General features: G+C 41.0%; 22 protein-coding genes, 1 non-coding gene and 2 pseudogenes across 23 annotated transcripts in view; 24 read left to right on the plus strand and 1 right to left on the minus strand.

Moving 5' to 3' along the window:
- Positions 1 to 139, plus strand: part of LOC148683961 (vomeronasal type-2 receptor 26-like) — a 902-nt gene extending 763 nt beyond the window's left edge. Inside the window, exon 1 of the mRNA XM_088654713.1 lies at positions 1 to 139. This exon is cut by the window's left edge and continues 763 nt beyond it. Within this exon, the coding sequence (XP_088510839.1) occupies positions 1 to 139 (139 nt within the window).
- Positions 140 to 3307: 3168 nt separating this feature from the next.
- On the plus strand, positions 3308 to 9563 carry LOC148683962 (vomeronasal type-2 receptor 26-like). Its single transcript, XM_088654714.1, has 3 exons — positions 3308 to 3682; positions 5610 to 6446; positions 9330 to 9563. The coding sequence occupies exons 1-3, from the start codon at positions 3308 to 3310 to the stop codon at positions 9561 to 9563; spliced, it is 1446 nt and encodes a 481-aa protein (XP_088510840.1).
- A 1960-nt stretch (positions 9564 to 11523) lies between these two features.
- LOC118095452 (vomeronasal type-2 receptor 26-like) lies at positions 11524 to 13697 on the plus strand. Its single transcript, XM_035136701.3, has 2 exons — positions 11524 to 11632; positions 12796 to 13697. The coding sequence occupies exon 2, from the start codon at positions 12798 to 12800 to the stop codon at positions 13695 to 13697; it is 900 nt and encodes a 299-aa protein (XP_034992592.3). The 5' UTR covers positions 11524 to 11632; positions 12796 to 12797.
- A 3541-nt stretch (positions 13698 to 17238) lies between these two features.
- LOC118095453 (vomeronasal type-2 receptor 26-like) lies at positions 17239 to 27948 on the plus strand (annotated as a pseudogene).
- A 6082-nt stretch (positions 27949 to 34030) lies between these two features.
- LOC118095454 (vomeronasal type-2 receptor 26-like) lies at positions 34031 to 38918 on the plus strand. Its single transcript, XM_088655974.1, has 3 exons — positions 34031 to 34315; positions 37024 to 37150; positions 38017 to 38918. The coding sequence occupies exons 1-3, from the start codon at positions 34172 to 34174 to the stop codon at positions 38916 to 38918; spliced, it is 1173 nt and encodes a 390-aa protein (XP_088512100.1). The 5' UTR covers positions 34031 to 34171.
- A 5548-nt stretch (positions 38919 to 44466) lies between these two features.
- On the plus strand, positions 44467 to 51894 carry LOC118095455 (vomeronasal type-2 receptor 26-like). The gene is made up of 4 exons (XM_088654715.1): positions 44467 to 44799; positions 48115 to 48330; positions 48709 to 48835; positions 50984 to 51894. Exons 1-4 carry the CDS (start codon positions 44467 to 44469, stop codon positions 51892 to 51894), a joined length of 1587 nt encoding a protein of 528 aa, XP_088510841.1.
- Positions 51895 to 56003: 4109 nt separating this feature from the next.
- Positions 56004 to 64005, plus strand: LOC118078256 (vomeronasal type-2 receptor 26-like). The gene is made up of 3 exons (XM_088655975.1): positions 56004 to 56288; positions 61634 to 61760; positions 63104 to 64005. Exons 1-3 carry the CDS (start codon positions 56145 to 56147, stop codon positions 64003 to 64005), a joined length of 1173 nt encoding a protein of 390 aa, XP_088512101.1. The 5' UTR covers positions 56004 to 56144.
- LOC118095930 (U6 spliceosomal RNA) lies at positions 60800 to 60906 on the minus strand. Its single transcript, XR_004693843.2, has one exon. It is a non-coding gene; the product is annotated as a U6 spliceosomal RNA (small nuclear RNA).
- A 3150-nt stretch (positions 64006 to 67155) lies between the features above and the next one.
- Positions 67156 to 73871, plus strand: LOC118095457 (vomeronasal type-2 receptor 26-like). Its single transcript, XM_088655976.1, has 3 exons — positions 67156 to 67434; positions 71589 to 71715; positions 72970 to 73871. The coding sequence occupies exons 1-3, from the start codon at positions 67291 to 67293 to the stop codon at positions 73869 to 73871; spliced, it is 1173 nt and encodes a 390-aa protein (XP_088512102.1). The 5' UTR covers positions 67156 to 67290.
- A 1946-nt stretch (positions 73872 to 75817) lies between these two features.
- On the plus strand, positions 75818 to 81823 carry LOC148683963 (vomeronasal type-2 receptor 26-like). Its single transcript, XM_088654717.1, has 2 exons — positions 75818 to 75873; positions 80965 to 81823. Exons 1-2 carry the CDS (start codon positions 75818 to 75820, stop codon positions 81821 to 81823), a joined length of 915 nt encoding a protein of 304 aa, XP_088510843.1.
- Positions 81824 to 84446: 2623 nt separating this feature from the next.
- LOC148683964 (vomeronasal type-2 receptor 26-like) lies at positions 84447 to 95536 on the plus strand. The gene is made up of 5 exons (XM_088654718.1): positions 84447 to 84562; positions 85173 to 85464; positions 88119 to 88334; positions 91417 to 91543; positions 94623 to 95536. The coding sequence occupies exons 1-5, from the start codon at positions 84447 to 84449 to the stop codon at positions 95534 to 95536; spliced, it is 1665 nt and encodes a 554-aa protein (XP_088510844.1).
- Positions 95537 to 97391: 1855 nt separating this feature from the next.
- LOC132592953 (vomeronasal type-2 receptor 116-like) lies at positions 97392 to 111408 on the plus strand. Its single transcript, XM_060281228.2, has 4 exons — positions 97392 to 97649; positions 102391 to 102517; positions 106004 to 106425; positions 111133 to 111408. Exons 1-4 carry the CDS (start codon positions 97392 to 97394, stop codon positions 111406 to 111408), a joined length of 1083 nt encoding a protein of 360 aa, XP_060137211.2.
- A 1448-nt stretch (positions 111409 to 112856) lies between these two features.
- Positions 112857 to 121640, plus strand: LOC118095459 (vomeronasal type-2 receptor 26-like). The gene is made up of 4 exons (XM_088654719.1): positions 112857 to 113204; positions 117512 to 117727; positions 119257 to 119383; positions 120739 to 121640. The coding sequence occupies exons 1-4, from the start codon at positions 112857 to 112859 to the stop codon at positions 121638 to 121640; spliced, it is 1593 nt and encodes a 530-aa protein (XP_088510845.1).
- A 2949-nt stretch (positions 121641 to 124589) lies between these two features.
- On the plus strand, positions 124590 to 131254 carry LOC118095460 (vomeronasal type-2 receptor 26-like). The gene is made up of 3 exons (XM_088655968.1): positions 124590 to 124733; positions 128755 to 128881; positions 130353 to 131254. The coding sequence occupies exons 1-3, from the start codon at positions 124590 to 124592 to the stop codon at positions 131252 to 131254; spliced, it is 1173 nt and encodes a 390-aa protein (XP_088512094.1).
- A 4608-nt stretch (positions 131255 to 135862) lies between these two features.
- On the plus strand, positions 135863 to 144970 carry LOC118095461 (vomeronasal type-2 receptor 26-like). The gene is made up of 4 exons (XM_088654720.1): positions 135863 to 136201; positions 141634 to 141861; positions 143496 to 143622; positions 144069 to 144970. Exons 1-4 carry the CDS (start codon positions 135863 to 135865, stop codon positions 144968 to 144970), a joined length of 1596 nt encoding a protein of 531 aa, XP_088510846.1.
- A 3092-nt stretch (positions 144971 to 148062) lies between these two features.
- LOC132592954 (vomeronasal type-2 receptor 26-like) lies at positions 148063 to 153734 on the plus strand (annotated as a pseudogene).
- Positions 153735 to 156065: 2331 nt separating this feature from the next.
- Positions 156066 to 156965, plus strand: LOC148683965 (vomeronasal type-2 receptor 26-like). The gene has a single exon (XM_088654721.1). The coding sequence runs from the start codon at positions 156066 to 156068 to the stop codon at positions 156963 to 156965; it is 900 nt and encodes a 299-aa protein (XP_088510847.1).
- Positions 156966 to 160506: 3541 nt separating this feature from the next.
- LOC118095463 (vomeronasal type-2 receptor 26-like) lies at positions 160507 to 169950 on the plus strand. The gene is made up of 5 exons (XM_088654723.1): positions 160507 to 160650; positions 162906 to 163766; positions 165943 to 166170; positions 166967 to 167093; positions 169049 to 169950. The coding sequence occupies exons 1-5, from the start codon at positions 160507 to 160509 to the stop codon at positions 169948 to 169950; spliced, it is 2262 nt and encodes a 753-aa protein (XP_088510849.1).
- Positions 169951 to 174500: 4550 nt separating this feature from the next.
- LOC118095464 (vomeronasal type-2 receptor 26-like) lies at positions 174501 to 181844 on the plus strand. The gene is made up of 5 exons (XM_060281233.2): positions 174501 to 174638; positions 175137 to 175997; positions 177136 to 177363; positions 178901 to 179027; positions 180943 to 181844. The coding sequence occupies exons 2-5, from the start codon at positions 175161 to 175163 to the stop codon at positions 181842 to 181844; spliced, it is 2094 nt and encodes a 697-aa protein (XP_060137216.2). The 5' UTR covers positions 174501 to 174638; positions 175137 to 175160.
- Positions 181845 to 187869: 6025 nt separating this feature from the next.
- LOC118095465 (vomeronasal type-2 receptor 26-like) lies at positions 187870 to 194317 on the plus strand. Its single transcript, XM_088655969.1, has 3 exons — positions 187870 to 188013; positions 192987 to 193113; positions 193416 to 194317. The coding sequence occupies exons 1-3, from the start codon at positions 187870 to 187872 to the stop codon at positions 194315 to 194317; spliced, it is 1173 nt and encodes a 390-aa protein (XP_088512095.1).
- A 4771-nt stretch (positions 194318 to 199088) lies between these two features.
- Positions 199089 to 203018, plus strand: LOC118095466 (vomeronasal type-2 receptor 26-like). Its single transcript, XM_035136715.3, has 4 exons — positions 199089 to 199289; positions 200631 to 200858; positions 201304 to 201430; positions 202117 to 203018. The coding sequence occupies exons 1-4, from the start codon at positions 199143 to 199145 to the stop codon at positions 203016 to 203018; spliced, it is 1404 nt and encodes a 467-aa protein (XP_034992606.3). The 5' UTR covers positions 199089 to 199142.
- A 4633-nt stretch (positions 203019 to 207651) lies between these two features.
- On the plus strand, positions 207652 to 214591 carry LOC148683966 (vomeronasal type-2 receptor 26-like). Its single transcript, XM_088655971.1, has 4 exons — positions 207652 to 208017; positions 211705 to 211932; positions 212274 to 212400; positions 213690 to 214591. Exons 1-4 carry the CDS (start codon positions 207871 to 207873, stop codon positions 214589 to 214591), a joined length of 1404 nt encoding a protein of 467 aa, XP_088512097.1. The 5' UTR covers positions 207652 to 207870.
- A 6736-nt stretch (positions 214592 to 221327) lies between these two features.
- LOC118095468 (vomeronasal type-2 receptor 26-like) lies at positions 221328 to 226034 on the plus strand. The gene is made up of 4 exons (XM_035136717.3): positions 221328 to 221693; positions 223758 to 223985; positions 224228 to 224354; positions 225133 to 226034. Exons 1-4 carry the CDS (start codon positions 221517 to 221519, stop codon positions 226032 to 226034), a joined length of 1434 nt encoding a protein of 477 aa, XP_034992608.3. The 5' UTR covers positions 221328 to 221516.
- A 5735-nt stretch (positions 226035 to 231769) lies between these two features.
- On the plus strand, positions 231770 to 237754 carry LOC118095469 (vomeronasal type-2 receptor 26-like). Its single transcript, XM_035136718.3, has 4 exons — positions 231770 to 232570; positions 233503 to 233730; positions 234938 to 235064; positions 236853 to 237754. The coding sequence occupies exons 1-4, from the start codon at positions 231770 to 231772 to the stop codon at positions 237752 to 237754; spliced, it is 2058 nt and encodes a 685-aa protein (XP_034992609.3).
- A 5428-nt stretch (positions 237755 to 243182) lies between these two features.
- LOC118095470 (vomeronasal type-2 receptor 26-like) lies at positions 243183 to 250671 on the plus strand. The gene is made up of 4 exons (XM_088655964.1): positions 243183 to 244039; positions 244838 to 245065; positions 245467 to 245593; positions 248915 to 250671. Exons 1-4 carry the CDS (start codon positions 243203 to 243205, stop codon positions 249814 to 249816), a joined length of 2094 nt encoding a protein of 697 aa, XP_088512090.1. The 5' UTR covers positions 243183 to 243202; the 3' UTR covers positions 249817 to 250671.
- Positions 250672 to 251818: the final 1147 nt, after the last annotated feature.

Consider the following 251818-nt stretch of genomic DNA (forward strand, 5'->3'; position numbering starts at 1 on the left):
TATGGTTATTGTGGAGATCTTCTCTATCTTAGCTTCCTGTGGTGGCCTTCTGGGCTGCATCTTTTCCCAGAAATGTTACATTATTGTGTTTAAGCCTGAGTTGAACAGCAGGGAACAGCTCATAAGGAGTAAAAACTGAAAAAATTAATAAAGCTCTTCCCTAAACATAATTTGTAATCTTGACTTATCTTTGTGTGTCTATTTTTACTCAGATATTGTAGTGATTATTATTATGTTGTACACAGCCTTCGTGGGATGCAGGTGGCGCTGTGGGTTAAACCACAGAGCCTAGGGCTTGCCGATCAGAAGGTCGGTGGTTTGAATCCCTGCGATGGGGTGAGCTCCCGTTGCTCGGTCCCAGCTCCTGCCCACCTAGCAGTTTGAAAGCACGTCAAAGAGCAAGTAGATAAATAGGTACCACTACAGCGGGAAGGTAAGCAGCATTTCCGTGCGCTGCTCTGGTTGGCCAGAAGCGGCTTAGTCATGCTGGCCACATGACCTGGAAGCTGTACGCCGGCTCCCTTTGCCAATAATGTGAGATGAGCACCACAACCCCAGAGTCGGTCACGACTGGACCTAATGGTCAGGGGTCCCTTTACCTTTACCTTTACCTTTTCAATGGGAAAGTTCGCTTCAGTTTATGAACGCTTCAGTTTAAGAACTCCGTGGACCGTCTGGAACAGATTAATCCACTTTTCATTACTTTCACTGGGAAAGTTCGCTTCAGTTTATGAACGCTTCAGTTTATGAACAGACTTCTGGAACCAATTGTGTTCATAAACCGAGGTACCACTGTAAATATAGGTACAGCTAGTAGGGTTTATTGGGAGCCCTGCAAGACAAAAACTTATGAGCACATTTGTCTTGCAGAAACACAGCAAGAATATTAGGCAATAAAGCCTATTTCAGAGAACTGAATGGGGCTCAGAATCCATGTGGACATATTGGGCTGCTTTAGCGCTAGCAAATAATGCAATACCTATAGGAATATATGTGCAAAGTCAGTCCCTGTTTGCCTCTCTCATGCTTCCCCCCAACATCAGCACTGTGATATATGTCAGAGGGGATTTTACCCTCCCTTTCCAATCATTTAAAAAGAAGTGGTTTTCTCCCTTCTTTGTAGGGACAGGAGGGGACAGGGAGACACAAGCAAGTAATTGCTGTGATATGTGGTGATGTACAAACAGTTCATGTCACTTTGCACAGACTACAACGCTCGGTGTTGTTTTATCAAGGAGCCCTGCATTGTCATCAAGCTTCTATAATTTGTTTTATTGTTCCAATCACAGCCTTTTATTTCTGGCGTCCCCCTTCTTTGTTATTCATTCCAAACATAAGCGTCAATTTCTTCCCAGCTAATTATGGGTGAAAACTTTTGTTCAGCTGCGAAAAACATGTTTTCTTCAGCAATTCCACAGGGAATCCTCATCTCTGAAAGTTTGATTTCCTTCTTCAGTTATAGGAAGCATGGGAATATTGATCTCTGGTGGAGTTTCAGTGGCCACGAGTAAAATAAACAGCAAAGATCAAGAAGAATGTTATAAATATGCCAGGTACTATTTAGAGATATGAGTAGGAGCTGGAATAAGGCCAGGATCTAAAAGTTTATTCTCTGATACTTTTGCATTACATGACTCAAGATTTAGATCTGTGAACAGAGTAAACTACCATTAGAGGAATCTCTAAGCATAGACACTCTGATTTTAGAGAATCTGCATGTATAGGGGGAAGTTGCCCTTCTACTGAAGAAGATGGTGGTTGTAGTGGTGTTGTTCATTGTATTCTTTTCTCAGATGCCATGCAAAGCTCATACTGCAAAATGTAAGGTTCGTGGTCCACGTCACCCGCAACACATGTACCATCAGCCAGGAGACCTTATCATTGGTGGCATTGCAACTTATGGTGCTTTTGTGGATACTTTATTATCTTTCACTGAAGATCCCCCACCAGCATCGCATGATAGCTTTGTGTAAGGATGGGAAAATTTGCTTATATTTTTATCCTTGTGTTTTGTACCTGGCAAGACCAACTCTAACAGTTTATTCTGAAAATCAATGGGCGATGATGATGGTGGTGATTTCTTATCCACCCTTCCTCATAAGGTCCCAGGGCAGGTCACAATAATCCAAAAACACATTATTAAAAACAACTAATACAGATTATGATCACGAGTGAAAGCAGAAGGAAATAAACACTTCTTTTTCTGCACAGGAGAAAGACAGGGTGAAATGTATTTAAGCCTTTATATTTTATTTCACTTCTACATTCTCTTTCTCCTCATTTTTCAGTTATTTCTTCTACTGATTCTGTGTTGCTCAGAGATCGCCTGTGGTTTCTCTTAAGGTTTTGAATTCTTGCAACATTGTTTCTTTGTCCAGCACTTTGTATAATATTGGCCATACATAGGACGTGCATTTTAACATTATGGAATCATTCCAACCACAAGTTTCACAGCCACCTTCATATATTCCTGATTCCTGGTCTTAAAATGTATCCTCTTCTGCTGGCCATATTACATTTCCTTTTCTTGTATAATTCTGTTTCCCCAAAAATGTCTTCGTAAGAAAGGAGGTGATAGAGGCATATAATGTAAAATGAGAATTTGGAATAGACGCATGTGTGTTTTAATATTTGAATGTTCGTGGCTCCTATTAGTAAACTTATATTTATATTCTCACTCATATTAGCATACATTCCCGAAGTACCAATCAGTGCATATACAGTGTGTTGTGTTCTTAAACTGAGCACTGAAAATGTTTGGCTGTGTCTCTGCTGAGTTCAGCCTTGTGGCTGTTTGAAGGATACTCGTCAGCTCTCTGAGTTGAAGAAACTTCATTCTTTAAGTGACACTGGAAAACAGATGAGCTTAATTTCTCCAGATAGATACAGCATATGCCTTACTCTGTGCCTGGTTCATTTTGCATAGGCACCACAAGCACACCCGTCAATTTGCACTGTTAGCAGCTGCAGTAAGAATAAACCATCAGAAGATAAAAACAATGTCCTGTTGGTTCTTAAATTGCTTTTATTTGATTTATTTTATTTTAATATCATTTTTATATAGCTGTTTCCCACTCTGAAATTGCTCTTGGTAATGAAGGGAGGGCATGCAAATGGAACTGCAAAAATCCAAATGCTATGTCAATCTGTGGCACAGCCTCATATATAACTGTGTCCTACAGATAAAACCATCCCCTCTGGAGGCAGAACCTATATGTTCCCTCTCATGGATCCTTGTTCAGGTGGATAGGTATAAAAGGTCTCCATTGCTAATCTTAAACTACAAGCTGCCTGGAATAGAAGTACTATGGTGAATAATATAATGAAGAAGATGCAGGACACAGTGGAATTAGCTTTATTTTTTGATGCAGAATGCAACTATTTTTATAGTGTATTGACAAAGAACTACCAGCACATCCTGGCCTTGGCGTATGCAGTAAAGGAGATAAATGAAAACCCTCAAATACTACCCAATGTCACTTTGGGCTTCCACATGTATGACAGCTATTTCGATTCTAAGAAGACCTATCATGCCACAATGCTACTTATGTCCACACCAGAGAGGTTTGTTCCCAACTACGTATGTGGCATCCAAAGTAAACTATCAGCAGTGATCGGGGGACTGGACTACCGAATTTCTGGCCTTGTGGCAGATATCCTGCACATATATAAGATTCCACAGGTAGGGATTATGTATGTGCATGTATGGATGTGCAGACGATGGGATTTAATCATTTTAAATGCCCCTCTGATCCTTGAATTTCACATGATACAATGGGAGAGATACATAAGCATTATAGCATGTCTACGAAAAAGTAACATTTGTGTCTTTGTTGATGTTCTAATAATTTTTATCCATTTATCTCCCTTTTATGAATGGGAGTTTATTCCATAAGGCCAATGGTATCCTCACACAATTAAAGTAATGGTAAAGCCAAACCAAACTTCTTCTTCTTCTTCTTCTTCTTCTTCTTCTTCTTCTTCTTCTTCTTCTTCTTCTTCTTCTTCTTCTTCTTCTTCTTCTTCTCCTCCTCCTCCTCCTCCTCCTCCTCCTCCTCCTCCTCCTCCTCCTCCTCCTCCTCCTCCTCCTCCTCCATCTTCTTCATTGAATTTATATACTGCCCTATACCCAGGGGTCTCATATAAAACATAAAAAAGTTCAGATTAAAATATCAGCACAATGAAACAAACGTAGTTGTGTGTGTGTGTGTGTGTGTGTACACACATACGTTTATTTTATTTGTGGCTTAGGTCATTTAACTATAACATATTTCCTGGGTTATATCCAACGCTAGTCATAGTCAGAATAAAGCAACTGAAACCAATGGTTTTAAGCTGATTTCAACATGTCTTATCAATGGATATTATACTTTCTCCATTTTAAATTTTCTACAGTAGACCCTCAGCTTACGTTACCTTTGGGTAACATAAACTTCGGGTTGCAAAAGTGACAAACCCAGAAGTATATTTCCGGGTTTCGCTGCTCATGCATGCGCAGAAGCAGCGCCTCCGGGTGTGGAAACTTCAGGATACGTCCGGACCTCCGGAATGGATCCTGTCTGCAACCGGAGGTACCACTGTTTTATTCTTTTAGAAAATATAGAAAATAATATAATATAGTAAATGAATCAAATGCTTTAATTGGTGCATAATTTAGTTAATGCGTAAATAACTAAGCGTAAAGCTATGTGGTTGAAAAAGCAGAGTCTCTGTGCAATGACAATATGAATATCCCATTCAGTGAAAGAATAGGGAGGTGAGCTTTAAGACTTGTATAGCCATAGTGCTTAATATAGAAATTAATTGCACAAGTACATCACAACGTATGTCTGACTTTAACGCAATCAGCTTTAGGCACTTGGACGATAGACACACACACACAATTAAAAAGGGAGTAGAAAGGGGCTGGGGTTCTGGGAAAAATGACTTTGGCAATGCCACCTGCCATTGATCCCAATGTGTTTTAACTATGCACATTTTTGGCTTAACGCACACTACCCATAATGTAACCCGCATGTAAAATGACAGTCATCTATATAAAATAAAGGTACATAATGAGAGTCTTGCTAGATCAGACTATGGACCTATCTAGTCTAGCGCCCTCTTTCTCACAGAAGAGCACAAGCATGACTGCAATACATTTTGTTACACCTGGAAGAAGTATTTCTTTACTGATCTTCTAATTTAAAATGTAATGTGAGAAGCCATTTGAATATCCTCGCTTCTGAGTTTACACCGCACACCATCAAACAGTGAAGGAAGCTCTAGATATGACCCAAACTAAAATTTGGTTCATTTTAAAGTATACACCATTACAGCCATACACATCTAATCTTTCTTGAAAATCTTTTGGCTCTGACTGCTAAGGTCATATATTTGTGACAGAGAGGAAGTCGGGAGAGAAACAGTCCCCACTGATGTCTCTACCCCAGATATAAACCAACTTGACAACCTTAGCATAAAAACGAATCACCCCAACTTTAACATATTGTAATAACATTCCCATGTCTGTTGCAAACAATGTATCTTAATGCATTATGTAATCTGAGTTCTTCAATATATTGATTAAACGTGACTACTAGTGTCACCTTTCTCAAATTTCCCCTTAGCTTCTCTATGGTTCTGCTCCAGAGATGGAAGATAAAACCACAGGAGCTTCCTTCTATAAAATGACCCCTGAGGAAACCCTTCAGTACACAGGGATTCTTTCTTTATTACTGCATTTCAGGTGGACGTGGATTGGAATCGCTGCAATGGATAATGATAATGGAGAAAGGTTTCTGCAAATTGCAATTCCACTGTTTTCCCAGAATGGTATATGTTTTGCCTCCATTGAAAGAGTTCCTATGAAAATTACAGTCACGGAACTCAATGACCTGCTAACATGGGGAGCAAAAATACGTGACAAACTCATGGATAGCAAAACCAATGTAGTACTGTTCTATGGAGAGTGCAATTCCATGGTATATTTAAGATGGCTCCCATATTTATCGGACCGGGAAAATGCAACAAATTCACTTAGTGGTAAAGTGTGGATTATGACAGCCCAGATGGAACTCACATCATTTGTCTTTCAAAAAGACTGGGACACAGAAATAATCCATGGTTCTCTCGCCTTCACAGTTCACAGCAGTGAACTACCAGAATTCAAAGTATATGTTGAGAGCAAAAATCCTTCTAGCACAGAAGGTGATGGTTTTATCAGGGACTTCTGGCAGCAGGCCTTTGTCTGTGTATTCCCAAACACTGAGGCAGATGGGGATATTTGCACAGGGGAAGAGAATCTTGACAGTCTTCCGGCACCAATTTTTGAAACAAGCATGACTGGCCACAGCTACAATATCTACAATGCTGTCCATGCTGTGTCCCATGCTTTACATGCCATGACCTCATACAGAGTCAAATACAGCAAAATAGCACAGCCTCAGAAACAACAGATGTGGCAGGTACTGTCCTCCTGAATATGCTCCTATGGCAATGTATAATATTTTAGGTACTGAAATAGGGCTGTCCCAGTATAGTAATTTGTCTCCCAAACCCTTCTTGTGCACACATTTACTTTTCCCCTCATCTCCAAATACTCAAGAAACTCCTCTCTTTTCACCCCTCACGTGATTCCCTTGTTGAAACTCTGTCCTCCAGCCACTCCCCATACCGCCCCTATCCCATACCTTCCTTCAGTCTTATTGTTGTTGTTGTTTAGTTGTTTAGTCGTATCCGACTCTTCGTGACCCCCATGGACCATAGCACGGCAGGCACTCCTATCTTCCACTGCCTCCCACAGTTTGGTCAGACTCATGATGGTGGCTTCAAGAACACTGTCCAACCATCTCATCCTCTGTCATCCCCTTCTCCTTGTGCCTCCATCTTTCCCAACATCAGGGTCTTTTCCAGGGAGTCTTCTCTTCTCATGAGGTGGCCAAAGTATTGGAGCCTCAGCTTCAGGATCTGTCCTTCCAGGGAGCACTCAGGGCTGATTTCCTTCAGAATGGATAGGTTTGATCTTCTTGCAGTCCATGGAACTCTCAAGAATCTCCTCCAGCACCATAATTCAAGCATCAATTCTTCTGTGATCAGCCTTCTTTATGGTCCAGCTCTTACTTCCATACATCACTACTGGGAAAACCATAGCTTGAACTATACGGACCTTTGTCGGCAAGGTGATGTCTCTGCTTTTTAAGATAATGTCTAGGTTTGTCATCGCTTTTCTCCCAAGAAGCAGGCGTCTTTTGATTTCGTGACTGCTGTCACCATCTGCAGTGATCATGGAACCCAAGAAAGTAAAATCTCTCACTGCCTCCATTTCTTCCCCTTCTATTTGCCAGAAGGTGAGGGGACCAGTGGCCATGATCTTTGTTTTTTTGATATTGAGCTTCAGACCATATTTTGCGCTCTCCTCTTTCACCCTCATTAAAAGGTTCTTTAATTCCTCCTCACTTTCTGCCATCAAGGTTGTGTCATCAGCATATCTGAGGTTGTTGATATTTCTTCTGGCAATCTTAATTCCGGTTTGGGATTCATCTAGTCCAGCCTTTCGCATGATGAATTCTGCATATAAGTTATATAAGCAGGGAGACAATATACAGTAGGGTGGGTCATAAAAAACTTTTTTTGGAAAATGTTTCCTCCCTTGATCTTATATCAGGCGTATGGTCAAATTTCAAATTTGGGACAAATCGGTTAATATTTAGACCCTGCTCCTACAGATTGAAATTTTGCCTCACTATGAGTGATGAAAACATAGGAATTTGACTCATTTATGTTAAATTGTGAACTAATAAACATAAATTTTAGATTTTATGTAGAGCAATAAGAGTTGCATACTATTATTTTCTGCAATATTTATTAATTTAAGATAAAACATGTTGATAATTTACATGAAAAACCAATGGTTTTGAACAAATTATATGGAACAATTAAGCAAACGGTGTACTAAACAAGTAAACATAAACAATAAACAATAAAACACCATTCATGTGTTGCGTCAAAACATCACATTATACTTAATTACTTAGGTATAAATTGTACTAAATGCTTACATTTTGTGTAATTAATAAAATTTAACAGAGGAGCATATTTCAATTGTTTCATTGCCTGATGGAAATTACATTGGTGGTCATGTTACACCGGTTGATAGCAAGGTGAAATCTATTGCAAATTCTCTTATCTCATTTCTCAGAGAAAAATACCTAGTGTGAGTCAACTTGCAGCAGTTGCTTGTGATGGGACAAACACAAACATACGGTAGGTGCCCTGGGAGGAATTAACCATCTTATTGAAATAGACATTGGCCGGCCATTGCAATGGATTTGTCCCAAATTTGAAATTTGACTATGTTTATACCATACGCCTGATATAAGATCAAGGGAGGAAACATTTTCATAAAAAAGTTTTTTATGACCCACCCTAATATACAGCCTTGTTGTACTCCTTTCCCAATTTTGAACCAATCAGTTGTTCCATATCCAGTTCTAACTGTAGCTTCTTGTCCCACATAGAGATTTATCAGGAGACAGATGAGGTGATCAGGCACTCCCATTTCTTTAAGAACTTGCCATAGTTTGCTGTGGTCGACACAGTCAAATGCTTTTGTGCAGTCAATGAAGCAGAAGTAGATGTTTTTCTGGAACTCTCTAGCTTTCTCCATAATCCAGCACATGTTTGCAATTTGGTCTCTGGTTCCTCTGCCCCATCGAAATCCGGCTTGCACTTCTGGGAGTTCTCGGTCCACATACTGCTTAAGCCTGCCTTGTAGTTGAATGTAAAAAGACTTTGGCATGGCTGGCATGTTGCCTAATGTACAAAGTTACCCTGCCCACTTTTGGCTCTCATCCTGCACGCTTTGTCCTTAGTCTCACTCACCACTGGCATGCGGCCCTAATAAAGTTGCCCATGAGACTGAAAATGGTTGCCTGTTCCTGCTGTATAGTATGGTGGGTTTTGTTTTCTCTGATTGCATGTAGACATATCTGAGTTATTAGCAGCCAACTGTTGATGTCAACTGTGGGTTATAAGTCAAATCGGAACCCTTCCTTGAGACCTGTGGATTGTAAATAACAATCTGTAGGTGGGATGGCAGTCACTCTTTCTTTATTTCCCATTCCTCTTCCTGCCTTTGGACCTACCCTTTCAGCCATACACTTTAAAATCTTTCTGGGTTCTGCTTCCCAGTGCATTCTCTCTAGTTAACATGCTGAGAAATCAAATCAAGTTTTAGCTCACTGGATATTTCACCAATCATCCCCTATTCAAAACTGTTCAGGGAACCTTTAGTCTGCTGCCATTAGACCTTCGTCTGAAAATTCCAAACTCTTTCCTTTTCCATCTAGCTCCATCATTTTTTGGGACGTGTTTCATTTAACAACAGTGGTGGTACCAAAATTGCTTTTGATCATAATGGGCAGTTACTAGCTGGATTTGATTTTATCAACTGGATTGTTTCCTCAAACCGAACCTTTCACAGGGTGCAAGTGGGGAGTGTGGATCCAGAGGCTGCCCCAGACAAAGCCTTCACCATCAATGAAGATGCCATAACCTGGAACAACTGGTTTAACCAAGTATGATCCATTTTGGAGGGGGGGCAGTTTTGGGAATGCCCCATTGTTGAATCAGCCCTGGCTCTCTGCATGGGTGTGTAAAGTAAATGTCATGGTGAACGCCAATAGGAATGTTATTGAATCAAAGTGCAACATTGTATGAATTGATGAATTCTTGGAGCTACAAAACATTCTGACCTTGATATTCTGCTGTTTCTTTCAATAACTGAGATATTGATGGAGGGAAACTAATGAATAATATATAATAATAATAATAAAATAATAATTTTTATTTGTACCCCGCCCATCTGGCTGAGTCTCCCCAGCCACTCTGGGCGGCTTCCAGTCAAATATCAAAACAATACAGCAATAGCACAATTACAAAAGTCACAAACAATACATAAACCACATCAAAAAATACACAACCGAATAGAAAACAATTTCAACATAAATCAATATCTAAAACTAAGAATACATCCTTAATACAGTTTAAATAACATAGGTAAAAAATAACAGGAATTTAAACAAAAAACCAAAACAAAACAAAATGGAGCCCTCTCTGCCCAGCAGCGGCGGTGGCAACAGTCTTTTATAAAGCCCATCAGGCCCCGCCCTGGGCCAGGTGGTAAGTGGCAGGACCGGGGCCTTCAGGCGCTGAGCAGGGGAGTCCTCCTGGCTGGTAGCAGCAGCAACAGCAGTTCTTATAGGCCTTGGCCCCACCCTGGGCCAGGTGGTGAGTGGCAGGACCGTGGCCGTCAGGCGCTGAGCATATTTATATACATATAAATAAATACATTATTTATATGTATATAAATATTTATATATTTATGGCTTAGATTAGAGGTAAAAACACACACGTTTGAAATCCTTCCTATGGGCCAGAACCACATGACACTTTGACCATCACTCATATGTTTTTGCTCCATTTATTTCTTGACAATGTCTAGTTGAACTTAAGATGGGACTGGATATCATCACATTCAGTATTCCCGTGCTTGTATCTCATGTCAGGCAAATAACACTGCATGGAAAGAAGCTTGCAACAGGGATATATAGGGTGAGTCTTTTAAAAGAGGCCCCGTGGAACATGTGTACTCTGTATCCATGGGGCCTCTTTTAAAGTACTCACCCTGTAGATAAATCAAAATGCACTAGTCATAACCAAGTGTGTAAGCTGCATCACTGAGAAAAATGTGAAACCTTATTCCCTGCCATGCGCTCAAAAGAATAGGTCCTCTATATTATCTACAGTGATGTATGTGGTCCACATAAAGTTGTCTCTTTAGGGGAAAATAAGTACTAGAAATTCCCCATTATGCATGTCTCACAGAACCGTGTTGATGTGTGCTGCCACGAAATAAATAAATAAATTCATTCAAACCTGGAAATGGCGCAAAAAGGGCTAAAAAAAGAACACAAAAATGGTACGTAAAGAGTGTCTTGAAATCCCAGGAGCCTTTGCACTGACCTTTGAGGAGAGTTAGATTTTAAGAAAGGAGGTTTGACAGACATTTGTGGGTTTGGGGCAGAATTTAGCAGAGTATGGCGGAGGTTTTGGAGGATTGGGGGGGGGAAATAGATTTTTCTAATGATTAAAAATAATAATTTTACAAGTTGGGTGTCACAACAGCCCCATTCAGCTTTGCCAGAGGTTAGGGAAGAAAGGAACTGTTCCCCAACAACTCTTGGAGAGTGGCACTTTGGATAACCTCTGGTGCAGTAGACCTTCTAGGACTTAAAATGAGGAATGCCTTATAATCAGCAAGTCAACTTTGTGCAACATAGTTTTAATATATAGATAATGGAGTACTTATCATCTTCATTCTTTTAACAAATGCCAGAAACGGTGGCTCCATTCATACATGGTTACACAATTTCTTCTGTAGTTCAGAGTGTATAGACAGGTGGAAAGCCCCCAGAAGTGCAAGCATTTGAAGCTCATACTTCTTCTTTTTCTTCTATGGATTAGACACAGCCACTGTCTGTATGTTGTGACAGTTGCCACCCTGGTTCAAGCAAGAAAGTGAAGGAGGGAGAGCAGTTTTGCTGCTATGATTGCATACCTTGTCCAGAAGGGAAGATTTCAGACCAAGAGGGTAAGAGATCTGTAGATAGATGATAGAGAGATAGAGATAGAGAGAGATAGAGAGAGATAGAGAGATAGATAGATATGATAGATAGAGATAGATCAGGCATCCCCAAACTGTGGCCCTCCAGATGTTTTGGCCTACAACTCCCATGATCCCTAGCTAACAGGACCAGTGGTCAGGGATGATGGGAATTGTAGTCCAAAACATCTGGAGGGCCGAAGTTTGGGGATGCCTGAGATAGATAGATGATGGATAGATAGATGATAAATAAATTAGATGAGAGAGAGAGGGGGGGAGAGAGAGAGAGAGAGAGAGAGAGAGAGAGAGAGAGAGAGAGAGAGAGAGAGAGAGAGAGAGAGAGCTATGATGGATAGATAGATAGATGATAGATTAGGCTTCATATGCCATGACCCAAGGTTCTTTGGGGGACTGTATGCTTTAAAATTATGCTGTGGATGTGAAAACAGTCCTTAGATGGGAGAAAAGTAAAAAGAAAAGAAAAGAAAAGAAATTATTAATGGTATTGAGGTTCTCAGTGATGAGCTCACATAGACCTCTCCTCATATTACTCATATGTAAAGACCAGTTGTGGGTTTAAGATCATGCAGGGAGCCCCGACATATACAGAAAGATCCCTGCTGCAGACAATATGATAGTATTGGAGAGGGAAAGAGATGATCTCACAGTTTTAAATTGGAAAAAAAGAGAATACACTGTGATGTCACTTGGGTCTTCCTTTGAACACTGATTTGATGCTACCTACTGCTGATGCAGGGAACTGTGACCTCACCTTGCTGCTTTACATCTAACACGCTCTAAATAATATTTCAAAATTTTATGAAAGAATTTATTCTATAATTTCCATAAACATTTTACAAGTACAAAATAATCCATCTATTTGTGTGATTTATAGTCCATGGTATGTTTATGAGTTTATGAGTTCTTCACCCACTAGTCATGTGGGAGGGCTGGACATGCCTTCAAAATTATGCAGGGAGCCTCCACACTTATAGAAATCTCCCTGCTGCAGATGGTATGATCAGTACAGTAGTGGTGATGGCTGGGTCATGCAGGGCTAAACTGACCACAAAAAAACCCTTTTCAGCAATTTTGCCCTCTATATGTGAGCAGAGTAAGGTGTGAAGAGGTCTTGATTCTTTCTGTTTCAGATATGAATGACTGTAATAAATGCACAGATGAAACATACCCAAGCAAGAATCAGGATAAATGCATTCCCAAGACTGTAACCTTCTTGTCTTATGAAGAACCTTTGGGACTCAGTCTAGGCTGCATTGCTCTTTCCTTTTCTTTGATCACAGCTCTGGTGCTGGGGACATTTATGAAGCACCATGGCACTCCCATCGTCGTTGCCAACAACAGGGACCTCACCTACACTCTCCTTGTCTCCCTCCTGCTCTGCTTCCTTTCTGCATTGCTATTCATTGGTCAGCCTCAGAAGCTGACATGTCTCCTCCAACAAACAGCTTTTGGTATCATCTTCTCGGTGGCTGTTTCTTGTGTGTTGGCCAAAACTGTCACAGTGGTATTGGCTTTCATGGCCACCAAACCAGGTTCCAGAATGAGAAAGTGGGTGAGGAAAAGTCTGAGCAACTCTATTGTTCTTTTTTGTTCCCTTATGCAGGCTGGAATCTCTACCACATGGTTGGCAACTTCTCCCCCCTTCCCAGATGTGGACATGCACTCTGTGACTGAAGAAGTTGTCCTGGAATGTAACGCAGGGTCTGTAACCATGTTTTACAGTGTCCTGGGCTACATGGGCTTCCTGGCAATTGCCAGCTTCACTGTGGCTTTCTTTGCCAGGAAACTACCTGATAGTTTCAATGAAGCCAAGTTCATCACTTTCAGCATGTTGGTCTTCTGCAGTGTGTGGCTATCATTTATTCCAGCTTATATGAGCTCTAAGGGCAAATGCATGGTTGCTGTGGAGATCTTCGCTATCTTAGCCTCCAGTGGTGGTCTTCTGAGTTGCATCTATCTTCCAAAATGCTATCTTATTGTGTTGAGGCCTGAGCTGAACAACAGGGAACATCTAATAACGAGAAAAATCTGAAGAATCTGATGAAGAGGAAAGTGGTGTCCATTGAGCTTTTGGCAGCTTTTCTTGGAATTCAGAAGCCCTTATATGGAGTTTGGAATTCTGTGCTCACCATAAATGGACAAATCTGTCATTTCCAGTTGTTTAACCTGCCTGTTTTTTGAAGGGCAGCCATCATATATATATGTCCCATGTCATACTTTCTAAATGCAATATTTCTTCTCAATCTCTGTGATTTTGTTCACTCATTAGTTATATTTTTTAAATAAAAACTTCATGGCTGGGGAGGGTTCTGATTTGCACTACAACAAAGCTGGAGTAAATTAGTTCCCCAGCACTATACCCCTAGTTTATATTGCTCCAATCCCAATCAGGTTTCATGCAACATGGAGGAATTTAAAGGTGCTCTGTTGCATGTTTCCCCTCTTTGGTCAGATATCAGTAAATTCAGTAAACAGCACTGAATAAAACAAAGCAGTAGAATGCAATGTGTGAATATGTGGGATATAAGATCCTTTTCACCCCACCATTGTTCTACCAAATATATCGAAACCCATTCCCCTCCCACTGCCACCATCTATTTCAACTTGAATGAATGAATGAATGAATCTTTATTTGCGTCAGCCATCGGCCATAACAATAAAACAACAATGTGATATACAAAGAATAGAAATATAAATAAAAAGTTTATTATATAAAATACATTTTAGGGTTTTGAATCAATAGTCAATTAGTGGATCTTATTCTAATTGCCCCAGCTAAAAACCTTGCAAGCTTTTCTGTCACCTGCTCATCTTGATCTGCCAAGAGAAAGGGCAGTATGGCAGTGGCTGGGCGACCTGGAATGGACAATAAAGAGTGGTGATAACCTCATTCCTTAAGTCTTTATAAAGAGTGCAAGCCAGAAAGGCATGTGTCACCGATTTAGTACTGTCATCTCCACAGGGACATAAGTGGTTTTCATGTGTAAAATGTTGGAATTGTTCCTCAAGCACAGCTGAGGGCAATACATTCAATCTTGTGGGAGTAAAAGTGCACCTAAGTTTTACAAATGCTAGGTTATGCAGATAGGGTGCCAGAGAGTCGAATGGCAAGATGGAAAATAGTCATACCATGAAAAAATTTCCTTATTTTAGCCAAGTTGTTCTGGAGCTCGATATCATTTAGGCACAGACAAATTAGACTGTTTGCTTTACTAAAACCCAAAGTGAGTAGCTGTTGTGGTGATAAGCCACAAGAGTGAAGTTTTTGATAGACAATTTTAGTCCAGGCACTCTTGTGACAATCTTGCAGCAATAGGGATATTAGACCAGGGGGATTTGAGTTTAGGTGAAGCCAATAGTTAAGAGTCCTGTGCCAGATCCGTAATTCTACTGAGGGAAGATTAGCCTCTAGGTGCAATGATGCGTTTGGGACATAGATTGGTACAGTACTTGAAATGAAAAATCTTCTTTTCATCCACCAGTAGCTGTGGTAATTTAAGTGTGGTTCCAAAAGAACATAGACACTTCTTTTTGAAAGTGAATTAATCAAATATTTATTTAAATTTTACAGAACAATTATTTTTAAAATGGATGGTTATGCTTAATGAAAAGGATACAATGTAAAAACAACAACTCTCAACTCAGTTATTATAATTCAGACTGTTTAATAGGCTGCTGTCTCTTTAATGAAAAGGGGGGTAGCTTTGAGAGTTTCATTCCCTGCCTTTCAGACCAATAGCCATTACACTGACTCAACTCAGTTTAAAACCATGTTCACTAGGTCCTGATGACTGCAATTGCAAGTCTTCTCGTAAAAAACTTACTTTAAATATTTATACTACAGTCATACCTCGGTTTAAGTACGCCTCGGTTTGAGTATTTTCAGTTTAAGTACTCCGCGGACCTGTCTGGAACGGATTAATCCACTTTCCATTACTTTCAATGGGAAAGTTCGCATCAGGTTAAGTACGCTTCAGGTTAAGTACGGGCTTCCGGAACCAATTACACTCATTCCTTGGGTTAAATATGCTTCAGGTTGAGGTTGAGTACTCTGTGGACCCGTCTGGAACAGATTAATCCACTTTCCATTACTTTCAATGGGAAAGTTTGCTTCAGGTTAAGTACGTTTCAGTTTAAGTACTCCACAGACTGTCTGGAATGGATTAATCCACTTTCTATTACTTTCAATGAGAAAGTTCGCTTCAGGTTAAGTACGCTTCAGGTTAAGTACAGACTTCCAGAACCAATTGTGTTTGTAAACCGAGGTACCACTGTAATAAACATCATTTTGTATGCAGTTTTTACTAATATACTCATGGGGGAGAATCCCCCAATATTTTATTGTTATTTTCACTAACATATGTATTTTTAAGCAGCATTCAGTTCATTCTTTACAACAAATGGTTTTTTGAAGGATTCCTTCCTGCAGGCTTCTTCCTCTGAAGGCTGATTTCTTTTTGATTTCCTGTATTCTAGATGTTCTTAACTCTTCTTTTTCATGTTTTCAAAAATTGTTTAACTTGAGGCTTTACTAAAACCTTAAGCAAAGCATGGGCTGTTGGTGGTTGGAAGGCGTTTGTCTGATGCCTTGCTATTTTCCTAATACCTAAATGCCATAGTATTCTACACAGTATAAGGAGTAGCTTAGTACAGTAGTACCTCGACTTACGAACGACTCGACAACCAAATTTTTCTACTTACAAACGGGGCAAATGGCCACACGCTTATGCATTTCTTGACATCTGAACGGAAACCGTGGCGGTTTTAGATAGGGTTTTTTCGACTTACGGATTTTTAGATGGGGTTGCTTCAACTTACGAATTTTTCCATTTCCAATGCATTCCTATGGGAAATCGCGTTTCCAATGGCGCTTTTCGATTCATGAATTTTTCGACCTACGAAGGTGCCTTTGGAATGGATTAAATTTGTAAGTCGAGGCACCACTGTAAAGTTAAATATCAATAAAACAGCTGCTCAATTGAGGCAGCAAGAAGGCTACTTCTATCATGAAAGAAGTTTATTTTGTTTCTAGCTCCAGTGCACAGCATTATTTCTGGTGTCATTTTTTCCTCTTGTATACCATTCCAAACACATTTTCAGATTTGGCAAACATAATTTATTTAACAATTCCATTAGGAACCCCAAGACTGGAACCCGTGATTATCTACCTCTTTAATTACTATCAAATGCCTGGTACTTCATTCTTCTTGTCCAGCTCCCTGTGGGATTCATGGGACACAAACAAGATTAACAGCAAACAAGACTGTTATAAATATACCCAGCACCATGTGGGGTAGGGGAAAGGGACTGGGAGCAGAAACAGTCCTCCAGGTTGATCTCTAATAGTTTCTATTATTCACTCCAAGACTCAAGTAAAGAAGGCTGTTAGTCATGGAGACACTATATATAGTGTTGTAAAATAAAATAGCAGAATATCTGTGTAAAAAAATAAAATTAGCCTTGCAGTGAGAATGGTGGTTTTAGTGGTCTTCCTGCTGGCATTGCTTCCTCACAAGTTATGGAAATCTCATGCTGCGAAATGTAGGGTTTCCCATCCACGAGACCCACAACACATGTACCATCAGTCCGGAGACCTCATCATTGGTGGCATTGCAACTCATGGTAGCTTTTTCGACAGTTCAATTGCTTTCACTGAAGAGCCTCCGCCAGCATTGCTTGAAGATTTCTTGTAAGCACTTATTCTTTATTTGTTTTAATCTCTCTGTATTTTGTCACTGAAATGAGCAGTGGTAGAACTACAGTCTATAAAGAGTGGCTTCTTGTCTTAGATATATAAAAATGTAATACATTAATAGAATGCAGAAGTGGAAAAAGCCCACCTCTGGGATACATTTAAGTCTTCAGAAGCTATTTTATTTTTCTTCACTATACTATCTTCTCTTGGTACTTTCCTTGGCTGTGTTACAAAAATTCTACTGTGATTTCTTTGCTCCAATGTATGTCTAACTTCTTTCTATTCCCACACTTCTGTTCTGCTATTTTAAAAGGTAAAGGGACCCCTGACCATTAGGTCCAGTTGCGGACAACTATGGGGTTGCGGTGCTCATCTCACTTTACTGGCTGAGGGAGCTTCCGGGTCATGTGGTCAGCATGACTAAGTCGTTTCTGGCGAACCAGAGCAGCACACGGAAATGCCGTTTACCTTCCCGCCAGAGTGGTACCTATTTATCTACTTGCACTTTGACATGCTTTCAAACTGCTAGGTTGGCAGGAGCAGGAAGCGAGCAACGGGAGCTCACCGCATTGCAGGGATTCGAATCACCGACCTTCTGATCGGCAAGCCCTAGGCTCTGTGGTTTAGCATGGGGCAAATTAGACTCATGTTATCAAGAAACCCTACTTTAAAGTGTATTCCTTAGTGTTTAACACTCAGAAACGTCATTCTGCACATGAGTTTGCAGTGCAAGGGTTTATGAAAGCATGGCAGAAGAAGTGAACAGTGACACAGACTAGATAGTCTCATGAACAGAAGGTGTAAGTGTAACAAAAGGGGAAGAGTAGGAGAGCCTACTTAATGTTGGTTCAAGGAAAAAAGTATAAAGAGGGAGTATTTCCTTTGATGCCAAGAGCCAAGTTTGGGGCAATTACTATTTGGTGAGAGAACCTCATAAGAGATTTAAAATCACAAAATAGACAGCAAAGTAAAGTGTGGAAATATAGGCTGTAAAACATTTAAGATACACCCTTCCAAGTGAGTTCCAAAATTGTCCCCTTTAAAAGTTCCTTCCAAAGGTTACCTCTTCCCCCAGCATAGGAAAAGACCACATATGGTAAGTTAAGAAAATGGCTTACTTACAAACTCTCCAAAGGTCAAATTAATGTGCTTTTGCATACATGAGTCAGAAATGCTGCACAGGCAGTAAAACGTGGCTTAATTACCAAGTGATAAAAGTTCATAAATTATTGGAACATGAAAAAGGCTGGTGAGAGCTGTGTGGCTGAGCTGGAGCAACAGCTCAGATGGCCTCACATGCTGAATTATCAGGTAGACTGGGGGAGGAGCAAAGGTTTGATTACCTATTTCCTCCTCAGGCAAGGGAAAGTGACATTGCTACTTACCCCTAAGGTAAGGGGAAGTGACTCACATGTTAGCTAGGAGAACAATAATCAGTTACTTATCAACTAGTTAAAGCTCAGAGATGGTTCTTCTTGCTTCTCTAAAGCTTCAGTGGAATCTTCCACTTTCACCAGTGCACAAGCATTCCCATTTTCAATGCCAATTGTACTTAACAATGGCTTCATCTACTGTTGGGCTCTCTGCTTTCTGTCCTAGCAGTCCCAAGGGGCAGCAGCCACCACAGCTCCTGGGGAACAGAAACAAACCACAGCTTGCTTTTTTATATGTAGGCTGGGCACAAAATCAAAATTTGTCATCTCTATATGGCAACAAAATGTACTCTTGGATCACCATAAGAACCCTGTATTTTCAATCTTCCATCTCCTCTAAAATGGGGAAATCACTGGAATTCACCATTTCTTTCTCTGTCTCTTGTTTCCTTTGTCTCTTCTCTTGGCTCTCTGTCCTACCCCTTGTGTTATTGAAACACTGACTCGTTTTGAGTTTGTTCCATTGTAGTCAGTACTTCTGATTCTGTAAACTGACACAGATACCTAGTACCACCCTTATTTGGAATCAGGAATCTTTCTCTCTTTTTCCCGTAGCTGTAATTGAACTGTTGATCCAACGGTTTATATATATAGAGAGAGATCACTTTCTCATATCCATTTGTACCTGCTGTACATATTAATTAACTTCCTCATATTTTGTAATAAAATATAGAGGCATTCGTTTATCTAAAACTCAGTCTGTGGTCTGTTACTAATCTCCCTTTAGTGGAAGTGCAACATCCTCATAGCACTCTGTTACTCCATTCACAAGATTCCCCCACTCCCCCCCCAAAATGGTGACATATGTGTATACTTTTGGAGAAGTGTGATATGCGTTATTAAGGACAATAACATCTTAAGAAAAATAGTGCATTAGGAGTGCAATCCTAGGTTGGAAAGGCAGATGTACAGCAGCAAGAGAAGTAGATATGGTGGACTTTATTTCTCCTCCCCGTGGTTGTGTTATTTATTCTGCCCAACCCTAAAAAATGGTTCTAACAGTGGAAATAACTTATGAAAACTCTTGACTGGTAGAGATGGATGGTGACGGTAATCCCACAGGAGAAATTGGATTTGGGTTTTGCTGTGTTTTCCATGGGCCTCTGCAACTTTTATCTGTCAGCTGAAAAGCACTTATGTGCAATCCTCACTGCATTTAGTTTGTGGATTTGAGGGTTAGCAATTATCATTATCCTTATCATTATTTATACCCCACCCATTTGGCTGGGTTTCCCCAACCACTCTAAGCAGCTTATAGCATTTCTAAAAACATAATAAAAACATGAAGCATTAAAAACCTCCCAATACAGGGCTGCCTTCAGATGTCTTCTAAAAGTCAGATACAGTTGTACCTTGGTTCTAGAATGGAATTCCATTCCAGAAGTCCATTCGACTTCCGAAAACATTCGAAAAACAAGGGGCGGCTTCTGATTGGCCGCAGGAGCTTCCTGCACTCAATTGGAAGCTGCAGAAGTGCCGTCGGACGTTCAGATTCCAAAGAATGTTTGCAAACCGGAACACTCACTTCTGGGTTTGCGGCATTCGGGAGCCAAAACATTTGAGTCACAAGGCATTCGACAACCAAGGTATGACTGTAGTTGTTTATTTCCTTGACATCTGAAGGGAGAGCGTTCCACAGGGAGGGCCCCGCTACTGAGAAGGCCCTCTGCCTGGTTCCCTGTAACTTTGCTTCTTGCAGTGAGGGAACCAGCAGAACACTCTCAGAGGTGGACCTCAGTGTCCAGGCTGAGCAATGGGGTTGAAGACACTTCTTCAGGTATACTGGGCCGAGGCTGTTTAGGGTTTTAAAGGTCACCACCAACACTTTGAATTGTACTTGGAAATGTAATGGGAGCCAGTGAAGGTCCTTTAGGACTGGAGTTATATGGTCGTGGCAGCCACTTCCAGTCACCAGTCTAGCTGTCACATTCTGGATTAGTTGTAATTTTCGAGTCAACTTCAAATGTAGCCCCACATAGAGCACATTGTGGTAGTCCAAGTGGGAGATAATCAGAGCATGCAACACTCTAGTGAGACAGTCTGCAGGCAGGTAGGGTCTCGGCCTGCGTACCAGATAGAGCTGGTAGACAGCTGCCCTGGACGCAAAATTGACCTGCACCTTGAAGGACAGCTGTGAGTCCAAAATGACTCCAAGGCTGTGCACCTGGTCCTTCAGGACCAGGGAATCCCCCACACCGTTCAGGACCAGGGAGTCCCCCACACCCACCCTCCCCCTGTCCTCCAAGAACAGTACTTCAACCTCAATCTGTTAGCTGCCATCCATCTGCCAACCGCCCCCAGATGGTAATATAATAATAATAATGCTGAAGAAGATGCAGAACATAGTGGGTTTATTATTATTATTTAGATGTGGAATAGTTTGATACATAATGCAACTTTCATTCTAGTGCAGTGCCAAAGAATTACCAACACATTCTGGCCTTGGCATTTGCAGTGAATGAGATAAATGAAGACCCTCTGATCCTACCCAATATCACCTTAGGCTTCCACATCTATGACAGCTATTTCAAGGCAAAGCAGACCTACTATTCTACAATGCTTCTTTTATCTACATTGGAGAGATTTGTTCCGAACTACAAATGTGACATCCAGAATAAGCTGACAGCAGTGATTGGAGGACTAGACTCCAAAATCTCTGTAGCAATGGCAAATATCCTTGATGTCTATAAGATTCCACAGGTAGGTAAGGCACACATGCTCATTTGTATGTGTGAATAGTGCAGAATTAATATATATTTACTTATTTATTTATTTCAGATATGTATATACTGGTTAACGCTTGGATTCTTAATAGATTTCCATAAATGATAATTAGAATTAGAATTCATCATAGAACCAAAAACATAGCTTTATCATACTTTTGAATGTTTTGTGGAATAGAAAAGATTTCAAAGTGCAAAGGAAGCACATCAGGACAGAGAAAGAGGGGAGGTTCACTACCCAAGTGTTGGGGAAATATTGGGGTTCAAGCCCAATGCCTGGAATAGTCAACAGAATCCAGACACCAATTTTTCATAAAATTGAACATTTGTTTAGTCAATGAGATATATGTGGATACAATTTTGCAAGGTCTCCTGTATGTAGGCATTGCACCCTATAATACATTGCCATAAACTCTGGGTTGGATCACCAATGTACACATACATATTTATATCTTTTAAAAAATATTTGTTTCTGGCTGCTTGTGAAAGAGCATGAGTTCTGAGGAAAGAAGTTCCTATACCAACCATAAAAGGACTTTGGTTAGACCCTATTGTCTCTTGGTCAGCCCTGTATCTATAGCATGGGATAATAGTCACTAACTTTATGAGGTTGACATACACTTTGTGTCTTAATGTCAGGCATACCTGCCAAGTCCCGGACTGCAGAATCTGGGACCGGCAGCCGCATGACACCGGAAGTGGCATAGACGCAACTTCCGGTGTCACTTTGCCCATCTATGAGCACCAAAAATGGCCACCGCCGACACCGGAAGTTGTGTCTACACACTTCCAGACATGCGTAGACATGACCTTCGAAGCTGGCGCCAGCCATTTTCGGTGCCTATAGATGGGCAAATCAGGGGGGGGAAATGGCCGCTGGCAGGAGAAGAACGGGAGAATAACAGGAGACGAAGTGATACAGGGGACCACTGGGAAAAGGTAAGAAAAATTGGGGGTTTCCCGGGGAAAACGGGGTACTTGGCAGCTATGATGTCAGGGCTGGAGAACCTTTTTCAGCCAAAGGGCTGAAAAAGGCAAAATTCTGAGGGCCACATGGTGGTGGGCTGGGAAAGAATAAGAAGTCGGTGGGTCAATGAATGTAAAGTTTAACTTTGTAGTGTAGGCTAGTTTCGAGACAAAGAGGCATTATCATAGATTAAGGACTCACTCTAGCTAGGCAAAAACACTCATTGTAAGAAGCAGGGCCAGTGACAGGTGTGGCCTGGGGAGAGTTCTGAGGCACAGATAAAGAGGCCTAGGAAGCTGCATTTGGTCCCTAGGCCTGAGTTTCCATACCAGAGAATTAATTGACCACTACACATGAAACTACAGTTTATAAATTGCTATACCTATCTCTCCCTCTTAAATCTTAATCTCTGTTCAGCTCGTATATGGTTCTGCTCCAGTGATGAATGATAAAGCCCCAGGACTTTCTTTCTTCCAGATGACCCCCAAGGAAACACTTCAGTATTCAGGGATGCTCTCATTGTTACTGCATTTTGGTTGGATATGGATTGGGGTCATTGTTATGGACACAGACAATGGAGAGAGATTTGTGCAAATTGCAGTGTCACTGTTCTCCCAGAACGGTATTTGTTTTGCCTTCATAGAAGTGCTCCCCTTTTCAATTTCTTTCACTGAATTTGATGATAAGTTAGAACATGGGTCAAAAATACACGCTAAAGCCATGGGCAGCAAAGCCAATGTAATAGTGTTTTATGGGGAATCTAATGCTATGATGTATCTGAGATGGTTTCCATATCTGTCAAAAGAGGAACATGAAACAAATATATCGAGAGGTAAAGTGTGGATATTGACAGCCCAGATGGAGCTCACTTCATTGGCCTTTCAAAAGAATTGGGATACAGATATAATCTTTGGTGCTCTCTCTTTCACAATTCACACCACTGACCTACCAGCGTTCAAGCCATTTGTTGAGCGCATCAATCCCTCCAGGACAAAAGGAGACAGTTTTATCAGAGACTTCTGGCAGCAGGCTTTTGGCTGTGTATTCTCAAATACTGTTTTGGAGAGGGTAGATGGATACATTTGTACTGGTGATGAGAAACTGCAGAACCTTCCTGGAACTTTTTTTGAAGTGAGCATGACTGGTCACAGTTACAACATCTACAACGCTGTCTATGCTGTGGCCCACGCTTTGCATGCCATGGCCTTGTCTAGAGTAAAGCACAGTGCAATAGTGGATGGAAGGGTTTTGAAGCTTCAGAATCTTCAGATGTGGCAGGTAGGGGCCTGAACATCATCATATAACTTTGCATGGTATCTTACGTAGGTCTTACAAAAGGCCCCCAAAGAGTGTAGAATCCTATCCCTCATATTGATCGCAAGATCATATTAAACCTATAGAAAAGTAAAAGTATAGGGTGTTTATAAACATGTGCAATTGATCAAGCACAAATACTTGTTTTTTTGTTTTTGTTTTGTTTTTTTGGAGCTGCAACTGGAATAGCAACTTTGCTGCAGAGCTTGGTAATCCAAATGACATTTTGCAGCTAGGCTAGGAGTAAGTTTTCTGTAGCCCCTAGAAAAAGCTGTAAAATTTTATGGCATGACATGACCTTCTCAGATAGTTGGTGTTGGCTGCTATGAAATTATTATAATTTATTATTTATTAAATTTGTATAGTTCTATACCTGTAGATCTCAGGGTTTTTCACAACATAAAATTACAATATAAAAAAACACACAAAATACACCCCCACACAAAACATTTAAAAGGGCATTGGGTGTCAATCAGCCAAAGGCCTGGTTGAAGAGGAATGTTTTTGCCTGTCACCTAAAGGTTCATAATGAAGGCACCAGCCAAACCTCCCTGGTGAGAGCATTCCACAAACAGGGAACCACTGCAGCAAAGCCCATTCTCATGTTGCCACCTTCTGGACCTCTTGTGGTGGAGGAACACAAAGAAGGGCCTCAGAAGGTAGGTTGATATGGAGAGAGGTGGTTGTTGAGGTATTGTGATCCTGAGCAATTTAAGGCACTTTGAATTGGACCTGGAAACTAATTGGCAGCCACTGCAGTCAAGCCAGGATTGGGGTGCTCAAACTGTCTTGCTCCACTGAGCAACCTGGCCACTGATTTCTGCACCAGCTGAAATTTCTGAACCATCTTGTGGTCTCTAAATTTACATCATGAGCAGCCTACATTCATGTAATTTTGTGGATTCACATAGCGATTCCTCTGCCACATTCCATGGCAGCATTCTGATGCCACATTCAGACCTTCATTTGCAAAATCCACCTCTAGACTTCCTTAAATTATTGCCTTTTCCTTTGCAATCTAGCTCCATCAATTTTTGAGAAGTGTCTCATTTAACAACAGTGCTGGGAACAGGATTTCTTTTGACCATAATTTGGAATTATTAGCAGAATTTGATGTTATCAATTGGATAGTTTCCTCAAATCAAACCTTTCACAGAGTGAAAATTGGGACTGTGGATCCTGACAGTCCTTCAGACCGAGTGCTGACCATAAATGAAGATGCCATCACATGGCACAAGTGGTTTAACCAGGTAGGATCTGACTGTTGGCAGCTTTGGAAATCTCCCATTATTGAATAGTACTGCCTCTCTGTGTGGAAGTGCAAAGCAAATTTCTGTGAAAAATCGTTAGCTCTCTTTTAACAATTATGTTAGAAACTAGCCTTCTGTAAGGTAAAGGGACCCCTGACCATTAGGTCCAGTTGTGACCAACTCTGGGATTGCGGTGCTCATCTCGCATTATTGGCCAAGGGAGCTGGTGTACAGTTTCCAGGTCATGTGGCCAGCATGACAAAGCCGCTTCTGGTGAACGAGAGCAGCACACGGAAATGGCATTTACCTTTCCACTGTAGCGGTACCTATTTATCTACTTGCACATTGACGTGCTTTCGAACTGCTAGGTTGGCAGGAGCTGGGACCGAGCAACGGGAGCTCACTCTGTCGCAGGGATCCGAACCACCAACCTTCTGATCGGCAAGCCCTAGGCTCTGTGGTTTAACCCATAGTGCCACCTGCCTTCTGTACTGTGTGATAAATTTAAGCAAATTGGGTATCACCCAATCAGTTTTCCAAAATCTGTCAAATATCCGAGAAGTGAATGTGGATAAAAATAACAGATATATATATATATATATATATATATATATATATATATATATATAAAATAACAGATATATATATATATATATATATATATATATATATATATATATATATAATAGAAAATAATGAACTTGTAAATGAAAAAATAATATGATGCATTGCAGTATATTGAATATTATGTTAAAAGGAAGGTTCTTAATCCTATTTGTAAAATACATTGTGTTTTAATTAAATATAATTTGAATTCTGAAATACTGTTCGTTGACAGACTAGGGTAATTTATGCTTATGTTTACATTTATACCTTAATCAATGTTACTTGGGAAAATGAACAGCAACAAAAATAAACAAAAATGTGTTATAAATATAGGCATAATACTACAGTATATACAAGCTTTGAATTGCAGTTTGTAAGATCGAACCCATTCATACATGAATGAAATGCCTTCCTGCTATAGACAGTCTTGGGGGGGGGGGACACTAAGTAGGGTTAATAATTTTAAACTATTTATTCTCATTAGGCACAGCCTGTTTCTGTCTGTACAGAGAGTTGCCATCCTGGTTTTAGGAAGAAAGGGAGGGAGTCGGAGGCATCTTGCTGCTATGATTGCATCCCTTCCCAGAAGGAGAGATTTCCAACCAGAGAGGTATGAAATATATTATTTAGGTTTATCAAAAGAATGGGTGCCATCCAGAGGAATATGCTTATAACTGTGAATGCTTCAAGGTTACTTTTTTGTTCTTTGATTGATAGATTTGTTAAATGGTTTGGTGAACTGGATCTAAGAAGGAGCTGCAGCTTAGGGAGAATTTGGTCCATGTGGTATCATTTGGACCTGGTTATTGTAAAGAAATTAATTCAATTAAAATTGCAATGCATTATTAGTAGTGCTGCTCTGCTGATATATCACCAAAGAAAGCACCATTCAAAATTTTTATTGTGGTGCACCTCAAAATCGGGATTCTCAAATTAGTGGTGCTCCTTGGCTATAAGCTACAAATTTTGTCTGTTGTTTTTTTAAAGAAAAGCCCATTAATAGAGAAATTTGCAGCTATATTTTGCTTTAGCAGCTATCATTCGTGTTTTTGTGAATGGCACTGCAACATCCTTTACTTTGGTCTTTCTTTAAACAGTGCTTAGATGCTGCAGGAGATGAACAAAAGTTCCCCCTTTAATGATCATGGGTCTTCTGCTACATTTAGCACTGTAATCTCAGGCTGCTTAATACATCATTGTTTTTAGTACTAACAATGCTGCTTAATATCTTTGAGGCTCTAATCTACATTTGAGAGTTCCAGCACTGAACATGAATATGAATTTGTACAAACAGTTTTGACAGTGTGAAGGAAACAGTTTTATCCATCGTGTTGAAATGTTATGGCATATTTGTAAAATAAAGATCTTGGCTTTTGTATTTTAGACATGAATGACTGCATTAAATGTGCTGATGAGAAGTATCCAAGCAAAAGTCAGGATTTATGTATTCCTAAGTCCGTAACCTATTTGTCATATGGGGGACTGCTAGGACTTGGCTTAACCTGTTTTGCTCTAGCCTTTTCTTTCACCACTGCTCTGGTGCTAGGAATATTTATAAAACACCATGACACTCCCATCGTCAAAGCCAACAACCAGAACCTCACCTATACTCTCCTAATCTCTCTCCTGCTCTGCTTCCTTTGTGCACTGCTATTCATTGGGAAACCGCAGAAGATGATGTGTCTCCTCCGACAAACTGCTTTTGGCGTCATCTTCTCTGTGGCTGTTTCTTGTGTGTTGGCCAAAACTACCACAGTGGTCCTGGCTTTCATAGCCACCAAACCTGGATCTAGGATGAGGAAATGGGTAGGGAAGAGGCTAGCTAACTCCATTGTGCTTTTCTGCTCTGTTATTCAAACTGGTATCTGTGCAGTATGGTTGGCAACCTCTCCCCCCTTCCCAGATGTGGACATGCACTCAGTGACTAAAGAAGTTGTCTTGGAATGTAATGAAGGGTCTGTGACTATGTTTTACAGTGCCCTGAGCTACATGGGCTTCCTGGCAATTGCCAGCTTCACTGTGGCCTTTTTTGCCAGGAAGTTGCCTGACACTTTCAATGAAGCAAAGTTCATCACTTTCAGCATGTTGGTCTTTTGCAGTGTTTGGTTGTCCTTTGTTCCAACCTACTTAAGCACCAAGGGAAAATACATGGTTGCTGTGGAGATCTTCTCCATCTTAGCCTCCAGCATTGGATTGCTAGGTTGTATCTTTTTTCCAAAATGTTACATTATTCTGTTGAGGTCTGAGCTGAACAACAAGGAACATCTAATGAAGAGGAAAGGCAGAATGATTTGAATATAGAATTAAATATAGCACAGAAGCTGCTTTGTGCGCGCGCCTCTTATACATTGTGTCTACACTGCAAAATATTTCTAAGAGGTTTTTTCCAAAAATGTGACCTGGACAAATATTCACTCAAATTCCATCAATTTCATCTAATATAAAAATTCCAATGGAAAAGAGATCCAAAAATCTTCCTAAATGGATACGATGTATCAAGTAAAGTACATTACATCAACATATATTCACTTACATACTATGCCCACCAAACCTGGTGGTAGGTTGGAAATGCCAAAAAGGAAAAGCTAATCATACCAGGCAACAGCAGCCACATCACTCGTATAAGTGCTTGGGAAGAAAAAGGCTGTGATGAACACCAAATTATAATATAATATTTATATGATCTTACCAAAATACCAGATATTAGAAATGTATTTTTATACTGTAAACTACTCTGTGATAGTCTGATGAAGGATATAAATTTAATAAATATATAAAAGTAAGATTCACTCATTTCCTGTGTTTTCAAATTCAACTATTTTGCAAAATAATTTGCAAAATAAGTGTGTACAGGAGAATAAAAGCTATCCAAATGTTAAATTATTAGACCTTCAACAGTCAGGCAGTGATGTAGCCTGCCCATATCCATGTTCACAATCTGAGGACAGGTGGGGAGGATTATAGCCATTCGCATCTGTAATCAATAAAGTTGTGGCCTATTTGAACCAAATTATAAATTGCTGTCTTTTCTGGACGTTCATCAGCTAGGGAGCGACAGGGTCACGGGGCCTTGGCATGCAATTCTTAATACACTTTTGACATAAGGGATTTATTTCCATATATCTTGTACTGACGTAAGTACAAGATATATGGAAATAAACTCATTTTGTCAAAAGTGTATCAATTGTCGAAGGATAGCTTCAGTGGTTTCCCTGCAATGGGATGAAGTGTATGAAAAATAAAATAAAACAAGGATTCACCAGCTACAGCCATCCCTGCATCTGGAAAGTTTGACTTCAGTTGTTTGTGCTGTGGTGGCCTCCTGTCTCATCTACTGCAATGTGCTTATGTGGGACCATCTTCAAGGGAAGATGGTCCAGAGACCTCAACTATTATAGAACTAGTGTTATTCAGCCCGTTCAGTAAACGGGCGCTAGAACATGTGAGAGGAGCGGCAGCCTTCTGAAGCCCGCTTCCTCCCGAGTAGACCTGCCTTCCCTCCCTCTCTGCGCTCGGCTGCTGCGTTTGCTGCGTCTGGGAGGAGAAGGGGATGCAGCCTTCTGAAGCCCGCTTCCTCCTGAGTAGACCTGCCTTCCCTCCCTCTCTGCGCTCGGCTGCTGCGTCTGGGAGGAGAAGGGGAGGCAGCCTTCTGAAGCCCGCTTCCTCCCGAGTAGACCTGCCTTCCCTCCCTCTCTGCGCTCGGCTGCTGCGTTTGCTGCGTCTGGGAGGAGAAGGGGATGCAGCCTTCTGCAGCCCGCTTCCTCCCGAGTAGACCTGCCTTCCCTCCCTCTCTGCGCTCGGCTGCTGCGTTTGCTGCGTCTGGGAGGAGAAGGGGATGCAGCCTTCTGAAGCCCGCTTCCTCCCGAGTAGACCTGCCTTCCCTCCCTCTCTGCGCTCGGCTGCTGCGTTTGCTGCGTCTGGGAGGAGAAGGGGATGCAGCCTTCTGAAGCCCGCTTCCTCCCGAGTAGACCTGCCTTCACTCCCTCTCTGCGCTCGGCTGCTGCGTCTGGGAGGAGAAGGGGAGGCAGCCTTCTGAAGCCCGCTTCCTCCTGAGTAGACCTGCCTTCCCTCCCTGTGTGTGTGTGTGTTTGTGCATGAGAGAGAGAGAGAGAGAGAGAGAGAGAGAGAGAGAGAGAGAGAGAGAGAGAGAGAGAGAGAAGCGCACAGGTCTATCTCGCAGCCTCCTCCTCGCACTGCTGCTTAGAAGCGAGTGGTTGGCGGCCGCAGGTAGGTAAACGGTAGGCAGAGGGGTTGGGGGGGAGAGCGCGCGCGTGTGCGCGGTCTAAGTCTCTGGTCCAATCCCTGTGTCCCTGGGGCACATGCACAGTAACCCAGGGACACACGGGACAACTTGGACGCAGGGACACTTGGACTTTATTATATAGGATGTATCTGCTAGGCTGGTAAGTGGGAAGCCTGATGGGATAATGTGTCACTGGTCCTGAAAGCAGTGCACTGGCAGCCAATGAGCTAGTTGGCTTAATTCATGGTGTTAGTACTAGCATATAAGGTCCTAAATGGCCTGGGATCTAAGTACAGTGGTACCTCGGTTTATGAACACAATTGGTTCCGTTCATAAACTGAAGCGTTCATAAACTGAAGTGAACTTTCCCATTGAAAGTAATGGAAAATGAATTAATCCGGTCCAGATGGGTCCGCGGCGTTCATAAACCGAAAATTCATAAACCGAGGTGTTCATAAACCGAGGTTCCACTGTACTTAAAAGTGTGCCTTCCCCAGTATCAACCATTTTGCACTCTACAATCGGAAGGTGCAGTTTTGTTGATGGTGCTACCATTAGGGGCAGCTGCCTGGTTGGCATTGATGCATGATAGTCTTTTCAATGGGAGCACCCCATCTGTGGAATACCCTCCTTGGTGAAGGTATCCACTACTTCTCTCATTTTGAATTTCAGGAGGGGGGCGGGTTCTGTTTTATCTTTCCAAATCACATTGATTCAGCCTGGCATTTGTGATTCCTGTGAATCCCACTTCATGCGTATATTATAAAGAATGGAGACAAGATGAAACCAACTGTTCAGACATGAGCAGAACCCGCCAGTGATACTTTCTGTAACAGACCCTGTGCCTGTGGCTAGGAGTAGAAACACAATATCCCTGACTCCTGCATTTCAGAGTCAATTCAGTTGGATGCCATGGTCTGTGGTATCAAAAGTTCTTGAGTGAATCGGGAAAATCAACAGGGTTATGCTTTCTAATGCTTTTTAATGTATTTTGGTATTTGATGGAAGCCGCCCAGAGTGGCAGGGAAAACCCAGCCAGATGGGTGGGGTATTATTATTATTAACAACAACAACAACAACAACAACAACAACAACAACAACAACAACAACAACGGGAAATGTTTAAGCATGTAGGTGACCAGCCAATCCTCTCTACCAAAGCACTGTGTCCACATCCAGAGGCTTCATTATCTGAAAAAATGACCCCACACAAAATGATCAGATGTTGCTCCAGACCATAGCTGCCAAGTTATCCCTTTTTTAAAGGGATTTCCCCTTATGCTGAATAGGCTTCCTCGCGAGAAAAGGGAAAACTTGGCAGCTATGCTCCAGACATCTACACAGGACTAGTATCAAGAGAGGTTCAGTATGAATATGAGCAGCTTTACCCACAATAGGTAAACCCACAATGGGTAAACCCACAATGCCTTGCCAATTTGTCAGAGCAGGCTCCTGAGTTTTTGTTTTAATCACTGTAAAGATTCAGACACTCAAAGGAGAAATATCAGTCCAGTTACTTTGTAGTGAGTGCAGCTTCCCACCCACCCCAAGGTCTCAGTGTTCTGCTGATCTTCTTCTTCTTTCTTCTTCTTCTTTGGCGATCACTCATAGCCGAGTGAGATTGTCTTCCATAAACACGATTTTAACAATGGGTCCGTAAGTGACTGTGGAGGCCAATTCTGGATCCACATGTCCTTCCACAGTGGGGACATTGGTTTCCAGGCAGGAGTTGATCACGGTGTGGATTTGTTGGCCACCAGCATTACGCTTTCAATTTTAAAGTTCGGAATAGAGTAGTTGCTTTGGAAGACGATCATCAGATCGTTCTTCTGATAATGCTGGGAGCAATCATGTGTGCTGGTGGGAGGTCAGAGGGCAATTTGACCGTAAGGCTGCCATACGTTCAGATTTTCTTGGACATTACTGGGATGTCAATGGTGGAAGTGACGTTCGGGGGGATTTCCAGGAAGCGGAGGTTTGTCCTGGATCTTCAGCAAGCTCAACAATTTTGGGGTGTCCTGGTTTTTCTTTTTGAAATATGGGAACCCTACCTGACCATGACTCTGAATAGTTGATACAAGGCCTGGTTACTGACCCCACTTTTTTCTTTTCCCTTTCCAGCCATCACCACCTTTTTGAAGCCAGTGGACACATTTGGAATTTTAAAAAAGTGCTGTGGGCACCAGTCACAAAAATGGCTGACATGGTCATAGCATAGCTGCCAAGTTTTCCCTTTTATCGCGAGGAAGCCTATTCAGCATAAGGGGAAATCCCTTTAAAAAAGGGATAACTTGGCAGCTATGGACATGGTATATCACAAAATGGCTATATTGGGGACATCATATAATACAAAATGGCCATTGTGGGGAGGGAGAGAATAATGACTTCAATTTAGGAGAGGCTGAGCTAATGCCAACAGGAAACGTTGTGGTTGTTTTGAAAATAGTGTCCTTGTCTTTCTCATTTCAAACCTTTTTGCCCCTTCCTTTCCTAACTGAAAGAGAAAATCTGTGTCAACCCCCCCCCCAAAAAAAAACAACTTTCCAGAGTATGAGACAAACAACTTTGTTCATTTGCACAGGGGCTTTCCTATTTTAACTCAACAATTACATTTAATTTAGCAATTGACTTCTCAATTAAAGGACAGTAATTAGTTCTGATATTCATCCAAACCTCTGTGGAATTTGCATGGCCATTACCAAAACAAAGAGCAAAGACTGTGAAGGATGTCATAAATATACCCAGTACAATTCAGAGCTGGGGAGGAGGACTGGGAACAGGGGGGTGTTCACAGCTCTGATCTTGGATATTCCAGGCTTCAGGCTTATCAGGAAAATGTAAAACATTCAAATCATGAAGTTTTAACCACAGAAGCTGCAGTTCTTGTGCTATAAAAGTGGGGGGACTTTATGTGCAGAGGAAAGATTTGTCTTGTATCGAGGATGGTAGTTTTAGTGCTCTTGCTGCTGGCACTGTTTCCTCACATGGTATGCAAGGCTCACACTCTTCAGTGCAGTATCCTTTATCCTCACTCTCCACTTCACACATATCACCAGTCAGGAGACCTCATCATCGGTGGTGTGGCTTATCATGCTGGCATCGTCACCAGTTTACTACCTTTCACAGAAGAACCTCTGCCAGTGTTGACGGAACCATTTGTGTAAGGTCTTAATAACTGTTTGCTTTTCTTGTCTTTTTCAGGCACTAGGGTAATAAGAAGCCTTGAAACGCTGGCTCCTTGAATTGAGCTGTAGGAAAAAGCTAAAGTGTTTAAGGCAAGGGTTGAGGGTCTGGTGAGAAAAGGTAGCTTTATAAAATAAGTTACAGTCATTGCACACACAGAATACAAAAGCATAAAAATAAAGAAAGCATAGAATGACCCCCCCCCCAAAACCCACCCCATCCTCCTGATCTTTAAACAGTATTCTTTTTACAATTCTGAATAAGAACACTATAGGTTCTGATATCAGTCTTTCTTCTAAGATAACATTAATAACTGGCTATCTTAGCTTCCAAAAGCCATTTGCAGATTTACAGATTTATGTACAATAGATAAAATCTCATTCATCGTATTTAGAATTATCATCGGGGGTTGATACAATAGCTATATCACCTTTAAACAATTTTCCTGCAGTAGAGAAGCTACAATAAAGTTACAATAAACAATCATTCCTAGAATTTTCTTTAATAAATTTGCTGCTTCTTTTTCCTATTATGATAATTTTGCAAATGCAATGCCTGACGGTATATTTTGGAATCTGCTTTCTTTGGGTTATTAAACAAAATATTTTCAAACCATGAGAACTCTTGATAAGTTGTCATTCTCCTCACCACCCTCCTAATTTAAAATGTATAATTTCTGAGTATTCAATTAGTAATGGTGCTCATTGACATGTTGAAAAGTTTTCTGTACTTTTATCCAGTCTCTTTGTATACTGTACACCATGATACATATATTGGTCAAAATATCCTAATCGTCCTTTGTTGAAATTTGAACACAAACACTGGTGTTGTTTATCTTTTTATAAATATATATACCTTATAAATGCTATAATACCTACTTTTTGACATTGCTTTTTTTAAAGTGTGGGATAACTTTCTGAAACAGATTCTCACTTTCATTTCAGTGTAGTCCCTAAGCATTACCAACACATCCTGGCTTTGGTTTTTGCAGTAAAGGAGATCAATGAAAATTCTCTGATCTTACCCAATCTCACTTTGGGTTTCCACATCTATGACAGTTATAACAGCGCAAGGAGGACTTATCATGCCACAATGCTGCTTCTATCAGCACTGGAGAGATTTCTCCCTAACTACATATGTGAGCAACAGAAAAATCTAATAGCAGTTGTTGGGGGACTGGATGCCCAAATTTCCATCCACGTGGCAACTCTCTTGAGTAACTATAAGGTTCCACAGGTAGGAATCTCTCTGTCTGTAGGTGAGTGGGTGTAACATGGGGAGTTAACACATATATTCTTAGACATACTGCATTTCTGTTCTATAATTCAAAGACGTTAATGTGTGCCTTGCAAAAAACAAGACAGACTTATTTTTTCCATGCATCTCAGAGCCAAATTTGAAAAACAAGTTTAGTCCGATGTTGTTGATAGAGTTTTTATGATGCTGTCAGTTCTGCTGTTTCTTTTGTTTTATTGTTTTGATCGTATTATATTCAGGAGGTTAAAAGAAAGCTTAAACTGTAGAAGAAAATATTCTTCATAGTACATTCACCATTGAGGGGAAAATTAAGCGCAAATAAGGACTACATAAAAACTATCAATGTATGGAAGAACCGCACCTTGCCAGGTGAGCTCTGAATGTAATGTTAAGAAAAACAAGTGCTCAGAACTTGAGTAACTAATATCAAGGCAGCAAGGAGAGTTCAAGGGAGATAAGCATTCACTATTTATGTGGACATCCAGGTAGACACAATTAGGGGGAAACACAATTAGAGGCAAGGGAAAGCAATGTGTAGTTGGACATGCACTCTTGATTGTAAGAAGGCTGATTTCAAAAAAGGTTAAATAACTACTATGTGAGATCTCATGGTCAGAAATACTCAGAGAGAAGGGAGCCCAAGATGGATGGGAGTTTCTTAAAGGTGAAATATGGAAGGCGCAAATGCAGATGATTCCAACAAGAAAGAAAAGTGAGAGACATCTAAAGAAACTAATGTGGCTGCATAAGGAGCTTACAGATGAGCTGAGATTTTTTTAAATAAAAAAATCCTCTTGTCCTCTATAGCCCCCACACTCCACAAATAACTGTTCCAGATATACCGTAGGGAGCAGTGGTTTCCCTTGAGGGGAGCAGGAATCAACAAAATGTAATTCCCTATCTTGCTGACATATGGCTTTCATCTGAAAAGGGAGCAACACTGGTTTCTAACCTACATGGATATGTTTTGAAACCTTCAATATGCAATATACAGTATATCTGATTATTGTTGTCTTTCTTCATCTCTTCAGCTCATATATGGCTCTGTCCCATTGATGAATGAGAGAAACTTAGGACTTTCTTTCTACCAGATGGTACCCCATGAAGCCCTTCAGTACAAAGGGATTCTTTCTTTGCTTCTGCATTTCAGGTGGACATGGATTGGGGTCCTTGTAATGGATAATGAAAATGGTGAAAGATTTTTGCAAGCTGTTTTGCCAGTATTTAACCAGAGAGGTGTCTGCTTTGACTTTACAATAAGAGTCCCTATGTTAACTTCTGTCTCTGAACTGAATGAAATGCTAGAAGATGGGACAAGGATACACAATGAACTAATGAATAGTACAACCAATGTAGTTGTGTTTTATGGTGAATCTAATTCCATGGTGTTTTTGAGATGGCTTCCCTATTTTTACAGAAATCCACCACGCCTACCAAAGGGCTTAGTGTGGATATCAACAGCTGAAATGGAGCTCACTTCCTTGGGTTACCAAAAGGATTGGGAAACAGAAATATTCCATGGTGTCCTGTCCTTCACAATTCATTCCAGTTACGTCCCCAATTTCAAACCATTTCTTGAGAGCCGAAATCCTTCCATTACAAAAGAAGATGGTTTTATCAAGGACTTCTGGCAACAGGCATTTAGCTGTGTATTCTCAGATCCAGATGTGGAAGATGTGGAAGGGGATATTTGCACTGGGGAGGAGAAACTGGAGAGCCTTCCAGCACCATTCTTTGAGATGGGCATGAATGGCCACAGCTATAGCATCTACAATGCTGTCTATGCTGTAGCCCATGCTTCACATGACAAGTTTTCATTTAGATTCAGAGCAAAGGAAGGCAGAGGAGGCCAGAAGTATCAGAATCAACAGTTGTGGCAGGTAATAGGCTCACGTGACAGAGCATTGCAACTGTATAATCTATCTCTGATTCCTAAAGAGTGAGCACATTTATCATGAATATTTTCTCACTCAGAATGTTGTACCCAACATTCAATCTTATTATGAAAGGTTCAGCTGTGTCCTCTTCTAAATTCTGGCCATTCCCTTATTCAAACTAGATCCATCACTTTCTCAGAAGTGTGTCCTTTAACAACAGTGGAGGAGACAATATTTATTTTGACCAAAATGGGGAGTTAGTGGCTGGATTTGATATAATCAACTGGATTGTTTCTTCAAACCAATCATTTCACACAGTGAAAGTTGGGAGTGTAGATGCCAACCAAGTCTTCAGAATCAATGCAAATGCTATTACATGGTACGACCAGTTTAACCAGGTAGGCCCCAATTGTTAGCCATTTGAGTATTATTGCCACTCATCTTCCAAGTCCCTGAACAGGGAAACTGAGTGAACGGCAACACTCCCACTGAATTCTTTGAGACTCAGGGTATTCCTGCACAGAATGTTGACAATTGACCTCTCCCAGAGGGAAGTTGATCAGCAACACTTTGAGGAGCACTCTGGCTCCCATCAAGTTATGTGGGAGCCAGCACATGGTGGAGGGACCATGAGATAGCAATTCCTGCTTTGCCTCAGGTGGTAAAATAGGATGAGGTGTATCTGACTTCATTCATAGATTACTGAAAAGAGATATGACTTTAGTAACAAATGAAATGTTCACACAAAGAAAAGGATTCTAACCTCATTATTATGAACATTATTTTTTGGTTTTCTCTTTTATGGATTAGTCCCAGCCTCTTTCTTTATGCACTGAGAGGTGTCACCCAGGTTTTAGGAAGAAAGTGAAAGAAGGAAAGCCATTTTGCTGCTATGATTGCATCTCATGCCCAGAAGGGAAGATTTCAGATCAGGAGGGTAAGTATCTGATATACGAGATCACTTGAATCAGAGTATTAAAAACAGATCCATTTAATAAAAATGATGAAACCTTCTGTGTATCTATATAATGGGTAGTTCTGGTGATATCTTAGCATAGAAGAAAACTTTCAAAGGTAGTGTTTAGCATCACCTACACATTGAGGTTTCAAACACATTACCTGTTTGTTTGCTTTGTAAAAAATGAAGCTTGTGGACCCCTCCCCCCCCCAAAAAAACTTAGTAGTTCTGGCTCATACATTTGTGAAATGGACACTTAACTGTTGTAATGTAGTTTAAGGGGCCCTGCCTTCAAAGAATTTCACTTCCTTCAATGGCTGTGAAATAAGGAGATAACTCTTCCAGGACCACATCATTTTCCTATATTTTATGAAATATATGAATGTTTGTCTGTGCATTTATATATATATATATATTATTTACTTCTACCCCCCTTCTCCTCTCCTTCCCCTGCCTGAACTTTTTCACAACCTCTGGAGGGCTACGAAGAACAACTACCATTGACTTATAGGTGTGACCAGAAACCGTAAATGCTCAAAAATTAATTAATGAAGGAAGAAGGGGAAAATAAACAGAATACAAGAACCAATCAAAATGTATCAATTACCAAATATATGGTTCTTACATATTTTATGGTCATGACCTAAGATTAGATCATATTGTGACCAGGTATTAACTGAAATAAATGTAACAATGTGGTATGAAGTGTCAAGAGATGCTCAGCGTAGCTTTAGAGCTACAAAAACACTGACATTGCTATATCATATGAACATAGAATCTTATCTGTCAGGAAAGAACAATTACAGCATGTTGCTGAGACTAAGGCTACATGTTTTCTTTTATAGACATGAATGACTGTAATAAATGTTCAGATGAAGACTATCCAAACAGGAACCAGGACATGTGTATTCCCAAGGATATAAGCTTCTTGTCTTATGAAGAACCTTTGGGCATCAGCTTAGCTTGCTTTGCTCTTTCCTTTTCTTTGATCACTGCTCTGGTGCTGGGAACATTTTTGAAGCACCACAACACGGCCCTTGTCAAAGCCAACAACCGAGACCTCACCTACACTCTCCTCATCTCACTCCTACTTTGCTTTCTTTGTGCATTGCTATTTATTGGCCGACGTGACAAGGCGACCTGTCTCCTCCGACAAACTGCTTTTGGCATCATCTTCTCAGTAGCTGTTTCTTGTGTGTTGGCAAAAACCATCACAGTGGTTCTGGCTTTCATGGCTACTAAACCAGGATCCAGGATGAGAATATGGGTGGGAAAGAGACTGACCAATTCTGTTGTTATTTCCTGTTTTCTTATTCAAGCAGGCATCTGTACTGCGTGGCTGGGATTCTCACCCCCATTCCCTGATGTTGATATGCACTCAGTGGCTAAGGAAGTTGTTCTAGAGTGTAATGAGGGATCTGTGGCTATGTTTTACTGTGTCCTGGGCTACATGGGTTTCCTGGCTCTTGTCAGCTTTACTGTGGCTTTCTTTGCCAGGAAGTTACCTGACAGTTTCAATGAAGCAAAGTTCATTACTTTCAGTATGCTGGTTTTTTCCAGTGTCTGGTTATCTTTTGTTCCAACCTACCTCAGCACCAAGGGAAAATACATGGTAGCTGTGGAGGTCTTCTCTATCTTAGCTTCCGGTGCTGGTCTTCTGGCTTGCATCTTTGCTCCCAAATGCTATATTATTTTGTTGCGACCTGAGTTGAACAATAAGGAACATCTAATAAGAAATAGGGCATGAAGAATTTGCACATCTTCATCATACCTTTTAGTTTTTAATTTTATAGTTGCTCTGTGTAGATTTTCCAACAGATTTTCACATCTAATATGACACTTCTCAAAGTGTCCTGAGTCATGTGGTATTAAAAAAATCCTCTATACTTTCCAGAGAATGTTAATATGTAGCTAAAGTATGAGAAAAACCTTTCTTGAGAATATAACAACCAACCATTCCTTTTTTTCTGGGGGTACTCAAGAGATATGAGCTACCAGCCCATTTTTTTTCCTAGAAGAAAAGTTTTGCAAATGTTTCTTAATTCCAAAAGGACTCCAAATCCTTCGCTTAAGAATTGTCTTTAATGTAACAATTAACTACACAATTACCTAGTCAGAAGCACAGTAATTAGTTACTGTGTTCAACCAAACCCCTGTGGAGTTTCAGTTGCCACTAGGAAAACAAAGAACAAAGACTGTGAAGGTCTTCCTAAATATCCCAGTGCAATTCAGAGGTAAAGAGAGGGACTGGGAACAGGCAAAAGCCTACAGTTCTGATCTTGGTTATTCCAGGCTTCAGACCTCTCAAGGAAATGCAAAATGTTCAACTTGGGCAGTTTTAATGGCAGAGGTCTGATGTTTCTGCTGTAGAAGAAAATATAGGTTTTTATATGTAGTACTGAGGATGGCGATTTTAATCATTTTCCTGCTGGTCCTGTTTTCTTGCATGACATGCAAGGCACATATTGTTCAATGTAATATCTATTATCCTCCTCTTCACACATTTCACCATCCAGGAGATGTCATCATTGGTGGGGTTGCTTATCATGCTGGATTCATCATCAGTGAAATACACTTCATGGAAGAAACCCAGCAAAAACTGGGAGAACAATTTGTGTATGGCCCTACTGACTGTGTTTGGCCCTTCCCTCCTATGTTTTTGTGTATGGCCCTTCCCTCCTATGTTTTTTATTCACTTATTTTATTTAACAGACTATTGCCACAGGGTGAATGGGTGCTATTGCTGCAGCCTTAGAAATCTGGCGTCTTGGCTTGGGCTGTAGGGTAAACATCACTGTATTTCCCGCAGTAGTAGGCAATATTGTGCCCATGAGATGTTGTTGAACTGAACTAGAAGTTCTTATCAGCCCCAGCCAGGATCCCTCTGGACATGTAATCTTCAGGTTATGGCCGCGGCAAACACGGAAGTGTATACTTCCTGGTTTCTCTGCACACACATGTGCACAAACACTCTGTGCCCCTTGCCCATGCATAGAAACGCTCAATCACGCCACGCACATGCGCAGAAGCGCACCTCTATTTACGTAATTTCTGGGGTGTTAACAGACTCCCAGAATGAAGTAAATTCATATCCCAAAGGTCCACTGTACATCTATGTTTGCCATCGATAGCTAAGGCACATGTCCCTCCATAGTTACTTTCCTCTCTACTTGTGTCTCCCTGTTCATCTCCACTCTTACCTCAGTTGGCTGCCTTTTCTTCTTTTAATCAATTTTCTTCCTTCCTTAAAAAAATTGGACTTATCAAAAAGTTTGCTTGAGGCTTGTTCAGTCCTTTTTACTCTATCGGTCATTTATTTAAAACTTCTTTTGTCCCCGTTAAGGAGATTTGCATGCTAATACAAAACTAATGCAGCAATCCAATGTGCAAGAAGCTGGTGTAAAGCAAACTGGTATAAATTAAAGCAGCATAAAGTTACACCAGATCCAAACCTAATCCAGCAGAAAAGCAGCCACTGATGCCCTGCCTAAACTTGCCAGAGGGAAAACAAGAATTTAAAACTGGTATTCTATGCCAGGTTGCCAGGTAATGCGACTAAACAGAACATGCTTATGATCCAGTTTAATGCCCTCCCTCTCTGGTCCCACACCGCCATGTCCCCAGGATGTCCACATTTCAGATTTAAACTGTTCAGTCATCTCAAGCTCAGGTGGCTCAATATGGGCATCTTGAAACCCTATAAAGAACAACCCTGCAAAGAAAACTCAGTAAATAAAATTTCATGGGAAAAGAAAGCATTATGTTCACCTGACACTTTCAATGAAGCCAAGTTCATCACTTTCAGCATGTTGGTCTTTTGTAGTGTTTGGGTATCTTTTGTTCCAACCTACCTCAGTACCAAGGGAAAATACATGGTTGCTGTGGAGATCTTCTCTATCTTAGCATCTGGTGCTGGTTGCATCTTTGCCCCCAAATGCTACATTATTGAGTTGCGGCCTGAGTTGAATGAAAGGGAACATCTGATAAGAAATAAGAGCTGAAGAATTTGAGTGCACAGCATGCATGAATAAAGAGAGTTCACCAGACAAGGGGTTAAAATTGTCTTATTCTGCTATGTTATCTTCTTTTCTTCATTGTTTTGCGGGCTCCTGTGTGGAATAAAATTCTTTAATTCTACACTGAAATGGAAAATAAATCAGTAATGTGTTTGTATTTAGATTGTGAAGCATGGCATGGAAACTTCTATTGAAGCTCAAGAAGAGCTGAGAGAATATTCTAGCAGTTAATGATTAAGTGGGGCAGGATCTCAACTGGGTCAATCACAAGGTGTTTAGCTTAGAATCACGTGAAAGCTATAGTGTTACAAGTCAATGCATATGCTTATCTCTCTCCAAGAAAAGAACCTCAGGCTAATGGAAACTGGAATGGAGGACAGCAAAGCTTGGGATTTTAGCTCTGGAAGCAATATATACAGTAGTACCTCTACTTAAGAATAACTCTACTTACGAAGGCTTCTACTTACGAACGGAGCTCCGTCCGCCATCTTGGATGCAGTTTAGATAAGATTTTTTCTACCTACAATTTTTTAGGTAACTTACGATTTTTTTCTCCCAATGCATTCCTATGGGATTCGACCCAAATTTTTCCGACTTACGAATGTGCGTTCGGAACGCATTAAATTCGTAAGTAGAGATACCACTGTATTGTAATCCAAGTAAAGTGAGCTACGCTTGGACAAGTACAGTATAGGACATTATGCATCTATCTGAATGTAACTTTGTTTCAAGTTGTTTTGGAATGAAGTTCTGCAGCAAATCTTTTGAACCATATTTTTGCACTGAAGAATTTTTATTTCAAAGAGTCAGTTTTTATTCATATAATTTGCCTCCATATGTGCACTGTTAATGGCCTCAATAGCCCAGGTTCTGAAATCTTTGGGGGAAATCCTTCTCTTGTATTCACCACCTTCACAGGTACACTTGGTAGGGGTGCAGGAGAGGGCCTTCTCAGTGGCTACACCCAGACTTGGGAACTCCCTCCATAGAGAATTTAGAAAGACTCTCTCCTGGTTGTCCTTCCTTCAGCAAGTGACAGCAGGTGACAGCAGGCAGCTAGGCAAGAATACATATAGGGGTCTGTCAGTGCCTATAGCTTGATGGATCACAGATCCATATTACTAAGCGTCTCATAGTTGGCATTCAAACTCATAACTGTATGGTAAAAGGGGTGAGTTGAGGGACTTAATGACTTTCAGGTGCCCCCCCCCCATTATATTCTGACCAACATCATCTTGTTTAATGTAGATTCATGAGGGAGCATTTATTGAGACCGCTCATGATGCAATAGGAAGGAGACCTTCTTCTAACCCCTACCACAAGATATGAATCCAGTGTTCTCTTCTTGCTGCGGGTCATTCCAAACTTCACCATGCCTTCCTATCAAACTAAAGAGTGAGAGAAATCTTCTCTTCAGAATATTTGACAAACAACTTTTCTTAATTCCTAAAGGACTCCACACCCCCCATGTAGGAATTGTTGTTAATGTAATAATTAACTACACAATTAGTTAGTCAGAAGGACGGTCATTAGTTATGGTGTTCAACTAAACCCCTGTGGAACGTCTTTGGTTGTTAGCAGAACAGAGAGCAAAGAGTGTGAAGGTTGTCATAAATATATCCTGTGCAAATCAGGGATATGGAGTGGCGCTGTGAACAGACAGGGGTTCACACATCTGCTCTTGGATACTCCAGGCTTCACACTTCTGTACCGAGGATGGTGGTTTTAGTCATTTTGCTGCTAGCTCTCCTTCCTCCCATGGGATACCAGACTCACAAAGTTCAGTGCAATATTTATTACCCACAGCCTCCACTTCACAAATATCATCAATCTGGAGACTTCCTAATTGCTGGTGGAATTGCTTATCATGCAGGTGCCATCGTCAGTGAACTAGCCTTCAGGGAAGAACCCATGCCAACATTGACAGAACCATTTGTGTAAAGCCTAAAAGATTATTTGCTTTTCTTTCCAAATATTGTCTTACAGTGGTACCTTGGGTTTCAAATGCTTCCGGTTACAAACGCTTCAGGTTGCAGACTCCGCTAACCTGGAAGTAGTATCTCGGGTTAAGAACTTTATCTCAGGATGAGAACAAAAATAGCGCCACGGCGGCAGCATGGCAGCAGCAGGAGGCCCCATTAGGTAAAGTGGTACTTCAGGTTAAGAACAGTTTCAGGTTAAGAATGGACTTCGGGAACCAATTAAGTTCTTAACCAGAGGTACCACTGAATTTTTATATATATATAATAAACAATTTCCACTAGGATAATTTGTGCTAGTGCTCCAGCCACAGAATACAAAACTTAGGGACAAATCCTATCCACCAAACGCTAGTGTAAGGTAAGATGCTGCAAATTAATGCAGCATAAAGTTTCACCAGCTCTAAACCCTTTTCGGCAGCAGGGCTCCTGCTCATATTCTGTCCATGCCTGGCTTAGGGAAAACAAGCCTTTAAAATATGTACTATGCCAGGTTACCAGGTCACATGACCAAGCTGGACATGTTTAGGATCTAGCAAAGGCTCTGCTCTCTGGTTCCACCCCTGCCTTGCCCCTGGCATCCTCCTTTTTTCAGTCTTAAACCAGCTTGCCTCAACCAGCTTCATCACAGCCAGCTTGGTTGAGATGACCAAGTTATGCTGAACTGTGGTTGGGGATTTAATGCCAACTGAGCATGGTTGAGCCAGAGATCCTGTGTATCCTAAAATCCTCCTCCTGTTGGATCTTGCCATGGGGTTGCCCCATCAGTCTGCTCCATCTTCACTATGATAGCTTTTAAAAATGAACAACATTCCATCTGATTTGTTATATTTTAACTCTATTTTCAAATCAGCTTTTTAATGAAATAAATGATAAGAATCTAAAAATTTACTTAAATCAGAACGGAGAGTTTCTGGAGAGCCTCAGCCCAGGATACCTGAAGGAGTGTCTCCACCCCCATCATTCAGCCCCGACACTGAGGTCCAGCTCCAAGGGTGTTCTAGTGGTTCCCTAGAAGACATCTGAAGGCAGCCCTGTTTAGGGAAGTTTTTAATGTTTGATGTCTTATTGTGCTTTTAATATTCTGTTTGGAGCCACCCAGAGTGGCTGGGGAAACCTAGTCAGATGGGCAGTGTATAAATAATAAGTTGTTGTTGTTGCAAATGTGACAGCTGTCATAGTTAATCTTTAATATATATGTAGGCCACCTTATAAATATATCCACCTTATATATAAATACTGTAATGATTGATTGTTAATAAAGGAGAAACAGAACACAGTGGTAATACATAAACTAAGTATGGAATATCCTTCTGAAAAAGAATCTCACACTTCTTTCAGCATAGTCCCTAAGCATTACCAGCACATCCTGGCTTTGGCATTCACAGTCAAAGAGATCAATGAAAACCCTCACCTCTTACCCAATCGCACTCTGGGCTTCCACATCTATGACAGCTATTTCAATGCAAGGAGGACTTATCATGCTACAATGCTACTTTTATCCACACAGGAGAGATTTATCCCTAACTACATATGTGAGCAAGAGAAAAATCTAATAGCAGTCATTGGGGCAGTGGATGCCCAAATTTCCATTGATGTGGCAACTGTCTTGAATAACTATAAGGTTCCTCAGGTAGGACAGCTCCGCTTTTTCTTTCCCTCCCTCCCTCTATGTGATCCCCCACATTTCCTAATCTATTATTTCAATACATTAATGTGTGCCTTGAAAATAATGAGACCTCCTTTTTTATGAATCTCACATGCAATCCGAGTTTTAGGATCCTGTTTCTGATATGGTTTTTAGGATGCTGTGAGTGCTCATAATGCATTCTATAATTATAACTTCTTTCTCTCTCCCCTAAAATTCCTTTAGCTCATATATGGCTCTGCTCCACTGAAGAGAGAGAGAACTCCAGGAATTTCCTTCTACCAGATGGTCCCTCATCAAGCACTTCAATACACAGGGATTCTCTCTTTGCTTCTTTATTTCAAATGGACATGGATTGGGGTACTAGTAATGGATAATGAAAATGGTGAAATGTTTTTGCAGACTGTTTTGCCAGAATTTTCCCAGAGGGGTGTCTGCTTTGACTTTATAATAAGAATCTCTATGTTTAGGTCCACCTCTGAATTGGATGAAATTCTTGAAGATGGATTAAAAATACATAATCAACTCATGAATAGTACTACCAGTGTGGTTTTGTTTTATGGTGAATCTTATTCCATGATGACTTTGAGATGGATTCCATATTTTGCAGAACATCCACCAAGTCTACCAAAAGGTATAGTGTGGCTAACAACAGCTGCAATGGAGCTCACTTCACAGCTCTATCAAAAGAATTGGGAGGCAGAAATATTCCATGGTGTCCTGTCCTTCACAATCCATTCCAATGACGTACCAGCATTCAAAGCATTTGCTCAGAGCCAAAATCCTTTAAGCGCAAAAGGAGATGGTTTCATCAGAGACTTCTGGCAACAGGCCTTTGAATGTGTATTTGCAGATCCAAATGTGGAAGATGTGAAGGGGAATATTTGTACTGGGAAGGAGAAGCTAGAGAGCCTCCCTGCTCCATTCTTTGAGATGAGCATGACTAGCCACAGCTACAGCATCTACAATGCTGTCTGCGCTGTAGCCCATGCTTTGCATCACATGTCTTCAACTAGATTCACATATCAAGCAATGGAAAGAAGAGGTGGATGGAAGTACCAGAATCAACAGTTGTGGCAGGTACCGTAAAATGCTCAACATTGTCAAGAGGCAGAGCACCATAAGTGTACTACAATAGTCCTTAATTTGCATAAATACTGTGTCCCCAATTCTTTCCCATCCTATGGTATATAATATATATTGCTTTAATAACCCTTCTTCCTTTCAGTCCTTAAATTCCTGGATGGTTTCCCAATTACTGTTTGATTCCCTCGATTCGTCAAGTCCACCCAGCTGGTCGTGCCCTCCAGATGTTGTTGGACTACAATTCCCGCCATCCCAGAACACTTTCTACGCTGACTGGGGCTAATGGCAGTTTTAGTGAAAGCCCTGCTCTAGAATTGTGATGGGGACTTGGGTGGCACTGTTGTCTAAACAACTGAGCCTAGGGCTTGCAGATGGGAAGGTCGGGACTTCAAATTCCCATGACGGGGTGAGCTCCCATTGCTCGGTCCCAGCTCCTGCCAACTTAGCCGTTCGAAAGCACGCCAAAAAGGGCAAGTAGATGAATAGGTACCAGTCCAGTGGGAAGGTAAATGGCGTTTCATGTGCTGTTCTGGTCTCGGTGTTCCATTGCGTGGACAGGCGGAGTCCCCCAAACCCGCAGGCGACCCCCCCCCCAGCGGAATAAATACACGAGACAATGTGCTATGGGGTTCAAATTGGCCACAACTTTAATCAAATTCAGATGTAGGGAGACCTTGGCTTCAGGCATTGGGCATTATCCTTCCCAGTCCCCAGCTGGGGTTCTGGGAGGCCTTGGGGTCATTCACATGTATGGGGGTTGGGGCTGGCTCTGGAGAATATATGTTCAAGCAGAGCGAGCCAGCCCCCTGTTCGCCGCCGCTGGTAGGGGGAAGTGATGACACCTATTGGCATGGTCAAGGCTTCCCCCAATACCCCAATCTTGTCGCCGCAAGGGGGTGAGCTCTCCGCCTCACGCCCCTCCCTCTAGGAAAATCGCCAAAGAATTCCGCCCAAGGCCTGACCCGCCCCGCCGAGTTGTGACGTATTGCTACGGGAAAGGTGAAACCTGCCAATGCAGGGAAATTCCTTTCCGACCCTTCAACAGCGGCCTTGACATAGCAGCGCCTGAGAACCTGTAGAGAAAAGGTTAGCCTGCAAAGGAAATTGAACAAGGGTGTGGAGGGTGGGAGAAGCTCTGGAACCAACTGGTGCTTGGAGGTAAGATTCAAATGCTATTGTCCGAGCCAGTTTGTCCCTCCCCTTACCTGGCCATCCCCTGGCAACACCTCCCCAGGCAGGATTGGATGCCAGACTTGGGTAGGCAGAGACCCCTGGCATCCTACCTGGGAAGGCGGTGCCAGTCCTGAACTTTCAGGAAGACACCCTCTAGGATCAGGGGGCTACGTGCGTCCATGCAAAAGGCACCCCCCCCATTGATGTGCAGAGCAGTCATTGTGCCACAAATGACTTAGTCATGCTGGCCACAGTACCCGGAAAAAACTGTCTGCGGACAAACGTTGGCTCCCTTGGCCAGGAAAACAAGATGAGTGCTGCAACCCCAGAGTCGTTCACGACTGGACTTAACTGTCAGGGGTCCTTTACCTTTATATTTTGTTATAGGTAGAAATTCTGTTATGAATTTGGTGCCTATAATTCATTCTGTTGAATAATTCATGCTGATCCAGGCCTTCTGGAAGCAGATATATATGAATATGTATGCCCCTTGAAGTCACATATTATATTTAAAAATAATAATACATAGAAACAGAATTTCAGAAACTAAAATGCTTTAAAGTCAATTCATAAGAATTACCCCTGTCTTCTTCATTACCATCTTTATTAAAATTTACTACCCTTGGTATAGGTTTCTAAAATGTTTATCTTATTTTGTGTCATATTTTGGACTGCTATATTCCGAGTGGGTGCATATACATGAATAAGCACGGCACTTGAATCACATTTTTTTTTAGAAAAAAAAAATACTTTCTGGTGTCAGAAGTCAGCTCATTTTCTGAATCAACCCAAACTAAAATGGTGTTGGCCGTATTGACTATTAACACTCTCAAAAACATAGAAACAGAAGCTTCAGGATCTAACATGCTTTAAAGTCAATGCATTAGAATTTTCTCCTCCTTTCTGAATTATAAAGAGTGAGCTTCTTTATCATGAACACTTTCTCATTCAAAAACCATAAACAAGGTACTGTATGACTTTACTATCAACGATCCAACTGCAGTCTTTTCTCAACTCTTCCCTTTTCTTTCTTCAAACTAGCTGCATAATTTTCTCAGACGTGCCTCTTTCAACAACAGCGTTGGAGACAAGATTTCCTTTAATGAGTATGGGGAGTTAGTGCCTGGATATGATGTGATCAACTGGATTGTTTCCTCAAACCAATCATTTCATAGAGTGAAGGTTGGAAATGTTGATCCCAACCAAGGGTTGACCATCAATGGGGATGGCATAACATGGCCCAACCATTTCCACCAGGTAAGTCTCAATGGTCTGGTTTGGAACTTTTTAGGAAATAGAAAAATTACAATGGATGAATGGGAAAAAAATATTCCTGTCTATATTAATTGAGAAGTTTTTTGGAGGAAGTATAAAAAGCAAATCTCTTGACTGGTTTATAAATACATGAAATCACAATCTATGCCATTAACCAATCTCCATCCTTTCCAGAAGATGATTTCTTAGCAGTCTGTTGTACGATAAGTATCATGTTAATTTAAAAAAGTTGCACTTGCTATCAGCATTGGTGCTACATTACTGAAAGGAGGTATCACTTAAGAACACCTCAAGTTGGCTTCAATATTCTAATCTCATGATTCTCAAAATTACTATTCTGGGCTCTCATGTATGGATTAGTCTCAGCCTCTTTCCTTGTGTACTGAACGGTGCCATCCTGGAACTAGGAAGAAAGTGAAAGAGGGGGAGCCATTTTGCTGTTATGATTGCATCCCATGTCCAGAAGGGAAGATTTCAGCTCAGGAGGGTGAGTATTCTGCACAAACTGTACAATATGAAAGTGAATGGCTTTAGATGGAATTCAGAGGAATGTGTCTACAAATTAATGACTATATACCGTACCTGGTTTAGCATGTGGTTTAAATTTGTGTTAAGGTGGAGCCTGTAGGTAGCTGCTGAAGAAGAAACTGGTTTGTGTCTGTAATTATTTGCTACAGAGTCCCTGTCAGGGGAAAGGTGGGGTATTAAGTACAGTGGCCTCTGTACAGTAGCTATATAATGGGCAGTACTAGCAGGGCCGACGCTTCAATATAGGTGAGCTAGGCGGTCACCTAGAGCGCCAAAATTTAGGGGGAGCTGCGGCCAGCCTGCCTGCCACTACCCGGTGCTGCCTGGGGCTGCCTCCCGTGTCTGCAGTGGGGCGTGTGTAGCGGTGGCGCCAAAGGCGGGCCGCTTTCCGTCGCGCACTTGCTTCTCGAGCGGGTGGCGGTGGCGGGCGGGTGGAGCGACAAGCGGGACGCGGCGCTGGGCCGCTGTCTGCTGGTGCTGCTCGGCGGTGGCTCCTCGCCGGAGGAGTCCCCGGAGGAGTGGCTGCACCTGTCCAGAGCCGCGTGCGGGACGCTGCTGCGCCTCACTTTGCAGAGCCCTTTCGGCGGAGCGGCTGGCGCTGGAGTCACGGAGGAGCGCGCGCCAAAAGGAGAGCTCAGCGCCCTCCCGCCTATGGAGGGGACCCTGTGAGCTCCTCAGCGCCTGCAACGAGTGAGCGGTAGCGGCGGCAGCGCCCGTAGCTGAAGCCTTCAGCTATGGGCACTGCTGCTGCCGCTGCTGCTCGCTCACTGCAGCTGCCGCTGAGGAGCTCACAGCATGCCCTCCATAGGCGGGAGGGCGCTGAGCTCTGCTTTTGGCTTGCGCTTCTCCCGCCTATGGAGGGGACGCAGCAGCGTTGTGCGTGGGCGCATGTGCCAGGGGCGCCAGAAGGTGATTTTGCCTAGGGCGCAAAAAGCCCTGGCACCGGCCCTGCGTACTAGTGAGTACTGCCCAGTACTGCTCAGAGAAGATAACTTCCAAATGCATGGTCAAGCTACACACACAGAGAGAGAGCTCTCAAAAATAAACTACTGACAGTTTATCAGAAAAGATAACTTCCAAATGTATGATCAAGTTACACCCCCCCCCTCAAAAATGGTTTTCTGACTTATCAATGACAATAAGCCTGAAAAAAAGTTTTAGGAAGGTTAAGAGGAATGTACTTATCTTGGTCCGGTCACTAAAGAATGTTTAGATCCTTCAATTGTTGCAAAGCAGGAGACCAATTCTTTATGATCGTTGGACTCCACAATATATCTATCTGACACAACACACACTGATACAGATACATTTATGTGATAGAAATGGAAATTTACAAAGATGGAAGGAAGAAATGAAAAATTAACAGAATACGTGACCAACCTAAATAGAACAGGGCAACTATCTGAACGATAATCTTGGTTATTTGATTGTCCTTTTTACCTATTGTTGTTTTTTATCTGTATATACTGCTTGTTTTATGTTGCTATGGCCGTTGGCTAATGCGAATAAGGTTTATTATTATTATTATTATTATTATTATTATTATTATTATTATTATAGAACAGCACAGAGGAAAATAATTGGAAATTAATAAAAAATAAAAATTATGGCTTTTGCTCTATTTTTTTAATCTATTAACTTTAAAAGGGATTGCAACCTCCTCAGTAGAGGAGGACTTTGAAAATTACTATCCTCTGCATTCATTTTTCTATGTGAATAATTTTTAGCATTTTAATGAAATGAAAATAATATCTATCTAGTGTAGTAGTTAAAATGTGACGTTTTTATCTGTGCACCAAGGCTTAAAAAACCTTTTCAACACCACACAAAACAACCATAACTCCTAGACCTATTTTGCTTACAGATTACAGTATTCTAACATACAATGTTCCTCGCAGATGTCAGTTAAAACTCCAAACACTACTTAATAGGGCTATCACCAGACAAGACAGGAAAAATTCATAATCAAATTTAATATGTTGTACATTAGAATACAAACATCATTACACATTAAACAATAGCCATCAAAACATAATTCAGATAAACATAATTTCTACAGAAAATGTCTTCATTTTCCCTGATTAATACCACATATTTTCTTTTTCAGACATGAATGAGTGTAGTATATGCTCAGAAGAAAAATATCCAAATAATAATCAGGATATGTGTATTCCAAAGGAAATAACATATTTGTCCCATGAAGAACCTCTCGGCATCAGTTTAGCCTGCTTTGCCTTTGCTTTTTCCTTCATCACAGCTTTGGTCCTGGGAACATTTCTGAAGCACCACGACACACCCATTGTCAAAGCAAACAACAAAGACCTCACTTACATGCTTCTTATTTCTCTCCTGCTCTGCTTCCTTTCTGCACTGCTTTTCATTGGATGGCCCGGAAAAATGGTGTGCCTCTTCCGACAAACTGCTTTTGGCACCATCTTCTCTGTGGCTGTTTCTTGCGTGTTGGCAAAAACCATGACAGTGGTTTTGGCTTTCATGGCCACCAGGCCCGGATCCAGGATGAGGAAGTGGGTGGGAAAGAGACAAGCTATTGCCATTGTGTTTTCCTGTTCTTTTATTCAAGCAAGCATCTGTACTGTGTGGATGGCATCCTCACCCCCATTCCCTGATATTGACATGCACTCAATGGCTAAGGAAATTGTACTGGAATGTAATGAGGGTTCCGTGACTATGTTTTACTGTGTCCTGAGCTACATGGGCTTCCTGGCTCTTGTCAGCTTCACTGTAGCTTTCTTTGCCAGGAAGTTACCTGACAGTTTCAATGAAGCCAAGTTCATCACTTTCAGCATGCTGGTCTTTTGCAGTGTTTGGGTATCTTTTGTTCCAACCTACCTCAGTACCAAGGGAAAATACATGGTTGCTGTGGAGATCTTCTCTATCTTAGCATCCGGTGCTGGTCTGCTAGGTTGCATCTTTGCCCCCAAATGCTACATTATTGTGTTGCGGCCTGAGTTGAATGAAAGGGAACATCTAATAAGAAATAAGACCAGAAGAATTTGAGAGCATAGCACGCAATAATAATAATAATAATAATAATAATAATAATAATAATAATAATTTTTTATTTATACCCCGCCCATCTGGCTGAGTTTCCCCAGCCACTCTGGGCGGCTTCCAACAGAAAAATGAAATAAAATAATCTATTAAACATTAAAAGCCTCCCTATAAACAGGGCTGCCTTCAGATGTCTTCTAAAAATCTGGTAGCTGTTTTTCTCTTTGATATCTCATGGGAGGGCGTTCCACAGGGTGGGCACCACTACCGAGAAGGCCCTCTGCCTGGTTCCCTGCAACCTGGCTTCTCACAACGAGGGAACCACCAGAAGGCCCTCCGTACTGGACCTCAGTGTCCGGGCAAAACGATGGGGGTGGTGACGCTCCTTCAGGTATACTGGACCGAGGCCATTTAGGGCTTTAAAGGTCAGCACCAACACTTTGAACTGTGCTCGGAAATGTACTGGAAGCCAATGTAGATCTTTCAAGACCGGTGTTATGTGGTCTCGGCGGCCGCTCCCAGTCACCACTCTAGCTGCCGCATTCTGGATTAGTTGTAGTTTCCGGGTCACCTTCAAAGGTAGCCCCACGTAGAGCACATTGCAGTAGTCCAAGCGGGAGATAACTAGAGCATGCACCACTCTGGTGAGACAGTCTGGCGAGACAGGTAGGGTCTCAGCCTGCGTACCAGATGGAGCTGGTAGACAGCTGCCCTGGACACAGAATTGACCTGCGCCTCCTTGGACAGCTGTGAGTCCAGAATGACTCCCAGGCTGTGCACCTGGTCCTTCAGGGGCACAGTTACCCATTCAGGACCAAGGAGTCCTCCACACCTGCCTGCCTCCTGTCGCCCACAAACAGTACTTCTGTCTTGTCGGGATTGAACCTCAATCTGTTAGCCACCATCCATCCTCCAACCACCTCCAGGCACTCACACAGGACCTTCACCACCTTCACTGATTCTGATTTGAAAGAGAGGTAGAGCTGGGTGTCATCCGCATACTGATGAACACCCTGCCCAACCCCCCTGATGATGTCTCCCAGCAGCTGCATGTAGATGTTAAAAAGCATGGGGGAGAGGACAGAGCCCTGAGGCACCCCACAAGTAAGTGCCCAGGGGTCGGAACACTCATCCCCCACACCACTTTCTGAACACGGCCCAGGAGGAAGGAGCGGAACCACTGCATGTCAGTGCCCCCAGGTCCCAACCCCTCTAGACGGTTCAGAAGGATGTTATGGTCGTATGGTCGATGGTGTCAAAAGCCGCTGAGAGATCCAGCAGAACTAGGAAACAACTCTCACCTTTGTCCCTAGCCTGCCGGAGATCATCAACCAGTGCGAGCAAGGCAGTTTCAGTCCCATGGTGAGGCCTGAATACCGACTGGAAGGGATCCAAATGGTCCACTTCTTCCAGACGTGCCTGGAGAATAAAGAGAGTTCAGCAGAAAAGGGGTTAAAATTGTCTTATTCTGCTACCGGTATGTTATCTTCTTTTCTTCATTGTTTTGCGGGCTCCTGTGTGGAATAAAATTCTTTAATTGTGCACTGAAATGGAAAATAAATCAGTAATGTGTTTGTATTTAGATTGAGAAGCATGGCATGGAAACTTCTATTGAAGCTAAAGAGGAGCTGAGAGAATATTCTAGCAGTTAATGATTAAGTGGGGCAGTATCTCAACTGGATCAATCACAGGTGTTTAGCTTGGAATCACGTGAAAGGTCTAGTCGTGTTACAAGTCTATGCATATGCTAATCTCTCTCCAAGAAAAGAGCCTCAGGCTAATGGAGACTGGAATGGAGGACAGACAAACTTGGGATTTTATCTCTGCAAGCAATATATATTTTAATCCAATTAAAGTGAGCTACTCTTGGACAATTATAGGACATTATGCAGCTATCTGAATGTAACTTCGTTTCAAGTTGTTTTGGAATGAAGTTCTGCAGCAAATCTTTTGAACCATATTTTTGCGCTGAAGAATTTTTATTTCAAAGAGTCAGTTTTTATTCATATAATTCATATAATTTGTCTTCATAGCCCGGGTTCTGAGATCTTTGGGGGAAATCCTTCTCTTATATTCACCACCTTCACATGTACACTTGGTAGGGGTGCAGGAGAGGGCCTTCTCAGTGGCTACACCCAGACTTGGGATCTCCCCCCATAGAGAATTTAGAAAAACTCTCTCCTGGTTGTCCTTCCTTCAGCAAGTGACAGCAGGTGACAGCAGGCAGCCAGTCAAATATATATATAGCGGTCTGTCAGTGCCTATAGCTTGATGGATCACAAGTCCATCTTACTAAGCGTAAAAGGAGTGTGTTAAGGGACTTAATGACTCTCAGGTGCCCCACCCTATTATATTCTGACCAACATGCTATTGTTTAATGTGGATTTATGAGGGAGCATTTATATAACTTCACCATGCCTTCCTATCAAACTAAAGTGCGAGAGAAATCTTCTCTTCAGAATATGTGACAAACAACTTTTCTTAATTCCTAAAGGACTCCACACCCTCCATTTAGGAATTGTTGTTAATGTAATAATTAACTACACAATTAGCTAGTCAGAAGGACGGTCATTAGTTATGATGTTCAACCAAACCCCTGTGGAAGGTCTTTGGTTGTTAGCAGAACAGAGAGCAAAGAGTGTGAAGGTTGTCATAAATATATCCAGTTCAAATCAGGGATATGGAGTGGCGCTGGGAACAGACAGGGGTTCACACATCTGCTCTTGGATACTCCAGGCTTCAGACTTCTGTACCGAGGATGGTGGTTTTAGTCATTTTGCTGCTAGCTCTCCTTCCTCCCTTAGGATACCAGACTTACGCTGTTCAGTGCAATATCTATTACCCACAGCCTCCACTTCACAAATATCATCAATCTGGAGACTTCCTAATTGGTGGAATTGCTTATCATGCAGGTGCCATCGTCAGTGAACTAGCCTTCAGGGAAGAACCCCTGCCAACATTAACAGAACCATTTGTGTAAAGCCTAAATGATGATTTGCTTTTCTTTCCAAATATTGTCTTACAGTGGTACCTTGGGTTACAAACGCTTCGGGTTACAAACGCTTCAGGTTGCAGACTCCGCTAACCTGGAAGTAGTATCTCGGGTTAAGTACTTTACCTCAGGATGAGAACAGAAATAGCGCGGTGGCAGCATTGCGGCAGCAGCAGGCCCCATTAGGTAAAGTGGTACTTCAGGTTAAGAACAGTTTCAGGTTAAGAACGGACCTTGGGAACCAATTAATTTCTTAACCAGAGGTACCACTGTATTTTTTTTTAATAATAACAAATTTCTACTAGGATAATTTGTGCTAGAGCTGCAGCCACAGAATACAAAACTTAGGGACAAATTCCATCCACCAAAAACTAGTGTAAAGTAAGATGCTGCAAATTATTGTGGCATAAAGTTACACCAGCTCTAAACCCTTTTTGGCAGCAGGGCTCCTGCTGCTATTCTGTCCATGCCTGGCTTAGGGAAAACAAGCTTTTAAAATATGTACTATTGCAAGTTTCAAGGTCATATGACCAAGGTGGACATGCTTAGGATCTAGCAAAGGCTCTGCTCTCTGGTTCCACCCCTGCCTTGCCCCTGGCATCCTCCTTTTTTCAGTCTTAGACCAGCTTGGCTCAACCAGCATCATCACAGCCAGCTTGGTTGAGATGACCAGGTTATGCTGAACTGCAGTTGGGGACTTAATGCCAACTGAGCATGGTTGAGCCAGAGATCCTGTGCATCCTAAAATCCTCCTCCTGTTGGATCTTGCCATAGGGTTGCTCCCTCAGTCTGCTCCATCTTCACCATAACAGCTTTAAAAAATAAACAACACCCTATCTGTTTTGTTATATTTTAACTCTATTTTCAAATAAGCTTCATAATGAAATGATAAAAATCTAAAAACTTATTTTAATCAGAATGGAGAGTTTTATATTGTAAATGTGAGTGCTGATAGTTATTTTTTTGATATTTATGCAGGCCACCTTATAATTGTATCTACCTTATATATAAATACTGTTATAATTTATTGTTAATAAAGGAGACACAAAACATATTGGTAATAACTAAACTAAGAATGGAATACCCTTCTGAAAAAGAATCTCACACTTCTTTCAGCATAGTCCCTAAGCATTACCAGCACATCCTGGCTTTGGCATTCACAGTCAAAGAGATCAATGAAAACCCTCGCCTCTTACCCAATCTCACTTTGGGCTTCCACATCTATGACAGCTATTGCAATGCAAGGAGGACTTATCATGCTACAATGCTACTTCTATCCACACAGGAGAGATTTATCCCTAACTACAGATGTGAGCAACAGAAAAATCTAATAGCAGTCATTGGGGGAGTGGATGCCCAAATTTCCATCAATGTGGCAACAGTCTTGAATAACTATAAGGTTCCTCAGGTAGGACAGCTCCGCTTTTTCTTTCCCTCCCTCCCTCTATGTGATCCCCCACATTTCCTAATCTATTATTTCAAGACATTAATGTGTGCCTTGAAAATAATGAGACTTCCTTTTTTATGAATCTCACATGCAAACCGAGTTTTAGGATCCTGTTTCTGATATGGTTTTAAAGATGCTGTGAGTGCTACTGTTTCTTTGTATTACTATATTTATTTCAGGAGTTCAAATGTATAATTTTGGGTTGCTAGTTGACAGTGCTGGAAATGAATTTTTCTCTCTCAACTTGATTGGCATTTGGTTGGGGTTTGTTTCATGGTTCCTTAGTGAAATTGTGTCCTTTTTTGTGCGGCAGAAGAACATTGTTTGTATGGAGGGGGAAATGGCATCAGGCAGGATCAACATATTATAGGGGAGCCTCCAGAAGGGGCCTGAGAGGAGGATTGACCACGGCACCTCCAAACTTGGATTGGGTATCTGCCAGGTTGGAATCTCCACCCTGGTTGCCCAGTGAGACCTTGACTGCTTGGCTTGCAGCACGGCAAGGTTCAAACCTGGCCAACACCCATGGGATGGGTTTGGGCTGGTCCAAATCCAGCGGATCCATTCCATCAACATGGGGCTTGTGAAATTATGAACTGATCCTGCCCCTAATGCCATGCCAAATCCTACTCTTCCTGCTGATGTCAATTACAATTTGGTCTGATTTTATCCCATGACCATTGTACAGTCTCGTTATTTCGCTGCTCTCATTGGTCAAATAATATGCCAATAAGAATTTGGCTGTAATCTAGCAATTATAGATGCAAAGTTTGAGCCAGGAAAACCGCAGCGCATTTTCCTCTCAGCCATAAATCCACTTGAAGGCTATTGATCAGTGTATATTCCTTCAGCTATGAATCCCTAACTCAAGCATTGGAATAGTCAAATTCAGTTCCTTGACTTTGTATTTCTAAGGGCTGCAAATATAATGTATGGGTGAAATCCACTGACAAAATCCTTTCATAATTGGAAATTGGAGTGGGGTGGGTTTTTTCGGCAATTTTCTTGCTTCCTTATGCCGCCAAACTTGAAAATATCTGCTGGGGGGAATCCCCAATCCTCTGTAACAGATATATTTCATACAGATGGAATAGTGAGAATTCATGCTCTGATGGATGGCTATCTGTCCTGGGTACCTTAGTAGAGATTCTTGCTTTCCAAGGACTTGGACTAGATGACTCTTTGAGTTCCTTCCAACTCTACAATTCTATGAGATTCTATAGTTTGCTTCCATAAGCAGAGGTGAAAGCATTGGATACCAATTTCCATGAATGCTTTTGAAAACTTCAATATGCAATATGCATTCTATAATTATAACTTCTTTCTATCTCTCCTAAAATCACTTTAGCTCATATATGGCTCTGCTCCACTGAAGAGAGATAGAACCCCAGGAATTACTTTCTACCAGATGGTCCCTCATCAAGCACTTCAATACACAGGCATTCTCTCTTTGTTTCTTTATTTCAAATGGATATGGATTGGGGTACTAGTAATGGATAATGAAAATGGTGAAATGTTTTTGCAAACTGTTTTGCCAGAATTTTCCCAGAGGGGTATCTGCTTTGACTTTATAATAAGAATCCCTATGGTTATGTCCACCTCTGAATTGAATGCAATTCTTGAAGATGGATTAAAAATACATAATGAACTTATGAATAGTACAGCCAATGTGGTTTTATTTTATGGTGAATCTTATTCCATGGTGACTTTGAGATGGATTCCATATTTTGCAGAATATCCACCAAGTCTACCAAAAGGTATAGTGTGGCTAACAACAGCTGAAATGGAGCTCACTTCACAGCTCTATCAAAAAAATTGGGAGACAGAAATATTCCATGGTGTCCTGTCCTTCACAATCCATTCTAATGACGTACCAGCATTCAAAGCATTTGCTGAGAGCCAAAATCCTTTAAGAACAAAAGGAGATGGTTTCATGAGAGACTTCTGGCAACAGGCCTTTGAATGTGTATTTGCATATCCAAATGTGGAAGATGTGAAGGGGAATATTTGTACTGGGAAGGAGAAGCTAGAGAGCCTTCCTGCTCCATTCTTTGAGATGAGCATGAATAGCCACAGCTACAGCATCTACAATGCTGTCTGCGCTGTAGCCCATGCTTTGCATCACATGTCTTCAACTAGATTCACATATCAAGCAATGGAAAGAAGAGGTGGATGGAAGTACCAGAATCAACAGTTGTGGCAGGTAACATGCTAAGCATTGTCAAGAGGCAGAGCACCAAAAGTGTACTACTATAGTCCTTAATTTGCATAAATACTGTGTCCCCAATTCCTTCTCATCCTATGGTATATAATATATATCGCTTTAATAACTCTTCTTCCTTTCCATCCTTAAATTCCTGGATGATTTCCATATTACTGTTTGTGTCTCTCAATTCACCAGGTCCACCCAACTGGTCGTGCCCTCCAGATGTTGTTGGACTATGATTTCCGTCATCCCAGAACACTTTCTACACTGACTGGGGATAATGGCAGTTTTAGTGAAAGCCCTGCTCTATATTTTGTGATAGGTACTCAGGTGGCACTGTGGTCTAAACCACTGAGCCTAGGACTTGCCGATCAGAATGTCAGGAGTTTGATTCCCCGTGACGGGGTGGGCTCCCATTGCTCGGTTCCAGCTCCTGCCAACCTAGTAGTTTGAAAGCACACCAAAAAGTGCAAGTAGATAAAGAGGTACTGCTCCGGCAGGAAGGTAAATGGAATTTTGTGCGCTGTTCTGGTCTCAGTGTTCCATTGTGCCAGAAGTGACTTAGTAATGCTGGCCACATTACCTGGAAAAAACTGTCTGTGGACAAACGTCGGCTCCCTTGGCCAGTAAAGCAAGATGAGTGCTGTAACCCCAGAGTCGTTCGCGACTGGACTTAACTGTCAGGGGTTCTTTATCTTTATATTTTGTGATAGGTAGAAATTCTGTTATGAATTTGGTGCCTATAGTTCATTCTGTTGAATAATTCATCCTGAACCTGGACTTCTGGGAGAATATATATATGAATATGTATGTCCCTTGAAGTCACACATTTTATTTTAAATGCAAACAGAAGTTTCAGAAACCAACATACTTTAAAGGCAGTTTATAAGAATTCTGCCTTCTTCATTACCATCTTTATTAGAATTTACTACCTTTGATATAGGTTTCTATATGTTCATATTATATTTTGTGTTGTATTTTGGACTGCTACATTCCGAGTGGGTGCATATACATGAATAAGCATGGCACTTGAGTCACATTTTTCTTTATTTTATTTTTTTAAAATACTCTCTGGTGTCAGAAGTCGGCTCATTTTCTGAGTCAACCCAAGCTAAAATGGTGTTGGCCTTATTGACTATTAAGACATTAACAGTGTTTCAACACTCTCGAAAACATACAAACAGAAGCTTCAGGACCTAAAATGCTTTAAAGTCAATTTATTAGAATTTCTTCCTCCTTTTCTTTTTTCTTTTTAAATCCCTTTTGTTATTTTATTTATTTTCATAAACATATGAATTGAATTGAATTTATTCTTACAGTCACGCACCAGCTTACAAAATCAGAAGAATCATAAAAATCATAAAACGCAAAGATAATATACTAAAATTTACACAGCAGGAACAATACACATACATATATGTATACAGCAGCATTTAAAATGTATAAATTGGAACTGGGACACTAAAATATAGCCTAAATATTGCCATTTGGGGTCTTATTCATTGCGGTAACACCGCTTGTTCTCTGAGCTTTATGGCTGCTGCACAGAATTTGGCCACTTTTAGCGTAATCTCAGGGTCCGTATCTTCTACAAGGAGTTTAAGACATTGGAATTCATTTAAAGAATTTTGTATGACCTGGGAAATGAAAGCCCGGCGTATGTCATTATAAAAACAGCAGCGTAATAAAACATGAGAGGCAGATTCTACCTCCGGCAGGCCGCAGGGGCAGATTCGTTCCGCATATGGTTTACCTCTGAATCTTCCCTGCAATAAGGCAGATGGTAATACATTAAATCTGGCAAGGGTAAATGCCCGTCTATTTTTAGGTATTTGTAATTTTGTCAAATACTTTGCTGGGGAGAATCCTCTCCCATTGTCCTTTATAGCTGGATGTTTATTCATCTTGCTCACATGGCATTGGAGTTCCACATCCTAAACTCATTGGCGAATGATTGCTCTTGCTTTCTTGTATCCTGCAGCTAACAAAGCCTGAGGCGAGAATCCCAAATCTATTAGCTTTTCATACAGTGTGGCTTTCCATTTGGATTGTAAGGTGTCCAGAAGGGTTAGGAGTGCCAACCCAACAGGGGAAAAATGAGTTTTAGCCAGTAGTGAATCTTCAAAATCCATATCCGGGCACTGACAGGGATTTGCCCAACCTCCAGGCAGAACGCTATATTGGAAATACAGGAGGGGATCCCCAGCAGACAGCAATAGAAATTAGTTTGAAACAATTCTAGGGGATCATAATTTGGAAAGATCATAAACGTATGGAACAGTTCTTGATTTTGTGTGCCATCCTTGCACAGGGGCCATGTTAATCTTCTCTGTATTGTGCCAATTTGAGTATATCTGCTGCCGAAGTGAGCCCTTCCTCCCCCTTTTCTGAATTATATAGTGAGCATCTTTATCATGAATACTTTCTCACTCAAAAATCATAAACAAGGTATGACTTTACAATCCACGATCCAACTGCAGCCTTTTCACATCTCTTCCCTTTTCCTCTTCAAACCAGCTACATCATTTTCTCAGACGTGTATCTTTTAACAACAGTGTTGGAGACAAGATTTCCTTTGATGAGTATGGGGAGATAGTGGCCGGATTTGATGTGATCAACTGGATTGTTTCCTCAAACCAATCATTTCATAGAGTGAAGGTTGGAAATGTTGATCCCAACCAAAGGTTGACCATCAATGGGGATGGCATAACATGGCCCAACCATTTTAACCAGGTAAGTCTCAATGGTCTGGTTTGGAACTTTTTAGGAAATAGAAAAATTACAATGGATGGATGGGAAAAAATATTCCGGTCTATATTAACTGAGAAGTTTTTTTGGAGGAAGTATAAAAAGCAAATCTCTTGACTGGTTTATATATACATGAAATCACAATCTATGCCATTAACCAATCTCCATCCTTTCCAGAAGATAATTTCTTATCAGTCTGTTGTACAATAAGTATCATGTTAATAAAAAAAATAGTGGCATTGGTGATACATTACGGAAAGGAGGTATCACTTAAGAACATCTAAAGTTGGCTTCAATATTCTAATCTCATAATTCTCAAAATTACTATTCTGGGCTCTCATGTATGGATTAGTCTCAGCCTCTTTCCGTATGTACTGAACGGTGCCATCGTGGAACTAGGAAGAAAGTGAAAGAAGGGGAGCCATTTTGCTGTTATGATTGCATCCCATGTCCAGAAGGGAAGATTTCAGCTCAGGAGGGTGAGTATTCTGCACAAACTGTACAATATGAAAGTGAATGGCTTTAGCTGGAATTCAGAGGAATCTGTCTACAATTTAGCATGTGGTTGAAATGTTTGTTAAGGTGGAGCCTGTAGGTACGGTAGTTGCTGAAGAAAAAACTGGTTTGTGTCTGAAATTATTTGCTACAGAGTCCCTGTCAGGTGAAAAGGTAGGGTATTAAGTACAGTGGCTTTTGAACAGTAGCTAGATAATGGGCAGTACTAGTGAAAGTTTATCGGAGAAGATAACTTCCAAATGTATGATCAAGCTTCACACACACACACAAACAAACAAACACACAGCTCTCAAAAATGGTTTTCTGACTTATCAATGACAATAAGCCTGGAAAAAAAGTTTTTAGGAAGGTTAAGAGGAATGTACTTATCTTGGTCCAGTCTCTGAAGAATGTTTAGATCCTTCAATTGTTGCAAAGCAGGAGACCAATTCTTTGTGATAGTTGTACTCCACAATCCATCCATCTGATACAACACACACTGATACAGATACATTTACGTGATAAAAATGGAAATTTACAAAGATGGAAGGAAGAAATGAAATATTAACAGAATACGTGACCAACCTAAATAGAACAGGGCAACTATCTGAACAATAATCTTGGTTATTTGATTGCCCTTTTTACCTATTGGCATTGTTGTTTTTTATCTGTATATACTGCTTGTTCTATGTTGCTATGGCCATTGGCTAATGTAAATAAAGTTTATTATTATTATTATTATTATTATTATTATTATTATTATTATTATTATTATTATAGAACAGCACAGAGTAAAATAATTGGAAATTCATAAAAAATAAAGTTTATGGTTTTTGCTCTATTTTTTTAATCTATTAACTTTAAAAGGGATTGCAACTTTTTGTTCCAGTAGAGGAGGACTGTCAAAATTACTATGCTCTGCATTTTTCTATGTGAATAATTTTTAACATTTTAATATAATGAAAATAATATCTATCTAGTGTACTAGTTAAAATGTGAGGTTTTTATCTGTGCACCAAGGTTTAAAAAACCCTTTCAACACCACACAAAACAGCCATAACTCCTAGCCGTATTTTCCTCACAGATTACAGTATTCTAACACACAATGTTCCTCGCTGATGTCAGTTAAAACTCCAAACACTACTTAATAGGGCTATCACCAGACAAGACAGGAAAAATTCATAATCAGATTCAATATGTTGTACATTAGAATACAAACATCATTACACATTAAACAATAGCCATCAAAACATAATTCAGATAAACATAATTTATACAGAATATGTATTCACTTTCCCTGATTAATACCACATATTTTCTTTTTCAGACATGAATGAGTGTAATATATGCTCAGAAGAAAAATATCCAAATAATAATCAGGATCTGTGTATTCCCAAGGAAACAACCTTTTTGTCCTTTGAAGAACCTCTGGGCATCAGTTTAGCCTGCTTTGCTTTTGCTTTTTCCTTCATCACAGCTTTGGTCCTGGGAACATTTCTGAAGCACCACAACACACCCATTGTCAAAGCAAACAACAAAGACCTCACTTACATGCTTCTTATTTCTCTCCTGCTCTGCTTCCTTTCTGCACTGCTTTTCATTGGATGGCCTGGAAAAGTGGTGTGCCTCTTCCGACAAACTGCTTTTGGCACCATCTTCTCAGTGGCTGTTTCTTGCGTGTTGGCAAAAACCATGACAGTGGTTTTGGCTTTCATGGCCACCAAGCCAGGATCTAAGATGAGGAAGTGGGTGGGGAAGAGACTGGCTATTGCCATTGTGTTTTCCTGTTCTTTTATTCAAGGAGGCATCTGTACTGTGTGGTTAGCATCCTCGCCCCCATTTCCAGATGTTGACATGCACTCAATCACTAAAAAAATTGTACTGGAATGCAATGAGGGTTCCGTGACTATGTTCTACTGTGTCCTGAGCTACATGGGCTTCCTGGCTCTTGTCAGCTTCACTGTAGCTTTCTTTGCCAGGAAGTTACCTGACAGTTTCAATGAAGCCAAGTTCATCACTTTCAGCATGCTGGTCTTTTGCAGTGTTTGGGTATCTTTTGTTCCAACCTACCTCAGTACCAAGGGAAAATACATGGTTGCTGTGGAGATCTTCTCTATCTTAGCATCTGGTGCTGGTCTGCTAGGTTGCATCTTTGCCCCCAAATGCTACATTATTGTGTTGCGGCCTGAGTTGAATGAAAGGGAACATCTAATAAGAAATAAGACCTGAAGAATTTGAGAGCATGGCATGCATGAATAAAGAGAGTTCCCTCAGCCAAGGGGTTAACCCAAGGGGTTAACCAGACAAGGAAAATTGTCTTATTCTGCTATGTTATCTTCTTTTCTTCATTGTTTTGCGGACTCCTGTGTTGAATAAAATCTTTAATTGTACGCTGAAATGGAAAATAAATCTGTATTGTGTTTATATTTAGATTGAGAAGCATGGTATGGAAACTTCTATTGAACCTAAAGAAGAGCTGAGAGAATATTCTAGTAGTTAATGATTAAGTGGGGCCGGATCTCAACTGGGTCAATCACAAGGTGTTTAGTTTAGAATCAAGTGAAAAGTCTAGTGATACAAGTCTATGCATATGCTAATCTCTCTCCAAGAAAAGAGCCGCGGGCTAATGGAGGACTGGAGGACAGACAAAGCTTGGGATTTTAGCTCTGGAAGCAATATATATTGTAATCCAAGTAAAGTGAGCTACGCTTGGACAAGTACAGTATAGGACATTATGCAACTATCTGAATGTAACTTTGTTTCAAGTTGTTTTGGAATGAAGTTCTGCAGCAAATTTTTTGAACCATATTTTTGCACTGAAGAATTTTTATTTCAAAGAGTCAGTTTTTATTCATATAATTTGCCTCCATATGTGCACTGTTAATGGCCTCAATAGCCCAGGTTCTGAAATCTTTGGGGAAAATCCTTCTCTTGTATTCACCACCTTCACAGGTACACTTGGTAGGGGTGCAGGAGAGGGCCTTCTCAGTGGCTACACCCAGACTTGGGAACTCCATCCATAGAGAAAATAGAAAGACTCGCTCCTGGTTGTCCTTCCTTCAGCAAGTGACAGCAGGCAGCTAGGCAAGAATACATATAGGGGGTCTGTCAGTGACTATAGCTTGATGGATCACAGATCCATATTACTAAGCGTCTTATAGTTGGCATTCAAACTCATAACTGTATGGTAAAAGGGGTGAGTTGAGGGACTTTATGGCTCTCAAGTGCCCCCCCCCATTACATTCCGACCAACATCCTCTTGTTTAATGTGGATTTATGAGGGAGCATTTATTGAAACCGCTCATGATGCAATAGGAAGGAGACCTTGTTATAACCCGTACCACAAGATTTGAATCCAGTGTTCTTTTCTTGCTGCGGGTCATTCCAAACTTCACCATGCCTTCCTATCAAACTAAAGTGTGAGAGAAATCTTCTCTTCAGAATATGTGACAAACAACTTTTCTTAATTCCTAAAGGACTCCACACCCTCCATTTAGGAATTGTTGTTAATGTAATAATTAACTACACAATTAGAAAGTCAGAAGGGCGGTCATTAGTTATGATGTTCAACTAAACCCCTGTGGAACTTCTTTGGTTGTTAGCAGAACAGAGAGCAAAGAGTGTGAAGTTTGTCATAAATATATCCTGTGCAAATCAGGGATATGGAGTGGAGCTGGGAACAGACAGGGGTTCACACATCTGCTCTTGGATACTCCAGGCTTCAGACTTCTGTACCGAGGATGGTGGTTTTAGTCATTTTGCTGCTAGCTCTCCTTCCTCCCATGGGATACCAGACTCACACTGTTCAGTGCAATATTTATTACCCACAGCCTCCACTTCACAAATATCATCAATCTGGAGACTTCCTAATTGGTGGAATTGCTTATCATGCAGGTGCCATCGTCAGTGAACTAGCCTTCAGGGAAGAACCCATGCCAACATTGACAGAACCTTTTGTGTAAAGCCTAAATGATGATTTGCTTTTCTTTCCAAATATTGTATTACAGTGGTACCTTGGATTACAAATGCTTCAGGTTACAGACTCCGCTAACTTGGAAGTAGTATCTCGGGTTAAGAACTTTACCTCAGGATGAGAACAAAAATAGCGCCACGGCGGCAGCATGGCAGCAGCAGGAGGCCCCATTAGGTAAAGTGGTACTTCAGGTTAAGAACTATGCTTCAGGATGTGGTGCTTCAGGTTAAGAACAGTTTCAGGTTAAGAACGGACCTCGGGAACCAATTAAGTTCTTAACCAGAGATACCACTGTAATATATATATTTTTAATAATAAAAAATTTCCACTTGGATAATTTGTGCTAGTTCTGCAGCCACAGAATACAAAACTTAGGGACAAATCCTATCCACAAAGAGCTAGTGTAAAGTAAGATGCTGCAAATTAATGCGGCATAAAGTTACACCAGCTCTAAACCCTGTTCGGCAGCAGGGCTCCTGCTGGTATTCTGCCCATGCCTGGCTTAGGGAAAACAAGCTTTTAAAATATGTACTATGCCAGGTTACCAGGTCACATGACCAAGCTGGACATGCTTAGGATCTAGCAAAGGCTCTGCTCTCTGATTCCACCCCTGCCTTGCCCCTGGCATCCTCCTTTTTTCAGTCTTAGACCAGCTTGGCACAATCAGCTTCATCACAGCCAGCTTGGTTGAGATGACCAAGTTATGCTGAACTGTGGTTGGGGACTTAATGCCAACTGACCATGGTTGAGCCAGAGATCCTGTGCATCCTAAAATCCTCCTCCTGTTGGATCTTGTCATGGGGTTGCCCCCTCAGTCGGCTCCATCTTCACTATGACAGCTTAAAAAAATAAACAACATCCCATCTGTTTTGTTATATTTATCTCTATTTTCAAATCAGCTTTTTAATGAAATAAATGATAAGAATCTAAAAACTTACTTAAATGAGAACGGAGAGTTTCTGGAGAGCCTCAGCCCAGAATACCTGAAGGAGTGTCTCCACCCCCATCATTCAGCCCCAACACTGAGGTCCAGCTCCGAGGGTATTCTAGCAGTTCCCTAGAAGACATCTGAAGGCAGCCCTGTTTGGGGAAGTTTTTAATGTTTGATGTTTTATTGTGTTTTAAATATTCTGTTGGGAGACACCCAGATTGGCTGGGGAAACCTAGTCAGATGGGCAGTGTATAAATAATAAGTTGTTGTTGTTGTTGTTGCAAATGTGACAGGTGGCATAGTTAATCTTTTATCAATATGTAGGCCACCTTATAAATATACCCACTTTATATATAAATATTGTAATAATTGATTGTTAATAAAGGAGACACAGAACACAGTGGTAATACATAAACTAGGTATGGAATATCCTTCTGAAAAAGAATCTCACACTTCTTTCAGCATATATCCTAAGCATTACCAGCACATCCTGGCTTTGGCATTCACAGTCAAAGAGATCAATGAAAACCCTCGCCTCTTACCCAATCTCACTTTGGGCTTCCACATCTATGACAGCTATTTCAATGCAAGGAGGACTTATCATGCTACAATGCTACTTCTATCCACACAGGAGAGATTTATCCCTAACTACAGATGTGAGCAACAGAAAAATCTAATAGCAGTCATTGGGGGAGTGGATGCCCAAATTTCCATCAATGTGGCAACAGTCTTGAATAACTATAAGGTTCCTCAGGTAGGACAGCTCCGCTTTTTCTTTCCCTCCCTCCCTCTATGTGATCCCCCACATTTCCGAATCTATTATTTCAATACATTAATGTGTGCCTTGAAAATAATGAGACCTCCTTTTTTATGAATCTCACATGCAATCCGAGTTTTAGGATCCTGTTTCTGATATGGTTTTTAGGATGCTGTGAGTGCTACTGTTTCTTTGTATTACTGTATTTATTTAAGGAGTTCAAATGTATAATTTTGGGTTGCTATTTGACAGTGCTGGAAATGAATTTTTCTCTCTCAACTTGATTGGCATTTGGTTGGGGTTTGTTTCATGGTTCCTTAGTGAAATTGTGTCCTTTTTTGTTAGGTGGAAGAACATTGTTTGTATGAAGGGGGAAATGGCATCAGGCAGGATCAACAGAAGGGGCCTGAGAGGAGGATTGACCACGGCACCTCCAAACTTGGATTGGGTATCTGCCAGGTTGGAATCTCCACCCTGGTTGCCCAGTGAGACCTTGACTGCTTGGCTTGCAGCTCGGCAAGGTTCAAACCTGGCCAACACCCATGGGATGGGTTTGGGCTGGTCCAAATTCAGCGGATCCATTCCATCAACATGGGGCTTGTGGAATGCTGAATTGATCCTGCACCTAATGCCATGCCAAATCCTACTCTTCCTGCTGATGTCAATTAAAATTTGGTCTGATTTTATCCCATAACCATGGTATAGTTTGGTTATTTTGCTGCTCTCATTGGTCAAATAATATGCCAATAAGAATTTTTCTGTAATCTAGCAATTATAGATGCAAAGTTTGAGCTAGGAAAACCTCAGTGCATTTTCATCTCAGTCATAAATCCACTTGATGGCTATTGATCAGTGCATATTCTTTCAGCTATAAATCCCTAACTCGAGCATTGAAATAGTCAAATTCAGTTCCTTGATGTTGTATTTCTAAGGGCTGCTAATTTAATGTATGGGTGGAATCTACTGACAAAATCCATTCATCAGTGGAAATTGGAGTGGGGTGGGGTTTTTTTTGGCAATTGTCTTGCTTCCTTATGCCCCCAAACTTGAAAATATCTGCTGGGGGGGGGGAGGATCTCCGATCCTCTGTAACAGATATATTTCATTCTTCATAGAGATGGAATTGTGAGAATTCATGCTCTGATCGATGGCTATCTGTCCTGGGTACCTAAGCAGAGATTTTTGGGGTTCCTTCCAGCTATCGAATTCTACGAGATTCTATAGTTTGCTTCCAGCTGCAGAGGTGAAAGCATTGGATACCAATTTCCATGAATAGTTTTGAAAACTTTAATATGCATTATGCATTTTATTATTACAACTTTTCTTTCCCTCCTCTAAAATCCATTTAGTTCATATATGGCTCTGCTCCACTGAAGAGAGAGAGAACCCCAGGAATTTCGTTTTACCAGATGGTCCCTCATCAAGCAATTCAATACACAGGGATTCTCTCTTTGCTTCTTTATTTCAAATGGATATGGATTGGGGTACTAGTAATGGATAATGAAAATGGTGAAGTGTTTTTGCAGACTGTTTTGCCAGAATTTTCCCAGAAGGGTATCTGCTTTGACTTTATAATAAGAATCCCTACGCTTACGTCCACCTCTGAATTGAATGAAATTCTTGAAGATGGATTAAAAATATATAATGAACTCATGAATAGTACAGCCAGTGTGGTTGTGTTTTATGGTGAATCTTATTCCATGATGATTTTGAGATGGATTCCATATTTTGCAGAGAATCCACCAAGTTTACCAAAAGGTATAGTGTGGCTAACAACAGCTGCAATGGAGCTCACTTCACAACTCTATCAAAAGAATTGGGAGACAAAAATATTCCATGGTGTCCTGTCCTTCACAACCCATTCTAATGACATACCAGGATTCAAAGCATTTGCTGAGAGCCAAAATCCTTTAAGCGCAAAAGGAGATGGTTTCATCAGAGACTTCTGGCAACAGGCCTTTGAATGTGTATTTGCAGATCCAAATGTGGAAGATGTGAAGGGGAATATTTGTACTGGGAAGGAGAAGCTAGAGAGCCTTCCTGCTCCATTCTTTGAGATGAGCATGACTAGCCACAGCTACAGTATCTACAATGCTGTCTGCGCTGTAGCCCATGCTTTGCATCACATGTCTTCAACTAGATTCACATATCAAGCAATGGAAAGAAGAGGTGGATGGAAATACCAGATGCTAAACATTGTCAAGAGGCAGAGCACAATAAATGTACTACAATAGTCCTTAATTTGCATAAATACTGTGTCCCCAGTTCCTTCCCATCCTATGGCATATAATATATATCGCTTTAATAACTCTTCTTCCTTTCCATCCTTGAATTCCTGGATGGTTTCCAAATTACTGTTTGATTCCCTCGATTCGCCAAGTCCATCCAACTGGTCGTGCCCTCCAGATGTTGTTGGACTACAATTCCCATCATCCCAGAACACCTTCTACACTGCCTGTGGCTAATGGCAGTTTTAGTGAAAGCCCTGCTCTATATTTTATGATAGGGACTGCGGTGGCACTGTGGTCTAAACCACTGAGCCTAGGGCTTGCTGATCGGAAGGTCGGCAGTTCGAATCCCCGTGACGAGGTGAGCTCCCATTGCTCAGTCCCAGCTCCTAGAAGTTCGAAAGCACGCCAAAAAGTGCAAGTAGCTAAATAGGTACCACTCCGGTGGGAAGGTAAATGGTGTTTTGTGCGCTGTTCTGGTCTCGGTGCTCTTTTGCGCCACACGTGGCTTAGTCATGCTGCCTACATTACCTGGAAAAAACTGTCTGTGGACAAACATCGGCTCCCTTGGCCAGTAAAGCGAGATGAGTGCTGCATCTCCAGAGTCGTTCGCGACTGGACTTAACTGTCAGGGGTCCTTTACCTTTATATTTTGTGATAGGTAGAAATTCTGTTATGAATTTGGTGCCTATAATTCATTCTGTTGAATAATTCATCCTGATCCAGGCCTTTTGGGAGCAGATATATATGAATATGTATGCCCCTTGATGTCACATATATTATTTAAAAATAATAATACATAGAAACAGAAGTTTCAGAAAATGCTTTAAAGTCAATTCATAAGAATTCCCACTGCCTTCTTCATTACCATGTTTAATAAAATTTACTACCCTTGGTATAGGTTTCTATATGTTTATCTTACATTTTGTGTCATATTTTGGACTGCTACATTCCGAGTGGGTGCATATACATGAATAAGTATAGCACTGGTGTTACATTTTTATTTATTTATTTTTAAAATATACTTTCTGGTGTCAGAAGTCGGCTCATTTTCTGAGTCAAACCAAACTAAAATGGTGTTGGCCTTATTGAATATTAAGCCATTAACAGTGTTTCAACACTCTCAAAAACATACAAACAGAAGCTTCAGGACCTAACATGCTTTAAAGTCAATTCATTAGAATTTCCTCCTCCTTTCCGAATTATAAAGAGTGAGCTTCTTTATCATGAATACTTTCTCATTCAAAAACCATAAACAGGGTATGACTTTACTATCCACGATCCAACTGCAGCCTTTTCTCAACTCTTCCCTTTTCCTCTTCAAACCAGCTACATAATTTTCTCAGACGTGTCTCTTTTAACAACAGTGTTGGAGACAAGATTTCCTTTGATGAGTATGGGGAGATAGTGGCCGGATTTGATGTGATCAACTGGATTGTTTCCTCAAACCAATCATTTCATAGAGTGAAGGTTGGAAATGTTGATCCCAACCAAGGGTTGACCATCAATGGGGATGGCATAACATGGCCCAACCATTTTAACCAGGTAAGTCTCAATGGTCTGGTTTGGAACTTTTTAGGAAATAGAAAAAATTACAATGGATGAATGGGAAAAAATATTCCTGTCTATATTAACTGAGATGTTTTTTGGAGGAAGTTTAAAAAGCAAATCTCTTGATTGGTTTTTATATACATGAAATCACATTCTATGCCATTAACCAAGCTCCATCCTTTCCAGAAGATGATTTCTTAGCAGTCTGTTGTACGATAAGTATCATGTTAATAAAAAAAAGTTGCACTTGCTAGCAGCATTGGTGCTACATGACTGAAAGGAGGTATCACTTCAGAACACCTCAAGTTGGCTTCAATATTCTAATCTCATAATTCTCAAAATTACTATTCTGGGCTCTCATGTATGGATTAGTCTCATCCTCTTTCCTTGTGTACTGAACGGTGCCATCCTGGAACTAGGAAGAAATTGAAAGATGGGGAGCCATTTTGCTGTTATGATTGCATCCCATGTCCAGAAGGGAAGATTTCAGCTCAAGAGGGTGAGTTTTCTGCACAAACTGTACAATATGAAAGTGAATGGCTTTAGCTGGGATTCAGAGGAATGTGTCTACAAATCAATGACTATATACCTGGTTTAGCATGTGGTTGAAATGTTTGTTAAGGTGGAGCCTGTAGGTACTGTAGTTGCTGAAGAAAAAACTGGTTTGTGTCTGAAATTATTTGCTACAGATCCCTGTCAGGGGAAAAGGTGGGGTATTAAGTACAGTGGCTTTTGAACAGTAGCTAGATAATGAGCAGTACTAGTGACAGTTTATCGGAGAAGATAACTTCCAAATGTATGATCAAGCTTCACACACACACACACACACAAACACACAGCTCTCAAAAATGGTTTTCTGACTCAACAATGACAATAAGCCTGAAAAAAAAAGTTTTAGGAATGTTAAGAGGAATGTACTTATTTTGGTCCAGTCTCTGAAGAATGTTTAGATCCTTCAATTGTTACAAAGCAGGAGACCAATTCTTCGGGATAGTTGGACTCCACAATCTATCCATCTGACAACACACACTGATACAGATACATTTACATGATTAAAATGGAAATTTACAAAGATGGAAGGAAGAAATGAAAAATTAACAGAATACGTGACCAACCTAAATAGAACAGGGCCACTATCTGAACAATAATCTTGGTTATTTGATTGCCCTTTTTACCTATTGATATTGTTGTTTTTTATCTGTATATACTGCTTGTTTTATGTTGCTATGGTCATTGGCTAATGCGAATAAAGTTGTTTATTATTATTATTATTATTATTATTATTATTATTATTATTATTATTATTGAACAGCACAGAGGGAAATAATTGGAAATTCATAAAATTCTCTGCATTTTTCTATGTGAATAATTTTTAGCATTCTAATAAAATAAAAATAATATCTATCTAGTGTAGTAGTTAAAATGTTTGGTTTTTATCTGTGCACCAAGGTTTTATTAAAAAACCCTTTCAACAGCACACAAAACAGCCATAACTCCTAGCCCTATTTTCCTTACAGATTACAGTATTCTAATACACAATGTTCCTCGCAGATGTCAGTTAAAACTCCAAACACTACTTAATTGGGCTTTGACCAGACAAGACAGGAAAAATTCATAATCAGATTTAATATGTTGTACATTAGAATACAAACATCATTACACATTAGCCATTAAAACATAATTCAGATAAACATAATTTCTACAGAATATGTGTTAACTTTCCCTGATTAATACCACATATTTTCTTTTCCAGACATGAATGAGTGTAATATATGCTCAGAAGAAAAATATCCAAATAATAATCAGGATCTGTGTATTCCCAAGGAAACAACCTTTTTGTCTTTTGAAGAACCTCTGGGCATCAGTTTAGGCTGCTTTGCTTTTGCTTTTTCCTTCATCACAGCTTTGGTCCTGGGAACATTTCTGAAGCACCACGACACACCCATTGTCAAAGCAAACAACAAAGACCTCACTTATATGCTTCTTATTTCTCTCCTGCTCTGCTTCCTTTCTGCACTGCTTTTCATTGGATGGCCTGGAAAAGTGGTGTGCCTCTTCCGACAAACTGCTTTTGGCACCATCTTCTCAGTGGCTGTTTCTTGCGTGTTGGCAAAAACCATGACAGTGGTTTTGGCTTTCATGGCCACCAAGCCAGGATCCAGGATGAGGAAGTGGGTGGGGAAGAGACTGGCTATTGCCATTGTGTTTTCCTGTTCTTTTATTCAAGGGGGCATCTGTACTGTGTGGTTAGCATCCTCGCCCCCATTTCCAGATGTTGACATGCACTCAATCACTAAAGAAATTGTAATGGAATGTAATGAGGGTTCCGTGACTATGTTCTACTGTGTCCTGGGCTACATGGGCTTCCTGGCTCTTGTCAGCTTCACTGTAGCTTTCCTTGCCAGGAAGTTACCTGACAGTTTCAATGAAGCCAAGTTCATCACTTTCAGCATGCTGGTCTTTTGCAGTGTTTGGCTGTCTTTTATTCCCTCCTACCTCAGTACCAAGGGAAAATACATGGTTGCAGTGGAGATCTTTTCTATCTTAGCCTCTGGTGCTGGACTGCTGGGATTCATCTTTGGCCCCAAATGCTATATTATCGTGTTGCGGCCTGAACTAAATAACAGGGAACATCTAATAAGAAATAAGACCTAAGGTATCTGAGTGCCTTCAATGTACTTTATATTGCTTATTTGTTAGTTTTTTATATTAAAAAAATAGAATGTTGAACTATATAATTTTTCCCATAGCCTCCCACATTCTCTGAACATTTAAATTTATTTGGAGAACTGAATTAAGATTTTGTAGCCAAAAAGGGAGGGGGAATATACATATCCTGCCCCTGCATTTTATTGTTCAGGCAACTCCACATTTTCTTGGGGGTTGTTTTCCTTTCCTTCCTGTAGCCCTTTTGCACCCCTTATGATGATTTTTTTTTAATGTTACAAAGTCAGCTGAAAACACCCACACTTCGAAAGAAACACTGAGGACTGGGGGAAAGAGTTGATTGTGAAGCAGCACAGAACCAACTTGCATGATGTCAGTATTTCATTCTCTCATCACAGGATCATGTGAACTTCTGATTACGTTCCATAACACTGTAAGTGTGGGAATGGAAGTCAGAGTTTCCGTTCCCACACTTACAGTGTTATGTAAACAGAGGATCACATGATCCTGCGATGAGAGAATGAAATACTGTTCAGTTATCACTGGTGATCAATTCTGGTGCGACACGACATCTGCGTAAAGACAGAAGCCTGTTTATTGAGCTCCAGATGCTCAATAAACAGGCTTCTGTCTTTACACAGATATCACATCGCACCGGAATTGATCATGAATGATGACTGTACATGCTGATTGGAGCAACGTGTGATCAAATATCCTATACTTCCAGATATAAAATGGTATATAAATTCAATAAATAATAGTAATAATAATAATAATAATCTTGAAGTCCTGTGTTTTATCTTGCTGTTCTGATTTTACTTGTCAGAGATAATAAAGACCTCATCCACTTTCTTGAATGGTGTGTTCTCCAAACTATTAATCCCATTATTCTGGCTGCTGATGTGGGATACATGCCATGAAATTTAAAATCCTTGTTAATATCCAGAACTGTGCACACACACTTACACCATAGCTCCAATGTAACACACAGTAAAACTACTTTTTATGCACCAACATTATCTTCACTCCTCAAACCCAAATATCATTAATTCATTTTCTTTTTCATGCAAAAAGTCTATAAGAGGTTTCCAATCTTCAGCAAATGTTAACAATGACTTTTCTCTGATTAAACATATCAATTTCACCATCTCATAAAAGTCCAGTAATTCTAACAACCATTCTTTCATTGTTGGTAATGATGAGCCTTTCCATTTTTGTGCCTATAAAAGTCTCACTACCGTAACCCTATACTGGAATAAAGTTTCTTAATCTTTTTCTAATTGCATATCCCTAAATCCCAGCAGGAAGAGTGAAAGTTAACCTTCTCCATATTAGTGTAAGTATTTCTATCCAATTTCTTTTTCGACTTTCTAAAAAAATTATTTATTTATTTAAAAGGGAAAGCTATGAAAGGACAGGAGGCTGATTAATCAATTTTTACAAACCTAAATCACCAATTAAATTACCAGCCGTACAGTATTAGCAAATGTATCTTTCACATCTGGAAACAAAATAGTTCAAACTCATCGCCCTGGGAGATTCCCCAATGCTACTTATATACTACCCGTCAATGGAAATTGCCTGTCAAATCTATCAGGTAACAAGGCACAAAAGGAGCACTTGGCCATAAAATCACTACACCAAAGGTATGCCAGTGGGAAAACAGGTTCATTTAGCTGGCCTCTCAATGCTGTTCTCAGGGTGTGGCAAGTGTTGCATGCTGACTGTTTCTACGGTAGGAGTCACAAATGATTCCTGAGTGCAGGGTGGGGACCACAGGTTGACAAACTATCCCAGAAGGAAGGAGTATGACATGCCCCCCACCAGAGGTGTTATCCATGCCTTAACATCCCATACAACCCCCCCATTAAAATATAATTCCTATAAACACAATTTCTACACAATATTAAGACCACCTATTTTCTTTTTCAGATATGAATAACTGTAACATATGCTCAGAAGAAGAATATCCACACAATAATCAATATATGTGTATTCCCAAGAAATTAGCTTCTTGTCCTTTGAAGAACCTTTGGGAATCAGTTTAGCCTGTTCTGCTCTTTCCTTTTCTTTGATCGCATCCTTAGCCCTGCAAACATTTTTGAAGCACCACACACCCATTGTCAGAGCAAACAGCCAATACCTCACCTACACTATCCTCCTCTCCTTCCTGCTTTCCTTCCTTTCTGCACTGCTATTCATCAGATGGCCTGTAAAAGTTGTTTGTCTCCTCTGACAGATTGCTTTTTGTAGCATCTTCTCGGTGACTCTTACTTGTGTGCTGGCAACAACCACCAGAGTGGTTTCATGGCCTCCAAGCCAGGATTCGGGATGAGGAAGTAGGTGGGGGAGAGACTGATCATTGTTGTTTCCTGGTGCATCTTTACTCAAGCATGCATTTGTACCGTGTGGCTGGCATCCTTACCTCATTCTCAGATATTGACATGAACTCAGTAGTTCAAGAAATTGTACTAGAATGTATGGAGGGATCTGTGACTACTGTGTGCTGGGCTACATGGGCTATGTTGTGGCCTGAGCTAAGCAGCAGGGAACATTTAATAAGACGCAAAGCCTGAAAAGTTTGTGTGTATCCATTGTTTTCAATAGCTTCAAATCTAGACAGCAGAATACTGAGCCATTTCCCTCTCAGCAGCTACAGTGCATAAAGCAGGTTCGCCCCATAGAGGAGAACATGGGTTGTGGAAGGCTTAACAAGACATCCCAGGGTTGGAGAGGCAGGTCAGTTTGGATGGCCACATGTGTGATTGGTGGGTCTGCTGTTGCTGGGGAAATTTGCATATAGCAAATGATTGATTGACAGCCTTACCCTACATATGCTTAGCGAGCAGCTTTCAGGTCCACTTTTGCTGCTCGCAACAAGTCTCCTGCCTGCCCTCCTCTAATTTTAGGCGTTCTTGCATTGACCTTGCTGCGCCTCTCATGGGGACGCCTGTTTTGGATCAGGGGCCTGGTAGGAATTTTGCCACTTGGCTGATTGGCTGGTGCCAGGTGGTTTTTGCCTACTACGCTGCAATAAGTCACAACTTGTAAGGTTGGTGGTTAGGCATTGGTTCAAATTGGTTGGTGGAGGGGTACAGATTTTGGTTGGGCCTGCCCCTCATGGTTGCTGCTGCCTTTAGGGGTATTCCTTTAAAGGAATCCTTGGGCTCTACATGTTTGTCCGTTTATCCCTGTTAGGGGCCAGGGCCACGCATGAGCCTCGGGGAGCATGTGAGGGATGAGGTCAAGGGTGTGGGCCCCTGCCCCGATCTCTCCCAGAGGGTGCTTACCTACTGGCTCCCCTACTAGGCTAGTGGGAGTCAGATCTGTCCCAGGCGGGGAACAGATGGCAAGAACCAGTGCCTAAGCACCCACTCATATTCAGTTGTATTTAAATAAAGTTGTGGCCAAATTAATGCCAAAAACCTTAAACCTAAAATATTGTGTGAAGTGTGAGTTATTTGGGGGATGTCTTGGAACCTCGGCACGCAAATATTTGCACAGGTCTTCTGATTCTTTGAAGTTGAAAAAAAATGTATTAGAAAACCAAACGAAGATGTATCTAAAATTAAAAACATTGTGTATGTATTCACCCTTTGCATTTCACAATATCTTTCTTCAGCCTCTCATTGTTGTGGATTTTTGAGAGGATATTTACTGCTATTGTGGGAGTTAGAGGTGGTCACACTCACATCCACAAGTGCCATGTTGGTGACTGCTCTCATAAAGTATTGAATACAATGTCCCTGTCTTTCTGTTTGTGACTCCAAGTTCTGCCATCCCTACTTAGCTAGCTAAGAAAGAATATTTCAGTTGAAAAAGTGTGACAAACAACTTGCCTTAGTTCTACAGGGACTTCCCATCTTATACTTAGCAATTAACTTCAGAATTATCTTGTCAGAAGAACAGAAATTAATTCTGTTGTTCATTCAAACCCCTGTGGATTTTCGGTGGCCACTAACAAAACAAAGAACGGAGACCACGAAGGATGTCATAAATATACCCAGTACAATTAACAGGTAGGGAGAGGGGCTGGGAACAAGCAAAGCTCCATAGCTTCAGGCCTGTGGGAAACATAAAATGTTCAGATTGGGCAGTTTTAGTTGCAGGTGCTGTAATGATTGTTCTGTTGAAGAACGTAAGAGATTTTGGATGTAGATGGAATATTTTTCCTTGTACTTAGAATGGCAGTTTTAGTCATCTTGCTATTGGTCCTGTTTCCTCAGACAGGATGTACAGATCCCATTGTTCAATGCAGTGTCCATTATCCACAGCATCCAGTTCACATGTATCATCAGAAAGGAGATCTCATCATTGGTGGCATCGCTTATCATGCCAGCGTTGTCACCAGTGAAAGCGACTTCACAGAAGAACCCCTATCAACATTGTCAGAATCGTTTGTGTAAGACCTTAATGGTTGTTCATGTGCCAGATGAGTTCTGTCTTAGTAAAGTGGATGGTGTGAGCAGCTTATGCAGAATGAAAATGTTGCTAGTATGAATGTGCATGAGTGTGTTAAATAACACCTTATTTTTTAAAAATGGAAGGGTTTTTGGTGCTCGTATAGTCCAACTTTGTTCAGTGGTGGAAATTTTGAAACTAAGGCATCCATAACAGAAGCTGTCCAGCCTCAGCTTAAATACCTCCAGCCAAGAGGAGCTCACCACCTCTCAATTTGTTCCTCTCCCAAACAGCTTTTACTGCTTGGTTTCCCCCTTAAGAAACGCCAATAGAGTATTGACTCCTTTGCAGTTTCCACCTGCTATCTGTAAGCCTTTCCCACTGGATCAAGAGCAAAAGCAAAGAAAAGCAAAAAAGGCAGCTCTACCTTCTGTATTATATTATATGCTCTACCTTCTGTATATATTTAAATATATATGTACGGCTATCATGTCTTCCATCAAACTTTTTTTCAGGCTGTGAATAACCAGCTCATTTAACTTTTCAGTGTAGTTCATTTTAGCAAATGATATTGAAAAAGTTACCGTAATCTGTAAGTATTGTTGTGTCTATTACAGCAAGTGGTGCTTCAAGAGATATAACATCTAGATAATGTAATCATTAATTGTTAGACTGATTGAGTAATTAATTAATCAGATATTGTGCATGTGGAATATTGTCATGATACAGAATCTCAAATTAATTCTAGTGTAATGCCTAAGCATTACCAGCACATTGTGGCCATGGACTTCGCAGTAAAGGAGATCAATGAAAATCCTCAGATGTTACCCAATCTCACTTTGGGCTTCCAGATTTATGACAGCTATAACAATGCCAGGAGGACCTATCAGGCAACAATGCTGCTTCTATCAGCACTGGAGACGTTTATCCCGAACTACATTTGTGACAAACTTAAAAATCTGATAGCAGTTATTGGGGGACTGGATTCTGAAATTTCCATGAATATGGCAGCTCTCCTGAATATCTATAAGGTTCCACAGGTAGCTTATGTAAATTGCAACACAATATTTACATATTATATACAACCCTTTTGAAAAAACGCAGCAGAGACTTGTGTACAGGATTATATGAAGTCCTTTTTTTAATGGAAACATTCTATTTCGTAAATGCATTCCAATACATATGAAGGCAATGTGTGTGTGCAACTGCAGACGCTTTCACAGGAATAACTATGATAGGGGTTGAACAGGTGGACAGGAGAAAATAAGTTTTCTATTAAAGGATTCCTCCTTTATCCCTAGTTGTTTTCAATTATTAAGATAAAGGTGTCGATTCTGTTAAGACTTTGGTGCATTGATTTAATTCCTGTCCTTGACCATAATATACAAGATCTAACTTCAGCCTTTTCTAAACTATTGCCTTTTGCTATTCAACCTAGCTACATCACTTTCTCAGAAATGTCACTTTTAACAATAGCGGTGGGGACAAGATTTTCTTTGATGAATATGGGGAGTTAGTGGCTGGATTTGATGTAATCAACTGGATTGTTTCTTCAAACCAATCATTTCACAGAGTGAAATTTGGCAGGGTGGACCCCAACCAAGTGTTCACCATCAATGCAGATGAGATAACATGGTACAGCACGTTTAACCAGGTAAGATCCAACTGTCAGCAATTTCAAAAGACCTCCAGTTTTGAATGAATACCGATGCTCTGTCCTGATGTGTAAAATAAGTTTCATCAGACAGTGATGAAACACTATAATATCTGGAGGCAGGGGATTTCACTGAAAAAGCACAGTGGATGAACTGTTGGAAAAAGGGGATTCCACAAGTTGCTATGATTCCAGAAGTAGCCATCTTGAATTCCAACCTTGGAGAAAGGTGGGCTATAACTAGATCAAACAAATAAATAAACACCTGTTGCTATGTTCTTGCCTTTATTCATGGATAAATGGTTCAGAGAAATTTTATATAGAATTTAATCATATCTCTATTGGTTTAAATATTCATAAGATTCTAATCAGTATCTAAGTCATTTTACATTCAGTCATGCTCCACTGGCAATGTTTCGTTCACGTAGATTTGTTACATTTAGTGCATGGCAAATATCTGAATAAAATATGTTAGTGTGTGAAAACAAAAAGTTTATAAATTTTGAATTATTTATTGAATAAAAGCACATACAGGAAGTAACATAGGGAATCAATATGCAGGTGATGTCAGATATATATATATATATATATATATATATATATATATATATATATATATACACCATGCATTACTGAAAGGAGGTACAGTCAAACCTTGGCTTCTGAACATCTTGGCTGCCGAATGTTTTGGAAGCCAAACACTGAAATCTGGGAAGTGAATGCTTCCGTTTTTGAACCCGCCTCAGAAGTCGAATGGCTTCTGAGCAGCATTTTCGTTTTTTCTTATCCATTGAACTTGCTGAAAGCCCTTTGACCCTCAGTTTTCAAACTTTTCACAAGTCAAACAGACTTCCAGAATGGTTAAAATTTGAAAACCAGGGTTCCACTGTATCACTTAGGAAAATCAGAACATTATGGGGTCTTTTTCTTAACTCACTATTCTCAGCAATATTATTGTGTTCTCTCATTTGTGCCATAGTTTCAGCCTCTTTCTTTATGTAATGAGAGGTGCCACCCTGGCTTTAGGGTGTGTATTCCCAAGGATGTAAGCTTTTTGACTTATGGAGAACCTTTGGGGATCATTTTAGCCTGTTTCGCCCTTTCTTTTTCTTTCATCACAGCTCTGGTCCTGGGAACATTTTTGAAGCATCACAACACACCCATTGTCAAAGCCAACAACCGGGACCTCACCTACACTCTTCTCATCTCCCTCCTGCTCTGCTTCCTTTCTGCACTGCTGTTCATCGGCCGACCTGAAAGAGCATTCTGTCTCCTTCAACAGACTGCTTTTGGCATCATCTTCTCAGTGGCCATTTCTTGTATACTGGCAAAAACTTTCACAGTAGTTCTGGCTTTCATGGCCACCAAACCAGGATCCAGGATGAGGAAGTGGGTGGGGAAGAGAATGACAAATGCCATTGTGGTTTCCTGTTCCCTTATTCAAATAGGTGTCTGTACTGCTTGGCTGGGATCTTCACCCCCATTCCCTGATGTTGACATGCACTCAATGGCTAAGGAAGTTCTGCTAGAATGTAATGAGGGATCTGTGACTATGTTCTACTGTGTCCTGGGCTACATGGGCTTCCTGGCTCTTGTCAGCTTCACTGTGGCTTTCCTTGCTAGGAAATTACCTGACAGTTTCAATGAAGCCAAGTTCATCACTTTCAGCATGCTGGTCTTTTGCAGTGTTTGGGTATCTTTTGTTCCAACCTACCTCAGTAGCAAGGGAAAATATATGGTAGCTGTGGAGATCTTCTCTATCTTAGCCTCTAGTGCTGGTCTTCTGACTTGCATTTTTGCCCCGAAATGCTACATTATTGTGTTGCGGCCTGAGCTAAACAACAGGGAACATTTAATAAGAAATAAAGGAAGCCTGCCAGAATAAGGAATTTATCTGGTCAATGTTTTTGCCAGTTGAATGTATGGGAAAATAGTGGTCCACAGTTGAGATGCTTTTGATGTACGCAGGTGTAGGCCTATAGGTGTGAGCCTCTGCTTTTCAGGTACAAAACTGTGAGAAATGAGCCATTTCAGTATAGGGTTACCCACAACCACTTCAAATTTGGTGATGACCTGTTCCTCCAGATCAGCGGCACAGCAATGGGCACCCGCATGGCCCCACAGTATGCCAACATCTTCATGGCGGATTTAGAACAACGTTTCCTAAACTCCTACCCACTCAAACCTCTCTTGTACCTGTGATACATTGACGATATTTTTATTATCTGGACACATGTTCAACAGACCCTAGACACCTTCCACCAGACATTCAATGAATTTCACCCCACCATCAACCTAACAATGAACCGATCTGTGCAAGAAATACACTTTTTGGACACTACTATAAAAATACAGGATGGTCGTATAGGCACCACCTTATACCGAAAACCAACTGACTGACAAACATATCTACATTCTTCTAGCTACCATCCCAAACATACCAAACAATCCATTGTATACAGCCAGGCCCTACGTTACAGCCGCATATGTTCCAACTCTACAGAGAGAGACTCTCACCTAAGAGATCTACAGCAAACCTTTTTAGAACTAAAATATCCACCCGATGAAGTTAAACAACAGATCAACAGAGCCAGACTGATACCCAGAGACAACTTGCTGCAAGACAGACCCAAAAGAGAAAATAACAGAACACCACTAGTCATCACATACAGCTCCCAAGCTAAAACAGTACAGCGCATCATCAGAGATCTACAACCTCTCCTAGACAATGACAGTTCTCTTTCTCAAGCTCTGGGAGGAAGACCTTTCATTGCCTACAGACAGCCACCCAATCTTAAACAACTCCTCACCCACAATAATACCACCACCAGACTTAACATGGACGCTGGTACCAGAGCCTGCAAGAATCCCAGATGCCAACTTTGCTGCCACATACACCCAGACAACACCATCACTGGCCCCAACAACATCAAACATACCATCTCAGGACTATTTAATTGCTCATCTTCTAACATTGTGCATGCCATCAAATGCCAACAGTGCCCTTCAGCTCTCTATATTGGACAAACAGGCCAAACCCTACGCCAAAGGATAAATGGACATAAATCTGACATCAGGAATCACAAGACAGAGAAACCAGTAGGAGATCTCAAAGTAGCTGTTTTAATACAGAAAATTTTCAGAAACAGACAGGAAAGAGAAGTTGCTGAATTGCAACTCATTACTAAGCTTAAAACCATGGAGACACCTGGTATGAACAGAGACATAGGATTCTTATCTCATTATACATGATCAAGCTTTCTTTAGCACCTCAGCCCTTGCTTTTTCCTGCAAGACCAATTGCAGTCATTAACAGTCGTTAACAGTCATCAACAGGTTTACCACTCCTATCAGCCCATCACCCATTCCCATCACCCCCCCCATCCTCTGACTATACATAAGGGTCTGGTGACTTCTGTTTCAGTGTATCTGAAGAAGTGTGCATGCACACGAAAGCTCATTCCTATGACAAACTTAGTTGGTCTCTAAGGTGCTACTGGAAGGATTTTTTATTTTTATTTTGGCAGTTGTCTGTGTCTCAGTTGTGGTGTCTCAAATAACAACTGACACCAATGCTTCTATTCTAATAAGTCTTTATTTAGAAGCATAAAGTAACAGAAAAAACAAATGAAGCTAGCTGCATGTCTGCAGCTCTTATCTCTCTTACAGAAACAAAAACTAACTCCCTCAGACTCATGCTCCTACATAGTCAGACTGGGACAGAACCTGAGAACAAAGGAGAAAATGCCCGGATAATATGGGCAGTCACACAGGGAATAAGAACACCCACAGGAGTGTTTAACTCTGTCCTGTCTAGAATCCCAACATCCTACACCATACAAACTCCCATGAGCCCTGCTCTGGCACTGGGGCTGTGGTGTGCAAAAGCACAATGGCACACACAAGTGCCATGTTGGTGACGCTTATCATAAAGCATTGAATACAATGGCCCTATCTTGGTGTCAGTGACTCCAAGTCCTGCCATCCCTTCTTAGCTAGTTAAGAAAGAATATTTCAATTCAAAATGTGTGACAAACAAACTTTCCTAGATCTACAGGGACTCCCCCCACCTTAAAATTAGCAATTAACTTCGCAATGACCATGTCAAAAGGGAGAAAATAATTCTGTTATTCATTCAAACCCCTGTAGATTCCCCCCCCCCCCCCGCCTCCAGTGGCCACTAGCAAAACAAAGAACAAAGAGCATGAAGGATGTCATAAATATACCCAGTACAATTCAGAGATAGGGAGAGGGATTGGGAACAGGCAAAGCTCCACAGCTTCAGGCCTCTGGGAAATATAAAATTTTCAGTTCGGGCAGTTTTAGTTGCAGCTGCTGTAATGATTGTTCTGTTGAAGAACGTAAGAGATTTTGGATGTAGATGGAATATCTTCCTTATATTTAGAATGGCAGTCTTAGTCATCTTGTTATTGGTCCTGTTTCCTCAGACAGGAGGGGCAGATCCCATTGTTCAATGCAGTGTCCATTATCCACAACATCCAGTTCACATGTATCATCAGAAAGGAGATCTCATCATTGGTGGCATCGCTTATCATGCCAGCGTTGTCACCAGTGAAAGCGACTTCACAGAAGAACCCCTACCAACATTGTCAGAATCGTTTGTGTAAGACCTTAATGGTTGTTTATGTGCCAGAAAATGTTGCTGTATGAATGTGCATGAGTGTGTTAAATAACACCTTATTTTAAAAAATGGTAGGGTTATTGGTGCTTGTATAGTCCAACTTTGTTCAGTGGAGGAAATCTTGAAACTAAGGCATCCATAACAGAAGCTGTCCAGCTTCAGATTAAATACCTCCAGCCAAGAGCAGCTCACCCCCTCCCAGTCTGTTCCTATCCCAAACAGCTTTTTCTGCTTGGTTCCCCCCCCCCCAAGATTAGCCAATATCTACCCCACCTTCTGTATTACAGGTTTTCAAATATTTAAAGCTGGCTATCATGTCTTCCATCAAACTTTTTTTCAGGCTGTGAATAACCAGCTCATTGAACTTTTCAGTGTAGTTCATTTTAACAATATTAAAAAGGTTCCATAGTCTGAAAGTATTGTTATGTCATGAATGTGGTAACTGGTAGTGCTTATCTACAAATGGTGCTTCAAAAAATATAACATGTAGATAATGTAATCATTAATTGTTAGACGGATTAAGTAATTGATTAATCAGATACTGAGCACATGTGGAATATCGGCGTGATACAGAATCTCAAATTAATTCTAGTGTAATACCTAAGCATTACCAGCACATTGTGGCCATGGACTTCGCAGTAAAGGAGATCAATGAAAATCCTCAGATGTTACCCAACCTCACTCTGGGCTTCCACATTTATGACAGCTATAACAATGCCAGGAGGACCTATCAGGCCACAATGCTGCTTCTATCAGCACTGGAGAGATTTATCCCAAACTACATTTGTGATAAACTGAAAAATCTGATAGCAGTTATTGGGGGACTGGATTCTGAAATTTCCATGAATATGGCAACTCTCCTGAATATCTATAAGGTTCCACAGGTAGGGCAGTTCTCTCTCTCTCTCTCTCTCTCTCTCTCTCTCTCTCTCTCTCTCTCTGTGTGTGTGTGTGTGTGTGTGTGTGTGTAGTATGGGAGTTCACACTTTCTTGAATCCTCCACATTTCGTACAGTGAAATTCAAAGACATCAATGTTTCCCCTACAAATAATGAGACAGAATTTTGGAAGAATATTTTATATTTTATAAGTTGGCTGTTACTTTTATTCTTTTATGATACTCTAGTTACTGATGTTTGTTTTGTGTTATACTCTAGTTACTGATGTTTGTTTTGTGTTTGTTTTGTGAAGTACGCTATTGTCATTTCCCCCCTCCCCATTCTCCCTCCAGCTCATATATGGCTCCATTCCACTGATGAGTGATAAAACTCTAGGCCTTTCCTTCTACCAGATGGTCCCTAAGGAAACCCTTCAATATGCTGGGATTCTCTCTTTGCTACTACATTTCAGGTGGACATGGATTGGGGTCTTCATAATGAACAATGAAAGTGGTGAAAGATTTTTACAAACTGTATCACCAATGTTTTCCCATAGTGGAGTTTGCTTTTCCTTCATACAAAGAGTCCCCATGTTGACTTCTATTGATGAAATTAATGAAATACTTGAAGAAGGTGCAAAAATGCATAATGAAGTCAGGAAGAGTACAGCCAATGTGGTTGTTTTTAATGGAGAATCTGTTTCCATGGTTTTTTTGAGATGGCTTCCATATTTTGCACAACATCCACCAAGTCTACCAAAAGGAATAGTGTGGATAACAACAGCTGAAATGGAGCTCACGTCACAGGTCTATCAAAAGGATTGGGATACCCAAATATTCCATGGTGTCCTGTCCTTCACAATCCACTCCAATGACTTGCCAAAATTCAAATCATTTGCTGAGAGCCAAAGTCCTTCCAGTGCAAAAACAAATGGTTTTATCAGGGACTTCTGGCAACAGGCCTTTGGCTGTGTATTCCCAAATCCAGATGTGGAAAATGTGGAGGAGGATATTTGCACTGGGGAGGAGAACCTGGACATCCTTCCTGCAACTTTTTTTGAAACGAGCATGTCTGGCCACAGCTACAGCATCTACAATGCTGTTTATGCTGCTGCTCATGCTTTACATCACACACTGTCATCTAGACTCAAACACAGAGCGATGGAAAGTAGAGAGGGACTGAATTGGCAAAATCAACAGTTGTGGCAGGTAACAGAATCAACATATTCAAGTCGCAGAGAAGCACAACCGTGGTACAGTATGCCACAATCTGTATAATAAAACTGCCTCCCCCGAACTCTTCCAGTGCTCATCTTTCAATCTTTCTTCATGTTTGATCAACTAGAGTTGAAATAATAGCCTATCTGTCTACTCTGATTCACTCCTTTTTGTCAGTGTACTTACAGTAAGTGCATAAACAATGTACACTATTGCACTTTTACTGATCAGTGTAGGGTATTCTTCTGTGATCTCTGGGTATATTAACATGAGGTATGTAGGCTTTATCTTCCAGGGTTGGGTGTATCAGACTTTTTGGGTCTAATAAAGAGCTACGGTCTTGCTCATGGGAAGTAAACATGATGCCCTCCATATATTGTTGGATTACAACTCCTATCATGTGTAACTATTGACTATACTATCTGGGGTGATGAGAGTTGTAGTCTAACAGTATCTGGAAGTGAATACCACATTGGCTAGTATTGGTCTAACTTGTGCTATCTTCACTGTCAAGCTCTGCATAAACTTAATCCAGTATTTTTTTCTTCACTCTGGCATGAAGGAAGGGCTATTTTGAATCCTGCTGATCCTGCTGATATTTTGCTGTTTATGTACAGGATTATATGAAGTCCTTTTTAATTAAACATTCTGTTTCATGAATGCATTTTAATACATAAAAAGCCAATGTTTTTGCAACTGTGGAAAAATAATGAATAGTATATTCCATTGGGCTGTAACCTTCATAGTAGCAAGTGGATTAACATTACAATCATACTCACATTTACCTACAAAATAAACCCCTTGAATTAAATAGGTTTTACTTCTGGGTAGGATTAGGATTATAACATCTGGCAACAATTTACGCATACACAGAGTCAACAAACAACACTTCAGAAAAAAAGGGAGAAAAGCAATGAAACCCCCGTTGGGACAGAAATTGTACATTGATGGATATGGAGATTATGTAAATTGCAACTCAATATTTACATATTATGTACAAACCTTTTAAAAAAAATGCAGTAGAGAATTAAGGACAAAAGCTTTCACAGGAAAAACTATGATAGGGGTTGAACAGGTGAACAGGAGGAAATTTGCTTGCTATTAAAGGATTCCCCTTATATCCCTAGCTGTGTTGTCAGTAAGATAAAGGTGTCTATTCTATTAAGACTTTGGTGCATTGATTTAATTCTTGTGGGGGTTTTTTGTAGTCTTTTCTGACTAGAAAACCAAAGACATTAGACCAGGCGTCCCCAAACTGCGACCCTCCAGATGTTTTGGCCTACAACTCCCAGGATCACTAGCTAACAGGACTAGTGATGGGAAGATGGGAATTGTAGTCCAAAACATCTGGAGGGCCGAAGTTTGGGGATGCCTGCATTTAACCTTAATATGCAAGATCTAACTTCAGCCTTTCCAAACTATTGCTTTTTGCTATTCAACCTAGCTACATCACTTTCTCAGAAATGTCACTTTTAACAACAGTTGTGGAGACAAGATTTTCTTGGATGAGTATGGGGAGTTAGTGGCTGGATTTGATGTAATCAACTGGATTGTTTCTTCAAACCAATCATTTCACAGAGTGAAAGTTGGCAGAGTGGATCCCAACCAAGTGTTCACCATCAATGCAGATGAGATAACATGGTACAGCACGTTTAACCAGGTAAGATCCAACTGTCAGCAGTTTGAAAAGATTTCTAGTTTTGAGTGAATACTGATGCTCTGTCCTGATGTGTAAAATAAGTTTCATCAGACAGTGATGAAACACTATAATATCTGGAGGCAGGGGATTTCACTGAAAAAGCATAGTGGATGAACTGTTGGAAAAATGGGATTCCACAAGTGGCTATGATTCGACAAGTAGCCATCTTGAATTCAAACCTGGGAGAAAGGTGGGCTATAACTAGATCAAACAAACAAACAAACAAATATTGCTATATTCCTGCCTTTATTCATGGAGAAATGGTTCAGAGAAAGTTTTATATACAATTTAATCATATCTCTATTGGTTTAAATACTCACAAGATTCTAATCTAAGTCATTTTACATTCAGTCATGCTCTACTGGAAATGTTTAGTTCAAGCAGAAGTGTTACATTTAGTGCATGGCAAATATCTGAATAAAATATGTTCGTGTGTGAAAACCAAAGGTTAGTTATCTGTTGAATAAAAGCACATACAGTAAGTAGCATAGGGAATCAATATGCAGGTGATGTCATTCATATATATACAGTGGTACCTCGGGTTACAGATGCTTCAGGTTACAGATGCTTCAGGTTACAGACTCTGCTAACCCAGAAATAGTACCTCGGGTTAAGAACTGTACCTCAAGATGAGAACAGAAATCGTGTGTGGACAGCAGGAGGCCCCATTAGCTAAAGTGGTACCTCCGGAACGAATTAAGTTCTTAACCTGAGGTACCACCGTGTGTGTGTGTGTGTGTTCGTGTACACACACACAGACACACACACAGACACACACCCATACATTACTGAAAGGAGATACAGTCAAACTTCAGTTTCCGAACATCTTGGCTGCCGAATGTCTGTTTTGTTTTGTTTTCAAATAATTTTTATTCGTTTTCCAATATTGCCGAAATACAAAAACAACATTACAAAACCAAAAACACAAAAAGACAACAAAAAACAAAAACAAAACATAAAAAAGAAAAACATCATTTGTTACACTTTTACTTAACATTGCTGACTTCCTCGATTCCCCTCTCACTGGGTCCATTTTAGAATTCCATTTAAGCAATTTCCATCTTATATCTTAATTCAATCTAATATCTTTTATCATTATCTTTCAATTATTCTATTCTAAAAACATCAACTAAATTCCACCAATAATTAATCAATCCCAATCAAAAATTTATTTCCCATCATTCAATCTTCTATTTCTCCATTTAGCCTAAATTTTATTACCAAAGAATTCCCATAAATTCAAATAATAATTCTTATATGATAATGACATTTAACACTTAAGACTAATACAACCCCCCTTTCCCTGGGCTCAGGGTCTCCCAGATGTTTCAGCAAGTTCCATAAGTCATTCCAGTTTCGGACCATTCAAATCCATCAATAAAAATTACATCCATTAATATCCCACTCCCACTCTGTCCCATCCTACCCACCATTCTTCCTTAATCCTCCCCTGCTGCCTCCCCAATTCTTTAAATATTGTAGCACAAAACCATCCAGTTATATTTCCACTTTCCAGCCCTGTCTCAGTTCCCCCCCTCTTAATTCTGGCCCCAGTATGGATCCTGCCCTCCCTCTCTCACTGGGAGGACATTATTCCATACTGGTTCTTCTGTGAGGACTCCTTGAATCAAACAGGTGTCCTGTTCCCCCCCCCCTCTCACTGGGGGAACAATAATCCATGCATCTTTCTCTTCTTCTTTAAATTCAATTGCATTGTCCATGACTGATAATTGTTCATTTTGCTTCTCTTCATTCTCTGTTGAAATTAATCCTTTTTCACTTCCCTTATAATACTGAATTTTTTCACTCATTTCACATGTCAGTATATTATTTTGCTTCAAATCTTTTTTTAAGATACAAAAGCTGTTCCAAAAGTTCTTTCTGAAAGACCAAGGACTCAGATGACTCAGATGATGACTACAGACATCCTGATTGTCTCAGATGGAAAAAGAGCAGATTACAAAGCAATTCGTGTTTCAAAACCAATTTTATGTCCGATCTGGTTATTAATCTCATTTTTAGTTCTTCTTCATATCTTTTAAAAATCATGTGTCCATTCATGAAAAGAGCATATGTCAAACTTCTTGTCCACAGCCTTAAATTTTGCACTCTCTTTAAAGTTAACAGTTCTCAGCCTCAGAGAGGTAAACAAATTCCTTCCTATTGTGATGTCACAATGGCAGATCGCTAATCCCTCCAGGGACCCGAAACCAGTTTCCAGGGTCCCCCCCCCATCCAAATTAAAAAGTTCTCCCCTTTACCCTGCCTCCTTTCACTTATTCCGGCTAAAGGGAAGTTAACTGCGTCTCAGTTCTCTGAATGGGGGAGACCGGCTTCCTTTTTAAATCTCCTCCCGTGACCAGATTTTTACTAATTTCTTCTTTAATCCAATTATTCCGGTACTCAAGGTCTTTAAAGTGCCTTCTTTTTTCCCTTTTTTTTTGGGGGGGGGGAGAACCGATCGCTGTTGCCTGGCAGGTTTGCTGCTTTGGGTCTTCAAGGTAGCTTTGTTCTGCTGCACCACAATTAGCTACGACCCCCTGCTCTCTTGTCGCCGAAAAAATAGGCAAAACAAGGAAGGGGGGACTCACTTCTGGCGTCTGCCGGATCCACACCCCCAAAATGCTCAATTTGGGGTTTCTTCTGGGGGGCCGCTATGCTGAAGCAGTCCCCCGCCCCTTCTTCGAAGGCACCGCGTTTCCTCAGCTGAGGAAAACGGCGCCCGCCATTGCTCCTGGCTGCCGAATGTTTTGGAAGCCAAACACTGAAATCCCAGAAGTGAATGCTTCTGTTTTTGAACGCGCCTCGGAAGTCGAACGGCTTCTGAGGAGCGTTTTTCATTTTTTCTTATTCATTGAACTTGCTGACAGCCCTTTGACCCTCAGTTTTCAAACCTTTAACAAGTTGAACAGACTTCCGGAATGGATTAAATTTGAAAACCAAGGTTCCACTGTATCACTTAGGAAAATCAGAATATTTTGGGGTCTTTTTCTTAACTCACTATTCTCAGCATTATTATTGTGCTCTCTCATTTGTGCCGTAGTTTCAGCCTCTTTCTTTATGTAATGAGAGGTGCCACCCTGGCTTTAGGAAGAAATTGAAAGAGGGAGAGCCATTTTGCTGTTATGATTGCATCCCATGTCCACAAGGGAAGATTTCAGATCAGGAGGGTAAGTATTATGTGTATATTGTACATCATTGTGAAATAGAAGGGGTCACCCTCAAAGAGACAGGGATGTGCCTGTACATTTAGGACTTTATCAGGATTGCTTTTCTTCAATTTCCAAATGTGGAAAATTGAAATGTTTGTTAAGTGTGGCCTGGAACAAGCTGCTGAAGAAGAAACAATCAGGTGTATGTGATCATTTGCCTCAGGTTATTCAAAGCAGGTTCTGCTAATAAAGTACAATGGCTTCTGAGTAGTGATGGGCAGTTCTGGTGATAACATAGCAGAAAAGATAACTTTCAGGGGTAAGATTGAGCTTTGCTTTCAGAGGTAAGATTGAGCTTTGTGTGACCAGGCGGCAACAGCCCCAGCCCCCAGGGATCATAAGGAAGGAATAAAGACTCTGACAACGTGATATGGAATTAAAATTAGGCCACAACTTTATTAAACTTCTGAATGTGGGAAGACCTTGGCTTAGGCCTCGGGCGTGTCTCCCCCTCAGCCCCCCAGCTGGGGGAAACGGGCTCATCAGGGTAAATGGAATATGGGGGTGCTCTGCGAGATATAAGTGTAGCAGGCAGCCAAGCCCATATCCGCACACACAGGGTAGTTCACTGATGACCTTTCAAAATAAAAAAAATCCTTCCAATAGAAAGCTCATACCAATGACAAACTTAGTTGGTCTCTAAGGTGCTACTAGAAGGAATTTATTTTAATGATGACCTTTCGGTGTATTGCCACTGACATCCATATATATAACCCCTTTAAGAGGGGGACCCTGGAATCACCGCTGCAGGGGAGTGAGTCACCCCCCAACAGAGGGAAGAAAAGACGAAAGGATTCTACCCAAGGCTCTAACTGCCAAAGTTGTTACAAATTGCTACAGGGAAGACAAAACCTGCTAATGCAGGGGAAAAAAATTCCCGGTCCTTCAACAGCAACCAGTCAGAGACCGTAGCACCGCCCACTAAACAGGAAGAAAAAGTTAACATGCAAGCAAGAAACATTAAACAAAGGGGGTGGGGGTAGGGAGGGTGAATTGCCAGAGCCGACTCCCTGCCTATTGTCAGCTCCACCCCCTATTTATAAATGGGGCTGGCCCCACCTCCCAGCAAGAAACTTGATTACTGAGGCTGGGGTGAACCTCCAAAATTAACACTGAGAGGCAAGCCAGCCCCTGCGAACTGTAGCACCAAGCAAGCACGATCCCGCAAAGGGCACCCACAGTGTAAAGTGTGACTGCTCATTACATACACACTGAGGTCTCAAACATAGTTTTCTCATTTTCATTCAGGTTCTGCTAATAAAATACAATGGCTTCTGAGTAGTGATGGGCAGTTCTGGTGATAGCATAGCAGAAAAGATAACTTTCAGGGGTAAGATTGAGCTTTACCCTCACACTGATGACTGAAACACAGTTTTTTCTCATTTTCATCTGTGGTTACTGCCACACTAAAAAAGCAGTAGGAAAGGTGTGTGCTTAATAAATGTAGGCTTTTATTAAGTTGATCCTTAATTACTATGGCTGTGAACCCCACCACCCCTAATCTGCCCTTTTGGTCCAATCAGGGACCCCAGTCAGGATGGTCTACTCTGGGGCAGCTCAAGTATCACTGGATCCATCCTAAATTAGTTTGGTGAGAGACTAATGTTTAATTAAACCTACAGCAGATGGAGGGGGGCCTCTTCATCATGGTCCTCCATTTGCCGTAAGCAGTTTAGTCATGCTGGCCACATGGCCTGGAAAGGTGTCTGTGAACAAAAACCGGCTCCCTCGGCCTGAAAGCAAGATGAGCACCGCAACCCCATAGTTGACTAGACTTAACCATCCAGGAGTCCTTTACCTTTACCTTACCTTAATGTTATAACATAGCTATGGTTCCCCATGAATGTTCTATGTGAAAGTCTTCATTAATTCCATACTTTTGTAAGGTGATTAAAGTTTATAAATGTATATACAAGGTTCTACTTTCAATGATTCTAGATTCAGGTAGGTAGCCATGTTGGTCTGATGCAGTTGAAATAAAAAAAAGTAGTCCAATAGCACCTTAGAAACCAACTACAGGTAAGTTTGTTCTACATATAAGATTTCGTGTGCATGCACACAAAAGCTTATACTTAGAACATACTTAGATGGTCTCTAAGGTGCTACTGGACTACTTTTTAATTTTTTTATTTCGACTACTTTCAATGAGTAGATAAAAAAGGAGGTTTTGTGTCTCATGATCAAATGCTATTAAGTTTAGGCCTCACAAGGTCTCTTAGCCCAGGACCTTCTGTTGTTTTAACCTGGACCTGGACCTATCTTCTATGGTACTGTTACAGCAGTGCCTTTCCTGCAGGCAGCAGCTCCCTTTGCAATCAGCTCCCACACCCCACAGAATGATTGCATGCCCTCAACAGCTGTTGAGCAGAACTATCACTTCTGCAGGGCATCAGGCAGGTAGGAGTGTCAGGCAACATCAGGCTCCTCTTTCAACCTAACTTGTCCAAGGTCCAAATCCCTCTCAAAGTGCCCAATTTGGCTCAGTCCTTGAACCTCAGCCAAATCCAGAACACAATCATATTAATGATAACAATGTAGCTGAGTTTTTGAAGAATGCTTGGATCCTACAGTGGTTGTGGAACGAAGAGTCCAATCCTTTATTATCACAGGGCTCCAGAACTGTATAATTTTTTATTATTTCATCATCTATCTATGTCTCATACATATGTACAGTTCCAGAAACTTAAGAAAGTTGATACCCCACTAGAGGTGGATGTCCAAAAATGATATTCTATCAATTTATGTACATGTGAAAATTTGAGCATTTGGATAAGATGGAAATTAGAGTTATATTAGTGCAGTGGTTAGAATGTCAGTTTTCGACATGGAAGACACAAGGTTTACATCCTTATTAAGCAGCAGTTGAATTAGGCATACTTTCTATCCATCATTTTTATTAAGAGACCATTCCTTACAGATAATATTTATGATCCCAAGCTTTAAATTAATTTTCATCAGACCAGGCATAAAACTTCCAAAAAACTGCATTACCATTAATACTCCAAGCAAATATCACAATACATATTTCTTTTTAAAGATATGAATGACTGCAATCAATGTTCAGAAGAAGAATATCCAAACAATAATCGGGATGTGTGTATTCCCAAGGATGTAAGCTTTTTGACTTATGGAGAACCTTTGGGGATCATATTAGCCTGTTTTGCCCTTTCTTTTTCTTTCATCACAGCTCTGGTCCTGGGAACATTTTTGAAGCATCACAACACACCCATTGTCAAAGCCAACAACCGGGACCTCACCTACACTCTTCTCACCTCCCTCCTGCTCTGCTTCCTTTCTGCACTGCTGTTCATCGGCCAACCTGAAAGAGCATTCTGTCTCCTTCAACAGACTGCTTTTGGCATCATCTTCTCAGTGGCTATTTCTTGTATACTGGCAAAAACTTTCACAGTAGTTGTGGCTTTCATGGCCACCAAACCAGGATCCAGGATGAGGAAGTGGGTGGGGAAGAGAATGACCAATGCCATTGTGGTTTCCTGTTCCCTTATTCAAATAGGTGTCTGTACTGCTTGGCTGGGATCTTCACCCCCATTCCCTGATGTTGACACGCACTCAATGGCTAAGGAAATTGTTCTAGAATGTAATGAGGGGTCTGTGACTATGTTTTACTGTGTCCTGGGCTACATGGGCTTCCTGGCTCTTGTCAGCTTCACTGTGGCTTTCCTTGCCAGGAAGTTACCTGACAGTTTCAATGAAGCCAAGTTCATCACTTTCAGCATGCTGGTTTTTTGCAGTGTTTGGGTATCTTTTGTTCCAACCTACCTCAGTAGCAAGGGAAAATATATGGTAGCTGTGGAGATCTTCTCTATCTTAGCCTCTAGTGCTGGTCTTCTGACTTGCATTTTCGCCCCGAAATGCTACATTATTGTGTTGCGGCCTGAGCTGAACAACAGGGAACATTTAATAAGAAATAAAGGAAGCCTGCCAGAATAAGGAATTTATCTTGCCAATGTTTCGCCAGTTGCATGTATGGAAAAATAGTGGTCCACAGCTGGGATGCTATGTCTGACAAGGCACTGTTTGTAACCCACTGTAAATCATAGAGTAATTCTTGGTTTTATCTCTGGTTAGTCTGCAAAGAGCGACCCACAAAACTCTGCTGGGAAATATGTTAAACTAAGTTACGTTTAGCTAAGTGCTGTGCAGCAGCTGAATGACCAGAGAGGAGCTATATAAAGAATGTGTGCACTTTCACTTGAGTGCGGACAAGCCCTGTATGCTTTTAGCTGGGGCATGGGGAACTAGCAGGCTGCTTTGCTGTAAGCCAACATCTTTCTTCAATAAAGCACTAGATCATTCTGGTGTTTTGGGCTTCTCCCTTTGAACTCCTACACCATAAAAACTCCCACGAGCCCTGCTCTGGCTCTGGGGCTGTTGTGTGCGACAGCACACTGGCACACACAAGTGCCATGTTGGTGACGCTTTTCATAAAGCACTGAATACAATGTCCATAGCTTGGTGTCAGTGACTCCAAGTCCTGCCATCCCTTCTTAGTTAGTTAAGAAAGAATATTTCAGTTCAAAATGTGTGACAAACAAACTTTCCTAGGTCTACAGGGATTCCCCCCACCCTTAAAATTAGCAATTAACTTCGCAATTAGTTTGTCAAAAGGGCAGAAAATAATTCTGTTGTTCATTCAAACCCCTCTGGATTTCACCCCCAGTGGCCACTGGCAAAACAAAGAACAATGACCATGAAGAATGTCATAAATATACCCAGTACAATTCAGAGGTATGGAGAGGTTCTGGGAACAGGCAAAGTATCACAACTTCTGGCCTCTGGGAAACATAAAATTTTCAGTTCGGGCATTTTTAGTTGCAGGTGCTGTAATGATTGTTCTGTTGAAGAACATAGGAGATTTTGGATGTAGATGGAATATTTTTCCTTGTACTTAGAATGGCAGTTTTAGTCATCTTGCTATTGGTCCTGTTTCCTCAAACAGGAGGGGCAGATCCCATTGTTCAATGCAGTGTCCATTATCCACAGCATCCAGTTCACATGTATCATCAGAAAGGAGATCTCATCATTGGTGGCATTGCTTATCATGCCAGCATTGTCACCAGTGAAAGCGACTTCACAGAAGAACCCCTACCAACATTGTCAGAATCGTTTGTGTAAGACCTTAATGGTTGTTTATGTGCCAGATGAGTTCTGTTTTAGGAAAGTGGACGGTGTGAGTAGCTTTTGCAGAATGAAAATGTTGCTGTATGAATGTGCATGAGTGTGTTAAATAACACCTTATTTTAAAAAATGGTAGGGTTATTGGTGCTCGTATAGTCCACCTTTGTTCAGTGGAGGAAATATTGAAACTACGGCATCTATTACAGAAGCTGTCCAGCCTCCAGCCAAGAGCAGCTCACCCCCTCCCAGTCTGTTCCTCTCCCAAACTGCTTTTACTGCTTGGTTTCCCCCCCATATTAGCCAATATCTACTCCACCTTCTGAATTACAGGTTTTCAAATATTTAAAGACAGCTATCATGTCTTCCATCAAACTTTTTTTCAGGCTGTGAATACCCAGCTCATTGAACTTTTCAGTGTAGTTCATTTTAACAATATTAAAAAGGTTCCATAGTCTGAAAGTATTGTTATCTTATGAATGTGGTAACTGGTAGTGCTTATCTACAAATGGTGCTTCAAAAAATATAACATGTAGATAATGTAATCATTAATTGTTGACTGATTAAGTAATGATTAATCAGATACTGAGCACATGTGGAATATCGGCGTGATGCAGAATCTCAAATTAATTCTAGTGTAATACCTAAGCATTACCAGCACGTTGTGGCCATGGACTTCGCAGTAAAGGAGATCAATGAAAATCCTCAGATGTTACCCAACCTCACTTTGGGCTTCCACATTTATGACAGCTATAACAATGCCAGGAGGACCTATCAGGCCACAATGCTGCTTCTATCAGCACTGGAGAGATTCATCCCAAACTACATTTGTGATAAACTGAAAAATCTGATAGCAGTTATTGGGGGACTGGATTCTGAAATTTCCATGAATATGGCAACTCTCCTGAATATCTATAAGGTTCCACAGGTAGGACAGTTCTCTCTCTCTCTCTCTCTCTCTCTCTCTCTCTCTCTCTCTCTCTCTCTCTGTCTCTGTCTCTCTGTCTCTGTCTCTGTCTCTGTCTCTCTCTCTCTCTCTCTCTCTCTCTCTCTCTCTCTCTCTCTCTCTCTCTCTGTGTGTGTGTTGAATCTCCACATTTTCTACAGTGAGATTCAAAGGCATCAATGTGTCCCTTACAAATAATAAAATTTTTGGAAGAATATTTTATAAATTGGCTGTTACTTATATTCTTTTATTATACTCTTGTTACTGGCATTTCTTTTGTTTTATTTATATTTTTGCTTTCAATTTAGGAAGAGAGAGGGGGAGAGAGATGAACCTGCTGTTTATTATTCACTTATAAAGAAGAAATTTTTAAAGTTAGATTGAAGGGAATATTCACATTATGTACACATCTGTACACAGATAGCATAAGCACTCAGAAATTGCTCTTACTTTATTCTGAAAATATGTTGGTGTATAATTACAAAATAAAAATCTTGAGCTAAGAAGTCCACAGTGCTTTCCCCCCTAAGTCATGGACCTGTTGGTCATCCATGGATCAGCCTATCATCTTTCAGCCCCAACTTCTTATCAAGGGAAGGGGCATAAAAAGTTCTGTTCCCTTATAGTGTTGTTGTCAATGTTGCTAATATAATGCATGTTTGGTATCAATGAGTGGAACAGGGAATATGACAATCATTTGGAATTCATTCTGCTCCTTTAGTCTCCTCAAACCACAGGAAGCTTCTGAGGGGAGGGATAAATCCACAACATTGGTTCACTTCCTTTGTTGCTGAGAGGTAGCATCCATCAGTAGGGACAGACAGCCCTGGATTCCATTCTATATACACTATTTTGAATCCTCCATGTTGGAATATAAAGTACGCTATTGTCATTTCCCCATTCTCTTTCCAGCTCATCTATGGCTCCATTCCGCTGATGAATGATAAAACTCTAGGCCTTTCCTTCTACCAGATGGTCCCTAAGGAAACCCTTCAATATGCTGGGATTCTCTCTTTGCTACTACATTTCAGGTGGACATGGATTGGGGTCTTTATAATGAATGATGAAAGTGGTGAAAGATTTTTACAAACTGTATCACCAATGTTTTCCCATAGTGGAGTTTGCTTTTCCTTCATACAAAGAGTCCCCATGTTGACTTCTATTGATGAAATTAATGAAATACTTGAAGAAGGTGCAAAAATGCATAATGAAGTCAGGAAGAGTACAGCCAATGTGGTTGTTTTTAATGGAGAATCTGTTTCCATGTATATTTTGAGATGGCTTCCATATTTTGCACAACATCCACCAAGTCTACCAAAAGGAATAGTGTGGATAACAACAGCTGAAATGGAGCTCACTTCACAGGTCTATCAAAAGGATTGGGATATCCAAATATTCCATGGTGTCCTGTCCTTCACAATCCACTCCAATGACTTGCCAAAATTCAAATCATTTGCTGAGAGCCAAAGTCCTTCCAGTGCAAAAGCAAATGGTTTTATCAGGGACTTCTGGCAACAGGCCTTTGGCTGTGTATTCCCAAATCCAGATGTGGAAAATGTGGAGGGGGATATTTGCACTGGGGACGAGAACCTGGACAGCCTTCCGGCAACATTGTTTGAAACGAGCATGTCTGGCCACAGCTATAGCATCTACAATGCAGTTTATGCTGCTGCTCATGCTTTACATCACACACTGTCATCTAGACTCAAACACAGAGCGATGGAAAGCAGAGAGGGACTGAATTGGCAAAATCAACAGTTGTGGCAGGTAACAGAATCAACATACAGTGGTACGTCTACTTACGAATTTAATGCGTTCTGAACACACATTTGTAAGTCAAAAAAAATTGTAAGTCGAATCCCATAGGAATGCATTGGGAAAAAAATTCGTAAGTAGAAGCAACCCTGTCTAAAAATTTGTAAGTAGAAAAAATCCTATCTAAACCGCATCCAAGATGGCGGGCGGAGCTCCGTTCGTAAGTAGAAACATTTGTAAGTAGAGTTATTCGTAAGTAGAGGTACCACTGTATTCAAGTGACAGAGAAGCACAACCGTGGTACAGTATGCCACAATTTGTATAATAAAACTGACTCCCCCAACTCTTCAAGTGCTCATCTTTCAATCTTTCTTTATATTTGATCAACTAGATTTGAAATAATAGCCTAACAGTCTACTCCGATTCACTCCTTTTCGTCAGTGTACTTACAGTAAGTGTATAAACCATGTACACTATTGCACTTTTACTGATCAATGTAAGGTATTCTTCTGTGATCTCTGGGTATATTAACGTGACGTGTGTAGGTTTTATCTTCCAGGGTTGTGTGCATCACACTTTTTGGGCCTCATAATGAGCTGGGGTCTTGTTGATGGACAATAAACATGATGCCCTCTATACACTGGTGGATTACAACTCCTATCATCTGTAACTATTGACTATACTATCTGGGGTGATGAGAGTTGTAGTCCAACAATATCTGGAAGTGAAAACCACATTGGCTGGTATTGGTCTATCTTGTGCTATCTTCACTGCAAAGCTCTGTATAACCTTAATCCTGTATTATTTTCCCTTCACTCTGGCATCAGGGAAAGGCTATTTTGAATCCTGCTGATCCTGCTGATAGTTTGCTGTTTGTGTATGGGATTATATGAAGTCCTTTTTTAATTAAACATTCTGTTTCATAAATGCTTTTTAATACATAAAAAGCCAATGTTTTTGCAACTGTGGAAAAATAATGAATAGTATATTCCATTGGGCTGTAACCTTCATAGTAGCAAGTGGATTAACATTACAATCATACTCACATTTACCTGCAAAATAAACCCCTTGAATTAAAGAAGTTTTACTTCTGGGTAGGATTAGGATTATAACATCTGGCAACAATTTACACATACACAGAGTCAACAAACAACACTTCAGGGGAAAAAGGGGAGAAAGGCAATGAAACCCCCGTTGGGACAGCAATTATACATTGATGAATATGGAGATTATGTAAATTGCAACAAAATATTTACATATTACGTACAAACCTTTTTTAAAAATTCAGTAGAGAATTAAGGACAAAAGCTTTCACAGGAAAAACTATGATAGGGGTTGAACAGGTGGACAGGAGGAAATTTGCTTGCTATTAAAGGATTCCCCTTATATCCCTAGCTGTGTTGTCAGTAAGATAAAGGTGTCTATTCTATTAAGACTTTGGTGCATTGATTTAATTCTTGTGTTTTTGTAGTCTTTTCTCACTAGAAAACCAAAGACATTAGACCTTAATATGCAAGATCTAACTTCAGACTTCCAAACTATTGCTTTTTGCTATTCAACCTAGCTACATCACTTTCTCAGAAATGTCACTTTTAACAACAGCGGTGGGGACAAGATTTTCTTTGATGAATATGGGGAGTTAGTGGCTGGATTTGATGTAATCAACTGGATTGTTTCTTCAAATCAATCATTTCACAGAGTGAAAGTTGGCAGGGTGGACCCCCAACCAAGTGTTCACCATCAATGCAGATGAGATAACATGGTATAGCACGTTTAACCAGGTAAGATCCAACTGTCAGCAATTTGAAAAGATTTCTAGTTTTGAGTGAATACTGATGCTCTGTCCTGATGTGTAAAATAATTTTCATCAGACAGTGATGAAACACTATAAAATCTGGAGGCAGGGGATTTCACTGAAAAAGCATAGTGGATGAACTGTTGGAAAATTGGGATTCCACAAGTAGCTATGATTCCACAAGTAGCCATCTTGATTTCCACCCTGGGAGAAAGGTGGGCTATAACTAGATCAAACAAATAAATAAACACCTGTTGCTGTGTTCTTGCCTTTATTCATGAGGAAATGGTTCAGAGGAAATCTTATATAGAATTTCATCATATCTCTATTGGTTTAAATATACATAAGATTCTAATCTAAGTCATTTTCAGTCATGCTCTACTGGAAATGTTTAGTTCAAGCAGAAGTGTTACATTTAGTGCATGGCAAATATCTGAATAAAATATGTTTGTGTGTGAAAACCAAAGGTTATTTTTTTAAAAAAATTATCTATTGAATAAAAGCACATGCAGGAAGTAACATAGAAAATCAAATACAGTGGTACCTCTAGTTACGAACTTAATTCGTTCCGGAGGTCCGTTCTTAATTAGAGGAGTGCTTTGGCTAATAGGGCCTCTTGCTGCCGCTGCACCGCCAGCACACGATTTCTGTTCTCATCCTGGGGCAAAGTTCTCAACTCAAGGTAACTCTTCCAGGTTTGCCGAGTTTGTAACCTGAAGCGTTTGTAACCTGAGATGTTTGTAACCTGAGGTACCACTATATCTGTCTATCTATGCAGGATGTGTCATCATAATTATTATGTTAATGAATAAAATTAGTGCTTTCTTGTAGCATAGACCATGCATTACTAAAAGGAGATTCAGTCAAACCTCAGTTTTCGAATGCCTCAGCTGTTGAATGTTTCGAAAGCTGAATGCCGAAACACTTTCAAACGCACCTTGGAAGTCAAACAACTTCTGATGAATGTTTTTCTTTTCCTTTTCCATTGAACTTGCTGACAGCCCTTTGATCCTCAGTTTCCATATGTTTCAGAAGTCGAACGGACTTCCGGAATGGATTACATTTGAAAACCGAGGTTCCACTGTATGACTTAGGAAAATCAGAATATTCAGGGTCCTTTTCTTAACTTACTATTCTCAGAATTATTATTGTGCTCTCTCATTTGTGCCTTAGTCTCAGCCTCTTTCGTTATGTAATGAGAGGTGCCACCCTGGCTTTAGGAAGAAATTGAAAGAGGGAGAGCCATTTTGCTGTTATGATTGCATCCCATGTCCAGAAGGGAAGATTTCAGATCAGGAGGGTAAGTATTATGTGTATATTGTACAGCGTTGTGAAATAGAAGGGGTTGGCCTCAAAGGCACAGGAATGTGCCTGTAAATTTAGGACTCTATCAGGATTGCATTTCTTCAATTTTCAAATGTGAAAAATTGACTTGTTTGTCAAGTATGGCCTGGAACAAGCTGCTGAAGAAGAAACAATCAGGTGTATGTGATCATTTGGCTCAGATTATTCAAAGCAGGTTCTGCTAATAAAATACAATGGCTTCTGAGTAGTGATGGGCAGTTCTGGTGATAGCATAGCGGAAAAGATAACTTTCAGGGGTAAGATTGAGCTTTACCCTCACACTGATGACTGAAACACAGTTTTTTCTCATTTTCATCTGTGGTTACTGCCACACTAAAAAAGCAGTAGGAAAGGTGTGTGCTTTTCTTCCAGACTTATTTACGCTTTTATTAAGTTGATCCTTAATCACTATGGCTTTGAACTCCATCACCACTAATCTGCCCTTTTGGTCCAATCAGGGACCCCAATCATAATGGTCTACTCTGGGGCAGCTCAAGTATCACTGGACCCATCCCAAATTAGTTTGGTGAGGGACTAATGTTTAATTAAACCTACAGCGGATGGAGGGGGGGGGGAGAAGAGATGCCCTTTGCCCTTCCAAACAAGCATAGAGGCAGTCAATTTTGCAGTGTATTCCTTCACAAGGGGCTTACCTGCAGGGAAGCTGCTTGTAAAGGAGAACCCTGCACCATGCCAGATTGATAATTTTGTGCAACAGCTTCTCTTTGGTGGCATCAATCCCACAGGTACTGCTTCACAAGCAGCTTCTCTGCAGGAAATCTCTCAATACCTCTGCTAAACAGTTCTTGCACAGAGTCATCTATCCTGTGCTAGATTTATGCACGGGTTGAGCGGGCTGCAGCCCAGGGCCTCAATTTCTGAATTCGTTGTCATGCTTCACCTTTGGACATATTTGCTAGTCCAATATCATAAAGTTAGCAAATTCCATTGAGCACAGGTGCAAAAAATTACAGCTCCCCACTACAGGCTAATTTTCACTTGGGTTAACTTTGATGTAATTGAACAGCAAGCAACATTTACTCTACTGAATGTCGAGCACAAAACTGTCAAAAGAATGCAGAGTATGGGGAAGGTGAAACAATGATGGGACAACATTCACAACCTTAGACGAACTTTCTCCAAGGGACAAGTTTAGGGTAAATTCTATAATGGATGCTCTTGAGACCTAGACATTTTTGGTGAACCTGCTAGCAACCAAGGTACAGATTCACAATGTCATTAAGATGCTGATTCAAGGGTATCTAAAGGATGTTGACCTTAATCTAGTCAATGAAGTCTTGCATTTCCACCTGTATGGCAAACAAACTCACATTGAAAAAGAAAATTTCAGCCACCAAGATATGTATCAAACAATATTAAAAGAGAAAATTCAGACAGCTTTTCCAAATGTGGAAACAATTTTCAGATTGTTCCTGTTACAGGTAAGTAGCCATGTTGGTCTGACGTAGTCAAAACAAAATTTAAAAAATCCTTCCAGTGGCACCTTAGAGACCAACTAAGTTTGTCATTGGTATGAGCTTTCGTGTGCATGCACACTTCTTCAGATACAGATTGTTCCTGTGTTTAATGCCTACAAACTGTACTTGCAAAAGATCATTTTTTTAATTAAAAAGGATAAAGAATGATTTACAGTCAACAATTTCCCAAGATTGGTTGTCTGATCTAAGCATTCTTAAACTGCAACTTTCTGATTTTTAATGATATGATTGATAAATTAGCACCCAAAAGAGCTTGAAACAAACTATTCTGACTTTGTAGATATTGTAAGGGACACTGGTGGTACTGTTGTCTAAAGCACTAAGCTTCTGCAGCTTGTTGATCAGAAGGTTGACAGTTCGAATCCGCACAATGGGGTGAGCTCCCATTGCTCTGTCCCAGCTTCTGCCGATCTAGCAGTTCAAAAACATACCAGTGCAAGTATATAAATAGGCACTGCTGCAGTGGGAAGGTAAATGGCATTTCCATGCACTCTGGCACTCATCATGGTCCTCTGTTAGCCGGTAGCAGTTTAGTCATGCTGGCCACATGGCCCGGAAAACTTTCTGTGGACAAACACTGGCTCCCTTGGCCTGAAAGCAAGATGAACGCTGCAACCCCATAGTAGTCTTTGACTGCACTTAACTGGCCAGGGGTCCTTTACCTTTACCTTACCTTAATGTTATAACATAGCTATGATTCCCCATGAATGGTCTTTGTGAATGTCTTCATTAATTCCATACTTCTGCAAGCTTATTAAAGTTTATTAAAGTTATATACAATCTTTTTATCAATGCTAAAATTTCAGCAATGTTCTACTTTCAATGAGCAGATAAAAAAGGACGTTTTGTTTCTCATGATCAGATGCTTTTAAGTTTAGGACTCCCAAGGTCTCTTAGCCCAGGCCTCCAGTTGTTTTAATCTAGACCTGCATCAGGCAGGCAGGAGAGTCAGGCAACACCAGGCCCCTACATTCACCTGGAAAAACGCATCAGGTGGTGACATAACCTGGCCTTTTCACAGGAAACAATAAGGCTGACTCTCATTCCTGCCTGATGTACTGCCCACTTGTAGTTCCAGATCCCCTTGGGTCATCCATTTTCACCTTCAGTGATCTGCTGCTGTTTCAACCCAACTTGTCCAAGGCCCAAATCCCTCTGAAAGGGCCCAATTTGGCTCACTACTTGAACCTCAGCCAAATCCAGAACACATTCATATTAATGATGACAATGTAGATGAGTTTTCAAAGAATTCTTGGATCCTACAATTGTTGTGGAACAAAGAGTTCAGTCCGTTATTATCACAGGGCTCCAGGACTGTATAATTTTTATTATTTCATCATATATCTATTTCTCCTTCATATATACATTACACACCATGCATACCAATCAATTTTATTGATTAAAAAATCTAGAAATGTTCATAAATTAGCAAGGATTGAAGGCGGAAGTGAAGAATAAGCAGAGCAGAAGAAGAAACAGGAGCAGAACAGACCACGAGAAAATAGCAGGTGGATTGGAAAAGAGATTCACAAGACCTTAACAAGTTCCATTTTATTCTTCTAAATTTGGGTTGAAATCGCTAAACAAAAAAACAAAAGAAGCAGAGGTGGATGTCCAAAATTGGTATTCTATCAATTTATGTACATGTGAAAATTTGAGTATTTTCATAAGATGGAAATTAGAGCTATCTTAGTGTAATAGTTAGAATGGCAGTTTTGAACTTGGAAGACACAAGGTTTAAATCCTTATTAAGCAGCAGTTGAATTAGGCATACCTTCTATCCATCATTTTTATTAAGAGAATTCTAGCACAACCATTCCTTACAGATAACATTTATGATCCCAAGCTTTAAATAATTTTCATCAGACCAGATAAAAAAATTAAAAAATGCATTACCATGCATATTCCAAACAAATATCACAATACATATTTTCTTTTTAAAGATATGAATGACTGCAATCAATGTTCAGAAGAAGAATATCCAAACAATAATCGGGATGTGTGTATTCCCAAGGATATAAGCTTTTTGACTTATGGAGAACCTTTGGGGATCATTCTGGCCTGTTTTGCCCTTTCTTTTTCTTTCATCACAGCTCTGGTCCTGGGAACATTTTTGAAGCATCACAACACACCCATTGTCAAAGCCAACAACCGGGACCTCACCTACACTCTTCTCATCTCCCTCCTGCTCTGCTTCCTTTCTGCACTGTTGTTCATCGGCCGACCTGAAAGGGCATTCTGTCTCCTTCAACAGACTGCTTTTGGCATCATCTTCTCAGTGGCCATTTCTTGTATACTGGCAAAAACTTTCACAGTAGTTCTGGCTTTCATGGCCACCAAACCAGGATCTAGGATGAGGAAGTGGGTGGGGAAGAGAATGACCAATGCCATTGTGGTTTCCTGTTCCCTTATTCAAATAGGTGTCTGTACTGCTTGGCTGGGATCCTCACCCCCATTCCCTGATGTTGACACGCACTCATGGGCTTTCCTTGCCAGGAAGTTACCGGACAGTTTCAATGAAGCCAAGTTCATCACTTTCAGTATGCTGGTCTTTTGTAGTGTTTGGATATCTTTCTTTCCAAGCTACCTCAGTACCAAGGGGAAATATATGGTAGCGGTGGAGATCTTCTCTATCTTAGCCTCTAGTGCTGGTCTTCTGACTTGCATTTTCGCCCCGAAATGCTACATTATTGTGTTGCGGCCTGAGCTGAACAACAGGGAACATTTAATAAGAAATAAAGGCTGAATAATTTATATGTCTGCATTATTCACCATTATTTCAAAGTTCAGTGGTTTGTTTCTGCTTGCACAGCAAGAGTATTCATGAGATATTTCCTCTCAGCAGGTACCCTAAATATGTTTCCCCAGAGGCTTCAATGTTCTTCTAACTTGAAATTTGTTTCTTTCTTTCTAAAATTTATATTCCACCCTCCATATAGAATGATATCAGTGTTGGCAACATGAACCCATTTAAACACTACAGCAAAGAGTTTTTATATAGAATCTTTATACAATATCCTTTCATACTATGATATCTAGAAGCAAGATGTTTATTTCTGAACCCTACCAGAATAAGGAATTGATTTATCTGGCCAATATTTGTGCAAGTTTAATGTATGGAAGAATAGTGGTCCACAGCTGGGATGAAATGCCTGACAAGACACTGTTTACAACCAACTGTAAATCATAGAGTCATTATTGGTTTTAACTCTGGTTGGTCTGGTTGGTGCAAACAGGAACGGTTTGGATTCCTAGATCACGGTCTGCAGTTTCTTGAAGATGGACTTCTGGCAAGTGATGGGCTGCACCTCACAAAAGTTGGGAGGAATGTTTTTGCCATGAAACTCAAAAACCTCATCAGGAGGGCTTTAAACTGACTTATGTGGGGGAGGGAGACAGTGGTCCTGAAGGTAGGAGTCTATCAAATGCTGAAGATGATCATCCGAATGTCAAGGACCAAATGGAGCAAGCAGCATGCAGACCTAGTGGTGGGATGAAAATATCCTTAAATAAGAGACATGGGGGAATGATCAACGGTCTTCAATGTCTGTATACTAATGCACAGAGCATGGGAAATAAACAAGATGAACTTGAGCTCTTGGTACAGCAAACTAAATATGACATAATAGGCATCACTGAAACCTGGTGGGATGAGTATCATGACTGGAATGTAGTAATAGAGGGATACAATCTATTTAAGAGAAATAGACCAAACAGGAAAGGAGGAGGAGTAGCTTTATATGTTAGGGATATGTATACCTGTGAAGAGATCCAGGATTTAAAACTTCAAAGCCAAATTGAGAGTATCTGGGTCAAAATTAAGGGAGAGAAAAACAACAGTGATCTCATTGTGGGAGTTTACTATAGATCCCCAAGCCAAACTGAGGACACAGATGATGCCTTCCTGGAACAGATGGCCAAGCATTCCAAAGGAAGTGAGATAGTAGTAATGGGGGATTTCAACTATCCTGATATTTGTTGGATGTCAAACTCAGCCAAGAGCATAAGGTCGAACAGATTCCTCACTGGCCTTGCAGACAACTTCATTGTCCAGAAAGTGGGAGAAGCAACAAGAGGATCAGCCATTTTAGATCTGGTCCTAACCAATAGTGATGACTTGGTTAGTGGGGTAGAAGTGGCAGGATCATTAGGTGGGAGTGACCATGCTCTTCTGGAGTTTATTATCCAGCGGAAAGGAGCAACCAAGCATACTAAGGTCCAAATTCTAGACTTTAAGAAAGCCGACTTCAGAAAACTTAGGGAAACGCTGGGTGAAATCCCATGGACAGTAATACTAAAAGGGAAGGGAGTTCATGATGGTTGGGAGTTTGTTAAAAGGGAGATATTAAAAGCACAACTTCAGGCAATACCAATGAGACGGAAACATGGAAGGTGCCTAAAGAAGCCAGGCTGGCTATCTAAAGAACTTTTGACTGAGTTAAGATTTAAAAGGGATATGTACAAAAAATGGAAAAGGGGGGAAATCTCCAGAGAGGAATTCAAACATATAGCCAGCACGTGTAGAGACAAAGTCAGAAAAGCTAAAGCACAGAATGAACTCAGGCTCGCCAGAGAGGTTAAAAGCAACAAAAAGGGCTTTTATGGGTATGTCCGTAGCAAAAGGAAAAACAAGGAAACAGTGGGGTCACTCAGAGGAGAAGATGGTGAAATGCAAACAGGGGACAGAGAAAGGGCAGAACTCCTCAATGCCTTCTTTGCCTCAGTCTTCTCCAAGAAAGAAAAAAACGCCCGACCTGAAGAATATGGAGCAGATGATTCAGCAGGGGAAACACAGCCCAGGATAAGTAAGGAGGTAGTACAAGAATACTTGGCTAGTTTAGATGTATTCAAGTCTCCAGGGCCAGATGAACTACATCCAAGAGTATTAAAAGAACTGGCAGAGGTGATTTCAGAACCACTGGCAATAATCTTTGAAAATTCCTGGAGAACAGGCGAAGTTCCAGCAGACTGGAGGAGGGCAAATGTTGTCCCTATTTTCAAAAAGGGGAAAAGAGAGGACCCAAACAATTACCGCCCAGTCAGCCTGACATCAATACCAGGAAAGATTCTAGAGCAGATCATTAAGCAAACAGTCTGTGAGCACCTAGAAAGAAACTCTGTGATCACTAAAAGTCAGCATGGGTTCCTGAAAAATAAGTCATGTCAGACTAATCTGATCTCATTTTTTGACAGAATTACAAGCCTGGTAGATGAAGGGAACGCTGTGGATGTAGCCTATCTTGATTTCAGCAAGGCCTTTGACAAGGTGCCCCATGATATTCTTGTAAAGAAGCTGGTAAAATGTGGGCTAGACAATGCTACCATTCAGTGGATTTGTAGCTGGCTTACTGACCGAACCCAAAGGGTGCTCATCAATGGCTCCTCCTCATCCTGGAGAGTAGTGACTAGTGGGGTGCCACAGGGTTCTGTCTTGGGCCCAGTCTTGTTCAACATCTTTATCAATGACTTGGATGATGGGCTTGAGGGAATCCTGAGCAAGTTTGCAGATGACACCAAATTGGGAGGGGTGGCTAACACCCCAGAGGACAGGATCACACTTCAGAATGACCTTAACAGATTAGACAACTGGGCCAAAGCAAACAAGATGAATTTTAACAAGGAGAAATGTAAAGTACTACACTTGGGCAAAAAAAATGAAAGGCACAAATACAGGATGGGAGACACCTGGCTTGAGAGCAGTACATGTGAAAAGGATCTAGGAGTTTTGGTTGACCACAAACTTGACATGAGTCAGCAGTGTGATGCAGCAGCTAAAAAAGCCAATGCAATTCTGGGCTGCATCAATAGGAGTATAGCATCTAGATCAAGGGAAGTAATAGTACCACTGTATTCTGCTCTGGTCAGACCTCACCTGGAGTATTGTGTCCAGTTCTGGGCACCACAGTTCAAGAAGGATACTGATAAGCTGGAACGTGTCCAGAAGAGGGCAACCAAAATGGTCAAAGGCCTGGAAACGATGCCTTATGAGGAACGGCTTAGGGAGCTGGGTATGTTTAGCCTGGAGAAGAGAAGGTTAAGGGGTGATATGATAACCATGTTCAAATATATAAAAGGATGTCATATAGAGGAGGGAGAAAGGTTGTTTTCTGCTGCTCCAGAGAAGCGGACACGGAGCAACGGATTGAAACTACAAGAAAGAAAATTCCACCTAAACATTAGGAAGAACTTCCTGACAGTAAGAGCTGTTCGGCAGTGGAATTTGCTGCCAAGGAGTGTGGTGGAGTCTCCTTCTTTGGAGGTCTTTAAGCAGAGGCTTGACAGCCATCTGTCAGGAATGCTTTGATGGTGTTTCCTGCTTGGCAGGGGGTTGGACTGGATGGCCCTTGTGGTCTCTTCCAACTCTATGATTCTATGATTCTATGATTCTATGGTCTGCAAAGAGCCACCCACTTAGCTGTGCAGCAGCTGAATGACCAGAAAGGGGCAAATACCCGTGTCTCCAGGACCCTGCCTATTCATGCTATGGATACGATCTCATATACCTTTATACATGCCTGCTTTGATACACACTAATTTGCTTGCTTTGATGGTGCCCTTATCTGTGGGACTGGGTTGTTGAGCTCAGAGCCCAGAAGAGGAAGTATCTATAATGTTTGAGTACTTGCCACTTACACCCTCTTTGTCAGGTAGCTGCCTTGCTATATAAAAATGTATGCACTTTCACTTGGGCGTGGACAAGCATCTTCTTGCTGTGAAGGCCATCCCCTGTGTGCTTTGAACTGGGGCAAGGGGAACTGGCAGGCTCCTTTGCTGTAAGTCAATATATTTCTTCAATAAAGCATTAGAACTGATCATTCTGGTGTTTGGGGCTTCTTCCTTTGAATTCCTACACCATGCAAACCCCCACGAGCGCTGCTCTGACACTGGGGCTGTGGTGTGCGACACACTGGCACACACAAGTGTCATGTTGGTGACGTTTATCATTAAGCATTGAATATAATGTCCCTAGCTTGGTGTTAATGACTCCCAATCATGCCACCCCTTCTTGTCTAGCTGAGAATGAATATTTCAGTTCAGAATATGTGACAAACAAATTTTCTCTATTCCCCAGGGGCTCCCCAACTTTAATTCAACAATTGCCCTCACAATTACCTTGTCAGAAGGACAGCAATTACTTTTGATATTCAGGGAAATCCCAGTGGAATATCAGTGTCCACTAGCAAAACAAACAGCAAAGTCTGTGAAGGATGTAATAAATATACCCAGTAAAATTCAGGGTCAGGGAGAAGAATTTAGAACAGGGCAAAGATCCACAGTTCTGCTCTTGGATATTGCAAGTTCGTGGCTATTGGGGAAATGTGCAATGTTAAGCTCAAGCAGTTTTTAATCAGAGAGGCTGTAATGATTATGCTGTAGAACAAAATAGGGGCTTTTGTATGTAGAGTAAAAATCTGGGCTTGTACTGAGAATGGTTTTAGTCATTGTGCTCCTGGCCCTGTTACCTCATACGGCATGCAGGGCTCGCAGGGTTCAGTGCAGTATCCGTCACCCACAGCCTCCAGTTCACACATATCATCAGCCAGGAAACTTCATCATTGGTTCTGTAGCTTATCACGGCTGCGTGGTCACCAGTGAAATGCTTTTCTCAGAAGAACCCCTGCCAACATTGACAGATACATTTATGTAAGGCCTTGATGGTTGTTTGCTTTTCTTTCCATGCATTTGACCCTGGGATAATGAGCATTAGAGCTGCACTCTCAGAACACTGAGCTCTTGTCTTTAGCTATAGTAAAGAGTGAATGCAAGGGTGACCAAGGTGGTGCTCTGAGTGCCGTTAGATTGCAACTCCCATCAGCCCTAGGCAAAATGGCCAATGGCCAGTTAGTTGTACAATGACTAACCATCAATTAGGGGATCCTGAAAAAAATGGAGGGGTTTTTTTTTGTCAAGTGTCAAAAAAGGTACCATGGATGGATGGAGGAAGTTTTTGTGTATCAGTTTTAGTTTTGACCATCTGTATAGATCTGCCTCTTTATTCACTTTAATTAAAGTCAATTCAAAAAGTACAGATCTTTGATTTTTGTTTATGTCCCTCCCCCCAAATAGTGCACAAGCTTATTTTTGTTGTTTAGAATTTCTTCTTTCTTTTGGTAATAAAAGCTTAAGCCAAGCCTCTGTTTCAGATAGATATTGTTTAACTTACCACATAACCTTAAAACTGCAGTATTGATATACAGGATATGCATTTGAAGGCAGAACTCCTTGTCATTTCTTCTTGTGCACCATATCAAGCCACAGCCCGTGAAAAGCTTAAAGACTTACACACAAGCCCCTTTTGATACACTTGATCACGCCAACATTGTTTTAATATCTCCTAATTTTCAAAAGGTGCTCAGCTTGACCATTTTGGCTGAAATCCTTTACCAAATCACCTAGGAGACGGAATGGATGACTCTGTCAAATTCAGCATCCCTATCAGATGCTACCCAGCCTTTTCCCCACCAATTAACTCAAACCTTTTTGTCTAGAACAAGAGCAAATAATGCTGTTCCACCTAATGAATGGCAATTTTTCAGACATTTAACAATGGCTAAAAAGTTTCCCCTTAAGCATTTCTTTTTCAAACTAAATATGATCAGCTCGTTCAATTTTTCAATGCAGTTCATTTTAGTAAACAATATCAAACAAGCAAATACTCAGGAAGCAAATGGTGTGTCATGTTTTGAATGGGAATACTGCTGTTGTTTATCTCTTAGGGCAAAGAATTGTTCAGGAAAGAGAATATTTGAATACTGTAATAATGAATAAATCAATAAGATGTACAACACAATGACAATGATTAAACTATGTATAAAATATGTTTTTGATACAGAACACAATTCTCATTCCAGCATAGTGCCCAAGTATTACCAACACATCACAGCCTTGGCATTTGCAGTAAAGGAGATCAATGAAAACCCTCATATCTTACCCAATCTCACGTTGGGATTCAACATCTATGACAGCCATAACAATGCAAGGAAGACCTATTATGCCACAATGCTGCTTCTATCAGCTCTGGAAAGATTTATCCCTAACTACATAAAGAACAACCAGGAAAATCTAATTGCTGTCATTGGGGGACTGGATGCCCACATTTCCATTAACATGGCAAATCTATTGAATAACTATAAGATTCCGCAGGTAGGAGATTTGTGTGTTTTTGTGTGTGGTATTGGAATTTAACTGACACTCACCATTACTTGTTCCTTCTTTTTTAAAATAATATTTTTATTAGTTTTCAATTACAATCCAATAATAGCCTCATTATAACAATTCCAATTTATAATACAATTATTAATACAAATTGTTAAATACCAAATTATATAATTTACATAAAGTGTCCCCCCTGTGTGCTAGATTTGATGGTGTGATGGTTTTCTTTATTTTTGTGTTCCAAAATCTTATTAATTTCAATTACATTCCGGTCATAATAAGAATCCCTCATACAACAACTGCAATATTAATAACTTCTATTTGTGTTGACACATTAAATGATTTATAAAACTACAAGTGAGGAATTCAGCATATATCCTTGTTTGTTCTGTGTGTGGCAATTATTCTGTCTGTGGTGTTTCTTCCTGTCCTTGTAAGGTGCTATGTTTTTCTTTCCCCGGTTGTTGCTGATGTTCTAGATATTTCTCTGTTGCTCTGCCCCATGCTTCGTTGTTTTGCAACTTTAATAACAGTTGCAAAAGGCACTCTCTCAGATAAGCCAATATTCTTTTAGCCAGAGCTATTTTAAGAAATAGGAATGCGTGTGGGGCTGTGGGTTAAACCACTGAGCCTAGGGCTTGTCGATCGGAAGGTCGGCAGTTCGAATCCCCACGACGGGGTGAGCTCCTGTTGCTCGGTCCCAGCTCCTGCCAACCAAGCAATTTGAAAGCATGCCAAAAAGTGCAAGTAGAGAAATAGGTACCACTCTGGCGGGAAGGTAAACGGCGTTTTCGTGCACTGCTCTGGTTTCGCCAGAAATGGCTTAGTCATGCTGGCCACATGACCTGGAAAAACTGTCTGCGGACAAACGCCGGCTCCCTTGGCCAGTAAAGCGAGGTGAGCACCGCTACTCCAGAGTCGTTCACGACTGGACTTAACTGTCAGGGGTCCTTTACCTTTTTTTTTATTTTGAGAAATAAAATAGTACAATTCATGCACTTGTATTATTGTTGTGAAGACTGGTAATATAAGGTGTGGGATGAATCAAAAGTTCTACTTTGGAGGGTCCCCAAATCCTCTGGAGCAGATTTAGAGAGGGACAAGCACTCCTGAGAGGAGGGGGAATTGGCAACTATTGAATCCCACCTTAATTTGCAGACAGGTAGCTTTGATTAGGAGAGAGATGGCATGGCATTCCAGTGTTCATGGTTTTGAAACCTTCAGCATGATAGATACATTCTGTCAGGGTTGTTGTGACTACTCTTGAGTAACAACCTTCCACATGCTTGTCTTTTCCGACATTTTTATTAGTGCACATTATTTACAGTGTAACGAACTGCTGGTTTCATGTCTACTCGCTCGAGTCAGATTCCTGCACTGCCCCCCTTCGCGTTTTCGACCATGGTAAAAGCCTCGGAACTGAGAAGCGCCTCCCTTTCCTCCTCCTCCTCAATTCTGGCATCGGCGAGACGAGTCTTCGGTCTGACCGATTCCCGTCCTCTCTTTCCGCCTCCCTCTCTCCCTGCCTATGGAGTAGGGGCTCTTGGATGTTGCCAGAGCCCTGGCACTCCCTTTCCGTTTCCTGACTCCCTCCATCAGACCCTTCACTCTCATAACTGCTGAGAGACGTGCTGCTTCGGATGAGGGGGGGGTTCTCTATAAACCCTCCCCCTTACACATTCTATTACTATTCTCTTTCTCCCCCTCCCCCAATCTCTCTCCAGCTCATATATGGCTCTGTTCCATTGATGAATGATGAAACTACAGGGCATTCCTTCTACCAGATGGTCCCCCATGAAGCCCTTCAATATACAGGGATTCTTTCTTTGCTTCTATATTTCAGATGGACATGGATTGGAGTCCTTATAATGGATGATGAAAACGGTGAAAGATTTTTGCAAACTGTGTTACCACTCTTTTCCCAGAAAGGTGTCTGCTATGCATTCATAAAAAGAGTCCCCCTATTCACTGATCACTCTCAAATTAACCAAGTAGTAGAACACGGTGAGGAAATATATAATGAAGTAATGAATAGTGCAGCAAATGTTGCTCTGTTTTATGGAGAATCAAAATCAACGGTGTTTTTGAGATGGATTCCATATTTTGCAGAAAATCCACCATGTATACCAAAAGCTATGGTATGGATAACAACAGCCCAAATGGAGCTCACTTCACAAGTGTTTCAAAGGGACTGGGAAACAGAAATATTTCATGGTGTCCTATCCTTCACAATCCACTCCAGCGACCTCCCAGAATTCAAACCATTTGTTGAGAGAAGAAATCCTTCCAGTACAAAAAGAGACGATTTCATCAGGGACTTCTGGCAACAGGCCTTCGGCTGTGTATTCCCAGATGCAGATATGGCAGATGTGGAGGAGAATATATGCACTGGGGAGGAGAAATTGGAGAGCCTTCCAGCACCATTCTTTGAGATGAGCCTGAATGGCCACAGCTATAGCATCTACAACGCTGTCTATGCTATAGCCTATGCTTTACATGACATGTCCTCATCTAGACTCAAACAGAGAGCAATGGAAAGTAAAAGGGGACTGGAGCATCAGAACCAAAAGTTGTGGCAGGTAATATGCTCCACAACTTTAATTGACAGACTACCACAACCATGGTACAATAGACCCAAATCTGTATAAGAAAAATTTTTCCCCACGACTCTTCCACTGTTCATCTTTATTCATCTTCCACCAACTAGTATGAAAATAGTAGCCCACTAGTCTTTTTAAGATTTGCTCCTTGGTTCCATTGAATTTAGTATATGAACCATGTTCACTGCTATAAATTTCCTGATTCCTGTAGGATATCCCTGCGACGGGGTGAGCTCCCGTTGCTTGGTCCCAGCTCCTGCCAACCTAGCAGTTCGAAAGCATGTCAAAGTGCAAGTAGATAAATAAGTACCACTCCTGCGGGAAGGTAAACAGCATTTCCGTGTGCTGCTCTGGTTCGCCAGAAGCAGCTTTGTCATGCTGGCCACATGACCTGGAAGCTGTATGCCAGCTCCCTCAGCCAATAATGTGAGATGAGCACCGCAACCCCAGAGTCGTCACGACTGGACCTAATGGTCAGGGGTCCCTCTACCTTTATATCTATAAGGTGTGTAGGTGTAGCTTTAAGAAGCATGCTTTCTGCCCCTCATTATTCTTCCCAAGTGATCCCTTTCTCTCTCACACTTTGATCAACTAAGTAACCCACATTCCAGTTCAAGACTATACAACATGATGCCCTCCTCCAGATATTTGTTGGACTACAATGCCCATCATCCCTAACAGTTAGCCATGCTGGTTTGGACTGATAGGGGTTGGAGTCCAACAAAATCTGGAGGAGGGTGCTATGTTAAATAGTTCTGCTTTAGGTTGAGTTTAGGGATATAAAAACATGCCACATAATACGTTCCAACATTCATTCATGCTTGCTACTGCTTACTGTACTGCTGCAATTGGTTTATTTTGCACAAGTCTTTTTGCCATTTTGAAATTTTGTTTGTTCATTTAAGAGTTTTATCCATAATTTGGAAGCTTAATAATAATAATAATAATAATAATAAACCTACAAAGACAAAAAGAGTGAAACAAGGGCCAAAAAGCAATATTATCCAGAACAGAGAACAGAAGGAAAACCAGGGGGTTCAAAAATCAATTTGATCACAGTTAATTCAATTTCAGCAATGACCTCTTCCAGGGCTTTTTTCTGGTGGTACAGAGGAGGACGCATACCCCTAAACATTTTGAGAATCTAAGTTTGGGCTCATTGAGGGGCAGTATTTCAATATCAGTAGGAAAATGAGAACACCCCTAAACATTTTCATTAGAAAAATGCACTGTGTATCTCTCTCTGTATATCATCACTGCTGTTGGCCAGAAGGGGAAAGTGGCAGGGAAGTTGAGATAGAGCAGCTGCCCTATGGGAGCACTGGTTCTGCTGGTGCACTCACACTGCACAGATCCCCCCCACTGCCTTCCTCTTCCCCATCACTCTCTTGGGAAAGCGTATGAACAAACGTGACAGGAAGTTTGCTTTGTTGTGGTATAACGTATTGCATTTTGTAAACTGATGTGAGACTTCTGTTTAAGGCAACTCTTAGGTCAAATTCATTATAATGTTGATAATAATGTCACAGTTATGTCATCATTAATTGTATCTGCTCCTGTCTCTGAATCATAAAGAGTGAGAGCATTTTTCATGATTTTCCGCCCAAATCAAAACCCATACATGACATTACTTCTTATTATGAAAAATCCAACTGCAGTCTTTTCTAAACTCTTACCTTCTTCTAACCAACCTAGCTCCATCATTTCCTCAGAAGTGTCTCCTTTAACAACAGTGCTGGAGACACAGTTTCCTTTGACCAGAATGGGGAGATAGTGGCTGGATTTGATGTGATCAACTGGATTGTTTCCCCAAACCAATCATTTCACAGAGTGAAAGTTGGAAGGGTGGATCCCAACCAAGTGTTTACCATCAATGCGGATGCCATAACATGGTACAGTGGGTTTAACCAGGTAGGTCCCTTGCCTAGTGAATATTATATCCAATTCTGAATGAGTACAAAATGTCTGGGGTGTTAGGGATGGGGTAGTGGGGGACACATCATACTCCTTCTGGGGTTGTTTGCCCACCTTTGGTCCCCACCCTGCACTCAACTCTCCCTGTGACTCCTAGAAGCTACCAGCATAGGACAATGGCCAAACCCTGGGAAAGGTTTCAACTGGCCTGCTAAGTGAGGCGAGGGTAGCCAATGGGTCTCAAACCCTTGTTTAGTAAGGGACTTCCCCTGCAGGCAAATACATGCTCCGGTGAATAGAGCAGACAAGAGCAATACTGGGTTGAACGGTCAAGAAGGCAGTTTTTGCACATGCTGTAAAGAAGAGTGAGAGGCAGATAGGACCTAGCAACCTGGGAAGGTAGCCCATCTGGGAGAAGGAAAACTCTGGGGCTAAACCTCTGCTACTTGCATGATATTTTCAGGAAAAGAAAAGGCTAAGGAGTAAAGCCTACACAAATCCAGAGTGCCATACATCTGGGAAATCCAAGATATGTTCTGGGGGGCATCTTAAACATTTTAAAGGAAACGTCTGGGTTTTTTTGGGGGGGGGGCTTGAGCTCAGAAGCAAGCATAGGTGGCTGGGGTGTGGGGTCGGGCACGGGCATGGGCATGGGCAGCTCGGGCGCAGACATGGGCTGCTCTGTATGACACAGCCACTGCCAGCCCGAGCTGGAGTAAGAGACGCATGGGCACAGTGGTGGTGCCATGCCCCCAAGCCCAGACCCACCCACCTCCTTCCACAGCTCATGGCTTTTTCGCTCTTCAAGATATGACAACCCTACCCTAAAATGGTTGGACAGCACATTGTATGCCTCTTTCCTGCGACTCCTGCAACCAAGCTGGTGCCACATGTATTGCTCCATTGGACCACATCAGTGAGACCAAGGGGGGGGGGTCTTGGGGCAATCAGGAACCTCCATATACACTACCCAGGTTTACACTCCAGGGATGCCAACAACTATCTGTCCTGATGTCGAAAACTGATTTATTGGTCAGATATTAATGAAACCCTATAAAAATAGGCTGCTGCTGTTGTTGCTTCCCCCTCCCCCCAAGAAATAGCACAATAGCTTAAATACAGTATATGGGGTCCTACAAGTTCCTATGGTTAAGATGCCCTTTTCTCTATTAACTGAGAATGATTTAGAGGATCAATATCCTCTAAATATTTTAATAGTTTATAGAAAATGATATGTATGTATGTCTGAAAAAAAACATGCATTGGAATGATTGAATAACCTAAAGTGTAAAAGCCCATATAGGAATCAAAGTAGGGAATCAGTTTTACAAAGAACCCATCACTTTGACAAGTGTAATTAATGTGAATATTTAGGCACATTAGGATATCATTTTATTTGTGTTAATAAAGAAAGGTAGCAGCCTTAACCATATGCTGCTTATGGTGGTATCACTTTGGAACAAAAAAGAAGTCAAAAGAAACATGAGAATTACATCTTGTATTTTGCTTTCTCATTTATGGATTAGTCACAGCCACTTTCTTTATGTAATGAGAGGTGCCATCCTGGCTTTAGGAAGAAAGTGAAGGACGGGAAACCATTTTGCTGTTATGATTGCATCCCATGTCCTGAAGGGAAGATTTCAGACAAGGAGGGTAAGAATTAAGTATATATTGTATTACACGACACAATTGCTCCGACTTAAAGACAGAAGAATGTGCCTATATCACAGTTACTTTTCTTCAATGTTTGAAGTGTTTGGAATGTGGTTGGAAGGTTCATGAATGGAGAGCTAGCAGAAAGGTGCTGCCGTAGAAGAAATTATCTGGTGGTTATGATCATTTGCTTCAGTTTACTCACATCAGATTCTATCAAGAAATGATAATGCCTTCTGAGTAGTTATCTGAAGGGAGATACTGGTGATATTTAGGAAAGAATGTAACTTTCAATGGGAGGGTTGAATTGTTCATGGATGGTAGCCATTAAACACCCCAACCCAGGCATTATGTATCCAATACTTTAAACATATTCTCATGCACTTTGCACCAGGTTGGGTGGGGGGTGGGGCGGACAGTATAGGATGCAGGAAGGGGAATGGCACCAGGGCTTGCAGGGGAAGCATGCCAGCCTGTGAGAACTTGCATCCTGAGCCAGCCCTTCTTCCACCATTGGAACTGATTTGGGTCCGAACACTGTGACGTAAAGCAATGGCAGGCTGGTGGGGGATAGGATAGTATTGCATGTTAAGATTCCATCTGTTCAACATTTTGTATTGAGACTCCCAAACTTTTGTAAGATAGCTAACTTCCTAAATTCTCCATAATAACACACACGAGAGAGAGAGATATCTGCAGTACTGGGAGGGAGGAGCAGTTTCTTTAAATTTTATGCTGGAGCAAGTAGTGCTAGCACCACTCATCAGCTGACTGCTCCAGCAAAGGAAAGAAGGGGAGCTCATTTTTAGCTTCTGATTATTACCAGATTGAAGCCCTAGACATCTGATGCAAGGCAGGTGAACATGGCTTATTCAAAGGAGTCCCAAGACTCTAGTGAAAGGTGCAGCAGTTCAAGTCACAAGTCACAGCACTTAGGTGGTATGCCTACAAGTGATAGAAAGGGTAAACACATGAGATGTTTGAAGAACAGAAGTGAATTGGGAAATGATCTTTTTGATCCCCCTCAGCCTTGATGCTGGCAACTCGCAGCTCCGGGCCTGTTTGCTGTGCCATCCTGGGACCTGGCATAGCACAAATAACAATTTCTTGCTCCCTCTACTATTGTCCTAACCTTCGCTAGATGTTGTGCAATGTATACCTTTTAAACAAGGCCACCAAAGCAAATTAACTGTGATTTAGTATTCCCATCTTCTTGCCACTTAGAGGATGAGTGATACTTTTCATACTGCACGTGCTGAATGAAGTATGGACAAAAATATGTGCTCTGTTTGCAAATAAAACAACCCAATTATAACTCCCCCCCAAAAAATAAGACTATATGCCTTCTTTTTCAGACATGAATGATTGTAATAAATGCTCAGAAGAAGAATATCCGAACACGAATCGGGATATGTGCATTCCGAAGGAAGTAAGCTTCTTGTCCTTTGAAGAAACTTTGGGGAGCATTTTAGTCTGTTTTATTTTTTCCTTTTCTTTGGCTACAGCTCTGGTGCTGTGGACATTTCTAAAGCACCATAGCACACCCATTGTCAAAGCCAACAATCGGGACCTCACCTACACTCTCCTCATCGCCCTTCTCTTCTGCTTCCTTTGTGCATTGCTATTCATCGGAAAGCCTGAGAAGGTAACATGCCTCCTCCGACAAACAACATTTGGCATCATTTTCTCAGTAGCTGTTTCTTGTGTGTTAGCAAAAACCATCACAGTAGTTCTGGCTTTCATGGCCACCAAACCAGGATCCAAGATGAGGAAGTGGGTGGGGAAGAGAACAACCACTTCCATTGTGGCTTTCGGCTCCCTTATTCAAGCCGCTGTCTGTACTGTGTGGCTGGGATTCTCACCCCCATTCCCAGATGTTGACACACACTCGTTGACTAAAGAAGTTGTACTAGAATGTAATGAGGGATCTGTGTCTATGTTTTACTGTGTCCTGGGCTACATGGGCTTCCTGGCTATTGTCAGCTTCACTGTGGCTTTCCTTGCCAGGAAGTTACCTGATAGTTTCAATGAAGCAAAGTTCATCACTTTCAGCATGTTGGTCTTTTGCAGTGTTTGGTTATCCTTTATTCCCTCCTACCTTAGTACCAAGGGAAAATACATGGTTGCTGTGGAGATCTTTTCTATCTTAGCCTCCAGTGCCGGTCTGCTTTGCTGCATCTTTGCCCCCAAATGCTACATTATTGTGTTACGGCCTGAGCTGAACAACAGGGAACATCTAATAAGAAATAAGGCCTGAAGAATTTGTGCACCTGCATGTTTTAGAACTCTGGAGTTTTGCTTTTGTTTGCACATCAGAATATTTGTAAGAGCTTCCCATAAATATGTTTCCCCACAGATGTCACTGTTTTCTTAAATATATAATCTATAAAAGGCTCTCTATGTGGGTAGCATACAAAAATGGCAACATTAAATCAATATAAAATTAGAGCAAATGATCTTTAAACAAAATCCATTGTATACCATCCTTAAACTGCAATAGCAATTCTATTTTGTTGGAATATAGTAAAATAGCCAGTTGCATCAGGCTCCTCTATTATTTGTCTTCTAGTAATAATAATAATAATAATAATAATAATAATAATAATAATAATAATAATAATCTACCCATCTGACTGGGTTGCATTACATCACACATGCATTCAGGTGTCTTCTAAATATTATATAGTTATTCATCTCCTTGACATCTGGTGGGAGGGTATTCCACAGGGTGGGTGACACTACCAAAAATCAACCTTTTCAGTCAGAAAGCTTGGTGAAGTGGAATGTGCTTTAATGGCAAAACATTATATTATATGGTTGCACATTATATTTAATTATTTTATTTAAATATTTGTATACTTTTTTTTTACAAAATCTATCAAAGCAATATTCAACAATCTTAAACAATGAAACTAAGAAACAAATATATCATACTTTAGTCCAAAAATGCACACCAAAAAGTGAGCTAGTTAATCAAGAGTCTGCAAATATTTGGGCTAACAAGATTGTCTTCAACCACAGGCACAGCACATCAAAGAAGGTGCCCACTGAATCACTAAATGAAGACTATTCCATAATATAGGTGCCACCACAGATAATGCTCTGGGTTATATTGCAGAATAACGTTTACTAGTTTTGAATTTAATTGGATTAGCATTTTATTTGTTTGCATCTCATTGAATTGTTAAATAAAAAAGTATAAAATAAAACAAAACAGGAGCAAGGAGAATTAATAGGGCTTATTTCATTAGAACCACCAATTGATTTTACAAAACAGCCCAGGGAGGAACCATTCAGGGACTCTTTCACATATACAGAGGAAGGAGGCAGGCCAGAATACAGACAATGTCTATAGCTCAGTGGATCACAAGTGGTTCACATTTCATCATGGGCAATCAAACTCATAGTTGCCTGATAATAGGGACTGTTAAAGAACATGTGTGGCATAACATAAGGTGGCTGTTGTGGGGACAAAACATAATGACTTTAATGTCGGAGCAGGTGACCCAATGCAAACATTGGTAATATTTGTGAATATTAATGGGATATTCACTAAGAAACTTCACTCCTATCATTGGAAGTACAGGTGTAGTAGTAGTAGTAGTAGTTTGGATTTGATATCCCGCTTTATCACTACCCTAAGGAGTCTCAAAGCGGCTAACAATCTCCTTTCTCTTCCTCCCCACAACAAACACTCTGTGAGGTGAGTGAGGCTGAGAGACTTCAAAGAAGTGTGACTGGCCCAAGGTCACCCAGCAGCTGCATGTGGAGGAGCCGGGAATCAAACCCGGTTCACCAGATTATGAGTCCATTGCTCCTAACCACTATACCACTGGTGGGCACAGTAGCACTCACAGGCACCATGTTGGTCACCCTTGAATAGTCTTCTTTTCTTATTTGGGGGGGGGTCATTATAAGCCCTGCCATCTGTTCCTATCTGGGAGAGAGATTTCAGCTGAGAATATGTGACAAACAAGTTTTCTCAGTTCCATAGGGACTACCCAACCTTAACTCAACAGCTGTCTTTAACACAATAACTATCTTCACAATTACCTCGTCAGAATGGTAATTAGTTCTGATATTCATTCAAACCCCAGTGGAATTTCAGTGTCCTCTTACAAAACAAAGAGCAAAGCCTGCTATTAATATACCCAGTACACTTCAAAGGTAGGGAGACAGACTAGGAACAGGCAAAGATCCACAGCTCTGATCTTGGATATTCCAGGCTTTGGGAATATCAGGAAAATGTGAAATGTTCAAGTAAGAAGAAAACAGAGGATTTTGTATGTAGAGTGAAGATTTGGTCTTGTACTGAGAATGGTTTCAGTCATCCTGCTACTGTCCCTGTTTCCTCACATGACATGCGTAGCGTATGCTGTCCAATGCAGCTTCCATTATCCACAAGCTCCAGTTCAGACTTATAACCAGCCAGGAAACTTCATCATTGGTGGCATTGCTTATCATGCCTGCATCGTCCACAGTGAAATACTCTTCACAAAAGAACCCCTGCCAGCGTTGACAGAATCATTTGTGTAAGGCATTAAAGATCATTTCCTTTTCTGTCCATGTATTTTGACACTCAGATAGTGAGTGGAGTTGTAAACCAACATTTGGAGGAAGGGACCAGTTTTACTACCCCAAACCTAGCAGTTTCTCCTAATGTTAAGCAAAAAATCTGCTCTTTTTTGCAGTTCTCACTCATTACTCATTTCCCTTTGTAGCAATAGCAAATAGGCCTGCTCCACCTTCTTCCTATTCGAAGACGGCTATATTTTCTCCTCTTAAGCATTTCTTTTTCAGAATAAATATACACAGCTCATTTGACTTTTCAGTGTTGCTTATTTTAGTAAATGATCTTTAGAAAGATATCCTACTCAGACAACACACGGTGTGTCGTGTTCTGAACTTGAAGACTAGTTTTGCTTATCTTTTAGGGCAAAGAGTTATTTATGATTAACTGCTGTAATCATGAACAAATTAAAGGGACATTAACACAGTGGAAATAATTAAGTTATGTGTGGAATATCATTTTGATACAAAATAAAACTCTCATTCTAGCATTGTGCCTAAGTATTACCAGCACATAACAGCCTTGGCTTTTGCAGTAAAGGAGATCAATGAAAACCATCATATCTTACCCAATCTCACGTTGGGATTCAACATCTATGACAGCCATAACAATGCAAAGAAAACATATCATGCCACAATGCTGCTTCTATCAACTCTGGAAAGATTTATCCCTAACTACGTATGTGACAACCAGAAAAATCTAATAGCTGTCATTGGGGGGCTGGATGCCCAAATTTCCATTAATGTGGCAAGCCTCTTGAATAACTTTAAGGTTCCACAGGTAGGACATCTCTCTCTCTCTCTCTCTCTCTCTCTCTCTCTCTCTCTCTCTCTCTCTCCCTCTCTCTCTCGTGTGATATGGGAATTTAAGAGACACAGTTGATGTAGTCTGATGTTTCTGGTGTCATTTTATTTTATTAATGAATTTTATTTACAGTTTTTTACACTCACATACTTCCAATGCAGATACATATGAACCCCCCCCCACCTTCGTGGTTTATTCTCTTAGATTTATAATACTGCATTTTAAACTGTACTCCATTTTAGTTACTCTACAATTAATATTGGTAACAGTTTTAACTGCTTGGTTTAAGTTAAGCCTACCATTATTTTTCAGATATACCACAAATATTTACCACTCCTAAAAAAAAAATCCTCTTGGTTTCTTACCACACCTGCTAATTTTGCCATTCTGGCATAATCCTTCAATTTAATCAGCCACTCTTCCTTAGTTAGAACAGCATCCTCTTTCCATCTCTGGGCAAATGCCATTCTGGATGTGGTTGTAGCATACATAAACAAATTTCTAAGGTCCTTGGGAATTTCTGTATTCATACACACACACACACACACACACACACACACACACACACACACACACACAGTGGTACCTCTACTTACGAATTTAATGCGTTCCGAACACACATTTGTAAGTCAAAAAAAGTTGTAAGTCGAATCCCATAGGAATGCATTAGAAAAAATTCGTAAGTTGAAGCAACCCTTTCTAAAAATTGGTAAGTAGAAAAAATACTATCTAAATCGCATCCAAGATGGCGGACGGAGCTCCATTCGTAAGTAGAAACATTCATAAGTAGAGTTATTCGTAAGTAGAGGTACCACTGTATAGGAAAAGGGATCCCTGACCATTAGGTCCAGTCATGACTGACTCTGGGTTTGTGGCTCTCATCTCGCATTATTGGCTGAGGGAGCCGGCGAACAGCTTCCAGGTCATGTGGCCAGCATGACAAAGCTGCTTCTGGCGAACCAGAGCAGCGCACGAAAACACCGTTTACCTTCCCGCTGTAGCGGTACCTATTTATCTACTTGCACTTTGACATGCTTTTGAACTGCTAGGTTGGCAGGAGCTGGGACCGAGCAATGGGAGCTTACCCCATCGCACGGATTTGAACCGCCAACCTACTGATCGGCAAACCCTAGGCTCTGTGGTTTAACCCACAGTGCCACCCACATCCCAATATATATATATATATATATATATATATATATATATATATATATATATATATATATTGTTGCAAACTGCCCCGTGTTCTTGAGATGAAAGTTGGTATAGAAATTTAATCGACCAATCAATAAAAAACAGGAGGTCGACTAGCCGCCACTAAAGCCAGTGTCAATCCCTCTATGTAGCCACAGTGTTTTAAATAGAAATACATGTTATGTGGTATGTGATATAAATTCTGTTATTGTTGTCTTACTTCCCCATCCTGCAATCTCTCTTCAGCTCATATATGGCTCTGTGCCATTGATGGATTCTAAATCCAGTGGACGTTCTTTCTACCAGATGGTTCCCCAGGAATCCCTTCAGTACACAGGGATTCTTTCTTTGTTTCTGCATTTCAGGTGGACATGGATTGGCATCCTTGTAATGGATAATGAAAATGGTGAAAGATTTCTGCAAACGTTGTTGCCAATGTTTTCCCAGAAAGGTGTCTGCTCTGCCTTCATAAGCAGAGTGCCTACATTAACTACTGACTCCCAAATTCATGAAATACTAGACGATGGGACAAAAATATATACTGAAGTAATGAATAGCAAAGCGAATGTTGTCCTGTTTTATGGAGAATCTAAATCCATGGTGTTTTTGAGATGGATTCCATATTTTGCAGAATATCCACCAAATCTACCCAGAAGTATAGTATGGATAACGACAGCCCAAATGGAACTCGCTTCACAATTTTATCAAAGGGACTGGGAAACAGAAATATTTCATGGTGTCCTCTCCTTCACAGTTCACTCCAATGATGTACCAGATTTCAAATCATTTGTTGAGAAACGAAATCCTTCCCATGCAAAAGGAGATGGTTTTATCACAGGATTCTGGCAACAAGCCTTTGGCTGTGAATTCCCAAATCCAGATGTGGGAGATGTGAAAGGGGATATTTGCACTGAGAATGAGAAATTGGAGTGCCTTTCAGCGCCATTTTTTGAAATGAGCATGTCAGGACACAGCTACAACATATACAATGCTGTCTATGCTGTTGCCTATGCTTTACATGGTATGTTCTCGTCTATATTCAGACACAGAGGAAGGGAAGGTAAAGTGGGAGTGAAGCATCAGAATAAACAATTGTGGCAGGTAATGGGCTCAATTTCAAGTGGTACAGCACCAGAAGCAGTGCATGCTGGAGATGTATATGATACTGCATATATTGTGGGCCTGCCCCAAAATCACATTTTCGGGGGTGGAGAAGAAGATATAACTGAAATTGAATGTGTGTGTGTGTCTGTGTGTGTGTGTGTGTGTGTGAGAGAGAGAGAGAGAGAGAGAGAGAGAGAGAGAGAGAGAGAGAGAGATATGAAATGAAATATCATCTTTCCTTCAGGAAAATGCTAAATGTTTGTTGAAGGCCTTTTTGCCATAACCATGAAATCCTTGTCTTTACACCTCTTTCCCAACTGTTGTGTTGCTTGTTAATTCTATAATCAGGATGTATTTATATATTTTATTTAACAATTTTGTAATTGATCCTTTTATAACCAATACTTAGAATTCCGTTGGTGCATGTAGAGCTCTGTGTATTAAAATTAAAGTATAAATTACATGCCTAATTTGTTGTTGTTATTTATTCAATGTAAATACAGTGTGTGTGTATGTCTGTGTGTGTGTGTGTGTGTGTGTGTGTGTCAGCCTTTTTTAAATTCTTGCCTTTTCCAATTCAACCTAGCTCCACCATTTTCTCAGAAGTGTCTCCTTTAACAACAGTGGTGGGGACACCATTTCCTTTGACCAGCATGGAGAGTTAATGGCTGGGTTTGATATGATCAATTGGATTGTTTCCTCAAACCAATCATTTCATAGAATGAAAGTTGGGAGGGTGGATCCCAACCAAATGTTCACCATCAATGAGGAGGCCATAACATGGTGCAGTGGGTTTAATCAGGTAGGTCACTCAGTAATTGCAAATGATATCCAAGTTTCAGTGATCACTGTCTAAAACTAATTTCATCATCCTGTCATGAACCTTCATAGAATTATGTTATTCATTAGAAAAAAATCTAACTTACATAATGTCAATACATGCAGCTCTCGCTATCTGAACATAATGCATTCTCAGGAAATCATTTGTTAGCTGAGTGTTCGTATAACGAATCATCAATTTCCTTCAAATCATATGGGGAAATTTCAAATACATTCCCAATCACAGAATTTTGACCCGCAAATAACCACAAAACAAAACAGGAAACTTGCAAAAGAGAAGCAAAGGTGTGGGGAAATGATCTCTTATTTGCCCAACTCTTTTCCTTCTTCCCTCATCCTCCCACCATTGTTTCAGGCAAAATCCCTGCTATGGACCAGAAGAACACACACACCTAAGTCTTGTTAAAGGCTGCTTATTTGTTTACAGTAGTACATGAAGGTCCAGCTGTTTGGATGTCAGAATGTTTGGTGCTTTTAGCAAGGTTTTGGTACTAATTCCTTGTGTTTGGATAAGTGATTTTTTTGTACAATGAGCATTTGGATAGTGGCACCTGTGTGTTTTGTTAATATATAGGCATGATATGATACCATATTGATTATGTTAATGAAGAAAGGTAGCAGAAGCTTGCAGCCTTGACCATATCTGATTTATGCTGATATTACTTAGGAACAAAAGAAAAGACCACAAAAACTTTTTATTATGTTTTTATGTGTGCAGGAAGCCACCCAGAGTGGCTGGGGGAACCCAGAAAGATGGGCCGGGTAATAATAATGTTGTTGTTGTTGTTGTTGTTGTTGTTGTTGTTGTTGTTGTTATATTGATTGCAAAGTTAATTTTGCACTTTCATTTATTAATTAGTTGCAGCCTGTTTCTTTATGTAATGAGAGGTGCCATCCTGGCTTTAGGAAGAAAGTGAAGGACGGGGAACCATTTTGCTGCTATGATTGCATCCCATGTCCTGAAGGGAAGATCTCAGGCCAAGAGGGTAAGAATTTTGTTTATACTGCATTATGAAATAGAATTGATCTGGTTACAACGTACCAGAAAGTGCCTCTAAGCTTATGGCTGTTTCAGGGCTACTTTCCTTCACCGCTTGAAATGTGATTGCAATGTTTATTTATTTTTTTTAAAAAAATATTTTTTATTAAATTTTCCAAATAAACACAAAACACAAAAAAACTGATTGCAATTTATCTTAAAATTTCCCCATCTCAGTCTTTCACTCTGCTGAGCTGTGACTTCCCTCCCTCCTGTCATTCGGCTTTATTCCTCACTCCTGTCTCGCAGTTCCTTTTTATAAACATAGATAAGTTCACTTCATAGGATTTATTTCAGTCCTGCAAGTGTCTTTAATCTTCTGCAGTTCTTCTCCATATACTCTATAAATTTACTCCATTCCCTCTGGAACTTTGTCTCTCCCTGGTTTCGAATCCCGCAAGTCAACTTTGCCAGTTCTGCATAGTCCATCATCTTCGTTTGCCACTCCTCAATTGTCGGTATCTCCTGTAATTTCCACTTTGGGGCTAATAAAGTCCTCACCGTGGTTGTAGCATCCTATATAATAAAGTCTCTGTGTCTCTGCGTCCAGTCCCTGTGTCCCTGTGTCTGCACTACTGCACATGTGCCCCAAGGACACAGGGATTGGACGCAGAGACTTGGAGCGCAGAGACCGGCCCCTCCTCCGCCTCCTCCCGCTGTCCCAAGTGGCGACGGCCTCCTCCACCTCCCTTCTCCTGAGGAGAAGGAAGAGGCCTCTGCCGCCGCCTCCCACAGCGCGCCTCAGTTAAGCGCGCCGCCCCTTGCTCTCCCGCCTTGCCGCCCTGCGTCACTCCACCGCAACAGGGAGGTAGAGGAGGCCGTCGCCACTCGGGACAGCGGGAGGAAGAGGAGGAGGGGCCGGTGGGCCTCAGGCGCTCGACAGAGGTGACGCCTGCGCGGTCCCAGGGCTTCTCCTTCGTTCCCGCCCGGCTAGCGCCCGTTTACTGAACGGGCTGAATGACACTAGTACATAAATAGTCTCTGATCTCCCTTTGCTATTTCCTGTCCCATTAAACCAATGGGACAATAAATGCAATGTTTATTAATGTGGACATTGAAGGCAGCAACTGTTGTAGAATAAATTATCTCATAGTTGTGATCATTTGCCTTGGGCTATTCATATAACCACACCTTGAAGGGGGGGTGTCTCCTCAGGGTTCTCATCCATGCTGAAGGGAGAAAGCAACTGGTTTACAGCATTGGTGACCAGGCCTGTCTCAGGGCACCACAAACACCTCTGCCTGTTAACATATATGTGAATGGAAACAAACTAGTTGAAATAACACCACTATTTGATTGCTCCAGCAAAGAAATGCACACTGAATCTACCCTGCAATTTAAATATGAAATATTTCCTTTCTGAAACGAACAATTACACCATGATATTAAGATTAAAAACCACTTATTTTATTTTTCAGATATGAATGATTGTGATATATGCTCAGAAGAAAAATATGCAAATAATAATCAGGATGAGTGCATTTCCAAGGATATAAGCTTCTTGTCCTTTGAAGAACCTTTGGGAGTCAGTTTAGTCTATTTCGCTCTTTCCCTTTCTTTGGTGACAGCTCTGGTGCTGTGGACATTTATGAAGCACCATGACACACCTATTATCAAGGCAAACAATCGGGACCTCACCTACACTCTCCTCATTGCCCTTCTGTTCTGCTTCCTTTGTGCACTGCTATTCATTGGACAGCCAGAGAGGGTGAGATGTCTCCTCCGACAAATTGCTTTTGGCATCATCTTCTCAGTAGCTGTTTCTTGTATACTGGCAAAAACTATCACAGTTGTTCTGGCTTTTATGGCCACCAAACCTGGATCCAGGATGCGGAAGTGGGTAGGGAAGAGAATGACCACGTTCATTGTGGCTTCCTGCTCCCTTACTCAAGCTGCTGTCTGTACTGTGTGGCTGGGATTCTCACCCCCATTCCCAGATGTTGATATGCACTCAATGGCTAAGGAAATTGTTCTAGAATGTAATGAGGGATCTGTGACTATGTTTTACTGTGTCCTGGGCTACATGGGCTTCTTGGCTCTTGTCAGCTTCACTGTGGCTTTCCTTGCCAGGAAGTTACCTGACAGTTTCAACGAAGCCAAGTTCATCACTTTCAGCATGCTGGTCTTTTGCAGTGTTTGGGTATCTTTTGTTCCAACCTACCTCAGTACCAAGGGAAAATACATGGTCGCTGTGGAAATCTTTTCTATCTTAGCCTCCGGTGCTGGTCTGCTGGGTTGCATCTTTGCCCCAAAATGCTACATAATTGTGCTGCGGCCTGAGCTGAACAACAGGGAACATCTAATAAGAAATAAGGCTTGAATAATTTGTTTGTCTGCATTGCTCACTATAGTTCTTAAGACTAGAGTTTTATGATTGCACAGCAGATTGTTTGTAAGAATTTATTTGGATAAATGTTTTTTTGTCTGTTTTTTGAACTAAAAAACCTTCTGAGACTCTGAGACTTTGAGGCCTTGTACTGTTATGATGCTGCAAGTGTAGGTAGAATGAACATGGCACAGCACAAAATGATTTCCATGGGGAAGTTCATAAAATGCCACAAAATTATAAAGACAACCACTCCCAGCCACCACATGCTTTGTTTGGGAAGTCAGCTTTGTCCTGCTGGCCCTGACTATTGCAGATCTCACACAAATACATGCAAATACACACATACTGATGTTGTCAAATAAAAACAGAGAGAATTTCCCAGTACTAGGAAAAAAATATAAGGTACCACTCTCATTTCACAGAGATTGCTTCCATAATACCTACAGATTTTGCCTCATAACTTTCTTCTTCAGAGGTCTAGATACTTTGTTGTTGTTGTTTAGTCATGTCCGACTCTTCGTGACCCCATGGACCATAGCACGCCAGGCACTCCTGTCTTGCACTGCCTCCCGCAGTTTGGTCAAACTCATGTTCGTAGCTTCGAGAACACTGTCCAACCATCTCGTCCTCTGTCGTCCCCTTCTCCTAGTGCCCTCCATCTTTCCCAACATCAGGGTCTTTTCCAATGATTCTTCTCTTCTCATGAGGTGGCCAAAGTATTGGAGCCTCAGCTTCAGGATCTGTCCTTCCAGTGGGCACTCAGGGCTGATTTCCTTCAGAATGGATAGGTTTGCTCTTCTTGCAGTCTATGGGACTCTCAAGATTCTCCTCCAGCACCATAATTCAAAAGCATCAATTCTTCAGCGATCAGCCTTCTTGATGGTCCAGCTCTCACTTCCATACATCACTATCTAGATACTTACTATTAAAAAAAAATGTTCAGGGTCTAAGGTATCTGCCCATTGCAAATAAGGTATTGGGTTAAAGGGCATTTGCCGAAGAGAACTTGTCATAGGCTAAACATCCACTTGAAACAACCAAAGGAAAACAGTAGAAAACTTAACTTACACCATTTATTTCACTAGAAACAACACCTGATTTTATTTTTAAGGGAGGGAAGTTGCAGAATAAACCAAGAAAAAAACATCCTATATATTTGCAGCTTGCCAGCATCAGGGCAAGCTTCGGATTCAGCACACTGCTGTTGCAGCCTGGTTGTGGCACAATGATCAGGCCCAAATCAGACTGAATACTCTCAAATAATGTCATGGATTTGCTGGGTGCAGAGGAGTGGTGGGAGACACCATCTGGGAAACCCCCAAGGGAAGAAGAATCAGAATCTGGGGACTAGTGGTGAGATGACAATGAGTGGTCGAGGGAGAAGAGAGAAGACTGGAAGGAGGAGGTGTCAGAAGCTAAAGAAGTAACAGGGTTTAGTGAGTAGAAAGAATATGTGGCAGAAGGCATAGTAGCAACGAACTCTGGTGTTGAGTTATGATGTCTCTGTATTCAAAGTGGGCGCTCGGGCTGCGAGCGTGATCCGTGCGGGAGGCACGTTCGCAACCCGCAGCATTCACACCCCACGTCTGCACACGTGCGTGTCACAATTCGGCGCTTCTGCACATGCACAAAGCATGATTTAACGCTTCTGCACATGCGCACATGCCAAAACCCGGTAGTTTGACCATACTTGCAAATTTCTGAGCTATGCAGAAGTAAAATAAATATAAGAATAAGCTGTGAGATAAGAACCTGTGCATTTACAACATAGTGAGGGCAGTTGACACAGAGAAAAGTGACACAGAGAAAAGTGTGCCAAAGGTCACACAGACTGTGTGAGTCTCTATGGTTGAGCAGTTAAGAAAATGAATAGTGGTACCTCTACTTACAAATAACTCTACTTACGAATTTTTCTACTTACAAATGGAGCTCCGTCCACCATCTTGGATGCGGTTTAGATAGGATTTTTTCTACTTACGAATTTTTAGATACGGTGTATGAGCAAAAGAAGGTGTCAGTAGAAAACAATCCAACCTCCAAAGCAACATTAATGGCAGTTGCCCATGAGGTCACACAGGACCAAATTGTATTTTGAAGTCAGGAGTCTCCTATTGCTGTTCTACTTCTGCTTGAAAAAGTTAATAAATATATTGTCTACTTTTCTTTTTCTTGTTAATTAAAGATATGCTCTCTAAACTTTAATCACCATGTCTTGGGTTTGTGTGTCTGTGTGAGGGGGGGTTCCAGGGAACATATGGCATGAGGTAGGGAGGAAATTCTCCCCTACACTATACAGGGATTGTTCATCTCCAGAACTCCCCCTTCTGCTCTCCTTCTCTCACTATTTAGCTATTGTATGTTGTCCTTAAGCCCTGTCTAACTCAGTACAAAGAGAACCCAACTTTTCTTAGACCATTCTAACGAGGAAGAGAAAACCTCTGTGCAGAATATGCGACAAACAAATTTTCTTCAGCAATTCCATGAGGAATTGACTTCATAATTACTGTCCCCTTTCCCCCACGGACTGTAATTAAACCTGCTGCTTCTCAAAACCCCTGTGGCATTTCAGTAGCCACTAGTAAAGCCACTGAGGAGGATGTTTTTCATATGCACAATACCATTTAGTGCTATGAAGAGGGAATGGGAAGAGGCAAGAATCTATTCTTCTGATCTTGGCTACCCCAGGGTCCAGGCCTTTCAGGAGAATGTGCCATTCAAATCAGTCTCTTACGGTATTGTTGCAGAAGAAATAAGAGATCTGTTCCAGTGACAACATTTGTAGTCATCCCTAGGATGTCAGTTTTAGTTGTTTTGCTGCTGGTACTGTTTCCTCACATGGTGTGCAAGGCTCACATGGTTAGATGCAGTATTCATGTTCCTCACCCTCCACTTCATACATATCATCAGGCAGGAGACTTGATCATTGGTGCTGTTGTTTCTCACTTTGGCATTATAACCAATTCAATAATTCCCTTCACTGAAGAACCCCCACCAACATTATTGGAGGAGCTTGTGTAAGGTTTCATTCTCATTGATTTTGTCATTGCAATGATCAGTCCTACCACTCCATTCAGAGTTGGGGTTTATCAGCACAGGTCAGGGATTTAGAACTGTCACAGTGTAGGCTAGATATATTCTGCAGCTGGTCCTATGGGGCTCCTCCTGCCCGTTAGCTCTTCTGCAGGTGTAAGGCCTTTTAAGTGTGCAACTGATGCTCTTTCCTCTGCAAGAAGTTCTGCTGCAAGAAGATCAAAACAGAGGAGGTTGAAATGATGAGGTCTCAGCAGAGAGGCGGGCTCTGTTCCTTGCAAATACAGGGGTGGGGAATCAGACATGCATTTTGCAATTGCGTACATTCAATTCTCAAAATGCAATTGCATATTGAATGTTGAGGCTTTGAATACACGTCGAGGATGGCTTGCAGTTCAACTGCACCTTTGCATTATTTGCATTCTACTGGGATTATAAATGGCATTGGAAATCTTTTCCTTTTTAAAACTTTGTTTAAAAAGCAAGTCTATAAAAATATGAAAATTGAAACTTGAATAATAATAATAATAATAATAATAATAATAATAATAATAATAATAATTAAATATATACCTCTGTTTCTATAGGAAAAACCCTTTGTGTTTCCATATGTGTGTGGTTGCCTGTGTGTCTGGCTTTGCTTGCTGTTGTAATGCATTCCCAAACAGCTTTTCACTGGGATAATGCAGTCAGCCTGAGAAAAGGTTCCCACATCTGATCCAGGAGGCAGAAATGTGTAATATGCTAACATAAAGCAAGGGTTTGGGACTTAATGATTTCAAGGGACCATGCTGAATTTACTGTTCTGGAGTCAAATTGGTTTGCAAAACTGGATTTAACTCAGAATTTTTAATCCTGCCCTTCAATAGACTTGCCATTTATTCACTTCATATAAACCACATTAAACTAAAGACGGCCTTAATTAAAATAAGGGTGTATGCAGCTAAGTTCTGTTCAAAGAATGGTATTCCATTCTAGTCTTACACAGAGTAGACCCATTGAAAGTAATGGAGATGACTAAGTAAAACACCTTAATTTCAATGGATCTACTCTGAGTAGAATTTAATTGGATACAATACACAGTCAGTGTGGTGTAGTGTATAAGCGTACAATGAAGCTCACTGGGTGACCTTGGGCCAGTCACTGCCCAATTTACTTCACATGGTTGTTGTGAGGATTAAATGAAGGGGGGAACCAGGGCTTTTTTTCCATCTGGAACTCATTGGAACTCAGTTCTAGCACTTCTCTGGTGGGCGCCATTGCTATTATAAGAGGACAAGGGAGGTATGCATTATGAGTTCTGGCACATTAGAAAAATAGCACTAGGTGAAAACTTGTATGCCGCCTTGAGCTCTTGGAAGAAAATGGTAGGAAAGAAATGCTGTGTGTGTGTGTGTGTGTGTGTGTGTGTGTGTGAGAGAGAGAGAGAGAGAGAGAGAGAGAGAGAGAGAGAGAGAGAGAGAGAGAGAGAGAGAGAGAGAGATACCGTAATGAGTTTAAAAACTTAAATGCAACAATAAGGTCACAGATTAGCACAGAACACAGTGCCAATACTTAAACTAAGTGCGGATGTCCTTGCATGTAATATCTGGTACACAACACAACTCTCATTCTAGTGTACTACCTAAGTATTATCAGAATATCCTGGCCTTGGCATTTGCAGTGAAGGAGATCAATGAAAACCCTGAGATCTTACCCAATCTTACGTTGGGCTTCCACATCTATGACAGCTATGACAATGCAAGGAGGACCTATCATGCCTCATTGCTACTGCTATCAGCACTAAAGAGATTGCTTCCTAACTATGTATGTGACATTCAGCAAAATCTAATAGCAATCATTGGAGGACTGGAACCCCAAATTTCTCTTTATGTGTCAACCATCCTGGATATCTATAAGATTCCACAGGTAAGTCATCATGTGTGGTGGTGGTTTGAGCATTCAACTCACACTTTCTTCAGTCTTCCAGATTTGTGTATGTGTGTATAATTAAAAGACAGAGGGAAAAGTGTTTTGGACCACATGATATGGATCTTAGAAAAATAAGACTACATGTACAGATAAAGGACAATAGTGTTTATAGTGCATTAATAAATTACGCAAACACATACACACACAGTTTGTGTTCCCAGTGTTCAAGTGGGTAAGCTTGGACTTTTATCCCATTCAGAATTTTATTTTTTTTAATTTTTTGTTATTCTATTTGTATTTTATTCATAATTTTCATTTAGAACAAATATACATTTCAGCAACAGTTCAGCAATAATTCTAACATTTCAACATTCGACTTCCCTCCCCCTGTTTCTTCAGTTCCTTAAATTTATTTTCATCATTCCCTGCATATTCCAAATTATCTCAACTTATTCTTTAGTTCATCTGTTTTCATATATGTTTTTCAAGTTTCTACAATAATCCTGCCAATGTCTTCATCTGTTTGCAATTTGTTTGTAAATATTCAATAAACCATTTCCATTCCTTTATAGAAAGTTTGTTGTCTTCATTTCCTATTCTTCCAGTAAGTTTTGCAATTTCTATTAATTTCTGTAGCCATTCTTCTCTCATCAGAACTTCTTCTTTCCATTTTTGGGCAAATAACATTTTTGCAGCTGCAGTTGCATACATAAATAAATTTCTATAATGTTTAGGTAGCTCTGATCCCATAATTCCCAAGAGAAAAGCTTCTGAGTTTTTGTTTTTGTTTTTGTTTTTTTTACAAATGTTACCTTAAACATCTTTTCAATTCATTATATTCATTATATACATTTCCCCGTAAGCTTTAACATTATTACAAGATCAGCACATATGGGAAAAGGTACCTTCTTTCTCTTTACATTTCCAACACTTATTCAATTTTGATTTATACATTTTTGCCTGTCTACCAAGTGTTAGGTACCATCTATATAACATTTTCATATTATTTTCTCTTAAACCATAACATGCTGTAAATTTCATATCCATATTCCACAATCGTTCCCATGCTTCCATTTCTATGTTATGACCAATATCTATTGCCCAGTGTGTCATTGATGATTTCACTTGTTCATCTTTTGTCTCCTATTCCAAAAACATCTTATACATTTTAGACATCACTTTAACATTACAGTCTAAAAGGTCTCTCTCTGGTTGAGATAATTGTTCCCCAAACACCCATTTCATATCCTTTTTAAATACTACATTCAAATGATGCTATTATATCCATGTATGTGTGTGTGTGTGTGTGTGTGTGTGTATATATATATATATATATATATATATATATATATATATATATATATATATATAACATTCCTAATAAATCCTTAAACTCTTTTAATTTAAATTCTTCACCCTACTCTCTTAGCAAATTTCTATAGGTTACCCAATTTTCCTCCTCCACCACGACCACCTCCTTCTCCTCCTCCGCCACCTCTATGGCACCCAATGGTGAAAGCCAAAGTGGTGTTTTTGTGTCTAGTAAAGTTGTATATACAGACTTTTCCTAATTATATTCAGAAATTAAAATATTGCTTTTTCCTTTTTCTTTCTTGCAACCCGCATGTAGAATGAATATTGTTAGAGATTGAACAGTTTTTGGCTATATAACTACATATAATGTGAAGAGAACCACTTTTGTGTTATGCTTGTATATTTTATCTTAGTAGTAAATATTATTTTTATTATAGAGAGCCAGCGTGGTGTAGTGGTTAAGAGCGGTGGATTCGTAATCTGGTGAACCGGGTTCGCTTCCCCACTCCTCCACATGCAGCTGCTGGGTGACCTTGGGCTAGTCCCACTTCTTTGAAGTCTTTCAGCTCCACTCACCTCACAGAGTGTTTGTTGTGGGGGAGGAAGGGAAAGGAGAATGTTAGCCTCTTTGAGACTCCTTCGGGTGGTGATAAAGCAGGATATCAAATCCAAACTCTTCTCTTCATCTTCTATAACTACTACTACTACTACTACTACTACTACTACTAATGACTAGTGCTTTCTGCAAACCACTTCTGCATGGACAGGCCACCTGTCAACCCCAGAACATCTGTAGGAAGGAGGTGTATTTCGCAAACTAGACCATAATTTTGACTGAAGCAACAATAAAAGACTCAAAACATGAGTAACTTATATTCAGGTGAGAGAGATTGTTCAGCCTGTGCAGCTAGGGTAAAAAAAAATTGACTAGATACTCATTGTAATGAGTGTTTTTTAATGATACACACATTTTTAATTTAATTTCTGAATATTAGTGAAAAGAATGACCTAGAATGGCCCAGCGGAGTTCCTCTCTCAGATATGAGCCCATGAAAATTGGAGTTGGCCAGACAGATTCATTGCATGAGAGCGATAACACACATTTACTTTACAGGGTTGTTGCAAGGATTGTTTGCACAATGTACACAAATAGCTATGAAGAATGTAAGTTGGTTTATAAATGCTGCTATTATTTCCCTCCATGCATCTCCCCTTAGGTTATATATGGCTCTACTCCAGTAATGAATGATAAAACCCCAGGCCTTTCCTTCTACCAGATGGTCCCTCAGGAAGCCCATCAGTATGTAGGGATTCTTTCTTTGCTCCTACATTTTAAGTGGACATGGATCGGGATCCTTATTATGGATGATGAGAATGGAGAAAGATTTGTGCAAGCTGCGTTTGCAGAATTTCCCCAGAAAGGTGTCTGTTTTGCCTTCATAGAAAGAGCTCCCAAATTCATTTCTGTCAGTCAGTTTAACGATATGCTACAGCAGGGTGCAAAAATATATGACCGTATCATGGGCAGCAAAGCTAACGCAGTGCTTTTCTATGGAGATTCTTATTCCATGGTGGTTCTGAGATGGTTGTTGTATCTACCAGCAATTGAGCATGTTGTAAACCAACCCAAAGGAAGAGTGTGGATAATGACAGCTCAGATGGAACTCATTTCTTTCCTCTATCAAAGGTATTGGGATACAGAAATAATCCATGGTGCTCTGTCTTTCACGATTCACTCAAATGATCCACCAGGATTCAAGACATTTGCTCAGAGAAGAAACCCTTCCAGCACAAAAGAAGATGGGTTTATCAGAGACTTCTGGCACCAAGTCTTTGACTGTGACCTCCCAAATACTACTGTGGGTGAAGTGGATGGGAATATGTGCACTGGGAAAGAGAAGCTGGAGAGTCTTCCAGAGATCTTCTTTGAGATGAGCATGACTGGTCACAGCTATAGCATCTACAATGCTGTGTACGCAGTGGCACATGCTTTGCATGCCATATCGTCTTCAAGAGCCTTGGCAGAAAAAAGAGTACTGAACTTTCATAATCAAGATTCATGGCAGGTAATGGGCTCAACACCCTCAGAGAGCAGAGCACCATATCTGTGGCTGTTGCCAGGGCTGTCTTACCCATAGGTGCTAAGGGTGCGGGGAACCTGGGCGCCGGGCTCTCAGGGGTGCCAGGCCGAGAGTCCAGGGCCCAAGAGTTGAGTCCAGGGAAGAGCCCGCCTGTTGGTCGGAGCACCGTGGCAGGCTCTTCTGCGGTGCCTCTGCACCACGAGTTCGGGGGTGACTGAGCCAGCGAAACACTAAGGCAGGCAGCCGGTCGGCTCCACCTTCCTGTGTGCCTGGGATTGGGCAACCGGGGGGGGGCACCGGGTGGATCTTTGCACCCCAGTGTCGCATATGCTTAAGACAACCCTGTTGCATCAGCGTCTTAACTTTGTAGCAAACTCTCTAACCAATTTATTCGGCTGTTCACATCACCTCCCCATCAGTTAACAATGAAAGAGTAATCTACACTTTTGTCAGCCTCTTTTTTCTTGTGCCCAAGCTGCCTTTGAACTATTTAGGCCCTTGGACTATCTAGCTCAGTCTTCTCGATGCTGATAGTTGTTATAAAGAATTTTGGGCAGCTGTCTTTCTCAGACCTACCTGGGGATTCCAGAGAGTGAACAGTTGGGTCTTTGCATACAAAACCTGTGTTCTAAATGTGTGCTACCACCCAAACAGTGCTTATGTTGCTGTGACATTAGAGGCATTAAAATGTGATATACTATATGTTACACATGTGCATTAATTCTGTGCTGGGGCTCAATAATGATTTTATCTCACTCTGAGTCAAACTAGAATGTCAGGAAAGCTTCCCCAGTCTTTCAGTACTTTCTTCTTTTCTGAGAAAAACATATTTATGTGTTCTTATATTTATTTAGGTTTCTCTACTCTAGGTCAATGGGCTTTGCAAGAAATAAGTCTGTCTATTTGCTGCTTTTTGAGCAGTAAAGTGTTATGGTTAAAGCAAGGAACTAGGAACTTTTTTCCCTATGTAAAATCCTTATTACCATATTAAAAATTCTCCACTTCTCCACAGAAAATATTTCTTCTACAGAAGGACTTACCAAGGTCAACGAACCAATGAATGAACTCAGGTCTCCTCTTTGTGTTTCCTGAAATGCATTTCAGTTGAACTCTCCTCATCCCCTGCCCCACAACACTCTCCCTGCCCATTTTTCCAGTGTGTTCATCTTGGAACTGGTATTATATGGATCCTCATAGTTCTCCCAAATAGAAGAATAGTTTGAAAGCAGCTAGTATGTCCTTTCCTCTTACCTGGAAGCTTCCTGGAATGATTTAGTGCAATGTAAAGGTGGGACATGGGACGTGGGTGGCACTGTGGTCTAATCCTAGGGCTTGCCGATCTGAAGGTCAGCAGTTCGAATCCCCGCGACGGGGTGAGCTCCCGTTGCTCGGTCCCAGCTCCTACCAACCTAGCAGTTCGAAAGCACGTCAAAGTGCAAGTAGATAAATAGGAATCGCTACAGTGGGAAGGTAAACGGTGTTTCCGTGTGCTGCTCTGGTTCGCCAGAAGCGGCTTTGTCATGCTGGCCACATGACCTAGAAGCTGTATGCCGGCTCCCTTGGCCAATAATGCGAGATGAGCACCGCAACCCCAGAGTCGGTCGTGACTGGACCTAATGGTCAGGGGTCCCTTTACCTATCACCCGAACAAAGAGTTGATTTCATTTATTGTATTTCTATGCCTCTTTTCATTCAAACTAATCTCTGCTTACAATCAATCAATAAAAATAACATAAAAAACATAATAGAACATCACCAAATACAGCATAAGTCATATAAAATAATGATACAAAGAATGAGTCTGACATAGTTGTTCCCCTACCAATAGACTATAGTATAGAGCAGGCATCCCCAAACTTCGGCCCTCCAGATGTTTTGGACTACAATTCCCACCATCCCTGACCACTGGTCCTGTTAGCTAGGGATTATGTGAGTTGTAGGCCAGAACATCTGGAGGGCTGCAGTTTGGGGATGCCTGGTATAGAGCATCCTGTTGCCCTTTTCTGATTTATTGACTTCACTTTTTCAACCTAGCTCCATCACTTTCTGAGAGGTATTTCATTTAACAACACTGCTGGGGATGAGGTTTCCTTCAATCACAACGGGGAATTGCTAGACGGATTTGATCTTATCAACTTGATCGTTTCTGTAAACAAATCCTTCCACAGAGTGCACATTGGGAGGATCGACCCCAAAGCTCCTCCAGAGCAAGTTTTCAGCATCAATGAGAGTGCCATCACATGGCCCAACTGGTTTAACCAGGTAGGATCCAACAGCTGGCAGTTTGGAAAGTCTTTCAATTTTGCATGGAAACACTTTTGAATAACAATTATTGCATTAGACAATGATAATGAATACCTATAAAATGCTGGTTGTTTCTTGGAAGAAGCACAGTGCATATGTCACAGTACCAGAATCAAAAAGCCCCTCAGAGTTTAGGGCACATGTTGGTAAATAATCCATACTAGCATTCCTTTCCTGCATGCACACGGAAGCTCATACCTATGACAAACTTAGTTAGTCTCTAAGGTGCTACTGGAATGATTTTTTTTATTTTATTCTTTCCTGATCAGTTATCCTACATCAAGTGTCAGTCTCAGCTTCATTTGGAATCTCTTTGTCTTCCGTTCCCCTGTCAATCTCTCTCTCTGAAGGTTATATGACATCTGGATGAGCTTGAAGGCTGGCATTCTCTCACCAAACCCACCCTTGCCAACCTACAGCCCCTCATGTCTGAATACTAGTATGGCCACTTGCAAAAAAGCAGCTAACCTAACAGATTCTATGGAATGCCTGTGTTGGGCAAGTTAGGTCCTATATGTTTCTGCCCCCATTTTATGTTCTTTACTTTATTAACTGAGAAATGTTTTTTGGGGGGAAATTGATATATATGCTACTTTATTTATTTTTATATATTCAATTATATATCGCCCATTATCAAAGATCAATGAAACTGTGACACAGTTGCTCAAAATTGCGATGCTCAAGAGGATTGAAACAAGATTGAAAGTAGAAACAAAGCAGATACAAAAAAAATTAAATATTATACTATAGGATAAAATGAACATGAAAGACTACCTATGTATATATGTGAAAATCCAAGCCACATTATACCAGTATATCATATTTATACTATTAAAGGGAAAGGGACCCCTGACCATTAGGTCCAGTCGTGACCGACTGGGGTTGCGGTGCTCATCTCGTGTTATTGGCCGAGGGAGCCGGCGTACAGCTTCCAGGTCATGTGGCCAGCATGACAAAGCCGCTTCTGGCGAACCAGAGCAGCACACAGAAACACCGTTTACCTTCCCGCTGTAGCGGTACCTATTTATCTACTTGCAATATGATGTGCTTTCGAACTGCTAGGTTGGCAGGAGCAGGGACGGAGCAACGGGAGCTCACCCCGGATTCGAACCGCCGACCTTCTGATTGGCAAGCCCTAGGCTCTGTGGTTTAACCCACAGCGCCACCCGCATCCCATCTATTTAAACTATTAGGTAATAGTAAAAGTGTTATTCTTAACATTGATTTGCATTTATTATCCAGGTGCTGTATTAAGCATTGCCTGTAATTGGAGCAAATTGTATGCTTCCAAGATTGTTTCAACCTAGAGTCAATGGTGAAACTTCCACATAGGAAGAAAATGAGGTAATAAATTTACACAGAACTGGTTGACAAAAATAGGAACTTAATTTTGTAACTTTAAAAAAAATAAAGAAAAGTAAGACACTTGTAGGCTATCAAATGCTATCTGTTGAACACATTCACATACGAATGGAATGTAGTATTTCTTTGGTAAGATAAGGAAAGACCCTCCAAACCTTAAAGGCTCCAGATTCCTTCTTCTCAAGACTATGGTTCATTATTATTTAGTATTATTATTATTTATGGGTTAGACACAGCCTCTTTCTGTCTGCACTGAGAGTTGCCGTCCTGGTTCTAGGAAGAAAGCAAAAGATGGAGAGCCATTTTGTTGCTATGATTGTATTCCATGCCCAATAGGGAAGATTTCAGACCAGAAAGGTAAGAAAAAAGAAAGTCTGTGCTTCGGAGAATTGACATGTAAAAGAGGATTGCTTTTCTTTAGTGCTTGGAAAGGTTTTGTTTTGAATGTCTATGAAGAAGACACTGAAAAGCAAAGAAACTGGTGTGTGATTGAAAATCACTTCCCATTATTATAGCATTACTATATGTGTGGTCCTTACTGTTTTTCTTTTCATATATATGCAGAAATTGCATATATTTTTCCTATTTAATGAAATCTGCAAAGTTGGGGGAAAAGTTGGGGACTGTCCAAATTGCTTTTAAAACCCAATATTCTTTTAACACCTCCATAATTCTGAAATATTTAAATTAGTATTGCGAAATTCCACAGTACCACAATAGAATACAGTTTGTAATTTTGAATAAATTGCATGGATCAGATTTCTGGCATGTTTGTGAAACCAAGAAAATCTTTTCCTCTTCAGACAGGAATGAGTGTCACAAATGCAAAGATGAAAACTATCCAAACAAAAACCGGGATTTCTGTATTCCTAAGAATGTAACCTTCTTGTCCTATGAAGAAGCTTTGGGGCTCAGTTTAACATGTTTTGCTGTTTCCTTTGCTCTTAATACAGCTCTGGTGCTAGGAACATTTATGAAGCACCATGACACTCCCATAGTCATAGCAAACAACAGGAACCTCACTTACACTCTCCTCATCTCCCTCCTGCTCTGCTTCCTCTGTGCATTGCTATTTATTGGCCAGCCTCAGAAGGTGACCTGTCTCCTCCGACAAACTGCTTTTGGTGTCATCTTCTCTGTTGTTATTTCTTGTGTGTTGGCAAAAACCATCACAGTGGTTCTGGCATTCATGGCCACCAAACCAGGATCCAGGATGAGGAAGTGGATAGGGAAAAGACTGACCAACTCTATTGTTCTTTTCTGTTCTTTTGTCCAGTTAGGCATTTGTATTGTGTGGCTGGCAACTTCTCCCCCATACCCAGATGTAGATATGCACTCAATGACTGAAGAAATTGTACTAGAATGTAATGAGGGGTCTGTGATAATGTTTTATTGTGTCCTGATCTACATGGGCTGCCTGGCAATTATCAGTTTCACTGTAGCTTTCCTTGCCAGGAAGTTACCCGACAATTTCAATGAAGCCAAGTTTATCACTTTCAGCATGTTGGTTTTTTGCAGTGTTTGGCTGTCCTTTATTCCCTCCTACCTGAGCACCAAAGGAAAATACATGGTAGCTGTGGAGATCTTCTCTATTTTAGCCTCCAGTGCTGGGATTCTGGTGTGCATCTTTGCCCCAAAATGTTACATTATTTTGTTAAGGCCTGAAATGAACAATAAGGAAGAGCTTGTAAGAAGGAAAAAATGAAGAATTTAAGTCTGTAATTTGTTACACATCAGGGTGGGGAACCTCCGGTTTGCAGGCCAGTCTTCATCCACCAGAGAATCTAATTTGGCCTGCCAGGCCATTTGCACAAAACTGTGCACAGCTGCCCATCAATTGGTGTCACTGGTGGAAAGGGATTAATATTGCATAGGCTTCCCCATCCTGTAGGGAATATAATTATACAGTGTTTCATCTTTGCTATGCTGATGAGTAGAGAGGCAATATAAGTTGAAAATAGGGACTTAAAGGGGAAGAATTGCAAATACTTTTGAAAGCTTCCTCCCTCTTACCCTTTAAGTTCTTAATCTCAGGAAACATGAAGAAGGTTGCAAAGGTTTTCGTGAGTCTCTTTTAAGACCCCACCTTGTTCTGATCTTCCTTCCCTTCCAAATGAACATCTTATGAGTGCAGGAAGAGTTGGAAGAGTTGATTCCACTGCCTTTGCTTGTGCAACCTACTTCTCCTTCCCACTAATGGAGAAAGGTCACACGTAGAAAGTCAATCTTAAGCTCTTAGCCAGGCATCCCCAAACTGCGGCCCTCCAGATGTTTTGGCCTACAACTCCCATGATCCCTAGCTAACAGGACCAGTTGTTGGGGAAGATGGGAATTGTAGTCCAAAACATCTGGAGGGCTGAAGTTTGGGGGTGCCTGCTCTTAGCAAAAGCACCCTTTGAAGCAGCCTCCATTCCCACCTTCAAAACAGGAAAACCCACTGTTTAGCGTTGAATCGGAGCATGCTTCAGCCAAGTTTTCCACACATTGATGTTTGCTTCTATTCTGTATTAAAGAGTGGGTTTTCCCAGGGGAAGCAGTGGGGGAAAGGGATCCATGCCTAGAAAGCAAGGAAGACATGGAAAACTGCTCTAGGATGAGCCCTAGGTCTTGATGACAGTGAACCATAGTGTGAAGGAAGTACGAAACTGGCTACTGCCTGAGCCCACATGATCCTGTCTCCTCTGCTTGGGATAAGTAGCTATAAGCCTTTCCCCCTTAACATTTAGGCCAACTATATAGCTGGGAATGTAGTTAATTTTGACTAGCTGATTGGCACAGTTTTAGTGAGCCAATGTATAGTTTAGCAATGGTTAAATTGCATCCATTTTTTATCTTGCATGTGGTGATTCAGAGTGCTGGTTTGAACCTATAAGGCCTTAAAAGGCTCAGAACCGCAATACCTCAATAACTGCCTCTCCCCATATCCAACCTGGACTCTGTGTTCATCATCTGAGCCCTTTTTCACGTGCCTTTTCCACATGAGGTCCAGTGGGTGGCAACATGAGAACAGACTTTTTCGCAGTAGCTCCCTGCTTGTGGAATGCTCTGCTCAGGAAATTACATCTGACCAACTTCTTTATACACCTTTAGGCACCAGGCAAAAATGTTCCCCTATAACCAGGCCTTTGGCTGATCAATATTCTACAGCCTTTTAAGTGTGCTGGTGGGGTGGGGGTGGGGCTATTTTGTTGTTGCTTTTGTTTAAACTATTGTGTTTCTATCTTGTGAAAACATTTACAAATGAATTGACTGCTTTATTTATTTCATTCCATTTATGAACCACACATTTAAAACAATTACACATATAAAAACAATTACAATAATTTCATGGGTTTTTGCCTCCTCAGTTTTTTGGGACCCCAGTTTCAGCTGCCATTTGTGTCTGTTATTGTGCATTGGTTAGTTGTTAGCTCCTTGGGTAGAATTTATATCCCTGCTTACTTCTCCTAATCAGAAGGAAAGCTTCCCTCTGGCCTGCCTCTCTGATAATTTTAGACTGAGCTGCACTCTGAGCTGTAGCCTTGCATTGTCTTTTCACTTCATCCATATGATCTCTTAAGTCAATCAGAGTCAACCTTCCATTATTTCTTCTTCTGCAGCAAGGATGGGCAACATTTGGCTCACCAGTTTCTCTCATTTTAACCCAGCATGACCATTGGTCAGAGATGATGGGTGTTGTAGTCAAACAACATATGGAGGACACCTCACTAGTTATCATTGCCTTCTCCATTCTATAGTTTATTTATCTCATTTACTAGTTTCTTGCTCTTTAAGTAGTATCATCAATGAAGGTGAAGGTTGATTTACATGAATGCATGGATTGAATACAGTCATACCTCGGTTTAAGTACGCCTCGATTTGAGTACTTTCAGTTTAAGTACTCCACGGACCCATCTGGAATGGATTAATCCACTTTCTATTACTTTAAATGGGAAAGATCGCTTCAGGTTAAGTACACTTCAGGTTAAGTACGGACTTCCAGAACCAATTACACCCATACTTCAGGTTAAGTATGCTTCAGGTTGAGTACTCTGCGGACGCGTCTGGAACAGATTAATCCACTTTCCATTACTTTCAATGGGAAAGTTCACTTCAGGTTAAGTACGCTTCAGGTTAAGTACAGACTTCCAGAACCAATTGTGTACTTAAACCGAAGTACCACTGTATAAATTTATATTTAATCTATGAACGCATGGATTAAATATAAATTTGGCTGGCGGCCTGGCTGCAAATGTTATTTAACAAGAATTGAGGACAGAACTTCCTAAGCAAAATTTAAAGCAAATAATTTATTCTCTAGCTCCAGATAACTGTTTATTATTTATAACGTTCTTTTCTTGCTGTATGTCATTCCAAGTCCAATTGTCCCTTGCTAGCTAAGTGGAAGAGAAAATATCTGTTTAGACATGAAAACCAGCTTTCTCCAGCAATTCCAGTGGGAAATTCCAGGGTTGAACTAGTGATTATAATCAAAGCCCAGCAATTAATTCTGCACCTGAAAATCCTTGAAGGCATTCAGCAGAGCTAATATCAAGGACGGGAAAAGAAGTCATAAATATACTGAATACCATTTTAAAGTATGGAGAAGTGCTGAAAACAAGCATGGATCTTCCTGTATAGTCTAAGGTGCAGAACTATCAAGAGATTAAGCTTGCATGCAAGCCAAGTGGGTTTATTCACAGAAACTCTAAATCACACTGTTATTGAAGAAAACAGGAGAATTTGTGTGTAGAGAGATTTGTGCTTGTACTGAACATGTCAGTCTTGATCATTTTGCTGCTGCTATTTCTTTCTCACATGGTATGCAAGACACACATTGTTAAGTGCAATGTCTATGAGCTACAGTCTCCACTCCACAAATATCATCAGTCTGGAGACCTCATTATTGGAGGCATCGCTTCTCAGGCTCACTTCACCGCCAATCCAATACGTTTTGTTGCAAAACCTCCACCAGCATTGCTTGAAGAACTTGTGTAAGGACTTACTTTCCCTTCCTTTGATTGTTTTTATTTCCATGCATTTTGTCACCGGAATGATCTGTTACAGAGATGGAGCTTCAGAATACTGCCTCATTGGTTTAGGTCATAGAAAAGGATAATGCAATTAATATAATGTTGTGGGGAGGCTCCTATTTCTCTACAGAGAAGAATGATCAGTTCAAGCTTATTGCTTAAAATCACAATATAGAGTGTTAATCAAATATGCTGTGGGTGAAAAACATACTGAATCATAAAATAAAATTAAAAGCAACAACTGGCAGTAGACCCCACAGATGGTGTCATGACTATGTCCAGCTCAGCCAATTAACTATGTAGATTTGAATTTCCATCCTCTTGATTTGTAGGTAACAAATATATTGAAAGATAGAATAAAGATAAGTGATCAAGCTTCTCCAGTAGTATATTTTCCATTGTTCTCTAAAATCTGACTCCTGCCTTGGTTAGTTTCAATAAGAATGTAGCAGACCTTCTCGGGATCTTAAGGAAGCAAAAAATTCATTTTTTGAAAATCTGATCAATGATTTTTCAGCCTACCAACATGATTTTTTTTCTAGAATTTTGTGTCAGAGAACAATTGAACATACAATTAGGGAAATATTCAGTGTTGTCTAAAGCACACTGACAGAATAATATTTTATATTGTTTATTGGTTAATCTACACTAGAGGGCATTAATTGGAACCTACAAAGATTGGGTTGTTCCTAAAAACTTATTGATTCTCTGGACTGAGTTGTATATTTTTAAAAAAGAATTTTTTTAATTTTTAAAATAAAGACAAAATACAAACAGAGAGAGAGAGAGAGAGAGAGAGAGAGAGAGAGAGAGAGAGAGAAAGAAAGAAAGAAAGAAAGAAAGAAAGAAAGAAAGAAAGAAAGAAAGAAAGAAAAGAACTAGGGGTGGATAATAGGGAGGGGAGGGGAAATGAATATAATACCCTACATTAATTCATATGTTGCATATCTTATAGTCAGAGTCTAAGGTATCAAGAAATCACTTTACCCTAACCTTCTGAAATATATCCTCTCCACAAACTTAATTTGACCATTGGGGGTCTGAGTTCCATCACTGTTGTCAATTGTAAAGATTTTTTGACCAAAGCAAACCTCTCAAAAGCAAATATCTGCCATTAGGGTCATGTAGAGCATCTGTGAATACCAGGGAACCCCCCCTTTTTAAAGCAATAATAGTCACACCCTGTATCTTGGATATTGCTGGTGCACATATTTGATTCCCTCTCAATTCCCTCTGAATATTTCTGCCTTCAAGTCTTTTCCTTTTGGGGGGGGGGGTAAGTTTCCTGAATCAAAGCAATATCCAGATGTTCCCTTTTCAGTAAAGCTTCAATTCTTGCTCTTTTAACTGGTGACACATTTTTTTAACTTACTGGCATTTGAGACATGAGTCTTTCAACTTTTGCATATTTCATTGTTGAATGTGGGGGAGTGCATCACATTACATCACTTTGAAAAATTGTGCATCACACAAACACCTTTGAATAACGAGGACACTGCGAAACTAAGAGAGTATAAGACTTTTAACAAAACCAAAACAAAAAGTTTGAAAAAATCCCAGGGCAGGGAAACCTCCCTGATGCATCAGAAATGAAATGGGGAGCCAAGGCAGGAGTTCGTTCCCATCTGATACAGAATGCGACTCTCTTTCTAGTGTAGTGCCTAAGAATTACCAGCACATCCTGGCCTTTGCATTTGCAGTGAAGGAGATCAATGAAAACTCTCAGATCTTACCCAATCTTACATTGGGTTTCCACATCTATGACAGCTATGTCAATGCAAGGAGGACATATCATGCCACAATGCTGCTTTTATCCACACTGGAGAAATTTGTCCCCAACTACAGATGTGACATGCAGAATAATCTAATTGCAGTCATTGGTGGGCTGGATGCCGAAACCTCCTATCATGTGGCAACTATCTTGGATATCTATAAGATTCCACAGGTAGGACACTTGTGAGTATGTGAGCATGGAATATAGGAATTGAACTCACACTTCCTTGGAGTATATATTTTGTGAATTGGAGACAGAAATGACTGCATCGGAGAAGACAGATTCATTCCCTTTCCTTCTCTGTGAATATTAAGAAAAATATTATGTTTCACTTGTAAATCGGCCGGGATTTAACATTGGTGTCAAAGTGGCTCACTAAATGACATTTGCACTGCTGCCTCTCTCCTCCTGATAAGCAGCTGTGGTCCACCTGCTGAGAAACTAGTGTATAGCTCCACCCAACCCAGCCAGCAACTTCTCTTTATTTCCTATTATAAAAAGGTTCCCAAACTCTTTTAAGAAATGATATTGAGAGAGATTGAAGCTGAGAAAGGATTGTTGCCTTCAGAGCTGACTTAAGATATTTTGCCACCTGAGGAAAACCAAAAAGATCAAGGGAAGTAATAGTACCACTGTATTCTGCTCTGGTCAGACCTCACCTGGAGTACTGTGTCCAGTTCTGGGCACCACAGTTCAAGAAGGATACTGACAAGCTGGAATGTGTCCAGAGGAGGGCAACCCAAATGGTCAAAGGCCTGGAAACAATGCCCAGGGCTGGCTCTAGGTAGCCCCCCGGTGGTGTGGTGCGCCAGGGTGCCGGGCTGGTAGGCAGGAAACCATGCTGCGCCCTGCGAGGGCAGGGGCGCCGAAGCGATTTCTGCCCCTCAGCACCAGGGCGCGCGATCTGCTCGAGACTGCCCTGACAATGCCTTATGAGGAACGGCTTAGGGAGTTTAGCCTGGAGACGAGAAGGTTAAGGGGTGATATGATAGCCATGTTCAAATATATAAAAGGATGTCATATAGAGGAGGGAGAAAGGTTGTTTTCTGCTGCTCCAGAGAAGCAGACACGGAGCAATGGATTCAAGCTACAAGAAAGAAGATTCCACCTGAACATTAGGAAGAACTTCCTGACAGTAAGAGCTGTTCGACAGTGGAATTTGCTGCCAAGGAGTGTGGTGGAGTCTCCTTCTTTGGAGGTCTTTAAGCGGAGGCTTGACAGGCATATGTCAGGAATGCTTTGATGGTGTTTCCTGCTTGGCAGGGGGTTGGACTGGATGGCCATTGTGGTCTCTTCCAACTCTATGATTCTAAGATTCTAAGTGACACCCCCATAACCTGGGAAGCAGGTGTGAGTAAAGATCTTCATCAGGAAGTAGAGGGGAATATATGCATTGAGCACAAGGTTGGAGGAGCCAGCAGCACCTCCTACTCATTGCAATATATCTAGATAAATTTTTATTATGGGGAGGCATAAAAACACCACAAATAAATGCATACATACATGCTAATCTTGCTATCTTCCCTCCTTACCCTAATCTCTTTTTAGCTCCTATATGGCTCTGCTCCAGTAATGAATGATAAAACTCCAGGCCTTTCCTTCTACCAGGTAGCTCCTCAGAAACCCCGTCAGTCTGCGGGGATTCTCTTTTTGCTTATGCATTTCAAGTGGACATTGTTATGGATAGTGACAATGCAGAACGGTTTGTGCAAACTGTGCTTCCATTGTTTTCAGAGCATGGTGTCTGCTTTGCCTTCCTGGAAAAAATGCCCAAATTTACTTTTGCCACCGAAGGTTATGACATGCTGGAACAGGGTACAAAGATACATGAGAAAGTGATGAGCAGCAGAGCCAATGTAGTGCTGGCCTATGGAGAATCTTATTCCATGGCATTTTTCTTATGGCTTCCATATCTATCAGAACTTGAATACGTGAAAACTAAACCCAGAGGTAGAGTGTGGATAACAACAGCCCAGCTAGAGTTCAGTTCACTGGTGTTCCAAAAGACTTGGGATACAAAAATATTCCACGGCGCTTTGGCTTTTGCAATTCATTCAAATGATGAACCAAGATTTCATCAATTTGTTAAGAGCAGAAAGCCCTCCAGCACAACAGAAGATGGTTTTATCAGGGACTTCTGGCAACAGGCTTTTGCCTGCGTTTTCCCAAATCCAGATGAGGGTGATGCAGAGGAGGATGTTTGCACTGAGGAAGAGCAGCTGGAGAGCCTTCCTGGATCTTTTTTTGAAAAAAGCATGACGGGCCACAGCTATAGCATCTACAATGCTGTCTATGCTGTGGCCCATGCTTTACATGCCATGTCCTTATCTGGAGTCAAATACAGAGCAGTGTTAAATGCTAAAGGACAGGAGCTTCAGAAACAAAAGCTATGGAAGGTAATGCACGACTTCCTCATGAAAGAGAACAGAATTTCATGGGTGTTTCAAGAAGCTTCCATCTGTTGAGAAAACTTTACACCCTAACTCTTCATCTGCTCAAAGTTGCACCTTTTATTCTTCCTCCCATTAGCAAAAGTGGAAGTCTATATTTCATATTTCAATTTGCCTTCTCTGTTTTGCAGTCATTATCCAGCTCCCCTTTAATGAGGCTTTATTTCCCTATGAAGGTGTGGCTGAGTGTGTAAGACACACACACACACACACACACACACACACACACAGGGAGAGAGAGAATATGAGGGACTGGATGGATAGGGACATGTTACTCAAAATATTAGATAAGGTGGTCCAAGGCTATTGTTTTATATCCTACTCTTTTTCCACTACAAAAAAAGAAATACTAAGTCACCTTTTTTGGCAACTGATTACTTTGAATCTAGTTTCTAACAACTCTACATGATGATATAACATCATTCCCAGGAATGTTGATGCAAGGGATGAAGAGAAGATTACTGTTATAATAGACCTATTCCTGATTTTAGAAAAATAAAAAAAAATAAGAAAGGCTATCCATACTCAGACCACCTTATCTAATAGTGCATGTACAGTCCCCTCTATTCAATCATTTGTGCATCCCAACCAATTTTGGAAGGGTTTTCGCCTCCACTCATCCCCTAAATGTTGTGTGGGAAAGCTGGGCCAAATACATCTGTCAAGTTAATTGTAATAGCACGGAGTGTTGAAATTTCTATGGCGCATGTAGTATCCATGGTTTCTGTACATTTGCAGCAAAGTGTGAGCAATTCTTCCATGAATCTTTTCTCACCCCCAATGCTGTTCCTTCTGTTAGTTGGAGAGAGAGAAAATGTGTTGCAGCCTTGCCTAAACTATTGCCTTTCCCTTTCTAATATAGTTCCATCATTTTCTGAAAAATGTCTCATTTAACAGTAGTGCTGGAGACAAGGTTTCTTTCAACCACAATGGGGAACTAATAGCTGGGTTTGATATTATCAACTTGATTGTTTCTTCAAACCAGTCCTTTCACAGAGTGAAAGTTGGGAGGATGGGTCCTCAGGGTCCTCCAGAACAAGCATTTTCCATCACTGAGGATGCCATAACATGGCACAACTGGTTTAACCAGGTAGGATCCAACTGTAGGCACTTTAGAAAGACTTCCAGTTTTTAATGAGTATTTCCTTGGTATTGATATGAAAAATTAATTTCATATAACAGTAAATGTCCCCTATAAAAAAATCTTCCTTTTCACAGGGCATGGATACATGAAGACATTAGGACCCACATTTTTTTTTGCTCTGGTTGCTGTGTTGCTTTATTTACTGAGAAATATCTGGAATATTTAAATTAGAATTGATTAAAGGTAAAGGGTAACGGGACCCCTGACTGTTAGGTCCAGTCGCGGACAACTCTGGGGTTGCGGCGCTCATCTCACTTTATTGGCAGAGAGAGCTGGCGTACAGCTTCTGGGTCATGTGACCAGCATGACTGAGCCACTTCTGGCCAACCAGAGCAGTGCACGGAAACGCCATTTACCTTCCCAACGGAGAGGTACCTATTTATCTACTTGCACGTTGATGTGCTTTCAAACTGCTAAGTTGGCAGGAGCAGGGACCAAGCAACAGGAACTCACCCCATCGCAAGGATTCGAACTGCTGACCTTCTGATCGGCAAGCCCTAGGCTCAGTGGTTTAGACCACAGCACCAACCGTGTCCTGATTACACCACTGCAAATTGAATATAAACCCACAGTTGATTTTCTACATTCAGTCTACCTCCTTCCATTCAACTAAACTTGAAGATAAAGATGAAATCTAGATTAGTTAATGTTTAACCACAACTCAAATATATCTATTTCCTGCATCTGCTGGCAATATCTGCTTGTAAACCAAATCTATGGTACAAAGCTAAAAATTAAATATGTTGCTCCACCCACTTTTGCCTCTGGCTCCACCCACCACTGGCATGAGACTCTTGATAGGCTGCCCAGAAGTAAATGTGGTCCTCAAGCATTTTTTACTTAGGGTCTACTTGAAATATAAAATCATTTGATACAACTGCATTTAGTGTTTTCACTAAAGAAACATAATCACAAAACCACTAGTTAAGTGGTTACACACAAAAACCATATCTTAAAAAAAGCCCATAAAAACATGCATGAGACTTGTTGGTATCAAGTTTCTGAACTGATACTTAATAAAGAAACTCAAAGTTTTACTGGAATGCCTTGTTCCTTAAAAATATTCAGAAACACCCTAGAAATTTAATGATGTCAAGCTTATTATTCATCAGATTATCACTGATCTCTTTTATTTGTGGATTAGACACGGCCTGTCTCTCTTTGTACTGGGAGTTGCCATCCTGGTTCTAGCCAGAAAATGAAGGAGGGGGAGCCATTTTGCTGTTATGATTGCACCCCATGTCCAGAGGGGAAGATTTCAGAGCACAAAGGTATGAAAAATATAGGTAAATGTATATGAACATGAAAGACTACCTATGTATATATGTGAAAATCCAAGCCACATTATACCAGTATATCATATTTATACTATTAAAGGTAAAGGGACCCCTGACCATTAGGTCCAGTCGTGACCAGCTCTGGGGTTGCGGCACTCATCTCACGTTATTGGCCGAGGGAGCTGCATACAGCTTCCAGGTCATGTGGCCAGCATGACTAAGCCACTTCTGGCGAACCAGAGCAGCACACGGAAAACCATTTACCTTCCCGCCTATTTATCTACTTGCACTTTGATGTGCTTTCGAACTGCTAGGTTGGCAGAAGCTGGGACCGGGCAACAGGAGCTCACCCCGTCGCAGGGATTCGAACCACCAACCTTCTGATCAGCAAGCCCTAGGCTCTGTGGTTTAACCCACAGCTCCACCTGCGTCCCTAATATACACCCACTGTATAGATTTATAAAGCAGCATGGCTGTTGTTCAGTGGAAGACTGGTATAAAACAATGTAATGTGTAGAGGATTACTTTTCATCCATGTATGAAGTGTGATTGAAATGCTGATAGAGGAGAACCTCGGATGAAGCTGCTGAATGTAGAAGCTTCTGGTTGTATAGTAATCCAAAGGAAGTCAAGTAGGGGACAAATGTAATGCAAGGATGTTGGAGTGGAAGGATTCAGAACTGAGGGAGAACGCCAAGACTCAGAACCCCCCCAAATGCCAGAGATCAGGAACATCACTGTGGAGACAAGGAAGCCTATTAAAGTCCTTTCTGCTTAGATGGAACCAGTAGCCAGCCTGGAAGTGTGGGACCAGTTGAGACTCTGAGAATGCTCCACTGACTAATCATAGTTGATACCAAGACAGACTATAGTTAAATGGCTGGGCAGGGGTGACACTTAACACTGTCATCATTTGATAAACCATTCTTATTATGAAACTACTTTTTTAAAAAGAAGATCATGGCTTAGTTTTATGAGGGAACAAGTTCAGCTCCCACTTCTTTTCAAGAAATGAAGCCACTTCCTCTCAGCTTATCAACTGGAGACTGAGATGTTGAAATAATAGCAGAGGGGGGCAGTTGTGTCATTTAGTAGAGATTTCTACCATGTTCCTGAAATAAAACGATTTTTTTTTCTTCAGACATGCATGACTGCCATAAATGTGCAGAGAAAGATTATCCAAGCAAGAATCAAGATTTCTGCATACCGAAAACTGTAACATTTTTGACTCATGAAGAACCTTTAGGCATGAGTTTAATATCTCTTGCGCTTTCCTTTGCTTTGACCACAGTTTTGGTGGTAGGAACATTTATGAAGCACCACAACACCCCCATTGTCATTGCCAACAACAGGGGTCTCACCTACACTCTCCTCATCTCCCTCCTGCTCTGCTTCCTTTCTGCTTTGTTGTTTATTGGAAAGCCACAGAAGGTGACCTGTCTCCTCCGACAAACTGCTTTTGGCATCATCTTCTCAGTGGCTGTATCTTGTGTGCTGGCAAAAACCATCATAGTGGTTCTGGCTTTCATGGCCACCAAGCCAGGATCTAAGATGAGGAAGTGGGTGGGGAAGAGGCTAGCCAACTCCATTGTCCTTTTCTGCTCTTTTGTTCAGGCAGTCATTTGTATTGTGTGGTGGGCAACTGCTCCGCCATTCCCACATATTGATATGAGTTCAATGACTTATGAAATTGTGTTAGAATGTAATGAGGGCTCAGCTTCAATGTTTTGCTGTGTCCTGAGCTACATGGGCTTTCTGGCTGTTGTGAGCTTCACTGTGGCATTCCTTGCCAGGAAGTTGCCTGATAGTTTCAATGAAGCCAAATTCATCACTTTTAGCATGTTGGTCTTTTGCAGTGTTTGGTTGTCATTTGTTCCAACCTACCTGAGCACCAAGGGAAAATACATGGTCGCTGTGGAGATCTTTTCTATTTTAGCCTCTAGTGCTGGGTTGCTGGGTTTCATCTTTTTCCCTAAATATTATATAATTGTGCTAAAGCCTGAATTGAACATCAGGGAACAGCTGATAAGGAAAAAAAGGTAGAAGAATATACTGTATGTCCTCTGCTGTAATTTATACTTCCATCATTCCATCTGACTGAAAACTTGAAATTTCAAGTGGCTTTCCGTTTCAGAGCAAAACAGAGTGGTTTCTGCATAATCAGGAGACTAAGTAGGGAATTTGTAAATTAAAGGCAAGAGCTATTATTTTAAAAGACAAAAAATCCTTGACAAACACTTTTTAGCTTCTAGAGTTAAGGGCGTGTCATGGAAGGCATAGAGGACAAACAAGTCAGTAAAACAGACAACAACTTTATTGCCATTCGTAGTTAAGACTAGAACAGGCTTCTTCAACCTTGGCCCTCCAGATATTTTGAGACTACCATTCCCATCATCCCTGACCAGAGTTGTAGGCCAAAAACATCTGGAGGGCCGAGGTCGAGGAAGGCTGGACTAGAACATCAGCAGAAATTAAGTCCAGTGCTGCCTAGTGACTTCACTGCATGATGACATTATCAATGCAGAAAGTAAGCATAAGAAAATTAAGTACTTAAAGTTAAGGGCCTTGCTGGATCAGGGGAAATGTCCATTTAGTGCACCATTTTGTTTTCACAGTGGCCAACCCAAGGTAAATATTCACTCGTGTACAAAATATCCATTTAATAGAGGTTTTAAAAGCATTTAAGGAAATGGGCAGAAGTAAAAATGGGTCGCATTGAGGAATTCTGATTGTAGCAGGAAGTACGATATACCCTGAGTATAAAAATTAAAGAAGCACAGCTATCTAAACTTCATCTGTAGTTATTCCTGTGGTACTTTTTTGCTGTGGGTCTCTTATATTAGCTAAGGCATTGAGCATGTATCCAGCATCAGGTAGCCCACTTGTTACTTGATAGGAACCTGGTGGGGCCGAACCTGTGTTGGGGAGTCACCTCCAACACAGATTGGATTCCACAACCCCACACATGCCACCATTGGGGGAGGTGTACTGGCCCATCAGTACCCCAGTGGACTCCCAGACAGAGTCACCACTCCTGGACCCCTCTGATGGGGTAGCCTTGTGACTAGGGATCCAGCCCACTGCCGTATCTGCCAAAGTTGTGATGGTTGCTATGAGGTAAGCGAAAATCTGCACATGTATATGGATTGTGATTTGAGCAGCCTAGGGCAACTTTTCATTCTACAGATTACCATTGTCAAGAACAAATGGTGAGATGACCAGCCTTATTATCAAACACGTTAATTTTGTCTGTACTTGTAGAATATAGCTACTGTATGTCTGGTGTGCCCCCCCCCAATGGATCTCTATACCTGCGGGAAAGAACATTTCATTCCAGATGTTGCAAACATGTTTCTTCACCAATTTCCACAAAAATACTCAGATTTGAACAGGTGATTACCTTCGTCTATAATTATCAAAACCAGTTAATTATACTGGATTGTCCAACCTCTTGTGGAATTTCAGTAGCCACAAGCAAAACTAATAGGAGAGGATGTGATGGATGTTATAAAGAAACCCAGCACTTTTTAGAGCAAAATAGGGGGACTGGGGGAATTTGTGTGTAGATTGAAAATCTGCCCTTTACTTATGATGGTTGTTTTGGTGGCCTTGCTGCTGGTGCTGTTTCCTCACATGGCATTGATAGCTCACATTGTTAAATGCGGGGTTTGGTATCTACACCGTCCACTTCACACGTATCATCAGTCAGGAAATTTCATCATTGGACACATTGCTTCTTATGGTGGCTTCAGTTCCAGCTCAGCAAAATTCACTGAAGAACCCCCACCAGAATTGCCTGAAGAGTTTGTGTAAGAACTTGATTTATTTCATTTTTGTTGTTGTTAACAAATTGTACATACACAAATAATAAAACATGACAAGACTAACAAAAAATGGATCACTAAATGTATTCTTTTATAGTACACAATAATGAGATGATTACAGTAAACCAGTTCCTCAATAAATCAGCTTGGAAAACACAAAAATTATAGGAGTGGGCTAATGAGTCGTGCCATATTGCAATATATATGTATCAATGACTGCTTAGTGCCTATTTTGAGGAAGTCCTGGTTAGTAAAGCTTTAAATCTTATTTATGAGTCTGGACAATTTTTATTTGAAAAGGTTTCAGTTTTTATGCATCCAATATTAATATCTGCAATAGATCAGTGAGACCTTTCCTTGTCCTGCTCACTAAGAGTCACTTTAAACTGGAGCTGCTGGGGTAGAATCTGGAAATATCTGGAAACAAAGGATGTACCCCATACCGGTACATCCTATTTTCTGAGACATTCACTGAATTACAGAAGCAATCCCGAATTCTGATTTCATCAGGGAATATCCTGTTTCCCCTCCACCGATAATGGGAGAAAGATGACCAGGCGCTTGCCTCTTGCACTTGCACTTAGCAGGGGAATCTTCATGAAATGGAACCTTTGTGTGCAGCAAAGACAGTTCCCTTTGCATGCCATGCTCTTGCTTGCCCCTCTCTGCCGCTGTCCAAGCCATTGCTGCTGTGATGGTGGTGTGATGCACAGGAGGAGGAAAAGAATGAGGAGGGAAGAGAGCAAGCAGCTTCCAGGTTGGGGCTGGAACAGGAGAGGCAGCCAGCTGATTCACACATCTTTTGGTGCCATTCTCCTGCTTGAGCCATGGTCCATGCATCCCGATTTTCTGCTGGAAAACATTGGAGGGTATGTGTACCCAATTTAGCGTTCCCCAAAATTCACAACTGATTTTTTTAAGGGTAGTGCTTATTTGTAATTTGGGGAAATGAACTACATCTCAGTGCTACCATCAGCCAAAGAATTTTCATGAATCCATTTTCATATTGTTAAATTCATAATTCTGGCAGCCCTTTCTCTGTAAAAGTCATATAACCTGAATTTTGACTTTTTGGAAACATCATTCTCCTCATATCAGAGGAGATTTATGATTTCCATTATTCAGATGCAACCTATTTTATTTATGTCACCTGATATACAAAGCAATAATCCTTCAGTTTACAAATGCCGTCACCACCATCATCACTTTCTTGTGTTCCTAAGGCATGATTTTAAAAAGATTATTTCTTTTTTATTTTCATTTTGTTCTCCAGCTTATTTTCAGTGAAAGCATCTTCACAAAATGCTTGGTGTGTTTCATGGTTGGTGGTTCTTGTTTCTATTATCTTTCCATAAGCCACCTTAAACTAAAGACTGCCTTCGAAATATTTAAATAATAATGAGATACAGATGCAGAAAGTAAAGTAAATCCCATAGTGTTCTTTGGGTTTACTTAAAGGTAATTCTGCACAGAATCTCAGTCTTACAATTCTATACCAATGCATAAGGGATTGAGCACCAATGGATTCAAAGAGATTGCTTTGGAATTACCTTTTGGTTTGTGCAACATGTGTAGAACACTATTCTAATAAAGTACACTATTCTTATTCTAGAGTGGTGCCCAAGAGTTACCAGCTCATCCTGGCCTTGACATTTGCAGTAAAGGAGATCAATGAAAACCCTCAGCTATTACCAAATATCACCTTGGGCTTCAACATCTATGACAGCTATGTTGATGCAAGGAAAACATATCATGCCACAATGCTACTTTTATTCACATTGGAGAAATTTCTCCCCAACTATATATGTGATACACAGAATAATCTGACAGCTGTCATTGGGGGTCTTGATGCCCAGATCTCCCTTCATGTGGCAACTATCTTGGATATTTATAAGGTTCCACAGGTAGGACACCTATGCCTGTTTTCTGTGTGGAATATTAAAAATCCATACTATTTTCATACTTTCTTTCTTGCAGATTGTATTTTATAGTTTAGAGACAGAAATGTGTACATTGGGAGTAATCAGATCAACCATTATTTTTCTTTGCTTCTTTTGCAAAGCACACTGAGACTAAGAAAAATGTATTCATTTGCAAATGAGAAAAACCACATGACATTCATAAAGTGTAACTGCAATTCAGTACTACATTTACATAGGCAGTGATAGATCTGGAAACAGAAAGCATGTCTTTCATTATTGCAGGCCATGTTCAAATGGACATCTTATTCATTGTTTCCAATGTGTCAAGTTGTTAATTCTTTGTCTATATTGCTCACATCCAATAATAATGAACGGAGTATCCTGTGAGCCACTTGTTCATGCCAACCACGGACTGACCATTTTTAAGACTGGGAAGCAGACCCACTTCATAAAGTGGAGGTTAATTTTCATTGAAGTAACACCAAAATAGTTCAAAACATAATTAAGGGCTTGTCTACACTTACCTTTGCTCCACATTTCTATGCACAGGTCTGGGCTTTCTGGGTCTGTGTCTGAGAGCTCATTTCCCCATGGAAACCTGCTCTTTACTGCTGAATCAAAGAAAATGGGAATGCATGAAAAAAGTACTTTGCTGTTGGTTCTGATTCAGCTGTAAAGATCAAGTTTTTCTTGAGAAAGTGGGTGGGAGGGGGAGTGCTTGGACACAGACCGGAAAAGTGTGGACCTCTGCCTCTAAAGTGTGGGGCAAAAGTTAAATATGGATAAGTTCTACCTGTTTGAGGAGAAAACCAGCAGAGATGTCAATCTGTCAGGGACTGTGCAGAGGAGGAATGGTAGAGACCACCTCTCCATCCTGACCCTTCTAGGGAGGATGAAGAGGATGAAGACAGATTTGCAACAGGGGTTTGAGGGGGGTTGCAGCTCAGAGGCAGATGAGGGGGAAAGCTGGGAAATCATGGGAGAGTCAGAACAACACCCAGCTGGCACGTTGTTATTAGAAAGCATCCCAGACCCTCCATCTCCCACAATCTGGTGAGCCTTAAAGCAGGAGAGCAAAGAGCTCAAAGACAGAGGGCATGTAGCAGCACCTGTAGAGGTGACGATGAGAATGACGAATGAGGAAGTGGGAAAGATGGTGGGTGGAGATTCACTCGGGACAATGCCATTATCCAAGAGGCTGGGTCCTATAGCCTCTCTCTGTAAATATTTAAATAAAAAAGGACTGTAACACATTTTCCTTGTCTTTATACTTTCCTGGGCACCCAGCCGGGAGCTGCTGACAGCATCCTGACACAATCTGGCAATTAACAAAGTGTGTTTGGTTCTTTTTTAAACATGGCAATTATCAGGCAGGGGCTGATGCAGATTGGGATCTTTATATGAAGGAAAATAGAATGGCAAGAGATTTTCCCATGGATACCTAAACATATGCATGAAGTTACAGTTCAATCATGCCTGAATAAAATCTGAATAAAATCAGAGAGGCATTGATTACATCCCTTTGAACCTCTTGAGTGTTAAGGTAGACTGTAAAAAGTGTGATGTCATGTTGGTATCCATCTGCTTCGAGAGGCAATGGAGTGCACCACCAGGGGTGAAGTCAAACCACTGTGTTAGCAACACCAAAGTGACCTCCCTAGGGTGCAATTCCTTGCAGTGTTTATGGTGGTCCTGGCCTGCCCAGATGACAAGACTTCCCTCTTGGTCTCACTGATGTCGTGCCAAGGAAAGCAGAGCAGGTGGTGTACAAGGTCCTATCGCCTTAGGGACTTCAGATTTGTGTAGGGTTTACTCCTGAGCCTGTTTTTACATTTAAGACCAGCAATAAAAAATTATTTTAATATATTAGTAGCAAGAGACTATCTTGGGAAGCAGGCAGATGCTTGGATGACTAGGGAGTCAAAGGTGTGCTAAAGTAGGATAAGGAAATTGTAGAGAAACTGAATTCTTTGCATCTGTCTTCAACAGATATAGGGCAGATCCTCATCAATAATTGAATCATTGATGAGGGAGGCCTTACTCAGAACTAGCATGGCATTCAGCAACATCAGCCTTAGACTCAAGGGCTGGCTGTTAGGACAACCACAATTCCCTAGGTTGGAGGAGGGGCTGGCACTAACTGCTTGTGCCCAACCTGTCCCACACCCCACACCACAAATCCCACTGCATAGAACCACTTACGGTTATAATTATCTTTCCTACCCATTTCTCTTTAGCTCATATATGGCCCCACTCCAGTGATGAATGATAAAACCCCACGAATCCCTTTCTATCAGATGGCACCCCAGGAAGGCCACCAGTTTGCAGGGATTCTCTCTTTACTTCTGTATTTCATGTGGACATGGATTGGGATCACTGTGATGGATAATGACAATGGAGAAAGTTTTGTACAAAATGTGCTCCCACTCTTTTCCCAGAGTGGCATCTGTTTTGCCTTTATAGAAAGAGTCCCCAAACATAGTTTTCTCTCCGATGGTCTTGCCATGATGGAACAGGGGGCAAACATACATGATAAAGTGATGAGCAGCAAAGCCAATGTAGTGGTAGTCTATGGAGAAGTTTATTCCTTTGTATTTTTTAGATGGCTTCCATATCTATCAAAATTAGAGGAAATGTCAAATAATGCAAAAAGTAAGGTATGGATAACAACAGCTAACGTGGAGTTCATTTCATTGGTCTATCAGAGGAATTGGGATGCAGGAATGTTCCATGGTGCCATATCCCTCAGAATTCACTCCAATGATATACCAGGATTTCATCAATACATCAAGGACAGAAACCCTTCTAATGCAGATGGAGATGGTTTTATCTGGGATTTCTGGCAACAGGCCTTTCTCTGTGTATTCCCAAATCAAGTTCTGGGTGATGTGGAAGGTGATATCTGCACTGGAATGGAGAAGGTAGAGAACCTTCATGGATCTCTCTTTGAAATGACAGTGCAAGGTCAAAGCTACAGCATCTACAATGCTGTCTTTGCCTTAGCCCATGCTTTACATGCCATGTCCTTAGCAAGACTCAAACATTCACGAATGGTGAACATAGGAAGGCAAAAGCTTTGGAAGCAACAGTTTTGGCAGGTAAAGGAGTAAACCACCTCAGGTGGGTATTACATTCTTTCCAACTCTTCCTCTGCAAACTCTTTCCTCTTCCTTCTTTTCCAGGCAACTGGAAAGTAGAGATTAGCCCTATTCAGATCAATGTATGAATCATTTACACAGGGATAGTCATATCATTCTGTTGCAGCATGTAATGATAATATTGCTGATTTGCAGGTGAAACTCAGAAAATTAGAATATCTTTGAAAAGTGCATTTATTTCAGTAATGCAACTTAAAAGGTGAAACCAATATATGAGATAAATGCATGACATGCAAAGCAAGATATGTCAAGCCTTTATTTGTTGTAATTGTAATTATTTGTCGTTAGGCGTAAATGGAATGTAATTAATGAAATGTAATAGCGATGTTTATTTTTATATTATTGTAACTATTTGTTGTATTACTGTGGAATTTCCAAAAGAAAGCATTTGTAAAAATTAAAAGAAAAATAACAAATAATAAAAAATTGCATTACTGAAATAAATGCACTTTTCGACGATATTCTAACTTTCCGAGTTTCACCTGTATGTAGTAACATTTCATGAAATATTTTGGATGAGTACATATCCCCTCCATTTTATTATTTGAAATTGAAATTATTTGAAATTGTCCACAGCATTATTCTACTGTTAGCATTATAATGGGGGTGGCAAATCTTTTTTTCTGTTTGAAGACTTCGTTTCCCTCCTTGCTAAATATCCTAGAATTTCATTCCAGCAGTAGCAAGGGCAAAAATGTCGGTGGGCGTAGTTGTAGCTAGTAGTGGACTGGACTACCTCACAAATGCCCACACAAACACACATGCACTGACCATACACATATGCACACGGACATTATTCACACATTTTTCTATACCAATTGATTCTCTTTTTCTGTCACACTCAGAAACACCCACCCACTCATTCATTGTCTCCCATTCCTCATTAGGCTTTAGTTTGTAAATATTGAATATGGATATAAAATTTACAGCATATTATGGTTTAAGAGAAAATTATATGAAAATGATATATTGATGGTATCTAGCACCGAGTAAATTGGCAAAATTGTATAAATCTAAATCAAATAAGTGTTGGAAATGTAAAGAGAAAGAAGGTTCTTGTGGTAAGGTTAAAGCTTACTGGGAAATGATATATAATGGAATGAAAAAGATGTTTAAAATAACCTTTGTTTTAAAAACCCCAGAAGCTTTCCTTTTGGGAATTATTACCTAAAATGTATAAATACAGTGGTACCTCTACTTACGAATAACTCTACTTACGAATGTTTCTACTTACGAACGGAGCTCCGTCCGCCATCTTGGATGCGGTTTAGATAGGATTTTTCCTACTTATGAATTTTTAGATAGGGTTGTTTTGACTTACGAATTTTTCTCCCAATGCATTCCTATGGGATTCGACTTACAAATTTTTGCGACTTACGAATGTGCGTTCGGAATGCATTGAATTCGTAAGTAGAGGTACCACTGTAGTTATTCATGTGGGTGGCTTGTACTCCTTACAAGGAAGTATATTCAAAAATGTTTGTTTATGAGTTTTTACTTTTACTTTTTTCATTTTCTTATGTTTTCTTTTCTTTTTCCTTGTACATTTAATATGTATATGTAATATCAATATCTAATAAAAAAGAAAATTATTTGTGTATGATACTACAGTGGCAAGAATGTTATTCACGCCAAAATGGAAAGAAGCAGAAGTCCCAGCAAAGGAAGAATTGAAACAAAAACTTATGGAATACACAGAAATGGTGAAACTTACCAGAAGAATAAGAAATAAAGCTAACAAACTTTTTAATAAAAGAATGGAAATGGCTTATTGAATATTTACAGATAAATTGCAAACAGATAAGATAATTGGCAGGATTATTGTAATAACCCACAGTTTTAAAAGAGTATATATTTAAAGTAGATGAATAAATGAGCAAAGTAAGTTAATTTGGATATCCAGAGGATATTAAGAATAAATTTAAGGAACCGCAGAAAGGGGGGACGGAAGTCAAGTTTTGAAATGTTAAAATGATTGTAAAATTTGTGAAATGTATAAAACCAGTGAAATGTATAATTGAAAAGTTTAAATAAAATTTGAAAAACGGGGGGGGGGGGTAGTTTGTAAATGCTTATGCACTGTTTTCTATATTTTTGCCTTTTGTTTTCAATTTAGCTTCACCACTTTCTGAGAGGTGTGTCATTTAACAACACTGCAGGAGACACAGTTTCCTTTAACCAGAATGGAGAGATAATATCTGGCTTGGATGTTATCAACTGGATTCTTTTCTCCAACCAATCCTTTCAAAGAGTGAGAATTGGGAGAATAGATCCCCGGGCTCCCCCAGGCCAAGTGTTCACCCTTGATGAAGATGCTATAACATGGCATGGCTGGTTTAACCAGGTAGATTCCAGGTGACGTTTATCAAGAAAGTAATCCAGTTTTGAATGAGCATTGAGCATCTGTCCTGATGCCTAGATTTAAGTCCGTTTAATAAATATAAAAGACCTGTGGAAATACTGGTATTTGCCTTATGAAACAAAGTGGACCCCAAAATTTCCATCCTAATAGCCGACCCAGAAAGGGTGTGAGAATAAGTGTGGATAGTGGAGGCAACAGAAGACCAGAGGGAAAAGCCAATAGCAAACAGAAACAGGTAGAAGAGACAACTAAAGCTTTAAGGGGAACAGTAGAAGAGATGCTGAAGATGAACAGAATGGAAGAGGGAGGGAGAGAAATGGAGTCAAGCTGCTGGGGTAGATGGGGGACACTGGGTCTAGGAATTAATGCATCTCTCTATTAGTGCTTCATGTCACGGATTCATTTTTTGTTCCATTTTTCAAAAATGGGTGTTTAAACTGTTATTTTCTCTCAAAATACATAACTAATTAAATCCACATTTTTTTCTGCATACTGATAATTGTTTTGCAATTCTAGGAGTTCCTTTGAAAGGTATGGTTGGCCTCACTATTGGCCTCACTCTCACTTCATGGGCTAGATTTCCAAGCTGTTTCTTCCTTGGTTTAGACTCAGAGTCTTCCACCGAGGCTGCTGGTTTTCAGTGCCAGAAAGAAATTTACTCTTAGCACTCTTAGCCTTTGGTGGAGACGTTTCTGCCTTTCTCGGTGGATAAAATGCTGGATTCCAAGTTTATGAATTTTAAGATTCTCATTCTGTTCTCTTTTTCTTTCCTGAGTAGACTCGGCCTCTTTCTGTCTGTACTGAGAGTTGCCACCCCGGTTTTAGGAAGAAAGTGAAGGAGGGGGTGCCATCTTGCTGCTATGACTGCATCCCATGTCCAGAGGGGAAGATTTCAAATCAAAAGGGTAAGAGATATACAAAGGAGATTGGATCCAGATGCAATAGTTACTGCTAAATAAAAGAAATGAGGCTTGTATTAAGCCATGTCTAGGTTGCTAGAGAAGGTAAACGACCTACGGCATATAACACGAGAGAGAGAGAGAGAGAGAGAGAGAGAGAGAGAGAGAGAGAGAGAGAGAGAGAGAGAGAGAGAGAGCACTCAGTTGCTAGAGCAGGCATCCCCAAACTTCGGCCCTCCAGATGTTTTGGACTACAATTCCCATCATCCCTGACCACTGGTCCTGTTAGCTAGGGATCATGGGAGTTGTAGGCCAAAACATCTGGAGGGCCGCAGTTTGGGGATGCCTATGCTAGAGCATGAGACTTTTAATCTGAGTCATGGGTTCGAGCCTCATGTTAGGCAAAAGATTCCTGCACTGCTGGGGTTTGGACTAGATGGCCATCTTGGTTCCTTCCAAGTGTACAATTCTATGATTTCTGCTGGCTGCCAACCTACTACAGGACCATGGTCAGTGCCGGATTTATGTATAAGCTAAACAAGCTATAGCTTAGGGCCCCACTCCCTTGGGGCCCCCCCAAAAAATGTAAAGGAAAAAAACACTGGGTGTATATTTCCAAAATATGAGATAAAATAAAACACATAAAATAAAACCTACATAAAGCAACTGTGTTTTGTGTTGTGTAGGCTCCTATGATTTAAGTAATGGACCCTGCCTGGTAGCCTGTTCCCTAAAATATCACTGGTTTGGACATATAAAAGGTCCCATTACCTTCAGTAGCTTAGGGCCTCATCAAACCTAAATCTGGCCTTGACCATGGTCTTGGTACTAACATCTGGTGCCATATGTAGCTCAGGCCAAGGTTACTTGTAAAACCCCTTGTTCCTTACATACCTAACAGGGCACTGAGGTCTGTGGGAAAACTCCTTGTGGCAGTTCCAAAGATATCAGATGCTTGTACCACACTAGCTCAAAGTAGGGCTTTTTATGGTGGCTGTCCCTCTTACATGGAATAGCATTATGGTCAAGATTTGACAGGTACTCACTATCTGCATTTTCTGCAAGCAATTGATTTTTATTTTTATTTTGTTCTGTCAGGTTTTTCCAACTGGATGAATGGGTTTCTATAGGTTTCTGAATGCCATGGGTGTCTATTATGTATTGAATTGTTTCAGGGGTTTTTAAAACTTGTTTGTTTTTGTGGTGTTTTAAACTGTTTTTCTTGAGACACGTATGTAGAAGGCGGTGAATAAATGAATAACAATAATAACAATAATAATTTCTAACTTTTCCACTTACTTTCAAAGGGATCTTAGTATTGATAACCATAACTATAGGGAGATAAATGTGCACAGAAGATCTGTGTTCCACAGGAACAAACATGTCAAACTATGCTTTCCTCATGACTGCTTTTCTTTACTATTTAAATTTGGATGAAATCTTTTGCAGGGGCTGGAAAGAAGCTTTAGAAGTGGACGTAATCTGTCGTGTTGTGTGTGTGTGTGTCTTTCTGATCACTGGCCTTTGGGTATTCTGGATACATTTATCCAGTAAGAATAACAAAGGGCTTGTAGTTCTTTTGTAATTGAAGGGGAACTGGTCAACTCTTCTGCTACCTGCAGCATGCACCCAGACTATACATTCAACATCTGTGAGGGTGAATAGCGTATAACCATACTAGCCACCCCAGTTCCTGCAAAAACCTGGGATGTGAGCCATATTTAACATGGCTTCCTGTCAGCAGGTTTACTACATCTTTTTTAGGGGAAAAAACTACTTTATGTCTACATTCGTTCTAAACAAGTTAAACCACCATGTGCCACAATCTATAGTGCCAACCACTAATATGTACTCTCTGAATTGAAAGGAGACATTTTATTTGAGAGAGGGGAACAATTTCAGCATGTTGTTGATATTTGTGGCATGTAACTGGGATCAAGACCTCATGTTTCTTTTTCCAGATACAGATGAATGTAATAAATGCTTAGATGAAGACTATCCAAGCAAGAATCGGGATGCATGCATTCCCAAGAGTCGGAGCTTCTTGTCTTATGGAGAACCTTTGGGCATCAGTTTAGCCTGTTTTTCTCTTTCCTTTTCTCTGATAACAATTCTGCTGCTGGGTACATTTATGAAGCACCATGACACTCCTATTGTCATTGCAAACAACAGGAACCTCACCTACAGTCTCCTCATCTCCCTCCTGCTCTGCTTCCTTTGTGCATTGCTATTTATAGGCCAACCTCAGAAGGTAACATGTCTCCTCCGACAAACCGCTTTTGGCATCATCTTCTCAGCGGCTGTTTCTTGTGTATTGGCAAAAACCATCACTGTGGTTCTGGCTTTCATGGCCACCAAACCTGGATCCAGGATGAGGAGATGGGTGGGGAAGGGACTGGCCAACACCATTGTCCTTTCCTGCTGCTTTGTTCAGGCAGGGATCTGTGCTGTGTGGCTAGCAACCTCTCCCCCATACCCAGATGTTGACATGCACTCAATGGCAGAAGAAATTATACTAGAATGTAATGAGGGGTCTGTGACTATGTTTTACTGTGTTGTGAGCTATATGGGTTTTCTGGCAATTATCTGTTTCACCGTTGCTTTCCTCGCCCGGACATTACCCGACAGTTTCAATGAAGCCAAGTTCATCACTTTCAGCCTGTTGGTCTTTTGCAGCGTTTGGCTGTCCTTTATTCCCTCCTACCTCAGTACAAAGGGAAAATACATGGTTGCTGTGGAGATCTTCTCCATCTTAGCCTCTGGTGCTGGACTGCTGGGTTGCATCTTTTTTCCTAAATGTTATATTATTGTGTTGAGGCCTGAACTGAACAACAGGGAACAACTAATAAGAAGAAAAGTCTGAAGAATTAATAAGTGTCCTTTGCTATAATTTGTAAACAATACAGGAGATTTGTTTGTGTGCCACAGAATATTGGTAAAGACCAACTCAACAGCTGCCCGAGCACCAAGGGAAAATACATGCTTGCTGTGGAGATCCTCTCTATCTTAGCCTCCAAACTCGGGTTGCATCTTTCTCCTCAAATGTTATATACTAGGGTGATGACTTTTTCATTTTTCCCCTCAAAAATTATTTCCTGTAGCACAAATGAATGAACTTTTGCCTATTAATGACTAAAATGAGGTATATTCCATTGAAATATTAAAAAAGGTTACGCACAAACCGTTTTTTTTTATGCCGTTTTACTATTTCATAAAATTGTATTAACAATTCTATATATATTCCGTATCAAATTTGGACACAACACCACATTCCACAATGGGGAGTGTTCTTAGCAACATAGGCTATACAATTGTCACACCTGCGCAAGGTAAAAGCCCTTTTTTGGGACCTCAAAACTCAGCCAGCAGACCCTGCCGGGCATGCTGGGAAAAGAACCTACAGGAGAGGTAGCAAAACATCGTCCTCTAGCGGCGTCTATACTGTTACTGCATCTTAAAAAAGCTTCCTTGTGTGTTTGATGACCCTATATAATGTTGTATATATGTGACTCTAAAGCTTGGGTTCAATTTTATATCTGCTTACAGTGACTTCAAAAATGGTCAAAAAACTGATAAATAAAAATTTTAAAATCATTTTGTGCGTGAGGTTTTTTTTATCAAATCTCTTTGAAAGTAAGATTTTATCTAATCTTTAATGAAAGCTCATTAAATTTTCATACAGGGAAATGAGGTTGTAAAAAAAGTCATCACCGTATTATATTCTTTTGCTGAGGCCTGAGTTGAACAACAAGGAACAGCTAATGAGGAATAAAAAATAAAGGAAAAATAATTCTGTCCTTTGCTATAATCTCTGTTTTTCTCTGCATGTAGAGCATAATATTTTCACATTTTCAGCAGCTCCCTTATATAAATGTTTCTAGTCTCCAAAAATCCCTAGTTGAAAATTCATTTGGAAAAAATGCTTTAGGATTTTTTTTAGGAGTATAATAATAGTAGTACATTATACACGGACATTATTCTCTTGTAGTATATTTTAGTTTGAAGACTCGGAGCAATTCTTGTCAAAATTTACTTATAAGCAAATCTGTATCTGGTCTTAATTCTCAATGATAAAACTTGCCTCAAAGCTTTCAGCATAATGGAATCTAGAAGACTGTACAAGGAATGAACTTCATCCTTTTCAAACCATTTGTGAAATATTAGTTGACTATTTTCCTTTCCAGTTCGTTGAGCCAGATTTCACTGTCAGCTATTCCCTACTACAGAACAACAGAATGAAAGATAAAGCCTGTTGGATCAAGCTAGTGAGCCTTCTGGTGCAGCAGCCTGGACACAAAGCCTGTGGGAAATCTGCAAGCAGGAGCTATGTACAAAAGCACTCTTCCCTGCTGCGATTTACAGCAACTGGTATGCAGAAGCATTCCAGCCTCCAACCACAGAGGCTGGAATAATAATAATAATAATAATAATAATAATAATAATAATAATAATAAATTTTATTTATAGCATAACTTCCCCAGCCAGGACCAGACTCAGGGCGGCTAACATCAAAGTATATGATACATTAAAAACATAAATCAAACAATCCTAGCCATGTCCTCTAGGAATTTCTCTAATTCACCTTTAAAACCATCCAAGCTGCTGGCCATCATTGCTACCCCCAGCAGCGAGTTCCATTGTTTAATTATATGCTATGAGATAATACAGTTCCCATAGCAATGTTTTTTTAAAAAAGATATTGTCTGAATCAGGTCCCCTTGAGAAATTCAGAGATCTAGAAAAGGCATTATGAATGAACCATGCTCTGGTCCATCACACTTTCTTATTCATTCTGATAGCCAAGACATTTTGACAGAATATTGTTATATAGAATATTATGTCTCATGATGCCTTTCCATTAAGGTGACAATAGTTGCTACTGTTTCTGCTGTTCCTTGTTAGTCCCCTGTTATGCAAAAATCTCCAGGTGACCTTGAAGCGTTAAAAAAAAAACCCATAAACATAAATGCATTATACAGAATTCATGCAAAACATTTTGGTTTGCAAAACACACACATACCAGCCACAGGAAGCTTTGGCAACATAACAACAGCAAGACATAATCTCAGACCATCAAAAACCCGGGGGAAAGGGTGAGTCTGGAGGGTGGCAACATGAGAACGGGCCTTTTCTGCAGTAGCTCTCCATTTGTGGAATACTCCTGGTGCCTTCCTCATGTACCTTTAGGTGCCAGGCAAAATCATTCCTCTTTTTGCAAGCCTTTAGCTAATTAAACAATCTATGACACTTTGAACTGTGTGTGGCGGGGTATTGTTTTTGTTTGTTATTTTGGTAGGTATTTTTGTGTTTTTATATTGTAAACTGTCCTGTGATCTTCGGATGAATGGCGTCATAGAAATTTAATAAATTCTTTAAAAAATTACGTGGCATCAGAAGGATTTCAGCAAAGCACCAGGTGGACCTCAGTGGGCAGAGCATTCCACGGGGGGGGGGGGGACCTCAACTGAAATGTTTAGTTCACTAATTTGCCTCATGGATCAGAACACAATATTCATAATGTATTGATCGGGGGGGGGGGGATTCACCAGATATAGAACTGAAAGCCAATATGTATTTTAGGGCTGTGCAGGCTTCCCGCTCCCCATCTCAATTCAATTTACAGCATGATTTAGTCACTCAGATTGCCCCCCCCCCCCCGCATTAAGAATGAATCAATTTAAATGGGCTGACCATTAGGCCAGGGACTCGATGCTTTCTATGGGCTCCTCTCCTTCATTGCCCCTCTCCCTGACCTTTGACTTCCTTGTGCTAGAATACAAGTGCTGGGTCTGTTTGCTGCTCCCCCCCCCCCATCACTGGGCTTTGTCTGGATAGTCATTTGTGGGTGGGTGGGGGCTGTGCTGCAGTAACTAAGCTTCCAAGTTTTACTGCTGTTTGTGATTAGTATAGTGGAAGTCAAAGATCAGGGAACATAATAAAGCAGAGACTGGATTTTTCTTTTAGCAGTATTCTCTCCTTCATATGTTTTACAAGTGTTGTACAACTTTGCAGTCAGAGACAAGCTCCATGGAGTTCAAGGGAGCTTACTCTCAAGTTGCTGCTATGCATAGGGCTACAGTCATGACACATGGTTGACAAATATGGGGAAACCATGTCTCCCCAGACAAATTCCAAGATACTAATGACACATTGCTACATTTTGGAATCTCCTTTCATTATAGGATTTCATATGCTGAGCTTCTAACTTCAAAATTCACCACTATGCCACTGGTTCCTTATTACCTAACCAAAGGGAATAAAAAATGACAGTCCTGAATATGGGACAAATTCATATTCTGCAGCAATTCCACAGGGAGTCCCCAGCTTTGAAAGAATAACTATGGTCATGTTAGATTATTAAGAGGACTATAATTAAATCTGCCGCTTTTTAAAAAATCCATGTGGATTTTCCGTGGCCACTGGCAAAACTAAGGGCAAAGGATGCAATCAATCTAACCAGGGTAATTGAGGTGAGGCCTGGGTTCTGATTTTGGGTACTCCCAGATTGCAGCCTATGAGGAAACTAAACTAGCATTCAAACAGTTTTCATTTTGAAGATGCTGATTATAATATTCCTTGGGAAATAGCGGCTTCTGTGTAGGATAAAGATTTGCCCTTGTATTCAGGATGGTGATTTTCGTGGTCTTGTTGCTGGCACTGTTTCCTTATAGCATACGTCAGGCTCATAAGGCGATATGCAACCTCCAAGATCCACACCACCCACTACACGTGTATTATCAGCCAGGAGATTTCATCATCGGTGGCATTATTTCCCATGGTGCCTTCTTATCCACTTCTGCAACATTCATGGTGGAACCTCCACCAGAACTGCCTGAAGAGCTTGTGTAAGAACTCAGCTTCATATGATCAATCCTAGAGCAGCAGCTTCAGAACACTGGCTGAAACTGCAAATGTCAGCTCATTTATCTGAGGATAATTCTCTTTGATTTTAATACAATTTATCTTGATCTGAAAACTCACAGGAATCTGGTGTGAATAAAGGGAATACCGCAAAAGTTCCGATTTATAGGATATATACTATAAAATATAGAATACAGTGAAAATACACTGAACCCACAATGGAAAGTAAGTCCCATTGTGTTCATTCGGACTTTGTTCTAGGTATGGATGTATAGATTTACAGTAAAGTAGCCTGTGAGTAAGCCCTGCTGAACCCAATATGATTTACTTCTGAATAGATATTTAAGGTTTCTAAATGTTGAAGATCCTTCTGAAACAAAGTGCAACTCTTGTTCTAGGGTGGTGCCTAAGGGTTACCAGCACATCCTGGCGTTGGCATTTGCAGTCAAGGAGATCAATGAATGCCCCCACATTTTACCCAATATCACCTTGGGCTTCCACATCTATGACAGCTATACCAATGCAATGAAGACGTATCTTGCCACACTAATACTTTTATCCAAACTGGAGAAATGTGTCCCCAACTATATATGTAATATTGAAAATAATCTGACAGGAGTTATTGGGGGAGTCGACTCTGAAATCTCCTTTTATGTGGCAACAATTTTGGATGTGTATAAGATTCCACAGGTAGGACACTTATGTGCAATACCTTTATTAGATTGCATAGAGGAAAAGAAGAGGCTAGGTCCCCCTCTCCAGCAAGGACCCTGTTACCCCAAGCATTCCTGGTAGCAGAGGGAAGAGGGGGCTTTCAATGATCCAGCCCTTTCACTTCTACTAGGCACTTTAATGAACACATCACTTTCCAGTTAATTTCCATGGGAAGGGAGAATGATTCATTCAAGGAAAAGAAAGGATGCAAGGGTAGCTAATTCTCTGATTGGGACCCAATGTGTCCCTCCCACCAATTTTTTGAAACCCATAAGACCCTGTCAAATTTGGCAATAGTCTTATGGTAAAAGAGACACAGATCAAAGCAGGAATGAGAGATGGTCCCAGTTTTCTGCCCATCTGAATGTGTGGGTGCATTCATCCAACAGGATTCTTTGCATAATGTACATGAATAGTTTGAAACAACTCTGCAAATGATACCCCATCTCTTCCCTTCTTCTATTTCCTCTTTAGCTCATTTATGGCTCTGCTCCAGTGATGAATGATAAAAGCCCGGGGCTTCCCTTCTACCAAATGGCACCCCAGGAAGCCCTTCAGTATGAGGCAATTCTCTCTTTGCTTCTGCATTTCAGGTGGACGTGGATTGGAGTTGTTGCAATGGACAATGACAATGGAGAAAAAATTGTCCGTACTGTAGTTCCTCTGTTTTCAAAAAATGGCATCTGTTTTGCTTTCATAGAAAGAATTCGCAATTTTAGTTTTATCACTGAATTTAATGGCTTGCTACAACAGGGGGCAAAAATACATGATAAAATAATGAGCAGCAAAGCTAATGTAGTGGTTGTCTATGGGGAACCTTACTCCATGACAACTTTTAGATGGCTTCCATACCTATCAGAACATAATGACATGACAAACAATGCAAAAGGTAAAGTATGGATATCAACAACTCAGATTGAATTCACTTCAAATGTCTATCAAAGAAACTGGGATTCAGGAATATTCAATGGTACTATAGCCTTTGAAATTCACTTCAGTGACCCACCAGGATTTCATCAATATGTTGAGCACAGAAACCCTTCCAACACAGATGGGGATGGTTTTATCAGGGACTTCTGGCAACAGGCTTTTGATTGTGTATTCCCAAATATCACAGCAGACAAGGTGGAGGGGAACATTTGCACAGGGGAGGAGAAGCTGGAGAACCTTCCTGGATCATTTTTTGAAATGAGCATGACAGGCTACAGTTACAGTATCCACAGTGCTGTCTATGCCATGGCCCATGCTTTGCATGCTATGTCCACATTCAGACTCAGACACAGAGCAATGGCATATGGAAGGAGAGTGAAGAATCAGAATCGACTGTTTTGGCAGGTAACAGGCTGAACACCCTCAACTTTGGAGAACATTGTTACTTCCTCACAATATATGGGTTTCCAAAATGCTGTCAGCTTGCTGCTCCCCCCTCAGGGTTCAAACATTTGGCATGCAGTTCAGGAAGAGGAACCCAGAACTGCATGTATAATTTTGCAGATAGAGCAAGAAGGGGAAATGATGGGTGTGTCCTTGTTCCCAGTGGAATGGGAAATGATGGTTGGATCCTTGTTTGAGCAGACACTGCCCTGTATATGAGAACAATGCGCTTGTATTAGAGATGTGTTATATGGCCCATTGAGGTGCTGTTTCACTCACAGACAGGAAGCAGTGGTAATGGTAAAGAGAGATGTGCTGCATTATCTCTCTCCCATATCCTGTGGCATCGTGTGGCAGGATGTTGATAAGTGTGTACCAGGGGGGTGGAGTCTGACTCAGGAGAAAGGGTCAGTGATTTGTGGGGAACTATACCAGTCGGAGGCAACAGCTGCAGGCATGGGAAGCTTCAGATCTGGAGTGTGGAGCATGGGATGGGTCGGAGGAAGAGGAGGAAGAGGCAGGCCAGGCAAGTGAAGGGCCAGGGGCTTCCCCACCCTCTCCTGTACCACTGTCTCCCAGAACCAGAAGGGGATTGAAAAAGGATGATCAGAAAAAGCTTCCACACAGCTGCATACATCCAGCCCCATTGGGGAAAGTGGAGGAGGAGGATTGGTCCCCTGTTGTGGCAACTGCACCACAGAGCACGGGAATAGCTGCCTAGACACTAGAATGGTGGACGAAGGGTATCCAGAGCTGTAGATGCAACTATAAGTGACAATAAAGAGTTAACTATCTGCCATGTGCATTCCTTTTGCTGTTGACATGCTGAAAATTTTGCTGTTGACATGCTGAAAATTTTGCCTTACACACCACTGATCTTTCTCCTGAGAGGTGGAGTGGGAGAGAGGAGGCTGTCAGAAAGAATGAGAGAGAAGCATGTGTTTGAGAGGAAATTGACTGGCTCTGTCCATGCTTGGCCATGACTTCACTCATAGCTGACTGAATCACCACCCACCATTGACTCTGAGTTCTGCCCACAGAAAAGAAACATTGCCCTGCAACCTTTCCTAAACACCTGTCTTTTCTGTTTTCAATTTAGCTCCACCACTTTCTGAGAAGTATCTCATTTAACAACACTGCCGGAGATGTGGTCACCTTCAACCAGAATGGGGAGATAGCATCTAGCTTAGATATTATCAATTGGATTATATTACCCAACCAATCCTTTAATAGAGTAAGGATTGGAAGGATGGATCCCGAAGCTCCTCCAGATCAAGTGTTCACCATTGATAAAGAGGTGATAACTTGGCACAGCTGGTTTAACAAGGTACAATCCAAGTGACAGGCATTTAGCAAGACATCCATCAATAAAGGAACCCTGGTGTTCTATCTTGAGGTTTAAAACTGATTTCATTTTACATCAATGAACACTTGTGAAAGACTTATTTTTGGTCTGAAAGAAAGATATAGTGTGGACCAATACAAAGGATAAAATGATACATAGGATAAAATGTGACTGAAAGGTGAGGCAAAGGACGTGGGTGGTTGGAGGAGGCAACAATGGACAAAAGGAGACCAAAAGGAGAAACAGAGAGCTGTCAGCAGCATATATAGAGACAACAACAATTCATAGGGGAGCAGCAGAAGATGAAAAGGGATGGGTGGTAGTGAAGGTGGAAATATTGGAGGGAGGGGAGGACAGGAATGAGTTGAAGAGACTCATGGCAAACATTATATTTACTGCTATTTTCCTCATTTATTTATCTATTACTTTTGTATACTGCCTAAATGACTACGTTCTCTTCCCATTTAGTGTTATTGATGCATATTTTTTATGAATAGTTCTGTTCTGTTCTCTTTTTTTAAAAAAAAAAAAAGCTGGCTCAATGGTCATGTTTACTTAATAGGCATATTTTTTTCTCATAATACATAACTACATATTTTGTTCTGTTCAAACTGTCTCTGCCTTCCAAGAGGCACAACATATGTTGGAGAGCTAACATCACATTCCCAAGGTGCCAGGGCTGGAGTCAGATGCACAGCAAAGACACAGGTGTCAGTTGTCAGTGAAATTAACTCTTTATACAAGGAGTGAAATTAACTCTTTATACAAGGAAGAGGCATACAACTCAGCAACCTTTCCTAGTACATCTTACCCCTATGGAGCAGTTGCCAGGACTGAAGGTCCCTGTCTGCCCCATTTTCTAAGGCTCATTCTCTTCTGGATGTTTCCCAAGCAGTCTTAAACTGCGTCTGCACACCTCTGTTCTCTGTTCTGCCTTCCTCGTTATCCCATGTGTTCTCAGAGACTGGGGGGAGGGGGGAGCTTGTCACAGCAGAAGAGGCAGAGTCCCTCGATTCTTCAGCAGCCTCTTGACTCCCCTACTTTGCTTCACCCTCAGTCTGTACTGCTCACTGTCACAGATTCCTCCTGCTTGCTAAACCCTGTTGTCCCTTCAGTATCCAGAACCTCCTCCCAATCTTCCCCCTTGGACCTCTTCTTAGTGTCTGAGCCTTCCTCCTCTGAGATTTCCCTTGTGGGCTCCCCAGTTGGTGCCCCCTACCACTCCATGTCATCTAGCCATTCCCTGACACAAGGTGTGAATCAGGACATCTTGTACTAGAATTGACAGAAACTGAATTTGTTAAGTGTTTGCAAATGACTTCCTCCTCTTCAAATAGTGGCTGTTGGGACTATAGGGTTGACTATTGCTTCTACAGTGTCCAGTGCTCTCTATTGAGCCAATTCATACTCTGCTGAAATGCTGCGTCAGTTTAGTAAGGCAATGCTGGGTCTAGAACCTGAGGGATTCCAAACTTACTCTTTTCATGATTATTGTTCTGCTCTTTCATTTATGGATTAGGTTCAGCCTCTTTCTGCCTGTACTGAAAGTTGCCAACCAGGATCTAGCAAGAAAGTGAAAGAAGGGAAACCATTTTGCTGCTATGATTGCATCCCATGTCCAGAGGGGGAGATTTCAAATCAGGAAGGTAAGAGACACAGATGATTGAATCCAGGCTTAATTAATTGCACCTGGTTCCCTAATAAATGAAGGGGGGTCTAAATCTAGTAATTGCTAACAAACTACTTCCAAAGGGGCCTAAGTGCATTCAAATTTGCCTGGGTCCAACAGTGGTTTATGGAATTGGAAAGCAAAATATCCATAATTCAGAGCACCAGCATTTATGAAAACATTCATGTAATTTTTCTTTAATCTTTGAAATGTGGTTGAAATTATTTTAAAAGTAGGGACAAGGAGAAAGTACCAAAATTTGAAATACTTTTCTCTGAACAAGAGGATAGATGTAGGGCTGTTCTGAGACCTTCTGGTTTTAAGTCAGTTTTCTAATTTTATGGTTCATTTTAACTTATTTTATCTCTGTTGTATATTTTGTAAAGTTATTCTACCCCACTTAGAAACCACACTGTTAAGCAGCATATAAATTGTTGCAATAAACAATGATAATGTGTTTGGAAAAGTCAGATGTTGTGTGGTTCTAGTGGCATCTAGAGAACCTGAGCAATTGCAATATTGATAAGATAAAGTTGTGCACTGTCTTTCAGAGTTAGTTTTACAGGTATAGTGCTCCCCATCATGGGGTGTGAGGCAAAGAGTGGTTCAGGGCAGGAGAAGTTGGTGTTTTAAAATTCTGAGACTGTATTATTTTCTGGTCCATTGTTTTCATTGTACAAAGTGAATTGCTGGAATGGATGACTGTGTCTTTGTGAGTGTTATTGATGAAATGGTAAAAATGTTATTTTAATACGTTTTTCTTTTATTATTAGCATATCAATTTAAGATTTTTTAGAAGTATTTTGGATTTTAAAAAAATGTACATTACTTTGAGGTTCTCCGGAATATAACGTGTTTAAGAAATTATCTGAATGAATCAGTACTTAAAGAGAGAGGACTTCTTTAAACAATGGGGATTTGTTTTTTGTTCCGTGGTTCTGTCAAATGTGGCTTGATGGAAAAATCATTAACAGGTTTGATGCCCATTTTCTTCCAGACCTAGCAACCATCATTTATGCCTATCTCAAATTGACAGGTGACCCTTACCAAGGTAGTTGGCTCCATATTTCAGCAATGTTAAATGTTTCAATTAATGGAGGATGAGGTGCTCATTACTTTTCAGAGGTGGTCAATAAGGTGGTTAGCTATGCCAAACCACAATAAATGGTAGAGGGGAAAACATTATACTGTACTGCTGGGAGAAAGAAGTGAAGGTGGTGGAAGCAGAGAAATGGAGCCAGGCAAAAGCATGGTTATTCAGCAACTATTCGCCACTGAGCACCAGAAGCCTGCACACCATCCGGAAGTGATTTTGCATGAATGGCTCTGGTTGTATTACCATCTATCTTCCTCTGCTGTTTCCTTTTTCTGAAAGATTAAGGCAGGTTCTCCCCACACACACCCTTTCTCACAAAACTGGGGGGGGGGGGGTAGGGTTGCCAGACTCAATAGTGGACAGGACTTCTGTGCCTTTAATTGCCCTGCTCTCTTTTGAGTCTGGAAACCTTAAAGAGAAACCAGCAGGCCCTTTGCTTGGAAATTAAACAAAAGGTCTGCTGGTTTCTCTTTAAGGTTTCCAGACTCAACCCTAGGGGGGGATGTCAGTTTTGCCGAGGGAACTCCATCACCTACCACTACTACTGCTTTTTTACAATCATGGGATACTTTTTGCACACCTTCCTGATTTCATTTGGCTTACCACATCCTTGTTATTACAGCACAATATGCTACTTTATCACCACATACTGTAGCTCTAAACCAGTTAAATCAGTTCCTGCCACATTTCAGATTTGAAAAGATACATTTGCTTCTGAGGGAGAGGGAGAGGCATAGAATGTTTCTGGGATTAATGGCATGTATGTGAGCTAATGTTCATACATTTCTTTTCCCAGATATGAATGATTGTTTTAAATGCTCAGATGAAAACTATCCAAGCAGGGAACATGATACATGTTTTCCCAAGGGCATCACCTTCTTGTCTTATGAAGAACCTTTAGGCATCTGCTTGGCCTCCTTTGCTATTTCCTTTGCTTTCATCACAGCTCTGGTACTGGGAACATTTCTGAAGAACCACAAGACTCCCATTGTCAAAGCCAACAACCGGAATCTCACTTATACTCTGCTCATCACCCTCTTGCTCTGCTTTCTTTCTGCTTTATTGTTCATTGGCCAGCCTAAGAAGATGACCTGTTTCCTCCGACAAACTGCTTTTGGCATCATCTTTTCAGTGGCTGTTTCCTGTGTGCTGGCGAAAACCGTCACTGTGATTCTGGCTTTCATGGCCACGAAACCAGGATCAAAGATGAGAAAGTGTGTGGGGAAAAGTCTGGCCACCACCATTGTCATTTCCTGCTCCCTTCTTCAAGCAGGCATTTGTACTGTGTGGTTGGCAATCTCTCCCCCATTCCCAGATGCTGACAAGCACTCAGTGGCTAAAGAAATAATACTAGAATGTAACGAAGGGGCTGTGGTTATGTTTTACTGTGTCCTTAGCTACATGGGCCTCCTAGCAATTATTAGTTTCACTGTGGCTTTCCTTGCCAGGAAATTACCAGACATTTTCAATGAAGCCAAGTTCATCACTTTCAGCATGCTGGTCTTTTGCAGTGTTTGGGTATCTTTTGTTCCAACCTACCTTAGTACCAAGGGGAAATACATGGTCGCTGTGGAGATCTTTTCTATCTTAGCCTCCAGTGCTGGTTTATTCGGTTGCATCTTTTCCCCCAAATGTTACATCATTTTGTTGAGATCTGAGCTGAATAATAGGGATTACCTAAAAACTTTAAGAATGTGAAGAATGAAATACCTGTTCTTTGTTGTGTGCTAAGTGGGGACCCACATTATTTTTCTTATCTTATTAATCTTATCCACGAAACTTTCTTTTCTCCTGGCTGAATCATTTGTTTGCAAAATTGCTGCAAAGAGGGTAAGGATGATGAATCTTGGGGCTGGACCTCGGCCTTTTGCCTTGCTCTCCCTCTGGTATCTTTTATTAGTGTTTAGTGTCAGGAATAACATAAACCTGGACACAGCAGAGTACACACAGGTTTTTCAGAAGCTTCTGGCTGTAGAGCAATGACTAGACGTCTGGGCTCAGGAATAGACAACTTCACCAGGATAACTATTCACAGTGTTTATTGGACAAACAGTATCCAGAAGTTACTCTGTACAAACTTTATAACATAAATGAAATAAAACAAATCCTTTCCTCTCTGTCTCTCTCTCACACACAACCACCTGTTACAAAAACAGTCTTTTTTTCACACAACACCACACAGAGCTTATCTTTTAGGAACTTCTTACCCAATCAGAAGGATGTTACTAAGGCTCTTGTCACCATGCAGAGAGAGAGATCAAGCCTTGGCTTTCAGACAACAGTTAATTGTCAGAAGTGGATAGCTGACTTTCTGCACGTATGCACTTTGAAATCTCTAACATCTTTTACATGGGAGAAAGTCACAGCAATCCACAGAAAACAGACTATCAGGGGCATTTCCTTCTATATAAGGAAGGAAATAAAATTTCTGCATTAACTGGAGCTTCTGGATCATGCCCAATGGCAGCCGCATGTAGAGCGTATTGTGACAAACCAGTTTCTAGTTATTGCTGGTGATTAGTTCAGGGTGGTCATTGATGGAACACATTGGGGGAGTCTTTCTAGCTTATGAAGTGTGCCAGTGTGGTGTAGTGGTTAAGAGCATCCTCGCTCCTCCCCATGCAGCTGCTGGGTGACCTTGGGCTTGTCACACTTCTCTGAAGTCTCTCAGCCTCACTCACCTCACAGAGTGTTTGTTGTGGGAGAGGAAGGTAATGGAGAATGTTAGCTGCTTTGAGACTCCTTAGGGTAGTGATAAAGTGGGATATAGAATCCAAATTCCTCCTCCTCCTCCTCCTCCTCCTCCTCCTCCTCTTCTTCTTCTTCTTCTTCTTCTTCTTCTTCTTCTTCTTCTTCTTCTTCGCATGCTGAAATGCCAGTGTAAGGGGGAGGGCTTATAGGGAACAGCCCCCCCCATCAGGTCGAGTTCCTCTCAGAGCAGCAAGTCCAGTAGCAGATCAGATTACAGGAATCAGGAAGTAGAGAGGGAGGAGAGAGGCTCTGACAGCATACGAGAGCCTCAACACCGAGTAGAGAAGGAAGCAGCTGGGGAGGAAATGACGGGAGAGCAGTCAAAAGGATAGCCCTTCCCCCTGACACCTGAATTGAGGCACACGGCACCCCATAGGGTGAGAGGGAGGCGCTTTGGGGTTCCCAAGCTGTTATGTTGGGCGTGAAACAGAAAGAAGCCATTGCGAGGTTGTGACTCGGACTAAGCAGACATGTTTTCCAGACTATTTACACTGTAAATAAGATGCACAATAAAAACACCTTAAAGACAAGCAGGTGTGGAGTGTTGTTACTCAAGAGTAGCCGCAAGAACCTCTGACAGCCAGCTTTCTACCAATATGCCCAGTGGAACAGGTACTGTAGGTGGATGTAGCACACTTCCCTCTCAAAGTTATATCAAAGTGTGTTGGATAAGGAAATGGATGGACAAGTGTGTAAGAGAGACAGAACAGCTTGCACACTCTCATTAAAGAAATGAAGAGGTTCTAATGGAACCAGCACAAGTGTAGTATTTAATCATTTTTACCCACCTCTCCAAGAGCAGCTAAGAAAGATCAGCAGTAGGTAAGTCCTTTTCCTCATGTTTACAATTCAACAGGCATAGCACAAAAGGGAAAGGGAGTGTGAATGAGCAAATTTGGGGAGTCATTCATATATGTGTGTATGCACATGCGCATGTGTGTGACTTTATATTTTAAAATCACTCTCAAAGTAATATCACTCTCAAAAAAAATTTTTTTGTGCATTCATGGTGGACTTGTGTCAGGGCAGTCACATGGAATCCGGTTTTTAATACTGCTTGTGTCTGTTTGTGCCTGCAAAATTTGTGAGGAGGTCACCCTGCTTCATTTCCAGTTGGCACATATCCCATAACTTCCTGCTGAATTATCATAACTTTTTTATATCACAAAGCTCTGGTTTATTTCTGACACACTGTTGCTTAGAGCTCCTCAAATAGTAAAAATGTGGTAGCATTGGCTTGTGTCAAGAACATGTTGCAGAATACACCCACAATAAAATACCGGTCTGGGTGGCCTACACACACACACACACACACACACACACACACACACACACAGCTTTTTTTCTGGGAGTACACAGGGGTATGCATTCCCCTAAACATTTTGTGAATCTAACAGGAGAAGAAACTAAAAAAATAATAATAGTTTCTTCTCTAGCATGGTGAATCATCAGTTCTGTTGCTACCCCTGATGGCAGCCTCATTTCCTGCCACAGTGTTTCATGAATCTCAGACGGAAGCGAGTGTTTAATGTGTGAAGTAGGAATTGGAATCGAGCACAGTGATTGGTCAGTTTTGTTGTTACCACCTCTGATGGCAGCTTCCTTCCTTTTCCCAGTGTAATGCATGTTCTTTGTACTTTTGTCCATTTAATGTATTTATTTTTCCCAATTTGAACTATAAAATGGTGGTTTTCTTGAGTCAAAATGAGAGTACCCCTAAATATTTTTTAAGGAAAAAAAGCACTGTGGGTGTGTGGTGTGGTGTGGTGTGGTGTGGTGTGGGTGTGTGTTACAATAACACTTGATAAATAGATGAAACAGTACATAATATCAGTAACAAAACACTCAAAAGCTCTGATTGAGTAACTGTACCAACAATATCTTAAGTCCAGAATAATGAGAACATTTTCCATGCCTCCAAAACAATAGTAAGTTTGGTGCCACTCAAGCTGCCAAAGAGAGAGAGTTCTAAAGCTGGGGGGGGGGGCTGTTACAGAGCAGGTCTCTACTCTGGTTATCATCATCTGTCCATTACACAAATGGGTGTTTTGGGTGGGAATTGTAGAGTCCAGGCAGGTTCATATAGAAAGAGACTGGTCTTTAGGTATCTAGGTCCTGAACTGCCAAGAGCTTAAACTGAGTCCAGAAATAACCGAATTTTTCCGTGTATAAGATGCCCCCATGAATAAGACGCCCCCTACTTTTGGGGACGCCAAATTTAGAACATGGGCATATGCACTCTCTGTGTATAAGATCCCCCCAGATTTTTAAACCATATTTTGAAGTAAAAAAAAAAACACCTGGTCTTATACACGGAAAAATATGGTAATTGGCAGCCAGTGTAGTTGAACAAGAAGTGTAGTATGTTCCATGAATAGTCAGGCAGAGGAATTCTGCCCTAGCTGAACTTTCTGAACCATCTTTGTAAAGCAGCCATTTGTAAAATGCATTGCAGTTATAAAACCTAAAAATTCTCAAAACACAGAGAATTGAAGGAAAGCTTTTCCCATCTAGACACTGTCTAGTCTAAGTTATGAGCCAAATCTAGTAAAAGGCACTTCATGCCACCTTAATGTTATATTTTTAATAGGGATCTTCTAAGGAGCAGCTAGAAATTGAAGAGTTCAAGGAGGAGTCAAGCAATGCTAGTCTCTCAGCTGAGATGATTGAGAGTACTTGCATTCCCAGCCTTCGCTCTTCTACAGTACATGGAGCTTTCTCTCAAACAACTACTACTGTACATGTATAGAATAGAGGTCCAGCCTCATGGCAGATCAGAGATGTGAACTGAGGTTTCCATGGCCTAATTCCAAGATGCTACATATACCATTTTACATTTTGGAGTCGTCTTTGGCTACAGGAGCTGCTAGGCTAGGGTGAATTCCTAACTTCAAAATTCCCCTCTGCACCACTGTTTCCATATAGTCTAACCAATGGGAATTTAAACTGACAGTTCTGAATATTCTCTAGCAATTCTACAGAGGTTCCTCCATTTTGACTTAATTATTGCCCTCCTGGTGATCAAAATGTCTGTAATTAATCCTGCTGCTTCTCAAATCCCTGGTGCAGTTTCAGTGGCTGCTGGAAAAACTCAAAATAAAGCTAGTGGAGGATGTGTTAAATAGAATCATGGTCATGTAAAAATGTGTGGGGTACATTGAGAATAGCCAAGGGTAGAAGGAAGATATGCCCTTGTATGGAAGATGGTGGTTTTTGATGTTTTTCTGCTGGCACTATTTACTCAAAAGGTTTGTCAGGTCCACATGGAAAATTGCAGGGGGCAGTATATACATAAGCCACTTCATAAGTACCACCAGTCAGGAGATTTTATCATTGGTGGCATTGTTTCTCATGGTGGCTTTGTCTCCAATCCAAGAACCTTCACTGAAGAATCTCCACCGGAATTATCTGAAGAGCTTGTGTAAGAACCTTTTGTTTTTACTTCTATTTATTGTATGAGCTTATAGCTGTAATAAATTTGATCTGATCTTCTATTTGTTATGTCACTGGAGTCCTAGAATAGCAGCATCAGAACACCTACTGGGTCTGCAAATCAATACACTCTTATTTGGGAATAGCTCCTTTCTAACTGGATTAGATCTATCAGACTAAAAATGCATAGGGTTGTAGTGTTCAGGCAGTTAAAACAATACTGAAGTTGGGGGGGGTGGACCCCATTGCTCCACAGGGGAGTGAATAACATGTTATTGGGAAGAGTATGGGAGAGGGGTAGTACCTCTGGTTGAGGAAACCTCTTTTTCCTTCTGGGTTAGTTTGTTCACCTTTGGTCCCCACTCTGCACTCAGCTCTCACCAGTGGCTTCTAGAAGCTGTCAAGCTGCAAGAGCAGCCACACCCTGGGAACGGCTTTGACTGGCCAACTAAACCAGGTATGGGGAGCTGATGAGTTTCAAACCCTCAGTGAGTTAGGGACTTCCTCTGCATGTTAAGACAGGCTTTGGCGGATTGAGAAAGCCCATAAGCCTGAGGCTGAGTTGGGAGGAAGAAGGACATGCTCACACATTACACAGCAGCAGACATGTGTTTGTCATGGAACATGTGTGAGAGAGAAGGCATTTGCCAAGCTACACCATGTTTTTCTTTTTCAATATGATCCAACTCTGTGGGAATCAGATGTATCTAACCTTAACTGGTCTCCTTCTTTAACTCCCTTCCCAGTTCCCTTACTTCAGAATAAAATTTCTTTTCTTTTTGAGGATTAATCAGAGCACTTGCAGGAAGCACAGACCATTATTACCCAAATGGAAACTCACTTATGCATACTAAGAAGATTCCTAATAATCAGCTTCAAATCACAGTATTCCTCCCTTTTTCTTTCTAGCCCATGACCACTGCAGCAATGCAACCTGCCTTCACTTTTCCTCCCCTACTCTGGCCTGACACCTTGCAAATCCAGGTTTATGATATGGCTCTATAAATCCACTAATGGGGGCTGTGCTATGAGAGAATGCAAATACAGTATGGTGATATGGAACTACAGATCCTACAACTGGGGCTGCATGGTGACATTCTCACACTTTTGTTATACAGAGAGAAAGCTCAAAGTCTCAGTCCCCTGATGAGTGGAATTGCTTGCAATGTCACAATTATAATCCAGTTGTTCTTGTTGTTGTTGATGATGATGATATACAGAACAAAATAGTAATTAAACTCACAACACAGCAGAAAGGGAGACCTGTGTTATTTATTAGGGTCTTACAATCTTATTCCCTTACAATCTTATGCCCCTATACCAATGATAAAGCCCACTGAACTCAAAATAATTAACTTTGTGTTTTGATATAGATTGCAACTCTTGTTCTAGGGTGGTGCCTAAGGGTTACCAGCACATCCTGGCCTTGGCATTTGCAGTAAAGGAGATCAACGAAAACCCTCACATCTTACCCAACTATACCTTGGGCTTCCACATCTATGACAGCAACGATAATGCAAGGAAGACCTATCATGTCACTATGCTACTTTTATCCACACTGGAGAAATTTGCCCCAAATTATATTTGTGATATCCAGAATAATCTGACAGCTGTCATTGGAGGACTTGACACTGAAATCTCCCTTCATGTGGCAACTATTTTGCATCTCTATAAGATTCCACAGGTAGGGCACTTCTGTGTGTTTATGTGTACGGGGATCCAACACCATTTTCATAATTCCTTGGTCCTTCCAGATTTTATTTTGTGGGTTGGAATCAGAAATGGATGGAATAGGAATAGCCAGATTCCTTCCTTCCTTCCTTCCTTCCTCCCTCCCTTCCTTCCTTCCTTCCTTCCTTCCTTCCTTCCTTCCTTCCTTTTCCAAGACTAAGAAATCCCTGTGATATAGTTCAATTATAAATGAGGGAGGAAATTGGAATTGGGAACAAGGCAGCTTCTGATGTTCCTGTATTCATAGGTTTGTGCAGTGTTTTTTCCCTTTAAAAATGTTTAGGGATACTCGCATTTTCCTACTCATTTTGAAATACTGCCCCTCAATGAGGCCATACTTAGATTTACGAAATGTTTAGGGGTGTGCATACCCCTGCGTCCCCCCAGAAAAAAGCACTGGATTTGTGACAAATACCAGCCAATCATACATACTCTCTTTTTAGGGGTGGTTATTGAAAGGATGTGATGCAACAATTGCTGATATTTTTGGATTAGACCAATTAGCTTGACCTTCCTCAATTTTAGTTCAAGAATGGTTATGGGAATGAATCAACTTGGGATAGTCTGATGGATGACCTTTATTGGGAGATGAGAAGGAGATTGCAACCCTCATTCTTACTTGATCTCTGTGACCTTTCATGCCATTAAACCATGGTATCCTTCTGAGCCAACTTAGTGAGATGGGTATTGAAGGCACTGGTTTTCAATGGTTCTGATCCAGGGTTTGTTTCAATACTAGAATGGAGTGTCATAGTGTATTTTCTTATATCCCATGTCATTTAGCACCCAAAAATATTCACTAAATGAATATTCACTAAAGGAAGGTGACTTCTTGGGGTTATATGTTAGTCATACACAGAATAATAAAACTTAATGGGATATTAATCAGGAAATAAAATTCAAAGAAGTAAAATGGCAATGTTTGTTCCAGTAACTGATAATCATTGTCTTCTTAGCTATGAACAATGAAAGCATTTGACAACAATTTATTTCTGTGACAAATCATATTGTTGACATAAGTGGAATCTTCCCATCTCCAGCCAAGGTAATTTTAGCAGCAAAATGAGAAACCTTACCGTGATCTGAACACAGATTTCAAAAACAAGCATAAGACCCATATTGAGATTAATCTCTGCTTTTAATAATTTTATTATTTGTACCCTGCCCATCTGACTGGGTTGCTCCAGCCACTTTTGAACTATTCCAATCAGCATTTCCAACCATAGTATTTATTTCTCCAATCTTTCCTTAGCTCACATATGGCCCTGCTCCAATGATGAATAAAAAGATCCCAGGGTTTTCCTTCTACCAGATGGCCCCCCAGGAACGCCACCAATTTGCAGGGATTCTCTCTTTGCTTCTGCATTTCAGATGGACATGGATTGGGGTCCTTGTGATGGATAATGACAATGGAGAAAGATTTGTGCTTAGTGTGCTCCCAGTGTTTACAGAAAGTGGTATCTGCTTTGCCTTTCTAGAAAAAATTCCAAAAATGAGTTTTGCCAGTGAAACAGAGGATATGATTCAACACGGGGCAAAGCTGCATGATGAAATAATGAGCAGCAAAGCTAATGTAGTTCTTGTCTATGGAGAATCTTATTCAATGGTAGTTTTAAGATGGCTTCCATATCTAAAAAACTTCGTGCCTGTGGCAATGAATACACAAGGTAAAGTATGGATAACAACAGCCCAGATGGAGTTCACTTCATTTGTCATTCAACGCAATTGGGAGTTGAGATTGTTTCATGGCACTATATCTTTTGGAATTCACTTAAATGACTTAAGAGGATTTCATCATTATGTTAAGAGCATAAATCCTTCTACCACAGATGGAGATGGTTTCCTCAGGGACTTCTGGCAACAAGCCTTTGGCTGCGGATTTCCAAATTCCATGGTTGGCAATGTGGAGGGGACTATATGCACTGGGAAAGAGAAGCTGGAGAGCCTTCCTGGGGATTTTTTTGAAATGAGCATGACAGGCCATAGCTATAGCATCTACAATGCTGTTTATGCCGTGGCCCATGCTTTGCACGTGTTGACCTCATCTAATGTCAGAGGAATGGTTCACAAAAGGAGACAGAAGGATTGGAACCAACAGTTATGGAAGGTAAGGGGTTGAAGATTCTCGTCTTGCATAGCACCTTGGAATAATGTTACTTCCTCCCAACAACTGGGGTTCCTCAGTGCTTTATTTCCTGGCTTTACTACTTTCTTTTTAAAAAAATTATTGAAAAGAAACTTTTAAACAATACAAATTGCCAATAACATAACCAATTACATTCCCCCCTTTCCCCTTCCCATCCCTCCCTCTCCCACCCTCTAAGGACCTCCCTCAGCTCCCCTCTCTTGTTTGTTTATACATATTATTCTCTGCATGTTATAAAATTGTACATACCATTGCCTTATCTGTCATGTGTTCTACTAATAATTTGTGGATGTTTATTCAAAACTTGCCAAGGAGTCCAGATCCTTTTTAAATAGTGTGTAAAAAGTTCCCATTCTTCCTTGAAGTCATGGTTGTCCTTCAAAGAAGCTCCTGCTTTTGCTTTTTTTTCCCCCAATCTAGCTCCACCACTTTTTAAGAAGTATCTTATTTAACAACACTTCGGGAGATGAGGTCTCCTTCAACCAGTATGGAGAGCTAGTCACTTGCTTGGATATTATCAATTGGATTATTTCCTCCAACCAATCCTTTCATAGAGTGAGAGTTGGAAGGATGGACCCACAGGCTTTTCCAGATCATGCATTTACCCTTCATGAAGATGACATAACATGGCACAGCTGGTTTAACCAGGTAGGGTACAAGTATCTCCTGTTTCAAATGAGTTCCAGTATTGAGAGATCTACATTGGCTCCCAGTACGTTTCCGAGCAAATTCAAAGTGTTGGTGCTGACCTTTAAAGCCCTAAACAGCCTTGGTCCTGTATACCTGAAGGAGCGTCTCCACCCCCATCGTTCAGCCCGGACACTGAGATCCAGCGGCGAGGGCCTTCTGGCGGTTCCCTCACTGTGAGAAGCAAAGCTACAGGGAACCAGGCAGAGGGCCTTCTCGGTAGTGGCACCCGCCCTGTGGAACGCCCTCCCATCAGAGGTCAGAGAGATAAACAACTACCTGACATTTAGAAAATACCTAAAGGCAGCTGTGACAAATTGAAGCACTTTTAAAATGTTGATTTCTGCCCGGCTGGCAAAGAGTTAACCCACCTCCAGCCTGACTGACATAGAACTCTGATGGGGGCGGGACTGTGCCCGGTTTGAAAGGAGGGAGTGTCGGTTTTGGTCAGTTAGGAGGGAGAGGGAGGAAGGTGTGGTGTGATGTTATGTGGTGGCTTATATGAAGACAGTTAAGAGGCTAGGAAAACTTAAAGTTAAATGTTTGACTGAGTTTATTTTGTACAACTGGAACAAAGCTAATTAATAAATGACACGTTAAAGAATCACTTATGTTTTTAACTCAATAAAACTTCATCTCTGTTTTTGCCAACAAGAGGTCCGTTTGTATTTTTCCAGCGAGGTACCAGGACTCACAGCCGTGGTGACTCAAGAGAGGGCCAAACTCACCTCAGGCAGGGAGGTGGTGGTTTGTGTCCTGAAGTTACACGGAGGAGGCTTAGAAGGGTAACCTGAGGTGCCAAGAAGTTGCCAGAGTGCCTAGGGCAAACTTCTACAGTGGGGGAATCCAACTGAGGGAGACCCTTTACAGGAGGCAAGAGGTTATTCCTGGGGGACAGCCTAGAGTTTCTTAAGGTACCAGGCCACGTAGGCTGGAAGGCTCTCCTTACTTAGAAACCCATTAGGAAAAGGGGTTTATTTTTGAGGCGGCAGGAGAAGAGGGTGGGTGTTTTCCCCTCTGGATTCCTGTGTCGCAGTGATAGTAAGGCAGAGTGGGACCAGGGTTGTCACAGCAGCCCTTTTTAGGGAAGTTTTTAATCTGTGATATTTTAATGTATTTTAATGTGTGTTGGAAGCCGCCCATCTGGCGGGGTATAAATAATTTATTATTATTATTATTAAATGAGCACTGGGGATCTGTCCAGATTTCTAAAACTGCTTTCATTTAACAATCATACACACCCATGAAATACTGATTTTTGATTGAAATAATATTACTATTTATGAAGTGATATAAAAAGGAAACCCCACAGATTTCTTCCCAGGCTGATGTGCCAGAAAGAATGGAGCAGAAATGTGGATGGAAAGGCAACATAAATTGCAAAGAGACTAGAAGGAAAAATTGAGAGAAGACAGGATAAAGTAGAAGAGAAAACATGGTTTTAGGGGAGCAGAAGAAGAGGAGAAAAGAGGATAGTGAAGAGGCTTGAGCAGGAAATTTGACACACATCAGTCTCGCCGCTCGGCCTCTGCCTGAGTAGGAAGAAGACAAAGCGTGCAGCAAGCCGATCCCTAGCGCCTCTCGACAGGGGCATCGCCTCCGCCTGAGTAGGAAGAAGACAAAGTGCGCGGCATAGCTGACCCCCCTCGCCGCTCCACCTGAGTAGGAAGAAGCACACGTCGCGCTATGGAGCAGGTTGCCAGCGGCGGTGCTCCAGAGCCCAGATCCTCGGATCCGGCGCTGGAGCACTGCCCCCCGGCAACCCGCTCCGTAGTGCGACGTGAGGTCGTGCGTCGTGATGCGTCACGCATGCGCGCGAAGGACACCCCACCCCCTGGCGGGGTGCCTTCTGGTGTGCCACCCCAAGCAGCCAGAAAGCTAGCGACGCCGCTGCCCAAACACTTCAGTATCAGTGAAAAAGATGTATTATTGCCAGCTTTCAATGAACAGTAATGCTTAATCTAGTTCAAATAAGTATCTGCTATATCATACCAGGTATTTTCTCCCTCTACAAACAAAAAGGACCAGAATCCAAAAGATTCCCTAATAATTGTTCTCTTTATTATAATTATGCTCTTTCATTTATGGATCAGGCTCACCCTCGTTCTTTTTGTACTGAGAGTTGTCAACCTGGATCTAGCAAGAAAGTGAAGGAAGGAGAGCCATTTTGTTGCTACGATTGCACTCCATGCCCAGAGGGGAAGATTTCAAATATGGAAGGTAAGCAATACACATAGGAGCCCGAATCCACACAGCATTACTTGGACTCAGCTCCCATTAAAATAAATGCAAGTGTAAATACACTTAAGTTACTCTGGCTCAAACTCAGAACAGCTGTTAATCAGAGGAATATGCACATAACTCAATAGGTTAATCTTTTAATGCTTAGAATGTTAATGAAAGGTTATTGAGACTTCTATACAATATCAGCACTGGCTGTATTATTGGAATGGGCATGTGAAAAGGGAGCAACTATGGCATGTTATTGAAATTAATGGCAATACACATCTTTCTTTTTCCAGATATGAATGACTGTAATAAATGCTCAGATGAAAACTATCCTAGCAAGAGGCAAGATACATGTGTTCCCAAGGATATAAGCTTCTTGTCTTATGAAGAAACCTTAGGGATTACTTTAGCCTTCCTTGCTCTTTTTTTTGCTTTAATCACAGCGCTGGTGCTTGGAATATTTCTGAAGAACCACAACACTCCAATCATCAAAGCCAGCAACCGAAACCTCACCTACACACTCCTCATCTCCCTCTTGCTCTGCTTCCTTTGCGCTTTATTGTTCATTGGCCAACCTGAGACCATGACATGTCTCCTCCGACAAACTGCTTTTGGCATCATCTTCTCAGTGGCAGTTTCTTGTGTGCTGGCAAAGACCATCACTGTAGTTCTGGCTTTCATGGCCACCAAACCAGGTTCCAGGATGAGGAAGTGGGTGGGGAAAAGACTGGCCTCCTCCATTGTTCTTTCCTGCTCCCTTATTCAAACTTTCATATGCAGTGTGTGGCTGGCAACCTCTCCTCCATTCCCAGATCTTGACATGCATTCACTGATGGAAGAAATTATACTAGAATGTAACGAGGGCTCTGTGACAATGTTTTACTCTACTCTTGGCTATATAGGCTTCCTGGCAGCTCTGAGTTTCACAGTGGCTTTCCTTGCCAGGAAGTTACCCAACAGTTTCAATGAAGCCAAGTTTATAACTTTTAGCATGTTGGTCTTTTGTAGTGTTTGGCTGTCCTTTATTCCCTCCTACCTGAGCACTGAGGGAAAATACATGGTAGCTGTGGAGATCTTTTCTATCTTAGCCTCCAGCTCTGGTCTGCTGGGTTGCATCTTTGCTCCCAAATGCTACATTATTGTGCTGCAGCCTCAACTGAACAACAGGGAACAGCTAATAAGAAGAAAAGAATGAAGTTTTTATTGCGAGTTATTTGTTATGGCATATTAGTGCATGTTTATCTTAGTCTTTTGTAGTGTTTGTTATCTTTTTCTTCCAAGTTAAAGGTAAAGGTAAAGGGACCCCTGACCATTAGGTCCAGTTGTGACTGACTCTGGGGTTGCGGCACTCATCTCGTGTTATTGGCCGAGGGAGCCGGCGTACAGCTTCCAGGTCATGTGGCCAACATGACAAAGTCGCTTCTGGTGAACCAGAGCAGCACACGGAAATGCCGTTTACCTTCCAGCTATAGCAGTACCTATTTATCTACTTGCACTTTGATGTGCTTTCGAACTGCTAGGTTGGCAGGAGCTGGGACCGAGCAATGGGAGCTCACCCCATCGCAAGGATTCGAACTGCCACCCTTCTGATCAGCAAGCCCTAGCTCAGTGGTTTAACCCACAGCACCACCCGTGTCCCCTTTTTTCTTCCAAGTTACTTGAGCACAAAAGGGAAATCTATGGTAACTGTGGAGATCTTCTGTATTTTAGCCTCCAGTGCTGGATTGCAAGGTTGCAGCCCTTTCCTGCTCCTTTTTTCAAACAAGCATGTGTATTCTGTGGCTGGTACCCTCTCTCCCATTCACTGACCAAAGAAATCATACTAGAATGTAACAAGGCATCTGGGTCTATGTTTTACTCTGCTCTTGGCTACATGGCTTTTCTTGCCAGGAAGTTACCTGACAGCTTTACTGAAGTCAATATGATCACTTACAGCATGTTGATCTGTTGCAGTGTTTGGTTGTAGACGCAAACTGTTAGGAGTCCAAGTTCCCAGCTCGATAACACAGTAAACGTATGTAATTTAAAAGGAGGATTTATTGCAAAAACAAGCAAGCCAAGCATCCGGCATCATCACTACTTAGAAGTTGACCCTTCTAAGGAGTCCGTCCTACGTCTACAGAAGATATTGAACCTACATCTCAGGCTCTTGGGTCATCTGCAGCTCCTTCCTGTGACGAACAGCTGTCTCTCTCACTTTTCGCGCCTGTTTGTGCTTCCTGAGAGCTTTGGTTGGTTCCAGCCTGCTCTCAGCTATTGCCTTATCAGCCTGCCTGTCAAGGTCATGAGGAGACGAATCCTGCAGCTGTCGGCTCTCCTCTGCCTGAGTAAAATCCAAGCTTCTCTGATCCTGTCTGCTTTCTGCAGCCGGCTGCAAACCTACACTTGGAGCTGGCGTATTCATGACGCAAGCACAGTGTCAGGACAGGAAGGGTGAGCTGATAAGTGGTGGACAAACTGATGCAACAACGTTCTGAGATTGAAGATTGCCACAACTTTATTGATTAGAGATGTAGGTAGGCTTTTGGTTTAGGCATTTCAAAAATCCCCTTCCAGAACAGATTCTGCTCCTTTAATAGGAAAACACCAGTTTCAATACATCACATAATTTTGGGTTACCCTCTTCTTGACACCCTTCGCAGAGATCTCCTAGTGACTTCCTTACAGCTTAAAATATTTGTTGAGGGACAATACTTCCAAAGCTACCAAGATTGATTTGGGGTAGTTAGCCGAGATCTTTCAAGCTAAATCTAAAGTTGCATCTTTTATATATTGTATATGTATGGATTATCAATGTATTTTGGTTGACTTTGTATGATTTTATTGTTTAAATGTATGCCAATAAAGGCCAATAACAATAAAAAATGGCAGAGTTATTATGTTGGAGTGGAATAAAGCCATGGACAGAGAGATAAATAGACATCCTGAGCTGGCAGAACTAGAGCTTAAGAGAACTGTACAATTTAGAGTGTATTCAGAGGAAAAAGCTACCACGTTTCTGGCACTTTTCTTGGAAAAAGAACGGAAGAAGCCTCATTCCAAGCCCATATGCCCCTTGCCATGGTAAAGAGGAGCAGAAACTGGGGAACAAAATTGATGTAAATATCTGCCACAGCACAAGGGTAAATGAAGGGGCTTGACTGCTAAAGTATTTTATATTTTTAATTAAAAGCTAAAGGTTGTCTTTTAGCTCACTGACTATATTTTGTTAAAGCTAAATGTGCTTTACATGTTTCAATATGTAAAGCTACTGAGTTAAGAAGTACAGAATTAAAGGCAGCTTTCTCTCAAACAACTACTACATGTATAGAACAGAGGTCCTGCCTCATGGCTGACCAGAGATCACCATTTTACATTTTGGAGTCTCCTTTGGCTACTTGAGATGCCAGGATGAATTCCTAACTTCACCATTTCCCTCTCCACCACTGTTCCCATATAATCTAACAAAGGGGAATTTAAAATGAGAGTTGTAAATATTCTCCAGCAATCCAACAGGGAACCCAGCATTTTGACTTTCTAATTACCTTACCTACAGATCAAAAGGTCTGTAATTAATTCTGCTGCTACTCAAATCCCTGGTGCAGTATTGGTGGCCACTGGAAAAATTCAAAGCAATGATCTTATAAATATAGCCATGATTATGATCCTCAATATTCAAGATTTCTGTCTCTCATGAAACTATACTACCTTTCAGATTAGACAGTTTTAATGTCATGATAGCGCTGTAGAAGAGATTAAATGAATCTGTGGATAGATGGAAAGCGTGCCCTTATGTGCAAGATGTTGGTTGTCTTGCTCCTGGTACTATTTACGCCAAAGGTATGTCAGCTCCACATAGCAAAATGCAAGGTTCCTTATATACACCAGCCACTTCATAAGTACCATCAATCAGGAGATTTTATCATTGGTGGCATTGCTTCTCATGGTGGCTTCGTCTCCAATCCAGGAACCTTCACTGAACAAGCCCCACCGGAATTATCTGAAGAGCTTGTGTAAGAATTTTTTTCCCCTTCTATTTATTATGTTGCTGGAGTGATCAGACCTAAAACAGCAGCCTGCAGGAGCTGCAAACCTATGCACACTTATTTGAGAATATTGTCATTCAGGAAAAAGAAGAGAAAGAAAACCCCACTGTGGTAGTGGGAATTTTTGGGGTGGGTGGGGGGACAGTTTATTCCAAGGTAAAAATGCATGGGATTTCAGCCTAACAATTCTGTATCTATAAATATTGTTGGAACTGTGTGATCAAGAATGCAATTTTTGTTCCAGCGTGGTGCCTAAGGGTTACCAGCATATCCTGGCCTTGGCATTTGCTGTCAAGGAGATCAATGGAAACCCTCACATCTTGCCAAATGTCACCTTGGGCTTCCACATCTATGACAGCTATGTTGATGCAAGGAAAACATATCATGCCACAATGCTACTTTTATCTACACTGGAGAAATTTCTCCCCAACTATATATGTGATACACAGAATAATCTGACAGCTGTCATTGGGGGTCTCGACTCCCAGATCTCCCTTCATGTGGCAACTATTTTGGATATTTATAAGATTCCACAGGTAGGACACCTAGGCCTGTTTCTGAATGGACTATGGAAATTGAAAAATGCAGTCATACTTTTTCTTTATATCTTCCAGCTTGTATTATGCTATTTAGAAACAAAAATGGTTTCATTGGGAATAATCAGATCAAATATTCTTTTTCTTTCTTTCCTTTGCGTGTATCATGCACACTGAGAACAGTTCATTGACAGATGAAAAGCAAAGAAACCTATAAGGAACATGATTTTCCTAGATGAGAACTGAGTTTGAGCACTACATTTGTGTGGGAGGCCTTGAATTTAAAGATGTATAGCATCCTCTGCTGAATCACAAACCCTGTAATGACCTGCCCATCTGTAGGCATTAATTGGGGGCCAACTTTATAAAATAGATCACAATTTTCTCTGAAGCAACACCAAAAAGTTAAAAAACTAAGTTGGTTTAAACTGAGGGAGAATTGGATGCTATGCCAGTCAGGCAATTAAAAATACTGTGATTAACTGATGCAGATTGAGCTCCTAATGTTAATGGAAATAGTTTGTATATCTCCACTTCAGGATTGATCAGAACGGATTCAACTGGGTCTTCAATTTCATCATTAGTGACTCAGGAAGTACAGTTGAGAGATAAAATGTTTCCTGATGCTAAAGATGCACTATTTATATGGATGTTCAGATGCGCATGTCAACTACATTTCACCATGCATAACACTGTTATTTAATTGAGGGTGTTTTTTCTCTCTTCCCAACACACCTCTCTTTAGCTCATATTTGGCCCGGCTCCAGTGATGAATGATAAAACCCCAGGACTACCTTTCTACCAGATGGCCCCCCAAGAAGGCCACCAGTTTGCAGGGATTCTTTCTTTGCTTCTGCATTTCAGGTGGACTTGGATTGGGCTCACAGTGGTTGACAATGACAGTGGAGAAAGATTTGTACAAAATGTGCTCCCAATGTTTTCAAACAGAGGTATTTGTTTTGCCTTTCTAGAAACAATCCCAAGATTCAGTTTTATCACTGAAGGACTCACCCTGATGCAACAGGGGGGAAGAATGCATGATAGAGTGATGGGTAGCAAAGCCAATGTTGTGGTGGCCTATGGAGAAGCTTCTACCACTGTATTTTTTAGATGGCTTCCTTATCTATCAATGCTTGGGAGCATGAAAACAAATGTAAAAAGTAAAGTATGGATCTCGACAGCCCAATTTGAATTCATTTCCTTGGCCTTTCAGCGGGATTGGGATGCAGAAATATTCAATGGTGCCATATCCTTTAGAATTCACTCCAATAATCTACCTGGATTTCATCAATATGTTGAGGACAGGAACCCTTTCAATGCAGAAGGTGATGATTTCATTGGGGATTTCTGGCAACAAGCCTTTGGCTGTGTATTCCCACATCGCATTCTGGGTGATGTCAAGGGGGATATCTGCACTGGGAAAGAGAGAGTGGAGAACCTTCCTGCATCTCTCTTTGAAATGACAGTGCAAGGTCTAAGCTACAGCATCTACAATGCTGTCCATGCTGTTGCCCATGCATTGCATGCCATGTTCTTACAAAGACTTGGATACCCAGGAATGGTGGATGGAAGGAGAGACAAGCTTCAGAAGCAGCAGTTTTGGCAGGTAAGGGGCAAGAAATCCTTAAGTTGCATGTGACTACAGTGGGACCCTCATACCCACGGGACCGCCTCTCCTGGTATGCCCCGCGGAGGACCTTAAGGTCCACAAACAACAATAATCTGGAGATCCCAAGCCATAAAGTGGCTAGATTGGCCTCAACTACGGCCAGGGCCTTTTCAGTATTGGCCCCAACTTGGTGGAACGCTCTTTCACAGGAGACCAGGGCCCTGCAGGATTTGTCATCTTTCTTCAGGGCCTGCAAGACAGAGCTGTTCCGCCTAGCCTTTGGGTTGGATTCAGTCTGACCCCTGTGTTTTCCTCCCTCGTGGCTGGATTTATGGACTACGTAAAATGAGGCTGCATTTTAAATTTTAATATTGTATTTTAATCTGTATTTTAATTAATTGCTTTTTATGTTTTATTGTAATTTTATTGGTGTTAGGCGCCCTGAGCCCGGTTTTGACTGGGGAGGGTGGGGTATAAATAAAATTTTATTATTATTATTATTATTATTATTATTATTATTATTATTATTATTACAAACTGAATTCATTCTGGAAGTCTGTTCTTAAACCAAAGCGTTCTTAAACCAAGGTACGCTTTCCCTACTGAGGCCTCCCGCCACCGGTGCCCTTCCACCATTTGGCTTCCCTTCATCTTCCGAGGCAAAGTTAGCTAGCCGGAACACCTGCTTCCGGTTTTGGGAAGTTTGTTGCCCAAATAGTTCGTTAGTGGGTGTTCAGGTAGCATCCCTGACCTCATTGCTTGAAGGAGGAGCCATCCTTCAATCTTTTTCTTCAAATCTGTTCAGGTATGCTGATGGTCCAGTGCACTCTCATCCTTTTATTCCACATACCTACAATCTCCATACACAAAAGTACAGAAAGACATTTATTTACTCCTAGATTATTAATCTATTCACACACCCATTCATTTCTTTTTTCATGATTACCCCAATTCACAGTTATGATCTCATTCATTGGCTACAATATGAGGCTCTTTTCAAGAGATTTGCAGAACTTTCGATGGCTTTGGGGTGGAATGTTGAGAAGAATTAACACTCTCTACCTAAAACCTATCTTTGCTGAACATGCACAGTTTTTGGCTGAACCCACACACCTCCCCCATATTAATATCAATAGGATTCCAAAATACACACTTCTAAGCCTTCACACAATGTTTATAGGGAGTGGAGAAAAGGGGAAATTTCAGGCCAGCCATGAGCCCCAATATGCTACATGTATGTTGCAGACAGTGTGACTCCTCATTCTGCACTGAATCTCTTTTTGAAATATTCGAATCCACCCTTTTCTAAATGCTTGCTTTCTCTTTTCTTCAATCTAGATCCATCATTTTCTGAGAGGTGTCTCATTTAACAACAGTGCTGGAGACACGGTGTCCTTCGATCAGAATGGGGAGGTAATATCTAGTCTGGACATTATCAACTGGATAATTTCCTCCAACCAGTCCTTTCATAGGGTCAAAGTTGGGAGGATGGATCCTGAGGCTCCTCCAGACCAAGCCTTGACCCTTCATGAAGATGCCATAACATGGCCCAGATGGTTTAACCAGGTGGAGTCATGTTCTTAGCTAATTCAAAAGAAATTCATTCTTAAATGTGCAATGGTTATTTGTCTTGATGTCTAAGATAAAGTTCACTTCAGAATCAAGGGGGGGGACTTATGAAAAAAATATCATTTTTCCCCTCAATGTAAATTAATGTATTTGTCCAAGTTGCATAGCTGCCAAGTTATCCCTTTTTTTAAGGGATTTCCCCTTATGCTGAATAGGCTTCCTCGTGAGAAAAGGGAAAACTTGGCAGCTATGCCAGGTTGTGTGTGTTTATCCCTTTCTTCCCAAATGCAATGTAATGTTGTGTGATCTCTAAAACTATCTATGATATCTGCTATGTATTCCTTGTCTTAACACAGATAAGAATGCACTCTATGCAGAACCTGACTGATTCCAAACTGATTGTTCTAATGAATATCATGCTTCTGCTTCATTTATGAATTAGGCTCAGCCTCTTTCTGTCTGTACTAAGAACTGTCACGCAGGATCAAGGAAGAAAGTGAAGGAGGGAAAACCGTTTTGCTGCTATGACTGCATGCCATGCCCAGAGGGAAAGATTTCAATCGAGGAAGGTAAGAGATTTTTTTTACCTTAAGAGAAATTTGGATCCAGATGCAGTACTTCTATTGAAGTACTTTATTCCTTTAAAAGCTATGGGACAAATGAAGCCATGACTAACTTGTCCACTTGCTTTCAAAGGGACCAAGCGCTCCTCAGATCAAATCCATAGAATCCCTTCATGGAACTTTCATCCTGATTTGTGTACACAATGTTTACAAGGAGTTTGTTCAATTAAAAGCTGAATGTGCTAGACAAAAGCAGCTGTTTATTGTATACTCATTCTGTGTGAATTTTCAAAAAGGTTTGCATCAAGACAATGTAATCTTAAACTTTCCAGTGTACTCCCCAATCACTTTCATAATTGTAAAAAGTCTGGGCTTTTTTAGGTGGCGGCTTCTTGGAGAAGAGCTGCAAATCCACTTCAATGGCAGAACATGAATTTGTGCATATGTGATTTAATCCCACACCCAAATGCTGGCAGTCTGGATGACCCATATATATTCAGTAACCATAAAAATTCAGTCAGGACTTCATCGTGTCCTTTGCTATACCCACCCACTTGACCATCATTCAAGACAGGGTTTATTTTGCCTAAGTATATATTCAGTAACCATAAATATTGGGGGGGGGGATGAAGGATGTTGATGTGATTGATGGAATGTGTATGAGCTGGGGACTGTGTCTTTCTTTTTTCCAGATATGAGTGACTGTGATAAATGCTCAGACAAAGACTATCCAAGCAAGAACCGAGATGCATGTATTCCCAAGGATATAAGCTTCTTGTTTTATGAAGAACCTTTGGGCATCAGTTTAGTCTGCTTTTCGCTTTCATTTTCTCTGATCACAGCTCTGGTGCTGGGTACATTTATGAAGCACCATGACACTCCCATAGTCATTGCAAACAACAGGAACCTCACCTACACTCTCCTCATTTCTCTCCTGCTCTGCTTCCTTTGTGCACTGCTCTTCATTGGCCAACCTGAGAAGGTGACCTGTCTCCTGCGACAAACCGCTTTTGGCATCATCTTCTCAGTGGCTGTTTCTTGTGTATTGGCAAAAACCATCACTGTGGTTCTGGCTTTCATGGCCACCAAACCTGGATCCAGGATGAGGAGATGGGTGGGGAAGGGACTGGCCAACACCATTGTCCTTTCCTGCTCCTTTGTCCAGGCAGGGATCTGTACTGTGTGGCTAGCAACCTCTCCCCCATTTCCTGATACAGACAGTTACTCAGTAGCTAAAGAAATTATACTAGAGTGCAATGAGGGGTCTGTGATGATGTTTTACTGTGTTCTGAGCTATATGGGCTTCCTGGCAATTATTAGTTTCATTGTCGCTTTCCTTGCCAGGAAATTACCTGACAGTTTCAATGAAGCCAAGTTCATCAGTTTCAGCATGCTGGTCTTTTGCAGTGTTTGGCTCTCCTTTATTCCATCCTACCTGAGCACCAAGGGAAAATACATGGTTGCTGTGGAGATCTTCTCCATCTTAGCCTCTGGTGCTGGACTGCTGGGTTGCATCTTTTCCCCCAAATGTTATATCATTGTGTTCAGGCCTCAGCTGAACAAGAGGGAACAGCTAATAAGGAAGAAAAACTAAGAAAGAAAGAAAGAAAGAAAGAAAGAAAGAAAGAAAGAAAGAAAGAAAGAAAGAAAATCTGTACTATGCTAATATTGAATCCAATCTACAAAACCATAGAGGACCCTTTCTTTAAAAAAAAACTACACTTGCAATTTTGCAAATTGAAAATATAAATGGAAGCAACTGATTGCTTCCCACTCCATACTCTCTTCTCTTCTCTACAAGAAATAAACCCACCTTTTCAAAATATGATAAACACAGCAATTTTAACAACCATTAACACCTATATGTCCCCAAAATACAAGTGTCCATTCATTTCCATTCATTTCTATTGTTTTTCTTTGATTCTTTCTACTTGTGTGTTATTAAAGTATATGTTCTTGTTTAAATAAAAAATGCAATACCCCAGAAAAGGAAGTGAATATTATAGTCATACCTTGGTTTAAGTACACTTCGGTTTGAGTACTTTCAGTTTAAGTACTCCACGGACCTGTCTGGAACGAATTAATCCACTTTCCATTACTTTCAAAGGGAAAGTTCGCTTCAGGTTAAGTACACTTCAGGATGAGTACGGATTCACAGAACCAATTACACTCATACTTCAGGTTAAGTACGCTTCAGTTTAAGTACTCCGTGGACTGTCTGGAACGGATTGATCCACTTTCCATTACTTTCAATGGGAAAGTTCGCTTCAGGTTAAGTACGCTTCAGGTTAAGTACAGACTTCCGGAACCAATTGTGTACTTAAACCGAGGTACCACTGTATTTAAGTGACACAGCTTCTCATTTGTCACCATCTCTATTCCTACATCCTTCACTAAAGAAGCTCCACCAGAATTACCTGAAGAGCTTGTGTGAGACCTTTTTTCTTTTTACTTCTATTTATTATGTTGCTGGAGTGATCAGACCTAGAACAGCAGCCTAAGAACACCTAACTTCCCTCAAATTAAATAAAATCCATATCTGTCTGAAAATGCGTAGGATTATGGTGTTAAGCCATAAATTTAGGGAAAAGGTTCATAAGGATATAACCCCTAAAAAAAGTTTGCTGCGGGTCCACACTTGTCCTCTGTTATTTCTGGTGTCCATTTCTTTCTCTGCCTCATTCCAAGCCCATGCACCCCTTGCCATGTTGAAGAGGAGTGGGAACTGGGGAACAAAATTGATGTAAATATCTGCCACAGCACAACGGTAAATGAAGGGGCGTGACTGCTAAACAAGTATTTTATATTTTTAATTAAAAGCTAAAGGTTGTCTTTTAGCTCACTGACTATATTTTGTTAAAGTTAAATGTGCTTTACATGTTGAAATTTGTAAAACTGCTGAGTTAAGAAATACAGAGTTAAATGGAGCTTTCTCTCAAACAACTACTACATGTATAGAACAGAGGTCCTGCCTCATGGTTGACCAGAGATCCCCATTTTACATTTTGGAGTCTCCTTTGGCTACAGGAGATGCCAGGATGAATTCCTAACTTCACCATTTCCCTCTCCACCACTGTTTCCATATAATCTAACAAAGGGGAATTTAAAATGAGAGTTGTAAATATTCTCCAGCAATCCTACAGGGAACACAGCATTTTGTCTTTCTAATTACCTTACCTACAGATCAAAAGGGCTGTAATTAATTCTGCTGCTACTCAAATCCCTGGTGCAGCTTTGGTGGCCACAGGAAAAACTCAAAGCAAAGCTTGCGAATTATCTTATAAATATAGCCATGATCATGATCCTCAATATTCAAGATTTCTGTCTCTCATGAAACTATACTACCTTTCAGGTTAGACAGTTTTGATGCCAGGATAGCGCTGTAGAAGAGATTAAATGAATCTGTGGATAGATGGAAAGCGTGCCCTTATGTTGAAGATGGTGGTTGTCTTGCTCCTGGCACTATTTACTCCACAGGTATGTCAGCTCCACATAGCAAAATGCAAGGCTCCATATATACACCAGCCACTTCATAAGTACCATCGATCAGGAGATTTTATCATTGGTGGCATTGCTTCTCATGGTGGCTTCGGCTCCAATCCAGGAACCTTCACTGAACAAGCCCCACCGGAATTATATGAAGAGCTTGTGTAAGAATTTTTTCTTCCCCCTTCTATTGATTATGTTGCTGGAGTGATCAGACCTAAAGCAGCAGCCTGCAGGAGCTGCAAACCTATGCACACTTATTTGAGATTATTGTCATTCAGCAAAAAGCAGAAGGCAAAGAAAACCCCACTGTGGTAGTGGGAATTATTTGGGTGGGTGGGAGGACAGCTTTTTCCAAGGTAACCATGCATAGGATTTCAGCCTAACAATTCTGTATCTATAAATATTGTTGGAACTGTGTGATATTCTTCTGACCAAGAATGCAACTTTTGTTCCAGCGTGGTGCCTAAGGGTTACCAGCATATCCTGGCCTTGGCATTTGCAGTCAAGGAGATCAATGAAAACCCTCACATCTTGCCAAACGTCACCTTGGGCTTCCACATCTATGACTGCTATGTTGATGCAAGGAAAACATATCATGCCACAATGCTACTTTTATCTACTCTGGAAAAATTTCGCCCCAACTATATATGTGATACACAGAATAATCTGACAGCTGTCATTGGGGGTCTCGACTCCCAGATCTCCCTTCATGTGGCAACTATCTTGGATATTTATAAGATTCCACAGGTAGGACACCTATGACTGTTTCTGAATGGACTATGGAAATTCAAAAAATGCAGTCATACTTTTTCTTTATTTCTTCCAGCTTGTATTATGCTATTTAGAAACAAAATTGGGAGCATTGGGAATATTATTTTTCTTTCTTTCCTTTGCGTGTATCATGCGCACTGAGAACAGTTCATTAACAGCTGAAAAACAAAGAAACCTATAAGGAACATGATTTTCCTAGATGACAACTGAGTTTGAGCACTATAGTTGTGTGGGAGGCTTTGAATTTGAAAATCTATAGCATCCTCTGCTGAATCACGAACCTGTTCTGAACTGCCCATCTGTAGGCATACATTGGGGACCGACTTTATAAATAGATCCCAATTTTCTCTGAAGCAACACCATAAAGTTAAAAAAACTAATTAAGTTGCTTTTAACTGAGGGAGAATTAGATGCTATGCCAGTCAGGCAATTAAAAATACTGTGATTAGGTGATGCGGATTGAGCTCCTAATGCTAATGGAAATAGTTTGCATATCTCTACTTCAGGATTGATCAGAACGGATTCACGTGGGTCTGCAATTTCATCATTAGTGACTCAGGAAGTACTACTAAAGTTAGATCTAGCCTCAGCCAAGAGAGTTGTTATCCAAAAGTTAGAGGAGATTGATCTCCAATATAATATTATAACGGGCAGTGGCACCTGCTCGCCGATAAATCTTGGCTTAACACCACATCTGAAATTACCATCATACTTGACCACCTTAAATGTCGCGGTTCATATCTATGCCTTCATAAGATGTCGCGGTTCATATCTATGCCTTCATAAGGGCCAGATTTAATATTTTTGCTTCCAACGTGATGGGTAATAGATTCTCAAATAGTCAGATCTCAGTCCTATGTGACTGTGATAAAAGCTCTTTAGAATCCCTGCAACATATAGTTTTTCATTGCCCACTACATTTAGCTGCCCGGCCAGATTTCTATCACCCTTTATATCGGCAATATCGGATGAAACCCAATTGGTATACCTATTGAATGATGAGGACCCATCCAGATCCCTTATGGTCGCTAGATTTCTGACTAAAGTCTTGTTCTATAAGAAGGAAAACAGACTCCTCTATGATTTTGATTGTCTACCAATATTAACACTTACTAAAGGGACCTAGAAATGTGCTGTGCATTTACAATTTTATTTGGTAGAAGCTGAATTATGGTTTGGATGATTTGGATTTTATTGAATTTGGTTGTTTTAACTGAATTAATTTTTATCTTAATTTTAATTAATTTGTTTGTTTGAATGTTGTATTGTTACATAGATATGGGCCTATGACTGTAATAAACTTGAATTGAACTGACTCAGGAAGTACAGTTGAGAGATAAAATGTTTCCTGATGCTAAAGATGCACTATTTATATGGATGTTCAAATGCACATACCAACTACATTTCACCATGCATAATACTGTTATATAAATGGAGGGTGTTTTTTCTCTTCCCAACACACCTCTCTTTAGCTCATATATGGCCCAGCTCCAGTGATGAATGATAAAACCCCAGGACTTCCTTTCTACCAAATGGCCCCCCAAGAAGGCCACCAGTTTGCAGGAATTCTTTCTTTGCTTCTCCATTTCAAGTGGACATGGATTGGGGTCGTTGTGGTTGACAATGACAATGGAGAAAGATTTGTACAAAATGTGCTCCCAATGTTTTCAGACAGAGGTATTTGTTTTGCCTTTGTGGAAACAATCCCCAAATTTAGTTTTCTCACTGAAGGACTCACCATGATGCAACAGGGGGCAAGAATACATGATAGAATGATGGGTAGCAAAGCCAATGTTGTGGTGGTCTATGGAGAAACTTCTACCACTGCATTTTTGAGAGGGCTTCCATATCTATCAATGCTTGGGAGTATGAAAACAAATGTAAAAAGTAAAGTATGGCTATTTACAGCCCAATTTGAGTTCTATTCCTTGGCCTTTCAACGGGATTGGGATGCAGAAATATTCAATGGTGGCATATCCTTCAGAATTCACTCCAATAATCTACCTGGATTTCAACAATATGTTGAGAACAGGAACCCTTTCAATGCAGAAGGTGATGATTTCATCTGGGATTTCTGGCAACAAGCCTTTGGCTGTGTATTTCCACATCGCATTCTGGGTGATGCCAAGGGGGATATCTGCACTGGGAAAGAGAGAGTGGAGAACCTTCCTGCATCTCTCTTTGAAATGACTGTGCAAGGTCTAAGCTACAGCATCTACAATGCTGTCCATGCTGTTGCCCATGCATTGCATGCCATGTTCTTACAAAGACTCGGATACCCAGGAATGGTGGCTGGAAGGAGAGAGAAGCTTCAGAAGCAGCAGATATGGCAGGTAAGGGTAAGAAATCATTAGGTTGCATGTGACTACAGTGGTACCTCAGTCTACAAACTGACTTCATTCTTAAACCAAAGCGTTCTTAAACCGAGATATGCTTTCCCTACTGAGGCCTCCCGCCACCGGTGCCCTTTGACCATTTGGCTTCTCTTTATCTTCCGAGGCAAAGTTCACTAGCCGGAACACTTACTTCCGGTTTTGGGAAGTTCGTTGGCCAAATAGTTCATTAACAGGACTGTTCGTAGAGTGAGGTACCACTATATATAGTAAGTGTTGAAGTTCCTTAACAAATATTTCCTCTTCCCTGCCTTCACCGGTGATCTGTGTGTAGCATCCCTGCCTGCATTCTTGGAAGCCAGAATATTCCTTCAATCTTTTACTTCAAATCTGTTCAGATATGCTGATGGTCCAGTACACTCTCATAGCTTTGGGGAAAAAGTTGAGAAGCATTAACACTTCTTTCTCTACCAAAAACCTACCGTATATTCCGGCGTATAAGGCGACTGGGCGTATAAGATGACTCCCTAATTTTCAAGTTAAAATATAGAGTTTGGGATATAATCACCAGGGAGGGGAGGCTGTCTTCTCCAGCACTCAAGTCTGCACAAGGGAAATGGTGGATTTTGGGTTTTTTTTAGTTATTAAGAGGGGGAAAGAAGCCATAGGGAGGAGAGAGGAGAGATAAGATAGAGAGGCAGAAAATTGAGGGGGAAAGAAGCCATAGAGAGGAGGGAGAGGCAGAAAATTGAGGGGAAAAGAAACCAGAGAGAGAGAGAGAGAGAGAGACAGAGACAGAGACAGAGAGACAGAGAGACAGAGAGAGAGACAGAGACAGAGACACAGAGAATCGAGGGGGAAAGAAGCCATAGAGAGGAGAGGAGGGAGAGGCAGAGAAGCGAGGGGGAAAGAAGCCAGAGAGAGGAGAGAGAGGCAGAAAATTGAGGGGAAAAGAAACCAGAGAGAGAGAGACGCAGAGAAGCGAGGGTGAAAGAAGCCATAGAAAGGAGAGGAGGGAGAGGCAGAGAAGCGAGGGGGAAAGAAGCCATAGAGAGGAGAGAGAGTGTGGCAGAGAATCGAGGGGAAAAGAAGCCATAGAGAGGAGAGCGATAGAGAGGCAGAGAATCGAGGGGAAAAGAAGCCATAGAGAGGAGAGATAGAGTGGCAGAGAATAGAGGGGGAAAGCCATAGAGAGGAGAGCGATAGAGAGGCAGAGAATTGAGGGGAAAAGAAGCCATAGAGAGGAGAGAGAGAGAGAGAGAGGCAGAGAATCGAGGGGAAAAGAAGCCATAGAGAGGAGAGCGATAGAGAGGCAGAGAATTGAGGGGAAAAGAAGCCATAGAGAGGAGAGAGAGAGAGGCAGAGAATTGAGGGGAAAAGAAGCCATAGAGAGGAGAGAGAGGATGCGGCCGTGACCGTTTTTGAGCTCCCCCCACCGTATGCAGCCCCCACAGATTCTTGTACCTTGCATATAAGACGGCCCCCCAACTTTTGAAAAGATTTTCCTGGGTTCAAAAGCCGTCTTATACGCCAGAATATACGGTATCTTTGCTGAACATGCACAGTTTTTGGCTGAACCTACAAACCTCCCCCATATCAATACCAATAGGATGCCAAATAAAAAAATTCCTTCAGTAGCACCTTAAAGACCAACTAAGTTTTTATTTTGGTATGAGCTTTCGTGTGCATGCACACTTCTTCAGATACAGTGAAATAGAAGTCCCCAGGCACTTATGTAGAGAAGGGGTGGGGAGGGGTGGGGATGGGGAGGGGAGATCACTCAGAAGGGTGGTGGAAGTGGGTGATTGACTGACTGATAGCTGTTGATGACCGAAAACGACTGCAAATGGTTTTGCATGAAAAAGCAAGGGTTGAGATGGCTGAAGATCGCTTATCATGTATAATGAGATAAGAATCCGATATCTCTGTTCAAACCAGGTCCCTCCATGGTTTTGAGCTTGGTGATAAGTTGTAATTCAGCAACTTCTCTTTCCAGTCTATTTCTGAAATTCTTTTGTAGTAAGACAGCTACTTTGAGATCTTGTATAGAATGTCCTGGGAGATTCTCTCTTGTACCTGCGATACATTGACGATATTTTTATTATCTGGACACATGGACAACAGACCCTGGAAACCTTCCACCAGACATTCAATGACTTTCACCCCACCATCAACCTAACAATGAACCAATCTATGCAAGAAATACATTTTTTGGACACTACTATAAAAATACAGGATGGACGTATAGACACCACCTTATACAGAAAACCAACTGACCGACAAACATATCTACATGCTTCTAGCTACCATCCCAAACATACCAAACAATCCATCGTATACAGCCAGGCCCTACGTTACAACCGCATATGTTCCAACTCTACAGACAGAGAATCTCACCTAAGAGATCTACAGCAAACCTTTTTAGAACTAAAATATCCACCTGATGAAGTTAAACAACAGATCAACAGAGCCAGACTGATACCTAGAGAGAACCTGCTGCAAGACAGACCCAAAAAAGAAAATAACAGAACACCACTAGTCATCACATACAGCTCCCAAGTTAAAACAGTACAACGCATCATCAGAGATCTACAGCCTCTCCTGGACAATCACAGCTCCCTTTCTCAAGCTCTGGGAGGAAGACCTTTCATTGCCTACAGACAGCCACCCAATCTTAAACAACTCCTCACCCACAATAATACAACCACCAGACTTAACATGGACACTGGTACCAGAGCCTGCAATAAACCCAGATGCCAACTTTGCTGCCACATACACCCGGACAACATCATTACTGGCCCCAACAACATCCAACATACCATCTCAGGACTATTTAATTGCTCATCTTCTAACATTGTGTATGCCATCAAATGCCAACAGTGCCCTTCAGCTCTCTATATTGGACAAACAGGCCAAACCCTACGCCAAAGGATAAATGGACATAAATCTGACATCAGGAACCAGAAGACAGAAAAACCAGTAGGAGAACACTTCAATCTCCCAGGACATTCTATACAAGATCTCAAAGTAGCTGTCTTACTACAAAAGAATTTCAGAAATAGACTGGAAAGAGAAGTTGCTGAATTACAACTTATCACCAAGCTCAAAACCATGGAGGGACCTGGTTTGAACAGAGATATCGGATTCTTATCTCATTATACATGATAAGCGATCTTCAGCCATCTCAACCCTTGCTTTTTCATGCAAAACCATTTGCAGTCGTTTTCGGTCATCAACAGCTATCAGTCAGTCAGTCACGCACTTCCACCACCCTTCTGAGTGATTTCCCCTCCCCATCCCCACCCCTACCCACCCCTTCTCTACATAAGTGCCTGGGGACTTCTATTTCACTGTATCTGAAGAAGTGTGCATGCACATGAAAGCTCATACCAAAATAAAAACTTAGTTGGTCTTTAAGGTGCTACTGAAGGAATTTTTTTATTTTACTTCGACCCAGACCAACACGGCTACCTACCTGTAATAGGATGCCAAAATACACATATCCAAGTCTTCATGCAATGCTTATAGGGAGTGGAGAAAAGGGGACATTGCAGGCCATCGATGAGCCCCAAATAGGCTACACGCATGTTGCAGGCAGGAGAGCTCCCCTCTCCGGAGTAGATCTCTTTTTGAAACATTCATCTCCACCCTTTTCTAAATCCTTGCCTTCTCTTTTTTTCAATCTAGCTCCATCATTTTCTGAGAGGTGTCTCATTTAACAACAGTGCCGGAGACACAGTGTCCTTCAATCAGAACGGGGAGGTAATATCTAGCCTGGACATTATCAACTGGATTTTTTCCTCCAACCAGTCCTTTCATAGGGTAAAAGTTGGGAGGATAGATCCTGAGGCTCCTCCAGACCAAGCCTTCACCCTTCATGAAGATGCCATAACATGGCACAAATGGTTTAATCAGGTAGAGTCACGTTGTTAGCTAATTCAAAAGAGATTCATTTTTCAGTGAGCAATTCTTATATCCTTTGATGTCCAAAATAATGTTCACTTGACAATCAGGGAAAAAAAACTTATTGAAAAATCTCAATTTTTGCTCAGTGTAGATTGATGTATTTGTCCAGGATGTGTGTTTCTTCCCAAATGCAATGTAATGTTTTGTGATCTCTAAAACTATCTATGATATCTGCTATGTATTCCTTGTCTTAACGCAGACAAGAATGCACTCTATGCAAAACTGAACCTGACTTTTTCCAAACTGATTGTTCTAATGAATATCATGTTTCTGCTTCAATTACGGATTAGGCTCAGCCTCTTTCCGTCTGTACTAAGAACTGTCACGCAGGATCAAGGAAGAAAGTGAAGGAGGGAGAATCGTTTTGCTGCTATGATTGCATCCCATGCCCAGAGGGAAAGATTTCAAACCAGGAAGGTAAGAGATATTTATCTTAAGATAAATTTGGATCCAGATGCAGTACTTCTATTGAAGTACTTTATTCGTTTAACAGGAATGGGACAAATGAAACCATGACTAACTTGTCTCCTTGCTCCTCAGATCACTTCCATAGAATTTCTTCATGGAACTTTCATCCTGATTTTTGAGCACAGTGTTTACATGGAGTTTGTTCAATTAAAAGCTGAATGTGCTAGACAAAAGCAGATGTTTATTGTGCACTCTTTCTGCTTAGTTTGTGTGAATGTTAGAAAACTTTGCAACAAGCAAATGTAATCTCAAACTTTCCAGTGTACTCCCCAATCACTTTCCTTATTGTAAAAAGACAGTGCTTTTTGAGGTGGGGGCATCTTGGACAAAAGCTACAAATCCACTTTAATGGCGGAACTTGAATTTGCACATATGTGATTGAATACCACACCCAAATCCTGGCAGTCTGGATGCACCATATAAATTCAGTAACCATAAATATTCAGTCAGGACTTCATCCTCTCCCTTGATGTCTCTCCCACTTGATCATCATTCAGGACAGGGTTTATTTTGCCTATGTATCTGCCTCACCAGGTATCATTGCTCTTTCACAAATATGGGATGTATTTAGCATGCCTTTCTGATCGTATCTGCCCTAGCTCCGTAAGGCATGTCTTCTTACGCAATGAAACTTAGATTTTGCCAATTTCTTCAGTAGAAATAAGTTTTTGATGTGAGGAATTCAAATCTGCTCTTATCTTAGTGATTTAGCTTACTAAGTCTACATTTGATTGAAAAGTACATAAATGGCTTTTGCTAAGCCAAAGAAGCTTAATTTTACCTTCTCAAAATGTCAGGTAATGCTATATAATAATAAAATATATAATATTAATATATAATATAACTGCAAGTAATTGTCAGTCAATTTTAACAACTTCATGCATTTTGACACATATTTTTCTTGTCATGCAAAACTGTATCATCTTAACCAAAATATATTTTAAATTCCGAAGCCATACTCCAACTTTTGAGCACCCCTCATATTTGGAATTCAACACACTATATAATACAACATGGATGCTCTTAGAGCACAAGATGCTGTACCATGTAGCTCTCTACCAATTAGGCCAACACCTACCCCAATTGCATAGGATCACAAAGCGCAGAATGTATGTTCTGACTTGAAAAGATCCTTATATTCTGAGTGAGCAAAAAAAAAGAAAAAAGAAAAAAAGAAGGATGTTGATGTGATTGATGGAATGTGTATGAGCTGGGGACTGTGCCTTTCTTTTTTCCAGATATGAGTGACTGTGATAAATGCTCAGACAAAGACTATCCAAGCAAGAACCGAGATGCATGTATTCCCAAGGATATAAGCTTCTTGTTTTATGAAGAACCTTTGGGCATCAGTTTAGTCTGCTTTTCGCTTTCATTTTCTCTGATCACAGCTCTGGTGCTGGGTACATTTATGAAGCACCATGACACTCCCATAGTCATTGCAAACAACAGGAACCTCACCTACACTCTCCTCATTTCTCTCCTGCTCTGCTTCCTTTGTGCACTGCTCTTCATTGGCCAACCTGAGAAGGTGACCTGTCTCCTGCGACAACCTGCTTTTGGCATCATCTTCTCAGTGGCTGTTTCTTGTGTATTGGCAAAAACCATCACTGTGGTTCTGGCTTTCATGGCCACCAAACCTGGATCCAGGATGAGGAGATGGGTGGGGAAGGGACTGGCCAACACCATTGTCCTTTCCTGCTCCTTTGTCCAGGCTGGGATCTGTACTGTGTGGCTGGCAACCTCTCCCCCATTTCCTGATATAGACAGTTACTCAGTGGCTAAAGAAATTATACTACAATGCAATGAGGGGTCTGTTGGGATGTTTTACGTTGTTCTGAGCTATATGGGCTTCCTGGCAATTATTAGTTTCATTGTCGCTTTCCTTGCCAGGAAATTACCTGACAGTTTCAATGAAGCCAAGTTCATCAGTTTCAGCATGCTGGTCTTTTGCAGTGTTTGGCTCTCCTTTATTCCATCCTACCTGAGCACCAAGGGAAAATACATGGTTGCTGTGGAGATCTTCTCCATCTTAGCCTCCAGTGCTGGACTGCTGGGTTGCATCTTTTCCCCCAAATGTTATATTATTGTGTTCAGGCCTCAGCTGAACAACAGGGAACAGCTAATAAGGAAGAAAAACTAAAGAAGGAAGGAAGGAAGGAAGGAAGGAAGGAAGGAAGGAAGGAAGGAAGGAAGGAAGGAAGGAAGAAAATCTGTCCTATGCTAATATTGAATCCAATCTACAAAACCATAGAAGACCCTTTCTTTAAAAAAAAAATACACTTGCAATTTTGCAAAATTGAAAATCTATATGGAAGCTACTGATTGCTCCCCACTCCATACTCTCTTCTTTTATCTACAAGAAATAAACCCACTTTTTCAAAATATGATAAAAACAGTAATTTTAACAACCATTAACTCCTATATGTCCCCAAAATACAAGTGTCCATTCATTTCCATTCAGTATAATTGTTTTTCTTTGTTTCTTTATACTTGTGTATTATTAAAGTATATGTTCTTGTTTAAATAAAAGTGCAATACCCCAGAAAAGGAAGTGAATATTACAATCATACCTGGATTTAAATACACTTTGGTTTGAGTACTTTCAGTTTAAGTACTCCGCGGACCTGTCTGGAACGGATTAATCCACTTTCCATTACTTTCAATGGGAAAGTTCACTTCAGGTTAAGTACGCTTCAGGTTAAGTATAGACTTCCAGAACCAATTACACTCATACTTCGGGTTAAGTACGCTGCAGGTTGAGTACTCCACGGACCCGTCTGGAACGGATTAATCCACTTTCCATTACTTTCAATGGGAAAGTTCACTTCAGGTTAAGTATGCTTCAGGTTAAGTACAGACTTCCAGAACCAAATGGGTACTTAAATTGAGGTACCACAGTTTGTCACAGAAGTTATATAGCTTCTCATTTGTCTCCATCTCTATTCCTACATCCTTCACTAAAGAAGCTCCACCATAATTACCTGAAAAGCTTGTGTGAGAACTTTTTTTAAACTTCTATTTATTATGTTGCTGGAGTGATCAGACCTGGAACAGCAGCCTAAGAACACCTAACTTCCCTCAAATTAAATAAAATCCATCTCTGTCTAAAAATGCGTAGGATTATGGTGTTAAGCCATAAGTTTAGGGAAAAGCTTCATAAGGATATAATCCCTAAAAAAGTTTGCTGCGGGTCCACACTTGTCCTCTGTTATTTCTGGTGTCCATTTCTTGCTCTGCCTCATTCCAAGCCCATGTGCCCCTTGCCATGTTGAAGAGGAGTGGGAACTGGGGAACAAAATTGATGTAAATATCTGCCACAGCACAAGGGTAAATGAAGGGGCGTGACTGCAAAACAAGTATTTTATTATTTTATATTTTTAATTAAAAGCTAAAGGTTGTCTTTTAGCTCACTGACTATATTTTGTTAAAGCTAAATGTGCTTTACATGTTGAAATTTGTAAAACTGCTGAGTTAAGAAATACAGAGTTAAATGGAGCTTTCTCTCAAACAACTACTACATGTATAGAACAGAGGTCCTGCCTCATTGCTGATCAGAGATCACCATTTTAGATTTTGGAGTCTCCTTTGGCTACAGGAGATGCCAGGATGAATTCCTAACTTCACCATTTCCCTCTCCAGAACTGTTGCCACATAATCTAACGAAGGAGAATTTAAAATGAGAGTTGTAAATATTCTCCAGCAATCCTACAGAGAACACAGTATTTTGTCTTTCTAATTACCTTACCTACAGATCAAAAGGGCTGTAATTAATTCTGCTGCTGCTCAAATCCCTGGTGCAGTTTTGGTGGCCACAGGAAAAACTCAAAGCAAAGCTTGTGGATGACATAAATATAGCCATGATCATGATCCTCAATATTCAAGATTTCTGTCTCTCATGAAACTATACTACCTTTCAGTTTTAATGTCAGGATAGCGCTGTAGAAGAGATTAAATGAATCTGTGGATAGCTGGAAAGCGTGCCCTTATGTGCAAGATGGTGGTTGTCTTGCTCCTGGCACTATTTACTCCACAGGTATGTCAGCTCCACATAGCAAAATGCAACGTTCCGTATATCCACCAGCCACTTCATAAGTACCATCGATCAGGAGATTTTATCATTGGTGGCATTGCCTCTCATGGTGGCTTCGTCTCCAGTCCAGGAACCTTCACTGAACAAGCCCCACCAGAATTATCTGAAGAGCTTGTGTAAGAATTTTTTCTTCCCCCTTCTATTTATTATGTTGCTGGAGTGATCAGACCTAAAACAGCAGCCTGAAGTATGCACACTTATTTGAGAATATTGTCATTCAGGAAAAAGCAGAGGAGAAAGAAAAAACCACTGTGGTAGTGGGAATTTTTGGGGTGGGTGGGTGGACAGCTTATTCCAAGGTAACAATGCATGGGATTTCAGCCTAACAATTCTGTATCTATAAATATTGTTGGAACTGTGTGATATTCCTCTGATCAAGAATGCAACTTTTGTTCCAGCGTGGTGCCTAAGGGTTACCAGCATATCCTGGCCTTGGCATTTGCTGTCAAGGAGATCAATGAAAACCCTCACATCTTGCCAAACGTCACCTTGGGCTTCCACATCTATGACAGCTATGTTGATGCAAGGAAAACATATCATGCCACAATGCTACTTTTATCTACACTGGAGAAATTTCTCCCCAACTATATATGTGATACACAGAATAATCTGTCAGCTGTCATTGGGGGTCTCGACTCCCAGATCTCCCTTCATGTGGCAACTATCTTGGATATTTATAAGATTCCACAGGTAGGACACCTAGGCCTGTTTCTGAATGGAATATGGAAATTCAAAAATGCAGTCATACTTTTTCTTTATTTCTTCCAGCTTTTACTATGCTGTTCAGAAACAAAAATGGGTGCATTGGGAATAATCAGATCAAATATTCTTTTTCTTTCTTTCCTTTGCATGTATTATCCACACTGAAAACAGTTCATTAACAGCTGAAAAACAAAGAAACCTATAAGGAACATGATTTTCCTAGATGAGAACTGAGTTTGAGCACTACATTTGCGTGGGAGGCCTTGAATTTGAAAATCTATAGCATCCTCTGCTGAATCACAAACCCTGTTCTGAACTGCCCATCTATAGGCATAGATTGGGGACCGACTTTATAAATAGATCCCAATTTTCTCTGAAGCAACACCATAAATTTAAAAAACTAAGTTGGTTTTAACTTAGAGAGAATTAGATGCTATGCCAGTCAGGCAATTAAAAATACTGTGATTAGGTGATGCGGATTGAGCTCCTAACGCTAATGGAAATAGTTTGCATATCTCTACTTCAGGATTGACCAGAACGGATTCACCTGGGTCTGCAATTTCATCATTAGTGACTCAGGAAGTACTGCTAAAATTAGATCCAGCCTCAGCCAAGAGAGTTGTTATCCAAAAGTTAGAGGAGATTGATTTCCAATATAATATTATAACGGGCAGTGGCACCTGCTCGCCGATAAATCTTGGCTTAACACCACATCTGAAATTACCATCATACTTGACCACCTTAAATGTTGCGGGTCATAGATATGCCTTCATAAGGGCCAGATTTAATGCTTTTCCTTCCAACGTGATGGGTAATAGATTCTCAAATGGCCAGATCTCAGTCCTATGTGACTGTTATAAAAGCTCTATAGAATCCCTGCATCATATAGTTTTCCGTTGCCCACTACATTTAGCTGCCCGGTCCAGATTTCTGTCGCCCTTTATATCAGCAATATCGGATGAAACCCAATTGGTATACCTATTGAATGATGAGGACCCATCCAGATCCCTTATGGTCGCTAGATTTCTGACTAAAGTCTTTTTTTTTTTTTTTAACATAATTTTTATTGGTTTTTACAAATTACAAAAAATGGTACATACATAAACACCTTTTCCACCTTCTTCCCACCCCCCTCCATGGGTCCTCCCCTGCCACAGAAGTATCCCACGCAGGTGATCAGTCAGAAGTGGTCCATTTTATGATTGGGTTTCTGTCCTCCTCCCCCTCCCCTGCCCCCCAAGCCCCCCCCTGCCACCAGGGAGCTCCAGTGAACCAGGGCAGTACGCAGGAGTTCATCCATCCAACCATCTATTGTCATACCAAAAAAAAAAAAAATACAAAAAGAGAAAAAGAGAAAAAAGAGAAGAGGAAAAAAAAAGACAAAAAGGAAAAAAGACAAAAAAAAAAAATTCATCATAATTGTTAAATTCATAATTGTTAAACCATATTTTGTGGGCTTCCCCACCCTCCCACCCTTCCCCGGTTTTCCTCCCTTATTTATCATCTTCAACAGTTTCATAGTTCATATTTTATAACATACACCTTTATATCTTATACCACTTTTAAACTATTATCATTTTCGCCTATTGTCCAATCACTGAGAAATCAAACTCCCATTTTTTCTTCCCGTGCCTAATTTTTACCCCTCTATAGGCCTCCATATTTTCACCTTTTTCCAGAATCAATTCACTTTTTAAACCTATAACTATTCCCAAACTAACCTTACTCCCCCCGAGTACCTGCTCCACCCCTCCAATCCAGCAAGTTCCATAGTCAGCAGTCCAGTTATAGTCCTATTAACCCATCCTTACAATCACCACTTCACTTTCCCTTCACCCCACCCCCTGTTTGCAGTCTTTTGCCATCCAGGCCTCCATATCAGACCCCTGAGCTTCTTCTCTTCTCTGCTTAATTTTTCCTTCTTCCCTGTGGTCATTCTGGAGTTCCAGTAAATCCAGTCGTGCCCCCCTCGAAGGGGAGGCACTCCATCCAACTTTTTGTAGAGTAAAATCATCATTTTTTTCGTGATGGGCTTCATTTTGTGTTAAATCATCACAGTCGTCATCATTGTCATTCTCACATTCATCTTCTTCAGTTTCAAAAGCTTCATCTTCTAGGAAATCATATTCTGTCATCACAATCTGGAGTTGTTGCTGTAACACTAGCCGTTGTGTCTCCTCTTGACATAGTTCTATTCTTGTTTCCCACATTAAGGTCAAAACAGTCCGCTGAAACTCAGGCGGGTACCTTTTTGTTGACATAGTTCAGTCCTGTCAAGGTCAAAACTTGTCACATGGGGTGGAATATGATCGCAGTCTATTTTCTCGACTCCATTTTAACAAGCTGGCTGCATTCTTAAAAATAAAGTTCGAACTCACATTTCAAAAGCATATAAACCAAAAAAAAATTCCCAAAAAGTCCAGAGATAAAGATAGAAATAAAATTTAACTATAAATCCTGGTCAGCTCACTGGGTTTTCTGGGCTGCCGGCTCCCGAGAAAAAGAAAGGTCTTTCTTAGTCTTAACTTCATTCTGCAGGGCAATCACAACAGTCTCTCTCCCCTTTTACCCTGCATTTAGGGGAGATTCTCTTTGATGCCTTTGAGGAATCCTTTTAAGTTAAAATCTTCTGTTTACGGCTTCGGGTTTCTGTTTACTGTCTCTTATGTTACCGTGGGGGGGGGGGTGGCTTCCTCTTTTCCCCTCTCTCCCAGGTCCAAATTGTTGCCTTAATTTACATTCCAAAGAATCCAAATTACTCACAGTCTATTCATTTGCTGAATGTTCTTTGAAGAATTGGCCACCTCCACTTCCCAGACTCGCAGCTTCGCACTCTCAGAGCAGCAATGTCAGCCTGTCCGCCGCGGTTCAGCTCCTCGCTCTCGGGGGCTTAAACAAAGCCGATCCGGGGAGGAGAGAGCCCGCTTTTGGCGCCGCCAGGCAAAATCTGTCCCCAAAAAGCACGATTTGGGGCTTTTAAGGAGGTTTCGTTTCGCTGGAACGATTCCCTCCACCTCTGAAGCGCCGAGGTCCGCTCCGCTGTGCGGACCCCCGTCTGAGCAAGATGGCGTGGTCAACCGGAAGCCTCCGATTTCTGACTAAAGTCTTGTTCTATAAGAAGGAAAACAGACTCCTCTATGATTTTGATTGTCTACCAATATTAACACTTACTAAAGGGACCTAGAAATGTGCTGTACATTTACAATTTTATTTGGTAGAATCTGAATTATGGTTTGGATGATTTAGATTTTATTGAATTTGATTGTTTTAACTGAATTAATTTTAATCTTAATTTTAAATAATTTGTTTGCTGCTTTAAATCTATCAAATTGTTTTGTTAGTTGTATGATGAATGTTGTATTGTTACATAGATATGGGCCTATGGCTGTAATAAACTTGAACTGAACTGAACTGAACTGAACTGAACTGAGTCAGGAAGTACAGTTGAGAGATAAAATGTTTCCTGATGCTAAAGATGCACTATTTATCTGGATGTTCAAATGCACATGTCAGCTACATTTCACCATGCATAACACTGTTATATAAATGGAGGCTGTTTTTTCTCTCTTCCCAACACACCTCTCTTTAGCTCATATATGGCCTGGCTCCAGTGATGAATGATAAAACCCCAGGACTTCCTTTCTACCAGATGTCCCCCCAAGAAGGTCACCAGTTTGCAGGGATTCTTTCTTTGCTTCTCCATTTCAAGTGGACATGGATTGGGCTCGCTGTGGTTGACAATGACAGTGGAGAAAGATTTGTACAAAATGTGCTCCCACTCTTTTCAAACAGAGGTATTTGTTTTGCCTTTCTGGAAACAATCCCCAAATTTAGTTTTCTCACTGAAGGACTCACCATGATGCAACAGGGGGCAAAAATACATGATAGAATGATGGGTTGCAAAGCCAATGTTGTGGTGGTCTATGGAGAAACTTCTACCACTGTATTTTTGAGATGGCTTCCATATTTATCAATGCTTGGGAGTATGAAAACAAATGTAAAAAGTAAAGTATGGCTATTTACAGCCCAATTTCAGTTCTATTCATTGGCTTTTCAACGGGATTGGGATGCAGAAATATTCAATGGTAGCATATCCTTCAGAATTCACTCCAATAATCTACCTGGATTTCATCAATATGTTGAGAACAGGAACCCTTTCAATGAAGAAGGTGATGATTTCATCTGGGATTTCTGGCAACATGCCTTTGGCTGTGTATTTCCACATCACATTCTGGGTGATGCCAAGGGGGATATCTGCACTGGGAAAGAGAGAATGGAGAACCTCCCTGCATCTCTCTTTGAAATGACTGTGCAAGGTCTAAGCTACAGCATCTACAATGCTGTCCATGCTGTTGCCCATGCATTGCATGCCATGTTCTTAAAAAGACTTGGATACCCAGGAATGGTGGATGGAAGGAGAGAGAAACTTCAGAAGCAGCAGATATGGCAGGTAAGGGTAAGAAATCATTAGGTTGCATCTGACTACAGCGGTACCTCGGTCTACAAACTGACTTCATTCCTGAAGTCCATTCTTAAACCAAAGCGTTCTTAAACCGAGGTACGCTTTGCCTACTGAGGCCTCCTGCCACTGGTGCCCTTCCACCATTTGGCTTCTCTTTATCTTCCGAGGCAAAGTTTGCTAGCTGGAACACTTACTTCCCGTTTTGGGAAGTTCGTTGGCCAAATAGTTTGTTAACAGGACTGTTCATAGAGTGAGGTACCACTGTATATAGTGGGTGTTGAAGTTCCCTAACAAATATTTCCTCCTCCCTTCCTTCCCTGGTGATCTGTGTAGCATCCCTGCCCACATTCTTGCAAGCAGGAATCTTCCTTCAATCTTTTACTTCAAATCTGTTCAGGTATGCTGATGGTCCAGTACACTCTCCTCCCTTTATTCCACATACCTACACTCTCCATGCACAGAAGCACAGAAAGACATTTATTTACTCATAGATTATTTACCTGTTCACACACCCATTCATTTCTTTTCTCACTATCACCCCAATTCACAGTTATTATCTCATTCATTGGATACAATTTGAGGCTCTTTTCAAGAAAAAAATGGGATTTGCAGAACTGTTGGTGGCTTTGGGGGGAACGTTGAGAAGAATTAACACTTCTCTCTCTACCTAAAACAGGGTTGGCTCTAGGCCGGGGTCCGGTGGCGCGGGGCGCCAGACAGCTTATCGTCGGTACCCGCCTCCCGCCACCGCCTAAAAAGAAGAGCAGAGGCCGCTGCCGTGTCTTCTCGTTCCGGCCCGGCGCCCGGATAGGAGAGCCTCCCTGCTCAGATTTCTTGGCAGGTGGGCCGAGGAGGGCGTCACAGCAACAGAGGCCAGTGACCGGAGCCTTGGGGCCAAGGGGGGCAGCGCCCTCGCAGGGCGCGGGAGCTCCCTCCCTCCCTCCCTCCTCCTCCTCCTCCTCCCTCTTCCCTGGGCCACTCGCTGGCTCGTTCGCTGGCCTGGCAGTAGGAACTTGTAGCAAGTCCTGCCGCCACTTCTTAGCTAGGAAGAGGCTGCTGGTATGGCTTTTGCTGCCGCAGCAATGGACTACAGCGTAGGAGTAAGGCGGCCGCGGCCGGCGGTGAGCGCCCTCGGGCGCCTGCCTTGAGCACGCCACTCTCCCTGGGCCCGGTGCGATCCGGAGGGAGGAACGAGCGAGTGGCAGCCCGCAACACAGCCACCGCGTCTCTGAGGACATGAGGGCAAGAGCCCGCGCCCAGGCTGGTGGGTTCGGGTGCCAAAGAAAAAGAACCTCGCCAGAGACAGAAGCGACCTCCCTCAGAAGGTGAAAGGCAGGGGGCTGATTGGGGGCTGTGGGATAAACTGAAACCCCCCAACCGCGCTGCCACCCTGGGCTCGAAGCACATGTTGCTGCTCCAGTCCCACCCACACATCCCAAGAGACTACCAGTAAAATAAAATTTAAAAAAGAGTCGCTGGGGATGGGGGCGCTTGGAAATGCGTGGAACCTCTTAGTTCGGCAATCAAGCTAAAGGAAATGTGCGCGTGCGCACAAAAATAGTAAAGCGCTGCCTTCCCGGCAAGAAGCAGCCACCCCTCCGCCCTCAAAGGCAGCCCTCTGACACAAACGCCAGGCCGGCCAGTTCCTTTCAGGAGGACGTAGCGGGTGGTTGAGCGGGTCAGGGCTTCGGGGCTGCTGGGCAGGCCGCGAAGGCATCCTCCGGGTGCAGAGGGTGGAGGGACCCTGAGGGATCCCTGCACCACGGCACCACTGAAGCTTAAGACGGCCCTGACCTAAAACCTATCTTTGCTGAACATCCACAATTTTTGGCTGAAGCCACACCTCAGCTCCTTATTAACACCAATAGGATTACAAAATACACACTTCTAAGCCTTCATGCAATGCTTATAGGGACATTGCAGGCCATCGATGAGCCCCAAATAGGCTACATGCATGATGCAGGCAGCAGAACTCCCCTCTCCGCCCTAAATCTCTTCTCTAATGCTTCTAATGCTTCTAAATGCTTGCCTTCCCTTTTTTTTTCAATCTAGCTCCATCATTTTCTGAGAGGTGTCTCATTTAACAATAGTGCTGGAGACACAGTGTCCTTCAATCAGAACGGGGAGGTAATATCTAGCCTGGACATTATCAATTGGATTATTTCCTCCAACCAGTCCTTTCATAGGGTAAAAGTTGGGAGGATGGATCCTGAGGCTCCTCCAGACCAAGCCTTCACCCTTCATGAAGATGCCATAACATGGCCCAGATGGTTTAACCAGGTAGAGTCATGTTGTGAGCTAATTCAAAAGAAATTCATTCTTAAATGTGCAATGATTATTTGCCTTGATGTCTAAGATAAATTACACTGTAATGTTGTGTGATCTCTAAAACTATCTATGATATCTGCTATGTATTCCTTGTCTTAACACAGACAAGAATGCACTCTATGCAAAACTGAACCTGACTTTTCCAAACTGATTGTTCTAATGAATATCATGCTTATGCTTCATTTACTGATTAGGCTCAGCCTCTTTCTGTCTGTACTGAGAATTGTCACGCAGGATCAAGGAAGAAAGTGAAGGAGGGAGAACCGTTTTGCTGCTATGATTGCATCCCATGCCCAGAGGGAAAGATTTCAATCGAGGAAGGTAAGAGATATTTACTTTTATTCCTTCAACAGGAATGGGACAAATGAAACCATGACTAACTTGTCTACTTGCTTTCAAAGGGACCAAGCACTCCTCAAATAACTTCCATAGAATCCCTTCGTGGTACTTTCATCCTGATTTTTGTGCACAATGTTTACATGGAGTTTGTTCAATTAAAAGCTGAATGTGCTAGACAAAAGCAGCTGTTTATTGTGTACTCTTTCTGCTTAGTTTGTGTGAATGTTAGAAAACTTTGCAACAAGCAAATGTAATCTCAAACTTTCCATTGTACTCCCCAATCACTTTCCTTATTGTAAAAAGACAGTGCTTTTTGAGGTGGGAGCTTCTTGGACAAGAGCTCCAAATCCACTTTAATGGCAGAACTTGAATTTGCATATATGTGATTTAATGCCACACCCAAATATTGGCACTCTGGATGCTCCATATATATTCAGTAACCATAAATATTCAGTCAGGACTTTATCCTCTCCCTTGAGATCTCTCCCACTTGACCATCATTCAGGACACGGTTTATTTTTATTTTTATTTGCCTTCATGAGCACCCCTCATATTTGGAATTCAACATACTATATAATGGATGATATTAGAGCACAATTAGGCCTACCCCAATTGCATAGGATCACAAAGCACAGGATGTATGTTCTGACTTGAAAAGATCCTTATATTCTGAGTGAGCAAAAAGAAAGAAAAAAAGAAGGATGTTGATGTGATTGATGGAATGTGTATGAGCTGGGGACTGTGTCTTTCTTTTTTCCAGATATGAATGACTGTGATAAATGCTCAGACAAAGACTATCCAAGCAAGAACCAAGATGCATGTATTCCCAAGGATATAAGCTTCTTGTCTCATGAAGAACCTTTGGGCATCAGTTTAGTCTGCTTTTCGCTTTCATTTTCTCTGATCACAGCTCTGGTGCTGGGTACATTTATGAAGCACCATGACACTCCCATAGTCATTGCAAACAACAGGAACCTCACCTACACTCTCCTCATTTCTCTCTTACTTTGCTTCCTTTGTGCACTGCTCTTCATTGGCCAACCTGAGAAGGTGACCTGTCTCCTGCGACAACCTGCTTTTGGCATCATCTTCTCAGTGGCTGTTTCTTGTGTATTGGCAAAAACCATCACTGTAGTTCTGGCTTTCATGGCCACCAAACCTGGATCCAGGATGAGGAGATGGGTAGGGAAGGGACTGGCCAACACCATTGTCCTTTCCTGCTCCTTTGTCCAGGCAGGGATCTGTACGGTGTGGCTGGCAACCTCTCCCCCATTTCCTGATACAGACAGTTACTCAGTAGCTAAAGAAATTATACTAGAATGCAATGAGGGGTCTGTGGTGATGTTTTACTGTGTTCTGAGCTATATGGGCTTCCTGGCAATTATTAGTTTCATTGTCGCTTTCCTTGCCAGGAAATTACCTGACAGCTTCAATGAAGCCAAGTTCATCAGTTTCAGCATGCTGGTCTTTTGCAGTGTTTGGCTCTCCTTTATTCCATCCTACCTGAGCACCAAGGGAAAATACATGGTTGCTGTGGAGATCTTCTCCATCTTAGCCTCTGGTGCTGGACTGCTGGGTTGCATCTTTTCCCCCAAATGTTATATTATTGTGTTCAGGCCTCATCTGAACAACAGGGAGCAGCTAATAAGGAAGAAAAACTAAGGAAGGAAGGAAGGAAGGAAGGAAGGAAGGAAGGAAGGAAGGAAGGAAGGAAGGAATCAGTCCTATGCCAATATTGAATCCAATCTACAAAACCACAGAGGGCCCTTTCTTGAAAAAAACAACACTTGCAATTTTGCAAATTGAAAATCTATATGGAAGCTACTGATTGCTTCCCACTCCATACTCTCTTCTTTTATCTACAAGAAATAAACCCACTTTTTCAAAATATGATAAAAACAGCAATTTTAACAACCATTAACTTCTATATGTCCCCCAAATACAAGTGTCCATTCATTTCCATACTATTGTTTTTCTTCTTGTTGTGTGTTATTGAAGTATATGTTCTTTTTTAAATAAACACATTTTTAAATAAAAAAATGCAATACCACAGAACAGGAAGTGAATATTATTTTAGTGACATTGCTTCTCATTTGTCTCCATCTCCATTCCTACATCCTTCACTAAAGAAGTTCCACCAGCAGAGCTTGTATGAGAACTTTCTTTTTACTTCTATTTATTATGTTGCTGGACTGCTCAGTCCTAGAACAGCAGCCTAAGAACACCTAACTCCCCTCAAATTAAATAACTTCCATCTTTGTCTGAAAATGCATAGGATTGTGGCGTTAAGGCAATTTTTAAAATACTGAAGAAAAAACCAATGCTCCAAAGGAGAAAGAATAACTTCATTGGGAAGTGTAGGGGGTGTTGGGACGCAGGTGGTGCTGTTGGTTAAACCACAGAGCCTAGGGCTTGCCAATCAGAAGGTAAGTGATTGGAATCCCCACGACAGGGTGAGCTCCCGTTGCTCGGTCCCAGCTCCTGTCAACCTAGCAGTTCGAAAGCACAAAGTGCAAGTAGATACATAGGTACCACTCCAAGCGGGAAGGTAAATGGCGTTTCCGTGTGTTGCTCTAGTTCACCAGAATGGCTTAGTCATGCTGGCCACATGACATGGAATCTGTACGCCGGCTCCCTCGACCAATAAAGTGACATGAGCGCCGCAACCCCAGAGTCATCCGTGACTGGACCTAATGGTCAGGAGTCCCTTTACCTTTAACTTTGTGGGGTGTTAGGGGAGAAGAACTATCTCTGGTCAGGGACACATTGTGCACCTTCTGGCATACTTTGACTGCCTTTGGTCCCTACCGTGGACTCAGCTATCACCAATGGCTTCTAGAACCTGTCAGCATGTGAGAGCAGCCACACCCCGGGACTGGCTTGGACTGGCTGGGTAAACAAAGTGAGGGGGGCGAATGGGCCTCAAAGTCTTTGGAGTTAGGGACTTCCCCTGCATGTGAATAATCGCTCCTGTGGACTGATGTGGCTTACATGTTGAAATTTGTAAAACTGCTGAGTTAAGAAGTACAGAATTAAATAGAGCTTTCTCTCAAACAACTACTACATTTATAGAATAGAGGTCCTGCCTCATGACTGATCAGAGATGTGAACTGGGGTTTCCATTGCCTGATTCCAAGATGCTACATACATCATTTTGCATTTTGGCTACAGGAGCAGCTAGGATGAATTCCTAATATCACCATTTCTCTCTCCACCACTGTTCCCATAAAATCTAACGAAGGGGAATTTAAAATGAGAGTTGTAAATATTCTCCAGCAATCCTACAGGGAACCCAGCATTTTGTCTTTCTAATTACCTTACCTATAGATCAAAAGGTCTGTAATTAATTCTGCTGCTACTCAAATCCCTGGTGCAGTTTCAGTGGCCACTGGAAAAATTCAAAGCAATGATCTTATAAATATAGCCATGATTATGATCCTCAATATTCAAGATTTCTGTCTCTCATGAAACTATACTACCTTTCAGGTTGGACAGTTTTAATGTCATGATAGTGCTGTAGAAAAGATTAAATGAATCTGTGGATAGATAAAAAATGTGCCCTTATGTGCAAGATGGTGGTTTTCTTGCTGCTGGCACTATTTACTGCAAAGGTTCGTCAGGTCTGCATAGCAAATTGCAAGGTTCTGTATATACACCAGCCACTTCATAAGTACCATCAATCAGGAGATTTTATCATTGGCGGCATTGCTTCTCATGGTGGCTTCGTCTCCAATCCAGGAACCTTCACTGAAGAATTTCCACCGGAATTATCTGAAGAGCTGCTGTAAGAACTTTTTGATTTTAATTTTTGGAGTGATGAGTCCTAGAATACCTCAGAACAGCTGTTGGGGTTGCAAACCTATAAACTCTTGTTTGGGAATAACTTCCTTCATCTCAAATTAGATCCATCTCTGACGGAAAATGCATAGCATTTTGGAATTGAGGCAATGTAAAAAGAATAGTTCAGGAAATAAGAATTCTTCCACAGAAGAATGAATAACTTCATGGGGAGGTCAATGGGATGTTAGGGGAAGGGTAGTACCTCTGGTTGAGGATATATTGTGCTCTTTCTGGGGTAGTTTGTCCACCTTTGGTCCCCACCCAGCACTCATCTCTCACCAGTGTCTGCAGAAGCTATCACCATGTGAGAGCAGTCACACTCTAGGGATGGCTTAGCCTGGTCAACACCTGCAGCTAAGCTAGTGTCAAACATAATCTCCTGATTTTCCTTCAACCACACCATTCTACCATGTTTCAATAATGCCTACCTTGAGATACACTTGAGTTATTGAAGCATGGAAGTAGCAACTATGGCAACTTTTCTTTCTATATATTAATATTGCGAATAGCATTTTATCAAGAAGACCAACCCAGTTAAATATATTTTCAAAATGCTTGGTGGTAAAAACTGTACTGTTGTAAATAATGTACTGTATTGAATGTATAGTTGTGTGTTTGAAATACCTCCTTTATTCTGTTCATTTCAGCAAAGTTTCTTTAGAAAGGAGTCTCACTGAGAAGGTATAGCATACGGTGTGTTCTGAAGTTGGCATTGTGTAGTTCTTTTCTTTCTTAAGCTAAAGATTGCCACAGAAGAGATAGAAGCTAAATGTGATTATTGTAAATAGATTCAGAGCATCGTTGTCATTCAGCAGAAGGCGGAGTAGAAAGACAACCCCACTGTGGTAGTGGGTATTTTTTGGGGGGGGGGCAGTTTATTCCAAGGAAACAATGCATAGGATTTCAGCCTTACAATTCTGTACCGCATCTATGTAAAAGGGAGGAAAAACTCAACCAACTCCTGGAGATCAACAAACTCAGTGGGAGCTTCTGTGTGGGTATCTTTTGAATGGCCTACATATTTATTGGAATAGCATTTATATTTTTAATTGTTTTATTACATATGTGTTTCCTCTGCTGAGTTCAATTTGGGAAGGAGGGTGGGATATAAATTTCATTAATTAATAAATATTGTTGGAACTGTGGAATATTTTCTGATCAAGAATGCAATTGTTGTTCCAGCGTGGTGCCTAAGGGTTACCAGCAAATATTGACCTTGGCATTTGCAATCAAGGAGATCAATGAAAACCCTCACATCTTACCAAACATCACCTTAGGCTTACGCATCTATGACAGCTATGCTGATGCAAGGAAAACATATCATGCCACAATGCTACTTTTATCTACACTGGAGAAATTTCTCCCCAACTATATATGTGATACACAGAATAATCTGACAGCTGTCATTGGGGGTCTTGACGCCCAGATCTCCCTTCATGTGGCAACAATCTTGGATATTTATAAGATTCCACAGGTAGGACACCTATGCCTGTGTCTGAGTGGACTATGAAAATTCAAAAATGCAGTCATACTTTTTCTTTATATCTTCCAGCTTGTATTATGCTATTTAGAAACAAAAATGGTTTCATTGGGAATAATCAGATCAAATATTATTTTTCTTTCTTTCCTTTACATGTTTTATCCACACTGTTCATTAACAGCTGAAAAACAAAGACACGTATAACTGGAACATGATTTTCCTAGATTAGAACTGAGTTTGAGCACTACATTTGTGTGGGAGGCCTTGAATTTAAAGATTTATAGCATCCTCTGCTGAATCACAAACCCTGTAATGACCTGCTTCTGAGTGGTAATATGGAAATTCAATAATGCAATCATAAAGGTAAAGGTAAAGGGACCCCTGACTGTTAGGTCCAATCACGAACGACTCTGGTGTTGCGTTCTCATCTCGCTCTATAGGCTGAGGGAGCCGGTGTTTGTCCACAGACAGCTTCCGCGTCATGCGGCCAGAATGACTAAGCAGCTTCTGGCGAACCAGAGCAGCACACGGAAACACCATTTACTTTCCCGCCAGAGTGGTACCTATTTATCTACTTGCACTTTAACGTGCTTTTGAATTGCTAGGTTGGCAGGACCTGGGACCAAGCAACGGGAGCTCACCCCGTCATGGGGATTCCAACTGCTGACCTTCTGATTGGCAAGCCCTAGTCTCTGTGGTCATACTTTTTCTTTATTTCTTCCAGCTTGTATAATAATAATAATAATAATAATAATAATAATAATAATAATAATAATAATTTATTATTTATACCCCGCCCATCTGGCCGGGTTCCCCCAGCAACTCTGGGCGGCTTCCAACAAAATACTAAAATACAGAAATCCATCAAACATTAAAAGCTTCCCTAAACAGCACGTATTATGGTGTTTAGAAACATAAAGGGGACCATTGAGAATAATCAGATCAATTATTCTTTTTCTTTCTTTCCTTTACATGTTTTATGCACACTGAGAGTAGTTCATTAACAACTGAAAAACAAAGATTAGATTAGAAGATTAGATTTTCATAGATTAGAATTGCATTTGAGCACTAAAGTTGTGTGGGAGGCCATGAATTTGAAAATTAATAGCATCCTCTACTGTCAGAAATGAGCCAGCTCCTAGTGGAACTTTAGACCCTGTGGCAGAACAGAGAGCCTCACATTTGACTCCTCCAAGCGTTGGAATGCCGGTTGCCAAAGGAACAATGGAGAGTGGGCTGGAACACAGCCAAAGCTCTCAGGAAGTTCAAACAGGAGCAAATAGAGACAGGGGTAGTCTGTCAGAAAAGGAAGGGGCTGGAGCTAATCAAATAAGTGCGAAGAATCAGCGAATGGGAGGGTGTTAGACAGGAAGCAAAACAAGAGACGGAAGGCTTGTATGTTCAATATCTTCTGAAGTAATAGGAAGGAGTCTTAAGAAGGGTCGTCTAGAGTAATGATGCCAGAGGCTTTTGGTTGGTTTGTTTTTGCAATAAATCCTCCTTTTTAATTATCTACACTTACTTTGTTATCAAGCTAAGAATCTGGACTACTGACATCTGCTGAATCACAACCCCTATTATGAACTGCCCATCTGTAGGCATAAACTGGAGACAAACTTTATAAAACTGATCCTGATTTTCATTGAAGCAAAACCATGAAGTTTAAAAAATTAATTAAGATGTTTTTAACTTAGGGAGAATTAGATCCTATGCCAGTCAAGCAATTAAAAAATACTGTGATTAGGTGATGCAGATTGAGATCCTTATGTGAATGGAAATAGTTTGTATATTCCATTGCCCTCCACTTCAGGATTCATCAGAATGGATTCTGCTCGGTCTTCAATTTCATCATTAGTGACTCAGGTAGTACAGTAGAGAGATAAAATGTTTCCTGATGCTAAAGATGCACTAATTATATGGATGTTCAAATGCGCATGTCAACTACATTTCACCATGCATAACACTGTAATATAAATGGCAGGTGTTTTTTCTCTCTTCCCAACACACCTCTCTTTAGCTCATATATGGCCCAGCTCCAGTGATGAATGATAAAATCCCAGGACTTCCTTTCTACCAAATGGCCCCCCAAGAAGGCCACCAGTTTGCAGGGATTCTTTCTTTGCTTCTGCATTTCAGGTGGACGTGGATTGGTGTTGCTGTGGTTGACAATGACAGTGGAGAAAGATTTGTACAAAATGTGCTCCCACTCTTTTCAAACAGAGGCATTTGTTTTGCCTTTCTAGAAAGAATCCCCAGATTTAGTTTTCTCACTGATGGAATCACCCTGATGGAACAGGGGGCAAAAATACATGATAGAATGATGGGTAGCAAAGCCAATGTTGTGGTGGTCTATGGAGAAGCTTCTACCACTGTATTTTTGAGATGGCTTCCATATCTATCAATGCTTGGGAGGATGAAAACAAATGTAAAAAGTAAAGTATGGATAGCGACAGCCCAAGTGGAGTTCATTTCATTGGCCTTTCAGCGGGATTGGGATACAGAAATGTTCAATGGTGTTATAACCTTCAGAATTCATTCCAATGATCTACCAGGATTTCATAAATACATTGAGGGCAGAAACCCTTTCAATGCAGAAGGTGATGATTTCATCTTGGATTTCTGGCAACATGCCTTTGGCTGTGTATTCCCACATCACATTCTGGATGATGTGATGGGGGATATCTGCACAGGAATGGAGAATTTAGAGAACCTTCCTGCATCTCTCTTTGAAATGACTGTGCAAGGTCAAAGCTACAGCATCTACAATGCTGTCCACGCTGTTTCCCATGCATTGCATGCCATGTTCTTACAAAGACTCAGATACCCGAGAATGGTGGATGGAAGCAGAGAGAAGCTTCAGAAGCAGCAGTTTTGGCAGGTAAGGGGCAAGAAATCCTTAAGTTGCAAGAGGCTATATATTGGGTGTTTAACTTCACTAACTGCTAACATTTTTTTCTTCTTTTCTGTCTTCCCTGGCACCTGGAAATTATAGATGAACCCTTATGCAATGTACCATCCTGCTTTCCTCACAGTCTTAAAACATAATTTTGCAACTACTTTCCAGATATGTAACTGTGTTATTCTGTCACAGTATGGAAAACACAGACCCTTGATTTGAGAGTCTTTCAAATTTTGCACATGGTTCCTTGTTCTGTATGCAGAGTATATACTGTATACAGTGGTACCTCTGGTTACGAATGCTTCTGGTTACGAACACTTCAGGGTACGAGCTCCACTAACCCAGAAGTAGCTGCTCCTGGTTGAAAACTTTGCCCCAGGATGCGAATGAAAATCATGCGCCAGAGGTTCCCCCGCAGCAGGAGGCCCCATTAGCGAAAGCTAATTGTTTACCTATTCATTTATTTTCTCAATATCAGCCCAATTACAAATACGATCTCATTCACTATTAGAAAGTCCCCCACTTGAAATACAATTTCATTGCCTACAACATGAGACTAAATTTGGCATACAGAACATTCGGTAGGAATGCCCTTTGGGAGGAAAGATTGAAAAGCATTAACACTTCCTTTTCTACCTGAAGCCTTCCATACCGAACACTGGAACTTTTCCGCTGAACTCTCACACACAACTACCATTAAAACCAAGAGGATTCCAAGACACACACACTTAAGCCTACATGCAGTGCTAATGCAGAGTGGAGTATAGGGAACACTGCAGGCCATATGTGAACCGCAAATAGGCTACATGTATGTTGCAGGCGAGGGGGCTCTCCTCTCTACCCTAGAACTCTTCTTGAAACATTCAGATCCACCCTTTTCTAAATTATTGCCTTCTCTCTTTTCAATCTAGCTCCATCATTTTCTGAGAGGTGTCTCATTTAACAACAGTGCTGGAGACATAGTGTCCTTCAATCAGAACCGCGAGGTAATAGCTAGCTTGGATGTTATCAACTGGGTTATTTCCTCCAACCAGTCCTTTCATAGGGTAAAAGTTGGGAGGATGGATCCTGAGGCTCCTCCAGACCAAGCCTTCACCCTTCATGAAGATGCCATAACATGGCATGGATGGTTTAACCAGGTGGAGTCACATTGTTAGCTAATTCAAAAGAGATTCATTCTTGAATGAGTAATTACTATTTGCCTTGATGTCAAAGATTAAATTCAATTGAGAATCAGAAAAACTTACAAAATACTCATTTTATTTTACTGGATGTAAATTCATGTATTTGTCCAAGCTATGTATTCAGAACAAAATGCTAAGTTAATTGTTAACCAGGTGATAACAAATCAATGTAGAATACAAAAAGGAACCAGACAAGGCTGTCCGTTATCACCACTTTTGTTCATCATGGTACTGGAGGTCCTAGCAAGGAATATCAGAGTGGATAAAGATGTTGTGGGAATAAAAATGGCAAAAATGTATAGAACAGAATAGAAGAATTGTTGAAGATGCAAAGAGAAGAAAGGTACTTTTTATTGCATGTGTTGGGAATGTAGAACTATCAAAAAAAAGAGGGGGAAATGATATACAAGGAAGTGAAAAAAATGTTTAAAATGACATTTGTAAAAGAAAAGAAAAGCCAAAAGCCTTTTTAATAGGTATTTTAGGTCAAGAATTACCAAAAGGGAAATGTAAGTTATTTATGTATGCTACAACCGTGGCAAGTCTGGAGAAATGCCAATGAAAGAACAACGGCAAGAAAAATGATGGATTATTTAACAGTTAACAGACAAACTACATGAAAAGTGACTTTAAAAAGGAATAGGAACTTTTTACAAGATATTTGCAGAAGCAACAAAAAGAAATGGACTCATTGGCAGGATTTGAATAAACTTTCACAAATTGAATTTCAAAATGCAGGATGACAATGTAACAATATTTGATTGTATATGTACATGCAGAATATAGCAAACAATGTAAGAAACCAGAAGGGGAAGATGAGGGAAGCCAGGGGGAGGGTGGGGATTGTAAAGGTAGGATTGGATTATGGTACATGATATTTGTAATTATAAAACATTAATAAAAAACATGAATTAATAAAAATTGTGCACACTTTGCATCCCAAAGGGATATAATATTGTGAAATTTGGTAAGCTATGTATAATATCTCCTTTGTATTCATTGTTTTAATGTGGGCAAGAATGAATTACTCTCTGCAGAGCTGATCTACGGTTTACTGAAATGCTGTGACACATTAGCAACATAGGGAAGGTCTCCAGAACCTGACTGATTCCAAATGCATTATTTTCATGAATATCATGTTTCTCCTTCATTTACTTATTAGGTTCGGCCTCTTTCTCTCTGTACTGAGAAATGTCACGCAGGATCAAGGAAGAAAGTGAAGGAAGGAGAACCATTTTGCTGCTATGATTGCATCCCTTGCCCAGAGGGAAAGATTTCAAACCAGGAAGGTAAGAGAAATACGCAGAAATTTGGATCCAGATGCAGTACTTCCTTTGAGTTCTCTTTAAAAGGAATGGGACAAATTAAGACGAATGCCCTGCAAGACGAATTTTTTGCGAGATGAATGCGTCTTGTGATCTGATGCTGACTCGCAAGACAAATTCGTTTTGCGAAAAATTCACCTTGCAAATCGTGGTTTCCAATAGGAATGCATTGAAATTTAATTAATGTGTTATTATGGGCAAAAAAAGAAATTTCTATGCGATCCTATGGGAAACTGCGATTCGCAAGACGAATTTTTCGCAAAACGAATTGACTCGCGGAACGAATTAAATTCGTCTTGCGAGGCACCACTGTAATGACTAACTGGTCCGCTTGCTTTCAAGGGGACCAAGTGTTACTCACTAAGGTTACTTCCAAGCAATCTCTTTCTTAAGCCTTCATCCTGATTTGTGTGCAGAATGTTTACATGCAATTTATTAGAGAAAAAGCAGAATTTGCTAGATGAAATCAGCTGTTTATTGTGTACTCATTCTGCTTAGTTTGTGGGAATATTAGAAAAATTTGCAACAAGCAAATGTAATCTCAAACTTTCCAGTCTACACCCTAATCACTTTCCTTATTGTAAGAAGTCTGTGCTTTTTGAGGTGGGGGCTTCTTGTGCGAGAGCTACAAATCCACTTTAATGCCAGAACCTGAATTTGCACATATGTGATTTAATCCCACACCCAAATACTGGCACTCTGGGTGCTCCATATATATTCAGTAACCATGCATATTCGCGTCCCCGCTCTTCCACATGCAGCTGCTGGGTGACCTTGGGCTAGTCACACTTCTCTGAAGTCTCTCAGCCTTACTCACCTCACAGAGTGTTTGTTGTGAGGGAGGAAGGGAAAGGAGAATGTTAGCCGCTTTGAGACTCCTTAGGGTAGTGATAAAGTGGGATATCAAATCCAAACTCTTCTTCTTCTTCTTCTTCTTCCTCACCAGATACCATTGCTCTATCACAAATATTGGATGTATTTAGCATGCCTTTCTGATGATATCTGCCATAGTACATTAGGGCAATGGAACTTAATTTTTGCCACTTTCTTCAGTAACAATAAGTTTTTAATGTGATGAATTCAAATCTGCTCTTATCTTTGTGATTTAGCTTGCTAAGTCCACATTTGATTGAAAAGTACATAAATGGCTTTTTGCAAAGCCAAAGAAGTTTAATTTTACCTTCTCAAACTGTCAGCTAAGGGTAAAAAAGTAATATTAATATTTAATATAACTACCAGTAATTGGCAATCACTTTTAATGACTTCATGCATTTTTACTTACCATGCAAAACTAAATCATCTAAACCAAAATATCTTTTGAATTCCCAAGTCATGCTCCAACTTTTGAGCACCCCTCATATTTGGAATACAACACTATATAATACAACATGGATGCTCTTAGAGCACAAGATGTTGAACCATGTATAGCTCTCTACCATTTAGGCCACCACCTACCACAATTACATAGGACAGGCATCCCTATACTCAGCCCTCCAGCTCTTTTGAGACTATAACTCAAATCATCTCTAGCTAACAGGACCAGTGGTCAGGGATGATGGGAATTGTAGTCCCAAAACAGCTGGAGGGCCAAGTTTGGGGATGCCTGACAGAGAATAACAAAACGCAGAATGTATGTTCTGACTTGAAGAGATCCTTATATTCTGAGTGAGCAAAATAAAAATAAAAATGAAGGATGTTGATGTGATTGATGGAATGTATATGAACTGTGGACTGTGTCTTTCTTTTTTCCAGATATGAATGACTGTGATAAATGCTCAGACAAAGACTATCCAAGCAGTAACCGAGATGCATGTATTCCCAAGGATATAAGCTTCTTGTCTCATGAAGAACCTTTGGGCATCAGTTTAGTCTGCTTTTCGCTTTCATTTTCTCTGATCACAGCTCTGGTGCTGGGTACATTTATGAAGCACCATGACACTCCCATTGTCATTGCAAACAACAGGAACCTCACCTACACTCTCCTCATTTCTCTCCTGCTCTGCTTCCTTTGTGCACTGCTCTTCCTTGGCCAACCTGAGAAGGTGACCTGTCTACTGCGACAAACTGCTTTTGGCATCATCTTCTCAGTGTCTGTTTCTTGTGTATTGGCAAAAACCATCACTGTGGTTCTGGCTTTCATGGCCACCAAACCTGGATCCAGGATGAGGAGATGGGTGGGGAAGGGATTGGCCAACACCATTGTCCTTTCCTGCTCCTTTGTCCAGGCAGGGATCTGTACTGTATGGCTGGCAACCTCTCCCCCATTTCCTGATACAGACAGTTACTCAGTGGCTAAAGAAATTATACTAGAGTGCAATGAGGGGTCTGTGATGATGTTTTACTGTGTTCTGAGCTATATGGGCTTCCTGGCAATTATTAGTTTCATTGTCGCTTTCCTTGCCAGGAAATTACCTGACAGCTTCAATGAAGCGAAGTTCATCAGTTTCAGCATGCTGGTCTTTTGCAGTGTTTGGCTCTCCTTTATTCCATCCTACCTGAGCACCAAGGGAAAATACATGGTTGCTGTGGAGATCTTCTCCATCTTAGCCTCTGGTGCTGGACTGCTGGGTTGCATCTTTTCCCCCAAATGTTATATTATTGTGTTCAGGCCTCATCTGAACAACAAAGAGCAGCTAATAAGGCAGAAAAACTAAGGAAGGAAGGAAGGAAGGAAGGCCGGAAGGAAGGAAGGAAGGAAGGAAGGAAGGAAGGAAGGAAGGAAGGAATCTGTCCTATGCCAATATTGAATCCAATCTACAAAATCACAGAAAAGCCCCTTCCTTAAAAAAAGAAAAAGCCTACACTTGCAATTTTGCAAATTGAAAATCTATATGGTGGAAGCAACTGATTTCTACCCACTCCATACTCTCTTCTTTTATCTAAAAGAATTCAACCCAATTTTTCAAAATATGATTTTAAAAAAAGAGTAATTAAATAGGATTTTCTATAATAATTTGTGTTATTATATTGACCTCATTATATGAGAAAGAATACGGAACAAGATGCCTATGAAATTAATTTTCACAAAGATTCAATTTTCCTGTCAGGAAGACATCTGCCCAAGTAGAGAGGCACTGCATGAGTTAGAAAGCGGCCAGCAGCAGGAAAGCTTGCATTTCTCTCAGACACCTGGGAGCAGTTGCCTGTCTACTCCCCCTCCCCCTGACACTGAAAGGAATGCAGATAAGACGCTAGCAGAGGGCGGGATGGAGAGAAGCCAACTCACTCAAGAAGCACAGGCAGGCTCAGAAAGCAGGAGGGAGAGCATTTTCTCACCAGAAGAGGAGGCAATTAATCCTATGAGCCAAAGTAGTAGAAGTATGGGAAAGATATTAAACAGCAAACAAAACCAGAAACATAAGGGTTATAGGTTCAGGATATTCTGCAGAAGCAGGAAGAACTCAGAGGGGTCAACTGAATCGTCCGATAGAGCGTCTGAGCCTGATTGTTTGTTTTGCAATAAATCTTCACCCTAATTATGACTTGCATGCTGTGTTATCAAGACAGCAGCCTGGGCTCCTGACATATCCATTTTTAAGATTATTTTTAGGTGACATTATATCCTGGTAATTTTAACAACCATTAACACCTATATGGCCCCAAAATACAAGTGTCCATTCATTTCCATTCATTTGTATTGTTTTTCTTTGTTTCTTTCTACTTGTTATTGAAGTATATGTTCTTGTTTAAATAAACACATTTTTTAAAAAAATTGCAATACCCCAGAAAAGGCCACTATTATTTTAGTGGCATTGCTTCTCATATGTCTCCATCTCTATTCCTACATCCTTCACTAAAGAAGCTCCACCAGTATTACCTGAAGAGCTTGTGTGAGAACTTTTTTTTTTACTTCTACCGGTATTTATTATATCGCTGGAGTGATCAGTCCTAGAACAGCAGCCTAAGAACACCTAACTTCCCTCAAATTAAATAAGATCCATCTCTGCCCGAAAATGCATAGGATTATGCATTTTAAGGCAATTTAATAATGCTGAAGAAAAAAACCATTGCTCCAAAGGGGAAAGAATAACTTTATTGGGAAGTGTATGGGGTGTTGGGATGTGGGTGGCATTGTGGGTTAAACCACTGAGCCTTGAGCTTGTCAATCAGAAGGTCAGCGGTTGGAATCCCCACGACAGGGTGAGCTCCCGTTGCTTGGTCCCAGGTCCTGCCAACCAGCAGTTTGAAAGCACAAAGTGCAGGTAGATAAATAGGTAGGTAAACAGCGTTTCCATGCGCTGCTCTGGTTTGCCAGAAGTGCTGGCCACATGACCCTGAAGCTGTACACCAGCTCCCTTGGCCAATAAAGCGAGATGAGCACTGCAACCCCAGAGTCGTCCACGACTGGACCTAATGGTCAGGGGTCCCTTTAACTTTAACTTTGCGGGGTGTTAGGGTAGAAGAACTATCTCTGGTCAGGGACACATTCTCCACCTTCTGGCATATTTTGTCCGCCTTTGGTCCCCAACCTGCACTCAGCTCTCACCAATGGCTTCTAAAAGCTGTCAGCATGTGAGAGCGACCACACCCCGGGACTGGCTTGGACTGGCTAACTAAACAAGGTGAGAGGAGCGAATGGGCTTCAAACCCTTGGGGAGTTAGGGACTTCCCCTGCATGTGAAGAATTGCTCCAGTGGACTAATGTAGTTTACATGTTGAAATTCGTAAAAATGCTGAGTTAAGAAGTACAGAATTAAATAGAGCTTTTTCTCAAACAGCTACTATATATATAGAATAGGGGTCCTGCCTCATGGCTGATCAGAGATGTGAACTGAGGTTTCCATGGCCTGATTCCAAGATACTACATACACCGTTTTACATTTTGGAATCTCCTTTTTCTACAGGAAATGCTAGGATGAATTTCTAGTATCACCATTTCCCTCTTCACCACTGTTCCCATAAAATTTAATGAAGGGGAATTTAAAATGAGAGTTGTAAATATTCTCCAGCAATCCTACGGGGAACCCAGCATTTTGTCTTTCTAATTACCTACCTACAGATCAAAAGGTCTGTAATTAATTCTGCTGCTACTCAAATCCCTGGTGCAGTTTCAGTGGCCACTGGAAAAATTCAAAGCAATGATCTTATAAATATAGCCATGATTATGATCCTCAATATTCTAGATTTCTGCCTCTCACGAAACTATTCTACATTTCATGTTAGACAGTTTTAATGTATTGATAGTGCTGTAGAAGAGATTAAATAAATCTGTGGTTAGATGGAAAACGTGCCCTTATGTGCAAGATGGTGGTTTTCTTGCTGCTGGCACTATTTGCTGCAAAGGTTTGTCAGGTCTGCATAGCAAATTGCAAGGTTCCGTATATACACCAGCGACTTCATAAGTACCATCAATCAGGAGATTTTATCATTGGTGTCATTGCTACTCATGGTGGCTTCGTCTCCAATCCAGGAACCTTCACTGAAGAATATCCTCCGGAATCATCTGAAGAGCTTGTGTAAGAACTTTTTGTTTTTTCTGCTTGGAGTGATCAGTCCTAGAATACCTCAGAACACCTGTAAACTCCTGTTTGGGAATAACTTCCTTCATCTCAGATTATATCCATTTCTGACTGAAAATGCATGGGATTCTGGAATTAAGGCAATTAAAAAAGAATAGTCCAGGAAATAAGAATTGTTCTACAGAAGAATGAAAAACTTCATGGGGAGGTCAATGGGATGTTAGGGGAGGGGTAGTACCTCTGGTTGAGGACATATTGTGCTCTTTCTGGGGTAGTTTGTCCACCTTTGGTCCCCACCCAGCACTCAGCTCTCACCAGTGTCTGCAGAAGCTGTCACCATGTGAGAGCAGTCACACTCTAGGGATGGCTTAGCCTGGTCAACACCTGCAGCTAAGCTAGTGTCAAACATAATCTCCTGATTTTCCTTCAACCACACCATCCTACCATGTTTCAATAATGCCTACCTTGAGATACACTTGAGTTATTGAAGCATGGAAGTAGCAACTATGGCAACCTTTCTTTCTAGACATTAATATTGTGAATAGCATTTTATCAAGAAGACCAACCCAGTTAAATATCTTTTCAAAATGCTCGGTGGTAAAAACTATACTGTAGTAAATAATGTACTGGGTTGTATCTCTATTTGTGTGCTTGAAATAGCTCCTTTATATATTCTGTTCATTTTGACAAAGTTTCTTTAGAAATGAATCTCACTGAGAAGCTATAGGATATGGTGTGTTCTGAAGTTGGCATTCTTCTTCTTTTTTAAGCTAAAGACTGCCTCAGAACAGATAGAATCTAAATATAATTACTGTAATTAGATCCAGAGCTCCGTTGTCATTCAACAAAAGGCAGAAGAGAAAGAAAACCTCACTGTGGTAGTGGGTATTGGGGGGGGCAGCTTTTCCAATGTAACAATGCATAGGATTTCTGCCTTACAATTCTGTACAAGGGAGAAAACATTAACAAACTCCTGGAGATCAATGAACTCAGCAGGAGCTTCTGTGTGGGTATCTTTTGGATGGCCTACATATTTATTGGAATTCCATTTAGATGGTTTAATTGGTTTACTTCCTTTGTATTTCCTTTGCTGGGGTTAATTGGGAAGAAGGGTGGAATATGAATTTCATTAATTAATAAATATTGTTGGAACTGTGAGATGTTCTTCTGATCAGGAATGCAATTGTTGTTCCAGCATGGTACCTAAGGGTTACCAACTCATCCTGGCCTTGGCATTTGCTGTCAAGGAGATCAATGAAAACACTCACATCTTGCCAAACGTCACCTTGGGCTTCCACATCTATGACAGCTATGTTGATGCAAGGAAAACATATCATGCCACAATGCTGCTTTTATCTACATTGGAGAAATTTCTCCCCAACTATATATGTGATACACAGAATAATCTGACAGCTGTCATTGGGGGTCTTGACTCCCAGATCTCCCTTCATGTGGCAACGATCTTGGATATTTATAAGATTCCACAGGTAGGACATCTATGGCTGCTTCTGAGTGGAATATGAAAATTCAGTAATGCAGTCATACTTTTTCTTTATTTCTTCCAGCTTGTATTATGCTTTTTTTCTTTACATGTTTTAGGCACACTGAAAACAGTTTGCTCACAACTGAAAAACAAAGAAACATATAATATCAAGTACGGTAGTTTCCCTCTCCCTTCCAGTGGCTCCCCAATAATAATTAACGAGCATTTGGTATATTTATAGTCCTTTTATTTCAGAATTATATTACAAGCCAAAACAGGCAACCCTCTGCAAGGATATCAGTTGCCTACTCAGACTCCTCCTCATTTCCACAGCACTAAGCACACCAAAGTGAAGTCCCTCCCCCCTGTCTCCTTTGTTCTTTGACACGCTTGGCTCTCCGAGCTCGGGGGAAGGGAGGGGCTTCCCCTTCACTCCCAATTGATGCATTGCCCAGCTCCTCCCTCCCTTCTTGTTGCTTAGCTACTATCTCATAGCTAGGCAGCTCCTCTCTCAACTGTGAAGCTTCTGTGTCTGCCTGCCTGCCTTTATGCTTCTGCAAACATTGGACTCGGGGGTGGACTCGAGGTACTCTTCTTTTAGCAGCTGATCTTCCTGATATTGCATTCCCTACTCTTCCAATCCAGACTAGCCTCTGACATAACTTGAACATGATTTTAATAGATTAGAACTGAATTTGAGCACTACATTTTGTGGGCATCCTCTGCTGATTCACAAACCCTGTTATGAACTGCCCATCTGTAGGCATAAACTGAAGTTGCTTTTTAATTAAGGGGGAATTTTAATTAAGGGAGAATTAGATGCTATGCCAGTCCGGCAATAAAAGAAATACTGTGATTAGCTGATGTAGATTGAGATCCTTATGTGAATGGAAATAGTCTGTATATCCCATTGGTCTGTAATTCAGGATTGATTAGATTGTACTCCCCTGGATCTGCAGTTTCATCAATGGTGACTCAGATAGTACAGCTGAGATATAAAATGTTTCCTGATGCTAAAGATGCACTATTTATATGGATGTTCAAATGCACATATCAAGTGCGGTTCACCATGTATAACACTGTTATATAAATAAAGGTTTTTTTTTTTTGTCTCTTCCCAACACACCTCTTTTTAGCTCATATATGGCCCGGCTCCAGTGATGAATGATAAAACCCCAGGACTACCTTTCTACCAGATGGCCCCCCAAGAAGGCCACCAGTTTGCAGGGATTCTTTCTTTGCTTCTGCATTTCAAGTGGACGTGGATTGGGGTTGCTGTGGTTGACAATGACAGTGGAGAAAGATTTGTACAAAATGTGCTCCCATTCTTTTCAGACAGAGGTATTTGTTTCGCCTTTCTAGAAACAATCCCAAGATTCAGTTTTATCACTGAAGGACTCACCCTGATGCAACAGGGGGCAAAAATGCATGATAGAGTGAGGGGTAGCAAAGCCAATGTTTTGCTGGTCTATGGAGAAACTTCTACCACAGTATTTTTGAGATGGATTCCATATCTATCAATGCTTGGGAGCATGAAAACAAATCTTAAAGGTAAAGTATGGATATCAACAGCCCAATTTCAGTTCATTTCATTGGCCTTTCAGCGGGATTGGGATGCAGAAATATTCAGTGGTACTATAACTTTCAGAATTCATTCCAACGATCTACCAGGATTTCATCAATACATTGAGGGCAGAAACCCTTACAATGCAGAAGGTGATGATTTCATCTGGGATTTCTGGCAACATGCCTTTGGCTGTGTATTTCCACATCGCATCCTCGATGATGTGATGGGGGATATCTGCGCAGGAACAGAGAATTTAGAGAACCTTCCTGCATCTCTCTTTGAAATGACTTTGGAAGGTCAAAGCTACAGCATCTACAATGCTGTCTTTGCCCTTTCCCATGCTTTACATGCCATGTCCTTAGCAATACTCAAACACTCACAAATGGTTAACGGAGGGAGGAAGAAGCTTCAGAAACAGCAGTTTTGGCAGGTAAGGCACTTTAAATCCTTAAATTGCATGAGACTATACAGTGTTCAAGCCCTGTTTAGGGAAGTTTTTAATCTGTGATATTTTAATGTATCTTGGTATTTGTTGGAAGCCGCCCAGAGTGGCAGGGAAAACCCAGCCAGATGTGCGGGGTATAAATAATAAATAATAATAATAATAAATAAATAAATAAATAATTAGTTCCCTAACAAATTTTCCCTCCTCTGCCCACAATCTTTGAAGGATGAATCTTCCTTCAATCTGTTACTTCAGAACTGTTGAGGTATAAAACTACTGAGGTATGCTGATGGTCCAATACACTTTCATCCTTTTATTCCACATACCGACACTCTCCATGCACAGAAGCACAGAAAGACATTTATTTACTCCTAGATTCTTTACCTGTTTATACACCCATTCATTTCTTTTCTCACTATCACCCCAATGCACAGTTATTATCTCATTTGTTGACTGCAATATGAGGCTCTTTTCAAGACACAATGCGGCATGCAGAGATTTTTACAGGCATGCACTTTGGGAGGAAAAGTTGAGAAGCATTCCTTCTCTACCTGAAGCCTATCCATGCTGAACATGAATAGGATCCCGAAACACACACAGCTAAGCTTACATGCAATACTAATGGGGAATGGGGAATGGAGAAAGGGGGAAATTGCAGGCCATCAATGAGCTCCAAATAAGCTTCATGCATGTTCCAGTCAGCAGGGCTCTGCACTGGATCTCTTTTTGAAACATTCAGATCCACCCTTTGCTAAATGCTTGCCTTCTCTCTTTTCAATCTAGCTCCATCATTTTCTGAGAGGTGTCTCATTTAACAACAGTGCTGGAGACACGGTGTCCTTCAATCAGAACGGGGAGGTAATATCTAGTCTGGACATTATCAACTGGATTATTTCCTCCAACCAGTCCTTTCATAGGGTAAAAGTTGGGAGGATGGATCCTGAGGCTCCTCCAGACCAAGCCTTCACCCTTCATGAAGATGCCATAACATGGCACAAATGGTTTAACCAGGTAGAGTCACATTGTTAGCTAATTCAAAAGAGATTCATTATTAAATGATTATTTGCCTTGATGTCTAAATAAAGTACACTTGAGAATCAGAAAAAAATCTTATGAAAGTATCTCATTTTTTTACTAGATGTAAATTAATGTATTTGTCCAGGATGTGTGTGTGTTTTTATCATTTTCTTCCCAAATGCACTGTAATGTTGTGTGATCTCTAAAAATATCTATGATATCTGCTATTTATTCACTGTTTTAAAATATATATGAATCCACTCGATGCAAAGCTGATTAACCCCTTACTGAAATGCTGTGACATCTTAGTAACATAGAGAAGTTCCCCAGAACCTGACTGATTCCAAACTCATTATTCTCATGAATATCATGCTTCTGCTTCATTTACTGATTAGGTTCGGCCTCTTTCTGTCTGTACTGAGAATTGTCATGCAGGATCAAGGAAGAAAGTGAAGGAAGGGGAACCGTTTTGCTGCTATGATTGCATCCCGTGCCCAGAGGGAAAGATTTCAAACCAGGAAGGTAAGAGAAATACGCAGAAATTTGGATACAGAAGCAGTACTTCCATTGATGTTTAAAGGATGTTTGTTAGAGAATGTCTTATTAAGCAGTCAGGGGTGGGCAGCTGTTGTGACCCATTGTGACACGCCTACATCCCTAGAGAGCAATGCTGGGGTCAAGTGGTCACCTATCGGGAAGCTCCCTGGTCACCACTCTGAATTTTTGAGCTTTCCCATCATCTGGTCATTCAATTCCAGCCACCCACTAAGTGGGTGGGGCTTTAAACTGTTAGTCCTCAGAGACTGTAGTCGGCTGAAGAACCACTCTGCCGGCCCTCCCTATTCACTGATGCTGTGGGTTTGTTGTTTGTTAATCTTTTTTCTTTCTAACGTACTGTGTTTATTGGCTTTCCTCTAGTTCAGTAATGGTTCCTGTATTCAGAACCGGGAAGGAATTTGCCTCTAAACCGATTGGCCCCTTTGTTGGTTTTGCCTTCCTTATAGCAATAGTCACATCTTTGGCAGGGAAGGCATCTAGGCAGGCTAACATCCTGGGGTGGGTGATGTGATACACAAACCCCACCTCAGAAGTGTGCGATAACAGGGTTCCCTGTAAGAGTGGTCTTGTTGGAAGTCTATGTCCAAAACCAAGGTGTGTAGCAGGTGGCCCATAGAGGTTTCTTCACCAACCTGGGAGGGTCATACATGTAGACCTGCATCTTTCATGGACATACTAATCTTGGGCTTGACCCTTGCAACAGCCTTTAACCAGGGAGACTGTGTGGGATATACACCCTTGTTGTTGTTGTTGTTGTTGTTGTTGCTGCTGTTTAGCCATTTAGTCAGTCCGACTCTTCGTGACCCCATGGACCAGAGCACGCCAGGTACTCCTGTCTTGCACTGCCTCCCACAGTTTGGTCAGACTCATGTTGAGAGAACACTGTCCAACCATCTCATCCTCTGTTGTCCCCTTCTCCTTGCACCCTCCATCTTTCCCAGCATCAGGGTCTTTTCCAGGGAGTCTTCTCTTCTCATGAGGTGGCCAAAGTATTGGAGCCTCGGCTTCACGATCTGTCCTTCCAGTGAGCACTCAGGGCTGATTTCCTTAAGAATGGATAGGTTTGATCTTCTTGCAGACCATGGGACTCTCAAGAGTCTCCTCCAGCACCATAATTCAAAAGCATCAATTCTTCAGCGATCAGCCTTCTTTATGGTCCAGCTCTCACTTCCATACAACACTACTGGGAAAACCATAGCTTGAACTATACGGACCTTTGTCGGCAAGGTGATGTCTCTGCTTTTTAAGATGCTGTCTAGGTTTGTCATTGCCTTTCTCCCAAGAAGCAGGCATCTTTTAATTTCGTGACTGCTGTCACCATCTGCAGTGATCATGCAGCCCAAGAAAGTAAAATCTCTCACTGCCGCCATTTCTTCCCCTTCTATTTGCCAGGAGGTGATGGGACCAGTGGCCATGATCTTAGGCTTTTTTTTTTTTATGTTGAGCATCAGACCATATTTTGCACTCTCCTCTTTCACCCTCATTAAAAGGTTCTTTAATTCCTCCTCACCTTCTGCCATCAAGGTTGTCTCATCAGCATATCTGAGGGTGTTGATATTTCTTCCGGCAGTCTTAATTCCGGCTTGGGATTCATCCAGTCCAGCCTTTCGCATGATGAATTCTGCACATAAGTTAAATAAGCAGGGAGAAAATATACAGCCTTGTCGTACTCCTTTCCCAATTTTGAACCAATTAGTTATTCCATATCCAGTTCTAACTGTAGCTTCTTGTCCCACATAGAGATTTCTCAGGAGACAGATGAGGTGATCAGGCACTCCCATTTCTTTAAGACCTTGCCATAGTTTGCTGTGGTCAACACAGTCAAATGCTATTGCGTAGTCAATGAAGGAAAAGTAAATGTTTTTCTGGAACTCTCTAGCTTTCTCCATAATCCAGCGCATATTTGCTATTTGGTCTCTGGTTCCTCTGCCTCTTCGAAATCCAGCTTGCCCTTCTGGGAGTTATCGGTCCACATACTGCTTAAGCCTGCCTCGTAGAATTTTAAGCATAACCTTGCTAGCATGTGAAATGAGTGTAATTGTGCAGTAGTTGGAGCATTCTTTGGCACTGCCCTTCTTTGGGATTGGGATGTAGACTGATCTTCTCCAATCCTCTGGCCATTGCTGAGTTTTCCAAACTTGCTGGCATACTGAGTGTAGCACCTTAACAGCATCATCTTTCAAAATTTTAAATAGTTCGGCTGGAATATCATCACTTCCACTGGCATTGTTATTAGCAGTGCTTTCTAAGGCCCATTTTACTTCACTCTCCAGGATGTCTGGAAGGAGATATACACCCTTTGCCCAAGAAAAGTCCAACCTACATCTGGAATCAATAAAGTTGTGGCTAAAATTAAATCCCAGACGCTTGTCCTGTCCAGTCATTTCACCTTCACAGGCTTGGCCTTGCTCCCTGAGGAGGGGTCACGGTGAGTGGGTCCACAATAAGCAGAGTTTGCTACGCAAAATCAGCTGTTCATTGTGAATTAATTCTGCTTAGTTTGTGGGAATATTAGAAAAGGTTGCATCAAGCAAATATAATATTAATTGTTCCAATCTACTTCCAAATCACATTCCTTATTATAAAATAAATGTGCTTTTTGAGGTGGGACTTTCTTGTGCAAGAGCTCCAAATACACTTTAATGGCTTAACTTTAATTTAACTTAGCTCGCTAAGTCTACACTTTATTGAAAAGTACACAAATGGCTCTTGTAAAGCCAAAGAAGTGTAATTTTAGCTTCTGAAAATGACAGGTAATGCTAAACAATAATAAAAATATAATAATAATAATAATAATAATAATAATAATAATAATAATAATAATAATATCTAAGCTCTGGTCCATGGGGTCAAGAAGAATAGGAAAAGGCTAAACGACACAACAACAACAACAACAACAACAACAACAACAACACAACAACAACAACAACAACAACAACATGACAACAAGTAATTGGAAGTGTCTTTTAATGACTTCATTCATTTTACACATATTTTACTTACCCTGCAAAACTATATCATCATGAGTAAAATATCTTTTGAATTCCCGAGTCATGTTACAACTTTTGAGCACTTCTCATATATGGAATTCAACACACTATATAATACCATATGGATGCTCTTAGAGCACAAGATTCTGCTTCAGCCCCATGTAGCTCTGCACCAATTAGGCCTCCACCACCACATAAGATCAAACAACACAGAATGTATGTTCTGACTTAAAGAGAGGCTTATATTGTGATGGAATTATATATGAATTGGGGACTATGTCTTTCTTTTTTCCAGATATGAGTGACTGTGATAAATGCTCAGACAAAGACTATCCAAGCAAGAACCAAGATGCATGTATTCCCAAGGATATAAGCTTCTTGTCTTATGAAGAACCTTTGGGCAACAGTTTAGTCTGTTTTTCGCTTTCATTTTCTCTGATGACAGCTCTGGTGCTGGGTACATTTATGAAGCACCATGACACTCCCATAGTCATTGCAAACAACAGGACCCTCACCTACACTCTCCTCATTTCTCTCCTGCTCTGCTTCCTTTGTGCACTGCTCTTCCTTGGCCAACCTGAGAAGGTGACCTGTCTCCTGCGACAAACCACTTTTGGCATCATCTTCTCAGTGGCTGTTTCTTGTGTATTGGCAAAAACCATCACTGTGGTTTTGGCTTTCATGGCCACCAAACCTGGATCCAGGATCAGAAAATGGGTGGGGAAGGGATTGGCCAACACCATTGTCCTTTCCTGCTCCTTTGTCCAGGCTGGGATCTGTACCGTGTGGCTAGCAACCTTTCCCCCATTTCCTGATACAGACAGTTTCTCAGTGGCTAAAGAAATTATACTAGAATGCAATGAGGGGTCTGTTATGATGTTTTACGTTGTTCTGAGCTATATGGGCTTCCTGGCAATTATTAGTTTCATTGTTGCTTTCCTTGCCAGGAAATTACCTGACAGTTTCAATGAAGCCAAGTTCATCAGTTTCAGCATGTTGGTGTTTTGCAGTGTTTGGCTCTCCTTTATTCCATCCTACCTGAGCAGCAAGGGAAAATACATGGTTGCTGTGGAGATCTTCTCCATCTTAGCCTCTGGTGCTGGACTGCTGGGTTGCATCTTTTCCCCCAAATGTTATATTATTGTGTTCAGGCCTCAGCTGAACAACAAAGAGCAGCTTATGAGGAAGAAAAACTAAAGAAAGAAAGAAAGATCTGCCCTTTGCTAATAATCAACCAACAAAACCACAGAGGATCCCCTTCCTTAAAAAAAGCTACACTTGCAATTTTCAAATCTATATGGAAGCAACTGATTCCTACCCAGTCTATACTCTGTTTTTATCTACTAGTTAAAACACATTTTTTAAAAATATGATAAAGAAAGCAATTAAACAGGTTTTTCTATAATAATTTGTCACTGTAATAATATTGACTGTTAGGATTTTGTGTAGCCTCTGCTTCAGCTTGGCTAGTGTGATTACTGTCACATGAGTGACTGAGAGAGAATATGGGAACGGAAGACTGTCTTATCTCTTCCGTCTGAGAGTGTTCTTGTAATGTGATGTACTTTCACTTCTTCTGTGTGCAGTCTTCTTGTTCTGCCAGAGCTTGGAGAACACAGACGTGAATTATGGAGTCGCTGTATATAGACTGTAAATAACCATAGTTTAAATCTAAGGATGTTTTTTTTCTTCTTGCTGCATGATGCTATAAGACTTATGTGCTCTTCTCATAAGAGGATTGTTGCAGATAGGCACTCTGGTGTGAGGGGACATGCCATTCCAGAGGAGGCCTTCCGGGAGTCGCTCAGGGGTCTTGGGGTCTACCGTCTCCGAGAGAGCGTCATTCTGACATGAGAAAAAATACAGAACAAGATGCCTATGAAATTAATTTTCTCAAAGATTCAATTATCTATTTTTCAAATAATCTTTAGGTGATTTCATACCCTGGTAATTTTAGCATCCATTAACTCCAATCTGTCCCCAAAATGCAAATGTCCATTCATTTCCTTTCAGTATTATTGTTTTTCTTTGTTTCTTTCTTCTTGTGTGTTATTGAAGTGTACGTTCTTTTTTAAATAAACACATTATTTTTAAAAAATACAATGCTCCAGAGAAGGAAGTGAATTGTTATGGCTTCTTCTCTCCCAAAACACAATACGACTCTGGCTGTTAATTATTTCAGATTTATTGCTAAAACAACAAACTAGGATGGAGCTCCTCTACTCATTGTCCTCCCCAGAAGATGGAGTTGCCCGGACTGAGCTCCTCCCCCTTCCCCAGCACGGAAGCCCCCACCTTCTCTTCGGGTATCTTTTGCGTGTCTCGGGCACATTTGAGATCCTACGAGATTTGGGAGAGAATTTTTCCTGCATTCCAACATCTGGCTCACTATTGGAGCTCTCACACAGCTGCCTGTCACTTTGGCCCTGTTTTTCTCCTCCCCTTTGTTCCGAGCTCAGATTCCGCTGCTAACTGTTCTCTCCCTATGCCTACTTCTTCTCCTCCTGTCAGCACCTGAGTTTCGCTGACATGAATCTATTTTAGTGACATTGCTTCTCATGTGTCTTCGTCTCCATTCCAACAACCTTCACTAAAGAAGCCCCACCGGAATTTTTCATGAGACTTAGAAATAAGGGAGTGGTTGTATGTAACTCCTTGCAGGCTTTGATACATGATCTATGGGCTCCATCTGGAGCATACAAAGCTGCCTTATTGGTTCATCCAGCTCAGTCTTGTCTGGGCCACTGTCACAAGGCAGCAGTGAACTGGATGAGGGTGAATAAATTATTCTCTGCATAGTTGGTTCCTGTATTCAGAAGGATACTCCTGGATAGGTCTTAATTGTAGGAGGGCCAAACAACCCTGGTGCATACAAATGCCTTTTACAATTTTCATTTGGCAAGGCATCTATGGCTGTATGTGGATTGGGATAATTTAGCCACTGTACACTATGCACCACAGCAGCATCTCTTGAGTTTTTAGAAACTATGTAAATATCAGCATTCCATTCAAGGAGAAAATATCACTTTAGTGAACTCTCTTAGTGAAGAGTTCATCTTGCCTCCAATTGATTTCAAGTAATCCGGGAGATGCATCTGGCACCTACATTATATAGGCTTTTGACACATATATAGGCTTTTTGGGACCCATCTCATCTCTGTAATGTTAAGCTTTATCTGTCTTTTTTTACATATTGTAT

The sequence above is a fragment of the Zootoca vivipara genome, chromosome 12 (assembly GCF_965207765.1).
Source record: "Zootoca vivipara chromosome 12, rZooViv2.hap1.1, whole genome shotgun sequence".
NCBI lineage: Eukaryota > Metazoa > Chordata > Lepidosauria > Squamata > Lacertidae > Zootoca > Zootoca vivipara.

Excerpts from the sequence above, each read along its gene's own strand:
- LOC148683962 (XM_088654714.1), top strand. The coding sequence starts at position 3,308 with ATGGTGAATAATATAATGAAGAAGATGCAGGACACAGTGGAATTAGCT. Across the intron at positions 3,683-5,609 it reads ACATATATAAGATTCCACAG|CTTCTCTATGGTTCTGCTCC; the intron begins GTAGGGATTATG and ends ATTTCCCCTTAG. Across the intron at positions 6,447-9,329 it reads AGAAACAACAGATGTGGCAG|CTCCATCATTTTTTGGGACG; the intron begins GTACTGTCCTCC and ends TTTTCCATCTAG.
- LOC118095452 (XM_035136701.3), top strand. The coding sequence starts at position 12,798 with ATGAATGACTGTAATAAATGCACAGATGAAACATACCCAAGCAAGAAT.
- LOC118095454 (XM_088655974.1), top strand. The coding sequence starts at position 34,172 with ATGCTGCTTCTATCAGCACTGGAGAGATTTCTCCCTAACTACATATGT. Across the intron at positions 34,316-37,023 it reads GTAACTATAAGGTTCCACAG|TCCCAGCCTCTTTCTTTATG; the intron begins GTAGGAATCTCT and ends TTTATGGATTAG. Across the intron at positions 37,151-38,016 it reads GAAGATTTCAGATCAGGAGG|ACATGAATGACTGTAATAAA; the intron begins GTAAGTATCTGA and ends TTTCTTTTATAG.
- LOC118095455 (XM_088654715.1), top strand. The coding sequence starts at position 44,467 with ATGGAATATCCTTCTGAAAAAGAATCTCACACTTCTTTCAGCATAGTC. Across the intron at positions 48,331-48,708 it reads GGCCCAACCATTTCCACCAG|TCTCAGCCTCTTTCCTTGTG; the intron begins GTAAGTCTCAAT and ends TGTATGGATTAG. Across the intron at positions 48,836-50,983 it reads GAAGATTTCAGCTCAGGAGG|ACATGAATGAGTGTAGTATA; the intron begins GTGAGTATTCTG and ends TTTCTTTTTCAG.
- LOC118078256 (XM_088655975.1), top strand. The coding sequence starts at position 56,145 with ATGCTACTTCTATCCACACAGGAGAGATTTATCCCTAACTACAGATGT. Across the intron at positions 56,289-61,633 it reads ATAACTATAAGGTTCCTCAG|TCTCAGCCTCTTTCCGTATG; the intron begins GTAGGACAGCTC and ends TGTATGGATTAG. Across the intron at positions 61,761-63,103 it reads GAAGATTTCAGCTCAGGAGG|ACATGAATGAGTGTAATATA; the intron begins GTGAGTATTCTG and ends TTTCTTTTTCAG.
- LOC118095457 (XM_088655976.1), top strand. The coding sequence starts at position 67,291 with ATGCTACTTCTATCCACACAGGAGAGATTTATCCCTAACTACAGATGT. Across the intron at positions 67,435-71,588 it reads ATAACTATAAGGTTCCTCAG|TCTCATCCTCTTTCCTTGTG; the intron begins GTAGGACAGCTC and ends TGTATGGATTAG. Across the intron at positions 71,716-72,969 it reads GAAGATTTCAGCTCAAGAGG|ACATGAATGAGTGTAATATA; the intron begins GTGAGTTTTCTG and ends TTTCTTTTCCAG.
- LOC148683963 (XM_088654717.1), top strand. The coding sequence starts at position 75,818 with ATGAATAACTGTAACATATGCTCAGAAGAAGAATATCCACACAATAAT. Across the intron at positions 75,874-80,964 it reads CCACACAATAATCAATATAT|GGTGTGTATTCCCAAGGATG; the intron begins GTGTATTCCCAA and ends CCCTGGCTTTAG.
- LOC148683964 (XM_088654718.1), top strand. The coding sequence starts at position 84,447 with ATGTATCATCAGAAAGGAGATCTCATCATTGGTGGCATCGCTTATCAT. Across the intron at positions 85,465-88,118 it reads ATATCTATAAGGTTCCACAG|CTACATCACTTTCTCAGAAA; the intron begins GTAGGGCAGTTC and ends TATTCAACCTAG. Across the intron at positions 91,544-94,622 it reads GAAGATTTCAGATCAGGAGG|ATATGAATGACTGCAATCAA; the intron begins GTAAGTATTATG and ends TTCTTTTTAAAG.
- LOC132592953 (XM_060281228.2), top strand. The coding sequence starts at position 97,392 with ATGGACTTCGCAGTAAAGGAGATCAATGAAAATCCTCAGATGTTACCC. Across the intron at positions 97,650-102,390 it reads ATATCTATAAGGTTCCACAG|TCTCAGCCTCTTTCGTTATG; the intron begins GTAGGACAGTTC and ends TTTGTGCCTTAG. Across the intron at positions 102,518-106,003 it reads GAAGATTTCAGATCAGGAGG|ATATGAATGACTGCAATCAA; the intron begins GTAAGTATTATG and ends TTCTTTTTAAAG.
- LOC118095459 (XM_088654719.1), top strand. The coding sequence starts at position 112,857 with ATGATTAAACTATGTATAAAATATGTTTTTGATACAGAACACAATTCT. Across the intron at positions 113,205-117,511 it reads ATAACTATAAGATTCCGCAG|CTCCATCATTTCCTCAGAAG; the intron begins GTAGGAGATTTG and ends TAACCAACCTAG. Across the intron at positions 117,728-119,256 it reads GGTACAGTGGGTTTAACCAG|TCACAGCCACTTTCTTTATG; the intron begins GTAGGTCCCTTG and ends TTTATGGATTAG.
- LOC118095460 (XM_088655968.1), top strand. The coding sequence starts at position 124,590 with ATGCTGCTTCTATCAACTCTGGAAAGATTTATCCCTAACTACGTATGT. Across the intron at positions 124,734-128,754 it reads ATAACTTTAAGGTTCCACAG|TTGCAGCCTGTTTCTTTATG; the intron begins GTAGGACATCTC and ends TTTATTAATTAG. Across the intron at positions 128,882-130,352 it reads GAAGATCTCAGGCCAAGAGG|ATATGAATGATTGTGATATA; the intron begins GTAAGAATTTTG and ends TTTATTTTTCAG.
- LOC118095461 (XM_088654720.1), top strand. The coding sequence starts at position 135,863 with ATGTCCTTGCATGTAATATCTGGTACACAACACAACTCTCATTCTAGT. Across the intron at positions 141,862-143,495 it reads GGCCCAACTGGTTTAACCAG|ACACAGCCTCTTTCTGTCTG; the intron begins GTAGGATCCAAC and ends TTTATGGGTTAG. Across the intron at positions 143,623-144,068 it reads GAAGATTTCAGACCAGAAAG|ACAGGAATGAGTGTCACAAA; the intron begins GTAAGAAAAAAG and ends TTTCCTCTTCAG.
- LOC148683965 (XM_088654721.1), top strand. The coding sequence starts at position 156,066 with ATGCATGACTGCCATAAATGTGCAGAGAAAGATTATCCAAGCAAGAAT.
- LOC118095463 (XM_088654723.1), top strand. The coding sequence starts at position 160,507 with ATGCTACTTTTATTCACATTGGAGAAATTTCTCCCCAACTATATATGT. Across the intron at positions 163,767-165,942 it reads GGAAGCAACAGTTTTGGCAG|CTTCACCACTTTCTGAGAGG; the intron begins GTAAAGGAGTAA and ends TTTTCAATTTAG. Across the intron at positions 167,094-169,048 it reads GAAGATTTCAAATCAAAAGG|ATACAGATGAATGTAATAAA; the intron begins GTAAGAGATATA and ends TTCTTTTTCCAG.
- LOC118095464 (XM_060281233.2), top strand. The coding sequence starts at position 175,161 with ATGAATGATAAAAGCCCGGGGCTTCCCTTCTACCAAATGGCACCCCAG. Across the intron at positions 175,998-177,135 it reads AGAATCGACTGTTTTGGCAG|CTCCACCACTTTCTGAGAAG; the intron begins GTAACAGGCTGA and ends TTTTCAATTTAG. Across the intron at positions 179,028-180,942 it reads GGAGATTTCAAATCAGGAAG|ATATGAATGATTGTTTTAAA; the intron begins GTAAGAGACACA and ends TTCTTTTCCCAG.
- LOC118095465 (XM_088655969.1), top strand. The coding sequence starts at position 187,870 with ATGCTACTTTTATCCACACTGGAGAAATTTGCCCCAAATTATATTTGT. Across the intron at positions 188,014-192,986 it reads ATCTCTATAAGATTCCACAG|GCTCACCCTCGTTCTTTTTG; the intron begins GTAGGGCACTTC and ends TTTATGGATCAG. Across the intron at positions 193,114-193,415 it reads GAAGATTTCAAATATGGAAG|ATATGAATGACTGTAATAAA; the intron begins GTAAGCAATACA and ends TTCTTTTTCCAG.
- LOC118095466 (XM_035136715.3), top strand. The coding sequence starts at position 199,143 with ATGACAGTGCAAGGTCTAAGCTACAGCATCTACAATGCTGTCCATGCT. Across the intron at positions 199,290-200,630 it reads AGAAGCAGCAGTTTTGGCAG|ATCCATCATTTTCTGAGAGG; the intron begins GTAAGGGGCAAG and ends TCTTCAATCTAG. Across the intron at positions 201,431-202,116 it reads AAAGATTTCAATCGAGGAAG|ATATGAGTGACTGTGATAAA; the intron begins GTAAGAGATTTT and ends TCTTTTTTCCAG.
- LOC148683966 (XM_088655971.1), top strand. The coding sequence starts at position 207,871 with ATGACTGTGCAAGGTCTAAGCTACAGCATCTACAATGCTGTCCATGCT. Across the intron at positions 208,018-211,704 it reads AGAAGCAGCAGATATGGCAG|CTCCATCATTTTCTGAGAGG; the intron begins GTAAGGGTAAGA and ends TTTTCAATCTAG. Across the intron at positions 212,401-213,689 it reads AAAGATTTCAAACCAGGAAG|ATATGAGTGACTGTGATAAA; the intron begins GTAAGAGATATT and ends TCTTTTTTCCAG.
- LOC118095468 (XM_035136717.3), top strand. The coding sequence starts at position 221,517 with ATGGAGAACCTCCCTGCATCTCTCTTTGAAATGACTGTGCAAGGTCTA. Across the intron at positions 223,986-224,227 it reads GGCCCAGATGGTTTAACCAG|GCTCAGCCTCTTTCTGTCTG; the intron begins GTAGAGTCATGT and ends TTTACTGATTAG. Across the intron at positions 224,355-225,132 it reads AAAGATTTCAATCGAGGAAG|ATATGAATGACTGTGATAAA; the intron begins GTAAGAGATATT and ends TCTTTTTTCCAG.
- LOC118095469 (XM_035136718.3), top strand. The coding sequence starts at position 231,770 with ATGGCCCCCCAAGAAGGCCACCAGTTTGCAGGGATTCTTTCTTTGCTT. Across the intron at positions 233,731-234,937 it reads GGCATGGATGGTTTAACCAG|GTTCGGCCTCTTTCTCTCTG; the intron begins GTGGAGTCACAT and ends TTTACTTATTAG. Across the intron at positions 235,065-236,852 it reads AAAGATTTCAAACCAGGAAG|ATATGAATGACTGTGATAAA; the intron begins GTAAGAGAAATA and ends TCTTTTTTCCAG.
- LOC118095470 (XM_088655964.1), top strand. The coding sequence starts at position 243,203 with ATGAATGATAAAACCCCAGGACTACCTTTCTACCAGATGGCCCCCCAA. Across the intron at positions 244,040-244,837 it reads AGAAACAGCAGTTTTGGCAG|CTCCATCATTTTCTGAGAGG; the intron begins GTAAGGCACTTT and ends TTTTCAATCTAG. Across the intron at positions 245,594-248,914 it reads AAAGATTTCAAACCAGGAAG|ATATGAGTGACTGTGATAAA; the intron begins GTAAGAGAAATA and ends TCTTTTTTCCAG.